General features: G+C 41.7%; 1 protein-coding gene across 1 annotated transcript; it reads left to right on the forward strand.

Annotated features, from left to right (window-relative positions):
* The first annotated feature begins 873 nt into the window (after positions 1-873).
* Positions 874-157,813, forward strand: LOC126295024 (serine hydroxymethyltransferase, mitochondrial-like). The gene is made up of 10 exons (XM_049987275.1): positions 874-984; positions 39,800-39,940; positions 66,915-66,994; positions 73,876-74,076; positions 101,395-101,599; positions 117,053-117,192; positions 131,560-131,722; positions 140,955-141,210; positions 157,493-157,600; positions 157,683-157,813. The coding sequence occupies exons 1-10, from the start codon at positions 874-876 to the stop codon at positions 157,811-157,813; spliced, it is 1,536 nt and encodes a 511-aa protein (XP_049843232.1).
* The last annotated feature ends 53,409 nt before the right edge of the window (positions 157,814-211,222 follow it).

Genomic DNA, 211,222 nt, shown 5'->3' on the forward strand with positions numbered 1-211,222 from the left:
AACGACGTCTGCACGAAGAAGAATTTAATAAAAAGGAACTTGTGCCTCGTGAAACTAATCGAATACTGGGCTAAATATTTTCACCCAACCAAATTAGAAGTTTGTTGCATGGTTCAAAACGTGTTCGATCGGGCAAAGAGGACATTTGTAAGTCTATTACTTTACGTGCTCTATCGCAGAAGAGTTACAAATTCCTCAGAGAAAAACTCGAATATCCTCTACCTGCAGTGTCAACCTTGCATTCTTGGATTAACCGCAGTTTCAGTTGCCAACCAGGAATTTTGAAGGATGTTTTAGTGATGATGAAAATGCAGGCTGCAACACTGACTGACTGGGAACGTATTTGTGTTTTGTCATTTGATGAAATGAACATTGATAGTAGAATTTGTTACGGTCAGCAAGATGACAGGATTCTTGGACCTCACAGTAATGTCCTTGTTGTCATGGTCCGAGGCTTGTTTGCAACGTGGAAGCAGCCTATGTATTTCAATTTTGACATTCAGATGACGGCAGCACTCTTGAACGAAGTAATTATTTCCGTGGCCAGCATTTGCTACAATGTTGTGGATGCAGTAGCAGACATGGGTGCAAAGAATATTTCCGTCTGGAAGGAGCTTGGCATTACTCATGAAAATACTTGTTTTCCTCACCCGTGTGATTCTCTGAGACGTGTGTGGGTGTTTGCTGACGTTCCCCATTTGCTGAAACTCTTAAGGAACCACTTGCTGGATCAAGGAATAATGTTGGAAAACAAGGCTGTGACAAAAACTGTGTTCGAGAAACTGTTAGTTTTGTACAGTGGCGAGTTGAAAATATGTCCTAAGTAATCTCAGCGAGTACGCTCAGCTGCTATCAAATACAACTGCACAGGCGATGCCTGAAGAAGGACACGCCAGTGATTTCATACAGATGGTGGATGAGACTTTTGATGAACTTAATTCAAGGACAAAAGAAAGTAATAAATCACTAGCTTGTGGATTTGGTGTAAATTTTCAAGCCCAAGAACATTGCCTACGTAAATTTTTGAAGTGCTGTGAGAAGATGCGTGTTGGCAACTCAAAGCGTCTCCTAACCTTCTAGAATGGATTTTTGAAAACTGTTTGGTCACTTTTGGGTCTGTTCAGTGACTTAGCTGTTTGTAATATTGAATATATTCTTACAGCAAGATTAAATCAAGACTGCTTGGAGAACTTATTTTTTTCTTATAAGAGGCCTTAGACGTTTTTATAATCATCCATCGCCAGTCGAAGTAAAGAGCCAGATAAGACTGTTGTTGTTGGGAGCAAATGCTCATGATATTCCACTTTCAAATGCATCATCTGTTGAGCCAGATGAAGAAGGAAGATTCGTGACTGCAACTGTTTTTGGCAATATCCTGCCTGATAAGTCTGAGGCGTTGGCAAGGAGAAGGACATAGAGGATTTAGATTTTGGAGTAGGAGAATCCGATGTGCCTCCAATGTCACTGGCTTCTGATTATAGCACTGAAAGATTTAAATATCTTGCTGGATATGTAGCTTATCGATGCAGACAGCATTACAGATCACTGGCCACCCCCACTGCAGAGTTACTGACAGTGCCTGAGGAGACATCGAGAGGATGGCTGGGCGTGGTTTCTCGTGGGGGTTTACCACTATTTTCTGTAAATCGTATTTTGCAGCACTTGTTTTGATTCAATCCCCTTTTATATAAGTGAATTTTAACAACTAGGGCAAACATTAAACAGCCACCTTGATAAAAATATAAGCCAAAGGTTTGAGGTGTGAGAAAATTAAGAATGTGTGTGTGTGTGTGTGTGTGTGTGTGTGTGTGTTTGGCAGTTGAGGTAGGTTTTTCAAATGCTTCCTACAAATAAGCCAATTGCATGATTTCTTGAGTGAAAATGACAGTGTTTTTGTAGACATGGTGTAAACAGAATGTAGATGAGCGTTGCATAGAGCTTGTCTACAAGTTAACACTTTTCCCAGAGCCAAAGTTAGGAAATTGAATGCTCATTTCGAACGGTTACTTCGAAGAGAACTGCAAAACAGACTGTACATTGCACTTATTTTTGTATAGTTTGATCTAGAGACGCTTGATTTTATTAAAGTCAGCACTCAGCAGTGTCTGTTTAAAAGCTGGACAAGTTAGAGAATATAGCAGTAACTTTCTAGAAATAGCAGAATAACAATTTACCTTTTACTATTTCTGTAGAAACTGAAACATTTCACAAATACATATCTTACATGCGCGGGCTGCATCTTGTAGCACTGTTCCAGGGGCAGCCTCAGCCAATGGGAGGACAGAACGCTTACTGCTCAACCTTATCTTTTTTTACGGACCTTGGGTCATTGTAACCTCGTCTCTTGTCACCGTCTACAGTTCGTGACTACCTGAAATCGAGTCACATAGTATTTGCGACCCCTTGGATCGTATGCAGTGCGTTAACTTTGAAGATCCCTGTATACGATCAAACAATACGTCAGACTTTATTATGTTCGCCAAACATTTGACAGTGTACGCTGCTATTGGACGTCTTCGTGAACAAAGTACGACTGGAGATGCTGGTACGGCAGCAGACCGCCGTTCGGAGGATGTATGGCCACTTCCTCGGACGACGAATAAAAATGAAAAATTATCTCCCAATACGCCAAAGATCCCGCCAAGTCCCAAATTCCCAGAAAAATGAATAAGCGAACAAAGTTCCATTTATCACTATTATTAGGACAATAACAATTAAATCAGGAATCTAGGACTTGACAATTTAGCAATCTATGAAAGAAAGATTAAATTTCACTGAAATTAATATCAAAATCATAATAAATTGAAAAATTAGCATAAATTAACATTCGCAAAGTAGAACCATTAATCCCAAAGAATATTCCGTGTGAGTAGTCTTTGTGAATCGTGAGTAATGACTCACTTTAGTTTAATGCATTGTCACTACGTTACGAGAGTTAGCCGAAGCAGGTCATGTATTTGAATGCTCGTACATGTAGGCGCGCTTAGATTGTTTTTGAGATTGAATAATTGCGATCTATTGTGACGCAGTAATACGATCTTCTGGCTTTAAATATCACGGCATTAGAATTCGAACGCAGGACTTTTAACTAGATAATTGAACTAAACATTACTTAGACATTGATTTAGGCACCGAAAACTGATAGACAATTTTCATTCATAGTATCCAGTGGTTTATGGAACTTCAGTGATAGGTTCGAAGCATATAATTTAAATCCCCCCAACACCTGGGAAAGTTTTCTTCTCAATCCTCGGTTAGGAAGTGATTGATATTGTGCAATGAAACACCCTCTCGTGCCAAGTCGTGCATTTGAGATTTAAAATTATATCAATTTATTGACATGAAACTCCCAAGTAATAATTACGTGCAGCCATAATATTTGACTGTATCGCTCGGCGCTTTGCAGAATCTTTCACTCAAATATCAAGCACAGTGTTACGATTCCTCAGATACGTGAAATTACGACCAGCAGGTAGGGAATTTGTTGTGGATGTGACTGTATTGGTTTTATCATTCAGCCGATATTACAAGACGAACCGCCGCGAACGGTACTGGTCTATCGCGACAGCCATCTAGCGGTAGAACGGGTGAAACTACGAAAATTAGCAGACACATTATCTGCATGCAGGAATAGAGAGTAGTTCTAAACTGGCGTCAATCCGCGCATGCGTAGTAAGCAGCGATAATTCGCGCATGCGCAGAAGGGTGTACCACAGTGCTTTCTGCTTATTGTTTGGTTATTGTTAAGCGTCTAGTGGCTAATTTCGGGAGTTCGTGTTGGGGATTTTTCGCCTTGGGGATGATCTACATTTTTTCAGTAAACAGGTTTCACAAATGGAGAAAAGAAACTTTTTTTGCAGTAGGCTCTCATACAGTAGCTGTTTGTGAAAAGATTTTTTCTTTTGATAGCTTCGAATTCTAGAAATGAAATGGAGCAGAGAGAAATTAAGCGTCTGAAATCAGGCATACAGCGAGGAAAGGTGTATGTATGGCCCACTGTATCATAATAAGGTAGTTGGAAATTGCTTCTTTCTGAGGAATTCCCACATAACGTTATACGGTGATGTTCGATTTGTATCGTAATGTCTTAGTTTACGAAAGTTCAGGTTTGATTTAACTGCACCTCTTGCTTGGTTTCAACATGCCAGAAAAGAGAAACTGGCAGTGAAAGGGAGAGAGTCCCTGCAGTTTGGCCCAGTGCGACAGACGAGGTCTGGAAAATACTGAGTATAGTCCAAACTTGGAAAAATAACATACGGTCACCCAAGTATTGGTCATTTAATGTGTTGCAAATTGCAGTGCATACATCCACAACAACTTTTGAAATGGTGGGCTGTCCTATTCTGTGGCTAAAAGCCAGACTGTTAAAAGATACCCCTTTCGCCAGGAAACGTAATGTTACAACCAGCCAACAACATAACAGGGCGGTCATCGATATTTTATTAGCGATCTAGGCTGGTATGATAACAAAACATAACCATGTAAATCTTACTCTCTATAAGGTGAGATAACAGCTTCTCGAAATAGGCCATGTCCATCCTAACGAAGTTCCGAAATTGTTGCGAATCTTCGGGCCTCAGCTCTTTCATTAATAGTGAATATATTTCGCTGCCTTCAACCCTTCTTGTCAGTCAGGGTCGAACCCAACAGAGTCTGACTTCTCGTTTTCGTCGCCAATCTGCCCTAATCTGAAGATTTACTGTCACTGCCAGGGCAATAGCTGCAAAAACAAGTGGATCCTCCATGTGCAATATGATGTATAATTGCAAATTTCGATAGACATATACCTGTATAATCAAGTGTCGTTTGTAATTCAGAACGGTACTAATCTACATTAGAGAAAAACTATTAGTTAATACATAATGGTAGAAAACAATTTCTTTATAAATAGGAACCTTGAGTTCACAAATAATTTGAACATATGACGCCTCAGTATATCATACAGTCGCCCTTGAGTTGCGCGTGGTAGGACGAACGGCTTTACAAGGCATCAGGACATCAGAGATCTCCTTTCTTTTTGCGCGTACAATGTGCTGTTGCGCATGCACGCTAGGTATACCCTGCACGGATGGTGTAATAGGTCGGAAGTGAGCAAGTCTGTAGTTGCAGGCATTCACGTTATGGGCGTTGGTGTATAGGTGTATGGTTTAGGCACATCGTGTAATACGGACTTTAGTATTTCATCCTTAATCAGTTAAACATCGATTACGAACGATTAATTACGATTGTAGCATTTGTTGACTTAGAGAAAGCTTTTGACAATGTTGTCTGGAATACTCTCTTTCAAATTCAGAAGGTGGCAGGGGTAAAATACAGGGAGTGTAAGGCTATTTACAATTTGTACAGAAACCAGATGGCAGTTATGAGTTGAGGGACATGAATGGGAAGCAGTGGTTGGGAAGGGAGTGAGACATGGTTGTAGCCTCTCCCTGATGTTATTCAATCTGTATATTGAGCAAGCAGTCAAGGAAACAAAAGAAAAATTCGGAGTAGGTATTAAAATCCATGGAGAAGAAATAAAAAGTTTGAGGTTTGCCGATGAGATTGTAATTCTGTCAGAGATAACAAATGACTTGGAAGAGCAGTTGAACGGAAAGGACAGTGCCTTGAAAGGAGGGTATAAGATGAACATCAACAAAAGCAAAACGAGGATAATGGAATGTAGTCAAATTAAATCGGGTGAAGCTGAGGGAATTAGATTAGGAAATGAGACACTTAAAGTAGTAAAGGAGTTTTGCTATTTAGGAAGTAAAATAACTGATGATGGTTGAAGTAGAGAGGATATAAAATGTAGATTGGCAATGGCAAGTAAATCGTTTCTGAAGGAGAGAAATTTGTTATCATCGAGTATAGATTTAAGTGTCAGGAAATCATTTCTGAAAGTATTTGTATGAAGTGTAGCCATGTATGGAAGTGGAACATGGATGATAAATAGTTTGGACAAGAAGAGAATAGAAACTTTCAAACTGTGGTGCTACAGAAGAATGCTGAAGATTAGATGGGTAGATCACATAACTAATGAGGAGGTATAGAATAGAATTGGGGAGAAGAGGAGTCTGTGGCACAACTTGACCAGAAGAAGGAGTCGGTTGGTAGGACATGTTCTGAGGCATGAAGGGATTACCAATTTAGTATTGGAGGGCAGCGTGGAGGGTGAAAATCGTAGAAGGAGACCAAGAGATGTGTACACTAAGCAGATTTAGAAGGATGTAGCTTGCAGTAAATACTGGGAGATGAAGAAGCTTGCACAGGATAGAGTAGCGTGGAGAACTGCATCAAACCAGTGTCAGGACTGAAGATCACAACAACAACAACAACATGTACAATAAAATTTGTTAATGTGTTATTGCTTTATTAATAATGCACACAGAGTAAAAAATGAAAATAGCACAATACAAAAATATGAAATTAACGCTTATTGCTGGCTTTGGTGGCCGAGTGGTTCTAGGCACTACAGCCTCGAACCGCGCTACACTACAGTCGCAGGTTCGAATCCTACCTCGGGCATGGATGTGTGTGATGTCTTTAGGTTAGTTAGGTTTAAGTAGTTCTAGTTCTAGGGGACTGATGACCTCAGAAGTTGTCCCATAGTGCTCAGAGCCATTTGAACCATTTAACACTTATCTCAACATTAAATGGGTTCGTAAGCTGGCGTTTTGGTTTCTGTGTTGTCAGATGGTGTGATAGCAGTGTTATCCACACTTGATGTTGTTGGAGTTGTTGAGTATGAGAAAGTACTTAGAGATGAAAGACTCTTGGAAGAGTAGTACTCAAATGAACTGAGATTCTCCAAATCAATAAGCATCTACAAGGATATCAATTTGGCTTCATTGATTCATTGTGATTCAAATTTTTTTACGCCACGGTCGATACTTTTTCAAAATAAATCGATGTCATCACCACGCTTTTCTTCAGCCAGTCTTTTCATTGAGGATTCTCTATCTGCCCGCCCAGAATTCAACAACTCCATGATTTTTTGATTTTGTCTTGCCCTTTTCGTGGGTGGTATGAACGGCACGATGTCTTCCACGTCGTCCAAAAAAAAATCTTTTTCTGACTAAGTTGGCAATGTCTGGCACACCTCTCTGTTACTCAGGTGTAGGATTTGCACTTCATCTGCCTCAACGTTGGATGTACTTCTGTGAAATATATTACAAAAATTACAGATAATTCAGTGTCAATAATAAAATGAAACAGAATAAAAAATAACGTAAACAGGAAAATTGTATGCAACTGACACTCGCTTGTGATCCATTTTGTTTAAAAATGGCCAGTGGCCATTTATTTCCTTCACTGGAATCAGAACTTCCAGTACTTTTTCCTTTTCTCTGCCTTTTTTGATGTGTGTCTTTTATATTCCTCCATCTTTTTTTGCAATCTTTAACTACAAAACACAATACAGTCAAATAATTATGTACATTTATATTCGTTATATGTAAAAATAATAGTATTTTTTAAAGTTGCACCTATCTTATTTTTATTTTGTTTTTAGGGTTATGGCAACAGGGGAAACATTAATATCACTGACATTTGCATTCAGAAATCTCCTTCTTACATTGGTAAAATCATATAAGTTGTGCTATCACTTCTGCGAAAGAAGTTACTGCCAATCCTTTTGCCACTGATGTCATCTGACCAGCTGAAATCAAAATGTAAGGAATTTAAAGATGTAACTAACCTGTTACTACGGGTTATTACGTTATTATTGGGAATGTAAATACTTATTGCTTGTGAAGTTAACTTGAGAAGATTAGGGTCGCAACCGACTCTAACCATACAACTAATCGAAGGTTTGGTCGAGTTGGAAAATAAATTAATTTGATCACAGACCAAAAACTCACAAAATTGCATATGTTGTGAGGTCGCTGATTGCGGGTATGATGCAATTAATAGTATTGCCTGTGCACTGTTCACGACAGTCAAACATTTAAAATGAAATAGAAAATGCATGAACACTGCATAAGATCAGCTCCCAGCAACACACCTGAAAATAAGACTTAATCTAAATCATTTGTTATAAAATACAAGGGGAGACTAATCATTGGACCTGTGCATAAGGAAACACATTGGATGTGCTAACGGGAAAGCTACAAGGTGAGTGGCTTAGGTGCAAAAGCGTAATCTCGAAACACGAGAGAAAATTGTAGATAAAATCATTTATTCCTTGGATAACGATGTTAGGCATGTACACGATTCCTGATAACACGTGGTTTGTGGAGACACAATTTCTAGGTATAGAGCCCAAATTCCAACAATATCACATCAGACAATCATGTTAACATTATCTAAAACAAACATGCAATCGGACAGTTAGTGATGCCGGTAGCCCAACAACTATAATGTTCTACCAAATGGTTGGCTCCCCACAGACGAAAGACACATAAGGTAAGGATAATTTACTAGAAGGCAAAGCTATAAATATTTAGAAAGATGAAAGCTTATACAGACAAAGCTGAAGGCAAACAGACATTCATACAGAAGCGAGTGCTCACTTCTTATCGACACCTTCGTGTGGCGCTCTTCCAGCGGATCCAAGTCTGCTACAGAAATTTTCTAAAAGAAAAGTCTGCCAAAGTTTCGCATTCCTCGCTGCGACAAGGCAAAGCAATCTTCCAGATATGAAAAGAGAGACCAAAAGCTAACAGCTCTCCCCTCGCCAAGTAACAGCACACCACGCAGTCAGTCTAACTCACCCTTCTTCCACTGGAGTGTGTGTGTGTGTGTGTTTCAGGTTTACGGGCGCCAAACAGCGTGGTCATCAGCGCCCAAACGCATAAAAACAGGAACACATGCGGTGAAGGGACGAAGACGAACAGCGAACAAGGAGAATGGCTAAAAGACACAGATCTGACGCAGTTCGAAATCCTCACATACACAGGCAAAACAAGAGGAGAAGGAACACACTAAAAAAGGAAAGGAAGCACAAGGAAAAGAGAACAGAAACCGAAGGGAAACAAGGAGGTAATCGTGACTGGCGGACCTCTTACCTAAAACCTGGGTGAGCCAGTCACCCAGCAGCACATTAAAACCCTCTCCCTAAAATCCGAGGCAACAGATTGGACAGCACACAAAACCGTAAGACCTTAACCACAGTCGTTGCATCGTCTTGCTAAATAGAGGGCAAATCCGGTGGCAAAGAAACCACCGCCCTCTGGTCAGAGAATAAAAGACAGTCAAGTAAAATGTGGCGGACAGTAATCTGGACGCCCCAAGCACTGCAGATTGGGGGGTCCTCCCGCCGGAGTAAAAAACCATGCGTTAAGGGACTGTGTCCAATGGGGAGGCGAGTGAGAAGAACCTCATCCCGCCTGTATGACTGGTAGGACGTACGCCATGGCCGCGTGGTGGCCTTGACCAGACGCAGCTTATTGTCAGAAACTGCCAGCCACTCCTCTTCCCATTGACGCATAACACGATAACGCAAAAGGGAGGTTACAGCATGGAGGGGGACGGCACATTCAACAATGTGAGGGAGGGAACATGCATCTTTGGCAGCCACATCCGCCAGTTCGTTTCCCCTAATACCTATGTGCCCCGGCACGCAGCAGAAAGAAACCTCCTTCCCCTGCGGTTGCAGGTGGAGTAGGGCATCATGGATGTTCTGGACGACGGTATCCGCTGGGTACAAGTGTTGCATGGTCTGAAGGGCACTCAGGGAGTCAGAACAGATGAGAAACTTAAGACTAGGAACACATCTCATCTCCTCCAATGCTCGCAAGATCGCAAAAAATTCGGCATCAAAGATGGTAAACGCCGCAGGAAGATGTAACTTGACAACTCGATAAGGGAAAACAACAGCACAACGAACAGGGTCCCCCTGTTTAGAGCCATCCGTAAATATGGGAAGATGGTCGGGATGCTGGTGTAAAATATCGGAAAATAAAGAGGTAAAAACAAATGCAGGGGTGCAGCTCCTCCGGTACACCGACAAGTCTAGAAGGATGCTGGGCCTCTGGAGCAACCAGGGAGGAAGGCGGGTAAAACCTTGTCGTTGGGGGGCCACACGCTCCACACCAAGGGACTCAAGCAAATGCTTGGCACGAATCCCAAATGGTCTCGTTGCCCTGGGACGACTGGAAAAGAGATGCTCCATAGGCGGTCGGACAACGGTAGGGTACGCAGGGGAGGTAGGACAGGCAAGGAAATGACACACCCGTCGCACCATGAGGAGTTTCCGCCGGATGGCGAGCGGCGGTTCCCCTGCCTCAGCACACAGGCTGGGGATGGGACTGGTACGGAAGGCACCAGTGGCCAGCCTGAGACCCTCATGGTGTACTGCGTCAAGGATCTTCAGATATGAGGGCCTCACTGACCCATACACGGTGCAAGCATACTCAAGACGCGATCGGACGAAAGCCCTATAAAACTGCAGCAGACGCGCCCGATCTGCTCCCCAGGACCGATGGCTCAGACACTTCAAAATATTCAGTGCCTTCAGGGCCCGCACCTTGAGGTCTTTAAGGTGAGGCAACCACGACAACTTGGAATCAAAAGTGAGGCCCAAGAACCTCACAGTGTCTCTAAAAGGAAGAACAGTGTCCCTCAGACGCAATTCAGGGGAGGTAAAAAGACGTCGAGAATGATTAAAATGAACACACACACATTTGTCTGCAGAAAAGGTAAAACCGGTCTTCACAGTCCATGCCTGTAAGCCCTTTATCGTAAGCTGCAACTGCCGACTAGCAGTGACAAGACTGGAGGAAGAACAGAAAACAGCAAAATCGTCCACAAACAAGGAGCATTGGGCAGGACTCCAGATAGTGGACGTGATACTGTTAATGGCGATGGCAAAGAGGGTGACACTTAAAATGCTTTCCTGAGGAACACCATCCTCCTGCACGTACAAATCAGATAGCACATTACCAACCCGATATCTAAAGAGGCGGTGGGAAAGGAAGGACCAAATTAAGATGGGGAGACGGCCACAAAAGCCCCACTCATGGATTTGATTGAGGATAAGGCGGCGCCAAGTAGTGTCATATGCCTTATTAATATCAAATAATACACCTAGGCAATGCTGGTTACGTAGGAAGGCCTGCTGGATGGCCGCCTCAAGCAGGGTCAAGTTGTCTATAGTTGAACGACATCTCCAAAAGCCACACTGTGAGGGGCTAAGGAGCTGCCTAGTCTCGAGTAGACAAACCAAGCGATGGTTGACCATGCGTTCCAACGTCTTCCTGACACAGCTCATCAAGGCAATACTTCGATAACTACTGGGATGCGTTCAGTCTTTCCCCGGTTTGAGGAGGGGAATCAAAATCGCCTCCCTCCATGAGTCAGGGTATGTGCAGGATAACCACATCATATTAAAGCAATTCATGAGAACTTCCTTGGAAGGCAGCAACAAGTGCTGCAGCATGCTGTATTGGATCTGATCATGACCAGTCGCAGTATCATGAGCCACAGACAGCGCAGAATCCAGTTCCCACATTGTGAAGGGGCAGTTGTAGGGTTCAGAATTTGGAGACCGGAAGTCCAAGTGACCCCTCTCGATGGCAGTGCGGCAGCGGCAGAAATCTGGATCACAGTTAATAGTGGCAGTAGATTCCGCAAACTGTATGGCCAGTGTCTGGGCAATGTTTCTCGGCGCCGTGAGGAGACATCCCTGATGCAGCAAAGCCGTGACAGGTAGCTGGCTGTGTTTCCCAGAAATCCTCCTGATGGCTTCCCATACTTTTGTAGAACTAGTGGAGCGGGAGATGGAGTTCAAGAACGATTGCCATGACCGTCGTTTGCTCTCTTTAATCACTCGCCGCGCTTTGGCCCTTGCCACCCAAAAGGCCGCAAGATTGTCAGCTGAGGGACTGCACTTAAAGCGGCGCAGAGCTGCACGGTGGGTGCGGATGGCTGAGTGGCACTCAGTGGTCCACCAAGGGACAGGACGCCTCTTGGGATGACCGGATGACCGTGGGATTGACAATTCAGCAGCATGGGAGATCACGGCTGTAACATGGTCTACCCGTTCGTGGACGCTGGCACGGTGTTCCAAAACAGCCAGTTGGCTGAAAAGTGTCCAGTCAGCTCTGCAAAGGTGCCACCGGGGCGGCACTGGTAATGCCACAGCCACATCCAGGAGGCGAATCCAAAGGGGGAAGTGGTCACTAGAATGGAGGTCAGCAGCAGCCTCCCACAGAGCAGAATCCACAAGTGCTGGAGAGCAAAGGGAAAGGTCAATAGGCGATGACGACTCGGAAGCAGTACAGAAATGAGTGGGAGCACCAGAGTTGAGGATGCACAGTTCTTCAGACATAATGAGGCTTTCCAGAACGCGACCCCTGGGGCAAGTAGTCGAAGAGCCCCATAAGACATTATGAGCATTGAAATCCCCCAGAAGAAGAAACTGGCAGGGGAGTTGGCTGATAAGGTCTGTGAGAGCCTCAGAGTCTATTGCATCCTGAGGTGGTAAATAAACTGAACAGACTGTGAGCCTCCGACCCACAAGAAGGTCAACTGCAACTGCTTGCAAGTCTGTAACGAGAGGGAGCTCAGATGAGTGGTGCATGTCATGGACAAAAACCACAACACCACCCTTTGCCCTTTCCCCCGTCAGATCATCTCTTCGATATATGGTATAGCCCCATAAAGAAGGAGCATCAGTGGCCCTAAAATGTAACTCTTGGAGACATAAGCACAAAGGGCTCTCTCGTACAAGGAGTTGTAATTCGGCCACATGCGTCCTGAACCCATTCAGGTTCCACTGTAATATGGGAGCCAGTGATCAGGGTGGCTGAACTTTTACCCTGCGTCTGTGCTTTGGAGGAGAGCCTGTACTGGCCGGAGATTTATTCCTGGGGCGAGAAGAACGCCCCCCGTCGACATCAATGTCCATCAGCTCCAATAACGACCCACGGGAGATGTCAGACAGTACGATGGCGTCGTCATCGGACCAACCCTGACTAGTCTCCTCAGTGGCAAAACCTTCACCTTCGGCTTCTTTGTCTTGGGGGGCTTAGAATGGAGAGCCTTGTCAACAGGTGGAGCTTTACTCGCCTGGGCAGAAGGCGCCATATGGGAAGAGGCAGGAAGTACCCCAATGTCAGCAACCATGGCCTTGTCCGACGTAGCGGGGAGAGCCACAGGTTGCAAAACAACCGCAGCAGCACAAGTGCACTGGCAAGCGCAGGTATTAGTGCTAACACTTGCAACCTCCGTTTTCGCAGCAACAGTGGCCATTTGTACCGGTTTTTTCAGAGTGGAAGTGAAAGATGTCATAAACACAGGAGGTTGCATGGCCTTAAAGAGCTTCTTGGCCTCACCATAGGGGATGCACTTAGATGTTTTAATCTCCTGCACCTTCTGTTCTTCGAGATAGATGGGGCAGATCCGGCTCCAGACAGGGTGACTCCCAGAGCAATTCACGCACTTCACAGGCGATGAACAATCGGCTCCTTCATGGGCAGGCTGACCACATTTACCACAAGTGGCTATCCCATTGCACCCCAACATAGTATGCCCAAAGCGCTGACATTTAAAGCAGCGCATTGGGTTGGGGAAATATGGCCGTACTGGCAAACGTAAGAACCCCACTTTAACATGGTCTGAGAGTCTCGGGCAACTGAACATGAGAATAAACGAGTCGGATTTGACGAGGTCCCCATCGAGTCGTTTCATAATATGCTACACGTCAACAATACCTTCGTCAGCCCACTCAGATTTTAACTCGTCGGTGGGGATATCCACCAAGTCCCTACATGTCACAACACCCTTACTATAGTTCAACGTGGAGTGGAGCTCGGTCTCGATAGCGTACTCTCCGAGACAGGTTGCATTCCTAAGAGAAGTGACTTGACGGGAACTAGATGTCTCAACTAACAGAATACCATTGTGCTGTCGCTTAACAGATTTGAGTGTACCTGCAATTCCCTCAAGACCCTTGTGGATGTAAAAGGGAGAAACCCTCTCAAAGCTACCCTCCTTCTGTTTAATAATCACAAACACATTCTGATTATCAGCATGTGCTCTGTTACGACAGTCTGATTAATCTCTAACAACACCAGGCGCTGGAGGACTCGCAGCACGAAGTTGCTTCTTCGATGGGGTGTGTTTTCCTACCAGTGGCTCACCCAAGCCACTGGTAGGGGGAAATGTAGAGGTCGAAGGGTCCATTGCGGTCCCACGAGCAGCTAGGGAACTAAAGGTCTGCTCAGACAGAGCCCCGCGTGCCTGAGTAAGCCTTATACAACTGGGGTGCGGCAGGTGCCCCAGAGGTTGCCCGCTTGCGACTGTTCCACCCCAACAGCCATGCATCTTCTAGGCGCGGAGCACACCGAAAGATTGAGGGTTTTTTAGAGAGGTTGGCCTCCTTCGCAATCCAGGCGGTCAAGCCAAGATTACCATTCCCCGCAGCACACAACGCTGCACCGCACCGTACGGTGGTCGCTGAAGCATGTCCAGGGGCTACGGTGACAGGAGACTGGCGGCACTCACCAGTCCCCAGCTCAGCAGCCCGGGGTCGCCAAGCCCGTACTCAGCAAGTGAATGCTGAGGGGGCTCTTCGACTGGAGCACAGCCGTGGACGCTTCCTGTACCGGTGGCCGACTGCCTTCCCACTTCCTTCTTACCAGCCTCTTCCACGCTCCGTGTGGCCCGGGCACCCAAGATGCCATTTCCACCACCAACCTAACGCAGGTGTATTTCTCACAAATAGCGAAAACCTCTTTGGCTACTTGACCGCTACGCTAGTTGGCTATTCTCTACACTCCTGCTGAATCTGTACGACTATCACAGACTGTCTGCAGCAGACTACGCCACACACGTGATACACAACCACATTCGTTCAGTCACGCCACTATGAGAGTAAAGAGAAAAGAGAAACAAGGAAAAGAAAGAGAAATGGTAATGAAAATGGGCTCATGAAAGGTGTCTACAGGACCCTCTCAAAGAAAAATGGCAATTTCCGAACTGTGTTGGTGCCATCGACGGAAAAAATGTGCGAATTTTTTCCCCTGCACTGTCAGGCGCATTGTATTACAATAACAAACATTTTTTCTCTACCTGCCCTGTAGCTGTGTTTGACGAGAACTACAAATTCCTTTTCATTGATGCTGGGTCATATGAGAAAGAAGGTGACAGTGGAATGTTAAAAAATATTGTTAAAAAATATATCGGCTCAACATTGAGTTCGCTACAACATTTGGTGATAAGAAGAACCGCATACCAGTTAAATCTGTTGCCGCTACTGCTCTTTTGGATGGACCTTGTGTATTTGTTGGATGTAGACTTAATTTTAGCGTTGATATTAACGACACTTTCGATCATGGTAATGGGTGGCTTACAGTAGCCATTGTACGAGGTGGGTCTGGTACTCCATCTGTACCAGGATTAGAAAGTTTTGTTGACAGAGACATAATTGCCTATCGTACTTATCATATGGCTGAATTTGCTAATAAAGACTTCGGTAAATCCGCATATATGTCGCCCTCTGCACTTGTGTTGTATACTCGTAATAAGAGGAAAGTGTCTGTAAATGAATCTGTGTTTACTTGGATTAAGGGTAAAGGCGTATGTGAGTATGTTAAATTTGTTGGTGATTGTACTTTGTATTTTCATAAATAAATTGATCTACAAGACCAATTGATCTGTAGCGTAGCCCACTTGAGGTTAGGTTGGGAGTTTTTTTTTTTTTGGAATGCGGCCGCGGCAGCGGCCGCCTATGATTCGAAAACATTGAGCGCTGTAATAGTGTGATGTTGCGCAATGTTGGCGGCGCGCCAACGAGAACTACAAATTCCTTTTCATTGATGCTGGGTCATATGAGAAAGAAGGTGACAGTGGAATGTTAAAAAATATTGTTAAAAAATATATCGGCTCAAGCACTTGTTTATATTGTAAAACACTAAGATTGACACGTTTCGGAAGTCAAGCTTCCATCATCAGAATAATAAAAGTAAAAGAACCTGTTAAAACTCGCTAAAATGGAGCATGCACCAGGCACAATAAAATTGATAATAAAATTAAAACATCGTGGCTACTTCCCTTGTTGCAGCCGTGTCTTCCAAGGTGCATCTCCACGTAGTCGTCAAAATATAAAAACTCTAAAATGGTGTCGCCTATGGTGTTCAACATCTAACCACATGGCTCTCTCCTCTGTCGTCGTAAACCGCCTGTGCGTCTTCGTTGGTACCACACACCACGTAGCCAAACACGACACTCAAACGCGAGTGAGCTCACGCGCAAGTAAACAAGGAAGTCACAGAGATGTCCATACAGATAACGTATACATGTTCCAAGGACCTCATGAAATGATGGTATCCTGCCAGTTGCTAAAAATGTAATCACTGAAAGAAACTAGTGACATGTTTGAAAAAGTTACTTGTATCGCCAGTAAGCTGTTCATTCAGTGCGTTCTCATTATCCACGCTATGGATCATAATTTCCAGCTGTTCTAGTAGATCCAGCTTTATGCCTTTGTCCTGTCTATGTAAAATAACGAGATCCTGATCTATTCCCAACATGGGGTGTCCGTTTCCCAAATATGCGTGGCTACAGCTGACTGTTCGAAATTATTAAGCCGGAAAGCATCGCTATGTTCTTTGTAACGTACTTTAAAAGACCTACCAGTTTGGCCTACATAGCTTGCCTTGCACGTATTACACTGAATTTTAGAGACCCCAGCTCTCTCATATTTATTCTGCTGTACATTATTTCTTAGTTAAAATCGCAGCGTATTATTGGTCTGAAAAGCGGTATCAACTTTAAAAGGTTTGAAAATGTTAGCCACGTTTTGTGAAATATCACCGAATTATGGTATTGTGACTCTCGTAATATTATTTGCGGTATTCTTCCTTGCATTTTCTCGCTGTTTCTGTCGTATTAATTTAGTGACAACATTTTGGTGATTTCCGTTAGCTCTGGCTACTTGTTTCACAATATACAGCTCAGTCATTCTGTCTTCTTCATTCATAGGGACTCCACTATGTGGAGATGCACCTTGGAAGACACGGCTGCATCAAAGGAAGTAGCCACGACGTTTTAATTTTATTATCAATTTTATTGTGCCTGGTGCATGTTCCATTTTAGCGAGTTTTAACAGGTTCTTTTACTTTTATTATTCTGACGATGGAAGCTTGACTTCCGAAACTCGTCAACTGTTTTACACTATAAACTAGTGGTTGAGCCGATATATTTTTTAACATTGACATTCACAACCACGACCTCTCATCCAGTGTGGATAAAATCAAATTGACAGTGGAATTTTTGATAAAAGCAATATCAGGAAACTGTTTTCAAGTGGTAAGATGTTTCCTCCGCCTAAGACGGCGGATTCGGACATAGTATTGCCATATGTTTTTGTAGGCGACGAGGCATTTCGATTACATCCAAACATGATGAAACCTGTCTATCGTCGGCTTGCTAGTACTGACCAAAAAAAAAAAAAAGATATTTTTAACCATTGTCGTTAACAAGATCGTAGAGCTCCTGAAAATGCCTTCGCTCTGATAAGTCAAGTGTTTCGCATATTTTATTCGGCGATCAGTCTGAAGCCAGAACGACTGATAATTTAATTATTGATCCTCGCTGTTTACACAATTTACTTAACGAGCCTTGTTTTGAATTAAACAGAGCTGAACCACTGCCTACTGAAAACCTTGGACCACTAGCAAGGAGTGGCGGTTATGCACATGCTGATGGATTTTCTGTGCGAGATTCATTTACAGAATCCGTGGCAAAGTGATCACGTGAACAGAACTCAGTAGGATTTCAACTCCCTAGCGTAACTGAATAATCTTTGAAAATTTGTATGCACATTATAATAAACTGAAATTTTATAACAGACATCAGGTTTTGGTATTCACTTTGTGTACACTTCATTATTATAATAGTAACTGATGGGACGATGCTACTTATTTCCAGAATGAGATTTTCACTCTGCAGCGGAGTGTGCGCTGACATGAAACTCCCTGGCAGATTAAAACTGTGTGTCGGACTGAGACTCGAACTCGGGACCTTTGCCTTTCGCGGGCAAGTGCTCTACCATCTGAGCATCCGAGCACGACTCAAGCCCCGTCCTCACAGCTTTACTTCTGCCAGTACCTCGTCTCCTACCTTCCTAACTTTACAGAAGCTCTCCTGCGAACCTTGCAGAACTAGCACTCCTGAAAGAAAGGATATTGCGGAGACATGGCTTACCCACAGCCTGGGGGATAGTTCCAGAATGAGATTTTCACTTTGCAGCGGAGTGTGAACTAATATGAAACTTCCTGGCAAATTAAAACTGTATGCCCCACCGAGACTCTAACTCGGGACCTTTGCCTTTTGCGGGCAAGTGCTCTACCAACTGACCTACCCAAGCACGACTCACGCCCGGTCCTCACAGCTTTGCTTCTGCCAGTACCTCGTCTCCTACCTTCCAAACTTTACAGAAGCTCTCCTGCAAAGTTTGCAGAACTAGCACTCCTGAAAGAAAGGATATTGCGGATACATGGCTTAGCCACAGCCTGTAAAGTTTGGAAGATAGGAGACGAGATACTGGCGAAAGTAAAGCTGTGAGGGCGGTGCATGAGTCGTGCTTGGGTAGCTCAGTTGGTAGAGCACTTGCCCGCGAATGGCAAAGGTCCCGAGTTCGAGTCTCGGTCGGGCACACACTTTTAATCTTCTAGGAAGTTTCATGTCAGCGCACACTCCGCTGCAGAGTGAAAATCCCATTCGAGAACGACCTTAGTTATTTCAACAGGGCCATGGTTTGACCATTCTATGGAAATGCGCGCAATGTGGTACATCTTCAAACTCAATGTGGTACATCTACAAACTCTTCATACCCTTGTGGCATGTTCCGAGATATTTTGGGTTTGTTTCGCATGCTAAGTCCATGACGCTTCATAAATCTGTAGAACCAACCAACACTACCATTAAAGTATGTCCACTGTAGCTCTAGCTTACGAGCGTGTATTTGAATCACTTTTGTATTAATTCCAATGCTATTAAAAAATCTCATCTATTAGCTTTGGCCGTATTGGATTCACTCCCTTATTTGCACCTTTAGTCTTCCCAATTTTTTCAGTTCTTCTTTACTAGCCCACCAATCACGAAAGCTTTTTCTGTCGATGGAGGGCCGAATTGCCGCTCAGCTGTCCTGTTTCCATGTTCTTCTGCATATGCTGTTACTTCTAATTTATAGCCCGCATCATACGAATACCTTTTACTTTTTTCCGTTACTAAACTAGCTACTAACAAAAATATTGTAGTGTTACCGATATCACAATTTACTTTCACTCAAAGTTCACTGGCGCCGCAGACTGCGATGATGCATCATGGGCTGGACAATGTTGTGTGTTTGTGATGGCGGGGTGGGAGGGAGTTAAGCACGCTTGTGAGTCTCCACAACTCACATTCTTTGCATCGTTGCACTGCTGCTGCCACTTGAATCCAATGTTGCCAGAAAGAGGTAGGATTTCCTCGGCATATAATTTATGGCCATTCTTAAGACTGAAGGGAATTGTAATTGAAATACTGGACATTTTTATGTTAATTTCGAGTATAAGACGAACCTGAATTTTGGAGGCAATTTCCAAAAGGAAACAGTGCATCATATAGTCCATAAAATAAAGCAATACTTTAATCTTATACAAATACCATATGTTTTGTAAGTCATGTAGAGATTGACTATTATTGAACGATACGGAAAAAAGCGACAATGTTGACTGGAATACTCTCTTTCAAATTCTAAAGGTGGCAGGGGTAAAATACAGGGAGTGAAAGGCTATTTACAATTTGTACAGAAACCAGATGACAGTTATAAGAGTCGAGGGACATGAAAGGGAAGCAGTGGTTGGGAAGGGAGCGAGACAGGGTTGTAGCCTCTCCCCGATGTTATTCAATCTCTACACTGAGCAAGCAGTAAAGGAAACAAAAGAAAAATTCGGAGTAGGTATTAAAATCCACAGAGAAGAAATAGAAACTTTGAGGTTTGCCGATGACATTGTAATCCTGTCAGAGACAGCAAAAGACTTGGAAGAGCAGTTAAACGGAATGGATAGTGTCCTGAAAGGAGGATATAAGATGAACATCAGCAAAAGCAAAACGAGGATAATGAAATGCAGTCGAATTAGGTTAAGTGATGCTGAGGGAATTAGATTAGGAAATGAGACACTTAAAGTAGTAAAGAAGTTGTGCTATTTGGGGAGCAAAATAACTGATGATGGTCGAAGTAGAGAGGATATAAAATGTAGACTGGCAATGGCAAGGAGAGCGTTTCTAAAGAAGAGACATATTTTGTTAACATCGAGTATAGATTTAAGTGACAGGAAGTCGTTTCTGAAAGTATTTGTATGGAATGTTGGTAGGATATGTTCTGAGACATGAAGGGATCACCAGTTTAGTATTGGAGAGCAGTGTGGAGGGTAAAAATCGCAGAGGGAGACCAAGAGATGAATGCACTAAGCAGATTCAGAAGGATGTAGGTTGCAGTAAGTACTGGGAGATGAAGAAGCTAGCACAGGATAGAGTAGCATGGAGAGCCGCATCAAACCAGTCTCAGGACTGAAGACAACAACAACAACAACAACAACAACAACAACAACAATGGAAAAAAACGTAACTTAGTTACAAACAACAGCCTGCACACATTTTATTCAACATGTAAACGACGCTACAAATATTCGGATTTGCATTATGACATGTTCGATATGCCTGCCATCATTGATGTTGATGTGGCACTGACAAATAGCGAATTGGCGTATGTCTGCTGAAGTGTTGGAACATCAATGCTGTCGACTACCTCCTGAATGGCCATTTTGAGCTCAGGAACGGTTTTGGGGTTATTGCTGTCCACTTTGTCTTTAATATTGCCCCACAAAAAGGAGGGCACATGTTCATATTTGTGCATACTAATTCCCATCATGCACCGGACAGGGTGGCCGAGTGGTTCTAGGCGCTACAGTCTGGAGCCGCGCGACTGCTACAGTCACAGGTTCAAACCCTGTCTCAGGCATGGATGTGTGTGACGTCCTTAGGTTAGTTAGGTTTAAGTAGGTCTAAGTTCTAGGAGACTGATGACCTCATAAGTTAAGTCCCATAGTGCTCAGAGCCGTTTGAACCATTTGAACCCATCATGCCCTGTGGTCAACCGTGCAGTTTGAAATGCTCTGCCAACCGTTCAGGAGTTATGACGATTTTATTTCATATAGTTCAATTATCGTTACCTTGTATGTATAATACCACGATTTTGGACGACAAAAGGGCGTCTTACAGTTCATAGAACACAGTAATACTTTATGCTTCTACAAATACCCAATAGTTTGTAAGTCATGTATGTACAATATAATGGATATTTTCCAGTCCAGCTTCATCGAGTACGAGTCTTGAATTTTCCTTACTGTGACTGTGACAATACCTCCTACGCAGGTCTAAACCATGTTCTCCTTGTACGCACAAACCACAGCATGTATAGAAAAATGTTTATGGTAAACGTAACAAAAGCTGGCCTCCTGCTATATTGTGCCTTTCCAAGTATCCTTCATAACAATTCCATATATATTATATTTAAATTTCTGACATCAGCTCAAATTATAGTATATCTGGTATATCTGTCATACTTAGTTGTTTCGGAAGGAATATTAAAAACGTGTTATTTTTTATTACTACTTGCAATTTATAATATGAGTGGCTCTATGGCTATTTACCAAATTGCAAAAGGAAATAAAAATATCAGAAAATGCATAATTTCTTGACATGTCCAGCACCATTCATAGAGATAAAAGCGACCAATGCATGGGAAAAAAGTCTTTCCTGTTATGTTTCTGCTAGTTATTGACAATAAGAGTGTTTATGTATTATCTCTGATCTTGTAGCCCTTGTTTTTAGGATCGAGTATCTATTCCGCTATTTAATATTTTTAGGTGATATGGCAGTACTGTGAAAACTCCGTTACACGAAATGTTCGCATTTCGAAGACTTAATAGGACGACGGTAAAGTCTTTGAACGTAAGTAAGAATATTTGAAAAGTAGGTTTTCGTGTAATCAGTTGATAAACCGATTATCGTGCTATTGCAAGTACACTTAAATTCTGCTGAAAAACTAAGACATTTTCACTACACAATTATTGCAAATTGTAGAATGGATTTATTAATAAAACCAGAGGTAATGTCTCTTCGTATAACACAGCGTCTTACGTAATACGACGATGTAACTGTTGTTAGTTCGCGACAGATATTTGTTTAACGTTTGCATTTTTGCTTATTGTCGGTAGCGATTTAGATTTGTGGAATATATGCGAATTATAACTCAGTGTTTACAAGAGTTTCCGCCATCACTAACACACTTAACTTCTAAGTGAACTGCCGCTCTTAAGTTTCACTTTTACTAAACAACGTTGTACAGTTTACGCGATTTCGAAAATACGGCGAGCTGCTGAATCGCTGTGAAGCCGAAATGTCATGTTTTGGTGGATTTCTGCTTTGTAAATTGGGTGAAATTTTTGTGTACCGGTATCGGACTTCCTGGCACTGTAGCACAACAAACCGAGAAGAAAAGGACATATTCTGGATGTATCATAATGCGCTGTAGCATCCAAACTGTATATTTGCGCAGTATGCATGTATAAATACGAAATCCACCATATAGGGCTCGATATCTTCGGAAACTGTCAAATCGAGATTGCCCTGTGCGATGTGCTTTTGTTATACACAGTCTAAGCGAAACTCAACGTGATGTAGAATAAATTCAGCAGACCCGATCTGTTCAAAACCATTACAAAGTGACTAATTCGTCACGCAGAGAGACAAATTAGTATATGTACAGTATAGAAATAAAGAAAGCTAAGCCTTCATAAGTAATTTTGGTTGTGAGAAGTATTGACCTTTTTAGTCATAGATGTGGTCAGGCTGGGGTGTAAGACAACATCTGAATGGATGGTAATGAACATGGAGATAAAAGTACGTCAATGGGAATGAAGCAATGACATTGCTACTCTTTGTGTGCGAGAAGTATACGTCACCGGCTTGGGCATAACAACAGAACTTAATCCCGGAACATTAAAAGGGGGAAGAGAGGAAACACTGTGACATTGTTACTAAACGATCGTAAATTTTATTACCTCATATTTTACTCAAAGGAAGTCGTAATTTATAGTTTTGCTCTAGTTAATTAAAATTATAAAATGTCCAGTGGTATACTACATACAAAATAAATACAAAATGCTCTGTTTTGCACCTGATGCACCATTGTGCTGCTGAAAATATCGACGGGAACCACAAATTGACACCAACTGCAATCATATTTTTTGTATGGTTTAGTAATCTAGGATTAAACTGCTGGGAGTGAAGCACCGACTTTTCTATTCTTCGTTATTGGAAATATTTGGCTGTTGCTCCAAGAACAGGTCGCAGTTTTCACAAGTGAGGTTAAAGCTGTTTTCTGCTGTATTTTCGGAATATCTCGTGATCTGGGATGGTGTGGTTACGGTAGGACACAGGCGCACAGCTTGATTGCCAGGAAAAATATGGTTGTGGTGACGGACTGATCTGTATCGTAGCGAGAGGTTTAGGTTAGTTTGCAATGTGACAGTTTGTTTGTGAGTTGCCGAAGACAACGAATGTGACAACAGAAAATGTGGTTGTGGTGACAGACTGATCTGCAGTGTAGCCAGAGGTCTGGGTTAGGTGGGAATGCAACAGTTTCGTTGTGAGTTGGCAAAGCCAACGAATGTGAAAGGAGAACATCAGGTTTATTTTATTTATTTCATTTTATTTTACTTATTTCTTACTCCATCGATCCAACTGCGATAAACTCACAAGGATATAGAGTGTGTCAGTAAACAACCAATACAAAGGTAGTAGTAAAGTAGTCAATCAGACAAAAGTAAAAATGTAACGATCGTATGGTATTGTTGGCCGGGGGGCCCCATGCGAAGTAATTTTACATGTTTGCTATACACATATGTGGTAAGAGTGACAGATTACATCAAACATTACACATAGAAAGTGAAAAAAATTAAAAACAAGTGAAAATGACTATGAATGTTACATGGGTATGGTACCTACATCATTGCACAAACTTAAACTATGGTATATAAAATATCTTGTCCACAGACCTAGGTGGTATTTTCATTGTGGCTAAAATAAACCTGTTCTAAACTGTAAAATGACCTTTCCAGTAGAAATTGCTTTAGATGCTCCCTACAAGTGGAATGATTATCAAATTTGTTTTTAATATCTGGAAGGAGAACATTAAAAACTTTTGGTCATGCGGTAGCATTCTCGATTCCTGCACTCGGGTCCCCGGGTTCGATTCCCGGCGGGGTCAGGGATTTTCTCTGCCTGGTGATGACTGGGTGTTGTGTGCTGTCCTTAGGCTAGTTAGGTTTAAGTTCTAGGGGACTGATGCCGGCCGCGGTGGTCTCGCAGTTCTAGGCGCGCAGTCCGGAACCGTGCGACTACTACGGTCGCAGGTTCGAATCCTGCCTCGGGCATGGATGTGTGTGATGTCCTTAAGTTAGTTAGGTTTAAGTAGTTCTAAGTTCTAGGGGACTGATGACCACAGCAGTAGAGTCCCATAGTGCTCAGAGCCATTTTTTTAGGGGACTGATGACCGTAGATATTAAGTCCCATAGTGCTCAGAGACATTAAAAACTTTTGCACCAGAGAACTGTTCACCCTTTTGCATTATGATGATGATGATGATAATGATGAAGTCCCATACTCCCTGACAGAGCGTAGGGGACGATGCGGGAGACCCGCGCTGCTCTACTAGGCAAGGTCCTAGTGGAGGTGATATGCCATTGCCTTCCTCCGACTATAATGGGGATGAATGATGATCATGAAGGTGACACAACAAAACCCAGTCGCCTTGAGGCAGGTGAAAATCCCTGACCCCATCGGAAATCGAACCAGGGACCCCGTGCTTGGGAAGGGAGAATGCTACCGCGAGCCCACGAGCTTCTTGCACCATAGTCAGGTTTTTACATTCATTGTGGAAATTGTGCTTTCTCCTAGTATCATATCCATGGTATTCACTTTTTCTTTTACGAAACTCAGTATTTTTGATGATGAAACTCATTAGAGAAGATATGTACCGGGACGTCATAGTAAGAATTTTAGTTTCCAGAAAAGGTTTCTACAACTACATCTAGAGTCTACGCCGCTCGTTATTCTTATAACACATTTCTGGGCCAAAAGTATCTTCTTTCGCATTCAGGAGGACGACGGTTCAATCCCGCGTCCGGTCATCCTGATTTAGGTTTTCCGTGATTTCCCTAAATCACTCCAGGCAAATGCCGGGATGGTTCCTTTCAAAGGGCACGGCCGACTTCCTTCCCTAATCCAATGAAACTGATGACCATGCTGTCTGGTATCCTTCCCCAAACCAACCAACCAAGTATCTTCTTTCCTAGTGTTTGGCTTCCCAGAATATAATACCATATGTTACACTACTCGCCATTAAAATTGCTACACCGCGAAGATGACATGCTACAGACGCGAAATTTAACTGACAGGAAGAAGAAACGATTGGCTTTTCAGAGCATTCACACAAGGTTGGCGCCGGTGGCGACACCTACAACGTGCTGACATGAGGAAAGTTTCCAACCGATTTCTCATACACAAACAGCAGCTGATCGGCGTTGCCTGGTGAAACGTTCTTGTGATGCCTTGTGTAAGGAGGAGAAATGCGTACCATCACGTTTCCGACTTTGATATAGTTCCGATTGTAGCCTATCACGATTGTGGGTTATCGTATCGCGATATTGCTGCTCACGTTGGTCGAGATCCAATGACGGTTAGCAGAATACGGAATCAGTGGGTTCAGGAGGGTAATACGGAACGCCGTGCTGGATCCCAACCGCCTCGTATCACTAGCAGTCGAGATGACAGGCATCTTATTCTCACGGTTGTAACGGATCGCGCAGCCACGTCTCGATCCCTGAGTCAACAGATGAGGACGTCTGCAAGACAACAACCATCTACACGAACAGTTCGACGACGTTTTGAGCAGCACGGACTATCAGCTCGGAGTCCGTGGCTGCGGTTACCCTTGACGCGGCATCACAGACAGGAGCGCCTGCGATGGTGTACTCAACGACGAACCTGGATGCACGAATGGCAAAACGCCATTTTTTCGGATGAATTATGATGGTCGCATCTGTGATTGGCGACACTGCGGCGTATCTCCCAGCGTGATGGTTTGGGGTGCCATTGGTTACACGTCTCGGTCGCCTCTTGTTCGCATTGACGGCACTTTGAACAGTGGACATTACATTTCAGATGTGTTAAGGTCCTTGGCTCTACACTTCATTTGGTCCCTGCGAAAACCCTAAATTCAGCAGGATAATGCTCGACCGCATGTTGCAGGTACTGTACGGGTCTTTTGGAAACAGAAAAATTTCGACTGCTGCCCTGGCCAGCACATTTTCCAGATCTGTCATGAATCGAAAACGTCTGGTCAATGGTGGCCGAGCAACTGGCTCATCACAATACGCCAGTCACTACTCTCGATGAACTGTGGTATCGTGTTGAAGCTGCATGGGCAGCTGTACCTGTACACGCCATCCGAGTCATGTTTGACTCAATGCCCAGGCGTATCAAGGCCGTTATTACGGCCAGAGGTGGTTGTTCTGGGTACTGATTTCTCAGGATCTATGCACCCAATTTGCGTGAAAATGTAATCACATGTCAGTTCTAGTATAATATATTTGTCCAATGAATACCCATTTATCATCTGCATTTCTTCTTGGTGTAGCAATTTTAATGGCCAGTAGTGTATAAGAGATTGGAAATATCCATAGTATGCTGCTTTCATTGTTTGCGTGTTTCCACTCTCTTCTGAAGATTTATTATGTGATGAGACCAGTTTACTCTGGAGTCAATTAAAACACTTAAAATCTTTGTTGCTTCAACTCGTTCTATTGACTCTGTTGTACATTTCACAGTTAATTCATCCTCTGCTTTAGCAGTTGCAGTGAACTGAATATAATTAGTCTTATTAAATTTCAGTGAGAGTCCATTGAAGCTAAACCATTTCACTACACCTTTGTCAGTGATGTTGAATTTTATAGGATAAGTGAAGGTGAACTGTGGTCATGGTTAGTCCCTCATCATGTTGTGGTGACAGACTGATCTGTAGTATGCCCAGATGTCTAGATTAAGTCAGAATGCAACTGTTTGGTTGTTAGTTGGTGAGACCAACAAATGTGAAAGTAGAAAATCTGGTTGTGGTGACAGACTGGTCTGCAGTGTAGCCAGAGATCTAGGTTAGGTTGGAATGCAACATTTTGGTTGTGAGTTGGTGAAGCCAACAAATGTGAAAGCATAAAATCGGGTTGTGGTGGTAGATTGATGTGTAATGTAGTTACAGGTCTAGGCTGTGTTCAAAGCTAACTATTTGTTTGTTAATGGGCAGAACCTCCTAATGTGAAAGAAAAGAACCAGGCTGTGGTGACATTATGGTTAGCTTGTGGCATAGCACTGAATGCGTAACTTATGTCATGAATAATCTGCTATTTTCGCGAGCGAACATGTCGAGTTTTCCGTTAATGTGAATAGGCAGGAAAGTAAAAGTATAACTTCAGTTTATGTATGGAACTATTTATTACAGCCCAAATTATAAAATTCTTGTTTCACAAAAATGTTGTTTTTTGACCAGAGATGTGATTACTTCGCAGCACATCTCTACCGGTTATTTGGCAAACTATAGAAATAATTATTTTAGTAGCATAGGAATAAAATTACAGGAAAATTTTCTAACAGCCTCTCAGGCCAAAAAGCCAAATAATGGTGTATTACACTCAATGGTGTTATTCCCTACAACACAAGAAAGTCTACAAAGCAGTCAGCAGACTGAAAAACAAAAACTCAGCTGGTCTGGATGAAGTCCCCATTTTTATAATTAAGTACTGTATCAAGAGCCTACTACCACCTTTAGTTGATATTATAAATCGATCTTTCAATTAGGGCTCCTTTCCAGACTATTTAAAATATGCCAAATTACTAACTCTCTTCAAAAAAGGTGATGCAGGAAAAATTGAAAATTATAGACCAATTTCACTACTCTCGTGCTTTGCAAAAATATTTGAAACTATTATGAAAGATAGGTGTGGTGTGCGTACTGTAAGACCTTCAGTACACACACCATCAGATTATTTGACTTGTCGCTCTAGCGAAGTAGGCGAGTGTCAGCAATATGTCTCGTGGTTTGCCGCTGACTTCGTAATTCTGTCAGAGACAGCAAAGGACTTGGAAGAACAGTTGAAAAGAATGGCCAGTGTCTTGAAAGGAGGGTATAAGATGAACATCAACAAAAGCAAAACGACGATAATGGAATGTAGTCGTATTAAATCGGGTGATGCTGAGTGTATTAGATTAGGAAACAAAACACTTAAATGCTGAGGGAATTAGATTAGGAAATGAGACACTTAAAGTAGTAAAGGAGTTTTGCTATTTGGGGAGCAAAATAACTGAAGATGGTGGAAGTAGAGAGGATATAAAATGTAGACTGGCAATGGGAAGGAAAGCGTTTCTGAAGAACAGAAATCTGTTAACATCGAGTATAGATTTAAGTGTCAGGATGTCATTTCTGAAACTATTTGTATGGAGTGTGGCCATGTATGGAAGTGAAACGTGGACGATAAATAGTTTGGACAAGAAGAGAATAAAAGCTTTCGAAATGTGGTGCTACAGAAGAATGCTGAAGATTAGGTGGGTAGATCACATAACTAATGAGGAGGTATTGAATTGGATTGGGGAGAAGAGAAAGGTTGCAGTAGGTGCTGGGAGATGGAGAAGCTTGCACAGGAGAGAATAGCATGGAGAGCTGCATCAAACCAGTCTCAGGACAGAAGACCACAACAACAACAACAACAACAACAACAAAAATGTTCAGATATATATCAGCAGTGTGGTGCTTGACACAGTCACGTCATTTAAATATCTGGGCGTAACGTTGCAAAGCAATATGAAATGTAACGAGCGTGTGAGGACTGTGGTAGGGAAGGCGAATGGCTGACTTCAGTTCATTAAGACAGTTTTAGGAAAGTGTTGTTCACCTGTAAAGATGACTGCGTATAGAACACTGGTGCGATCTATTGTTAAGTACTGCTCAAGTGTTTGGGATCTGTACCAGGTAGGATTAAAGGAAGACATCAAAGCAGTTCAGGGGAGGACTGCTAGATTTGTTACCAGTAGGTTTTAACAACACGGGGAAGTGTTATGGAATTGCTTCGGGAACTCAAATGGGAATCCATGGAGGGAAAGCGATGTTCTTTTCCAGGAACACTGTTGAGAAAATTTAGAGAGCCAGCATTTGGAGCTGACGGCTAAATTATTCTACTGCCAGCATACATTGCGCATAAGGACCACAAAGAAATTAGGGCTCATACAGTGGCATACAGCCACCCGTTCTTCTCTCAGTCTGTTTGGGAGTGGAACAGGAAAGGAAATGGCTATTAGAGGTACCGTGCGCCATACAGTTGCTTGTGGAGTACCTATGTAGATGTACAATAGAGTGAACAGGGTAATGAGCACACATTATGCTTTGAGAGTAAACCAAAGAAAGACAAAAGTAGTGAGGAGTAGCAGAAATGAAAATTGGAGACACTGAGTAGACAAAGTGAAGGACTTGCGCTACTTTGGAAGCAAAATATGCATTCCCGATGGAGCGAGGCGGACATAACAAGTGGACTGGCACAGTCAAAGAGGCCATCCCTCACAATAAGTTTATTTGTATCAAACACAGGATGTAATTTGTGGAAGAAATTTCTGAGAATGTATGTTTGGAGCCCAGAGTAGTACGGTAGTGAGTCATCTGTGGATAATGGGATGCGTTTGTTATGAGATGCTCTCGAAGAATGTTGAAAATTAAGTGGACTGGTAAGATGATAAGTGAGGAGGTTCCCTGCAGACTCAGCTATCAGAGGAAAGCACAAAAAACACTGAGAAGAAGGAGGACTAGAATTATAGGACAGTTGTTGAATAACTTGTCTGCTACTACAGGGAGCTGTAGAGGGTAAAAACCTCACTAATATGCACATTACCACACTTTCACCACCACTGCCGTGGCATGTGTCACACCTTCCAGTGGCATGCCATTTGCCTGCTCTGGGACCCCGCTGGAGGCCACTGAATGTGGACAGCGCCTCAATACCCTGGAACCTGACGGGATACCAATTCGATTCTACACAGAGTACGCGAAAGAACTTTCCCCCCTTCTAACAGCCGTGTATCGCAAGTCTCTAGAGGAACGGAAGCTTCCAAATGATTGGAAAAGAGCAAGAAGGGTCATCGAACAGATGCGCAAAACTATAGACCTGTATCTCTGATGTCGATCTGTTGTAGAATTTTAGAACATGTTTTTTGCTCACGTATCATGTCGTTTCTGGAAACCCAGAATCTACTCTGAAGGAATCAACATGGATTCCAGAAACAGCGATCGTGTGAGACCCAACTCACTTTATTGTTCATGAGACCCAGAAAATATTGGATAGAGGCTCCCAGGTAGATGCCGTTTTCCTAGACATCCGGAAGGTGTTCGATACAGTTCCGCACTGTTGCCTAATAAACAAAGTAAGAGCCTACGGAATATCAGACCAGCTGTGTGGCTGGATTGAAGAGTTTTAGCAAATAGAACACAGCATGTTGTTATCAATGGAGATATGTCTACAGGAGTTAAAGTAACCTCTGGCGTGCCACAGGGGAGTGTTATGGGACCATTTCCTTACACAATATATATAAATGACCTAGTAGATAGAGTCGGAAGTTCCGTGCGGCTTTTCGCGGATGATGCTGTAGTATTGCAGCATTAGAAAATTACGGCGAAATGCAGGAAGATCTGCAGCGGATAGGCACTTGGTGCAGGGAGTGGCAACTGAACCTTAACATAGACAAATGTAATGTATTGTGAATACATAGAAAGAAGGATCCTTTATTGAATGATTATATGATACCGGAATAAACACTGGTAGCAGTTACTTCTGTAAAATATCTGGGAATATGCGTGCGAAACGATTGGAAGTGGAATGATCGTATAAAATTAATTGTTGGTGAGGCGGGTACCAGGTTGAGATTCATTGGGAGAGTCCTTAGAAAATGTAGTCCATCAACAAAGGAGGTGGCTTACAAAACACTCGTTCGACCTATACTTGAGTATTGCTCATCAGTGTGGGATCCGTACCAGATCGGGTTGACAGAGGAGATAGAGAAGATCCAAAGAAGAGCGGCGCGTTTCGTCACAGGGTTATTTGGTAAGCGTGATAGCGTTACGGAGATGTTTAGCAAACTCAAGTGGCAGACTCTGCAAGAGAGGCGGTCTGCATCGCGGTGTAGCTCGCTGTCCCGGTTTCGAGAGGGTGCGTTAATGGATGAGGTATAGAATATTTTGCTTCCTGCTACTTATACCTCCAGAGGAAATCACGAATGTAAAATTAGAGAGATTCGAGTGTGCACGGAGGCTTTCCGGCAGTCGTTCTTCCCGCAAACCGTACGCGACTGGAACAGGAAGGGGAGGTGATGACAGAGGCACGTAAAGTGCGGAGTGTAAATGTAGATGTGGACGTAGATGAACTGCTTCAGTCACCACCTTCACACACTACTCCACACTCCTCTGCATCTGGCACCACAGAAAAGCCGCAAGTATCGCTTCACGCCACACGATGATGTCTTTTACAGGGTTTTAGTGGCAGCAGACAGCAGATACAAGGTGAGACCGTCCGTGGACTCGGTGCTGGCACGTGTCTTATTTCATGTCCAGATGGCTTGCCGCACTGCCATCAAAATAGACTTCGTCTCTGTCGTGTACACGATGTTTCAGTCTCTCTTCTCCCAGATCCACGGTTCCAGAGGACAACGCGGCCACAGCAGCCGCCAGAGGGTGTTATCACGACACTGCGAGACGGCCCCTCGGAGACGGAGCCTTCACCTCCTATCGTCCTACCGATGGAGATGGACCCACCCACTCCACAGCAGTCAGTGCCTTCATCTGGTTCACGGCAGCAGGGTGTGGACGCATACCCTTCTGGTCGTTTTCCAGGGGAAATTTCTGCCAGAGCACAGGCCTAATGGTGGGGCACAGCCGTAAGGTTAATGTACCCTACAGCCACAACTCCCAGCTCGTCGAGGCACACACAATCCTGCAGACCCCGCCATAGTTGCACTCCATACACGACGACGGTCATTCGCTTTGGGCGGGAGGAATGTTCGGGTGTAACCAGAAGTGCCGGAATGAAGGTGCGGAATGCAAGAAATGAGAAGGCGGTGAGGAAAGGTCGGCTAATGGCGCGCGGAATTGGACCGCCTCTGCACCTGGAAGTGAATATAAACGCCACTCCTGCTAGCCCCGACTGCTCAGATCGGTCCAGTCTGCAACAGGATTAGTGCTACGTTATCAGATTGGTGTGACCCGTATCGACTGCTTACTTCGACTTCATGTATAGCGAGAACTTTACTGTTTCGATGTCGCCTCTCACTAGGGACATTTTCTGTAATAAAAGTACTGTCGATTTGCTTTCTAGAAATAAAACTACTAATGTTATTTGTTTGAATTGTTGTATACCATTCTGAGAATTCAACATCCTTTAGGTATCCTATAACCAACCAATGGGCAAGACCCCACATTATTGCATTGGAATACATTTTCACTACAGGTTATGATTTTCAACAATTCAAATGCACCTCCACCCCCCACCCCCCCAATCCTAGTCAGAATTTTTGGCATGTTGTTCACGTCACTCCCTTCTGGCACTGCACAAAAGCTTGTCACTACACAGCTTGTTTGTCTTATTCTATCTTTTTTATCTTCATTGATTGGTTTATTACACCATCAGTTCAACTGGCTATTTCATTAACATTACTAATTTAAAAGACAAAGGGAAGTAGCTTTTGTGAACATTATGCACACACTAACTACATTTACATTTGTCTCAGGTTAACCTGTAAAATCATAGTAATTTCCTAGTAACAAGAGCAGACAAGCTGAATGATTTGAAGTGTTAATTTTATGCTACTGAAATTCACAAAGCTCTGAGGTAAAATTTACACAAAAATGTCAATTTGTCAATTTGTAAGCGCCCAACTAAGCTGGTCGCAAAATAACAGCCTAGTCAGTGGAGACCCACTGTGGTCGAATATGGGAAATAATTTGTGCAGCTGCAAATCATTACAAAATGGTAGGAGTGAGAGCCATGATCAACATACTAAAAGTCCTGGGTGTGCGTTTGAAGGTCACTTACGTACACTTACACACCCCACATGCGATACAGCATAGGTGGTTTTTGTATGCAGTTTGTGGTAGTGTCCTGACTTGATGGGTAAGAAGTGTCCTGTACAAAATTGTTCACCTCGAGACTTTCTCCACATCACCATATTGCATTGTAAACAATTATCATTTGCACACTGTAAATAACTGAGGAGGTAGCACCTTTCTTTCTAATTCACTCAATTAAATTAATATTGCACAGAAGTAAGCAGCCTTTTGAGTTACACTGATAGTTTACTATTAATACAGAATAGAGATTGAGTTTCTGTGATTTGCCTGTTTTTTGGTAAAGTATACTTTCATTCATTCTGCAATCCTGATGGTTCTCCTCCTCAAATGAGTCCAAAGACATTTGTTGTCAACATAGCTATGAGTATAATGGAACAGGCTTACAACCAATTTATAGGAAACAGTTTAAAACTCACATGGAACCCCTTGAATATGAGGTAGCAAATTCAATCTTTAGTTAGGCTCATTTGAAAGTGTTGTGTTAACATTTATGACATGAAAAATATTAGCTGCTGATGACTCACTATGTGCGTAAGGAGGGTGACAGAAAATGAGTGTCTGGGAGCTGCAGAGATCAATCTTTTATGGGATGTATGAGGGGCGTGTGAAAAGTCCATGCAAAAATAAAAACTACATACGTGTTTGGGGTAAACCATTTTTATTTTTCGACATAGTCTCCTTTTAGACTTATGCATTTCTTCCAATGCTGTTCTAATTGGTTGATCCCTTCTGAATAATAGGAATTGTACATGTTTGCAAAATAGCTATTAGTTGCTGTAATCACTTCCTCACTTGAATAAAATCTTTGTCCCGCCAGCCATTTCTTCAAATTGGGGAACAAATATTAGTCCGAGGGAGCCAACTCTGGAGGGATGTGAAACGATTTGGAATCCTATTTCTATTAATGTTTTTGACCACAACTCCTGAGGTGTGTGCTGGTGCATTGTTCTGATGGAAAAGGACTTTTTTGCAGTCCATCACTTTTCTTGCAGCTCAGTTTTCAGACAGTCCAACAACAATGAATAACATGCACCTGTAATAGTTTTACCCTTTTCCAGATAGTTGATGAGGATTATCCCTTGCGAATACCAAAAGACAGTCGCCATAACCTTTCTGGTTGAAGGAATGGTCTTTGCCTTTTTTGTGCAAATTCTCCCTTGGTAAACCATTGTTTAGATTGTTCTTTGGTCTCAGGAGTATAGTAATGTATCCATGTTTCATCCACAGTGATGAAACAATGCTTAAAGTCCTGCAGATTCTTCCTGAACAGCTGCAAACAATCCTTGCAACACTTTACACGATTCCATTTTTGGTCAAGCGTGAGCAATCGTGGAACCCATCTTCTAGATAGCTTTCGCATGTCCAAATGTTGATGCAAAATATTTTGTACCGGTTCATTCGAGATGCCCACAGCAGTAGCAATCTCACGCACCTTAACTCTTCTGTCATCCATCACCATATCACCGATTTTATTAATGATTACTAGAGCCGTAGCCTCCACAGGGCATCCAGAAAATTCAGCTTCTCTTGTGCCCACATGGCCACTCCAAAAATTCTGAAACCACTTATAAACTGTTCTAATCGGAGGTGCAGAGTCACCGTAATGTTTATCAAGCTTCTCTTTAGTCCAGTGAGGCGTTTTGCCTTTCATAAAGTAATGTTTAATCACCACACGAAATTCTTTTTCATCCATTTTTTGACAATCACTCGACACAGGAATGCCGAACACAAATAAATAGACCCATATGGCTAAAACTTGGTGTGCGTTCTTTCCAAAGATGCTACTAACTAAACATGACCTCGATATGCACTGGTGGTGACATCTCTCAGAATTTGCACGGGCTTTTCAAATGCCTCTTGTATGTACTGCACTTCACAAAATGGAAATTGTTGACATTCAAGAAATGTCCAAAACAAATCATTAACTTGCACCATGATCACCAAGTAAAAAATGGTGTACCACAGTGATCACAAAGGGTCGCACCATCAAGATCAAAGGGAATTACTAACCGTGCAGGATGTTCAGCCAGGTACCCAGACTTAAAGAAAGTGTGTAGAATTGTATTGGTGTAACGGGGTCATGAGAACTGATGGGACATGATGGCACGTACCAAAATGCGAAACAGTCTGTCATGGAGCTTACTGTGAAACTGGCTATCCTTCAAAGCGTAGCTGCAGATAGTGCGATAATATGTTATACAGGCACAGAAAAAACAAACATGCGGAGACTGAATTTTTCCAGTAATTCCAGGTGGTGTGAGCTGCCAAGTCGCACACTTTTCAGGAGGGATAGTTTGCTCTAAATGAGTATAATTTTTATATGCAGACTAGGTATCAAGCAAAAGCAAGTTAGTTTGAGCAGCTGTTGGCCAAAAGCAGTGCTCATACCATGTTTTTAGTTCTCTTGCATCCCTTTTCCCACTCTTGCTTGCTGTGATGTAGATATTCGCTACTGCCCTTGCAAGATCTCCAACACAGAACTGTACAGGGCAGAGAACCTCCAACTTCTTGCAGTACAACAAATAACTTTTCAGCCAATTTACCATCCAGATTAACAGTCGGCATAATTGTATATGAACTCATTCAGGCACTCATGTTACGTGATCTGGATACAACTCTCTTGGTACTTCTAATTTCTAGGGTTTCTTTCATATGCATTTCCTCTGCAAGTCCTGATTGGTCGGAGTTGAAAACATATTCCTTACTGAATGATGGGATAAGTCTGTTTATGTCATCTACAAACTTTTGAGCCAATTCTGCAGTTTGCTGTAATTCTTCAAGTTGACACTGTGTTTGGATATGTCTTACAATTCCTTAGCACTAGTTGAAGTTATGCAACCATCAACTGCTTCCCTTGAAATAACTGTAATCTATGTCGTGTGCAATGTGATGTGTATAACGTAGTAGGACACTATCACGCATATCCCGTGAATTGTATCGAACATCAGTCTTTGTAAAAAGTGCCCATTGATCTCTCTTGAATACCCATAATTTTTCTTAGGCACTACATGTTCATATCACCGCAGAATTGTCTAAACCAGGGAAGGAAAGTTGCTACTCACCACATAGCAGAGATGCTGAGTCGCGATAGGCACAACAAAAAGATTCACACACTCATAGCTTTCGGCCATTAAGGCCTTTGTCAGCAATAGACACACACACACACACACACACACACACACACACTCACTCACACAAACGCAACTAGTCTCAGAGAGCTGAAACAACACTGGCTGACAAAGACCTTAATGGCCGAAAGCCATGAGTATGTGAATCTTTTTATTGTGCCTATTGCGACTCAGCATCCCCGCTATATGGTGTGTAGCAACTTTCCTTGTCTGGTATTGTTACATTCCATCCTGGATTTTCCACTGTTTGATTCAGAATTTTCAAAAGGTGTTCATAATTGCTTTTTTAATATGATGCATATATCTTCCATATATGTAATTACGTTTAGTGCCCACTCCTTGGAGAATGATTGAAACGGGATCTGTGGCTCACTATATGACAAGGATGATGAACTACATGGCTCAACACCTGTTTCAGTATCATTTTCACTTGTTAAGCTCATATTGTCATCGTTGTACTCCTCATGTAAACAGGGTGGTCCATTGATCGTGACTGGGCCAAATATCTCATGAAATAAGCATCAAACGAAAAAACTGCAAACAACGAAACTCGTCTAGCTTGAAGGGGGAAACCAGATGACGCTATGGTTGGCCCACTAGATGGTGCTACCATAGGTCAAACAGATATCAACTGTGTTTTTAAAAAAATAGGAACCCCCATTTTTTATTACATATTCGTGTAGTACGTAAAGGAATCTGAATGGTTTAGTTGGACCACTTTTTCCGCTTTGTGATAGATGGTGCTGTAATAGTCACAAACAATAAGTACGTGGTATCATGTAACATTCTGTCAGCGTGGACGGTATTTGCTTCGTGATACATTACCCATGTTAAAATGGACCATTTACCAATTGCGGAAAAGGTCGATATCGTGTTGATGTGTGACTATTGTGATCAAAATGCCCAACAGGAGGGTGCTATATATGCTGCTTGGTATCCTGGATGACATCATCCACGTGTCCGGACCATTCACTGGATAGTTACGTTATTTAAGGAAACAGGAAGTGTTCAGCCACATGTGAAAGGTCAACGACGACCTGCAACAAATGATGATGTGTTTTAGCTGCTGTCGCAGCTAATCCGCACATCAGTAGCAGGCAAATTGCGCCTATTCCATAGGATCTTACCTTGTTTATCAGGGGACAGTGTGGAAATATATCAAAGGCCTACCTGGGAGCCTGTATCTAATATTTTCTGGGTCTCATGAACAAATAAAGCGAGTTGAGTCTCACACGATTGCTGTTTCCGGAATCCATGTTGATTCCTACAGAGTAGATTCTGGGTTTCCAGAAACGACATGATACTCGAGCAAAAAACATGTTCTAAAATTTTACAACAGATCGACGTCAGAGATATAGGTCTATAGTTTTGCGCATCTGCTCGACGACCCTTCTTGAAGACTGGGACTACCTGTGCTCTTTTCCAATCATTTGGAACCTTCCGTTCCTCTAGAGGCTTGCGGTACATGGCTGTTAGAAGGGAGGCAAGTTCTTTCGCATACTCTGTGTAGAATCAAATTGCTATCCCGTCAGGTCCAGTGGACTTTCCTCTGTTGAGTGATTTCAGTTGCTTTTCTATTCCTTGGACGCTTATTTCGATGTCAGCCATTTTTCCGTTTGTGCGAGGATTTAGAGAAGGAACTGCAGTGCAGTCTTCCTCTGTGAAACAGCTCTGGAAAAAGGTGTTTAGTATTTCAGCTTTGCGCGTGTCATCCTCTGTTTCAATGCCATCATCATCCCAGAGTGTCTGGATATGCTGTTTCGAGCCACTTACTGATTTAACGTAAGACCAGAGCTTCCTAGGATTTTCTGTCAAGTTGGTACATAGAATTTTACTTTCGAATTCACTGACCGCTTCACGCATAGCCCTCCTTACGCTAACTTTGACATCGTTTAGCTTCTGTTTGTCTGAGAGGTTTTGGCTGCATTTGAACTTCCTTGCAGTGAAGCTCTCTTTGCTTTCGCCGTAGTTTCCTAACCTTGTTGTGGAAGCACGGTGGGTTTTTCCTGTCCCTCACAGTTTTACTTGGCACGTACCTGTCTAAAATGCATTTTACGATTGCCTTAAACTTTTTCCATCAGCATGTAAGTGTGTTTGTAGACTCATTGCTAGTTGTAGGCCCTTGCCCACCCCTTATAGGGTGTGTAAGGGATGTTGCATTCTTGGAATGCCATACAACAGTTCAAACAAATAACATTAGTAGTTTTGTATCTAGAAAGCAAATTGATAATACTTAACTTTAATTACTACAGACAAATGGAAAAACTGGTAGAAGCCGACCTCGGGGAAGATCAGTTTGGATTCCGTAGAAATGTTGGAACGCTTGAGGCAATACTGACCTTACGACTTATCTTAGAAGAAAGATTATGGAAAGGCAAACCTACGTTTCTAGCATTTGTAGATTTAGAGAAAGCTTTTGACAATGTTGACTGGAATACGCTCTTTCAAATTCTAAAGGTGGCAGGGGTAAAATACAGGGAGCAAAAGGCTATTTACAATTTGTACAGAAACCAGATGGCAGTTATAAGAGTCGAGGACGTGACAGGGAAGCAGTGGTTGGGAAGAGAGTGAGACAGGGTTGCAGCCTCTCCCCTATGCTATTCAATCTGTATATTGAGCAAGCAGTAAAGGAAACAAAAGAAAAATTCGGAGTAGGTATTAAAATCCAGGTGTCGCTCTTGTTGCGGCGCAGTCCAATTCTGCCTCTCTGTTCTTGTGTTCCGCATCTTCGTTCCGGCACTTGTGGTTGTACCACGACAATAATAAACTATATTTAATTTCCTCCAAAAAGGGCCCTATGCTTGTTTTCTGTGGTGTACCATGCATGGAATGTAGCTTAGGGGTTTGTCTTGACTTGCTCTACACCTCTTATGCACACTGTAGACAATTATTGTTTATACCTTCCATATATAGGTGTTGTTTATCTGGCATTATATTTGAGTACAATGGTATTTTTTTCCCAAGGGAAATATGTTCCTACATCTGTAAATACTGGCTCTTGATTGTAACATTATGACTTGTTATGCATTTTTACAACAAACATTGCTACTTGCTAAGTAGCTAATAGTAAGTTTCAGTCCCTGAATGTAGGTATTCAGATAATTTGTAGAAAGAGTGACTAACATTGTGGTTGTGGCAGTCCTCATGAAGATGTTTTGCCCATAATATAATAAGCATGGCACTCTTTGTAACACTGAAGACACTATTATATTACAAACATGAGACTCAAAGTGTTACACTGATTGGAAGTCCCAGCTGCTTGCTTTATTAGATGGTAGCTGGCCAGCTATTATTTTCTCTCTCTCTCTCTTTCTCTCTCCCTCTCTCTCTCTCTCTCTCCCTCCGCCCCCCCCCCCTCTCTCTCTCTCTCTCTCTCTCTCTCTCTCTCTCTCTATCTGTCTCAAGCAAGGATTCATAATTTTTTGTGTAATACATTTAACCCTGTGTAATCGGTTGATTGTTACCTGTTGTCATTGCATTCTTTCAGAAAAATTGGTTCCTGCAAAACCAGTTAGCTTCCAACTGGACAGGGAATGAACAAATATGTGAAGATGATCCTGAAATGTGGGAGCTGATCAAAAAAGAAAAGATGAGGCAGAAATGCTGTTTGGAATTAATTGCATCAGAGGTTAGTTTTATTTTTTGTTTGCTCTTTAGTTTCTGTTGCTTTTTGTTTTTGTTATTTGTCACTTTTTCTTTTAGTTATTTGCTTTTTCCCATTGAAATTGAAAGTATTAAAATCTTATGTTAACAATCAAAATGATTTTTCTTATCTATGTATTTCTCATGCCATTTTTGACTTGCTGATAGACTCTCAGGTTAATTGCACAAGGCCTTTCTTTCATCTTGCAGAGGCATTTTATTTAATTTATAATTTTATTGCTGTGGTTTTGTCCATATACACGTACACTATGTGATCAAAAGTATCCGAACTCCACCAAAAATATAAGTTTTTCATATTAGGTGCATTGTGCTGCCACCTATTTCCAAGTACTTCATATCAGTGACCTCAGTAGCCATTTCCACATTCCTAAACATCCCTACGTCCACTGTTTCCGATGTGATAGTGAAGTGGAAAAGTGAAGAGCCACATGCAGGACAACCTCATATGTTGGCTGACAGAGGCCGCTAACAGTTGAAGAGGGTCGTAATGTGTAATAACAAGACATCTATCCAGACTATTACACTGGAATTCCAAACTGCATCAGAATCCACTGCAAGTACTATCATAGTCAGGTGGAAGGTGAGAAAACTTGGATTTCATGGTCGAGCGGCTGCTCATAAGCCACGCATCATGCCGGTAGATGACAAATAACGCCTCACCTGGTGTAAAGAGCGTTATCATTGGACAATTGAACAGTGGGCAAACATTGTGTGGAGTGATGAATCACGGTACACAGTGTGGCGATCCGATGGCAGCACGTGGGGATGGTGAATGCCTGGTGAATGTCATCTGCCAGCATGTGTGATGCCAATAGTAAATTCAGAGGCGATGGTGTTATGGTGTGGTTTTGTTTTTTGTGGAGCTAGCTAGCTTGCAACCCTCATTGTTTTGCACGGCATTATCACAGCACAGGCCTACATTGATATTTTAAGCACATTCTTGCTTCCCACTGTTGAAGAGCAGTTTGGAGATGGCGATTGCATCTTTCAACATTATTGAGCACCTGTTCATAATGCATGGCCTGTGGCAGAATGGATACATGAGAATAACAACCCTTTAATGGACTGGCCTGGAAAGAGTCTGGACCTGTATCCTATAGAACACCTTCGGGGTGTCTTGGAACACGGTCTTCGTGCCAAGCTTCACTGACCGACATAGATACCTCTCCTCAGTGCAGCACTCCGTGAAGAATGGGCTGCCACTCCCTAAGAAACCTTCAGCACCTGATTGAATGTATGCTTGCGAGAGTGGAAACTGTCATCAAGGCTAAAGGTGGGCCAACACCATATTCAATTTCAGCATTACTGATGGAGGGCACCACAAACTTGTTAGTTATTTTCAGCCAGATGCCCGGATACTTTTGATCACATAGTGTACGTCACAAACCATATATTTCCTTCAAAACAACATTCATGTTGATCTTCAAATTCGCAAGCCCACAATGAGTGACATGTTTCTGCTTAGTGTGAAACTGGTAGTGTAATTGATAATCTGTTTCATTTCTTTGCAATAGTTTTGCTTTTTTCCATTCTGTTGAACCTGACATAACCTTCATTTTGTTTGATGCACATTTACAACAATAGCTGACAGTCATTTCAAGAAGATAGACTGTCACTGTCAACTGTCTGAATTTCCACTGTTTTGCATCGTTGGAGTCCAGGGAGGACATAAAATGTATCTGGGTTACTCCACTTTGTAATGTGACCTTTGCTGTGAAACACTGACAGAATTATTGGCTCATTGTGGTGCTCATTTTCGTGACCAGGTTGATGCATTAGACCACACATATAAGAGATGTGTTGCACTTCATACTTTTAAAGTATTCCAAGTCAGCTAAATACAGGTTGTTTTTGTACATTTTTACTACTTCACCCGTTGTCATTTCCCACCCCCACTCCCAGGAGTCGCAGTGGTTTCTTACTCCCACTGTATTTTTGGGCAAATAAGTCATGTATGCCAAAAAATTAGTTGAAATTACTCCAGATGTTCCTGGGCTTCTATGACACCTACCTTACACTGCACTCTTTCATCTCTCTTTGTTCAAATATTAGTATTGAAAATTATGTTTCTCACAAACCTCACTTCTGTGACAGTGAATTGGTTGGCGTGATGTTCTTCAGCTTCTTAAAGAACTGAGACAGAGGTAAAATCAAACAATGGAAACTCCAGGTTTGGTCCAAGCTGCCGAAGATGACAGTCATGTGTGCATGAGGTGTGGTTGCTTGTGGGAATGGATGTGTGTGTGTTTGCTTTTCTGAAGAAGGCTTTGGCTGAAAGCTAAATATGTAAAAATCTTTTCATTGTGCCCATCTCCAACTCAGTGTGTCATCTTTGTGGTGATCAGCAATGTATTCTTCTCTTATGTTGTTAAAACAAAGAGGTGATGGTTAGAAGTTGAATTTTAGTTTGAACATTAATGTTTTAAATAAATTATAACTTACCTCACTTGACAATGCCATTATGACTTTCGTAGTCTCAGCACATGGCCTGCAAGTAAATTATTCCACTGTGGACAAAAACATGTTATGGTCATTATATTCAATGTGTTATTTCAAATGAAAAGTCAGAAATATTTATAGTGATTCCTCAGCAGTTTTGTTTCATAATTCCAAAGAATATAATTCAAGAAAATATCCATACTGCTACAAATTCAGTACTCAAGACAACCTCAAACTGGCTTCCATAACCACTTCTGACAAACTTCTGATTAACTGAGAAGGACAAAGATAAAGCGAATGTCAAAGATAATATTCACATGGCCAAATTATTACTTTCCGATAATCTTTTCTGAAGTTAGATAGTTTTTTTTACTAACAGTTTCAGTGTCAATAGCTTTTACTGTAATTATACCAGAGAACAGAATTTATTTTTACAATAATTTCAATACGTAAAAAATAAGTCAAGTTTTTTGAAAAATTAAAAATGTATTGTACATACTACATTCCTGTTTAAAAGTACACTACTGGCAATTAAAATTGCTACATCAAGAAGAAATGCAGATGATAAACAGGTATTCATTGACCAAGTATATTATACCAGAACTGACATGTAATCACATTTTCATGCAGTTTTGGGTGCACAGATCCTGTGAAATCAGTACCCAGAACAACCACCTCTGGCCCACAATAACGGCCTCGATACGCCTGGGCATTGAGTCAAACAGAGCTTGGATGGAGTGTACAGCTACAGTTGCCTATGCAGCTTCGAACACGATACCACAGTTCATCAAGAGTAGCGACTGGCGTATTGTGACGAGCCAGTTGCTTGGCCACCATTGACCAGACGCTTTCAGTTTGTGAGAGATCTGAAGAATGTGCTGGCCAGGGCAGCAGTCGAACATTTTCTATATCCAGAAAGGCCTGTACAGGACCTGCAACATGCGGTCTTGCATTATCCTGCTGAAATGTAGGGTTTTGCAGGGATCGAATGAAGTGTAGAGCCACGGGTCGTAACACATCTGAAATGTAATGTCCACTGTTCAAAGTGCCATCAATGCTAACAAGAAGTGACAGAGAGGTGTAACCGATGGCACCCATACCATCACGCTGGGTGATACGCCAGTGTGGGGATGATGAATACATGCTTCCAATGTGCTTTCACCGCAATGTCGCCAAATGCAGATGCGACCATCGTGATGCTGTAAACAGAACCTGGATTCATCCAAAAAAATGACGTTTCCCATTCGTGCACCCAGTTTCATTGTCAAGTACACCATCACAGGCGCTCCTGGCTGTGATGCAGCGTCAAGGGTAACCACAGCCACGGTCTCCGAGCTGATAGTCTGTGCTGCTGCAAATGTCGTCGAACTGTTTGTACAGATGGTTATTGTCTTGCAAACGCTCCCATCTGTTGACTCAGGGATCGAGATGTGGCTGCACGATCCGTTCAGCCATGCGCATAAGATGCCTGTCATCTCGACTGCTAGTGATACGAGGCCGTTGGGATCCAGCACGGCATTCCGTATTACCCTCCTGAACCCACCGATTCCATATTCTACTAAAAGTCATTGGATCTCAACCAACGCGAGTAGCAATGTTGGGATATGATGAACCGCAATTGCGATAGACTACAATCCAACCTTTATCAAAGTCGGAAACGTGATGGTACGCATTTCTCCTCCTTACACGAGGCACTACAACAGTGTTTCACCAGGCAACGCCGGTCAACTGCTGTTTGTGTATGAGAAATCGGTTGGAAACATTCCTCATGTCAGCACATTGTAGGTGTCGCCACTGGCGACAACCTTGTGTGTATGCTCTAAAAAGCTAATCATTTGCATATCACAGCATCTTCTTCCTGTCGGTTAAATTCCGCGTCTGTAGCACGTCATCTTTGTGGTGTAGCAATTTTAATGGCCAGTAGTGTATATCCTGTATATAAGGGCACAAAGCCATTTTATCTATTTCATTCTAACTGTAAGAAATATGAATTTGTCATTTGAGCTTTAGTGGAGTGTATTGTGAATTTATGAAACATATTAAGTTTTTCATTAAATAATGAAAGTAAACCATTGACCAGTTCCACGACAACCACCACTCCCACATCTGTGGGTTGTAGATGGTTCTTCCTCCAACAGTGCTTCTCTCCAGATGTTAAGTGAAAGTTTAGTGAGCCTGTTTGAAACCATTACAATGGTTTAAGAGGAGATATGGAACATACACATTTACATACAACTATATATGAGGGTGAGTCAAATGAAAACCTTAAATTTGTAATAACAAATTGAAATTTTGCACCGTTATCCTATAAGTTGGTAAGCGTGCTACAAACAGCATGCCGAATAGCCTGTAGGTGGCAGCATAGTGCAGATGCACACATACCGTCGCAGTATCAGTATAAAGATGGTCGCCACACTTGCGACTTTCTCCAGGGAAGAACAGTGTTCTGTTATTCGGTATTTGCATAGTGAAGGTGTGAAACCTACTGAAATTCATCAACGAATGAAGGTTCAGTACAGCGATGCACGTTTGTCACAGCAGCAAGTCTACGAATGGAGTAGGAAGTTCGCAAATGGTGTGACTTCAGTGGAAGATGCTCCTCGTCCAGGTCAGGCACAGCGAGTTGTGACTCCACAGAACACTGCAGCAGTTGAAGCCGTAGTGAAGGAAAACCGCCGAGTGACTCTGAATGACACTGCAGCACGTTTACAGGTTAGTCATGGGTCAGCACACCACACTGTGTACGATGTACTCCAGTTTCACAAAGTGTCTCCAAGATGGGTGCCATGGCAGCTGACACCTGAAATGAGAGAACGACTTTTTGATGCTTGTGAAGAACTTCTTCGGCGCTTTGAACGAAAAGGCGATGGCTTCCTTGCAAGAATCGTTACTGGGGACGAAACCTGGGTTCACTTCCACCAACGGGAAATGAAGAGAGCGAGCAACGAATGGCACCATTCCTCATGATCACAACCAAAGAAGTTTCGAACAGAACCATCAGCAGGGAAGGTTATGCTGACTCTCTTTTGGGAAGAAAAAGGCGTCATTTTGGAGCATTACGAGCCTAGAGGGACCACTTTCACCAGTGCATCATACACAGATCTCCTAAAAAATCATCTGCGGCCTGCAGTCAAATCAAAGCGACATGGACTGCTGTCAGCAGGTGTCCTTTTCCAGCATGACAATGCGAGGCCCAACACTGCCCATACAACAGTTGCAACAATTACAGACCTGCATTTTGAATGTCTTCCCCATCCACCATACTTACTAGACCTTGCACCAAGTGATTTCCATATGCTTGGACCACTCAAAGACGCAATGGGAGGAAAGAAGTTCCGTTCTGATGAAGAGGTACACCACACGGTGCGTGAATGGTTGTGCGGACTACCAAAAGAATTTTTTTTCTAAAGGAATTTGTGCACTTTGTAAGCGCTGTAGGACTTGCGTTGAGTGTGATGGAGATTATGTTAAAGAGTGATACAGCTTTGTACCACTTCTGCACAATAACTAATATTTAAAAAATATTTAAGGTTTTCATTTGGCTCGCCCTAATAAGTAGATTTATTTGCGCATATACTTACTTGTTGCTCATGGAGTTGTACAGAATACATTTTCAGCTGTGGATATTGAGGGTGTGCTATGGTTTGTTGATAGCTGCAGGGAGTATTGTTTCTGACCAAGGGAGGAAGACATCTAACCGCCCACCCTCCCAGATAGTGGTCTGTTGAAAACTCCACCTGAAAATACTTACCTTAGTACTGTGCATATCTCTTTGCAGAAAGAAAATTACCATTGTATCTAATTCATGTCTATCTGTCGTGAAACCCTAGAACATACTGTGAGCATAATGAGGTATCAAGAACAGGATGATCTTCTCCATGCCAATCAGCAAGGGTTTCAAAAACATCAATCACGCTTTTACACATGATACTGAAAACCATGGATCAAGCCAAATGGGTCTGTCCAGTATTTCTTTGGTACTAAGTTGACAGTTTCTTGGTAATACGGACATGCTATCTTCTGTGCAGAGTAATCGACAGAAGTAAGAATAGCTTCAGGTATGCCCAAAGGAAGCGATTTGGCGCCCTTGCTGTTTATGTTGTATATTAACGAGCTCACAGACAATATTAATTGTAACATGAGGTTTTTTTGCAGATGATGCAGTTGTCTATAATGAAGTACTATCTGAAAGAAGCTGCATAAGTATTCAGTCAGATCTTGATTAGATTTCAAAGTGATGTAATGATTGGCAGCTTGCTTTAAATGTTCAGAAATGTAAAGTTGTCCATTTCACAAAATGAAAAACCATAGTATACTATGACTATAATATCAGTCACATTTGTCAGCCAACTCATACAAATACCTGGATGTAACGCTCTACAGGGATATGAAGCAGAATGATCACATAGGCTCAGTCATGGATAAAGCAGGTGGTAGACTTTGCTTTATTGGCAGTCTACAAAGGAGAAAGATTACAAATCACCCATATTGCTAAAAGTGTGTGAGATCAGTACCAAATAGGATTAATTGTGGATATTGAATATACAGGGTGTTACAAAAAGGTACGGCCAAACTTTCAGGAACCATTCCTCACACACACATAAAGAAAAGATTTTATGTGGACATGTGTCTGGAAATGCTTACTTTCCATGTTAGAGCTCATTCGAGTTTCGTCAGTATGTGCTGTACTTCCTCGATTCACCGCCAGTTGGCCCAATTGAAGGAAGGTAATGTTGACTTCAGTGCTTGTGTTGACATGCGACTCATTGCTCTACAGTACTAGTATCAAGCACATCAGTACGTAGCATCAACAGGTTAGTGTTCATCACGAACGTGGTTTTGCAGTCAGTGCAACATTTACAAATGCGGAGTTGGCAGATGCCCATTTGATGTACGGATTAACACAGGGCAATAGCCGTGGCGCGGTACGTTTGTATCGAGACAGATTTCCAGAACGAAGGTGTCCCGACAGGAAGACGTTCAAAGCAATTGATCGGCGTCTTAGGGAGCACGGAACATTCCAGCCTATGACTCGCGACTGGGGAAGACCTAGAACGACGAGGACACCTGCAATGGACGAGGCAATTCTTCGTGCAGTTGACGATAACCCTAATGTCAGCGTCAGAGAAGTTGCTGCTGTACAAGGTAATGTTGACCACGTCACTGTACGGAGAGTGCCACGGGAGAACCAGTTGTTTCCGTACCGTGTACAGCGTGTGCAGGCACTATCAGCAGCTGATTGGCCTCCACGGGTACACTTCTGCGAATGGTTCATCCGACAATGTGTCAATCCTCATTTCGGATCAAATGTTCGCTTTACGGATGAGGCATCACTCCAACATGATCAAATTGTAAATGTTCACAATCGACATGTGTGGGCTGACGAGAATCCGCACGCAATTGTGCAATCACGTCATCAACACAGATTTTTTGTGAACGTTTGGGCAGGCATTGTTGGTGATGTCTCGATTGGGCCCCAAGTTCTTCCACCTACGCTCAATGGAGCACGTTATCTTGATTTCATACAGGATGCTCTACCTGTGCTGCTAGAACATGTGCCTTTACAAGTACGACACATGTGGTTCATGCACGATGGAGCTCCTGCACGTTTCAGTCCAAGTGTTCGTACGCTTCTCGACAACAGATTCGGTGACCGATGGATTGGTAGAGGCGGACCAATTCCGTGGCCTCCACGCTCTCCTGACCTCAGCCCTCTTGACTTTCATTTATGGGGGCATTTGAAAGCTCTTGTCTACGCAACCCCGGTAGCAAATGTAGAGACTCTTCGTGCTAGTATTGTGGACGGCTGTGATACAATACGCCATTCTCCAGGGCTGCATCAGTGCATCAGAGATTCCGTGCGACGGAGGGTGGATGCACGTATCCTCACTAACAAAGAACATTATGAACATATCCTGTAACAAAGTGTTTGAAGTCACGCTGGTAAGTTCTGTTGATGTGTGTTTCCATTCCATGATTAATGTGATTTGAAGAGAAGTAATAAAATGAGCTCTAACATGGAAAGTAAGTGTTTCTGGACACATGTCCACATAACATATTTTCTTTCTTTGTGTGTGAGGAATGTTTCCTGAAAGTTTGGCTGTCCCTTTTTGTAACACCCTGTATACAGAGAAGGGTAGTACGAATGGTAACAGGTTTGTTTAATCCATGGGAGAGTGTTACAGAGAAATTGAAGGAACTGAATTGGAAGATTCAGATGCAAACTATCCTAAGAAAATCTATAAATGAAGTTTCAAGAACCGGCTTTAAATAGTGACTCTAGGAATATACTACAACCCCTATGTATTGCTAACATTGGGGCTGCAAGAATAAGATTCATTATTTCGGGCGTATTATAGTATTTGAGGGTTGTAGCATCGCGCCTTGGTACCTGAATAGTGCAAATTCGCGTAGTCGTCTGTCTTCTGTTTTTGTTGTGAACGGCCAGTGTCGGTTGGCCAGTCAGAGTGCTCCCTGCCGCCATTGGATAAGCAGCCGCTGCAGCAAGTCGTATAACCCTAGCTTACTTATTTGTTAGATAGTTTAATTAATTTCTTTGCGTGTTTTTGGGTACTTGCATTATTTAATTCATATATTTAGGCCGTATTATAGTATTTGACAGTTGTAGCATCGCGCTTTAGTGTTTACTTCGTAGATTCTTATTTAAATTGCGTGTGAGTTTCGTATAGGAGGTGCAATTTCGAGTTTTAGTTACTGTAACCGTAAATTCAGCAGATTGTAGTGCAGTCGTAAGGCATTTGTACAGGTTAGTTGATACATTCTTTGCGTGTTCCGCTTGCGTTATCTAGGCACTGACTCGTGTTTCGGTAACTGTTGTTAAACATCGATTAGAATGGACAGGGACTGCGATTGCTGTGTTCGGATGAGGGCTGACTTGGCATCCCTTCGCTCTCAGCTACAAGCGGCGCTGACTTCGGTCGCGCAGCTTGAGGCTGTTGCCAATGGGCACCACTGTGGGGAGCCGGACTCGGGTATCACGGGGATGTCAACCTCATCCCGTCTGTCCCCAGATCGGTCTGCCGCTGTGGTTGCCTCGGTTGCTGCCCGCAGTGGGGCTGAGCCCTCGCCTGTGGTTGATTGGGAGGTCGTTCCAAGGCGTGGCAGGCAGCGAAAGGCGTCCCCGGAGGCTGATCAGAAAGCCTCCCCGGTGCGTCTGACAAACCGGTTTCAGGCACTGTCTCTGGCTGAGCCAGATGCAGCCTGCCCTGTTTCAGAGGATCATTCTCAGCCTTCAAGGTCCGGGCAATCGCAGAGGGTGGGCTTACTGGTAGTTGGGAGCTCCAATGTTAGGCGCGTAATGGGGCCCCTTAGGGATACGGCGGCTAAGGAGGGGAAGAAATCCAGTGTGCACTCCGTGTGCATTCCGGGAGGAGTCATTCCTGATGTGGAAAGGGTCCTTCCGGATGCCATGAGGAGCACAGGGTGCAGCCAGCTGCAGGTGGTGGCACATGTCGGCACTAATGACGTGTGTCGCTTTGGATCTGAGGAAATTCTCTCTGGATTCCAGCGGCTATCTGATTTGGTGAAGGCTGCCGGTCTTGCTTACGAGATGAAGGCAGAGCTCACCATCTGCAGCATCCGACTGCGGACCTTTGGTGCAGAGCCGGGTGGAGGGTCTGAATCAGAGGCTCAGACGGTTTTGCGACCGTATTGGCTGCAGATTCCTTGACTTGCGCCATAGGGTGGTGGGGTTTCGGGTTCCGCTGAATAGGTCAGGAGTTCACTGCACTCAGCTGGCGGCTACACGGGTAGCGGAGGCTGTGTGGCGTGGACTGGGCGGTTTTTTAGGTTAGAAGGCCTCGGGAAAGTGCGGGATGGGCTGCAATGTCAAAGGGTGCTTGGCAATTACAGGACGTGCTTGGATCAAGGAACAGTCGGAATTTTAGTTGTAAATTGTTGTAGTTGCGCTGGAAAAGTCCCTGAGCTTCAAGCGCTAATAGAAAGCACAGAAGCTGATATCGTTATAGGTACAGAAAGCTGGCTAAAGCCTGAAATAAGTTCTGCAGAAATTTTTACGAAGTCTCAGACGGTGTTCAGGAAAGATAGATTAGGCAGAATTGGTGGTGGAGTGTTTGCGTCTGTCAGTAGTGGTTTATCTTGTAGTGAAGTCGAAGTAGATACTCCGTGCGAATTGGTGTGGGTGGAGGTTATACTTAACAGCCGAATTAAGTTAATAATTGGCTCCTTCTACCGACCCCCAGACTCCGATGATACAGTTGCGGAACAGTTCAGAGAAAGTTTGAGTCTCGTAACAAATAAATACCCCACTCATACGGTTATAGTTGGTGGGGACTTCAACCTACCCTCGGTATGTTGGCAAAAATACTTGTTCAAAACCGGTGGTAGGCAGAAAATATCTTCAGAGATTGTCCTAAATGCTTTCTCCGAAAATTATTTCGAGCAGTTAGTCCACGAACCCACGCGAATTGTAAATGGTTGCGAAAACACACTTGACCTCTTGGCCACAAACAATCCAGAGCTGATAGAGAGCATCATGACTGATACAGGGATTAGTGATCACAAGGTCATTGTAACTAGGTTCAATACCGTTTCTTCCAAATCCACCAGAAACAAACGCAAAATAATTTTATTTAAAAAAGCGGATAAAGTGTCACTAGAAGCCTTCCTAAGAGACAATCTCCATTCCTTCCGAACTGACTATGCGAATGTAGACGAGATGTGGCTCAAATTCAAAGATATAGTAGCAACAGCAATTGAGATATACATACCTCATAAATTGGTAAGAGATGGAACGGATCCCCCGTGGTACACAAAAAAGGTCCGAACGCTGTTGCAGAGGCAACGGAAAAAGCATGCGAAGTTCAGAAGAACGCGAAATCCTGAAGATGGGCTAAAATTTACAGACGCGCGAAATTTGGCACGTACTTCGATGCGAGATGCCTTTAATAGGTTCCACAACGAAACATTGTCTCGAAATTTGGTAGAAAATCCGAAGAAATTCTGGTCGTATGTAAAGTACACAAGCGGCAAGACGCAGTCAATACCTTCGCTGCGCAGTGCCGATGGTACTGTTATCGACGACTGTGCCGCTAAAGCGGAGTTATTGAACGCAGTTTTCCGAAATTCCTTCACCAAGGAAGACGAACGGAATATTCCAGAATTTGAAACACGAACATCTGCTAGCATGAGTTTCTTAGAAGTAGATACCTTAGGGGTTGCGAAGCAACTCAAATCGCTTGATACGGGCAAGTCTTCAGGTCCAGATTGTATACCGATTAGGTTCCTTTCAGATTACGCTGATACTATAGCTCCCTACTTAGCACTCATATACAACCGCTCGCTCACCGATAGATCTGTACCTACAGATTGGAAAATTGCGCAGGTCGCACCAGTGTTCAAGAAGGGTAGTAGGAGTAATCCATTTAACTACAGACCTATATCATTGACGTCGGTTTGCAGTAGGGTTTTGGAGCATATACTGTATTCAAACATTATGAACCACCTCGAAGGGAACGATCTATTGACACGTAATCAGCATGGCTTCAGAAAACATCGCTCTTGTGCAACGCAGCTAGCTCTATATTCGCACGAAGTAATGGCCGCTATCGACAGGGGATCTCAAGTTGATTCCGTATTTCTAGATTTCCGGAAAGCTTTTGACACCGTTCCTCACAAGAGACTTCTAATCAAGCTGCGGAGCTATGGGGTATCGTCTCAGTTGTGCGACTGGATTCGTGATTTCCTGTCAGGAAGGTCGCAGTTCGTAGTAATAGACGGCAAATCATCGAGTAAAACTGAAGTGATATCAGGTGTTCCCCAGGGAAGCGTCCTGGGACCTCTACTGTTCCTGATCTATATAAATGACCTGGGTGACAATCTGAGCAGTTCTCTTAGACTGTTCGCAGATGATGCTGTAATTTACCGTCTAGTAAGGTCATCCGAAGACCAGTATCAGCTGCAAAGCGATTTAGAAAAGATTGCTGTATGATGTGTCAGGTGGCAGTTGACGCTAAATAACGAAAAGTGTGAGATGATCCACATGAGTTCCAAAAGAAATCCGTTGGAATTCGATTACTCGATAAATAGTACAATTCTCAAGGCTGTCAATTCAACTAAGTACCTGGGTGTTAAAATTACGAACAACTTCAGTTGGAAGGACCACATAGATAATATTGTCGGGAAGGCGAGCCAAAGGTTGCGTTTCATTGGCAGGACACTTAGAAGATGCAACAAGTCCACTAAAGAGACAGCTTACACTACACTCGTTCGTCCTCTGTTAGAATATTGCTGCGCGGTGTGGGATCCTTACCAGGTGGGATTGACGAAGGACATCGAGAGGGTGCAAAGAAGGGCAGCTCGTTTTGTATTATCGCGTTATAGGGGAGAGAGTGTGGCAGATATGATACACGAGTTGGGATGGAAGTCATTACAGCATAGACGTTTTTCGTCGCGGCGAGACCTTTTTACGAAATTTCAGTCACCAACTTTCTCTTCCGAATGCGAAAATATTTTGTTGAGCCCAACCTACATAGGTAGGAATGATCATCAAAATAAAATAAGAGAAATCAGAGCTCGAACAGAAAGGTTTAGGTGTTCGTTTTTCCCGCTCGCTGTTCGGGAGTGGAATAGTAGAGAGATAGTATGGTTGTGGTTCGATGAACCCTCTGCCAAGCACTTAAATGTGAATTGCAGAGTAGTCATGTAGATGTAGACCTGTTGCATGACCTTTAAATTAAATTAGTGGCATTCAAACATTCAATATTCCCATGCTCCATATGTGAATGGAACAGGAAGGAACCCTAATAACTGGTACAGTTGTATGTATCCTCTAGTATGCACCTCACTGTGGTTTGCAGAGTATAGATATAGATGTAGATGTATGAGGGTAATCAAAAGTAAGGTCTCCTATTTTTTTATAAGTACATAGGCCTGTTTATTTCTACAATGGCTTACATCAGTTTACAGCTTGAACATTTAGCTATTTTTCGACATAATCACCATTTCTGTCAATGCGTTTTTGTAAAAGCTGTGGCAGGTTTTGTATGTCCATGTCATACCAGCTCGCCGCCATGCTGTTCGGAACGTTATGAACCTCTTCTTTCACCTCGTCGTCGGAGCTGAATCGTTTTCCTGTTAAATATTCTTCTAACCTAGGGAACAGGTGATAGTCACTGGGCACCAAGTCAGGACTATAGGGTGGGTGGGTGATTATGTTCCACTGAAACTGTTGCAGGAGAGCAACGGTTTGCCGAGCGATGTGTGGGCGAGCGTTGTCACGGAGAATGTGTACGGCCTCACTCAACATTCCTCTTCTCCAGTTCTGAATTGCCCATTTGAGTTTTTTCAGAGTCTAACAGGACCTGTCAGCTTTAATTGTGGTCCCAGCGATTCAGCTTCGACGACGAGGTGAAAGGAGAATTTCGTAACTTTCTGAAGAGCATGGTGGCGAGCTGGTGTGACGTGGGTATACAAAAACTGCCACAGCGCCTACAAAAATGCATCGTCAGAAACGGTGATTATGTCGAAAAATAGTTGAATGTTCAAGCTGAAAACTGATGTAAACCATTGTAGAAATAAACAGGTCTATGTACTTCTAAAAAAAATAGGAGGCCTTGCTTTTGGGATTACCTTCATAGATTGTATATTAATGATGTTGCTGGCAATGACAAATTGCCACTTTGCCTCTGCCTCAGGTTCTTCAACCTATGTTCATTTGATGATTTTTTTCTGACATTTTACCAGCATGAGAGGATAGCATTGTTAAAGCTTCACCCTCCATTGCTGGTGGTGGACTGGAGTCAAGCTCGCGCCAACAGATTGTATGTATCTAATGCACCATTGTCTGTGGTCATTACTGCTGTGGTCCTCTCTTTCCTACCTGTAACAGTCATTCGCTGCAGCATGGGAAACCAGAATCCATCCATCTTGAGGCTTCCTTGTTTCTTGTTGAATTTGTTGTCATTTTTGCGGATTTTTTTTGCTCCCCAAAACAAGAAGATGTGCTAGATATTCTCCTTGGCAAAAACTTCCATGTTGGCAAATTTTATATGATAATTAATTGAAACCCTCAGCTGCTGACAGGTGTTGTTGATATGGGGACAGCTGACAATGTGTGCCCCGACCGAGACTTGAACTCTTGCAGGAACTCTTATGGGAATCTTCAGTTTAGTTGGTGCGAGTAATGAGTGGATGGGCAATTATCTGTTAGGTACATTACGTATGTAGATTGTGGGCAGTTAGGAATGTGGGTCTCACGAAAAGCGTGGAAGGGATAAGCCCCTGCAGTCGTGCTGTTCATCTGTGTCCTCAGTGGTCTGCCATGTAAGAAGGAGATCCCAGGTTCGAGTCCCGACTTGGGTACAAATTTTCAGCCGTCCCCGTCGAGGTATATCAACAACACCTTTCGGAAGCTGAGGGTTTCATTTAATTATCATTTATTCTAATGAAGCTCCATGGTCATCTGTGGTATCTGTTCTTTCGAGAACAGGTACTGTCTTCATATATAGTGGCAAAATTTATTATGTGATTGGTTTCACGCACCGCATGCTCAGCCGTGGCCTATTTCTCCACCTGCCACCTGCTAAGCCAATGTTTGGTGAACCTGGTGTTGATTGATCCTACATAGAGCTTTCCGCATGTACATGGTATACAATACATTCCCAGCATTGCAAGTTGGTTTCTCTTGTCCTTTGCCATCTGAGACATTCTCTGGTCTTGCCTGTCTGTTTATAAATAGTTTTTACGCTGTGTTTGTGCAATATACAGACAATTATGACCATCATTCTGGAAGTGTATGACAGAAAGACTGCACGTGACATTTCTTTTTCTGATGTGTCACCTCGCCGATTGTTTGTTTCTGTGACCCTTCTTATGCAGCTGATAAAGTACCCATTGCCCTACAATTTCCATGTGTTGTACTTCACTTTCTGAGGAACAGTCGGTACTCCACCAGTTGTATAAGACGTTTTGGCAAAGAGACACATTGGAAGAAGAAATGTCGTGTACAGCTATTCTGCCACACATTCGCAGAGTGATGGTCAAAATCATCTACATATTGCACACACACACACACACACACACACACACACACACACACACACACAGCACAAAGACTATTTATAAACCACCAAAGAACATCGAAGAATATCTCAGATCGGCAAAGGAGACAATGGACTCATTTGCAAGATTGGGAATGTACTGCATACTGTGTATATGTGGAAAAGTTATACAAGGGACGTTTGAAAAATCCGTGCAAAAATAAAAACTGCTTAAATGTTTGGGGTAAACCATTTTTATTTTACGACATAGTCTCCATTTACACTTATATACTTCATCCAATGCTGTTCTAATTTGTTGAACCCTTCCGAATGATAGGAATTGTCCAAGTCTGCAAAATAGCTATTAGTTGCTGCTATCACTCCTTGTTTGAATAAAATCTTTGTCCCGCCAGCCATTTCTTCAAACTGGGGAACAAATAGTAGTCCGAGGGAGCCAAGTCTGGAGAATAGGGGGGATGTGAAACGATTTGGAATCCTATTTCCATTAATTTTGCGATCACAACTGCTGAGGTGTGTGCTGGTGCATTGTCGCAATGGAAAAGGACTTTTTTGCGGTCCAATCACCGGCATTTTTCTTGCAGCTGGGTTTCAGACACCCAATAACGATGAATAATATGCATCTGTAATAGTTTCACCATTTTCCAGTTGGCCAAAGAGGATTATCCCTTGCAAATCTCAAAAGACAGTCGCCATAACCTTTCCAGCCGAAGGATAGGTCTTCCTCTTTTTTTTTGGTCCAGAATCTCCCTTGGTAACCCATTGTTTAGATTGTTCTTTGGTCTCAGGAGTATAGTTATGTATCCATGTTTCATCCGCAGTGACAAAATGACATAAAGTCCTGCAGATTCTTTCTGAACAGCTGCAAACCATCCTTGCAACACTTCACACGATTCCGTTTTTGGTCAAGTGTGAGCAACTGCGGAACCCATCTTGCGGATAGCTTTCCCATGTTCAAATGTTTATGCAAAACATTATATACCCATTCATTCGAGATGCCCACAGCACTAGCAACCTCATGCACCCTAACTCTTCTGTCATCCATCACCATATCATGGATTTTATCAATAATTTCTGTAGTCGTAACCTCCACAGGGCGTCCAGAACATTCAGCATCACTTGTGCCCATATGGCCACTCTGAAAATTTTGAAAGCACTTATAAAATGTTCTAATCGAAGGTGCAGAGTCACCGTTTATCAAGCTTCTCTTTAGTCCAGTGAGGCGTTTTGCCTTTCATAAAGTAATGTTTAATCACCACACGAAATTCTTTTTCATCCATTTTTTGACAATCACTCGACACAAGAATGCCGTACACAAATAAATAGACCCATATGGCTAAAACTTGGTGTGCGTTCTTTCCAAAGATGCTACTAACTAAACATGACCTTGATACGCATCGGTGGTGCCATCTCTCGGATTTTGCACAGACTTTTCAAATGCTCCTCGTATGTTGGAATCACTGGATGATCAGTCAGCAGCAGGATGGCATTGCAGGTGGGGTCAGATGGAGAAATAGACCATGCTGGAGATCGACCACACAATAAAATTAGCCAACACAGAAGCTCTTGCTGTGGAAAGTGCTACGACACTTGCTAGTTCAGGGAAGCTGCAGAAAACTACAAAAATGACCATAGCTTCAGGAGGAAACCCTCAAGGTTAATGGATCCTGAACTACCACACTGCCGCAGATTACTTTTGCAGGTAACAAGGGGAGCACCACAGTGGTAATCACTACAGAAAAGCCCCCAGATATTGGTACAGCAGGTACGCGTAATCTGCGGCTTTAGCAATGGAGTGATACGCCCGCTAAACCTGCTGGGCAGAACAGGTAATAGGATTGTGAAAAGGACCAAAGGTTGAGGTCAGTTTCTCCTTTTAATTGTCATTTATTGTAATTTAATAACCTTTACAACCAAAGTGGCACTTTGCCAGACCTTTACTGAGTGCAACTCTTTCACGGCTGGAGGCCTCCAATCAAGAAATCTTAACAAATCCCCAAGAATAAAATCCAATTAAGATTGTTGTTGTTGTTGTGGTCTTCTGTGCTGAGACTGGTTTGATGCAGCTCTCCGTGCCACAGTAAAGCTGCATGCCCTCGGGAAAAATTATGGCCGTAGTTTCCCCTTGCTTTCAGCCGTTCGCAGTACCAGAACAGCAAGACCATTTTGGTTAATGTTACAAGGCCAGATCAGTCAGTCATCCAGACTGTTGCCCCTGCAACTACTGAAAAGGCTGCTGCCCCTCTTCAGGAACCACACGTTTGTCTGGCCTCTCAACAGATACCCCTCCGTTGTGGTTGTACCTACGGTACGGCTATCTGTATCGTTGAGGCACGCAAGCCTCCCCACTAATGGCAAGGTCCCAATTAAGATAGCAATAAAATAATTTTTAAAAAACCAGCAAACATATGCATGTGCAATACAAATGGCTGAGGGCCGCAATTAAATTTCAAAATTTTAGAATATATTTCCATAGACTTTTAAGAGCGGAAGGCTAGAATGTTTAACAACAAAAAATCTTAAAAATCAAGAAGATTAAAATGCAATTAAAGAGGCAAATCAAATAAATTAAGAAATGTATCATAGCTACATGGAAGGCCCTAAGGCCAAGCAGATAGAACATACATATGCGAGGTGCAATTCCAATGGCTGAAGGCCACAATTAAGGTTCAAAATTTTAAAATTATACTACCATAATCTTTTAAAGGCAGAAGGCCACAATGTTTAAGCTTGAAAGACAAAATTAAAAACTAATTTATAAAATTTTTAATAAAAAAAGACCATAAGCCTCGAATTTAAAGTAGCTGACAACAGATAATTAAACACCAGTGGCACTCAGAAGGTCTCCAGGGAGGTCGATCTGCCCTCGCTCACTTAGGTGAGACAGGTGGTGAGCTCAATTATCCGTCGGAACCCAACCAGGGGACAGCCGTGGACCGACCGACACAGCGAGTTGCTTCCTATCAATCAGTGCATGAGAACTCAAACTGGAAAGATTACAGATGTTATAATCCACAATGGAGTATGTATTATCTGTCAAAATTACACACCATGTTGGACTGCGACAACAGGTGAGGAAAGGACACTGCCTGAAATTAAGTTAGTGGCCAGGGCAGGTAACCGGAACACGAACGGCCACAAGACAGAAAATTCTACTGGTGCACTCAAATTGTACTCGACCAAAATAGTTAATTGCACCGCATGGCAGCTAAATGTCAGCTGTAGAAACATTCAGTGTTGCTGACAGGGAAGCCTCCCCAACAGCAAACCACCAAAACGAACTACACAACATGAGTGGATGTGGCTTGGGTAGTTGAAACCACTACTCAACTTTGACGTCCTGGGTCGGCGAATGACGAAGCTCGTAGCGATCGGACGGCTACAATGAAAGCTATCATGCTGACTGATGTCCCGCTGATGGCTAAAAAACATTTGCTTGAAACATTTTGTAATTTGCGTGTGGACAAACAGTTATTTAGGATGTTCAAGATAAATGGGACACCCTGTATACACTGGCGTCCAAAATTAAAGCAACAAATGGAAATTTTGCAAGGTTGCATTTATTTTGCCACAAAACAGTATAAACAGGTGATAGTAAAGTAGAAACACTGTAAAGAATGCAGAACATAAACAACCACAACATGCATAACAATAGACAAAAATGTTCTTCATTTTGTACACATTCTGACAACTGGTTAATGTGCTCAGTATGGGGTGTGACCACCTCTGACAGCAGTACATGACCGAAAAGATGAAACCATGCTTCACCACTCTTGATGTAATGGAAAGGTTCTAACAAATTAGCGTTGATGTTATTCAAAAGCTATATACGATTGTCGACATGGGGCTACCCGGCAAACACTACCTCATTTGATAGGCGCCCTGCAATCATCGTTGGCATGATTGTCCATTGACCGGAATGCCATCTTAACGAACGTGTAGAGCACGATCGTATGGACACCTGGTCGACAGTTTGTATGATTATATCGCAAATTAGATACATGATGGGGAAAAGCGATTTGTTGCTTTAATTTTGGACACCGATGTGTATTCAGTAAACTATATAAAATCAATAGTGTCATATCTCAATGAGGAACTTGAAACTTTCAGCGCAGGTCAGGAGCACGTAGAGGGACTCCAGGTACAGAGTAGTCGACCACGCACTGGATAGATATGTTCCCAGTGGAAGAGTTCATAATGGGAGGGAACCTCCATGTAAAGAAAGTTCTAAAGATACAGAGATTACTGCATAATGGGTGTAAGACAAAGCGTAGAGCTATAGATGGAGAGATGCTGAATGAGACATGTTTGGCTGTCAAGAGAGCAATGTGTGAAGCCTTCAGTGACTACCATAGCAAAATATTGTCAAATAATCTTTCGCAAAACCCAAAGAAATTCTGGTCGTATGTAAAGGTTGTTAGTTACACCAAAGTTATTATCCAATCCCTAGCGAGACAAGAACTGAAATTGAGCGTAGCAAAGCAAAAGCTAAAACACTAAACTCCCATTTTCAAGTGTTCTTTTACAAATGAAAACCCTGGGGAATGGTCCCAATTTCATCCTCATACAACTGAAAAGATGAATGAAGTAAGTATTTAGTGTCAGCTGAAATCATTAAAATTGAACAAAGCTCCAGGCCCTGATGGAATTCTATACTGAATTTGAAGCTGAGTTAGCCCCTCTTCTAGCTATAATCTATTGTAGATCCCATGTCCACCCCAATAGCTGAGTTTTCAGCATGACGGATTGCCGTCCTACGGGCCCTGGTTCGAATCTCGGCTGGGTCGGGATATTTTCTCTACGCAGGGTCTGGGTGTTCTGTTGTCTTCATCATCATTTTATCCCTATCTGGCATGCAGGTCACCCAATGTGGCATGTAATGTAATAAGAACTGCACCCAGGCAGCAGGACCTGTCCCGTAAGGGGCCTTCAGGCCAATGACACCAAACACTCATTTGCATTTCCATAGATCCCTTGAACAAAAAACCATGCCCAGTTCTTGGAAAAGAGCACAGGTCACACACGTCTACAAGAAGGGTAGTAGAAGTGATCTACAAGACTACAGTCCAATATTCTTGACATTGATTTGTTGCAGAATCTTAGAATATATTCTGAGCTCAGACATAGTGAGATATCTTGAACATAATGACCTTCTCAATGCCAACTAGTATGGTTTTCGAAAACATTGATCATGTGAAAACCAACTTTCACTTTTCTCACATGACATACTAAAAGATTTGGATCAAGGCAACCAGGTAATGCAGTATTTCTTGATTTTCATAAAACATTTTACTTAGTGCTGCACCTACCATATGGGGTGTCAAGTAAAATTTGTGGCTAGATTGAGGATTTTTTGGTAGGAAGGTCACAGTATGTTATCACAGATGGAGAGTCATCATCAGATGTAGAAGTAACTTTGGGTGTGCCCCAGAGAAGTGTCTTGGAGCCCTTGCTGTTCGTGCTGTATATTAATGGTCTTGTAGGCAATATCAATAGTAAACTCAGGCATTTTGCATATGATGCAGTTATTATAGTGAAGTACTATCTGAGAGAAGCTGTATAAATATTCAGTCAGATCTCTGTAAGATTTCACAGTGGTGCAAACATTGATAACTTGCTCTAAATATTGAGAAATGTAAAATTGTGCACTTTACAACACTAAAAAAATAGTATCTTATCACAATAATATTAGTGACTCACTGTTGGAGTCGGTCAACTCATACAAATACTTTGGTGTAGTATTCTGTAGGCATATGTACTGGAATGATCACATAGGTTCAGTCATGGGTAAGACTTTGGTTTGCTTGTAGAATACTGGGGAATGCAATCAGTCTCCAAAAGAGATTGTTTACAAATTACTCGTGTGACTGGTTCTATAATATTGCTCAAGTGTGTGGGACCCAAACCAGATAGGACTAACAAGGGATATTGAACATATACAGTGAAAGGGAGCACAAATCGTCAAAGGTTTGTTTAATCTGTGGAAGAGTGTCACAGAGATACTGAAGGAACTGAACTGGCATACTCTTGACGACAGACGTAGATTATCCCATGAGTCTATTAACAAAATTTTTAAGAACTGGCTTTAAATGATTGATGGTGGTGGTGGTGGTGGTGGTGGTGGTGATGATGATGATGATGATGATGATGATGATGAAGTCCCATAGTCCATGACACAGCGTAGGGGACGATGCGGGAGACCCATACCACCATACTAGTCAAGGTCCTAGCGGAGGTGGTTTGTTGTTGCCTTCCTCTGACCGTAATGGGGACGGATGATGATGATGAAAGCGACACAACAACACCCAGTCATCTCGAGGCAGGTGAAAATCCCTGACCCTGCCAGGAATCAAACCCAGGACCCCATGCTGGGGAAGCGAGAATGCTACTGAAAGACCACAAGCTGCAGACTTTAAATGATTGCTTTAGGGATATATTAAAACTCCTTCCCCCACATATCACTCACTTAGGGGTTGTGAAGAAAGATTAGAATAATTACTGCATGCACAGAGGCATTCAATCAATCATTCTTCCCATGCTCCATATGTGAATGGAACAGGAAGAAACCCTAATAATTGGTACAATGGGACGTACCCTCTGCTGTGCCCCTCATGTTGGTTTGCAGAGTGTAGATGTAGAAGCAAAGAACATGTTTCTGGAAAATTGCCTAATCACTGTCAGATGGGTTGTGATGATATCGGTGTATGCTTTGGCTCATTTTCAGGTACTTTTTCAGGTGTTTTAATTGTGAAATGTGTAGCCACAAAGTCTGTTCTGAAGTTTTTGAATGTCAACGAGATTGACACCAAGTAGACATCACTCTGGAATTACTGAACAAAGTCGACAATGAACCAGAACTTATAAAGAAGGTTATAAGAGGTGAAGAAATGTGGGTAGAAGGATATGACATTGAAACTGAGGCCCAGTTGTCCCAGTGGAAGTAGCCTGAAGAGCCAAGATGGAAAAATATTCGACAAGTTCAATTACATGCACAGGTACTACTCACTGTTTGCATCGATTGCAATGGGATAGTGCTTCATGAGTTCTTGCCTTATGGTCATATGGTCAGTAATGAAAACTAACTGGATGTTATATGCCATTTGCGTGAAGCTATCTGAAGAAAACAACCAGAATAGTGGCAAAACCGTTCGTGGAAATTGATCACAATAATGCTTCCACTCACACATCAATGCTTATTAGTAATTTTTTTTGGGGGGGAAAAAAGGCGTTATGCTGCCTCAGCCACCACATTCACTGGCCATGGCTCTCTGCAACTTCTTTCTATTCCCAAAACTAAAGAGAACTGTGAAAGGATGTCTTTTACCACAACTGATGAAATAAAAACAGACTTGCTGAAGGAGCTCAACACCATAATGAAAAGTAAGTTCCAGAAGGGCCTCCAAGATTGGAAAAAGCACTTGGACAATTGTATTGTATAGGGAGAGGATTGCTTTGAAGGTTGCAAAGTTGATGTAAATGAATAAATAAAGATTCTTTAAGAAAAACAAAAATTCCCATTAGTTTTTAATCACACTTTGTACATACTACAAACAATCTTTCCTTAGCTGTAAGCCATTGTAATTCACGTTAGCCAAATCTCAGAATCTGAGCACTTAAAGGAAAATGACACTAATCACAACTATAAGGCCATCAGTAAATCATACGTGCTGTCTGATCAGAAGTATCCACACACATGTATTTAATGTGAAACTGGCCACTAGATGTCATGAGAGATGGAACCACCACTATAAAAGAAGGTGGAAAGTATTGTGTTATCAGTAGAAAAACAGCAGAATGAGTCGGCCAGGGAGCTCCGACTAGTCGTCGGATGTCAGCTGAGTAACAGATGTGTCAGGGACATTTCAGTCTTTTTAAAGCTGCCCAAGGCTACTGTTGGTGATGTGATTGTGATGTGGAAAGTGAAGGAACATGACAGCTAAGCCAATACCTGCCAGATCTGACATACCGACGGGTAGGGACAGTTGAGCGTTGTGAAGGGAGTTTGTAAAATCCCTCTTCACAATGCTCAATCTATTGTCTTTGTGACTGAATTGTTTACCATTCACATTTCTCTTCTGGAAAAGGCTACAGACCCTGATAAGTACCTTAACAAAAGACTTATTAACAGTTAAAATTGATTAATGTTTAAAATTGTATTCAGTGTTACCAAATTGCTCTTTGCAGGAATATTTTTTTTATTATTATTATTTTTTTTTTCTTTTTTTGCCAGTCTGCGTTTTATGTCCCCTGTATTTTTTTCAACACAAGTTATTTTGCTGCCTGATTAATATCACCAGATTTAATGCTACAAGATTCCATAACAAACAATGGAGAATCCAGCATGAAATGTAACAGTATTAGAAAAAGATAGCTCCTTTTCACAATATCAACTGCTCAACATCTCTGCTATATGGTAAGATTCCATTTCCCTTGTTTCTGCTTTTGTTGATGTTCATCTTATAACCTCTCTCCAAGACAGTGTGCATTATGCTCATTTTATCTTTCAAGTCCTTTGGTATCTCCAACAGAATTACAATGAAATCAGCAAATCCTTACATCTCCCGCAACAATCAGGAAATCTGGAAAAAAACATGAAAATTCATTCATCTGGTAAAAAACAAATAAATTTTTCTTTCTTTAGATTTCAGTTAAATTTATGTAATTTTGACTGGTAAAAACTGATACTCTAAAAAAATATTTAACTGAAGTCCACTACCGGAGAATAATACTGCAGCAGTAAAACATAAACAAGAGAGTAACACTGAAATAAAACATACAATTAAAAAAAACACTGTGCGTGCACAAGCATGTGCAGAAGGCAAAATGTGGCAAAGGCTTTTGGATGAGGACTGTACAATACTTCGTAGGAAGAAACTGCCTTCATTGAGTGTAATGCCACAATCTCTTACATTTCTAACAGTTCACAGGAAGAATGTGAATGGTGGCTTGAGAAGCGTTACTTCAAAGTAAATTTCCTTGCACGCAAGATGAATTATGTTAAGCTTATAAATCATGGAGCATTTGACTCTCATTCGAAACTTAACACATTTGAGGACCAGGATATTCGGGATATTCTTATTTACTTATTAGAATATCTAATATTCTTAAAAAATTTTGGCCCGGAAGACCAGCTATTTGTGCCTTTATTTAAAATGTTAGCGGACATTTGTGTTTGATATATCTTAAGCAGTAACACACAAAAACAAAGACCAAGCTTCAGGATTAGTTTTTCATATTTATTTTAGTTCTTACATGGATTACAGATTGTGCAATAACAATGTCAGAATGTATAATTATCCATAAAAAAGTGTGAAGTCAGTTCTTGAGCAGTTTCACAGGTAAATAGCTTGTCTATGGAAAAGAAATTACAACCAATATTATATGTGGAAGCTTAGCTTTTCTCGTAGCTGTGCAGTATATACTAACTATTTCTGTTTGTTTGATTGCGCTACTTATCAGTGATGTTGATGTTGTTGTTGGCTGATTACATCATGTCCTATGCTCAGAATATCTGCTGTCATTGGCTTGCAAGATCACATGACATGAGCTATGGTTGCCTGATATATACACACAAGGGAGTGTAATCTCATTTTCAGTTCTTTGGAAGTGAAGTGGTGTATTTGATGGAATTGGTGTTTATACTTTCACAATACGAAAATGTACATGTTGCTGTGCATAAAGGATCTTTCCAACATATGTTTTTTTTTTCGGTTTTCATTTTCAAGAGAGGCAGGAAGTTCCACACCGGTGCATAAAATGTTCGCCTTTCAAAGGATTGATAAGTTTTCCAGTGTAAGTATATTGTGACTTAACATGGAAAAAATGTACTTTCACATGGGAAAAAGTCTATTTTTGGCTGAGAAAAGTGTATTTTAAGCTACTGAGTAATCAACTTTAAGTGAAAACAATTGCTCCAGTCCCTGGTTGGATACAGTATATCTGTAATAATGTTGTTATTGTGGTCTTCAGTCCAGAGAATGGTTTGATGCAGCTCTCCATGCTACTCTATCCTGAGCAAGCTTCTTCATCTCCCAGTAACTACTGCAACCTACATCCTTCTGAATTTGTTTAGTGTACTCATCTCTTGGACTCCCTCTACAATTTTTAACCTCCACACTGCCCTCCAATACTACATTGGTGATCCAGTGATGCCTCCGAACATGTCCTACCAACCGATCCCTTCTTCTAGTCAAGCTGTGCCACAAACTCCTCTTCTCCCCAATTCTATTCAATACCTCCTCATTAGTTATGTGATCTACCCATCTAATCTTCAGCATTCTTCTGTAGCACCATATTTCGAAAGTTTCTGTTGTCTTCTTGTCTATAATATTTATCATCCATGTTTCACTTCCATACATGGCTACAATCCATACAGATACTTTCAGAAATGACTTCCTGACACTTAAATCTATACTTGATGTTAACAAATTTCTCTTCTTCAGAAACGCTTTCCTTGCCATTGCCAGTCTACATTTTATATCCTCTCTACTTCAACCATCATCAGTTCTTTTGCTTCCCAAATAGCAAAACTCCTTTACTACTTTAAATGTCTCATTTTCTAATCTAATTCCCTCAGCATCACCTGATTTAATTCGATTACATTCCATTATCCTCGTTTTGCTTATGTTGATGTTCATCTTATATCCTTTCAAGACACTGTCCATTCCATTCAGTTGCTCTTCCAGGTCCTTTGCTGTCTCTGACTGAATTACAATGTCATCGGTGAACCTCAACGTTTTTATTTCTTCTCCATGGATTTTAATTCCTACTCCATTTTTTTTCCTTGGAAAGTTAATAAATTCCTGTACACATGATAAATTCCTTTACACATATGGTGCAGTCATAATTCTATATTTGCAATAATGTGGTATGGGAGTTATTTAAAGCATGTCAAATTGTTGGGTTAAGAATGCTTCCTTTCACTCTGCTCGAATAATAAAGTAGCTAATTTGTGGAATAGTCATATATGTGTCATTCATCAAATGAGATCACATAAAGAAAAACTATATGATTCCTGTAAAGAGTGCCATGAGAACAACTGCTTAGTTCTCAGTTGCTCTATTACAAACTTAGTGACTGGGTATCACATTTAAAATGTTGATAATTGAGTCATTAGGGACGGAGCATAAGCTGTGATCGAGTAACGACAGAGTAGAAACTTATCTGCATTGATATGCAAAGGAAGTGTCCCAGCATTTGTGTTAAGCGATTTGGGAAACCTTGGAGAACCTAAGTCTGGTTTGGCAAATGAGGACTCAAGTTACCATCCTCCCACGTCTTACCACTGCACGACATCTCTCAGTTTTTTATTCTCAAACTAAATTCTGTCTGGAAATGTACCTTCACAGAAATATGCTTAGTTTCAATGAATCTATTGGCAGTGTGATGTTTATGTATTTCTTCACAGTCAGATCCACAGTAAGCATTCAGCTGAAAAGTCATACATTTTGTTTCTGATTGCAGAACTTCTGCAGCCGGGCAGCACTCGAAGCCCTTGGTTCGTGCCTCAACAATAAATACTCAGAAGGATACCCAGGAAAAAGGTATACTGTGAAAAATACCTACCAGCTTAGTTTCGTTTATAGGCCTTCATTTTTGCCGTTTCCTCCAGTCTTTTGCTATTCCTTGTACTATAACTCCATGCTTTACTTAAAAGGGAACAGTCGAGCTGTCACCAGCTAAAATGTTGGAGTTCTTCCACAGCCAATTGCACATTTATTTGCACACCATTTGTCAATTATATTGTAGTTTTATTTACGCATCTGATTTCAATTCATATCTGAACATTTTCTAGTGTATTAAATACTTATACTGACAGAACCACAGTCAGATATAAAGTTCATACGACATGTGTTGTCATTGTCATAACCACATATGTAGCAGAAACCTAGATTTGGGATTCTAACACTTTCATGTCACTGCATTTAGTGCTTCATGGTATTTGTCTTTTATAATGCGAGCGGATTGAAGGTACACTGTGAAATTCTCAATTACAATTATTGTTGTTGTTGTGGCCTGAAATATGCTCACTATTGTTATATACTTGAATTTAGCATATTTCGTGACAGTACTCACTTTTCCGTGAAATGTTTATAAGATGATATTTGACTTTTTCGAGTTGGCTTCAGTCGTCTAGTGAAAGTATGATTCCATAATGCTGTTTTCGTCGGCTGCGGAAATGTCCTGGTTCAATGCGTTTGCCTCATTTTTGGTGCTTCAAATACCACTTCTCCAAATGTGCTTCCTTCTTGATGTTTATATAGAAAAAGTGCAATAATTCATTTTTGCTGGTCACTTACAAATTATTATAACGGGGACCTGAACAGTGTTCCACAGTCACACACACCGAGAGTTCACTGCCGACTAACTACGGTCAAAGACGACTCCAGCAACAAAGACATTTTACACAACACACAAGCTTCCACTTGTAACCAGTCTCTTTGATACTCTTTGTCACATCTATTAATATTAATCAATATGCTGTCACTCTCAAACATATAAGCAAATTAGCATAAAATAAGGTAAATTACAATTCCCAAAAAATATTCTAAAAAAAAAATATAAGAAAACATTTACAACCTCCCTCATTAGATTTAGTATCAACAATTCCGGTAGAAAATAACACATCTCCCAGACCTATTACAGACCCAGTCGAAAGACTGGTATGATGCAGTTCTCCATGCTACTCCATCTTGTGTGAGCCCCTTCATCTCAGAGTAACAGCTGCAACCTACATCCCTCTGATTTTGCTTAGTGTATTAGTGTATTCATCTCTTGACCTCCCTCTATGATTTTCGCCCCCCTCCCCCAGCACACACACACACACACTTCCCTCCAGTACTAAATTGGTGATCCCTTGATGTTTCAGAATGTCTTTGTCAACCAATCCCGTCTTGTAGTAAGACTGTGCCATGAATTTATTTGCTCCTCAATTCTAGACAATATCTCTGCATAGGTTACAAGCTCTACCCATGTAATCTTCAGCATTCTTCTGCAGCACAATATTTCAAAGGCTTCTATTATCTTCTTGTATAAACTGTTTTATCATCCATATAACTTCCATACAGCTACTTTCAGAAACTACGTCTGGACACTTACATCTATACTCAGTGTTAACAAATTTCTCTTCTTCAGAAACGCTTTCCTTGCCATTACCAGTCTACATTTTATATCCTCTCTATTTCGACCATCATCAGTTATTTTGCTCCCCAAATAGCAAAACTCCTTTACTACTTTAAGTGTCTCATTTCCTAATCTAATTCCCTCAACATCACCCGACTTAATTGACTACATTCTATTATCCTCGTTTTGCTTTTGTTAATGTTCCTCTTATGTACACCTTTCAAGATCTGTCCATTCTGATCAACTGCTCTTCGAAGCCCTTTGCAGTTTCTGACATAATTACAATGTCATCGGAGAACCTGAAGGTTTTTGTTTCTTCTCCCTGGATTTTAATTCCTACTCCAGATTTTTCCTTTGTTTACTTTACTGCTTGCTCAATATACAGATTGAATAACATCAGGGAGAGGCTACAACCCTGTCTCACTCCCTTCCCAACCACTGCTTCCCTTTCATGTCCCTCGACTCTTCTATCTGCCATCTCATTTCTGTAAAAATTGTAAATAGCCTTTCACTCCCTGTACTTTACCCTGACCTCCTACAGAATTTGAAAGACAGCTTTCCAGTCAACATTGTCTAAAGCTTTCTCCAAGTCTACAAATGCTATAAATGTAGGATTGCCTTTCCTTGACCTATCTTCCAAGATAAGTCATAGAGACAGTATTGCCTCACGTGTTCAAACATTTTTACGGAATCTAAACTGATCTTCCCTGAGGTTGGCTTCTACCAGTTTTTCCATTCGTATGTAAAGAATTCATGTTAGTATTTTACAGCTGTGACTTATTAAACTGTTAGTTCAGTAATTTTCACACCTGACAGCACCTGCTTTCTTTGAAATTGGAATTATTATATTCTTCTTGAAGTCTGGGGGTATTTCACCCAACTGATACATCTTGCTCAACAGGTGGAAGAGCTTTTGCCATGCACGTCATTGTGACTTGCAGATTATAGATGTAGATGTAGATGTAAAAAGGAAAACAGCTGATCCAACGCCAGTCAAAGATATGGCCACAGCACTGAAGGCGGGGTTGAGCAGTGGTGTGCAAACTTGAGGTGCATGGGGAATTGCCCAAACTTTGGACATACCTGTGAACACATGCATAAAATTCTACGAAACATTCTGCATTGCTGTACAAGTAAAATTACTTGTTTTTGTCTTCAGTCCAGACACTGGTTTGATGCAGCCCTCCATGCTACTCTATCCTGTGCAAGCTTCTTTATCTCCCAGTACCTACTGCAGCCTACATTCTTCTGAATCTACTTACTGTATTCATCTCTTGGTCTCCCTCGACGATTTTTACCCTCCACACTGCCCTCCAATAATAAATTGGTGATCCCTTGATGCCTCAATATATGCCCTACCAACCGATCACTTCTTCTAGTCAAGTTGTGCCTCAAATTTCTCATCTCTCCAATTCCATTCAATACCTCTTCATTAGTTATGTGATCTACCCATCCAATCTTCAGCATTCTTCTGTAGCACCACATTTTGAAAGCTTCTATTCTCTTCTTGTCTAAACTATTTATCGTCCACGTTTTAATTCCATACATGGCTACACTCCATACAAATACTTTCAGAAACGACTTCCTGACACTTAAATCTATACTCGATGTTAACAAATTTCTCTTCTTCAGAAACGCTTTCCTTGCCATTGCCAGTCTACATTTTATATACTCTCTAATTCGACGATCATCAGTTATTTTGCTCCCCAAACAGCAAAACTCCTTTACTACTTTAAGTGTCTCATTTCCTAATCTAATTCCCTCAGCATCACCCAACTTAATTCGACTATATTCCATTATCCTCGTTTTGCTTTTGTTGATGTCCATCTTATACCCTCCTTTAAAGACACTGTCCATTTCGTTCAGCTGCTCTTCCAGGTCCTTTGCTGTCTCTGACAGAATTGCGATCTTGTTGACAAACCTCAAAGTTTTTATTTCTTTTCCATGGATTTTAATCCTTACTCCAGATTTTTCTTTTGTTTCCTTTACTGCTTGCTCAATATACAGATTGAATAACATCAGAGAGAGGCTACAACCCTATCTCTCTCCCTTCCCAACCATAGCTTCCCTTTCAAGCCTCTTGATTCTTATAACTGCCATCTGGTTTCTGTGTAAATTGTATTTAGCTTTTTGCTCCCTGTATTTTTCCCTAGCCACCTTCAAAATTTGAAAGGGAGTATTCCTGTCAACATTGTGAAAAGCTTTCTCTAAGTGTACAAGTGCTAGAAATGTAGGTTTGCCTTTCCTTAATCTAGCTTCTAAGATAAGTTGTAGGGTCAGTATTGCCTCACGTGTTCAAATATTTCTACGGAATACAAACTGATCTCCCCTGAGGTCACCTTCTACTAGTTTTTCCATTCGTCCCTAATGAATTCGCATTAGTATTTTGCAGCGGTGGCATATTAAACTGATAGTTCGGTAATTTTCACATGTGTCAACGCCTGCTTTCTTTGGGATTGGAATTATTATATTCTTCTTGAAGTCTGAGGGTATTACCTACGTTCAGGAATTACTGAATGCTGACTTGCGAATCAGACAAGCATTTGCTCTAGAATTTCTTGGTCACATGAAAGTGGACAGTGAATGGCCATGGAATGCTCCATGGACAGACAGTGCCAATTACTGTCTCAAAAGACATGTCAATATGCAGAATTGCAGAATATGTGCATTGGAATATTCGCATGCACGTCAACAGATACCACTTCATTCTTCGAAGCTGACTGTATTGTGAGAGTGACAGCTTGTTCATTGTATGGCTGTACTTTTTAGGCCCTCTTTCCAGTACCATAACTGAGAAACAGTATGAGAGTCATTTGTGCACAAATGTCATTCCAACCTTCTGACAGTGGGGAAGAATAGGTGGGGTCATTTTTATGCGAGATGGTGATCGTTCACACATTGCACAGCCAGTGAAGTGGTTGCTGCAGGGGCATTTCAGAAATGCTAGAATTATCAGCCATCATTTCACTTCATCGTATTCGTTCAGCTCACTTGATATTAGTCTGTGTGGTGTTATCTGAAAGATGCTGTGTTCAGTGCTACATTTTCGAACATAGCTGAATTGAAGGCACAGGTTGTGCTACACATTTCTGAATGTGACCTCTGGGATGCTTTGATCTGTTGGGGAACGTGCCATTTCTCAGTTTTCAGAAAACTTGTGGCAGAAAATGGTGGACAGCATATTGGACATGTCTTGCAGCAATCTCAAGATGGTTATAAACTATGAGAGCTGCTCAAAAAAGAATGTTCATAGTTCTTTTATGGTCGTAATTTCTCACACTAAAATTTAATCTTACAATATTCTCTTAGCTTAATGTTCAACAAACACACCATAGTAGTTTCATTGTTGGGACTCCTGATTCCCACCTGTGACAGGCAGGCGAGGTCAGACATGTTCGGAACTGCCTACCACTGCAATGGAGGTAACACACGAGGAACAATATGCGTCTTTGAAATTCTTCTTTTCTGTCAACAGATCTTCAGCTGAGGCCTGTACAATGTTACAGGAGGCCTATGGAGAGTCTGTTCTTCCCTACAGCACAACTCAGAGGTGGTTTACAATGTTTAAAGAGGGGTGACAAAGGAAGGTGGACCTGGTTCTCCAGTTGCTGCTCTTACGGAAGGAAACATCAAAACTGTTGCTGTCATTGTGAGAGAGGATCGATGAATTACCTTATGATCACTTTCTGAAATACTGAACATTTCACTGGGTGCCACCCACACCTTGGTGACAGAAAATTTACACATTACATGTGTTTGTGCGCAATGAGTTCCAAGATTGTTGATTCCTGAACAAAAGGACAATCGCGTACAGGTCTGCATGCACTTAAAGTTGATGTTTAGGAAGCTCTGGAGTTTCTTGCAAATGTAATCAGTGCTGATGAAACTTTACTACATAATTTTGTTCCTGAGGGCAAACAGCAAAGCTCAGTGTGGAAATGTCCTTCATCACCAGCCTCCAAAAAATCAAAAGTGGTTGCTTCTGCCGGGAAAGTTATGGTTATCTCATTCTTTGATATTCATGGAATGGTTTATCAGCATGTTGTACCCGCACACACATCAGTAACTGGACAGTACTACAGAAATGTCTTAAAAACACTGCAAGTCCATATCAGGCGCAAAAGACCACATTTCCATGAAGCAGGCTGGATGTGCAACCACAATTGCAAAAATCAATGTGAAGAGCATCCCTCACCCTCCCTGTAGTCAGGATTTAGCCCCAAGTGATTTTTTTCTATTCCCCAACATGAAGAAAGTCCTTCGTGGGAAGCAGTGGTGAAAGCTGCGGAGGCGATTTTAAAGGACCTCTCAAAAAATTGTTTCCAACGTTTATTCCTAGACTGATGGAAATGTTGGGACAAGTGCATCGCATTCATGGGAGACTGCTTTGCGAAGGAACATCAAAATTATGAGGATGAGTAAAGATATGTTGTCACACAAAAATTATGATCATTCCTTATTGAACAGCCCTCGTGATTTCATTGTTGCTTTTTATGCAGTTTTTGGCATCAGGCTAATTAAAAACTGATTTTTTCAATCAATACGATATGACTTTGCCGTGAAAGATGGACATACCTAACTGACAGTGCCACATGGTTGAATGCCAAACTTGATGGCCATATATATTGCACATTATGATTGGTTTAATGTCCAACCCACACTGTAGCTGTCGTATTGTAATTTGTGTGTCATTTGTAGCAAACTTTGTTTCATCATCAGTTTTCTGCTATATTAGCAGGTCCTTTGCCCCTCTCTATATTCTGCGACCCATTGCTTCCTTCTTACAGCTGATGTATGTTGTACCATCCATCATGTCATCCAGTATCTGAAATATCTTCCTTCCTCACTTCCTTTTCCCTTCTACATAACCTTCTAAAACTGTTTTTATCAGTCTGTCATTCTTTCTTAATATGTGCCCAATCCAATTTCATTTTCTTCTTTTTATTAGATCTAGTAACTGTCTTTTCTCTCCCACTCTTCTCAGTACCTCCTCATTTTTTACTCTGTCCATCCTCCATCATGTCCACATCTCAAAAGCCTTTCTCTCTCAGTCCCTAAACTTACACACTACTTAACCAAAAGTATCCTAAGGACAAATACACACACCCATGCCCGAGGGAGGACTCGAACCTCCACCGGGACCAGCTGCACAGTCCATGACTGCAGCGCTTTAGACCGCTCGGCTAATCCCGCGCTGCACTAGACATAGTCCATGTGTTGAATGTGCATGTGTAACCTGTTGCTTCGTCGCACAGCTCCGGTGTGATATAGCCAATAATATTTCCGTGTGAATTACCTGCAGGTATTACGGAGGAGCAGAGGTCATCGACATGATAGAGTCGCTGGTCCAGAAACGTGCGCTGGAGGCCTTCAGACTGGACCCCGAGAAGTGGGGAGTGAACGTTCAGCCTCTGTCGGGTTCGCCTGCAAACTTCGCCGTCTACACGGGGCTGCTGCGCCCCCACGACCGCATCATGGGGCAGGACTTACCCCACGGCGGACAGTGAGTGCACCCCTTGTCTCACTGCTGTTAGCACTTTCAGTACTGAACCATAATGATGCACCAGCATAAAAAAAAAGTTTTTACGCTACTTCAACTCAGAAGATTTCTAATATATGAGGCATGTTCAGAAAATAAATGTTCTGTGACTGCAATGTGCTGTGGTTTTTTGTTTTCTACAGGTTGGCAACACTGAGTGGTCTACATCTACATTGTTTGTTACTTTGCAATTCATGCTTAAGTGTCTTGCAGAGGGTTCATCGAACCATTTTCATACTACTTCTCTACCATTCCACTCTCGAATGGTGTGTGGGAAAAAGGAACAACTAAATCTTTCCGTTCGAGCTCTAATTTCTTTTATTTTATTATTATGATGATTTCTCCCTACGTAGGCGAGTGTCAACAAAATATTTACGCATTCGGAAGAGAAAGTTGGTGATTGAAATTTTGTAAATAGATCTCACAGCAAAGAAAACCGCCTTTGTTTCAGTGACCGTCACCCCAACTCGCGTATCGTATCAGTGACTCTCTCACCCCTATTGCGCGATAACACAAAACGAGCTGCCCTTCTTTGCACTTTTCAATGTCCTCCGTCAGTTTTATCTGGAAAGGATCCTGTACCACACAGCAATATTCCAGCAGAGAATGGACAAGTGTAATGTAGGTTGTCTCGTTAGTGGGTTTGTCGCATCTGTTATATATAGAGAGAGAAATCAGAGCTTGAACAGAAAGATTTAGGTGTTTCTTTTTCCCACGCACCATTCGAGAGTGGAATGGCAGAGAAGTAGTACGAAAAGGGTTCGATGAACCCTCTGCCAGGCACTTAAGTGTAAATTGCAAAGTAACCATGTAGCTGTAGACCATTCACTGTTGTTAACCTGTGTTCTGCCAACAAAGCAGAGTCTTTGTTTCGCCTTCCCCACAATATTATCTATGTAGCCTTTCCAATTTAAGTTTCTCGTAATTGTAATTCCTAGGTATTTAGTCGAATTGACAGCCCTTAGATTTGTTCGATTTATCGTATACCCAAAATTTATAGGATTTCTTTTAGTACCCAAGTGGATGACCTCGCAATTTTCTTTGTTTAGTGCTAATCGCCACTTTTCGCACCATACAGAAATTCTCTCTAGATCATTTTGTAATTGGAATTTATAGTCTGATGATTTTACTAGGTGGTAAATTACACCTTCATCTGCAAACAATCTAAGGGGGCTGCTCAGATTATCACCTAGATCATTTATGTAAATCTGGAATAGCAAAGGCCTATGGCACTACCTTGCAGAATGGCAGATATCACTTCTGTTCTACTCTATCTGTTCTAGTCACTATGAACTGTAACATCTCTGAGAGGAAATTACGAATCCAGTCACACAACTGAAATGATACTCCATATGCACGGAATTTGATTAATAGTCGCGTGTGAGGAACGGTTTCAAAAGCCTTCTGGAAATCTAGGAATATGGAATCGATCTGAGATCCCTTGTTGACAGCTCTCATTACTTAATGGGAATAAAGAGCTAGCTGTGTTGCACAAAAATGATATTTTCTGTTGGTTATGTATCAATAATTCATTTTCTTCAAGGTAATTCATAATGTTCGAAAACAGTATATGGTCCAAAATCCTACTGCAAATTGAGGTCAGTGATATGCATCTGTAATTCAATGGGTTACTCCTACTTGCTTTCTTGAATATTCGTGTGACCTGTGCTACTTTCCAGTCTTTAGGAACAGATCTTTCATCAAGTGAGCAGTTGTATGTGATTGCTAAGAACGGCGTAATTGTGTCTGCATACTCTGAGAGAAACCTGATTGGTATACTATCTGGACCAGAAGACTTCCTTTTAAGTGATTTGAGTTGTTTTGCAACACCTAAGATATCTGCTTGTATGTCACTCATGCTAACAGCTGTTCTGGTTTCGAATTATGGAGCAAGCATCACAGTGAACTCACATTTGTCCAGTTGCATGAAAGATATTGGTAAGGAATCCAAGCCATGTGCTGTTTGCTACTTTCAGAAATTTTTTGCGAATTAAAGCAGGTCACGGCAAAGATCTTATGAACAGAAAATGTGTGTTTAAGTGGTGTAGGGAGTTTAGTGGTGGCAGAACAAATGTTCATGTTGAGCAAAAGAGCAGAACTCTTTCCATTTTGAATGACAAGTTGGCGCAAAAAATTGAGGAAACTGCTCATGAAAACTGCCGATTGACAGTGGATGAAATTTCTGCAGTATTCCCACAACTCTCCAAACTGCCGATTGACAGTGGATGAAATTTCTGCAGTATTCCCACAACTCTCCAAATGTCTCTTGTATGAGACACTCATAGAAATGTTGGGATACCATCAAGTGTCACAAGATGTATCCCAAAACAGCTGAAAGAGCAGGACAAGAAAAGTTGGGTCATTAGCACCTGCGAGCTTCTTGAGCAACTCGAATTACAAGCTGAGGATGTTCTAGGCTCTGCCATGACTGGAGATGAAATGTGGTGGCTCATTACACACCTGAAACAAACAACCAGCCATCATACTGGCGTCACACAAATTTCTCATTTATTAAAAAATTCAAAACAATTTAGGGCAAAAAAACATGGCATCTGTGTTTTGGGACTGAAAAGGCACAATTTTGTTCATTTTGGTCGAATTTGTGCGTCAGCGGGGGACTGCCAATGCACGGTGATTTAGTGAGACTCGAAAGAGATTCAAAACGAAAGGAGGAGAATGCTATTGAGAGGAATGTGCTCATTGCATGACAATGCAATCTTCACACAGACTTAGCCACTGAGGCTCTCTTGGACTCATTTGGTTGGCATTTTTTGAAACACCTGCTGTATTCCCCGTACTTGGGAACTTTAGATTGCCATATTTTCACCTCGCTGAAGGCACACACAAGGGGAATTAAATTTTCAACTGATGAACAGGTGCAGAAAGAGGTTCTGAAGTGTGGAGGAGCTGGTGAGAGAGTTCTTCGAGGAGGGCATTAAGAAGCTCATACCACAGCTCACGACAGGCATTGAGTAGGATGATAATTATATAGAAAAACAGTTGACAACTGTATCAACAACATCCCTTAATTTTTTTTCAAATATGCTTTTTCTAAAAAGATATAAATCTAGTACTTTTACTTTCTGAAAGTGCCTCGTAGTAAGAAGATCACCAGAAAGTAAAGAACTGTGAGCCCATTTTTATACAAGATGGTTGCAGACCTCAGCTGTTTTAATATAAAATGTCAAATCAGAACACCTTCAGCTGTTTAAATTTTCCTTTATTTGCACAACCAGTTGCAGTGCTATGTTACAGTAACTTACAAACATCAGAAAAGTTTTGCATCAACCCAATTTCCAGAACCCCTGGAGATAGACATTGACTGTGAACATTGCATCACAGATACAGCCCCTTTGAGTGTTCAGAGATGTCACTAAACCCACCCAAAGATGTAAACAACCATGCATGAGCAGCGCATATTAGACGGAGGGGGTCCGACGGCCGATCCGTTCCAGTCATTCCACCTGGAAGGCGGTACAGGGATCGTGTTGTCTGTAGTTCAACCATGCCTAAGACTGTCAATACCGCCATTCGATCACGTCCGCATTGTTACTTTGTGCCAAGAAGGGCTCTCAACAAGGGAAGTGTCCAGGCGTCTCAGAGTGAACCAAAGTGATGTTGTTCTGGCATGGAGGAGATACAGAGAGACAAGAACTGTCGATGACATGCCTCACTCAGGCCACTTGAGGGCTACTACTGCAGGGGACAACCACTATCTACGGATTATGGCTCGGAGGAACCCTGACAGCAACGCCACCATGTTGAATAATGCTTTTCGTGCAGCCACAGGACATTGTGTTACTACCCAAACTGTGTGCAATAGCCTGTATGTTGCGCAACTTAACTCGCAACGTTCATAGCAAGATCCATCTTAACAACCACAACACTGTGCAGTGCGGTAGAGATGGACCAAACCACATGCCGAATGGACCACTCTGTATTGGCATCACATTCTCTTCACTGATGAGTGTCGCATGTGCCTTCAACCACACAATCATCGGAGACGTGTTTGGAGGCAACCCGGTCAGGCTGAACCCCTTTGACACACTGTTGAGCGAGTGCACCGAGGTGGACATTCCCTGCTGTTTTGGGGTGGCATTAAGTGGGGCTGACAAACACTGCTGATGGTCACAGAAGGCGCTGTAAGAGCTGTACGATATGTGAATGGCATCCTCCGACCAGATAGTGCAACCATATTGGCAGCATGGTGAGGCATTCATCTTCATGGATGATAATTTGTGCCCCCATCATGCACATCTTGTGAATGACTTCCTTCAGGATAATGACATCACTGGATTAGTGGCCAGCATGTTTTCCAGACATGAACCCTATCTAACATGCCTGGGATGGATCGAAAAGGACTGTTTATGGACGACATGACCCACTAACCACTCTGATGGATCTGCGCCGAATCGCCATTGAGGAGTGGGACAATCTGGACCAACAGTGGCTTGATGAACTTGTGGACAGTATGCCATGACGAAAACAGGCATGCATCAATGTTAGAGGACGTGCTACTGGGTATTAGAGGTACAGGTGTGTAGAGCAATCTGGACCACCACCTCTGAAGGTCTTGCTGTATGGTAACACAACATCCAATGTGTGGTTTTCATGAGCAATAAAATGAGTAGAAATGATTTTTATGTTGATCTCTATTCTAACTTTCTGTACAGGTTCCTGGACTCTCGGAAACGAGGTGAAGCAAAACTTTTTTTGGTATGTGTATTTAGAAAGTAAAGAACATTTTGACATAACTGAATAGCAACAAAAGATATCAACACAAAAATTTATTTACAAAGTCACTTTACCTTACTCTATATCTCAATGTAGTGACCTTTGCTGTCAAAGCACTTATTGTAATGCGGGTCAAATTTTTCAGTTCCTGCGTTGTACTCCTATACCACCAAATTCTTGAGCCATGATGTCACTGCTTGTTTGAGCTCTGTTTTCCTCCCAAAAACTCCTTTAGATTTGGAAATAAGTGAAATCGTCTCGGTGCCTAGTCAGAGATTAAGGAGGATGTCCAAAAATTTCCCACTTAAGATGTTGAACTTCTTGCTGTGTTCGTGCTGGTGCACAGGGCCACACAATGTCACGAATCGAAGACACTTTTGCTGACAACATTTCACATTTCTCATTTTGAGCAGTGCACGAAATTCAACGAAGAATTTCACAATAGGACATTGAATTGAGTGTTTCTCTACTTAGCAATAACTCCATGTGGATCAAATGGCAGAATTTTTGACGGATGCTGCCATTGTGAAAGGGTACAGAATGAAGAGGCGTGACTGCTAGGCAGTAAAACATGTGGCTCACACTGTGATGGATGAAGAACTAACTGGCACACGTGAGATTTTGGTTGTGCACGATTGGTACTGGGCACGGTACTCAACTGTTTTTTACTTTCTGAACGACCCTCACATTAACGACAACATGATTGAAAATGTACCCTTTTTAGTTTAGAGTTGTATGTAATACTTCATTCTTGTATTATTATTTACATTCCTAAAGTAATATACTGATAACTTTGTGTTTGAAAGAAGGAAACTTTGATGAAAAGTATGCTGAATTAGCAAATGTCATGGGATAGTATGGCACAGAGAGTGCAGGTGTATTGTATGCACACCACACACACTATGTGCCAGCTGCAGTTGTATAGGAGACCTTCTAGGAAGTGACTGAGTGGTTGTGCAAGTGATTTGTGTAACAAGCGACATCATCGTCAGTTGACGCCATTCGAGCGGGGTACGGTGGTTGATGGCTGACGGGTTAGAATTAGTGGTGCAGGAATTTGGTTTAACTTGTTCGACCGTGTCCAGCATGTATTGTGAATGGTCCATTTAGGGTGTCACAGACCACTACAGATGAACTACCGGCTGTCCAGCAACCCTCGACGACCGTGACTGGTGACATCTGAGACATATTGTCAGTATTGGTGGTAGGCCAACAGTCCAACAAATCTCAGTTCAGTTCAACACAGGATGCGCTAGACATGTCTTTCAGTGGCCAGTCCATAGGAACATGGATTCCACGGGGTATGGGAGCCGACGTTGCACACAGTTGCCACTGTTAACCCAGCATCGTTGATCACAATGGCTTGCATTGGTCACCAATCACGGAGCGAAGGACACTGGAGAGATGGCATAACTTGATATGGTTGGATGAATCACAATTTCAGCTGAACCGAGCTGATGGGACACACTGTATGTGGCACAGAGCACACAAATCAGTGGATCGCACCGGTCGAGAAGGTGTGGTCCGAGGTAGTGGTGTCTTTGTTATGATCTTCGCTTAGTGCTGTGATGAAATTCCTCAACCTGGTACGATTTCTAGAAAGTCTCTTCACTTCACTAAAGGTTTTCCCATCCTCTGCAGCTTCTCTCTCAATCGTCCTTTGCCACATCTGTTTTGGACGACAGCATTTTCTAACTCCTTCAGGGTTCCAATCCAGTGCCATCCTTTCAATAGCTCCATCTGGTTTCCTCAATGTATGCCCAATTCAGATCCATTTTCATTCCCTGGGTTTGGTTCCCGATGGGGTCAGGGATTTTCTCTGCCTCATGATGACTGGGTGTTGTGTGATGTCCTTAGGTTAGTTAGGTTTAAGTAGTTCTAAGCTCTAGGGGACTGATGACCGTAGACGTTAAGTCCCATAGTGCTCAGAACCATTTGAGAGCCATTTTCTTTCTTTGATTTGTCTATTGATTGGTTACTGATTTCTCTCCCTCCAAAGATCTTCATTTGTCATAATATCTGGCCATCTCACATTTAAAATATGCTGGAGACAGCAGTTGATAAAAACTTGGAGCTGGTTTTTGATGTGGTTAGCCACCAACCAAGTTTCACAACCGTACAACGGAACAGCCTTCACATTGCCATTGAAAAGCCGGAGTTTGGTCTTCTTTGAGATGTTCCTATTTCTCCAGACAGGGCACAGTTCTACAGTCACACCATTTGCTTTGCAGATGTGACTATGGACTTCCTCCCAATTGCCTCCTGTAGTCGGGACTATACTTCCAAGGTAGAGGAAAGATATGACCTGTTCTACATCCTCTCCATTAATGGCCAGCCTATTCATGATGGTCAAATTCATCCACATTTCTCGGGTTTTGTGAACATTTATCTTGAGGCCTGCAACTTCCTCCTCTCTCTGTAACCTGGCCAGTTTCTCTTCGATATCGTTGTGCCATTAAGCAAATGTCATCTGCAAAATCTAGATCTTTGAGCCTATCCCGCATCCCCCAGTGTGCCCCTCTCTTCCGTTCCCCCATCACTCTCCTCATCACATGGTCCAACACCAAAAGATACAGTGTTGGCGAAAGAGTACACCCTTGTCGTACTCCCGAATTAACTTGGAAAGGCTCTGTTATGTAGTACTTGGCATTCATAATCTTCATTCATTTCCTTGATAATTCTGAGAGTATTGATTGTCATGATCTGGGATGGATTTTCCTGGTACAGAATGCCCCCCCCCTCCCCCACCCCCCATTTGTTCTGCAAGGGACTTTGAACGGACTGCGGCATGTCGAGTTTGAGGACCATCTCCAACCATTTTTGGCCCTCCAACATCCTGGTGGTCCTGCAGTGTTTCAATATGAGAATGCATTACGACATCAGTCCCATGCTGCCCAGGAATGTGCAGGGGAAGTTGTAAGACTGAGATGGCCAGCCCATATTTGAACCCCATCAAGCATAACTGGAATGTCATGGAAAGCAGGCTCATTTGTGTGAATCCTGCGCACATGAACAGACCAGAATTGGCTGGTGCTTTGCAAATGATTTTGTGTCATCTGCTTCCAGAGGAATACCAGAAACTTGTAACTCCCTTCCATGGTACCTCACTGCAGTCCACAGATCCAGAGGAGGCCCTAAGCAATATTAAGCGCCTACCCCACAACATTTTCTAACTCCTTGTAAATGCCCTTAATTTCCAGGTAAGCTACTTGATTCTTTTGCAGCAAATACACCAGTAAACTGAAACATTACAATCACTGCCCACAGTGAGATTGAATACCGTTTGGCAGTGTTTCAGGCATATGGTGTGGTAAGGAAAACATCTAAGTGGGTCAGATGACTGGGGAATAGTTCTAGCAATGATACGGGCCACAAATAGGGAAATCCATTGTAGTGACTGTGGTGGCAAAGGACAGATTGTTATGGGCAGGAATCGGCACCTTGAAAGTGGCAAAGATGGCACATTACTGAAGAATGCTGCTGCTGCGAGCACCTGTGGAAAGTTGTTGAAGGACAGTGAAACCACAAAAAAGTGCACCTGATGACTCAACACAGAAGTTTTGTCTCAAGTACAGATAGTGTAGGAATGATCATCAAAATAAAACACGAGAAATCTGAGCTCGAACAGAAAGGTTTAGGTGTTCGTTTTTCCCGCGCGCTGTTAGGGAGTGGAATGGTAGAGAGATAGTATGATTGTGGTTCAATGAACCCTCTGCCAAGCACTTAAATGTGAATTGCAGAGTAGTCATGTAGATGTAGATGTAGTGTTGAGGATCAGTGGACAAAGTTCAAAACCATCGTACAAAATGCGTTAGATGAGTATGAGCCAAGCAAGATCGTAAGAGATGGAAAAGAGCCACCATGGTTCAACAACCCAGTTAGAAAACTGCTGCGGAAGCAAAGGGAACGTCACAGCAAACATAAACATAGCCAAAGCCTTGCAAACAAACAAAAATTACGCGAAGCGAAATGTAGTGTGAGGAGGGCTATGCGAGAGGCGTTCAATGAATTCGAAATTGGCAGAAAATCCTAAGAAATTTTGGTCCTATGTCAAAGCGGTAGGTGGATGAAAACAAAATGTCCAGACACTCTGTGACCAAAATGGTACTGAAACATAGGATGACAGACTAAAGGCCGAAATACTAAACGTCTTTTTCCAAAGCTGTTTCACACAGGAAGATTGCACTGTAGTTCCTTCTCTAGATTGTCACAAAGATGACAAAATGGTAGACATCAAAATAGACGACAGAGGGATAGAAAAACAATTAAAATCACTCAAAAGAGGCAAGGCCGCTGGTCCTGATGGGATACCAGTTCGATCTTACACAGAGTACGCAAAGGAACTTGCCCCCCTTCTTCAGCGGTGTACCGTAGGTCTCTAGAAGAGCATTACGTTCCAAAGGATTGGAAAAGGGCACAGGTCATCCCAGTTTTCAAGAAGGGACGTCAAACAGATGTTCAGAACTATAGACCTATATCTCTAACATCGACCAGTTGTAGAATTTTGGAACACGTATTATGTTCGAGTATAATGACTTTTCTGGAGATTAGAAATCCACTCTGTAGGAATCAGCATGGGTTTCGAAAAAAATGGGCATGTGAAACCCAGCTCGCGCTATTCGGCCACGAGAGTCAGAGGGCAATAGACACAGGTTCCCAGGTAGATGCCGTGTTTCTTGACTTCCGCAAGGCGTTTGACACAGTTCCCCACAGTCGTTTAATGAACAAAGTAAGAGCATACGGACTATCAGATCAATTGTGTGATTGGATTCAGGAGTTCCTATATATATCAGAACGCAGCATGTCATTCTCAATGGAGAGAAGTCTTATGAAGTAAGAGTGATTTCAGGTGTGCCGCAGGGGAGTGTCATAGGACCGTTGCTATTCACAATATATATAAATGACTTTGTGGGTAACATCGGAAGTTCACTGAGGCTTTTTGCAGATGATGCTGTGGTGTATCGAGAGGTTGTAACAATGGAAAATTTTACTGGAATGCAGGAGGATCTGCAGCGAATTGACGCATGGTGCAGGGAATGGCAATTGAATCTCAGTGTAGACAAGTGTAATGTGCTGTGAATACATAGAAAGATAGATCCCTTATCATTTAGCTACAAAATAGCAGGTCAGCAACTGGAAGCAGTTAATTCCATAAATTATCTGGGAGTACGCATTAGGAGTGATTTAATATTGAATGACCATATAAAGTTGATTGTCAGTAAAGCAGATGCCAGCTGAGATTCATTGGAAGGATCCTAAGGAAATGCAATCCGAAAACAAAGGAAGTAGGTTACAGTATGCTTGTTTGCCCACTGCTTGAATACTGCTCAGCAGTGTGGGATCCGTACCAGATAGGGTTGATAGAAGAGATAGAGAAGATCCAATGGTAGAGGTACTCAAGGTACCCTCCGCCACACACCGTCAGGTGGCATACGGAGTATGGATGTAGATGTAGAAGTGACAGGATGGCGGACGTTCACACCACATGAGACAATGTCTGCTATGTAAGGCAGGATAGGTGGATTTGATGATGGAGTATGATGCTGATGTGGGCACAACTGTTTCACAGCACACTATTCATGTGTAACATATCACATCTGTGAAGTCCATGTTAAACTGTGTCATGGAAGTAGTGTTTCTGCAAGAAGGGAGCAGCCATGCAGTTCTGTCAAGTATTCAGGCTGATTTGGTGATTATTTCATGGAGCTGCATCTTTGCCTCTGAGACACACCACACACCCTAGAGAAGTGCACATCTTGATAGTAGCCTGTTGTTGTTGTTGTTCTGATTGTTGTGGTCTTCAGTCCAGAGACTGGTTTGATGCAGCTCTCCATGCTACCCTATCCTGTGCAAGCGTCTTCATCTCCCAGTACCTACCGCAACCTACATCCTTCTGAGTCTGCATACTGTATTCGTATCTTGGGTCTCCCTCTATGATTTTTACCTCCCACACTTCCCTCCAGTACTAAATTGGTGATCTGTTTATGCTTCATAATGTGTTCTGTCAACCGATCCCTTCCTCTAGTAAGATTGTATCACGAATTTCTTTCCTCCTCATTTCTAGTCAGTATCTCTGCATAAGTAACAAGATCCGCCCATGTAATCTTCAGCATTTTTCTGTAGCACTACATTTCAAAGGCTTCTATTACCTTCTTGTAGAAACTGTTTCTCATCCATGTTTAACTTCCATACATGGCTATGCTCCACACAAATACTTTCAGAAAGTACTTCCTGACACTTAAATCTATATTCAGTGTTAACAAATTTCTCTTCTTTAGAAACTCTTTTCTGGCCATTGCCAGTCTACATTTTATATCCTCTCTACTTCATCCATCATCAGTTTTTTTGCTGTCCAAATAGCAAATCTCATCTATTAGGTCTACAACTTTGCTTCTGCCATTTTGCAATAGACGGCTGTAGCGGCAAGTGGGCTTCGGGTGGTTGGTCGCATGTGTAATACAATAAGCTTAGGCATCTGTAAACATAATGCCATAAAAGTATTAGTCGATTTGTGATTGCATCATAAGGCTATTCTTGATTAAGTATGTCAACTTACGTACTTATTTCTCACCATTTGCGGGAAATTTTAAATTTCTGCTTTAATGTGAAGAAATCTGTGGCTGTGACTCTTAAAATGCTGTGTAAAACCAGTGGCGAGGGAACTATTAGTGGAAGAACGTCCAGAGAATGTTTTCAATGCCTTAAGAATTGTGATTTTGATATCAAAGACCAGCATGGCGGTGGAAGACAGAATATTTTCATAGCTACTGAAGCGGATGAAGACAGTCGCAGGACATCATTATTGAAAGCTATTGATGCATTTGAGCCCAGCACTGAAACACAAACAGTCACAATACAGCAATAGACACGTAGAGGTAATTTTGCAGCAGATCAGTGCTCGACCTCATGTCGCAAAACCCACCAAAATATACATGGAAACGTTGAAATAAGAAGTCCTATCCCTCCCGCTGCATTCTCCGTATGCTGTTCTCACTGACTACCACCTTTTCCGATCAGTGGCATACAGTCTGGCTGATCAGCACTTCTGATCATATGAACAAGTGCAAAATTGAATCACTTCATGGATCCCAACAAGACGCCCAATTCTTCCGCCTTGGAATTCGTATGCTATCCAAAAGATGGGAGAACGTAGTGGTCAGCAATGGGCAATACTGTAATCATATTTCTTTTGTAATTTTTCCACAATAAAGCCCCGAACTTTGAGGAAAAATGGCAGAACAAAGTTGTAGATCTAGTAATATATTGAGTGTCTCATTTCCTAATGTAATTCCCTCAGCAATACCTGATTTAATTCATCTACATTCCATTATCCTTGTATTGTTTTGTTGATGTTCATCTTATATCCTCCTTTCAAGATACTGCCCATTCTATTCAGCTGCTGTTCAAAATCCTTAGCTGTCTCTGACAGAATTACAGTGTCATAATCCAACCCCAATGTTTTCACTGCTTCTTGCTGGACTTTATTTCATACTCGAGATTTTTCTTCGGTTTCCTATACTGCTTGCTCAGTATACAGATTAAATAACATTGGGGAGAGGCTGCAACCGTGTCTCACTACGTTGTCAACAACTGTCTTCCTTTCATGCCCCTTGACTCTCATAACTGTCATCTTGTTTCTGTACAAGTTGTAAGTAGCCTTTTGCTCCCTGCTATCTTCATAATTTGTTGCAGTGAACATTGTAAGAAGCTTTTGCTATGTCTACAAATGCTTTAAATATAAGTTTGCCTTTCCTTAACCTGTCTTCTGAAATAAATTGTAGGGTCAGTATTGTTTTGCGAGTTCCTGCATTTCGCTAGAATCTAAACTGATCTTCCCCAAGGCCGACTTATACCAGTTTTTTCCATTCTTGTGTACGGAATTCATGTCAGTATTTTGCAACCATGACTTATTAAACTGATAGTTTAATAGTGGTCTCAGCACCTACGTTTTTGGAGATGGAATTATTATATTCTCCATCGAAGTCTGAGGGTATTTTGCCCGTCTCATACATCTTGCACACCAGGTGGAAGAGAGTTACTCCTTTGGAGAGTCTTCATTAAAGCTTGTTAAGGAGTAGACATTGAGTTGTCCACAATTTCGTTAACATGTGACGTAGCTGTTGAAGTGAAATTGTAGACCATTTTATATAGGGGAGTTTTCAGTTGTTTGTAGCTTGGTGAACCTAGATAAGCAAGAATTTTATCCCCAGACTGCACCAGAGATGAAGTTGAAGGGAAGGAGAAAGGAGATCCAGAGAGGAGAATTGTACTGCAAATAGACATGTTAGTAATTGCAGATCTGTACATCACAGCATTGTAATTACTGCATAAAGTCCCCCATCCGAACATTCATCAAACACAGGAAGGAACATCCCACACAGCATATGACCCTATGTTTTCCTATACTGGTGCAACTCAGTTATCATTTCATTGGAATGGGATCGTTGAACTGGATCAAAGTTTGAGGGAAACATGTCACGTGACTGACTAATTTCTCATTACAGTCGGTCGACGGTCGTGTCCGGATACCTTTGTCCAAACGAATGGCTGCTCGGAACACATACTGTGCCACAGATACAGACAAGTGGGATCAGCATTATGCTTTGGGGGGGGGGGGGGGGGTGTATTCAGCTGGGCTTCCCTGTGACCTGCTATATTAATCAAACCCACTGTGACAGATGTGGGCTATGTCATGGGTGCCAATTATACTGGCGGAAAAACTTTGGCACACCATTTTTGAGGTTTCCAATTCTCTCAACATTTATTGTTACAACAGTGCATATGGAGTAAATGAAATGATTACATTTACAGATCAATAGCTCTACTGGTTTTGACATATCAAGTGTCGAGCAGTGCTGAAACACACATGTTAGTATGTAGTGTAGTCTCGGAGGTCGGCAATGCAGGCGCTGACTCCGGCATCCCCTCGCTCCTACAGATGGTGAATACTGCCCTGGGATACATTGTAACTCACCTGCTCAACCTGCTCATGTAGTTCTGTAAGAGTTCTTCCACTGACGAGTCACACGAGTCACTCTTTGTTCCTTCACATCCCGCACGTGCTCGAATGGAGACAAGTCTAAACATTGTGCTGGCCAGGTGAGTTGCTGCATGTCTTGCAGAGCACGTCAAGTTTGACGGGCAGTCACGGGTGAGTATTAACTGTTGGAACAACACATCACCTTCATGTCGCAAGAATGTCAAAAGAATGCGTCTAACAGCATTCTGCACGTACCGAGCACTGGTTACCCTCCCAGAAACACCTGAGGTTAACGAAAGTTATAGCTTATCGCACCCCATAAGGCCTGGGATGGGGCCATTGTGTCTTGGACAAATGCATTCTACAAGACAGCAGTGACCAGGTCTACGTTGTCTGTGCAAATGACCGTCACATGTGATATTCTGAATGACCCTGTGATGGCACCAGCCGAGCTGTGCATGTCAATGCTGTGTTTTTCAGTGGAAGAAGGCCTTGAGTTGTGTCTGTGCCTAGTCCCACTGCTAATAACTGATTTGCAACAGTTTGTGTTGACACGTCTCAGCTCATAAGCCCTCTATCCCGGTAGCTGAGTAGTCAGTGCGATGGACTGTCAACCCTAAGGGCCCGGGTTCGATTCCCAGCTGGGTCGGAGATTTTATCCGCCCAGGGACTGGGTGTTGTGTTGTCCTACATCATTTTATCCCCATCGATGCGCAAGTCGCCGAAGTGGCGTCAAATCAAAAGACTTGCACCAGGCGAGCGATCTACCTGACAGGAGGCCCTCGTCATACGCCATCATCATCATCAGCCCTCTATCTGTGTTGTGGTAGCTATACTATCCGCCACTGCTGCTTTTACAGTGCAACAATCCTGTCAAATGTCTGTGCTACGTGGACATCCAGAACCTTGTATATGGGTGTGAGAATGTGCATGTGACCACTGATACCAGCATCTTTGGACGTCTGAAGCATCACATCCTACTTGAGAAGCAATTCTCTGAAAGGACAATTCCGCTGCTCACAAGGCCTCAATTTGACCCCTTTCAGACTCTCATTTGCCTGTAGGAAGCACAAGTGCATCTCTGTGCATGGTTACCTGCTTGCTTAACATGTTTGCACCACACTAACCCTTCTGGCTATGAGCTATTCTTATTAAGGGATACACACAGATGATGCTCTGGTAGCCATGCCACTGTGCTATCTGTTGGCAGACGACATTGAAACCATTACCAGTACATCGACTATCCCCCTGGTGGCCTATGCTGACAGCAGATCACAATCAACATCTTTTTTCTGGCAGAGTATTACCAATTGTCTTTAATTGTTATGGATCAATTGCCTTAATTACATAGATACGGGATTTACATTAAAAAATACAGAAATAGACCTTTTATAATTTTCCCACTCCCCTTCTTCTTCTTCTTCTTCCATTTGAAGAAATGGCTGGCAGGACAAGGATATCATTCAAAGGAGGAGGTGATTGCAGCAACTAGTAGCTATTTTGCAGACTTGGACAATTCCTGTTATTCGGAAGGGATCAACAAATTAGGAAAGTGTTGGATGAAGTGTATAAGTCTGAAAGGAGACTATGTCTTAAAATAGAAAAGGTTTACCTGAAACACATAAGTAGGTTTTATTTTTGCACAGACTTTTCAAATGCCCCTCATAGGTTTGGGAAATTCTAACGGCGATAAAATTCCATGTGTCTCACGATGAAGTGTTCTGCCACAGAAATAAGTTGAAAGAAGCTTGAAAATTCCATCAAATGATAAGCTTGCCAGTGTTTGCAAAGGCCTGGCACAACATCTGATAAATGCACTGTGAAAGCCTGTAAGAATGAAAGCCCTATATATGCCTGCATTGTCCTCACAAAAAACAGAAAATTTTGCTGTAACCATGGAGTCCCAGTCTTCAGCCAATTCATCATATACAGGAAAAGATTACAGTTGCTTTGATGGGAGAGAAACCTGCTGAGAAAACCCAGATGCCACTCAATTGAGAGCGGCAGCAATAGCCTGTTGTCATTCTACAAAAGCTTGCTGCTGGGCAATGATATATTGGAGTATTTCCTCCACTGAGGTGTTTGCCGAGTGACTTAGCACTGACACTGACATGTAGAGAAAATGTAACCATCGCTTGTCACCAAGTTTGCTGTAGCAAGAACAAACATGGTTTATGGAACGCAGTACTTTATAGAGCAATGTGTAAGATACAATGAAGTGCAGGTTGTGCATAGCACTTGAAGCATTGACTGGACAACAGTAACAGAATTGGCTGAGCACTCATTTATGATTGCTTAAATAATACTGTTTCTCTGGCAGCTGACCAGAGCGCATCATGGGGCCTAACCAGGTGGCCCTTTGTAAGCAGGCCTCTGAACTGCATGGATGCGAAATCTTTGAAATTGTGTGCATTGTGAGTGAAGGTACATCAGTGATCACAGTGAATGACATGGAGAGCCACATACTCATGTGAGTCAGTGTTATCAGCTTCTCACATCTGCATTTGGTGAGCTGGTCAAATCTTGGCATTATTAATATTCGTAGGGTGGTCTGTTTGACTCACTACCACACCTACATTTATTGTCAAAATTACAGTCATATGGTGTATCAAGTGAAATTTGTGACCAGGTTGAGGACTTTTTGGTAGGGAGTAAACAGCATGTTATCTTGGTTGGAGAGTCATTGTCAGATGTAGAAGTAACTTCCGTTGTATCCCATGGAAGTGTATTGGGATGCCTGCTGTTAATGTTGTATATTAATGACACTGCAGACAATATTAATTGTAACCTCAGACTTCTTGCAGATGATGCAGTTGTATATAATGAAGTACTGTCTGAACGAATCTGCATAAATATTCAGTTACATCTTGATAAGGTATCAGAGGATGCAAAGACTGGAAACTTGCTTTAAATGTTCAGAAATGTAAAATTGTGCATGTCACAAAACACAGAAATGTACGAGGATGAGTCAAATGAAAACCTTAAATATTTTTAAAAATATTATTTATTGTGCAGAAGTGGTACAAAGCTGTATCACTTTTCAACATAATCTCCCCCATGCTCAATGCAAGTTCTCCAGCGCTTACAAAGTGCATAAATTCCTTTAGAAAAGAAATTCTTTTGGCAGTCCACGCAATCACTCCCGCACCGCGTGGCGTACCTCTTCGTCAGAACGGAACTTCTTTCCTCCCATTGCATCTGAGTGGTCCAAACATATGGAAATCACTTGGGGCAAGGTCTGGTGAGTATGATGGATGAGGAAACACTAAAAATGCAGGTCTGTAATTGTTGCAACTGTTGTATGGGCAGTGCGGGGCCTTGAAAAGCACACCTGCTGACAGCAATTAACGTCGCTTTGATTTGATTGCAGGCCGCAGATAATTTTTTAGGAGACCTGTGTACGATGCACTGGTGACAGTGGTCCCTCTAGACATGTAATGCTCCAAAATGACGTCTTTTTCATCCCAAAAGAGCATCAGCATAACCTTCCCTGATTATGGTTCTGTTTGAAACTTCTTTAGTTTTGGTGATGAGGAATGGCACCATTCCTTGCTCGCTCTCTTTGTTTCCGGTTGGTGGAAGTGAACCCAGGTTTCATCCCCAGTAATGATTCTTGTATGGAAGCCATCACCTTCTCATTCGAAGTGCCGAAGAAGTTCGTCACAAGCATCAACACGTCGTTCTCTCATTTCAGGAGTCAGCTGCCGTGGCCCTCATCTTGCAGACTCTTTGTGAAACTGGAGCACATCGTGCACAGTGTGGTGTGCTGACCCACGACTAATCCGTAAACATGCTGCAGTGTCATACAGTGTCACTCAGCAATTTCCCTTTACTATGGGTTCAACTACTGCAATGTTCTGTGGAGTCACAACTTGTGCCTGATCTGGACAAGAAACATCTTCCACTGAAGTCACACCATTTGCAAACTTCCTACTCCATTCGTAGACTTGCTACTGTGACAAACATGCATTTATTCGTCGATCAATTTCAAAAGGTTTCACACCTTCACTACTCAAAAACCGAATAACAGAATGCCGTTCTTCCCTGGGTTAAGTCGCAAGTGGGGCAGCCGTCTTTATACTGATACTGCGACGGTATGTGTGCATCTGCACTATGCTGCCACCTACAGGCCAAATTTGTTATTACAAATTTAAGGTTTTCGTTTGACTCACCCTCGTAGTTTCCTATGACTATAATATCAGTGAGTCACAACTGGAATTGGCCAACTCATACAGACACTTGGGTGTATATGGAAGGAAATGATCATAAAGGCTAAGTCATGGGCAAAGCAGGTGGTAGACTTAGGTTTATTGGTAGACTAATGGGGAAGTGCAATCACTCTACAAAGAAGACTGCTTACAAATCACTCATGCAACCAGTTCTAGAATGTTACTCAAGTGTATGGGACACACATCAAATAGAACTAACAGGGGATACCAAACATACACAGAGAAGGACAGCATGAATGGACATAGTTTTGTTTGATCTATGGGAGAGTATCACAGAGATACTGAAGGATCTGAACTGGAAGACTCTTGTAGACAGATGTAAACTATCTCGAGAAAGTTTATTAACCTTTGAGTGGGCACTCCGATTTTCATAACAAGTGTGGGCGTGTGGCATACCTTATCACTTACAAAGAATAACGGTCTTTCTGTTACCAAGGTAAACGTGTATGAGCAAAATCACAGTTTCATCTTAGTTTAAATAAACAACAATAAAATGAACTACCATAATATACACTAAATCACTGTTTAATTAAACAATAATAAAATAACCTGTTCATCATGTCACCCTGTTGCTGCATACGAGTGTTATCTTGTACCAATAACCCGTTCAAAGCATTCAACAGCACGCTTTTATCAGGTCCCAGACAGCTGCTTCTTCGATTACTTATAATCTGGAGACAACTGCCTAAGTGTGGAATTGTGCTGCTAGCTTGTAATCTGGGTTATTTTCTTGTAAGGAATGTAAGTTTTTTTCTCACCTAGCTTGCTGTTTATTTTATATTACTGTCGCTCACTCAGCTGTATGACAAGACAATTTACCACCGTGTTAAATGATGCAGTAATGAAGGAATAGATATGGGCTCGCAATTATGAAACAACGAAGGAATGCTCGAAAACAGGTTTTTTTTTTTTTTTTTTTTTTTTTTTTGTGCGCGTTATGCGTGGCCACTAGAGGGTTAACAAAGTTTCAAGAGCCTGCTTTAATTGATGACAATAGGGAAATACCGCAACCCCCTACATATCACTCACATAGCGAATGTGAGAATAAGATTAGAATAATTACAGCACACACATAGGTATTCAGAAAATCATTCTTCCTATGCTCCATATGTGAATGGAATGGGAAGAAACCCTGATAACTAGTACAATGGAACATACCCTATGCCATGCACTTCACAGTGGTTTGCAGAGTATAGATGTAGATGCAGATGTAGATCTACGAGTTCTATTCAGAAAATTCAGGAACTTTGGCCATGGAATTTTTGTGCACTTACCTTTCACTTACTGTGCATGGTCACCCTCGATCTGTCATTGCAAATCTTTGTCCTATCAGTGGGATTTTCAAGTCAGGAAATAAAAGAGAGGTTCACGGGGGCAAGGTATGGAGAATACAGAGAATGAAGCAGCATGTTGATTTCATTTTTTGTGGAATAGTCACCCACAAACAGGGATGAATGTGTGTGGGTATGATGCGAGTGTCAAGAATTGTCTCACCACATTTCAGGCCATTTCCTTCTCTCATTTTCTCGCAGGCGTCACAACACATTCTGATAGTACTATCAATTAGTAGATTGTCCACAAATTCACGATGAGCTAATCCATCAGAGTCAAAGAAAACTGTCACCATGGCTTTGGCATTTGCTCTGACCTTTCTGAGCTTTCTATGGTCTCAGAGGACGTTTCCCGAGCCATTGCAAAGATTGAACGTTGCTCTGAACATCATAACCATAGAACCACATTTCATCATCAGTTATTCTCTTAAGGATATCTCATTCTCATTTGCGTGATACAAAAGCTGTTCAGAGGTTGTGGAGCAAAGCTCTTTCTGGTCTCGACTCATGAGCAACACAGTGCATTCCAAGAAGCTGTGTCAGGATTTTGTGACATGTTCCTACTGAAACATTACATTCTTATGCAGTCTCTGTCACTCAGTCTTTGAATGACGCAAACAATTTCATTGATGTTTGTGACACAAGCATCATTGGTAGATGTCGAAGTTGATCCTGAATGGGGGTTATCTTTAACTTCAGTCCAGCCATTTTTAAACCGTGTCATCCATTTGTAATACCAGGATGGCTTAAGCACTCATCATCATACTTGTGCAAAATTTAATGCAGATGTGTTGCTCTAACTCTGCCATCTCAACATTTGCAAATTGTGCAACGCAACCTTCTACCGTATTTACTCAAATCTAAGCCGCACTTTTTTTCTGGTTTTTGTAATCTAAAAAACTGCCTGCGGCTTAGAATCGAGTGCAAAGTAATCGGAAGTTTTGAAAAATGTTGGTAGGTTGTCGCCACAACTAACTTCTGCCGTCGGATATATGTAGCGCTACACAGGCATGGTTTGCAGGCACGAAGATAAATACTGGCACCAAAACCTCTGCGCCAGCAAAGAAATTAAAAGGAAAGGTAGAAGAATGTAAACATTATGTCGTGTATTCTTTCGTGTTTGCTGCTATCTGTTTTAAATCCTGTCTGCCTAATAAACTACAAAACTAGGGTGAGACAACAGCAAACACGGAAGAATATACATATCGTCTCATGTTTATATTCATATTATTCTTATGCCTAATAGTGATACAGTCATAAATGAAGCACGGCAACTGACTAGATTTTTAAATCTAAGATGACTCTAATTTCTGTGCAGAATGTAATGTACTAAAGAGGCGTCAGCAAAGATTTTCAAACGGAGAAAAATGTTCGCTAAACTCTCGTTCAGAACATCTTCTATCATATGAAGTATATTATTTGGTTCTTGTTGAACGTTATCAAAGAAAGCAGCAGTGTAAGTAAGAAGTAACAGTCTCTTGCCATTGTTTCACTTATGAGAGTGTGCACAAAAGCGAGCCATGCTACGAGTGGCTACAGGTCATAAACACTCATTATCAGAATGAGACAAACAATGCATGACGCAGCACAATAATGCATTTTTAGCTTAGAGTGACGTAAACACCTATAACACAGAGGACGGCAGTAATTAGATCAAAGCAAAATAAGCAATCGATTCAAACCAGATGAAGCACCTGAAAAAGCAAGGGTACCCATATCAATATGGACGGAGCACCTGACACATTGCAATAGTTATTTGGTAAAGCTTAACTGTTAAGATTATGACTCGAACCAAACTACTGTAGCTTTATCTTTATCCATTCAACCTACATTGTGTCTCATGTTACAATGGACCAACTTTGTATCGATTTGGAGGTGCGGTCTAAAACTTATCTCTCCCTTTGAATTTAGAGTTTCAAATTCCAGGTGCGCCTTAGAATCGGGAAAAATTTTTTTTCCTTCATTTCGAGTCTCATTTTTCAGGTGCGGCTTAGATTCAAGTGCAGCTTAGATTCAAGTAAATATGGTACTCAATACGGCACTGAACAATTACCAACAGATATACAGCAATGAAACTTCCGGTAGTTATACATTGAACACAGACGAGTGCAGGGATGCCAACCATATTTCGCTCCAACCCACCATTGGCGCAAAATTACAAATGCTCCAGATTTTTTTTTAACAGACCTTATAGATGTAGATGTCAGATTGTGAGGGCAGGTACACTCCTCATCAAGGTTCCAGTTGATCACTTCTGACCGACACAAGGGACGATCGCCTATTGTGCACCGAGCACGTCGTCAGCCTTTCGCTCTTTCACCTGTCCTCTTATAATAAGTAACAATCTCCCTGCAACATTAAGAGCCTCCACACACCACTGGTTCGAGACTACCAGCAGCCACACTAGGGAATCACCTTCCCTCATGTAGGCTGCCATTAACAAAATGGCACAAATGGAGGGATTTGGAATGGTGCTGTGACTGGAAAGCATAGACTGCTGATGGAGGGTGTCACATTGCATTCGGTGATATCCCGGATGACCGTGGTCAGCAAGTATTGTGACCATCTGGGGAGAAATCTCAATGTTTATGAGAGTCACAGTGGTGCTACTCTTAGCGTCACAGTTTGGGGAGCCATCGGGTAAGACTTCACGGCACTGCAGGTAGTGATTGACAGCACTGCTACAGTATAACAGTAAATATTGGACATCCTGGGTCCTCGTGTTATTTCTTGTGTGATAGTGTTCTGGTGATGGTTCAAATGGCTCTAAGCACTATGAGATTTAACATCTGAGGTCATCAGTACCCTAGGCTTGTTGTTGTTGCGGTCTTCAGTCCTGAGACTGGTTTGATGCAGCTCTCCATGCTACTCTAGCCTGTGCAAGCCTCTTCATCTCCCAGTACCTACTGCAACCTACATCCTTCTGAATCTGCTTAGTGTATTCATCTCTTGGTCTACCTCTACCATTTTTACCCTCCACGCTGCCCTCAAATACTAAACTGGTGATCCCTTGATGCCTCAGAACATGTCCTACCAACCGATCCCTTCTTCTAGTCAAGTTGTCCCACAAACTCCTCTTCTCCCCAATTCGGTTCAACACCTCCTCATTACTTATGTGATATACCCATCTAATCTTCAGCAATCTTCTGTAGCACCACATTTCAAAAGCTTCTATTCTCTTCTTGTCCAAACTATATATCGTTCACGTTTCACTTCCATACATGGCTACACTCCATGCAAATACTTTCAGAAATGACTTCCTGACACTTAAATCTATATTTCATGTTAACAAATGTTTCTTCTTCAGAAACGCTTTCCCTGCCATTGCCAGTCTACATTTTATATCCTCTCTACTTCAACTATCGTCAGTTATTTTGCTCCCCAAATGGCAAAACTCCTTTACTATTTTAAGTCTCTAATTTCCTAATCTAATTTTTCTTTTGTTTCCTTCACTGTTTGCTCAATATAAAGATTGAATACCATCGGGGAGAGTCTACAACCCTGTCTCACTCCCTTCCCAACCACTGCTTCGCTTTCGTGCCCCTCAACTCTTATAACTGCCATCTGGTTTCTGTACAAATTATAAACAGCGTTTCGCTCCCTGTATTTTACCCCTGCCACCTTCAGAATATGAAAGAGAGTATTCCAGTCAACATTGTCAAACGCTTTTTCTGAGTCTACAAATGCTAGAAACGTAGGTTTGCCTTTCCTTAATCTAGCTTCTAAGATAAGTTTTAGGGTCAGTATTGCCTCACGTGTTCAAATATTTCTACAGAATCCAAACTGATCTCCCCTGAAGTCACCTTCTACTAGTTTTTCCATTCGTCCCTAATGAATTCGCGTTAGTATTTTGCAGCTGTGGCTTATTAAACTGATTGTTCGGTAATTTTCGCATCTCTCAACATCTACTTTCTTTGGGATTGGAATTATTATATTCTTCTTGAAGTCTGAGGGTATTTCGCCTGTCTCATACATCTTGCTCACCAGATGGTACAGTTTTGTCAGGACTGGCTCCCCCAAGGCCATCAGTAGTTCCAGTGGAATGTTGTCTACTCCTGGAGCCTTGTTTCGAATCAGGTCTTTCAGTGCTCAGTCAAAAACTTCACGCAGTGTCATATCTCCCATTTCATCATCATCTACATCCTCTTCCATTTCCATAATATTGTCCTCAAGTACATTGTCCTTGTATAGACCCTCTATATACTCCTTCCACCTTTCTGCTTTCCCTTCTTTGCTTAGAACTGGGTTTCCATCTGAGCTCTTGATATTCATACAAGTGGTTCTCTCATCTCCAAAGGTCTCTTTAATTTTCCTGTAGGCAGTATCTATCTTACCCCTAGTGAGATAAGCCTCTACATCCTTACATTTGTCCTCTAGCCATCCCTGCTTAGCCATTTCGCACTTCCTGTTGTACTCATTTTTGAGATGTTTTTATTCCTTTTTGCCTGCTTCATTTACTGCATTTTTATATTTTCTCCTTTCATCAATTAAATTCAATATTTCTTCTGTTACCTAAGGATTTCTACTAGCCCTCTTTTTACCTACTTGATCCTCTGCTGCCTTCACTACTTCATCCGTCAGAGGTACCCATTCTTCTTCTACTGTATTTCTTTCCCCCATTCCTGTCAATTGTTCCCTTATCCTCTCCCTGAAACTCTGTACAACCACTGGTTCTTTCAGTTTGTCCAGGTCCCATCTCCTTAAATTGCCACCTTTTTGTAGTTTCTTCAGTTTTAACCTACAGATCATAACTAATAGATTGTAGTCAGAGTCCACATCTGCCCCTGGGAATGTCTTACAATTTAAAACTTGGTTCCTAAATCTCTGTCTTACCATTATATAATCTATCTGAAACCTAGTATCTCCAGCGTTCTTCCATGTATACAACCTTCTTTCATGGTTCTTAGCTATGACTAAGTTGTGCTATGTGCAAAATTCTACGAGGCGGCTTCCTCTTTCATTTCTTAGCCCCAATCCATATTCGCCTACTACGTTTCCTTCTCCCCCTTTTCCTACTACCGAATTCCAGTCACCCATGACTATTAAATTTTCGTCTCCCTTCACTATCTGAATAATTTCTTTGATTCCGTCATACATTTCTTCAATTTCTTCGTCATCTGCAGAGCTAGTTGGCATATAAACTTGTACTACTGTACTTAAACCTATCCAACCTAAGGAAATCACACACACCTGTGCCTGAGGCAGGGTTCGAACCTGCGACCGGAGCAGCAGCGTGGTTCTGGACTTGTTGTGGTGACATTTTCAGTAGGACAATACTCATTCACATATGGCATGTGTCAGTGAACGGTCTGTGTGTTTCTGAGATACTCTTGTGGCCAGTAAAATGCCCACATTTGTCCCCAATAGAATGTAGATGGGACCTCTCGGATGCCAACTCCGTTGCAGTGCCAGTATCTGGGATCTCGAGGACTAGTTAAGATAGTTGTGATACGATGGCTGTATGACACTCGTCTCAATCAAATTAGTGGGTGATCCAGTCTAGCATAGATGCAACATACTGATAACTGGACTCATACTAGGGATGGAAGTTATCACTGAAACAACAAGTTTGTGATTAGACCAGTTTTTTTCCACCCCAGTTTAAACTAACTGTTAAAAACTGCTCAAAATATTGGTTTCTGAAATAAACAGTTTTCAGTTTTTTATTCTTATTATTCCCTGTAATAAACTTAGAAATCTATCAAAGGTTGAAAAATTTTTGCTATCAGTTTCCAGATACACAGATAATATTAAATTAAATAGACAAATAAAAACTTAGTATGCCAACCATTTGCTGCTTTCCTCAAAAAGTGATAAGTGGTTGAGTTCTGCAAAAGATTACCAATATTCTCCTATTGATTTGAAACTGTTCGAAAATCGTGTGATTGAGGGTCATGCCACTATTTGGACATTAAGAATAATCAATGCTAAAGGGTGAAAACTGGGACTGAGGAACTCTGCTTTTCATGTTAATTTATCTGTTTTCAAGGACTGCAAGCAGATAGAGGTGTATTATGTAGACACAGGCAGCAGATCAGCTAATTTCTATTTTATTGTATACTATGAATGAAATGTTGTTAAGTTTCTAATTGATTACTGTTACCATAGTTTCCTTTCTCTTTCATTATTTCATAGAAATGACAGACAAATATTTGATCTTTTAAAGCAAATAGAGCATTGTACTTCACTGCTAAGCCGCTTCGTAAAATTATTTCCAGCCTAGCATCGGTGCTATTCTGCAGTACAACAGATTTCTGGTGATAATAGTCAGAAACTACTGTATAGACCAGCTGGGGGCACGTCTTGCACCCACATTCTGTAAGCCACAACACACAGCAACAGGGGCATAACTGTCTCAGCCATGCAGTATCAATTCTTATGCTATGGATTTGCTGCCAATTTCTGTTAGCAGGGAACAGTGTTATTAAAACAGCACTGAATCATTTTTCCATTTTCTACAATAACACAATATTTCAAACTGACGCAGATTTCACTAATAAAAATTACTTCCTTTTTTAAAAAAAAAAAGATTTATTTAAAAATGAATCATTTTAGCGCTGCACTGCGCACAGTGGCGCTGGCAGCAGTCCACATACACAGAGGTGTGTCGGTGCATGTCGGAGTATGGTGCAGTGTGTAAGTGTGCAGACGTTTTCAGAGGTGCTAATGGTGACTGTGTGTTGAAAATGGCTCAAAGAACACATATTGACCACGTTATGAGGGGTAGAATACTAGGGTGACTGGAGGCTGGTCAAACACAGCAGGGACCCCCCGTGTGCCACAATGTGTGACCTCAAGATTATGGCAGACAGGAAACGTGTCCAGGAGCTACAGTAAGGGACGTCCACAGTGTAGAACACCACAAGAAGACCGATATCTCACCATCAGTGCCCGCAGACGTTCACGGAGTACTGCAGGTAGCCTCACTCGGGACCTTACCGCAGCCACTGGAACAGTTGTCTCCAGACACACAGTCTACAGACGAGTGAACAGACACGGTTTATTCGTCCAGAGACTTGCAAGGTGCATTCCACTGACCCCTGGTCACAGGAGAGCCCGTAAAGCCTGGTGTCAAGAACACAGTACATGGACATTGGAACAGAGGTCCTAGGTTATGTTCACGGACGAGTCCAGGTATAGTGTGAACAGTGATTCTCACTGGGTTTTCACCTGGCATGAACCAGGAACCAGATACCAACCCTTCATGTTCTCAAAAGGTACCTGTATGGAGGGCGTGGTTTGATGGTGTGGGGTGGGATTATGATTGGTGCACGTACACCCCTGCATGTCTTCGACAGAGGAACTGTAACAGGTCAGGTGTATCGGGACGTCATTTTGCACCAGTATATCCGCCTTTTCACGGGTGCAGTGGGTCCCACCTTTCTCTTGATGGATGATAACGCACGGCCCACCAAGCTGCCATCATAGAGGAGTACCTTGAAACAGAGGATATCAGGGGAATGGAGTGGCCCGCCTGTTCTCCAGACCTAAACTCTGTCGAGCACATCTGGGATGCTCACAGTCAACGTATCTCTCCACATCTACTAACGTCTAGGACACTTCAGGAGCTCTGACAGGCACTGGTGCAAGAATGGGAGGCTATACCCCAGCAGCTGCTCGACCATCTGATCCAGAGTATGCCACCCCTTAATGCGGCCTGTGTATGCGTGCACAGTGATCATATCCCATATTAATGTCGGGGTACATTGTGCAGGAAACAGTGGCGTTTTGTCGCACACGTGTTTCGGGACGGTTTGCTCAACGTATCACCGATACTGTGGACTTACAGATCTGTGTCGTGTGTGTTGCCTATGTGCTTATGCTATTAGCGCCAGATTTGTGTAATGCCATGTTGTGTGGCACCACATTCTGCAATTATCCTTAATTTATGAGCATGAGTGTATATAAGTGTAAATTTACTGGTTTATGGAGTAGTAGAGTGTCTATCTGACATGTAATGAATGGTCATTATATACATGGTCTGTTCTTGTTCTGTTTTTTTTTCTAGCTTGACTCATGGATTCATGACAGATACTAAGAGAGCGTCTGCTACTTCACTTTTTTTCGAGTCGATGCCGTATCGCCTCGATATTAAGACCGGCCTGATAGATTATGACATGCTGCAAAAAACTGCACTTCTCTTCCGTCCCAAGATTATAATTGCTGGAACATCAGCATATGCCAGGTTGCTGAACTACGAATGTTTCAGAAAGGTAAGCTTCAGGTTGAATAATGACATTGCTTTGCATCTATGTGCCATTGTGAAACAGCGGTTATGGTGTTAGTGTTGTTTTTTTCTCAGTCTTGATTGTGATGAAAATAGCAGTTTCAGTTGGTTAAGAACAATCTTCAGATCATGCTTGCTACATAATAAGTACCAAATACATTGTTGCCTTAATATCATAATTGCTAAGTGTAACTTAGAATCAAGTTTAGTAAGGAATCTGTGGCTAAGTGCAATGTCGGCCATGTCATTGTTACTAAGTGTAATGCGATAGTAGAAAAAGTTGTTCAGAGCGCGGCTCTTAATGTTCAAAAACTGCCAGAAGCCTCTTTCTTACACTGTCTTCATCTAACTATGTGGCAATGGCTGCACTGTGTACAGTTCCTATTTCACGAGACTGTTTCTTCTACAGGAATGAAGACACAACCTTTGTTGACTTTCAGTTTCACATTCAGGGCCGGTGTGAGGTCCAAGCAACACAAGCCACTGCACGAGGCACCGAGCTGCAAGGTGTACCAGAGGTGCCGCAACTATAAGATTTCTGTGCAGGACATATCAGAATTAATAGCAGCAGCTTTCACTGTCAAGCAGAGAGGAGTGCACAAGGACAAGATTTGTATGTAGTGCATATCCCAATTAGTTGCAAAACTTACATAGGGGAAAGTGGACAAGGAAAGCGGGGGTGGGGGGTGGCAGCAGGAATGGGGGGGGGGGGGGGGGGGAGGGCAAATAATAGTTTGCTTGTGTAGAAAAATGTGTTCTTGAACCAGCATTGTGCGCATTGAGATTAAAAGTTTACCAAGGTGCCAGTTGTGTAAGTTGCCTGTTAATGTATTTGGCACTACGAGGTGCATTCAAGTTCTAAGGCCTCGTTTTTTTTTTTTTTTTTTCCTAATTAATTAGTCACCCGAAATCGATGAAACTATTAAACTGGCGTTACTTCTCGACGTAATCGCCCTGCACACATACACATTTTTCACAACGCTGACGCCATGATTCCATGGCAGCGGCGAAGGCTTCTTTAGGAGTCTGTTTTGGCCACTGGGAAATCGCTGAGGCAATAGCAGCACAGCTGGTGAATGTGCGGTCACGGAGAGTGTCTTTCATTGTTGGAAAAAGCCAAAAGTCACTAGGAGCCAGGTCAGGTGAGTAGGGAGCATGAGGAATCACTTCAAAGTTGTTATCACGAAGAAACTGTTGCGTAACGTTAGCTCGATGTGCGGGTGCATTGTCTTGGTGAAACAGCACACGCGTAGCCCTTCCCGGACGTTTTTGTTTCAGTGCTGGAAGGAATTTGTTCTTCCAAACATTTTCGTAGGATGCACCTGCTACCATAGTACCCTTTGGAACACAGTGGGTAAGGCTGTCCCAGAACATGGATACCATCAGTTTTTAGCACTGGCGGTTACCTGAAATTTGGTTGGTGGCGGTGAATCTGTGTGCTTCCATTGAGCTGACTCGCGCTTTGTTTCTGGATTGAAAAATGGCATCCACGTCTCATCCATTGTCACAACCGACGAAAAGAAAGTCCCATTCGTGCTGTCCTTGCGCGTCAACATTGCTCGGCAACATGCCACACGGGCAGCCGTGTGGTCGTCCGTCGGCATTCGTGGCACCCACCTGGATGACACTTTTCGCGTTTGCAGGTCGCCGTGCAGGACTGTGTGCACAGAACCCACAGAAATGCCAACTCTGGAGGCGATCTGTTCAACAGTCATTCGGCGATTCCCCAAAACAATTCTCTCCACTTTCTCAATCGTGTCATCAGACCGGCTTGTGCGAGCCCGAGGTTGTTTCGGTTTGTTGTCACACGATGTTCTGCCTGCATTAAACTGTCGCACCCACGAACGCACTTTCGACACATCCATAACTCCATCACCATATGTATCCTTCAACTGTCGATGAATTTCAATTGGTTTCACACCACACAAATTTAGAAAACGACTGATTGCACGCTGTTCAAGTAAGGAAAACATCGCCATTTTAAGTATTTAAAACAGTACTCATCCTCACCACTGGCAGTAAAATTCCATCTGCCGTACGGTGCTGCCATCTCTTGGACATATTGACAATGAACGTGGCCTCATTTTAGAACAATGCGCATATTTCTCTCTCTTTCCAGTCCGGAGAAAACAAATCAGAGGCCTTAGAACTTGAATGCACCTCGTATATGTCTCCCTTGTGGGTTGTGATTAAACTGACAGTGTTCTCAGTGATGCAGTGGGTGCTGTACACATCGTGGAATCCTAAAATGTCTTAATTCTGTTCATTAATTGGTTTACTTGTGGAGTATTCTGAAAAATTAATAGTTTCACTTTCTGCCACCAGGTGAAAATATGGCACTGTAAGCAATCAGAATGTGAAATGTGTCTTGTTTTTTTTTTTTTTTTTTTTTTTTTTTTTTTTTAATTTATTTATTTGAGATACTTATTCCATAGATCCAGTATGGCATGATTATGCATGGATGTGGAACGAGTCAAAGCAGATACAATATAGATATCATACAATACAATACATACTGGCATATTACACATGGCAGATCAATGATTCAAAACTGGTACAATACAATAATATAATCAAGATAATAAACAATACAATACAAAAATACAACAGTGATAAAAAAAACAATACAGATAACAATGACAAAGGAAATAATCTGAATTACTACTCAAATCTGTTGAAGAATTCATCTAAAGAGTAGAAACATTTTTCCAATAGAAATTCCTTTAGCTTCTTTTTGAATAGCATTTTATTTTCTTTAAGACACTTTATATTACTAGGGAGTGCGTTAAAGATTTTTGTACTTGTGAACTTTGCCCCTTTTTGTACCAGAGAGAGATTTTTCCGTTCACAGTGCATATCACCTTTCCATCTTGTGTTATAATGATGGTATGTCTCATTTGTTTCATATTTAGAGGAATGGAGAAGAGTGAAAGCCATGAGTGAGAGGAGATATTGGTGAGGTAGTGACTAATATACCTAACTGTTTAAAGAGATTTCGACATGAGGCTCTTGGAGGGACACTACACATAATTTGGACTACTTTTTTCTGGCTTTCAAACAATTTTTGCAAGTGGTGAGCTGCCCCAAAAGATTATTCCATAGCACATCACTGTATGAAAGTAGCCAAAATACGCAGACTTTGATATGTTGATATCTCCAATTTTGGAGATTATTTGGATGGTAAGTATTGCTGAGCTAAGCTTTTTTAGTGCTTGCTGTATGTGGAATTCGCAGTTGAGCCGGTTATCTATGTGATCGCCTAGGAACTTTGTGCACTGAACGCTCTGTAACTGTTGGCTCTCGTGTGCAATGTTAATCTCGTCTGGGCTTATGTAACTGGATTGGAACTGCATGTAATTTGTTTTACTGAGGTTTATTCCTAGAGAATTTGCCGGGAACCAGTTTAGCGCATTTGCAAGTGCTTGGTTGACATTTAACTCTGCGTCAGTGGAGGTTTTGCTGGCTGTCACTATACTTGTGTCATCGGCTAACATTGTGATATTGCTAGCACTATTTGAGAACAGGGGTAGGTCATTAATATATATATAATAAATAGGAGGGGACCAAGGACTGACCCTTGTAGAGCACCAAGATGTACTGTTCCCCAGTCAGACTCTACCTCTCCTACTTGTAGATTGTTAACACCTAATACTATTTTTTGTTATGTCTTCTAGATATGACATGAGCCAGCTACCCATTTGTCCACAGATTCCATATTGGGCTGCTTTTCCTAAAAGTATTGTGTGATTGATGCAGTCGAAAGCCTTAGTCAGGTCACAGAATATGCCAGCCGGTAATTTTTTCTTGTCAACGCATTCTAAAACATTATTTGTAAGTGAGTAAATTGCTTTGGATGTAGATATGCCTGATCTGAAACGAAATTGTTGTTTACTAATTAGACCAAATTTTTCAAGGTGATTGACAATCCTGATGTATATTAATTTTTCAAAGACTTTAGAAAATGATGTTACAAGAGAGATAGGACGATAGTTAGAAACATCTGGGGGATCACATTTTTTGTAGAGGGGTTTCACAGTTACATATACTTCATTCTGTCAGGGAAGATTTATGTAGAGAGGAATTGAATATATGAGCTAGAACTTTAGAGCGATGATTACAGCTGGCTTTTACCAGTTTGCTGGAAATATTGTCTACACGCAACGAATTTTTACTTTTTAGAGACAGTATGGTTTTTCTTACTTCTTGCACGGTTATGGGGGCCATACCTATCATGTCTATAGAGTTAGGGGAAAGTTCTTTCAGAGTTTTTATTGCCTTTTCTGAAGAGCCTTTGCATGCTGTTTTCTCAGCAACAGTTAAAAAGTGCTTATTAAAGATTTTAACTACAATATCTTCATTTTGAGCTAGCTTACCTTCATTGTTAAGAGCATTATTTAGGGTCTTGTTGGGGTAATTTGCACCAGTCTCATTTTGTATCACTTCCCATATAGTTTTGGTTTTATTAGTGTAGTTATTAATTCTTGAGCACTGATACTTACTTTTTGATTTCAGAATGACTTTGTTCAATATTTTACAGTATTTTTATAGTTATTTAGAAGGTATGGTCATCTGATTTTTTTGAGGCAATGTACAACTCTCTCTCTCTCTCTTTTGCAAGAAATCCTAATTCCAGTGGTAATCCAAGGCTTGTTGGTGGATTTTTTAGTATGGGTTTTATATATTATTTTTGGGAAGGTACTTTCAAATATTAGAGCCACTTCATTACTGAAAAGGCTGTATTTGGAATTGGCATTTTCTACATTATATACACGTTTTGGAGACGTGATTTAAAGATCTTTTTTGATGTCAGTATGCTTTTTGTCGCTTGGTGGTTTGTGTTGATTTCTTTTGTGAAGTGACTGTTGTAAAGAGTTAATAATATTAGTTTTCCATATAAAATACAATGGCTATTGAGAAGAAAGAGCATGTGCTGCTGGCAAAGTTATTTATCAGAACAACAGCAGTAACAGTGGTGCATTTCAGGAATATTGCCAACAGGGATAGCAGCAAAGAGGTCCCGTTTCAGTTGGGCCAAAGAATACCGTGAAGAAATTTAAAGTCACAGGTGAATTAGGTGGTGCAGCAGAGAGAGGCAGGCAGTCATTCATGTAACAGTTGTTGGTGAAGTTGTCATAGCTATAGCCAACTGTGCAGCACATGCCTCATCTTCTGCAGCCAGTTCTCAAGCTCTGTCACGTGAATTGTCTTTCCCCCCGAAAATAGTTCAAAAGATTTTGTGGCACATTTTACTGTGGTATCCCACCAAGATTCAGAATGTTCACCAAATGAAGCCCCAAGATAGGCTACTGTGGTGTGACTTTGGCACTCATTTTGTGGCACACGTGGAAGAGGATGACGTGTGTCCAAGGAGTATTCTTTGGAAGGACGAAGCATGTTTCACTGTTCATGGCGCCGTGGAATGCACAGAACTGTCGGATATAGGGTTCTGCTCCACCACACTTCGTGCAGGAACATCCACTGCACTCAGCGTACGTGACTGTGTGGTGTGGTTTCACAAGCTCCTTCATTCTGAGTCCATTTTTCTCTGAGGAAATAACACCTCATGGGCCTGTTAGGTGTACAGTTGTATCTCCACATTATAAGGATCTCCTCTCACAACTCTTAATTCCAGCTTTGTAAGAACACAGCTGTGCCCAAACCACTATTTTTGTGGAAGACGGAGAGACACCTCATCTCGCTCTCCAGGTGAAAGATTTGCTTCGAGAAACCTCCAGTAATGATTGCTTCATCTCTTGGAAGAAGGCCCACTGATCCCCCAACCTAAATTTGTGTCACAGGGTGTGAGGATATCTGAAACATTTTGTCTATGAGAGACATGTCTAGAGTCTTCTTGACCTGAAGGCTACCATATGATGACGTATCACTCTAATTACACCAAATACACTGTGAGCAGCTGGCAACTGTATAGCAGTGTGGATGCAACATATTGCTGAGTCAGGAAATCATACTGAACATGTGTTGAAACTTGTGATCAGGTTCTATTAAATGTGCCAGAACCACCGTTATTATGTGTTTTATCATTCCTCTCATTCTTCTGCAGCCACACCACATTCTGGCTGCTTACAGTGCCATGTTTTCACCTAGTGGCAGAAAGTGGAACTATTAATTTCGTCACTGGCCGGTGTGGCCAAATGGTTCTAGGCGCTTCAGTAGGGAACCGCGCCACCGCTACGGTCGCAGGTTAGAATCCTGCCTCGGGCATGGATGTGTGTGATGTCCTTAGGTTAGTTAGGTTTAAGTAGTTCTAAGTTCTAGGGAACTGATGACCTCAGATTTTAAGTCCCATAGTGCTCAGAGCCATTTGAACCATTTTATTAATTTTGTCAGCAAACTCCATGAGCGATCTGATTAATGAACATACTTATGATGTTTTGGTGCCCTGCAGTGGTCCCACACTGTAACACTCGGTAATAGTCAGTTCAACTATAACCCCTGGGTATCTTTCAGAATGAGATTTTCACTCTGCAGCGGAGTGTGTGCTGATATGAAACTTCCTGGCAGATTAAAACTGTGTGCCCGACCGAGACTCGAACTCGGGACCTTTGCCTTTCGCGGGCAAGTGCTCTACCGACTTGGAAGGTAGGAGACGGATACTGGCAGAAGTAAAGCTGTGAGTACTGGACGTGAGTCGTGCTTCGGTAGCTCAGTTGGTAGAGCACTTGCCCGCGAAAGGCAAAGGTCCCGAGTTCGAGTCTCGGTCGGGCACACAGTTTTAATCTGCCAGGAAGTTTCATACCTGGGTATCTTGCTCATTCAGTATGGTGAGTTTGAGACCACAATAAAGCATTGATAGAAGGCAATTTTGTGTTCTCCATTTCAGCAGGTGAAATTCAGTTACACCTGTCTGACGTTATCATTGGGAATACAGCACAGCACCTCCTACATGTGTAAGCATTCGATGTTGATACCAGCTTTCATCTACATCTACATCTACATCCATACACCGCAAGCCACCTGATGGTGTGGCGGAGGGTACCTTGAGTACCTCTATCGGTTCTCCCTTCTATTCCAGTCTCATATTGTTTGTGGGAAGAAGGATTGTCAGTATGCTTCTGTGGGGGCTCTAATCTCTCTGATTTTATCCTCATGGTCTCTTCGAGAGATATACATAAGAGGGAGCAATATACTGCTTGACTCTTCGGTGAAGGTATATGCTCGAAACTTCAACAAAAGCCCGTACCGAGCTACTGAGCGTCTCTCTTGCAGAGTCTTCCACTGGAGTTTATCTATCATCTCCGAAATGCTTCCGTGATTACTAAATGATCCTGTAACGAAGCACGTTGCTCTCCATTGGATCTTCTCTATCTCTTCTATCAACCCTATCTGGTACGGATCCCACACTGCTGAGCAGTATTTGACCAGTGGGTGAACAAGCGTACTGTAACCTACTTCCTTTGTTTTCGGATTGCATTTCCTTAGGATTCTTCCAATGAATCTCAGTCTGGCATCTGCTTTACCGACGATCAACTTTATATGATCATTCCATTCTAAATCACTCCTAATGCGTCTTCCCAGATAATTTATGGAATTAACTGCTTCCAGTTGCTGCCCTGCTATTTTGTAGCTAAATGATAAGGGATCTATCTTTCTATGTATTCACAGCACATTACACTTGTCTACATTGAGATTCAATTGCCATTCCCTGCACCATGCGTCAATTCGCTGCAGATCCCCCTGCATTTCAGTACAATTTTCCATTCTTACAACCTCTCGATATACCACAGCATCATCTGCAAAAAGCCTCAGTGAACTTCTGATGTCACCCACAAGGTCATTTATGTATATTGTGAATAGCAACGGTCCTACGACACTCCCCTGCGGCACACCTGAAATCACTCTCACTTCGGAAGACTTCTCTCCACTGAGAATGACATGCTGCGTTCTGTTGTCTAGGAACTCCTGAATCCAATCACACAACTGGTCTGATAGTCCGTATGCCCTTACTTTGTTCATCAAATGACTGTGGGGAACTGTATCGAATGCCTTGTGGAAGTCAAGAAACACGGCATCTACCTGGGAAGCCGTGTCTATGGCCCTCTGAGTCTCGTGGACGAATAGTGCAAGCTGGGCTTCACATGACCATCTTTTTCAAAACCCATGCTGATTCCTACAGAGTAGATTTCTAGACTAGCATTTACATGACACAGGTTATGTATGTGATGGGTAATCCACATGTCACCCCTTGTACTCGTTAAGAGGTAGAGTGTGAATAGCGGAGTTTCTGCTTGCAGCCCAGACAAGTCTATTCGTCGTGCCAGCCGAGGGCCAGCCATGCATGGTGTGTCTGTCTGATGTGTTTTGTGTCATGTTGTGCTCTACCAAATTTACAGTTCAGTAGTTTTGCTACATTACATAAATGACATAGTAAATTGTAGGACTACTGGTAGTATTCGTAACATGGGTGAAGAAAGAAACATAAATGATTGTTTGAGGGAGAAATTAGGGCCTGACAAATTCTTTCTTTTGTATTTGTTTATTTTGCACATAATTAGAAATGCACATTGATCAGTGTTTGTTCATTGTGTATTTTATAGCCTTACAAAATATAAATTGTTTTGCAAGTAATAAAAATTGGCTTCTATGCTTTTACGTAACCAAAGCAATTACTTTTGATACAAGTACACTTTACATCTGGAAATATAAAAAAAAATCTGTATAATTATTATTGTTGTTTTGTAGTCAGTACAATGTTTTTCATCATGATCAAAGGCAAGAGTTTTCTTTTTTTATTGTTAGGCTTGAGAGCTATTTATGCATTGTAGGAACAGGTTTTATATAAGCTCAATAGTATTAAAGTGCTGCATGATGTGTTTTTATTTAGTAGTTTTACCTTGTTTCTCTCCCTCTCTGTTTTTTTATTACTATTATTGCTTTCCTTTCTCAGATGTTATGTCTGGTTAAAAATGGAAAGTGACGCGGACCTTGATCAAGGATGACTTCCTTTTAACTGTACGGTATATGTTACATTGCATTTAGGAAGCATTATTATTATAATTATAATTATTTTAAGAAATTGTGTGCTCTAGCATTGTATGATAAAATCTGTATATATATATATATATATATATATATATATATATATATATATATATATATATATTTTCCCCAACAACAACATTCCTGTATTTGAATAAAACCTGAATCAAACATTGACAATTACATTTGTGCTACAAAAACAGGAGGATGTTAGTCGACCACAATATTATTGCACCTGAGAGTGATGATGCTTGGCTCAGCTTATTGTGACTTTTTATTGTGATATTTTGTAAGGATAGTATAACCACTACTGTCTTTGAAATCATGTCACAGTCTGATGCATTTTCCATAGTCACCACTGTACTTGTTTACTGTGTAGCTGCTGTGTGTTTCTGATAATGGCCATGGGAGACCAAGTGCAATAATATTATGGTCAGGTAGTAACTCTGGCAACAAAAATTTTATGTAGGTTATGCAGCACTTTCTATGTACTCACTAAATATCTAGATGGTTCACTGCTTCCAATTTCTAGCAGAATGTATTAAAACACTCATTGCTTATGCAAACAAAACAGTAGAAATGAGGTAATGCCTGATAGAAATTCAGTGCACCTAACCTACAAGTAAATATATCTAAAAACAAAGATGATGTGACTTACCAAACGAAAGTGCTGGCAGGTCGATAGACACACAAACATACACACAAAATTCAAGCTTTTGCAACCAATGGTTGCTTCATCAGGAAAGAGGGAAGGACAGGGAAAGACGAAAGGATGTGGGTTTTAAGGGAGAGGGTAAGGAGTCATTCCAATCCCGGGAGCGGAAAGACTTACCTTAGGGGGAAAGAAGGACGTATATACTCGCGCGCACACACACACATATCCATCCGCACATACACAGACACAAGCAGACATTTGTAAATGCGGTTACAATCTTAATTAACTGATGCTACTAGAGAAAGTACCCTAGTCTATGCTTACTTAAGATAGTCTACAGTAGCCTACAGTACGTTTACAAACCAAGTTTCGTGGTAATGTTTGTGTTTGAAACTGTACAGTATTGAATTGCTGCAAGATACAAAAGAATGAAAGACATTAGCTGCCAGTGGGTATTGATTTATATCAATGACAATGGCATAAGCTGACATGCCCAGAAAAACAGATACCACATTTATTAATTCCTGCTGCACTCTCTTCACGATGACGATAAACAGCATCATGCGGAGTTATATAAATGCATCTGGTCATGAAAATGGAAAATGATAAATACCTTTCACAATTAATATTCAGTGATGATGTTATGTTCCTTTTAAATGGAAAAGTAGAACTCTGTGATGTCAGGATATGGGAAATACGGAAGCCGTGTACTATAGTCCACCATGAAAGAGATTCTCCAAAGCTTCGTGTGTTTTGTGCTGTTTCTCAAGAACCGACTTGTGGCCTGTTGTTTTTTTAGGGAAAAGACACTTACAGTAATGAAGCACATGGATAATTGCAGATCTAGCCTTTTCAACAATTGTAGGAACAGGCAGAGCACAGAGCATTCATGCATTGGCAGCTGTGTGTAATAGCATTTAACAGTGAACTGCTTGAAAAAAAATTTAACAAAATTTATTATTAATAACTTAACAAATCATTGTGGATAGTTATATCACAATATAAGATTAACATTTAGAAGTGTTTTTTGTCAGTAGGGACCGCAAAATGAGCTGCACCTAAATAGGACATTTTCAAGAAATCAATTCCAGTAGCTGCAATGTAGCATGTTTATTATTCAGCATATCGCTAATACAGATGTATCATGAAATTAAATTACCTATACATATGTACATATTCACACACAAGAGACTTAAGTTTGTCTTTACAACTGAATATCCAGTCCTTCAATCCAGCACACTGCATCTGGAGTTGCTAGCAGGAAGTCCTCTTTGGCGCCGTGATAGGCTCGAATCCTGCATTCACTGTCAATGTGGTGAACAGTCTGGTATAGAGCCCCACACTCACAGGCTGGATCAAGCAGCTTCTTCCACTTAAAGAGAGCATCCCTCAATTTAGTTGTAATAACTTATTACCATCAGAGTGACAAAATTTCATGTTTCTAACCCCATTAGTTCATCACATAATGGTACCTGAAAGTAAACAAAATGTAGTTTTTAGAGAAATCCATTTAAAGTTTAATATTGCAATTCTAGTATAGTTATTGATCAGAATTACTTACCATGAATATTTTCCTGCAGCATACTGAGCGTCATCTGAACATACTGATCTTCTTTTCTTCTCTCGCTCACTATTCTTTTCTGTCTTGCTTCTTTTGTGCATTTTAAATAAGCAATATCTGCTTTGCGGATTCTCTCTTTATATATTTGCACCAAGGATTTTGTAGTATTTCCACTAGATTTTATGCCCAATAATTCCAAAACATTTAGTTTTCTAATTACACCATCATTGAAGCATAAAATAGCATCATAAACACCAAATTTGAGTGTTGGAAACTGAACAAATACAGTTTTCAGTAACCGGTTCCAAATGACAGAATTCACACATTCATTTAAATTTTTGGTTTTCCCATGAAGACATTTCTTTTAATTTCATTCATTACTGATGCAGGTAAAGAATGTTTGTGCTCACATGTGACACTTCTCCTGTACTTGCACCAACTGTCAGGATCATTCGGACAAAGACCGTGCGTCAGGAAAACCATCGTATCTCACCAAAAAATTGTCATATTTATACAAAAACAAAAACTGTTTCACGCACGAAATACCAGGCATTTCAAATTTGCTAAAATCTAAAAATTGAATTTTTGAAGCCCATTTGCCTTCCATCTCCCCTTGGTCAGTAAAATGGTTATTCGGCCCAGTCCAGTAAGTTGAATAGTAGAGGGACAAACAGCTTCCTCTGCTGCAGCTCACTTAGCACTAGCATACCACTTGGCACATTTAAACACAATCTGTTAAGCAGCATGTTTTATTGTCTGTCTTCATTCACGTGATCTGGGATTCCACTCTCCCTTTACAGTCGCCTGTTGTGGAGCAGCAACATGGCTTGTTGGAGTGATCATACAGTGGTTAAGTTTGTTGATCTTTGTGTAGAACATGACTGGGACTGTAAACTTTTTTTCTTAAGGAACAGTGTTTGATTTGTTTCAAAAGTGTGCTGCACTCCAGTTAAAATCATTGCCTTTGCAATTGGCTCTGAGGGCCAACAGCATATATGAGGATCATTTCAAAAGTTCTGCACACTAGTCGATAGAATTTCTTTACAAAATACCTTTACAGGCCTTCGATATAATCTCTATTCTTGCTTATGACAGCTTTCCAACATTTTGACAACATTTGTGTTCTGCATACAGAACCTTCATTTTTGAGCTGTCTAATTACTCAGGAAGCTTCACCATTTATAGCAAAACATTTTCAATAGATTTGTTCCTTCAATCTGGGACACAAATCAAAATCTGGTGGGCTCATAACAGGACTGTATGGTGGGTTGGGAAGTATTTGCCATGCATATTTGTCTATTGGTTCTCTTACTGGCAGGGCAATATGCGGTCTTGCATTATCGTGCAATATGAGGACAGTAGTTACAAACATGTCGGACCTTCTTTGATGAATTGTCAGGTGCAAAACGTTTCGCAGAAACAGGTTGTAGTATGCACCTGTTACAGGTGTGCCCTGGGACACTCTGTAGCTATGACTCCAGTCATGACATACACAAAGATCATCAGCAGTTTCACCTTCAATTGTTGGTGGTGGAATTTTTCAGGTGGTGAGAGTCAAAACTTTTCGCAACGACTGAGGCTACAGCTCCAACTCAGATTTCGTCAAGTGCAATAGTCCTTTTCAGAAACTGTTCTCCTTCTTTTTGATAACATTGAAGCAATTGTTCTGTGACTCTCTTGAAATTTGCTTTCTGCTCTTCACTCAGAACATGTGCAACCCATATATCAGCAACTTTTTTCATCTTTAACTTTACATTAGTGAATCTTTAAACTGGAGTGACAGACATTCTGGCCTCATATTCAGTTTTCTCAAATCTTTTTCGTTGATCTTCTCTCAAAATGCCATTACCAATAACCTAAGCATTGTAGTCCACTGCAGTTAATTGCCTTCCACTTCTCGGGTTGTCCTCAGTGCTTACCCAACCGTCACAGAAATGAGAAGACAACTGTGATACTGAGCCGTGAACTACTACACAATTCTCTCACACCCCTCTCAAAGCATTGTGAATTTCCATTCAGTTCTTTCCTCGTAGGGATGCAGTTTTGATATAGGAACGCTGGTCACAGTGTGTAATCCGACCTGAGTCAGGCATTTCATTACTCACTGTCCTCACCCATCCCTGTTCCCATTCCAACACTACACAGCTACCATTCAACCATCACAGTCAGTCTTTTTACTTCTCTCCTTTTCTGCTACTCCCCCCTCCCCACCTCTCCTCTGCACTCTGTCTGACCTGCAGCATTTCACTCACTGTCCTCCACCCCCACCATGCTATCCCTCCTCCTTACCCCCACACAGTCGCCACTCCCATCATTCACTGGTGCTTCTGCTCACAGTGTGGTTTCAGTGGCCTGAGACTGCAGTCGTATGTGTGTGTGTGTGTGTGTGTGTGTGTGTGTGTGTGTGTGTGTTTATATCTACATCTATTGTTGACGAAGGCCTTAATGGCCGAAAGCTTTGTTTATTTGTAACAGTCTCTTTGTCATGCCGATCTGTGACTCAGCATCTCCACTAATTGGTGAGTAGCAACTTTCCTTTTCATAATATTGTTACATTCCATCCTGGATTTTCCATTCTTTGAAACTGATGAACACGCTATACTAGACTTTGTCCCCCAGATCTCCATCTTTTTGATGTCTATTGAACAAAATTCAATGAACTTCCTTTCTGGATGGAAATATGCTCCGAACATCGCTGGACAAGTTCGTCGCCTCAAAACTATATGATTCCTAATGTCAGAGAATCGAAAAGTTACCACGGCATTGGCAGACTGTTAAAAATAGTTGTTGTTGTTGTTGTGGTCTTCAGTCCTGAGACTGGTTTGATGCAGTTCTCCATGCTCCTCTATCCTGTGCAAGCTTCTTCATCTCCCAGTAACTACTGCAGCCTACATCCTTCTGAACCTGCTTAGTGTATTCATCTCTTGGTCTCCCTCTATGATTTTTACCCTTCACGCTGCCCTGCAATACTAAATTAGTGATCCCTTGATGCCTCAGAACATGTCCTACCAACCGATTCCCTCTTCTAGTTAAGTTGTGCCACAAACTTCTCTTCTCCCCAATTCTATTCAACATCTCCTCATTAGTTATGTGATCTACCCATCTAATCTTCAGCATTCTTCTGTAGAACCACATTTTGAAAGCTTCTATTCTCTTCTTGTCTAAACTATTTATCATCCATGTTTCACTTCCATGTATGGCTACACTCCATACAAATACTTTCAGAAACAACATCCTGACACTTAAATCAATACTCTAAGTTAACAATTTTCTCTTCTTCAGAAACGCTTTCCTTGCCATTGCCAGTCTACATTTTATATCCTCTCTACTCTGACCATCATCAGTTATTTTGCTCCACAAATAGCAAAACTCCTTTACTACTTTAAGTGTCTCATTTCCTAATCTAATTCCCTCAGCATCACCCAACTTAATTCGACTACATTCCATTATCCTCGTTTTGCTTTTGTTGATGTTCATCTTACACCCTTCTCTCAAGACACTGTCAGTTCTGTTCAACTGCTCTTCCAAGTCCTTTGCTGTCTCTGACAGAATTACAATGTCATCGGCGAACCTCAAAATTTTTATTTCTTCTCCATGGATTTTAATACCTACTCGGAACTTTTCTATTGTTTCCTTTACTGCTTGCTCAATATGCAGATTGAATAACATTGGAGAGAGGCTACAACCCTGTCTCACTCCCTTCCCAACCACTGCTTCCCTTTCATGCCCCTCGACTCTTATAACTGCCATCTGGTTTCTGTACAAATTGTAAATAGCCTTTCTCTCCCTGTATTTTACCCCTGCCACCTTCAGAATGTGAAAGAGAGTATTCCAGTCAAGTTATAAATAGTGAAGAGAATATATTATGAATGATTAAAGTCTCTGTTATGTATGTATGTTGTGTCTGATAAACATGTGAAAAAATGCTACAAACCTAGCACCAACCTGATAATTGTAAGTTGAATGTAATAAATGCTACCATACCTTGAAACCCTGATATTGATACATGCAGCACTGTCTCTACCACATCACACTCCTGCTCTGCTCCAGGTAGAATTCAGTCTCTTGGTGGGCAGTGATCATAAAGTTTTCTCTCAGCAGAGCCTTTTGTAAGTGTAATTATTGTGGTGTTAATAGTTTCTGAAATTTGAAAATGCCTTCATTTTGATGGCACCATGTAAAGGAGGTGTAAATAAGTAAATGAATGATTTCAAATTTGCCTGCAGATCTGTGACTCGGTGAAAGCGATTCTGATGGCAGACATGGCACACATTGCTGGAATAGTGGCAGCCGGGCTCATCCCGAGTCCCTTTGATCACTGTGACATTGTCACCACGACGACACACAAGACCCTTCGTGGAGCCAGGTACATTGTGAGCATCATTTTCTCTGTTCTACAACTACTGTTCACATAAAAGCACAGTGAAAAATAATGTTAATATATTGCATCAGAATACCAGGGGATTAAAAAACAAAGTAAATGAGCTTCTTGTTTCCAGAATGAGATTTTCACTCTGCAGCGGAGTGTGCGCTGATATGAAACTTCCTGCCAGATTAAAACTGTGTGCCGGACCGAGACTCGAACTCGGGACCTTTGCCTTTAGCGGGCAAGTGCTCTACCGTCTGAGCTACCCAAGCACAACTCACACCTTGTCCTCACAGCTTTACCTCTACCAGTACCTCGTCCTCTACCTACCAAACTTAGTTTTAATCTGCTAGGAAGTTTCATATCAGCACACACATTGCTTCAGAGTGAAAATCTCATTCTGGAAACATCCCCCAGGCTGTGGCTAAGCCATGTCTCCGCAATATCCTTTCTTTCAGGAGTGCTAGTTCTGCAAGGCTTGCAGGAGAACTTCTGTAAAGTTTGGAAGGTAGGAGACGAGGTACTGGCAGAAGTAAAGCTGTGAGGACGGGGCGTGAGTCGTGCTTGGGTAGCTCAGTTGCTAGAGCACTTGCCCGCAAAAGGCAAAGGTCCCAAGTTCGAGTCTCGATCCGGCACACAGTTTTAATCTGCCAGCAAGTTTCAGATTCTTATTTGTTTAGAATATTTAGAAACTGAGGATGGAATAGATGTGCTATGCCTGTCTGAACATCATATGGTCACAGGCATGGAAATGGTAAATGTAGGTGGATATAAGCTTTCAGAACATGTAAGTGGAGACACTATGGAGAGAGGAGTTGCCATATATGTTAAAATCAGTCACAGTGGGAAAAATTTGGAAACTAAAAAATTCTGCATAGAGAAACATATAGAAGCATGTGAGCTTAAACTAAATAATGGCACTTCTATAATTGTAGCCATGTATAGGTCCCCATTGGGAAATTTTCAACTATTTTTTAAAAACTTGGATTCTTTGTTGTGCTATCTGTCAGACAAAGGAAAGCAAATTATGGTTTGTGGGGATTTCAACATAGATTTTCCGCAAGACTCCGATAGAAAGCTTGTCCTTGAAGTATTACTTGGTTCTTTCAATTTGACGTCAGTTATTGATTTTCCTACTCGGCTGGTACAGGAAAGCAGCTCACTGATAGGTAACGTTTTCATAGACCAAGATAAATTTAATCAAATGATAAGTTTTCCTGTTAAGAATGGCCTGCCTGATCATAATATACAGCTAGTTACAGTATATGATATAGCTCCATACAACACTTGAAAGAGTGCACTGGATAAAGAAAAATCGCAGAGAAAAACTTCTTGCACTTTACCTCACTATTCAAGGGATGCCACTGCAAGCAATGCGGGATAGTAACTACATCTATGGAAGTAGAGGGCACCACTTCACTACCTGCAACATTGCTGTTGCTATGACGTGTTCCAGCCAGTCAGAAGCCGTCCTTTGCATATAAAAGTGGGAGCCTCACTAGTTCACGACAGTCATTTTTAGCCCTGACGATGACCATGGAGGTAGTGGTCTAAAGCTTGGAGTTTTATCCTGAATTGACGTGGCATGTACACTGACAGATTTTTACTCTAGCTAAGGAATTGTTAACAATATTAACTTACTCTATTTGTACAGCCTGTGAAGCTCCTCAGCTGAAGTTTTCACTGTTTAACTTTTTCTACACACAGTAGACTATTTCTCACAACATTTACTGGTTGATTGTAGGTGCAACTTTGCGAATTCTTGACACTGAGCCAATTAAACATTAATGTAACCTTAGTTAATACATTGCATCTCGGCTCCATTATTGTCACCATTTTGCACAGGAGCTCAGCTTTAAAACTACAAGCCAAATAATCACTCTTGCCCTGCTATATTGGTATTGGCCCATTCTACGGTACATTTCTTTGGTATAATTTATGTCTATCTTCAGGTGTCTGCCAGTTCAGTTTATTCAGCATCTCGGTGAGACTCTCGACTGGATCAAACAAACCTTTGACCATTTGTGCTGCCCTTCTCCGTACATGTGGTGCTGTTCTCCCAAACTTCAGCAGTATTCTAGACTGGGTCATATGATTTGTACGCAATCTCCTAGTAGACTGACTGCACTTCCCCAGTACTCTACCAATAAACTGAAGACTACCACCTGCTTTATCTACAACTGAGCCTATGTGATTGTTCCATTTCATGTCCAGACTAAGTGCCACACATAGATATTTGTATGAGCTGGCTGAATCCAGCAGTGACTAATTGATATTATAATCCTAGGATACTATGTTTTTTTTTCGTTTTGCGAATTGCATGGTTTTACAGTAATGAACATTTAAAGTAAGTTGCCAATCTTTGCAGCACTTTTAAATTTTATGAAGATCTGACTGAATATTGATGCAAATTCTTTCAGACAGTACTTCATTATAGATAGTATCAATATTGTCTGCAAGGTTGTTAATATGCAATATTAACAGCAAGGGTCGCAACACACTTACCTGGGGCTCACATTAAGTTACATCTACACTCATGCTCATAAATTAAGGAAAAAGCTGATACATGGTGAAACAATGCTGTGGTGAGCAGTTTGCGAGTTTAAATCACCTCGGGATATGACCATGCAGTGCATTTCACCTGCGGTCATCACACGGGGGCACTGGCAGCAGTCCACGTACACAGAAGTGTGTTCGTGCTTGTCAGAATACAGTGCAGCGAGTAAGTGTGCATATGTTTTCACACGTGCTAATTGCGACTGTATGTTGAAAATGGCCCAAAGAACACATATTGATGACGTTATGAGGGGTAGAATACTAGGCTGACTGGAGGCTGGTCAAACACAGCAGGTCGTAGCACAGGCCCTCCGTGTGCCACAAAGTGTGATCTCAAGATTATGCCAACGATTCCAGCAGGCAGGAAACGTGTCCAGGCGCTACAGTACGGGACGTCCACAGTGTACAACACCACAAGAAGACCGATATCTCACCATCAGTGCCCGCAGACGGCCACGGAGTACTGCACGTAGCCTCGCTCAGGACCTTACCGCAGCCACTGGAACAGTTGTCTCCAGACACACAGTCTACACACGACTGAACAGACAAAGGTTTATTCGCCCGGAGACCTGCAAGGCGCATTCCACTGACCCCTGGTCACAGGAGAGCCCGTAAAGCCTGGTGTCAAGAACACAGTACACGGTCATTGGAACAGTGGTCCCAGGTTATGTTCACGGACGAGTCTAGGTGTAGTGTGAACAGTGATTGTCAGCGGGTTTTCATCTGGTGTGAACCAAGAACCAGATCGCAAACCCGTAATGTCTTTGAAGGGGACCTGTATGGAGGTCGTGATTTGATGGGGTGGGTTGGGATTATACTTTGTGCACGTACAACCCTGATTGTCTTTGACAGAGGAACTGTAACAGGTCAGGTGTATCGGGATGTCATTTTGTAGCAGTATGTCCAGCCTTTCAGGGGTGCAGTGGGTACCACCTTCCTCCTGACGGATGATAACGCATGGTCCCACCGAGCTGCCATTATAGAGGAGTACCTTGAAACAGAAGATATCAGGCGAATGGAGTGGCCTGCCTGTTCTCCAGACCTAAACCCCATCGAGCACATTTGGGACGCTCTCAGTCAACGTATCGCTGCACGTCTTCAAACCCCTATGACACTTCACGATCTCCGACAGGCACTGGTGCAAGAATGGGAGGCTATACCCCAGCAGCTGCCCGACCACCTGATCCAGAGTATGCCAACCCGACGTTCGGCCTGTGTACCTGGGCACGGTGTTCATATCCCATACTGATGTCGGGGTACAAGTGCAGGAAACAGTGGCGTTTTGTAGCACACGTGTTTCGGGACGGTTTTCTCAACTTATCACCAATAACGTGGACTTACAGATCTCTTGTGTGTGTGTGTTCCCTATGTGCCTATACTACTAGCACCAGTTTCGTGTAGTGCCACATTGTGTGGCACCACATTCTGAAATTATCCTTAATTTATGAGGTTGAGTGTACATCTCGAAAATAACTCTGCATCCAAGATAACATGCTGTGTCCTCCCTACTGAAGAGTCACAAATATCACTTGATACCCCATATAACTGTACTTTTGACAATAAGCGTAGGTGCGGTACTGAGTCAAATGCTTTCAGGAAATCAAGAAACACAGCATCTACCTGCTTGCCTTGACCTAAAATTTTCAGTATGTCATGTGAGAAATATGTTGAATGGTTTTCACATGGTCGATGATTTTGAAATCCATGCTGGTCAGATACTGTTTTACATTTTAAGGAGACAGTGTAGTTTTTAGGTCTCTTATTTAATAGCAAATTTTCTTGGCTGCTACAGCTCAAAACAAGAGCCCTTAAAGCATTGGATACCACGAAGCGCTTGAACAGGAAGAACTGGAATGCTGATAGATCCTGCCTCTTGCAGTTCTATAAGAGTATCATGCGACCGCATCTCGATTGTGGCTCTTAACAACCAACACATTTAAAGATGGTGGACTCTTTGCACCACAAGGGCATCAGACTGGCCACGTGGCGCCTATAGGATGAGCCATATAATGAGCTTGTGTCCACGGGCAGGGGAGCCACCGTCAACAGCTCAGTAGTGGTTTCTTGAGGCTAATCTGGCATTCGAGCTCTGGTCGTTCCTGACTTCTCTGGCTTTCCCTGCAACTGTTAATATTTGTGAATCCTTAGAATGACTCTACCACACTCATCCACGAGGGACAAAACTGTTGAGTATGTGGGCAAAGCAGCTTTTATTGTAGCTGGACGTGTCTCCACCAAACATACAAAGGGAGCATACTAGAATTACACTACTCGTGACCAAGGTTACTGCCATTTATGAGACAAAGACGTTGAAATAGGGTTTTCAGTGGCATATTAACTTACATTTTTATTCGAATGAATAAGTTTTAGATCGATTACTATGTATTTTACACCATTGACTATCTTTTATTAATTAGGTTCCATACTCGTTTTCCGGTTTCTTATTATTCATTTTGCGACATTATGATTGACGGTGTTTAAGTAACTTGTTTCACTGTCACTGTAGTAAGAAGACAATGCAGTGTTATGCAAACATAACTCTATTTGTACCTTTCCCTCCCTTTACAATTCTTTAATAATGGATCTTACCCTACAAATGTCCAATTAGCAATGCATATTCTCTTTAGCACTGTTTTGATCCGTAAGTGTAATGACTTGTCATCTAAGGTTTTTTTTATATACTCCCATTTCATTTAATGCTTGACATTGATGTGTAATAAAAACTATCATCTATATATAATTTCATTTTACTTATTGGTACCACATAAATTGCTAATTTCCAGAATGATTGCATTTTATGAAAACAGACGAAATGTAATTAATTTTATTGAATTCGTTGATTATGTAATGTGGTTTGGTTGTTGTATGTATGGTGTATTTTATAGGCCTTGAAGATGACATTGTTACAACATTGAAACTAGTTGCAAAAATAAAATCGAGACCTTAAATACAGCTGGAGGAATTTCTTAATTTTTAATATAAATTTATATGAGCTGTCCTCCGTTTCAACTAGGGATGTATGAAGATCAGAGCGAGGGTTGGTGCAGAGCTCCTCCCTGGTTGTTAATGAATCCCAAAAAAAATTTAGATTTGACAGAGTGCAACAAATTGTTCGCTCCATACTACATTTTTAAGAATAAATTTATTATCATTTTAGATGAGTACCAGGACTCTAACGTGGTACATACAGATGGGTACAAAGGGGTGATGCTGTCGGTTGTTCTGTCATTTTTCCTGCCTCTGTCTTCACGTTCTGTCTGCCTAGTGCGTTTACTATCTGTGATGCCGAATTCTATGTAGTTTTTGAAGACATGAATCAGATGAAGCATGAACGTGGATCCAAAATTTCTTATATGCTCTGACTCTCCTAGTGCACTGCAGACAATCCAATCTATGTACCCAACACATGGATCTGTCCAGAACATCTGCAGTGCCACCCTGCATGTGCAACAACAAGGAAAGGAGGCTCCATTCTGCTGGGTACCAGGACACATGGGTATCCGTGGGAATGAGTTGGCCGATACCACGAGCTACGAGGCGTATACCCTTGCCCTATCCTTCTGCATACTGCGCTCTCATTGCTGTGAAGGTCTGTCGCATATCTGTGGGAGGAAGAGTGTGTGGGCATCACAGAAAATAAGTTGCGATCAGTAGAAGAGACTGCGTGCCCGTGGCACACCTCCGTCTGGCCAGTTAGAATTGATGAAGTCTGTTTAAGGCAACTTTGAATAGGACACAGCCTCCTGCCCATGGCTTCTTTCTCCTGCATGAAGAATGAACTGTTCGTGATGCATGTGGTGTACTGATTAAGGTTCACCACATTTTAACCGACTGTCTTTTAGATAATGGCGAGAGGGTTTGAGCTGATTTTCTAACAAACCTGCCCTCAGTTTTAGGTGACAATGAGCTGAATGCAGCCCGTGTTTTACGATTTTGTGTTTTTTCTTCCCTTCTACCGAAGTTCTTAGGTTGAGGCTTTTAGTATGTTGGAGAACGACTGGCTCACCCAGTTACTATGTTTACGATCTGCCAATCTTCTTTTCTGGGCATGTCTCTTAATGGTTGTCCAGATCAGATATCATTGTTTGTGATGATCTTCCCAGACTCACTTGCTCCATTGTACAATTCAGAGGAGTCGTATGTGTTCATGTAACACGTAGTACAAGGGAGCATACATGATATTATGTTTTATTTTAAGCTATCCTCATTTTGTGTACTATGGCCCCATTTACCTCACAAAGTCAGCACACAGGTGATGATTAGCATGATGTAGAGCACCCTCCAGGTTCAGCAGCAACAATAACAATCTGATGAAAAGAATATATCATTGTAATAAAAAGAAAACAATTAAAAATACAATGTATGCTTCATTACTTCAGTTGTTATGAAAAATAAGAGAATGTAACACTGAATGTAGTGTTCCTGTTGTGTTTCAAAGTTTAGATCCACTTCAGTACGAAATATTTTTCTGTTGATCTGCAGTTTCTTAGATGTCTGTGGACACAGCAGTCTCAGACTCCTTCACATAATGATGCAGAATCTGCTGGAAGTCAAAATGTGCACTCTTTTTATTTCATGAAGCCTACAAGATAGCAGAACGAGGTTTCCACAGACAGGAATATAAGCCTGTCGGTGTGTTATATTTCATACCTAAAGAGTGATGTGTATCCCTCTGTGTGTCTTACTAATGACACTCACAAACAGAAGAAAAAAGATGAGACGAAGTATTATCTAGAAGAACATAACTACTGTGCAGATTTATTGTTTATATTCATGTCGAGAATCAGGAGGAGAATTGTAGAATTTTAGAACATGTTTTTTGCTCGCATATCATGTCATTTGTGGAAACCCAGAATCTACTCTGTAGGGATCAACATGGATTCCGGAAACAGCGATCGTGTGAGACCCAACTCGCTTTATTTGTTCATGAGACCCAGAAAATATTAGATACAGGTTCCGATGTAGATGCTATTTTCCTAGACTTCCGGAAGGCGTTCGATACAGTTCCACACTGTCGCCTGATAAAGTAAGAGCCTACAGAATACCAGACCAGCTGTGTGGCTGGATTGAAGGGTTTTTAGCAAACAGAACACAGCATGTTGTTCTCAATGGAGAGACATCTACAGACGTTAAAGTAACCTCTGGCGTGCCGCAGGGGAGTGTTATGGGACCATTGCTTTTCACGATATATATAAATGACCTAGTGGGTAGTGTCGAAAGTTCCGTGCGGCTTTTCGTGGATGATGCTGAAGTATAGAGAGAAGTTGCTGCATTAGAAAATTGTAGTGAAATGCTGGAAGATCTGCAGCGGATAGGCACTTGGTGCAGGGAGTGGCAACTGACCCTTAACATAGACAAATGTAATGTATTGCGAATACATAAAAAGAAGGATCCTTTATTGTATGATTATATGATAGCGGAACAAACACTGGTAGCAGTTACTTCTGTAAAATATCTGGCAGTATGCGTGCGGAACGATTTGAAGTGGAATGATCACATAAAATTAATTGTTGGTAAGGCGGATACCAGGTTGAGATTCATTGGGAGAGTTCTTAGAAAATGTAGCCCATCAACAAAGGAGGTGGCTTACAAAACACTCATTAGGCCTATACTTGAGTATTGCTCATCAGTGTGAGATCTGTACCAGGTCAGGTTGACAGAAGAGATAGAGAAGATCCAAAGAAGAGCAGCGCATTTCGTCATAGGGTTATTTGGTAACCGTGATAGCGTTATGGAGATGTTTAGCAAACTCGAGTGGCAGACTCTGCAAGAGAGGCGCTATGCATCGCGGTGTAGCTTGCTGTCCAGGTTTCGAGAGGGTGCGTTTCTGGATAAGGTATAGAATATATTGCTTCCGCCTACTTATACCTCCCGAGGAGATCACGAATATAAAATTAGAGAGATTCGAGCGTGCACGGAGGCTTTTTGGCAGTCGTTCTTCCCGCAAACCATATGCCACTGGAACAGGAAAGGGAGGTAATGAAAGTGGCATATAAAGTGCCCTCCGCCACACACCATTGGTTGGCTTGCGGAGTATAAATGTAGATGTAGATGTAGGAGGAGACTGCTGTTTAACGTCCATCTAACAACGAAGTCATTAGAGGCAGCACAATTTCTATTCTTCTTTAATTATTGAGAAATAGAAATTGATTTATATCTCTGTGGCACTGGTGTCCAGTATACAGGTGTGACTCCTAAGCATTGTCAGGTGTGTTTTCTCTGGTGTCTTGGTAGATATTTGCAATTTCGTTTTTAGATTGTGTAGATGGAGTCACTCGAAAAATACTGTTCAGCACCTCTTTCACGTGACAATGAGTACAAATAGAAACTGTCAGTTTGTTTTCCGTTACAAACAGAATAATTTTTAAAACTGAATTTTACATGACAGTCTGAAAGAGAGGTTTGTGCAATATTTGTTTTATCGATATGTAATAATGTGGACAATAAAACAAGAAGAATACCTGATACTCCGGCAGTGGCTGCATCGCCCTCGCCTGCGCTGACTGCTACCGCCAAGCATGCAGCCCGAGTGAGTCACCGTTGGACTGCTGTTTGTTCTTCGTGTTTTTCTGTCCCTGTTAATACATACCAATGAAACTGTGGGAGTCGCCAGCAGAACATCCGTAGAGGCACAGTGAAGGCTAGTATTATTCTGTGGCGGCACGCACAAGGGACAGATTGTTTATTCTTTGATTATATATAATAGTTCTGTTGTTATTGATTCAATGTTAATATGAGCTTTTCGTTGCAATAAAAAAATAAAATATTATAGTCTAACTACTTCGTGAGTCTTTCCGAAGAGTGTAATAAGTAGTACGTGGCTAAAAAACAAATATTTTACTAAACTAATCAGGGACTACTCTATTAAATGTGCATGTAAAATACTGTTTTAAAAATTATTTTGTTGGTAATGGGAAAGAAACCGACACTTTCTGTGAGCACTGGGTGTTACATGAATTATGCGATGAGCAGTATTTTCTTGATATGAAGATGGTATCTGTTCTAGAAATATCTGAAAGAATAGATACCATCTTTATACAGGGTGTTACAAAAAGGTATGGCCAAACTTTCAGGAAACATTCCTCACACACAAATAAAGAAACGATGTTATGTGGACATGTGTACGGAAACGCTTAATTTCCGTGTTAGAGCTCATTTTAGTTTCTTCCACCTACGCTCAATGGAGCACGTTATCACGATTTCGTACGGGATACTCTACCTGTGCCGCTGGAACATGTGCCTTTACAAGTACGACACAACATGTGGTTCATGCACGATGGAGCTCCTGCACATTTCAGTCAAAGTGTTCGTACGCTTCTCAACAACAGATTCGGTGATCGACGGGTTGGTAGAGGCGGACCAATTCCATGGCCTCCACGCTCTCCTGACCTCAACCCTCTTGACTTTCATTTATGGGGGCATTTCAAAGCTCTAGTCTACGCAATCCCGGTACCAAATGTAGAGACTCTTCGTGCTCGTATTGTGGACGGCTGTGATACAATATGCCAGCCTCCAGGGCTGCTTCAGCGCATCAGGGATTCCGTGCGACGGAGGGTAGATGCGTGTATCCTCGCTAACGGAGGACATTTTGAACATTTCCCGTAACAAAGTGTTTGAAGTCATGCTGGTACGTTCTGTTGCTGTGTGTTTCCATTCCATGATTAATGTGATTTGAAGATAAGTAATAAAATGAGCTCTAACATGGAAAGTAAGTGTTTCTGGACACATGTCCACATAACATATTTTCTTTCTTTGTGTGTGAGGAATGTTTCCTGAAAGTTTGGCCATACCTTTTTGTAACAACCTGTATAGGTAAGGCTTACTGGCCTAGGATCTTCTTCAGTGCAGATGCACTCACCGTGCTCAAACTCTTGCGGGAATCGGTTGACAGTATAGTGGGCAGAGGCACTACAAATGTAGTTTGTGGACAGTAAGTTGGAAATGTAGGTCTCATGGTAAACATGCCAGAGATAAGACCCTGCAGTCCGCTGTGTCCTTGATTGTTCAGTTGGATAGAGAGTCCGCCACGGAAGCAGGAGAGCACGGGTTCGAGTCCCGGTCGGGGTATACATTTGCAACTCTCCCCGTTGATATTTATCGATGACTGTAAGGAACTAATGGTCTGGATTTCATGTAATTTCAATATTTGTTTGAGGTGGCTCCAGCTACAGATGGCGAAAATGAAATCGCAAATATCCGTCAAAATACCAGAGGAAAATGCACGTGTCAGCTCCTACGAAGTACACCAGTATACACATGTAGCGTCTATGTGAAGAATATAAATCGTTCTATGTCAATGTGTCATTGTCTTCGTCACATATTGCATCATCATGTGAAAAAATCAGAGATTGCTGTATGCCACACCTAACGTCAACAAAAAACCTTGCACACGTGCAAGCTCGCGCCCACACACACACACACACACACACACACACACACACACACACACAGTGAGAGAGAGAGAGAGAGAGAGAGAGAGAGAGAGAGAGAGAGAGAGAGAGAGAGAGAGCAAACTCAGAACTGAGAATTGTCAATTCAGACAGGCAGACATATCGTTTGTTTTAAAAAGAATGCAATGTTCATATCCTTCTTTTAATCCTGGGATGATACGCTATTTCAAAAGTGGGCCAGCAATTCATGGAGCACATACGTTTTGTCCACAGAGGTACTTCCTCTCATGAAGTTTCTCTGACCACTGCCCCATCTTAAAGGCACACATTGCCCTTCGACCTGATTCTCTTACCCAGCAAGGTTGGCAGAGATGTCAGCACACTGGACTCGCATTTGGGAGGATGACGAGTAAAACCCATGTCCGGCCATCCTGATTTAGGTTTTCTGTGATTTCTCTAAATTGCTTAAGGCAAATGCTGGGATGGTTCCTTTCAAAAGGCTTGGCGGATTTCCTTCCCAGTTCTTCCCTAATTAGAGCTTGTGTTCTGTCTCTAATGACCTCATTACCGGCATGACGTTAAACACCAGTCTCCTCCTCCTGATTCTCGACATGAATATAAACAATAAATCTGCATAGTAGTTATGTTCTTCTAGATAATACTTTATCTTATCTTTTTTTCTGTTTGTGAGTGTCATTTCTCAGTAAGACATACGTAGGGATACACATCACTCTTTTGTAGAGATATATAACACGCTAACATATGTACATGTCTGTCTGGGTACTAACATCTACCTAAAACCTTGTTTTGATATCTTGGAGGCTTCATGAAATAAAAGGAGTGCACATTTTGGCTCATTCCATTGGTCAGTTGTCTGTCCTAAGAGTTGCCAATGATGATTTATGTTGTGTGATGTTTTAGGTCACATTTACAATTGTCTGTAAATAGAGTTAGCCTAAACAAATACTGCTCATTATGTGTTTCATGCAGCATTCAGTATCAGCATTAACGTTACTTTGTACCTGACTACAAATAAAACGTTTTTTAAAGTAGAATTTTATGTGCCCGTTTGATCTAATGGTCTCTGTTCAGTCATGTGCAATATTTGGTTTAATGATATGTACTAACGTGCTCATATAAACAAGAAAAACTCTAATTCCAACATTGAATGCTCCTGACTAATGCGGAAACATGTGCGTCACTGCAGCTGTAAGAGCTTTCCACCTAGCATATGCATAAAGTACGAAGAAGAGCAGATAGAAGAGGTTGACAGTCTTAAATTCCTGGGATTACAACTTGATAATAAATTCAGTTGGTAGGAGCACACCACAGAACTGCAGAAACGCCTTAACAAATCTGTATTTGCAATTCGTGTGTTAACAGACATAGGCGACATAAAAGTGAAAAAGCTTGCATGCTTTGCTTACTTTCATTCCATAATGTCATATGGTATAATATTTTGGGGTAACTCTTCAAGTCAAATAAAAGTTTTCAGAGTCAAAAAGTGTGTAATACGTATTATTTGTGGAGTAAACTCACTGACATCTTGTAGAAACCTCTTCAAAGAACTGGGTATACTAACTACTGCCTCTCAGTATATTTACTCCTTAATGAAATTTGTCCTAAATAATATATCTCTTTTTCCAACAAACAGCTCAGTTCATACATACAATACCAGGAACAAAAATGAACTGCATAAGGATTTAAAAGCACTTACTTTAGTTCAAAAAGGGGTCCACTACACAGGAACACTCATCTTCAATAATTTGCCAGCAAACATAAAAAAATTAGTTACAAATAGAGATCAGTTTAAAAGGAGCCTGAAAGACTTACTAGTGGCCAACTCCTTCTACTCCATTGACGAATTTTTTAATAGAAACAAATGATGTGATGTATATATTTATACTATTAGTGTTGTTATTTCTGCTTTAAAAAAATAAAAATAAAAAATAAATAAAAGGTGACATGTTCCACATCCACGAGGATCTCCTCAACACGAATCTATGGAACGAAAAACTAATCTAATCTAATCTTGGAAGAGATAATTATTGAACATAAAAAAAAATAGTTACAAACTACAGTGCATACACACGTTATTCAACATGTAGATGTCACTTCAGATATTCAGATTTAGGTTGTGACACGTTTGATAAGCCTGCCAGCATTGGCAATGATGGGCTGCAGATGAATTCTGCATGACCCACTGATGTGTCAGAAGATCAATGCTGTTGATGACCTCCTGAATGGATGACCTCCTGAATGGCTGTTTCAGCTCGGCAGTGGTTTTGTGGTTGTTGTTGTACACCTTGTCTTTAATACAGCCCCACAAAAAAGAGTTGAATGTCCCCAAAGTGCTCCTTCAGGACATCAGACACTCTCCTGCTTTAGTGGGATCGAGCTTTGTTGTACATGTACCACAACTTGTCAAAGCCAGTCTCACTTTGTATAATGGGGTGCAATCATCTTCCAAGATGTTCATGCACCATTTGGTAGTCATCATGACATTAAGGAATATTGCGGCGATTATTCTGTGACTGGGCACTGCACACCACACTGTCACCCATTGAAGGCGAAGAGACTTCTCGATCACAAAATGTGGATTCTCAGTCCCCCAAATGCGCCAATTTTGCTTATAGACAAACCCATCAAAATGAGAATGGGCTTTGTCGCTAAACCAAATTATACATGTTCATATTAATTCTCATCATGCCCCGCAGCTAATTTCGCATTTTTTATTTTATTTCATGTAGTTCAATAATTGTTACCATGTAAGTACAGTAGTAGGGAAGGTGAATAGTTGACTTCAGTTTATTGTGAGACAATGTGTAGAATATTAGTGCAACCCATTCTCAAGTATGCTAGAGTGTGGGATTCCTACATGGTCACATTCAAGAAGACATCAAAGCAGTTCAGGAGCATGTTACTAGGTTTGTTACCATTAGGTTCCATAACATATGAGAATTGTGGAGATGCTTCATGAACTTGTATGGGATTCTGTGGAGGGAAGACAACCTTCATTTCGTGAGATCCTACTGAGAAAATTTTAAAAACTGGCATTTGCGACTGACTGCAGGATTATTCTACTGTTGGCAATTTACATTTTGTATAAGGGCAGTGAATACAAGATGAGAGAAATTAGGATTCATACGGAGGCATAAAGACAGTCATTTTTCCTCACACCATTTGTAAGTGGAACAGGAAAGGTGGTGTCTACTAGCGATATGAGGTTCCCTTCACTGTTCACCACACGGTGGATTGTGAGTTTGTATGTAGAGGTTGTTGTAGATACTTACCACTTAAGTGTATGTGATGAGAAAGTGCTGAATACAGAATGTTAGGTTGTTGTAGATACTTACCACTTAAGTGTATGTGATGAGAAAGTGCTGAATACAGAATGTTTTGTTTTTCACTTTGTTATCAGACACGGCCTAATTTTCTTCCGACGTGGTGAAAAAGGAAAAGATCAATGTGGGAAACCGATAATGTACGATTTTGAACCTCGCATCAATGCGGCAGTGTTCCCGTCACTTCAAGGGGGGCCGCATAACCACACCATGGCTGCCGTGGGCGTCGCGTTGCAACAGGTAAGTACATACTCATATAATTGTTATCATTTTCAGTATATTTGTTGTATAATTTCTACAGCATTTGTAAGTGTACTGATCTGTCAGATGTTTGTCTCGGAACTCCTCTTTCAGTGCCAAATTGTGTGTATTTCTTATTTACCTTCATTTATTCCAACTCATGTGAGATAAATGTTCTTGGGAAGTTTGTCCATTTTTCTGTAATACGAGGCGTGGTTTTTAAGTAAGGTCTGTTTTGTTGTAGACAGTAGTAGTTATCGTCCATACTGCAGTGAGTGCATGCATTGTGTACCAGTGTGCCTCGGGAACAGCTGTGCTCAGTTTCAGCTCTGTAGCTAACCTGTACAGTTCTGTACTGTGCTTTCAAAATGTTTAAGACTATCGACTCGCCCGCCGCATGTGAGGTTCGCTCAGTGATACGGTTTTTGTCAGCAAGGAAACTGTCTGCCGGAGAAATTCATCAACAGATTTGCAAAGTATACGGTGATACTGTTATGAGGGAAAGAAAAGTGCATAAGTAGGTATGAGAATTCATAGCTGGCCATGACAATGTCCTTGATGAGGACCGCTCCTGTCGCACTTCTGTGATTACAGACAAAATAGAGTGATGTATTAAAAACAAAGATTCCAAGACTTACCAAGCGGGAAAGTGCCGGCAGACAGGCACAATGAACAAAACACACAAACACACACACAGAATTACTAGCTTTCGCAACCAATGGTTGCTTCTTCAGGAAAGAGGGAAGGAGAGGGAAAGACGAAAGGATGTGGGTTTTAAGGGAGAGGGTAAGGAGTCATTCCAATCCCGGGAGCGGAAAGACTTCCCTTAGGGGGAAAAAAGGACAGGTGTACACTCGCACACACACACACACATATCCATCCGCACATACACAGACACAAGTCTTATTTACCATCTCTGCTGCAACCACTGCACAGCTTTTTATGTTGGTGTAACTACAAACTAGCTGTCCACAAGGGTGAACAGCCATTGCCATACTGTGGCCAACAGCAAGGTACCTTCATGCTCACAAATTAAGGATAATGCTGATACATGGTGAAACAACACTTTGGTGGGCGGTTTGTGGGTTTAAATTACCTCAAGGTACGACCATGTGGTGCATTTGACCTGCGGTCGTCGCACGGTGGTGCTGGCAGCAGTCCACATACGCAGAGGTGTGTTGGTGCATGTCAGAGTACGATGCAGCGAGTGACTGTGTAGACGTTTTCAGACATGCTAACGGTGACTGTGTGTTGAAAATGGCTCAAAGAACACATATTGATGACGTGTTGAGGGGTGGAATACTAGGGCGACTGGAGGCTGGTCAAACACAGCAGGTCGTAATACGGGCCCTACGTGTGCCACAAAGTGTGATCTCAAGATTATGGCAACGATTCCAGCAGACAGGTAACGTGTCCAGGCACTACAGTAAGGGACGTACACAGTGTACAACACCACAAGAAGACCGATATCTCACCATCAGTGCCCGCAGACGGCCACGGAGTACTGCACGTAGCCTCGCTCGGGACCTTACTGCAGCCACTGGAAAAAGCTGTCTCCAGACACACAGTCTACAGACGACTGAACAGACACGGTTTATTCGCCCGGAGACCTGCAAGGTGCATTCCACTGACCCCTGGCCACAGGAGAGCCCGTAAAGCCTGGTGTCAAGAACACAGTACATGGTCATTGGAACAGTGGTCTCAGGTTATGTTCACAGACAAGTCCAGGTATAGTCTGAACAGTGATTCTCACCAGGTTTTCATCTGGCATGAACCAGGAACCAGATACCAACATCTTAATGTCCTTGAAAGGGACCTGTATGGCTGTTGTGGTTTGATGGTGTGGTGTGGCATTATAGTTGGTACACGTACACCCCTTCATGTCTTTGACAGAGGGACTGTAAAACATCAGGTGTATCGGGATGTCGTTTTGCACCAGCATGTCCGCCTTTTCAGGGGGGCTGTGAGTCCCACCTTCCTCCTGATGGATGATAACACACGGCCCCACCAAGCTGCCATTGTGGAGGAGTGCCTTGAAATAGAAGATATCAGGCAAATGGAGTGGCCTGTCTGTTCTCCAGACTAAAACCCCATCGAGCACATCTGGGATAGTCTCGTTCGACGTAACGCAGCACGTCTTCAAATGCCTAGGACACTTCAGGAGATCAGACAGCCACTATTGCAAGAATGGGAGGCTATACCCCAGCAGTTGCTCGACCACCTGATCCAGAGTATGCCAACCCGTTGTATGGCCTGTGTACGTGTGCATGGTGATCATATCCCATACTGATGTCGGGGTACATGCTCAGGAAACAGTGGCGTTTTGTAGCACATGTGTTTTGGGACAGTTTTCTTAACTTATCACCAATAACGTGGACTTACTGATCTGTGTCGAGTGTGTGTTCCCTATGTTGACTATGCTATTAGCACCAGTTTTGTGTAGTGCCACCTTGTCTGGCACCACTTTCTGCAATTATCCTCAATTTGTGACCAGGAGTGTATATCACCCTGTGGTAAAACATGCAACTGAGCATAACATGCTTGAGTTCAATGGCTGCTTCACTACCCAAGCATCTGTACCATTCCCACCACCGTCAGCTTTTCTGAACTGTGCAGATGGGAGTTATCCTTACAACTCGTTCCGTCTTCACATCCTGCACCCAACCCTCTCTGTCCTATCACCCGGTACCCATTCTCATCTCCTATCTCCTACACTCTTTGTTTGCCACCCTCTGTCAGTGCATCCAGCCACCTTTCCCTGCTGCTCTTTTTCCACTCAGTTTTCTCCACCTCCCTGCCCCACAACCTCCTGACGCTATGGCTGTTGGCAGTCTAGTCTCTGCACAATCTGCCAGACAGCGCTTCTCTCTCAACCCACCTGTACATTGCTATCCCTTCCCTGACTCCTCCAGATTGCTGTTTCCATCCCATGTGATAGTCGCATTTTGGCCTGAGCTGATGGAGTTAATGGTCCTTTATGTGTGAGATGTACTGGCTTGTATGTGTTAGTGGTGCATTTCTCTTTTCTGTTTCTCTTTTGCTGATGAAGGCTGTGGCTGAAGCCTTTGGGTATGTGTTTTTTAAATGTGCCTGTCTGCAGCTTAATGTGTCTTCTTTATGGTAAGTAGCAATCTTATCATTTCCTACATTTCTGATATTCCTAAGTGGATTTACCATTGATTGATACTTACTTTTCTTTTAGATATTTCTCCCTGAAGTCCTCACATACACAATCCATCCACCTTTTTCTTGAAACTTCCTGGCAGATTAAAACTGTGTGCCTGACCGAGACTCGAACTCGGTACCTTTGCCTTTTGTGGGCAAGTGCTCTACCGTCTGAGCTACCGAAGCAGTTTTAATCTGCCAGGAAGTTTCATATCAGTGCACACTCTTCTGCAAAGTGAAAATCTCATTCTGGAAACATCCCCCAGGCTGTGGCCAAACCATGTCTCCACAGTATCCTTTCTTTCAGGAGTGCTAGTTTTGGAAGGTTCGCAGGAGAGCTTCTGTAAAGTTTGGAAGGTAGGAGACAAGATACTGACAGAAGTAAAGCTGTGAGTATGGGGTGTGAGTCGTGCTTGGGTAGCTCAGTTGGTAGAGCACTTGTCCGCGAAAGGCAAAGGTCCTGAGTTCGAGTCTCGGTCGGGCAAACAGTTTTAATCTGCCACGAAGTTTCATATCAGCGCACACTCCGCTGCAGAGTGAAAATCTCATTCTGGAAACATCTTTTTCTTCTTTGCATTCCTCTTCCTCTATCACCTTTCCCCACCATTTCTGCCGTTCTCTTGTCGACATACTTGATCAGTCCAAAAACTATTGAAACTGGATTAATAAAAAATAGAGAAAAGTTAAGATGGTGGTTTTAACATTTCAGGTGTTCTACGCAATCTCCCCTCTCTTGAGTACAGCAGGTAGAACCATGTGAGGTGTCCAAAAATCATCACCTTAGTTGCCGCAAGTAATGAATGAATCGGCAAATATCCTTTAGGAACATTACGAATGTAGGTTGTGGGCAGTTGGGAATATGGGTTTCATGGGAAGCGTGCAAGGGATAAGTCCCTGCAGTCGCGCTATCATCTGTGCCCTCAGGGTCTCAGATGGACAGAGCGTCTGCCATGTGAGCAGGAGATCCCAGGTTCAAGTCCAGTTTGGGGCACACATCTTCAGCTGTCCCCATTGAGGTGTATTAACAACACCTGTTGGCAGCTGAGATTTTTGATTAATTATCATTTCTTTCTAAAGAAGCTGCATGGTCATCATTTGTATCTGTTCTTTCGGAACAGTTACGATCTTCTTAAAAATGTGCAGTTTGGACTGATTTTCTGTTCTACTGATGTTTCATTTACTTTGTCATGTTAAAAAGTTTCCTATTAATAGCCTCTTTATTACTGACAGTACCCTGAAACTGGTAATTGTGAATTGTGTTGTATGTATCAGCTTCTCTCCTCCAGCAAAAACTCTAGGAATGATAATAGATGAAAATCTATATTGGACCGAGCACATAACTGCAATGTGCAGGAAGGCATCAGCATCTATCCATACCGTACAAATATATAAGAAGCTCTTCCCTCTTGACCTTAAAAAGAAAACTGTACAAACACTTACACTTCCAGTTATTGATTACAGCAATGTTATCCAGAGGGCCTTTCTCAAGAAAGCTCACGGCACCTTGTGCTAGTTAAGAATATCTGTTTTTGTTATACCTTTTGAAGTTCAACTCTAATCACTGTTCACTATAGTATACACTGTGCAGTGTTACGTGGCTTTACGCTTAATTATAGATTTAATATTTTGTTAGTTGATTTGTTTTCACCACGTAACGCCCACAGTTTATGTCCTTCTTCTTTGCTGAGCGATGTATCACTTTTGATTCTGACGCCACAACTCTTCCTTTCCTATATCTTAACTACTTTTTATCTAGATAAATGATTAACTATTGGTTTCGCCGTTTAACACCTTTTTAATAACTGTGGAAGTATTACAGGCATCGGGTCCCATCTAATGTGTCACCCGCCTATACGTTTTACATGAACCTTTCAAGACTCGATCGATCTGTTTACAAAGAGAAAGCAGAATCTCTCTTCCTTTGACGTTGTCAAACAATGACCTAGGAAGCTCGACGCCCTCACGGCCCGGGCTGTTCCGTGGCTCTCGGTAGTTTGCAGCATTCGTCTTCTTCCTTGCCCACTTGCCGCTACGTCGAACTTTCGTGGTGATCGTTGAGCAATGTCTTCCACGTTATCTGCAACATAAATAAACTTTCTTCCCACAGTATTTCTGAAAACCCAAAAACAAACTTAAAGAACATAATAATAATAATAATAATAATAACTGTTCTTACAATTATTTGTATAAGTCTTGGTTGCTTTAATGAGGTGTGGGACAGGCCTAAGCCTTGTGACACCACAACTGCTATCCTGAATGCATGCAGACAAGTGCAGAGATTTCCATGTCCTCTGTCTTCTCTACTGTCTTATCAATGAACACTCTGTCTTATACCTGTCCTCGATGTTAACACTCTTGTGCAAACAACATGGCAGAAACACTCGTTCCCATCAGAGCAAAATCCTTTCTGTCCTATTCCATCATTCAACCACCTTCTCGGAGTCCACCTCAGTAGCAGGAACCCATTTGTGTAACAATCCCTTGCATTGTATTAAAGAACTAAATTACATCCCTGGTCTCAGAAGACAGTTAATGACATATCTAACTAAAGTGACAATAATTATAGCCATTATCGCTGTACTCACTCATTGACCCTGTACATATCTGCTTCCTACCTGATCTTCCTCATTTCCCAGTATTTTTAGGTGGTGCATTCTCCTTAATTTCCTTTTCCCAATACTTGGTGTATCAGGAAACATCTATTTTGTATAACTAAAAATTATTCTATCTGCCACTATCATTATTATTATTATTGTCATTACTTTTAAAGTAAAATTAATAATAATAATAATCAGGATCAAACAATAAACACCAGATATTACAGCAAGCATATTATTAAAGATCCCAATACCACTGCAGATAAATGCAGACTTTGCAAACAACAAACAGAAACAGTAGATCACATCACAAACGGATGTACAGTACTAGCAAATACAGAATACACCAGAAGACATGACAATGTAGCAAAAATAATACATCAACAACTTGCCATACAACATAAACTAATAAAACAACACGTTCCCACATACAAGTATGCACCACAAAATGTACTGTAGAATGATGAATACAAATTATACTGGAACAGAACCATTATAACAGATAAAACAACACCACATAACAAACCTGACATCATACTCACCAATAAAAAGAAGAAATTAACACAACTAATCGAAATATCCATACCCAATATAACAAATATACAGAACAAAACAGGAGAAAAAATTGAAAAATACATCCAACTGGCTGAGGAAGTCAAGGACATGTGGCATCAGGATAAAGTTGACATTGTACCAGTTATACTGTCAACTACAGGAGTCATACCACACAATATCCACCAGTACATCAACGCAATACAGCGAGCCACACAAACCGTTACAAGGTGCCTCAGACCACTAGGCTATCTCGTGTGGCAAAACATGGCTGTTTATGGCAATATGAATTGGTATTAGTGACTGCCAGTTGAGTTCAGAGTTATGCCATGATTATCAGTATATTAAGCGATTAGTGAAAAATAATGGTTTGCTAACCAATAATCAGTTGTATTTACCACAGCAGAGAACTAAGTAAGCTAAAACTTAAGTTTCATATGTTTCCCTAAAATCATGTGACCAAAAGAAAATGGATAAATGCTTGTAAATGTGCACATTTATTTTCAGTTAAAAATACTCATGTCTGCTCAGTACATTTCACTCATTTAGATTATAAAAGGGATTTGAAAACTGAACTATTGAGTAATCCTTCGAAATGTGAGTTGAAGACTGATGTCGCTCAGAGTCAGAATCCACTGTCATCTGGTGTGATTTAGGGCATAGTAATGAGCCTAAAAATGTGATAAATATTTGGGCACGAAAATGGAGCTACCATAAAAAAGTAAAAGGTATATTACAGGTAGACATACGGGGGTTCTATGAGAAGTAATGCCTCCACCTTCGTTAATTGGGTTTGGATGGAAATATTTTAATAAATCAAACACAGAAGTAGTCCTTAGAATGTTATCTTTAATTACCAATATTCACTTTTCCACATAATCACCGGCAAATTGGATACATTCCTGCCAACTATGAATAAGTTTTCTGAAGCCGTCACAGAAGAAGTCGACGATCTGTTTCCGCAACCACAGTTTCACAGTTCTCTCAATGTCTTCATCAGAAGCATAATTACGTCCCTGCAGATGGTCTTTCATTATCGGGAAGACGTGGAAGTCAGACGGTGCTAAATGTGGGCTGTACGGAGGATGCCGTACGGTGGTGGGATTCAGTCTGTGAAGTTCTGCTGTGCACAGATCTTCCAGTAGCCACGAAATCATCTGCAACAGACTTTGGTTTCATAAAGTTTGCGCAAGATGGGTCCCAAAACAACTCACACAGTTCCATAAACAAACACACTTGGACAAGTTTAAAAACATTTGGATCGCTATGGCAATGAAGGGGACAACTTCTTAGACAGGATCATTACTGGTGAAGAAACACGGATGCATCATTACAAGCCGGAGGGTAAACGGCTGAGTATGGAATGGAAACATACAAATTTGCTGTGCAAGAAGAAGTTCAAGCAAACTCTGAGAATTGCTGTCAAAAGGTGTTGTACGACAATTCCTGTCTGCATACTGCTGTCCACACTGCTGAAACGCTTTACAAACTCGAATTTGAAATACTGGATCATCCTCCATATAGTCCCGATCTTGCCTCTTCTGACTATCACTCGTTTGGTCCACTCAAACGGGCATTAAGGGGCTGTCGATTTGCCTCGGATGAAGCAGTGAAAGAAGCGGTGCATTCCTTGGTAGCAGCTCAACCGAGAAACTTCTTTTATGAGGGCATCAGGAAGCTTGTACAACAATGGACCAAGTGTTTTGAAACATCTACATCTACATCTACTTACACACTCCGCAATCCACCATAATGTGCGTGGTGCAGGGTACCTCTTACCACAACTAGCATCTTCTCTCCCTGTTCCACTGCCAGACAGAACGAGGGAAAAATGACATCCTTTATGCCTCTGTACGAGCCCTAATCTCTCTTATCTTTGAGGTCTTTCCGCAAAATGTAAGTTGGTGGCAGTAAAATTGTGCTGCAGTCAGCCTCAAATGCTGGTTTTCTAAATTTCCTCAGTAATAATTCACGAAAAGAACGCCTCCTTTCCTCTAGAGACTCCCACCTGAGTTCCTGAAGCATTTCCGTAACACTCGTGTGATGATCAAACCTACCAGTAGCAAATCTAGCAGCCTGCCTCTGAATTGCTACTATGTCCTCCCTCAATCTGACTTGATAGGGACCCCAAATGCTCGAGCAGTACTCAAGAATAGGTCATATTAGTGTTTTATAAGTGGTCTCCTTTACAGATGAACCACATCTTCTCAAAATTCTACCAATGAACCGAAGACGACTATCCGCCTTCCCCACAACTGCCATTACATGCTTGTCCCACTTCATATGGCTCTGCAGTGTTACGCCCAAATATTTAATCGACGTGACTCTATCAAGCGCTACACTACTAATGAAGTATTCAGACATTATGGGATTCTTTTTCCTATTCATCTGCATTAATTTACATTTATCTATATTTAGAGTAAGCTGCCATTCTTTACACCAATCACAAATCCTGTCCAAGTCATCTCGTATCCTCCTACAGTCACTCAACGACGACTTCTTCCCGGACACCACAGCATCATCAGCAAACAAACGCACATTGCTATCCACCCTATCCAAAAGATGATTTATGTAGGTAGAAAACAACAGTGGACCTACCACACTTCCCTGGGGCACTCCAGATGATACCCTCACCTCCGCTGAACACTCACCATCGAGGACAACGTACTGGGTTATATTAGTCGAACGCAAGGAGACTATGTCAAAAAATGATGTTCTTGTAAGTTTTCTATTTAATTACAATAAAATTTTATAACTACTTTGCAGTTAATAATTTACTTACCCTCGTAAGTGTCCTAGATAAACATTTATGAGTAAAGTGTCAAACATCACCGTGGACTCATTCAGACTTTGTATTCAAAAGATGTGTCTCTGTTGTGCCCAGAAATGTTCCTAAATTTAATTTTATTTAATTCCAGGCAACTAAACCCGCATTCTGCGAGTACCAGAAACAAGTACTTCAGAACGCAAAATGCGTCGCAAAAGGTTTGCTCGACTGTGGCTATTCCCTCGTGTCGGGCGGAACAGACACTCACTTGGTGCTCGTGGATATGAAGTCCAAGGACCTGGACGGGTCCAGAGTGGAGGCTGTGTGCAACAGAGCCAGCATCACCGTCAACAAGAACACCTGCCCGGGCGATAAGAGCGCCGTGGCACCCAGTGGCATCAGAATCGGTCAGTGTGCAGTGACTGTTCTTTCCCTCTTACGAATGGTGTGGTTGTCTGTTTTCAGAGCATAGCAGAAAGATTCACGTATGTCTAAACTGCTAGCCATCAAAACTGTGACAATTCGAGGTGTGTGAGATGAAATGAGTCAAGTATCGAGTCTCATGTGCTGTCTTCCAGCCTCCCAGGATTTTGAATTTCATTGCTCCTTACGTATAACACGCTAATTTAATTGCAGCGATCTAATTAGTTAACTCAGAAACTTTGTTAATTTTGAAATACTGTTAATTGAAAAGGTTCATACTGTGCTACAAAGCCAAACAGATAATTGCAGCATCCAGGAAGAAATCTTGGGAAGTCCTTGGAAACAGGTTGGAGACTATGGGTCAAGCTGCTGGAAAACCATTCTGGAGTGTAATTAGCAGTCTTCGGAAGGGAGGTAAGAAGGAAATGACAAGTATTTTGGACAGGTCAGGAAAACTGCTGGTGAATCCTGTGGATTTTGAAGAGTTGCTCAATGTAGGTGAAAATACTATCAGTAATGTTCCAGATTTCGAGGTAGAATAGGATAGGAATTATTATGTAAATAGGATCACATTTGAGGAAGTGGAGAAAATGGTCAATAGATTGCATTGCAATAAAGCAGCTGGGGTGGATGAAATTAAGTCGGAACTCATCAAATACAGTGGAATGTCAAGTCTTAAATGGCTACACAGGATAATTGAAATGGCGGGGGAGTCGGGACAGGTTCCATCAGACTGGAAGAAAGCAGTAATCTCACCAATCTCTAAATGTGGAGACAGAAAATATTGTAACAACTACAGAGGTATCTCTTTAATAGCATTGTGGGTAAAATCTTCTCAGCCATTGTTGAAAGGAAAGTGCGAGTATTAGTTGAGGACCAATTGGATGAAAATCAGTGTGGGTTTAGGCCTCTTAGAGGTGGTCAGAACCAGATCTTTAGCTTACAGCAAATAATGGAGAAGTGTTACGAGTGGAACAGGGAACCGTAGCTAAGCTTTATAACTCTAGAAAAGGCATATGACTGGGTTCCTAGGAGGAAGTTATTGTCTGTTCTATGAGATTATGGAATAGGAAGCAAACATTTGCAAGCAACTAAAGGTCTTTACATGGATAGTCAGGCAGCAGTTAGAGTTGACGGTAAATTGAGTTCATGGTTCAGAGTAGTTTCAGGGGTAAGACAAGGCTGCAACCTGTCTCCACTGTTGTTCATATTATTTACGGATCATATGTTGAAAACAATAGACTGGCTGGGTGAGATCAAGATATGTGAACACAAAACAAGCAGTCTTACATATGCGGATGACGTAGTTGTCATGGCAGATTCGATTGAAAGTTTGCAAAGTAATATTTCAGAGCTATATCAGAAATGTAAAGACTATGGTATGGAGATTAGCAACTCCAAAACGAAAGTAATGTCAGTGGGGAAGAAATATAAACGGATTGAGTGCCAAATAGGAGGAACAAAGTTAGAACAGGTGGACGGTTTCAAGTACTTAGGATGCATATTCTCACAGGATGGCAACATAGTGAAAGATCTGGAAGCGAGGTGTAGCAAAGCTAATGCAGTGAGCGCTCAGCTACGATCTACTCTCTTCTGCAAGAAGGAAGTCAGTACCAAGACTAAGCTATCTGTGCACCGTTCAATCTTTCGACCAACTTTGCTGTATGGGAGCGAAAGCTGGGTGGATTCAGGTTACCTTATCAACAAGGTTGAGGTTACGGATATGAAAGTAGCTAGGATGATTGCAGGTACTAGTAGATGGGAACAATGGCAGGAGGGTGTCCACAATTAGGAAATAAAAGAAAAGCTAGGAATGAACTCTATAGATGTAGCAGTCAGGGCGAACAGGCTTAGATGGTGGGGTCATGTTACATGCATGGGGGAAGCAAGGTTACCCAAGAGACTCATGGGTTCAGCAGTAGAGGGTAGGAGGATTCGGGGCAGACCAAGGAGAAGGTACCTGGATTCAGTTAAGAATGATTTTGAAGTAATAGGTTTAACATCAGAAGAGGCACCAATGTTAGGACTGAAGAGGGGAACATGGAGGAATTTTATAAAGGGGCTATGCTCCAGTCTGAACACTGAAAGACATAATCAGTCTTAAATGATGATGATGAGTGCTACCTTATATATTTAGTGGTCAGTAGGAAACATATTTCAGCCTTTTTGGTGCCTATCATATTATAACATTACAGGTCGGAATTGATCTATGAAGTCTTGAATATCATATTTGTCTGTGTCAATTAGTAGGGAGAAATTGAGATTTTGGGCATTTCTTTATATTGTTTTGTGTGATTAAGTCCCAACGCTGTACAAACCTGTCATTTTGTTACGTGCAATTTGTGACCTTTAATGTTTTATTTTCCAATAATAAATCATATTTTTCTGATTACTGTTAAAATATAATGATGATAAATGTTTGAGGTTATTTGGAATAATATTTTAATAACTACGTAGATGATGTGCTGTCATTCTTTTACTCTTAGACAAAAAAAAAAGAGTTGATTGTGCATTTATGGACGGTCAGTGTTGGGATCAGTGATTACGATTCGAGAAATAATTGATTGGACAAACTTCAATTGCACACACTCATGCAGGGCGAATTATGACCCTGAACTTGGTTGGTAGGGATCGGTTGGCAGGACATGTTCTGGGGCATCAAGGGATCACCAATTTAGTATCAGAGGGCAGCATGGAGGGTAGAAATCGTAGAGGGAGACCAAGAGATGAATACACTAAGCAGATTCAGAAGGATGTAGGTTGCAGTAGGTACTGGGAGATGAAGAAGCTTGCACAGGATGGAGTAGCATGGAGAGCTGCATCAAACCAGTCTCACAACTGAAGACCACAACAACAAATAAATATCCACCTCTTACAGTACAACAGCATGGTTTTAGAAAGTCTAAATCTACAGAGACAGCAATTTTCGAATTCTTAGACTGCATTTTAAAATCCCTTGATCAACATAAATTAGCTGCAGGTATTTTTCTAGATCTATCAAAAGCCTTCGACGTCCTGGACCATAACATCCTGCTCGAAAAATTAGAAAGACGAGGAGTAAGTGGTGTAGCACGTAGCTGATTGTATTCATACCTAAAAAACCGCAGGCGGAAAGTATCACTTCAGTATGAATTAAACAAAATGAATAAAACAAGAAACCACTCCTTTCTTTCGAGGGAATTACCAATAAAATATGGTGTACCACAGGGCTCAATCTTAGGTTCACTACTCTTCTTGATTTATGTGGACGACTTAGTTGAATATATGAGTCCCACAAAAACTATCCTGCTTGTCAATGACACCAGCATATTGCTCACTGGATCCAGCCCAGAAACTTTCGGTCCACAGCAGAAAGTTCTATGAAAAGACTTTCTGAGTGGTTCACAAAAAACAAACTCATTGTGAATACTGAAAAAACGGTGTGTGCGATTTTCATTTAATTTCTCTGACTAATCAAATGTCTATTCAAGCCCAATTAATAAATTATCCCCTAGAAAATATGTCACAAAATTCTTGGGTCTTTGGGTTCAGCAAGACTTAAAGTGGGACACACATATAAATAACTCGTGTAGAAAACTATCATCTGTGTGCTATAGCCTAAGAATTTTAAAGGCTAGAATAAGCAAAACAACAGTACTGCAGGCATACTATGCACAGTTCCACTCACTAATCTCATATGGGATCATTTTCTGGGGATACTCGACTCACAGTGTAAAGGTTTTTAGAATGCAAAAAAGAGCTTTAAGAATATGTGGCCTTAGAAAGATGCAGTCCTGTAAATCCGATTTTACTGAGCTTGGTGTTCTAAATGTTCCAAGTTTATTCATTTATGAAACTATCTTGTTCACTAGGGACTACCTCCTGAAAACAGGCAAACTGCTACAGAACAAAAATGTGCACAACTATAGTACCAGAAGGGAATCAAATATACATCAAAAATATCACCGAACAACCACTTATCAGAGGAGCATAATTAACATTGGTGTAATACTACACAAAAGATACCAGAGGAAATAAAAAATACTACTGATCCAATATTTAAAGGTAAACTAAAGGCATTTCTAATAAAGCACTGTTTCTATTCTGTCAGAGAATTTCTGAAAAAGTAACAAAATTAATTGTAATAGGTACCTAATTTTAATTTGCCTACTATTTTGCTAATACTATGTATTATTGTAACTTATCTTTGATCTGTCCAATATCAATTGTACAATTTGTGATATATGATAAAACTGGGCCAATAAAAAAAATCAGTCAATTAAACTGTAGAAGATGGGGCACCACACTCTTCACAAAAATTATGCTACCCCTGTGAGGCAGTGGGTAATAATCAAATCTGTGTCACTTGATTACATCATTATGAAAATACTCTTAAATTGTATATGCTTGCTTTCCACTTAACTTTGCTGTCTACCGGAGCCGGAAAAATACTTATGCATTCAGCCAGAAAGCGATGGAGGCCATACTGACCATAATTTCCAGTCCGCTTCTCCACTTTACTCTTTGTGCTCGCTGAAAGAAAATGTTCCTGCTTGCTATTTATTCAGCAGGATCAGGAACTGTGAATGTAAATAAAAGTTTTGAGTTTTAACCGATTGACATATTCTACAAAAATTCGCATGCGCAAAATATTAGTATTGTAACTAATATCTGTATTGGAAACAGCACTATTAACAATTTGGAGGTGACCTCTTCAGGAAGTTTCAAGTAAAAGGGTCTATTGCCTTGACTTCCAATCATTAAATGTTAATTGCTCACCTTAAAAGTAGTAAATAACCTCACCACTTGCTACGTGGCTTTATCAGCATTAAGGGATGGAAAACAGACAACTACATCCAAGAAATATAAACAATCCAGGACGGTGTACAGTCTTCGTGAGTGCACTTCCTACTTTTACCGAAAACGCATTCAAGTCTGCCCAGCTCTGATGTCATCCGAGGCACATTGCACACAAACATTTGACTGTCGCAGACAGTTTGGCACCTCGGTGTGAAGTCTCTCGTACTGATGCCTCTCCGGCTGACTGCCAAGTGTAATACCTATTATCAACTGCCCTTTGCACTGGTAGCAGTATCTAAATGGCCACTTTCATGGACACACATCAATCTCTGTTGTTTAACAGTTTACAGTCTTCTTAAGTAGAGTTAAGTTTGCTGTAGTTGCTGAAAAATTCTTATCTTGACTGCATTTAAACTTTGCCAGTTAGAATTTTTAGAATGGAACTGACAGTAGAACATGACTTTTCAACTGTCTCTCTAAGGTTCCTTGCAACCATTGTTATTTCGAATACAGTTTTGAAACTTGGTACAGCTGTATTGTTTCATGAATGTAATCGGGTGCTTTAGCTAGAACTTTCTATTACAAAGTACAAATTGTACTTATTCCATCACAGATAAGGACATTTTTGTTCCAAATTTGGTTTTTAGTAAATAACTTGAAAACTAATAGAGGTAGCTTATTGGTGTCACATATTTAATGTTTTTGTATGAGGTGAGGCTACGTACGAATTTTCAGCTTTCTGACTAATATTTAGTGTCTTCAGTTTTTTATAAACTCACAAATTTTAACAAAAATATTGGTTGATCAAGTTTAGGCTGGTAACTTTTAATTGTGACATACATTTGCATATTGTGTCCAATTTTTAGCGTACTTGTTTTATTATCCAGCGCAATCGTATATTTCGCCTAACATATTCATTTGATCGTTCTGAGAGTTTACAATGTTAACATTAATGTAGTGAAACACACAGTAATGAAGTTTGGAAGAGTTATTTTAATTTTCAGTTTCACTCCTAAGCTACGGTGCAGTCCTTTGTACGTCGGTCACAAGCGCATTACGATGATGTTGCGCCGTTAGTAGTGAAGTGGGGTGATCTCTGCCACATTCACTCGCCTCTGTACCTCTTACAGTGGTACAGTACTCATTTCACCTCATACCACCGTGACTAAACTTCAGCTGCAGAAACACCTTTTGTTGCCAAGTTATAGACATCTCGACTCAACAGACATTAGGTAACGAAGGAGCATGCTTTCTGTCTCCACCAGAGAAAACTGTACTGACAGCTTACAGCTGGCACAAAAGTTAACTCTTAGTTGAAACACCCTGTATTTTATTGATCCAAGAAATTACAATATTTTTCAAATTGTTTTATGATACTAGACAACTCCTTTAACTATGAAAGTAGTAGTGTACACAATGGCCATAAAGAAATGAGCTCCTTGTCTGCACCTCGAAGGCCCGAGGCAAGTCAACAAGCTGCCGTGTTGTCCTCTGCTTTACAACGTCACGTTAATGTGGTGTGGAGAGGCACACGGACAGCACACAGCTCTCACAGCTGTTTTGCAGACTGAACCGTGGAGTTACTTAGTTCTCATTTGTGTATCTCCTCAATTGAGTTCACAAAGCTGAGAACACCCCTTACCGTCCTCCCACTAAGGAAAAGTTCTCGACAGTACCAGGAATCGAACCCATGTCCTCCACGTGGCAGCTGCCTGTGCTGAACGCTCATCTGCAGAGGTAGAATAACACAGCCATAACACTACATAAAAGGCTGATCTCCATTGCCACTCTACTGACACAGCCATTTACCATATTTACTCGAATCTAAGACACACTTTTTTTCCTGTTTTTGTAATCCAAAAAACCGCCTGCGGCTTAGAATCGAGTGCAAAGTAAGCGGAAGATCTGAAAAATGTAGGTAGGTGCTGCCACAACTAACTTCTGCCATCGAATATATGTAGTGCTACACAGGCACACTTTGCACGCACAAAGATAAATACTGGCGCCAAAACCTCTGCGTCAGTAAATAAATTTAAAAAAAAGGTGGAAGACGAGCTTTTTCTCCGCCCCGAATTTTGACCACTGCATTTTCGTACATTATCCAATGAAGTAAATACAAATTCCGCATTGTTCATCTTCAAATGTACCAGCATTTCAGTGTACTACGAAAATCTGACTGGCAAGACTGTTTGGGATGTTTGCCAATATGGCCAGCTCTTACGTTATGAATTTTTTCCTACCTGTGAGAAGAGATGGTTGCTAATAGGAAATTTTATGAATTGTAAATCACATTCAGTATTGTCTTCACCATAAGAATAATACGAATTTAAACATTTTGCCATGTATTCTTTCGTGTTTGCTGCTATCTCATTCAAATCCTGTCTGCCTAATAAACGACGAAACTAGAGTGGGACAACAGCAAATGCGGAAGAATATACATATCATGTCATGTTTATATTCATATTATTCTTATGCCTAATAGTGATACAGTCAGAAATGAAGCACGGCAAGTGACTAGATTTTTAAATCTAAGATGACTCTAATTTCTGTGCAGAATGCAATGTACTAAAGAGGCGTATGCAAAGATTTTCAAACGGAGAAATATATTCGCTAAACTCTCGTTCTGAACATCTTTTATCATATGCAGTTTATTGTTTGGTTCTTGTTGACCATTATCAAAGAAAGCAGCAGTGAGGGTAACAACAAATAGCAGTCTCTTGCCATTGTTTCGCTAATGAGACGATTCCTCTCTTTTTTTTTTATCGTAAGCGGCGGTAGCGAGCACAAAAGCAAGCCATGCTGCGAGCGGCGACAGGTTTTAGCCTCTCCCCGATGTTATTCAATCTGTATATTGAGCAAGCAGTCAAGGAAACAAAAGAAAAATTCAGAGTAGGAATTAAAATCCATGGAGAAGAAATAAAACTTTGTGGTTCACAGATGACATTGTAGTTCTGTCAGAGACAGCAAAGGACCTGGAAGAGCAGCTGAACGGAATGGACATTGTCTTGAAAGGAGATGTAAGATGAACATCAACAGAAGCAAAACGAGGATAATGGAATGTAGTCGCACTAAGTCGGGGGATGCTGAGGGAATCAGATAAGGAAATGAGACGCTTAAAGTACTAAATGAGTTTTGCTATTTGGGGAGCAAAATAACTGATGATGGTCGAAGTAGAGAGGATATAAAATGTAGACTGGCAATGGCAAGGAAAGCGTTTCTGAAGAAGAGAAACTTGTTAACATTGAGTGTAGATTTAAGTGTTGGAAGTCGTTTCTGAAAGTATTTGTATGGAGTGTAGCCATGTATGGAAGTGAAACGTGAATAGTTTGGACAAGAAGCGAATAGAAGCTTTTGAAATGTGGTGCTACAGAAGAATGCTGAAGATTAGATGGGTAGATCACATAACTAATGAGGAGGTATTGAATAGAATTGGGGAGAAGAGGAATTTGTGGCACAACTTGACTAAAAGAAGGGATCGGTTGGTAAGACATGTTCTGAGGCATCAAGGAATCACCAATTTAGTATTGGAGGGCAGCATGGAAGGTAAAAATCGTAGAGGGAGACCAAGAGATGACACTACACAGATACAGAAGGATGTAGGTTGCAGTAAGTACTGGGAGATGAAGAAGCTTGCACAGTATAGGGTAGCATGGAGAGTTGCATCAAACCAAACTCAGGATTGAAGACCACAACAACAACAACAACAACAACAACAACATTGAAAGGAACATAGTTTGAATTCCATTCTGAAAGGGGCTTCCAACAGTGATGACACCACTGGGAGAGATGTGTGGAATCCCAAGGGAGCTTCTTTCAGGTGATTAGGTGCCCAACACTCCAGGGAAACCAGTTTTTTTTTCCTCTGCCAAAGGTCAGATACTTTTCTAACATACCACATACACATATAATAGAAAGAAACATTCCACATGGGAAAAATATATTAAAAAAGATGGTGTGACTTACCAAACGGGAAAGCACTGGTCGATAGACACAATAAAAAACACACAAACACACACACAAATATTAAGCTTTGACAACGCACGTGTGCTTCATCAGGAAAGAGGGAAGGAGAGGGAAAGATGAAAGGATGTGGGTTTTAAGGGAGAGGGTAAGGAGTCATTCCAATACCGGGAGCGGAAAGACTTACCTTAGGGAGAAAAAGGGACAGGTATACTTTCGCACACACACGCATATCCATCCGCACATATACAGACACAAGCAGACATATATGTGTGGATGGATATGTGCGTGTGTGTGTGCGCGAGTGTATACCTGTCCCTTTTTCCCCCTAATGTTATTCTTTCCGCTCCCGGTATTGGAATGACTCCTTACCCTCTCCCTTAAAACCCACATTCTTTTGCCTTTCCCTCCCCTTCCTTCTTTCCTGATGAAGTGGGGTGTGAAAGCTTGATGTTTGTGTGTGTGTTTTTTATTGTGTCTATCTACCAGCGCTTTCCTGTTTGGTAAGTCACAGCATCTTTTTGTAATATATACCACGTATACATGTTGATCGATCCATAACACAAACACCTAGCATGGATTTTGTTGACTATTCAAGAGCCAGCCCACAGCAGTGCTTGTGGGTAGTATATTTCCCCTCTGTTGTGAGGCCTTTGTTTGTTAGGTGAAACAATACAGTATACTGAGTGAACATGTTTCAAGTGAAATGGTGACATACAAGCATTCTATTCAGCAAGAGATTTGTGTCCAGTTTGTATGTGCATATAGAATCAGCACTTGCATTATCGAGATTATTATGAGAGGAACTTCCTGATTGTTGAGTTCCTGGTAGGAATGCTGTTTATTGATTGATAAATAAATTTCATGATGCAGGAAGCGTTCTTGGCAGAAAACGTAGACTACCGCATACAGTAGACACAGTAGAAACCCAGGATAACATGGGGCATGCTCTGGAAATTGGAACTGCCTATGGCTCTGTTCAAATGGTTAAAAAGTTATTCATGTTACAGCCCTATAAAATTACTGCGTTGCAAGAACTTAAACAAGGTGACCGCACAAAAAGGTTGTGGTCGTGATTTTGAATAGGGTGTGTGATGGGTGAGATGAATTGTGGTTCCACATAAGTTGATACGTTAATTTGCAAAATAATCATTACTGGCAGACTGAATAGCCAAATGTAAAATACCAGGTGCCCATGCATGACACAAAAGTAGGAGTGTGACGCACTATTAGTGGTGGGAGAATAACAGACCCCATTTTATTTTCCAGGAAACAGGTGACAGTGAGAGATATGTGCAGTACATTTTGCGGCCTTGTTTTGGCCAATTAACAGAGAGATAACTTGTTTTCATGATCTTTCAGCAGGATTCTGCAATGACACATATAGCTAACTTCTCATTACAGGAAATTCGTGATGTGTTTCAAGATAGAGTTATCGCTAACAACATATGACCCCCTCATTCCCCCAATTTAATCCTCTGTGGTTTTTATCTCTGGGGCCACTAAAAGAGAAACTGTAAAAATAAAATCCACACTCTTTAGATGAGCTTAAAACTAACATTCCTCAAGAAATTGGCACCATTTCTCAGAGGTTACTGCAGAGTCTAATGAGTAGTTTCCTACGCAGGTGTCAGAAATGCTTGAACAATGAAAGGAGGTATTTCCAGTATCACCTTGCTTAATATACATGAGTAACTTACTTTTATTTTTAACTGTTTAAGTTACGCATGTTCAAAATAACTAACGCTACAATCCATACTATACACATCAAAAAAAAGTTTTGCTCCACCTCGGTTCCAAGAGTTCTGGAACCTGTACAAAAAATTGGAATAGAGATCAACATAAACATCATTTCCACCCTTTTTATTGCTCATGAAAACCGCACATTGCATGTTGTACCACCATACAGCGAGATCTTGAGAGGTGGTGTTCCAGATTGCTGTACACACCTGTACCTCTAATACCCAGTGGCACGCCCCCGTGCATTGATGCATGCCTGTCTTCATTGTGGCATACTATCCACAAGTTCATCAAGGCACTGTTGGTCCAGATTGTCCCAGTCTGCAACGGCGATTGGGCGTAGACCCCTCAGAGTCATTGGTGGGTCACATCGTCGATAAACAGCCCTTTTCAATCTGCACCAGGACTGTTCGATCGGGTACATGTCAGGAGAACATGCTGGCCACTCTAGTCGAGCGATGTCGTTATCCTGAAAAGTCATTCACAAATGTGCATGATGGAGGCATGAATTGTCGTCCACGAAGGCGAATGCCTCGCTAGTATGCTGCTGATATGATTGCACTATAGGTCAGAGGATGGCATTTGCGTATCGTACAGAAACTGTGGCACCTTTCATGACCACCAGCGACGTACATTGGCCCCACATAATGCCACCCCGAAACAGCAGGGAACCTCCACCTTGCTGCACTCATTGGGCAGTGTGTCTAAGGCATTCAGCCTGACATGGTTGCCTTCAAACATGTGTCCGACAATTGTCTGGTTGAAGCCATATGCGACACTCATCGGTGAAGAGAACGTGATGGCAATCCTGAGCAGTCCACTTGGCATGTCATTGGGCTCATCTGTACCGCATCGCACAGTGTTGTTGCAAGGATGCACCTCGTCATGGATGTTGGGAGTGAATTTGCGCACAGTTTGAGTCGTAACATGACGTCCTGTGGCTGCACAAAAAGCATTATTTTACATGGTGGCATTGCTGTCAATGTTCCTCCGAGCCATAATCCCTTCGTAGTGGCCATCCACTGCAAATAGTGGCCTGAGCGAGACATGTCATCGACAGTTCTTATCTCTCTGTATCTTCTACATGACCAAACAACATCGCTTTTGTTCATTCCAAGGCACCTAGACACTTCCCTTGTTGACAGCCCTCCCTGGTACAAAGTAACAATGTGGATGTGATCGAGCATGGTATTGATCATCTGGGCATGGGTGAAGTACAGACAACATGAGCCATGTACCTCCTTCCAGATGGAATGAGTGGAACTTATCGACTGTCGGACACCTCTGAATGTTCAAAGGGACTGTGTCTGTGATACAATATCCACAGTCAATGTCTATCTTCAGGAGTTCCGAAAACTGGGGTGATGCAAAACTTTTTTTGCTATGTGTATATTTACTACAGACCTCCTGTCCCCCATGTTGTGGGCAGAGCAGCCAACCTTGCTGACCGACCACACAATGCAAAAATGGTTGCGTTACCGATTGGTCACCCAATATTTAAAGCTGCGTTCTGTTATCAAGTGTTCTCTCTCTCTCTCTCTCTCTCTCTCTCTCTCTCTCTCTCTCTCTCTCTCTCTCTCTCTTCCCCTCTCTACCTCCCCCCCACCCTCACCCTTCCCTCCCAACCTTCACCAGACTCTATTGTATCAGTTGATGCCTTCTTTTTTTTTTTTTTTTAAAAAAAAAAAAGGAAATTGTGCCACGAATCTCCTTCCTCCCTGATTTGATTCAGTACCTCCTCATTGGTTGCTTCATAAATCCATGTAATTTTTAGCATCACCACATTTCAAAAGCTTCTGTTCTCTTATTGTCTGAACTGCTTATTGTCCAAATTTGACTTTTGTTCCACACACAAACGTTTGGAAAAGACTTCCTAATTCTAAAATGTTGTGGTCAGTACTAACAAATTATCTTTTTTCAGAAACACTTGTCTTACAATTGCCAGTCTTCATTTTGTTCCCTCTCTACTTCAGCTATCATTAGTTATTTTGCTTCTCAAATAACTTCACTTGTCTGCCACATTAAGTGTATCATTTTCTAAAACACGGTTTTTAGAAATCCCTGTTACATACTTCTAGGACTTGTAGAGGAGAGTGAGTAGATAGTATTTTGAATGGGAACCCATGTTCAGAAATGGACTGTTTTCATGCTACAACCATTTGAAAATGTATTGGTAACATGACCACTTTTACACGTAATTGATTAGTCGTGACCCAGTACATCACTTATTTTACAGCTCCACTCATTAACAGCCAAAGAAACGTCTTGTGTACTCATTGACAGTTTCTCTTCAACTTGATACAGTACGGCCTCTTCAAATTTGGGTGTGCAGCGTCTCCATGGAGCAACGCAGTGTGTTTCATACATCCTGCATGCAAAGTATAATACTTTTGTGTTGGTATATTGTTCCAAGGATCTCAATTCTGAGTTACATCTTCCATACCTCGCATCACACCTTCATGTCCTTCCTCTTTCATTTCTGTAATGTTGTCTTCATGATAGTTGCTCTTTGTATGGTTCTTCCATATTCCTTCTGCCTTTCACCTTTCATCTTTCCCTTGTCAAAGTCCCACAGTATCATATCTCCCATCTTATCTCCATCTACATCCACTTCCCTTTCTAAAACATTCCTTTCAAGTTCAAACATCTTCCTTGTATAGATACGCTATATGTTCCTTCCATTTTTCAGCTTCCCTTTCTTTGCTTAGAACTGGTTTGCCATGTGAGTTCTTGATATTAATGCAGCTGCTTCTCTTGTCTCCAAGGCCTCTTCAATTTTCCTGTAGGCAGTATCTTATCTTTCCTCTAGTGCAATATTCTTCTAAATCCTTACATTTGCCTCTAGCCATTCCTGCTTAGCAGTTTTGTACATCCTGTCAGTCTCATTTTTTGTCTGCCCCCGGTAGCTGCATGGTCAGTGCGACAGAATGTCAATCCTGAGGGCCCGGGTTCGGTTCCCAGCTGGGTCAGAGGTTTTCTCTGCTCAGGGACTGGGTGTTGTGTTGGCCTAATCATCATCGTTTCATCCCCATTGACACGCAAGTTGCCGAAGTGGCATCATATCGAAAAACTTGCACCCTGCGAACATTCTACCCCACGGGAGACTCTAGTCACACGACAATTACATTTTAGTCCCATTTTTTAAACATTTGTATTCACTTTTGCCTGAGTCATTTGCTACATTTTTTAATGTTCTCCTTTCATAAATTAAATTCAATTTCTTGTGTGTTATCCAGGGATTTCTACTGGGCATTATCTTTCTGCCTATTTCATCGTCTACTATTTTCACTAATTCAGCTCTCAAAGCTACCCATTTGCCTTCTACTACTCCCTCCCCCCCTCAACCTCCCCGTTCACCTCCCACCATATTTCAGTCATTCATTGTTAATGCTCCCTTTTGAATGTTCAAAATCATCTATTCTTTTCAACTTCTCCAGATGCTATGGTGTTAATTTCCATCCTTTCTGCAGTTTCTTCAGCTGTATTCTGTTGTTCCACTGGGGGCCGAACCGCACAATAACCCTGGGTTCGGTGTGCGGTGGGGTGGGTGGACTGCTGTAGCCTGTTGTGGGGTTGTGAACCACAGAGGCTACGGTGGGGATGAAGCCTCTCCATTGTTCCTAGGTCCCCAGTTAAATCCAATACAACGCAATATCACATTTTGTCTCTAGTCTATTCCCAAAAGACACTGGATATTGTTTATTGCTGTAACATTTGTTTCCTGTGTTCGTTGTATGTCCTCCAAATTGCAGTTTTCAAGTAGCTTTTCTTTCTGCGCTTGGTGTGACAAAAGTTTGTTTTCAGATCTGTGATGTATTATCTAAAATTTACTGTTCACAATAAAGGGTTCCATAAGTAATAAAATAATATTGATGATCTTTGCATTTACTGGCATTTGTACAATAATGAGCACACTGGTGGCTGGTTGTTCAGAAAATAACACCCTGAAACAGTTATAGCTCTTACAAAATATTACTCTGCTGCCACACAGTTCTTATGCAGACTGTTGATATCTTTCAAAATTTTGTGAATCCGATGTAGGAATATTTAAAAAAAAAATCACTATCGGCACTCGATATATTGAAAAATATTGTTGATATATTGATGGAAAAAATGTCGATGTATTTGCCTATAAAAATATTGGCTGCAAGTTATAAATATACCGCTGATTGTAGAGCTGTATATGTAAGTACTGATTTATTATTAGATATTCTGTACATCAACAAGCTAGTAGCCTGATTACACCTTGTAGAGTAAGAATTGAAAGAAAATCAATGCACATTCGCACTAGGGGATAACCACTATGCTAACAATGATAACTGCATGCAAGTGGCACAAAAAAAGGTGTCCACTGGGTCCGTCATTCGCTTTCGTCAATTAAAAGAGTTGCCTGGAACACTTCACGTTGGCTTCCCTGTTTTTTCATTTCTGCAAATGCCAGCAACCTAGAAGCTGTAGTGTCAAAATTGCATCAGGAAGTTAGACATTTAAGTTCCTGTTGGTAGTGGTGAACACCGGTTACGTCAGCATTTCCTCACACACATCTCTGCCCACTGCCAATATGAATCTTGTCTTTTAGATTTTTGTTCATTATTTTGAGCAAATGTTTTTGAAGAATACCAATGTGAAGGACTAGTACACTAGTCACATTAAAAATTGTTTTTTATCACAATCGGTGTGCTATTTCTTCACCTCAAAAATCTTGCTAGTCCATTCACACTGCCATCCCCAGTGAAATTGGTGTTTTTCTTTTGTGTCACATATACTTGTTTCGCACAGTCAAAGAGAAAGAGTGTATGTGATGAAAGCTCAAAAAGTAATGTCTCCTTTACACAGTGAAATTAAAATTATTTTCTACTACAGTTTCAAACAAACAAATCAGTTCTGATTAACACCAATATGATTCTATGAATCAAAGCTAAATTTGTGTTCCATTTGTAATAATGTCATGTTTACATGAAAAGTAAACTGTGAAACATTTTTCAACATGTCTTGAGGAGAGAAACTGGATTGCGGAATAAAAGATTACTGCTGTTCATACCTCCATTATGAACAAAGTTACAAGAAAAACAATCATATTGGTTAATACCCCTCTGGTAGTTTACAACATTTTCTTGATACATTTCCTGTTTTGCTGCTGGACAAACAAATTGCTTGGGGCTGGCCAAAATGAATGGGACTCCTAATCAAAGATTTATAAAATTATTTAAGTATAGTTATTTCACAAAGTTCAAACTAACTCAATTTTAGTTACCAACATAGTGTGATTAACACACTTTTCCTTATACATGCCCTGCTGAATATCCATGTCCTACTCTTTTGGATCAGAATTTAAGCAGTATTTGCCATTATGTTTTGTGTATAAACAGTGAAATCCTTACATTAAAATACCTTCCAAATTATTTGATATCAAGCAAAATCAAACATATTTCTGTAATCAGCTACAGACAGCAAATCAGCATATAGAGCAGTCTTCCAGCAAATGTTTATTAGCAGAGTTGAAATTTTTCAGATTACATACTACCATGAAGTTTTAAATACTAATGTGCCCTTTGAGAGAAATTCCTATTCCTCAGCAAAACTAACTGCACTATAGTAATCAGCAACATAAATTACTGTATGTATAATAATAATCTGAAAAGCAAAGCCTTTGAAGTAATTTTGGTATTTATTAGAAAATTGTAGTCTGAAAGTGAATTGCTAACATCTTGCCAGTAACTTCCCTTCACAATGACAAGTTGGTTTATTATGTATCACATTAACTGTCCTCATTTCTCTGTATTACAGGTGTGCCTGCTTTGACCTCACGGCAATTCAAAGAGCAGGATTTCATGAAGGTTCTAGAGTTCTTTAACAGGGCCGTCGAGATTGCTGCCGAGGCGTCGAAAAAGTCCGGTAGGTTGTTATGTGCAAACTGTGTGGAAGGTCTGCGTACAGCATACAAGTGTGGTATGTAAGTGGCTGTTTCTTCTTCTAGGTCCAAAAATTAAGGAGTTCCAGGGTGTTTTAGCAAATGATGCAACAATATGTTCAAAGATAGAGAAACTGAAAGAAGAAGTTTGCAGATTTGCTTTGTGCTACCCAATGCCTGGATTTGACGACCATTAAATAAAAGTAAAATAATCATGCTCTGTGTGTCTAGGGGACAGTGAAATGTGATGAGATAATTAGACTATTGACTTAATGTCTGTCTTACTTATTACATGTTAGTTTCTGACATGTTTATTTATTTTTAGTACAAGTTTTTAATTTCTCCTGTGTTCTCTAAGTTAGATCAAATGTATATTATAGCAACAGAATTTATATAAGCTGGTATGGACAACTTGCAACTTGAAAATTTTGAAAAAGACATTTGCTATTTCATTACCCTTGTCTGGTACACGTAAGTATTCTGTAGGAAATATTTGAATAACTGAATATTTGTTAATTATCAGCTTAATCCATTTGTCAGTTGATACGCAAAGTGTGTCTGTATGTGTTTTCTAATGGCAATGTAATATCTGTACATTATTTCTCTGTAAGTATAAAATAAAAACACGGTATCAACAATCAGTGTTTTATTATACAGTTTTGAATTTTTATAGTTCAGCTAGAGGAAATCTGCTCATCAAGCGGCAGCAGAGAGAAAAACATCAAAAGATACAAAATTGCTAGTTTTTCCAGTTGGAACATCCTTCTCTTGAAAGAGTTTAGAAAAAGATTGGAGGAAAAAAGATTACTACGTCATAAGGCCTGAGAATATGTTCGATGGCAGCCAGTTTGGGTTTAGGAAAAGTAAGGGCATCAAAGAGGTAGTTCTGATCTGACGTTGCGATTGATAAAGGCATAAGGCAATTCAAGTCAGCTTCATGTGATTTGTGGAACTGTAACAAGCATTCAGTAATGGAAAATGGTACACAGTGTTCCAGATTCTCACAAGAATAGGTGTAATCTACAGGGGAAGACTGTTAACATGAATCAAAAGGGAAAAATAAGACTAGAAGACCAAGAGCGAAGCTCTTGGAATAGAAACAGTGTAAGACAGGGATGTGGTCTTTCATCTCTGCTGTTCATTATGCACATCAAAGAGGTAATGACTAAAAAAATAAAAAAAGGGTCAGGAGTAGGTTTGAAATTTGGAGTGCAGGGATATCAGTGACAAGATTTGTTAACATCGATATCCTCTGTGAAATGTTGAATGGAATGATCAGTCTAATATGCACATGCAATGGACTGAGAGTAAACCGAAGAAAGGCAAAAGTAATGAAGAGCAGCAGAAATTACATCAGTGGTAAACTTAACATGAAGCAATTGTGCTAACTTGAAAGCAAGATTACATGTGATGGACAGAGCAGCGAGGATATACACTATCCAGTCACAGTAAGCTTGTTTGTTGCTATTGTTGTTGTTGTGGTCTTCAGTCCTGAGACTGACTTGATGCAGCTCTCCATGCTACTCTATCCTGTGCAAGCTTCTTTATCTCCCAGTACCTACGGCAACCTACATCCTTCTGAATCTGCGTAGTGTATTCATCTCTTGGTCTCCCTCTATTATTTGTACCCTCCATGCTGCCATCCAATACTAAATTGGTGATCCTTTGATGCCTCAGAATGTGTCCTACCAACCGATCCCTTCTTCTGGTCAAGCTGTGCCACAAACTACTCTTCTCCCCAATCCTATTCAATACCTCCTCATTAGTTATGTGATCTACCCATCTAATCCTCAGCATTTTTCTGTAGCACCGCATTTCAAAAGCTTGTATTCTCTTCTTGTCCAAACTACTTATCGTCCATGTTTCAATTCCATACATGGCTACACTCCATACAAATACTTTCAGAAACAACTTTCTGACACTTGAATCTATACTTGATGTTAAGAAATTTCTCTTCTTCAGAAACGCTTTCCTTGCCACTGCCAGTCTACATTTTATATCCTCTCTACTTCAACCATCATCAGTTATTTTGCTCCCCAAGTAGGAAAACTCACTTACTACTTTAATTATCTAATTTCCTTATCTAATTACCTCAGCATCATCCAACTTAATTAGACTACATTCCATTATCCTCGTTTTGCTTTTGTTGATGTTCATCTTAAATCCTCCTTTCAAGACACTGTCCATTCTATTCAGCTGCTCTTCCAAGTCCTTGGCTGTCTCTGAATTTCTTCTCCATGGATTTTAAATCCTACTCCAAATGTTTCTTTTGTTTCCTTTACTGCTTGCTCAGTATACAGATTGAATAACATCGGGGAGAGGCTACAACCCTGTCTCACTCCCTCCCCAACCACTGCTTCCCTTTCATGTCCCTCGACTCTTATAACTGCCATCTGGTTTCTGTACAAATTGTAAATAGCCTTTCGCTGCCTGTATTTTACCCCCACCACCTTCAGAATTTTAAAGACAGTATTCCAGTCAACATTGTCAAAAGCTTTATCTAAATCTACAAATGCTACAAATATAGGTTTGACTTTCCTTAATATATTTTCTAAGATAAGTCGTAGGGTCAGTATTACCTCACGTGTTCCATTTTTTCCACAGAATCCAAATTGATCTTTCTTGAGGTCAGTTTCTGCAAGTTTTTCCATTTGTCTGTAAAGAATTCGAGTTAGTATTTTGCAGCTGTGACTTATTAAACCAATAGTTCACATCTGTCAACTCCTGCTTTCTTTGGGATTGGAATAATTATATTCTTCTTGAAGTCTAAGGGTATTTCGCCTGTCTCATACATCTTGCTCATCAGATGGTAGAGTTTTATCAGGACTGGCTCTCCCAAGGCCGTCAGTAGTCTAATGGAATATTGTGTACTCCCGGGGCCTTGTTTTGACTCAGGTCTTTCAGTGCTCTTTCAAATACTTCATGCAGTATCCTATCTCCCATTTCATCTTCATCTACATCCTTTTCCATTTCCATAATATTGTCCTCAAGTACATCGCCCTTGTATAGACCCTCTATATATTCCTTCCACCTTTCTGCTTTCCCTTCTTTGCTTAGATCTGGGTTTCCATCTGAGCTCTTGATATTCGTGCACGTGGTCTCTTTTCTCCAAAGCTCTCTTTAAATTTCCTGTGGGCAGTATCTATCTTACCCCTAGTGAGATAAGCCTCTACATCCTTACATTTGTCCTCTAGCCATCCCTGGTTAGCCATTTTGCAATTCCTGTCGATCTCATTTTTGAGACATTTGTATTCCTTTTTGCCTGCTTCATTTACTCCATATTTATATTTTCTCCTTTCATCAATTAAATTCAACATTTCTTCCATTACCCAAGGATATCTACTGGCCCTCGTCTTTTTACCTACTTGATCCTCTGCTGCCTTCACTACTTCATCCCTCAAAGCTACTCATTATTCTTCTACTGTATTTCTTTCACCCATTCAGGTAAATTGTTCCCTTATGCTCTCCCTGAAACTCTGTACAACCTCTGGTTCTTTCAGTTTATCCAGGTCCCATCTCCTTAAATTTCAACCTTTTTGCAGTTGCTTCAGTTTTAATCTACAGTTCATAACCAACAGATTTTGGTCAGAGTCCACATCTGGCCCTGGAAATCTCTTACAATTTAAAACCTTGTTCCTAAATCCTTGTCTTAGTATTATATAATCTATTTGATACCTGCTAGTATCTCCAGGGTTCTTCCATGTATACAACCTTCTTTAATGATTCTTGAACCAAGTGTTAGCTATGATTAAGTGATGCTCTGTGCAAAATTCTACCAGGTGGCTTTCTCTTTCACTTCTTAGCCCCAATCCATATTCACATACTATGTTTCCTTCTCTCCCTTTTCCTACTATCAAATTCCAGTCACCCATGGCTACTAAATATTCGTCTCCCTTCACTATCTGAATAGTTTCTTTTATCTCATCATACATTTCATCAATTTCTTCATCATCCGCAGAGCTAGTTGGCATATAAATTCGTACTACTGTAGTAGGCGTGGGCTTCAAGTCTAACTTAACCACAATAATACTTCACTATGCTGTTTGTAGTAGCTTACCAACACTCCTATTTTTTTTTAAACTCATTATTAAACCTACTCCTGTATTACCCCTATTTGATTTTGTATTTATAACCCTGTATTCGCCTGACCAAAAGTCTTGTTCCTCCTGCCACCGAACTTCACTAATTCCCACTATATCTAACTATGACCTATCCACTTCCCCTTTTTAAATTTTCTAACCTACCAGCCCGATTAAGGGATCTGACATTCCACGCTCCGATTCGTAGAACGCCAGTTTTCTTTCTCCTGATAACGACGTCCTCTTGAGTAGTCCCTGCCCGGAGATCCGAATGGGGGACTATTTTACCTCCGGAATATTTTACCCAAGAGGATGCCATCATCATTTAACCATACAGAAAAGCTGCATGCTCTCAGGAAAAATTACGGCTCTAGTTTCCCCTTGCTTTCAACTGTTTGCAGTAGCAGCTCAGCAAGGGTGTTTGGTTGATGTTAGAAGGCTCGGTCAGTCAGTCATCCAGACTGTTGCCCCTGCAACTACTGAAAAGGCTGCTGCCCCTCTTCAGCAACCACACATTTGTCTGGCCTCTCAACAGATACCCCTCCGTTGCGGTTGCACCTACGGTACGGCTGTCTGTATCACTGAGGCACGCAAGTCTCCCCACCGACGGCAAAGTCCACGGTTCATTAGGGGGACAGTAAGCATAACACCTGTCAAAAGCCTGAATATCCACCGTTTGCAGAGTGAATGTGCAGGATGAGATTCAGTGAGGGTCTGAAAAGTACCAAGCAGAGATGTGGAACCATACCGAGTCTGGTGCTGTGGCCAGCTGTGCCAGATTTCTCAGTTGAGGACCTGTGGCAGGAACAGCCTTATTGAGGTGGTCCTGCAGATTCTCAATTGGGTTTAAATCTGGCAACTTTGGTGGCCATGGGAGTACGGTACTCTTTAAACCGTACACAGAAACTGCTAGCTGTGTGACACATTGCACTGTCATGTTGGTAGATGCCATTGTACCAAGGAAAAACAAAATGGATGTACGGTGAACACAGCCTCCAAGGATAGATGTATACTTGTGCTGACCCATTGTGTTTCTCAGAATGACGAGATTACCCAGGGATTACCACGAAAACATACCCCAGACCGTAGCACTTCTTCCTCTGGTGTGGTCACTTATGACGGTTCTTGCAGGGTTGTTGCTTTCAGACGTTTCATGCAGAGTGGTCATAAAATGTCAATCATCTTAAAAGCCCATCTGTCACCACTCAGTGGAAGTCCACTTGTGGCATTGAAATGCAGATTTGGGCCTTGGTATGTCTACTTGCCTATAGGCATCTCTGCAGCCATTGTTCAGCCCTGTCTCTGTGGCCCCTGGGCCAGCACAGCTTCTTAAGCACCGGGTTTGAATTGAGGCACCATTTTGCCAACCACAGCATACTTGAACCGTTTTGGAAATGTTTCCACCCCTGGCCCCAAAAGCCAATGATCATGCCATTTGGAAGTCAGTTAATCCCCCCCTCCCGCTACATGCTTTATACAGGGTGATTTTTTCCTTATACAGGGTGATTTTTTCCACCCTGTACAAATGCTAGGGACTGAATGATGAGAGCATATGGAACAAAAAGAGGTCCAATGAACTTACGCATGGAAATGTGTGGTTTCCATGCTCGAGAGCATTTATTCAATCATACTTTGTTACAGTAAAGCTGCAGTGCATGCATGCAGGTGCTGACAGATGTGAAAATTACCGAACTGTCAGTTTAATAAGTCACAGCTGCAAAATACCAACGCGAAATTCTTTACAGATGAATGTAAAAACTGGTAGAAGCTGACCTCGGGGAAGATCAGTTTGGATTCCGTAGAAATGTCGTAACACGTGACGCAATACTGACCTTACAATTTATCTTGGAAGAAAGATTAAGGAAATGCAAACCTATGTTTCTAGCATTTGTAGACTTAGAGAAAGCTTTTGACAATGTTGATTGGAATACTCTCTTTCAAATGGTAAAGGTGGCAGGGGTAAAATACAGGGAGCGAAAGGCTATTTATAATTTGTACAGAAACCAGAGGGCAGTTATTAGAGTCGAGGGACATGAAAGGGAAGCAGTGGTTGGGAAACAAGTGAGACAGGGTTGTAGCCTCTCCCCGATGTTATTCAATCTGTATATTGAGCAAGCAGTAAAGGAAACAAAACAAAAATTTGGAGTAGGTATTAAAATTCATGGAGAAGAAATAAAAACTTTGAGGTTCGCCGATGACATTGTAATTCTGTCAGAGACAGCAAAGTACTTGGAAGAGCAGTTGAACGGAATGGACAGTGTCTTGAAAAGAGGATATAAGATGAACGTCAACAAAAGCAAAACGAGGATAATGGAATGTAGTCAAATTAAATCGGGTGATGCTGAGGGAATTAGATTAGGAAATGAGACACTTAAAGTAGTAAAGGAGTTTAGCTATTTAGAAAGTAAAATAACTGATGATGGTTAAAGTAGAGAGGATATAAAATGTAGACTGGCAATGGCAAAGAAAGCGTTTCTGAAGAAGAGAAATTTGTTAACATCGAATACAGATTTATGTATCAGGAAGTCGTTTCTGAAAGTATTTGTATGGAGTGTAGCCATGTATGGAAGTGAATAAATATTTTGTACAAGAAGAGAATAGAAGCTTTTGAAATGTGGTTTTACAGAAGAATGCTGAAGATTAGATGGGTAGATCACATAACTAATGAGAAGGTATTGAATAGGATTGGGGAGAAGAGGAGTTTGTGGCACAACTTGACTAGAAGAAGGGATCGGTTGGTAGGACATGTTCTGAGGCATCAAGGGATCACCAATTTAGTATTGGAGGGCATTTTGGATGGTAAAAATCGTAGAGGGAGACCAAGAGATGAATACACCAAGCAGATTCAGAAGGATGTAGGTTTCAGTAGGTACTGGGAGATGAAGAAGCTTGCACAGGATAGAGTAGCATGGAGAGCTGCATTAAACCAGGCTCAGGACTGAAGACCACAGCAACAACAACAACAACAACAACAACTTTGTTGCAGAGACTATACCGTGCAGCCACAGTTACAGTATATGTTGAAAATGGTTTCCATGTGCCTCAACACATGCATTTACACACTATAACCTGTTCTATCTCACAAATTCACATCGGCCAGGCTGCATCCGAACAGTGTCAAAGGCAACATCAATACACTGCTTCAGTGTTTCCACATCTGGAATGGGCTCTGCATACACAATACTTTTGAGATGGCCTCATAACCAGAAATCTCACGGGTTGAGACCCGGTGAGTAAGCAGGCCATGCAACTGGAATCTCTCGTCTGATCCGTCGACCAGGGAAGTCACAATTGAGATGCACCAAAGGGGCTCGGTCACCGTCATGTAGTAGCCACAGAGCCCTCCAAATCATCAATGGCATTTCTTCCAGCAGGGGAGACAAAGTCACCTGCAAGAAACATCGATAGTTCCGGCCTGTTAGGCGGCGTGGAAACAAGACAGGTCCCAAATAGGGTCGGCAGTTATTGTGGCCCACAGATACCAACTGCACCAATGCCAATAATTCACTATCACCATAGCAATCCCTAGAGTTCGTGCACAGTGGGAAAAATTAACCTGTATCCAGGGTGGTCCATTCATGGTGACCGGGCCAAATATCTCACGAAATAAAAATCAAACGAAAAAACTACGAAGAACAAAACTCGTCTAGCTTGAAGGGGGAAACCAGATGGCGCTATGGTTGGCCCGCTAGATGGCGCTGTCATAGGTGAAATGGATATGAAATGCGTTTTTTTTTAAATAGGAACCTGCATTTTTGTTACAAATATGTAAATATGTGTAGTACATAAGGAAATATGAATGTTTTAGTTGGACCACTTTTTTTGCTTTGTGATAGATGGCACTGTAATAGTCACAAATGTGTAAGTACGTGGTATCACGCAACATTCCGCCAGTGTGGACTGTATTTGCTTCGTGATACATTACCTGTGTTAAAATGGGCCGTTTACCAATTGCGGAAAAGGTCAATATCTTGTTGATGTATGGTTATTGTGGTCAAAATGCCAAACGGGCATGTGCTATGTACGCTGCTCGGTATCCTGGACGACATCATCCAAGTGTCTGGACCATTCGCCAGATAGTTACATTATTTAAGGAAACAGGAAGTGTTTAGATACATGTGTAATGTCAACCACGACCTGCAACAAATGACGATGCCCAAGTAGCTGTTTTAGCTGCTGTCACGGCTAATCCAGACATCAGTACCGGACAAATTACGTGAGAATCGGGAATCTCATAAACCTTGGTGTTGAGTATGCTACATCAACATCGATTGCACCTGTACCATATTTCTATGCACCAAGAATTGCATGGCGGCGACTTTGAACGTAGTGTACAGTTCTGTCACTGGGCACAAGAGAAATTATGGGACGATGACAGATTTTTTGCACACGTTCTATTTAGCGATGAAACGTAATTCAGCAACAGTGGTAACGTAAACTGGCATAATATGCACTATTGGGCAATGGAAAATCCACAATGGCTGTGACAAGTGGAACATCAGCGACCTTGGCGGGTTAATGTATGGTGCGGCATTATGGGAGGAAGGATAATTGGCCCCCATTTTATCGATGGCAATCTAAATGGTGCAATGTATGCTGATTTCCTACATAATGTTCTACCAATGTTACTACAATGTTACTACAAGATGTTTTTCTGCATGGTGTATTGGTCGTCAAAGCACCATACTGCAGCCCGCATGTTCACCGGATCTGACGTCCCCGGATTTTTTTCTGTGGGGAAAGTTGAAGGTTTTTTGCTATGGTGATTCACCGTCTATACCTGACAACAATCCTCAGCGCATTGTCAACACATGTGGAAACATTACGGAAGGCGAACTACTCGCTGATGACAGGAATGTCGTTACACATATTGCCAAATGCGTTGAGATTGATGGACATTTTGAGCATTTATTGCATTAATGTGGTATTTACAGGTAATCACGCAGTGACAGCATGCAATCTCAGAAATGGTAGGTTCACAAAGGTACATGTATCACTTTGGAACAACCGAAATAAAATGTTCAAACGTACCTAAGTTCTTATTTTAATTTAAAGTACGTACCTATTAGCAACTGTTTGTCTAAAATTGTGAGCCATATGTTTGTGACTATTACAGCGCCATCTATCACAAAGCAAAAAAAAGTGATCCAACTAAAACATTCATATTTCTTTACGTACTACACGAATATGTAATAAAAAATGGGGTTTCCTATTTTAAAAAACGCAGTTGATATCTGTTTGACCTATGGCAGCGCCATCTAGCGGGCCAACCATGGCGCCATCTGGTTTCCCCCTTCACGCTAAACAAGTTTCACTCTTTGTAATTTTGACACTTATTTCGTGAGATATTTGGCCCGGTAACAATCAATGGACCATCTTGTATAGTCCACTGCTAATGTTGCCACTTGCAGTGGTTATTGCACGTTGACATAGAAGATAGGCAGTGGTCACATTAATGTGACTGAACTGTGTAATAAATAGACTAGTGCAGACAAAATGAGCCACCCTCACTAAAAGAGGTCTATTAATATCGAACATCAGTCCTAAGTTGAGGAAGAAATTTTTGAGACAGTTTGTTTGGAGCACATCATGGTATGGTAGTTAACCACATACTGTGAGAATACAATGGAATCATAGCATTCATGATATGGTGCGGCAGGAGGATGTTGAAAATTAGGTGGGCTGATAAGATAAGTAATGGGAAGGTTTTCCACAGAACTGGAGAGGAAAGGAGTATGTGGAAAACACTGACAAGAGGAAGGGACAGGAGGTTAGGACATCTGATAAGACACCGGTAACAGAAGGAGCTATAAAGGGTAAAAAGTGTAGAGGAAGACAGAGAACTGGGATACAGCCAGCAAATAATTGAGGATGCTAGAAACATTCTCAATTGGGAAGAGATGTAGCAATCTTGCTGGCAAAGGTAGGATCTGGCAAGCATGAAGAGAAGCGATAGAAAGTCTCATCGTGTGTGGGCTGGTATTATATAGCTGCAATGTAAGACCATGAAGGCTTTCAATGAAGGGCAACAAAATAGGGTTTAGAAACCCAGCTCGCGCTATTCGTCCACGAGACTCAGAGGGCCATAGACACGGGTTCCCAGGTAGATGCCGAGTTTCTTGACTTCCGCAAGGCATTCGATGCAGTTCCCCACAGTCGTTTAATGAACAAAGTAACAGCATATGGACTATCAGACCAATTGTGTGATTGGATTGAAGATTTCCTAGATAACAGAATGCAGCATGTCATTCACAAAGGAGAGGTCTTCCAAAGAAAGAGTGATTTCAGGTGTGCCATAGAGGAGTGTCATAGGAGTGTTGCTATTCACAATATGTATAAATGAGCTGGTGGATGACATTGGAAGTTCATTGAGGCTTTTTGCAGATGATGCTGTAGTATATCAAGAGGTTGTAACAATGGAAAATTGTACTGAAATCCAGAAGGATCTGCAACGAATAGACGCATGGTGCAGGGAATGGCAATTGAATCTCAATGTAGACAAGTGTAATGTGCTGCGAATACATAGAAAGAAACATCCCTTATCATTTAGCTACAATGTAGTAGGTCAGCAACTGGAAGCAGTTAATTCCATAAATTATCTGGGAGTAGGCATTAGGAGTGATTTAAAATGGAATGACCATATAAAATTAATGGTCGGTAAAGCAGATGCCAGACTGAGATTTATTGGACGAATCCTAGGGAAATGCAATCAGAAAACAAAGGAAGTAGGTTACAGCACACTGCTTGAATAATTGCTCACCGGTGTGGGATCTGTACCAGGTAGGGTTGATAGAAGAGAAAAGAGAAGATCCAATGGAGAGAAGCGCACTTCGTTACAGAATCATTTAGTAATTGCAAAAGCGTTACAGAGATGATAGATGAACTCCAGTGGAAGAGTCTGTAAGAGACACTCAGTAGCTCGGTACGGGCTTTTGTCAAAGTTCCGAGAACTAACCTTCACTGAGGAGTCAAGCTGTATATTGCTTCCTCCTACGTAAATCTCCCGAAAAGAACATGAGGATAAAATCAGAGAGATTAGAGCCCACACAGAAGCATTCCGACAATCTTTCTTTCCACAAACAATACGAGACTGGAATAGAAGGGAGAACCGATAGAGGTACTCAAAGTACCCTCCACCACACACCGTAAGGTGGCATGCACAGCATGGATGTAGATGTAGATATCGTCAACATTCCACTGTGCAGTAAGCGTGCTGTAGCTGATAACCGAAGGAGTCCTGCTATGAAATGAAATGGCATGCCAGACCATCACTTCTGGCTGTCAAGCCTTGTGGCGGGCGACACTCAGGTTAGTATCCCAACACTGTCTGGGGCACCTTCCGACACAGGTTCACTGGTCGTTGAGGCTTAGTTCAAAGTGGGACTTATCACGCCCGACAATTCCACTCCAGCCAATGAGATTGGTTGGTTGATTTTGGGGAGGAAACCAAACAGTGAGGTCATCAGTCCTATCTCCTTAGGGAATGGGAAGGAAGTCAGCCATGCCCTTCCAAAGGAACCATTCTGCCTCCAGTCAGTGAGATTCAAGGCTAAGAAAACGTGTATGGAGATGCTCCGGACAGTGATGGGGTACCAACCTACACTACTTGCCATTAAAATTGCTACACCAAGAAGAAATGCAGATGATAAATGGGTATTCATTGGACAGATATGTTATACTATAACTGACAAGTGATTACATTTTCACGCAATTTTGGTGCATAGATCCTGAGAAATCAGTACCCAGAACAACCACCTCTGGCCGTGATAATGGCCTTGATACGCCTGGGCATTGAGTCAAACAGAGCTTGGATGGCGTGTACAGGTACAGCTGCCCAAGCAGCTTCAACACGATACCAGAGTTCATCAAGAGTAGTAACTGGCGTATTGTGACGAGCCAGTTGCTCGGCCACCACTGACCAGACGTTTTCAGTTGGTGAGAGATCTGGAGAATGTGCTGGTCAGGGCAGCAGTCGAAGATCTTCTGTATCCAGAAAGGCCGGTACAGCACCTGCAACGTGCGGTCGTGCATTGTCCTGCTGAAATGTAGGGTTTCGCAGGGATCGAATGGAGGGTAGAGCCACGGGTCGTAACACATCTGAAATGTAACGTCCACTGTTCAAAGTGCCATCAATACGAACAAGAGGTGACCAAGACGTGTAACTGATGGCAACCCATACCATCACGCCAGGTGATACGCCAGTATGGCGATGACGAATACAGGCTTCCATTGTGCATTCATGGTGCTGTCGCCAAACACATATGCAACAATCATGATGCTGTAAACAGAACCTGGATTCATCCGAAAAAATGACATTTTGCCATTCGTGCACCCAGGTTCGTCGTTGAGTACACCATCACAGGCGCTCGTGTCTGTGATGCAGCATTGAGGGAAACCGCAGCCACGGTCTCCAAGCTGATAATCCGTGCAGCTGCAAACATCATCAAACTGTTCGTGCAGATGGTTGTTGTCTTGCAATGTTGACTCAGGGATCGAGACGTGGCTGCACGATCCGTTACAGCCGTGCGGATAAGATGCCTGTCATCTCTACTACTAGTGATACGAGGCCGTTGGGATCCAGCACGGCGTTCCGTATTACCCTCCTGAACCCACCGATTCCATATTCTGCTAACAGTCATTGGATCTCGACCAATATGAGCAGCAATGTCGCGATAGGATAACCCGCAATCGCGATAGGCTACAATCCTATCTTTATCTAAGTCGGAAACTTGACGGTATGCATTTCTCCTCCTTACACGAGGCATTGCAACAATGTTTCACCAGGCAACGCCGGTCAACTACTGGTTGTGTATGAGAAATCGGTTGGAAACTTTCCTCATGTCAGCAAGTTGCAGGTGTCGCCACCGGCGCCAACCTTATGTGAATGCTCTGAAAAGCTAATCATTTGAATATCACAGCATCTTCTTCCTGTCGGTTAAATTTCGCGTCTGTTGCACGTCATCTTCGTGGTGTAGCAATTTTAATGGCCAGTAGTGTAACTATCACCTGCCATACAGCCGGACAACCAGGGATGGTCTGGGGTCTCGAGTCAATCCATTGCAGGACCCGTTTGCTTGTCATGAGGATTAACGGTCACAAAGCAGATGAAGTTAATGAATTCTGCTACCTAGGCAGTAAAATAATCCATGACAGGTGGAGCAAGGGGAACGTCTGACCAAGGGAAATTTACTGGTGTCAAACATAAGCCTTAATATGAGGAAGAAGTTTCTGACACTGTACGTTTGGTGCACAGCATTGTATGATAGTGAAACATGGACTGCAGGAAATCCAGAACATAATAGAAGTGAAGCATTTGAGATGTGATGCTACAAACAAATGTTGAAAATTAGGTGGGCTGATACGGTGAGTAATGAGGGGGTTCTCCACAGAATTGGAGAGGAAAGGAATATGTGGAAAACACTGACAAGAAGTAGGGACAGGATGACAGGACATGTGTTAATACTTCAGGGAAAATTTGGAAATTTGTGGTAAGGTCTTATGGGACCAAAATACTTAGGTCATCGATCCGTGAGCCTACACACTACTTAATCTAACTTAAACTAACTTACACTATGGACAACACACACACACACCCATGCCCGAGAGAGGACTCGAACCTCCGACGGGGAGAGCCGTGACAAGGTGCCTCAGACCGCGTGGCTAACTTCAGGGAATAATCTTTGTGGTAGTAGAGGGAGCTACCGTATTTACTCGAATCCAAGCCACACTTTTTTTTCTGGTTTTTGTAACCCAAAAACCCGTCTGTGGCCTAGAACTGAGTGCAAAGTAAGCGGAAGTTCTGAAAAATGTTGGTAGGTACCACCACAAGCCGTCAAATGTATGTCGCACTACACAGGCATGCTTTGCAGCCACAAAGATAAATACTGGCGCCAAAACCTATGCGTCATTAAATAAATTAAAAGAAAAGGTAGAAGAATGTAAACATTATGCAATGTATTCTTTCGTGTTTGCTGCTATCTCATTTAAATCCTGTCTGCCTAATAAACTACGAAACTAGAGTGAGACAACAGCAAATGCGGAAGAATATACATATCGTGTCATGTTTATATTCATAATATTCTTATGCTGAATAGGAGAGTCAGAAATGAAGCACGGCAACTGACTAGACTTTTAAATCTAAGATGACTCTAATTTCTGTGCAGAATGTAATGTACTAAAGAGGTGTCTGCAAAGATTTTGAAAAGGAGAAAAATTTTCCCTAAACTCTTATTCAGAACATCTTCTATTATACGTAGTCTATTTTTTTTATTTTTTTATTTTTTTTATTGTATGCCGTGGTAGCATGCACAAAAGCAAGCCATGCCAGAAGGGGCAACTGGTCGTAAACACTCATTGTCAGAATGCAATAAACAATGCATGACAGTACAATAATGCATTTTCAGCTTAGAGTGACTTAAACGCCTATAACAAAGAGAACGGCACTTATCTGATCAAAGCAAAATAAGCAATCGATTCAAACCAGACGAAGCACGTGAAAATGGAAGAGTACCTGTATAAATACGGACGGAGTGCCTGACACACAGCAATGAATTTTTAGACAACATAGTTGCGTGGAGATAGCAGTGATTGCTTGTACACGATTACTTACTAATATTATAACTTTAGAGTGTAAATTACCCTGAAGATGACCCCATCGCAGGTTGAAACCGATTGTCGACAAAATAAATAATGTGATTGTGACTATCATTTTAATTAATTGATGTAGCAATGGCTACTTGGCAAAGCTTAACTGTTAAGCTTACGACTCAGACCAAACTACTGTAGCTGTATTTTCATCCATTTGACCTCAATTGTGTCTCATGTTAGGGTGGTATAAAATGTCTCTCTCCCCTTGAATTTTGGAGTCTCAAATTTCAGGTGGGGCTTGGATTAGGGAAAATTTTTTTTCTGTGATTTAGAGTCTCATTTTTCAGGTGCGGCTTAGATTCAAATGCAGCTTAGATTTGAGTAAATACGGTATATAGGAGTAAAGGAGGGCAATGCAGGAGGACTTCTAGATCTACAACAAGAGCAATGGCGTAGTGTCCATGAAAGCTCTAAGGCTGAGCCTAACCAAAAAATTTCAAAATAATTCATCCAGACTCAATTTAACCTGATGTGATCACATACCCTTGTAAATGTTTTCAAATATTTTATATTTAAACTTCATACATCCATCTGCCAGTATAATGTGTCACTCTTCTAGCTTTTCAAACAATAGCAGCTCAGAATTACGTGCTCGTTACGAGCATGCGTTGTAAGCCTTTGTCTTTCAGGTGGTGGACTGAAGTTTCTACAGTGTGGATACGGTTTTTAAAAGCTGGCGTTGGATATGTCTGTACTTCTTGCCAGCAGGTGGATACACACCTAAGTGGAATGAGAAATGATTCAGCAGTTCCATAACAGGGAGCACTACTTCACATCATCTAGCATGTTAGCAGCAAGCCGGGCAGAGGCAGAAATCATTAACTCATAGTTTAAGTGTTTAAAGTAAACACAAAGAACAAGAAAGCATTCATAAATCATAGAAAATAAATGTCACTGCATCATTGGATATTGTTGCAAGATGATAGGAAATAGCTTATGTACACTCCTGGAAATGGAAAAAAGAACACATTGACACCGGTGTGTCAGACCCACCATACTTGCTCCGGACACTGCGAGAGGGCTGTACAAGCAATGATCACACGCACGCCACAGCGGACACACCAGGAACCGTGGTGTTGGCCGTCGAATGGCACTAGCTTCGCAGCATTTGTACACCACCGACGTCAGTGTCAGCCAGTTTGCCGTGGCATACGGAGCTCTATCACAGTCTTTAACACTGGTAGCATGCCGCGACAGCGTGGACGTGAACCGTATGTGCAGTTGACGGACTCTGAGCGAGGGCGTATAGTGGGCATGCGGGAGGCCGGGTGGACGTACCGCCGAATTGCTCAACACGTGGGGCGTGAGGTCTCCACAGTACATTGATATTGTCGCCAGTGGTCGGCGGAAGGTGCACGTGCCCGGCGACCCGGGACCGGACCGCAGCGACGCACGGATGCACGCCAAGACCGTAGGATCCTACGCAGTGCTGTAGGGGACCGCACCGCCATTCGCAACCGTCTCCATGAAGCTGGGCTACGGTCCCGCACACCGTTAGGCCGTCTTCCGCTCACGCCCCAACATCGTGCAGCCCGCCTCCAGTGGTGTCGCGACAGGCATGAATGGAGGGACGAATGGAGACGTGGCGTCTTCAGCGATGAGGGTCGCTTCTGCCTTGGTGCCAATGATGGTCGTATGCGTGTTTGGCGCCGTGCAGGTGAGCGCCACAATCAGGACTGCATACGACCGAGGCACACAGGGCCAACACCCAGCATCATGGTGTGGGGAGCGATCTCCTACACTGGCCGTACACCTCTGGTGATCGTCGAGGGGACACTGAATAGTGCACGGTACATCCAAACCGTCATCGAACCCATCGTTCTACCATTCCTAGACCAGCAAGGGAACTTGCTATTCCAACAGGACAATGCACGTCCGCATGTATCCCGTGCCACCCAACATGCTCTAGAAGGTGTAAGTCAACTACCCTGGCCAGCAAGATCTCCGGATCTGTCCCCCATTGAGCGTGTTTGGGACTGGATGAAGCGTCATCTCACGCGGTCTGCACGTCCAGCACGAACGCTGGTCCAACTGAGACGCCAGGTGGAAATGGCATGGCAAGCTGTTCCACAGCACTACATCCAGCATCTCTACGATCGTCTCCATGGGAGAATAGCAGCCTGCATTGCTGCGAAAGGTGGATATACACTGTACTAGTGCCGACATTGTGCATGCTCTGTTGCCTGTGTCTATGTGCCTGTGGTTCTGTCAGTGTGATCATGTGATGTATCTGACCCCAGGAATGTGTCAATAAAGTTTCCCCTTCCTGGGACAATGGATTCGCGGTGTTCTTATTTCAATTTCCAGGAGTGTATTTTCATTATTCCTCAGATTAGAATTTGGTAGCATTACTTATTCCAGATGTTAATGGTTCCGTTGTGTGTGTATGCAGGCTTTCATATCAACAGTACTAGATGTGCTTAAGATGAAACCAGGAACATGAATTATGTAGTTAAAATGTAGTAAATAGTCCGGTAGTGATTAACTGATTATTGAATTATATTTCGGTGTGCCTGTCACATTTGAGGTGTCATCATCAATTTGTCTTGTCATTGTGTTGTCAAATGGAAAATTGTAAGTTGTCTAATATTTAAATCATTATCTTGTAACGCTTGGTATTGCTGACTACTACAAACTGTCATTGACACGTTTATTTTATCACAAGATACATTGAATTTTTTAACTGAAAACCCTACAGTAGATACGGAAACTGTGAAATCTTCAAACAGCAGGAGTTCATATCTCGTGATATCAATATTTACATCCAGAAAGAGGACAGGAGGATAGAACTAATTTATAAAAAGATGTAATGGTGAGTTACTATGTGTTATATTTTTTATTAATGTGTAGCTGTTTAATATTTTCATGCATTTATTTAGAACAATTTTTGTGATAGTTTCAATCTTAGTAGAAACATGTAGCTAAGTTACTTGTGCATTTTTTTACTTTACAAGTTTTTGTTATAAGATTTTTTTCTTTTTTTGAAATTCTTAAACCTCAGCCTATCCTACAAAAAAATGCCATGTTTTGCTACTGAGCAAGAGTCACAGAGAATGGTGTATAAGCAAGTTAGAAAGAGTGGAAATTTCTCACAAATGAATCAGAAATAGGGTGGGAAACTAAATGTCCAGAAAATCGTAGAGGGCAGAAGATATAATACACATGTAAAGAAAACATGAGGAAACAGTAAAGCAAGACAGAAAGTGTTTCATAAATTAAGGCCATGTGGGTGGCTGAAACCAGCCAAACATCTACTGCATAGGAAGTGGTTTCAAGAGAGAGAATCCAGGTAGCCCTGTGTGGTAAAACAGGTACTGTACCTGGACAGCTTGAACTGTTGATCACATCTTGATTTATTTTATCAGATAACTGGATTTGGCTTGCTAGCCAGCTACAAGAGGAAAATAAAAATAAAGCTATTGCAGAATTTTTGGAACATGTGGTGTCCTAAACTTGACGATGGTGCTTCCAGCACCAGTAATTATTGAATTGTAGAACACATGCATAGTTGTTGCCCAACACAGAACAACTTTAAAAAAGTAGACTGCGATTATTCTGTGAATGCATTGCTGAGGAACTAAATAATTAGTAACCACAAAGTGAGGCTTCAGCGTAAAAGTTAATAAGAGCCATATGACAAGAGATTTTAAAAAGTCTGAAAATGGCAGTGGTTGAATGTTAGTGAACTTTTTATACCACACTTGTATCTGGTTACTTCATTCAAGTTATAACTATTATAAAGCATGGTAATTGCTATGTAATTACAGAAGCAGAACGAATTGCTCACACTGCGCTGAAGTGTGTGCTGTTTTGAAAATTTTGACATACTAAAACCATAGTCTACAGCAGTGGTTCCCAACAGGTGGTCCGCGGACCCCCAGGAGTCTGCAAGCTATGCCAGAGGGGTCCGCAAGATACTATAAGAATGAAAAATGTATTAAATATATTTTGTATGATAGCAGATTTTTTTTGTTTTGGCCGCTTCCTGCATGAGCAGTTTTAAGTTCAATATTTTTTCAGTAATGAATATGTCAATGTTTTTTCTAAGTACCAAAAATAGAAAACGTATAAAAAGACTCTTAATTTTGCTTTTTTAGGTGCTTGGTACTGTGATATGACAAGGTACCAATCATGGTCGATTAGGGGGTCCTCGAGAAAATTTTGTTGGGAAGCCCTGGTCTACAGCAAACAGTTGTGACACCCTAAAAGGCAAACAACTGCAACTCTTTGACAACTGCGGTCAAGATAGGACTCTAAGCAGCTATCCTGTAGTAACATAAGAATGGCATGATATGAACTGCTAAATAAATGTTTGTATGCTGTTACTTTTATATTTCCCAGCCACTGAAATGAAACGAGCGTGTGGCACTGTTAGCCAGGAGGCCCCATCTGGGGAAGTTCGGCCGCCGAGTCAAGTCTTATTTAAGTTCGACGGCACACTGGGCAACTTACATGCTGCTGATGAGGATGAAATGATGATGACAACACAACACCCTGTCCACGGATGGAGAAAATCTCCAACCCGGCTGGGAATTGAACCCGGGCCCGCTACGTGGGATGCAAGCATGTAACAACTCAGGTAAACAGGTGGACTCGCAGCCACTAAAGAGGGCAGATATTTTTCCAGTGCAAATGGGAGAATGTAGCTACGCTGACATACTGCCTTTTGCTAATAAAATCTGAGTGTAATGTAATACATACAGCTCCTCATCCCTGAGTCACAATTGTATCATTGGAAATCCTTTGAGGGGAGTTCAAACAGATTTATTTATTTATTTGCTCCAGACTTTTATCTCATTATAAAATTTGCAATTTTAATAATAAAATGGTTCATCAATCATTTAAAACTTGCATGCAAAGTTATTTTATTTTATTTTTTAAGTATTTTCTGCACCTGTTCAAAATGCTAAATGCTAAATTCAAGATCAAATAAACTCTGTAACCTTTCGTATAGAATGCTGTGGTTTGCAGTAATACAAAGGTGTTGGTTCTATTGGTTCTACTGTTGAAAACAGTACAGCAGCTTTTCATAACATAAATGCACATCATATTTAGTAATTCTGATGCTACAATGATCGTGCTGGATATTGGGGAGATAACCAACTTCCAGATTCTGAAAAGAAATTGTTATAAATATGAACCAAGCAGAACTTGTCTGCGACAAGAAATGTGAAGGAAGAAGTGGAATGGAGGCCTCTTCAGATATTGACATTTTCAGTCGATCTGTGAATGAAATGGGTGTTTGTTACTCGAAGTTCTTATGTGATGAGGGCCTCAAAAGCATCCGACAATGTAATAGATGCTGTGGTGATAATATTATCACAAAACTGGAATCTGGATCACTACGTTTGAGAAATGAGGCACTTTTCAATGGTAAAACTATAGGGGGCAGACTGGTAGACAAAATTATTGATAAACTGATGATTTGTTGTGAATGGGCACAGGCAGCAGATGCTACCTTATTCTGCAGGTTGTCAAAAGATGACAAATCGATGCAAAAACTTCCTCACCTTATTCATGGTGCAAATATTGCAACTCCAATTATTCAAATGCTTCATATAGCCAGAAATATTCTATTCCAGCAGCAGTAATGAAAATCATATAGCCCATTTACAGATGCCACAGCCCCAGCTGTTGAAGAAATGTCCACATGGACAGACTCAGAATCCAAATGAATCTTTCAATCTCATATGGGCTTGTATTTAAAGAATAAAGACACTGAAATGGGGGGAGGGGAGGGAGGGGGGGGATTTCATTTGACGCTGTTACTGCTTTTCATGAAGGCATCAGTAGTAGGTTTAAAGTGCTTCGGCATACACTGAGGTGACAAAAAAGTCGTAGGATACTTCTTTTGACCTCCTTTTGCCTGGCACAGTGCAGTAACTTGACATGGCATGAGATGACTCCACAAATTATTGGAACTCCTCAGCAAAAATGTTGAGCCATGCTGCCCTCCTAGCCATCAATAATTGTAAAAGAGTTTCTGGTGGAGGATTTTGGGCACGAACTGCATTGAACGAAATGTTCAATGTGATTCATATCAGGTGATCTGGGTGACCAAATGTTTCCTTCAAGTTTTCCACACTGTTCCTCAAACATAGGCTCGTTGATTTGAGGGAGGGGACCAAACAGCGAGATCATTGCTCAAACCAATGTAACGTGGTGCATTGTCATTTGTAAAAACTCGATCATTGTTTGTGAACATGAAACCCACGACGCCTAAAATAATCTCCAAGCTGCCAAACATAACGATTCCCAGTCAGTGATTGTTTCATTTGAACCAGAGGGCCCAGGAGAGCCACCACCAGCTTGGACAGTGGCTTGTTGAGAACCTGGTCCATAGTTTCATGTGGTCTGCACCACACTCTGACCCTACTCTCAGCTCTTACCAAGTGTAATGGGGTCTCACCCGACTAACAAAGCTGGAAAGACAAGGAGGATTTGATATATTTTTTTTAATCATCCGTCGTCTGGTCAGTTTGTGTGGCTCATAATGAATTCCTCTCCTGTGCCAACAACCTCTTCATCTCAGATGTAGCACTTGCAACCTACATTCTCAATTATCTGTTCAATGTATTCCAATCTAATCCTTCCTCTTCCGTCTTTACCCTCTACACCTCCCTCTAGTGCCATGGAAGTTATTCTGTGATGCCTTAACAGGTGCCCTGTCATCATGTCCCTTCTTCTTGTCAGTTTTTTTCATATATTCCTTTCCTCACCAATTATCTGGAGAACCTCTTTCTTCATTATCTTATCAATCCACCTGATTTTGAACATTCTTCTGTAGCACCACATCTCAAATACTTTGATCCTCTTCTTTTTTTACTTTTCCCACAGTCCATGTTTCAAAAATGCTACACAACGCTGTGCTCCAAATGTACATTCCCAGAAATTTCTTCCTCGAGTTAAGTCCTATGTTTAATACTTGGCCAGGAATACACTTTTTGCCAGTGCTAGTCACTTTTTATGTTCTCCTTTCTCTGTCCGTCATGGTTTATTTTGCTAGGGTAGCAGAATTCCTTAACTTCATGATTCCAGTTGTGATTTTAAGTTTCTCATTGTTCTCATTTCTGCTACTTTTCATAACTTTTGCTTTACCTCTATTTACTATCAATCTATATTCTACACTTATTAGAATGCTCATTCCATCCAGCAGATCCTGCAATTCTTGTTCATTTTCATTCAGGATAGCAATGTCATCAGTGAATCTTATCAGTGATATCCTTCCACCTTGAAAGACACCATGCAGGACAGGGAAAATTTCAGGCTACTGATCATTACTGCAAAATTTTCCATCCAACAGTCCCCCTGCTTAGCTGGATGGTTACGCGCTCGCCTCCCACGCAGTGAGCCCAGGTTCGATTTCCAGCCGGGTTGGGGATTGTCTCCCCTCGTGGACTAGGTGTTTTGTCACCCTCATCATCATTTCATACTCATCACCAGCACACAAGTCGCCCAATGGGACATCGACTGAAATAAGACTGGCACTTGGTGGCCAAAATTCCCTTGGTGGGGCCTCCCAGCCAACAATGCCATACGCTCATTTCATTTCTATCCAAGAACAAAAACCACAACCTAGGTGGGTGGTGTCAAAAGAATAGAGGTGGGCGATCATCCAAAGCATGGAGTAGTTTTGGGAAGATAAGAAGAAAGAGGTTATACCGTAGTCTTAGGGACTAAGTGGCCTATAATTGGAGAAATTCTGTAATTTAAAAAAAAGTCACAATAAACACCAAAATATGACCTTATTTGCATTTTGAAAGTTCTTATTCTCTCCACAGTTGTCTCAGGGTGTGTGTCTACAGGCCAGCTGTTTGGCAGTGGTGCAACAGCAGAAAAACTGTCAGAGTTTCACGATTGAGTTGGAGAGTGACTCGACACCTGAAGCGGCATTTAAGTGAGTATTGCTCTCTCAGACAGAGCTACTTAGGCACGACTCGTGACCCACACCCACAGCTTTACTTCCACCAGTACCTCTCTTCTACCTTAAAACTGTCAGATAAGTTCACCTGCATACCATACAGAACTAGCACTCCTGCAAGAAAGCTTCTGTTGTAGCAGGTCAAGAGCAGTGCGTGCATACCTCAGTAAGAACACTGCCTGGTTAAGACAAACATGAGTATTTGCATTTAATGACAGTGTTGTTATCTCTTCTCACCTTTCTCTTCTGTTAGTGTGTTGCAGCAGAATTTCGCTAAATCTACCTCCGATGATCGGACTCCCCTCTCAGTCCAAATGTCCCATTGCCGGTGTCTGTCTGCCCTTGTCAGTAACTCCTCATCTTCGATACAGATTGATAAACAATTGACCAACGATAGGTATGGCAGTTTGATCAGTCTTAGCATGAAATAACTGCTTTCTACTTTGATCGATAAGTGTGATTGCGCACACATATGTCATAAGTTGGTGATAATGATCTTTTTATATATTAAAGTATGTATAACTAAACTATGGCATAAACTAAATGTAAACATATGCGCTGTCTTTAGCAGAGAATCCGAAAGTACTTGTAATGTTAGGCAAAAGCAAGTCTCTTCAACACATTGCAAGTGAGGTAGAGATTGGCATACCAACTATTAAAGACTGGAGAAAAATTAGGAAAACTCTTTGAAAGTCACACCATGATGGCTGATGATAAAGAACTGAAAATATGCGAAACTTAAAAGTGTGATTCTAAAGAACATTTTGTGAATATGGTTTGAGCAGGAGGGAAGAAAAATAACTCTGTCATCTGGACCAGTGATAAAACAAAAAGCACAGATTTTGTTTGAAAAATTAGACGGAGACAATGAAAGTGAAAAGTTTACCACAAGTAAAAGCCAGCTGTATTGGTGGAAATAACAACATGGCATTCAATATGTAATTAATTCCAGTGAGAAGCTCTTTGATAGCAAAAAATGAGGCAGTAAATTTGTTCCTAAAGTTCAAAAGTAGGTTAAAGAGTTTAAGCTTTTCTGTGACCAAGTGCATAACATTCATGAGTTTGACTTAAATTAAATATACTCCTTACAAGAACTCTTGTTGCACAAAATGAGTCAATTGTGTGTCAATGCCGTAATGTAATTAAGATTATACACTTGTTAAACTTTCACTTACAGTAACAATGTCCTAGTGTATGATACAGACATATTTTACAGTCCAGGCACTACTGTGTATAACACTTTTGTGTAAGTTTTTTAGTATGTCAACATTTTCTATTCATTTAAATACTGTTTTAACATGAACAATATTTCAAACAGTATTTCTAGTTGAACATTAGAATTGTACTCTACTGTATTGTGATATTAAAAGTTAATAAAAATGTTCCTCTGATAATTTGACCTGTTTTGCATTCCAACCATGCTCTCGGTCCTGTAAGGGATGGATTCGCAAGGTTCTACTGACTCAGATGATAACTGCCCTGTGGGATCTATAAGGGGCATTCAAAAAGAAATGAGGCGGAGGCATAATTACAGAAACCAGTACCTGTATGTCAGAAGTATTGACCCTTCAAAACTACACTCCTGGAAATGGAAAAAAGAACACATTGACACCGGTGTGTCAGACCCACCATACTTGCTCCGGACACTGCGAGAGGGATGTACAAGCAATGATCACACGCACGGCACAGCGGACACACCAGGAACCGCGGTGTCGGCCGTTGAATGGCGCTAGCTGGGCAGCATTTGTGCACCACCGCCGTCAGTGTCAGCCAGTTTGCCGTGGCATACGGAGCTCCATCGCAGTCTTTAACACTGGTAGCATGCCGCGACAGCGTGGACGTGAACCGTATGTGCAGTTGACGGACTTTGAGCGAGGGCGTATAGTGGGCATGCGGGAGGCCGGGTGGACGTACCGCCGAATTGCTCAACACGTGGGGCGTGAGGTCTCCACAGTACATCGATGTTGTCGTCAGTGGTCGGCGGAAGGTGCACGTGCCCATCGACCTGGGACCGGACCGCAGCGACGCACGGATGCACGCCAAGACTGTAGCATCCTACGCAGTGCCGTAGGGGACCGCACCGCCACTTCCCAGCAAATTAGAGACACTGTTGCTCCTGGGGCATCGGCGAGGACCATTCGCAACCGTCTCCATGAAGCTGGGCTACAGTCCCGCACACCGTTAGGCCGTCTTCCGCTCAGGCCCCAACATCGTGCAGCCCGCCTCCAGTGGTGTCGCGACAGGCGTGAATGGAGGGACGAATGGAGACGTGTCGTCTTCAGCGATGAGAGTCGCTTCTGCCTCGGTGCCAATAATGGTCGTATGCGTTTTTGGCGCCGTGCAGGTGAGCGCCACAATCAGGACTGCATACGACCGAGGCACACAGGGCCAACAACCGGCATCGTGGTGTGGGGAGCGATCTCCTACACTGGCCGTACACCTCTGGTGATCGTCGAGGGGACACTGAATAGTGCACGGTACATCCAAACCGTCATCGAACCCATCGTTCTACCATTCCTAGACCGGCAAGGGAACTTGCTGTTCCAACAGGACAATGCACGTCCGCATGTATCCCGTGCCACCCAACGTGCTCTAGAAGGTGTAAGTCAACTACCCTGGCCAGCAAGATCTCTGGATCTGTCCCCCATTGAGCATGTTTGGGACTGGATGAAGCATCGTCTCACGCGGTCTGCACGTCCAGCACGAACGCTGGTCCAACTGAGGCGCCAGGTGGAATTGGCATGGCAAGCCGTTCCACAGGACTACATCCAGCATCTCTACGATCGTCTCCATGAGAGAACAGCAGCCTGCATTGCTGCGAAAGGTGGATATACTCTGTACTAGTGCCGACATTATGCATGCTCTGTTGCCTGTGTCTATGTGTCTGTGGTTCTGTCAGTGTGATCATGTGATGTATCTGACCCCAGGAATGTGTCAATATGTGTCAATAAAGTTTCCCCTTCCTGGGACAATGAATTCACGGTGTTCTTATTTCAATTTCCAGGAGTGTAGGTTAAAGAGTTTCCCTGAAGCGCTTGTGCCATGCCTTTACCCTTGCAAGGGACACTCAGTGTTCGCCGTACACTTGCCACATTCGTCGATGAATGCCCGTTCCTCCTACTCCTACTGCAATCAGGAAACAAACAACACCTCTTTGAACTTCTGCTGACGCCTCCATGTCACTGTTTGCAATGCAACTGGTAGCGTTGGATGATGCTGTATAGTCACGTGACGTGGACGCGTGCCCTCTAGCGACGGGCTGTGAACTTACACGCTCGGGTCAGAACCACATCTCGTTACACAAGCCACAATATTATCCTATCACCAGTTAGTGCATTCCAGACTCCAGTTCGTTTCTGTTCCTGTCCTCTGTCCATGCTTTTTGTGAGCTTCGTGTCTTCAGCTTAGTTGCCTTTTTGGTTGCCCATATTTCTTTCATCTTCCGGCTGTGATCTTGCTTGCGTTCTTCGGTCCACTTTATGCCTGTTTGTTTGTCACAGTGTATCTTGTGTAGTTTACTTTTCTTAATGATATTTCTGAATTTTATTCTGTTGTTTATTGTGTCTGCTGTTATGTTGAGTCAGTTCAGGTCGTTTTTACCTCTGCAACCCATTTGTTGTTTCTAGTGGTTACCCAGTCAAAGATCTGTTTGCTCAGTCTGTGTGATGGCATTCTGTATAGGTGTCCATAGAATTGTAGTCTGTGTTTTTTAATTTTTTCCGTGATTGTCTCCGTATATTTGTATAGTTCCTCTGTAGGTTTCTTGATACATATTCCATTGTTGTTAGTTGCGCCAAATATTTTCCTAAGTATTTTCCGTTCTACTTTTTCTAGTTGTCTGACACGTGTCTGCCCTAGGATTAGTGTGGTCTCTGCTGCCTCGGGGAGCACCACCGTGTCATAGTGGCGTAATTTGGCTTTTTGTGAGATAAGACTTCTTGTTGTAATTATTCCATACTACTTTTTATGCCTTTTCCAGTTTAGTTTTTCTTTCTTTGTTTGAGTCTCTGTTTTGTCTGTTCATTTGTAGTGTTTCACTGAGGTATTTGAAGTTTGCCATTTTGTAAATCATGCCGTAGTTTGTATTCAGAGATGAGAGTTTCTTTGTGCTCATAAACTGTGTCTTTTCGTAAGAGATCTGTAGTCCAGTTTTGGAAGCGATTTTGTGTAGTTTTTCAGTAGCGTCTTTTGTTTCGTTTATACCTTTCGTGACAGTCTCCAAATCGTCTGCAAAAGCCAGGCATTTAATCTGTAGGTTTCCTAAGGTTACCCCTGTTGTGATGTTTCTCATTCTTTTATTACCTTATATAACACTAGACTGAAAAGGAGAGGTGAGAGGCCATCGCCTTGTAAGACACCTGTGCGAATTTCAGAGGGCTCTGATAGTTCCCCACATAACTTTACTTTGGAGGTCGTGTTGGTCAAAGTTTGCTCTACGATAGCCCGTGTTTTGTTGTCCACTTTATATTCTGCTAGAATTTTGAAGAGAGTTTTCCGGTCGATAGTCGTACGCCTTTTTGAAGTCGACAAAGGAAATGATCAGGTTCTCTTTGTGTTTTAAAATCATTCTCAGGTTCCAAATTTGTTCCACACAAGACTGCCCTTTACAGAAGCCTGCTTGGTATTCCCCAATCAACTGGTCAGTCTGGCATTCTAGTCTGTTTAGTAAAGCTTCAGAGCGGATCTTGTATGTGAGCAGTAGTAGGGATATTCCTCTGTGGTTGTTCAGGTCGGTCTTGTCGCTTATTTTGTGTAGTGGGTGTATCAGGGCAGTTTTCCAGTCGTCAGGAATGTTCGTGGTCTTCCAGATTTCTTCCAAGATCCTGTGGATGTCTTTGATGAGTTCTGGGTTTTGTAACTTGCAGATTTCCGTGATGATACCATCTTCTCCTGCTGCTCTATGATTCTTGAGTGACTCGATTATTCCTTTAACTTCTTCTAGAATTGGAGGTTCACTATCTGGATGGTACGTGCTCGTTTCTGAATCATTTCTTCCATAGTGGGGTGTGTGTTGAGGAGTTTTTCGAAATACTTTGCCAGAATGTCACAATTGTTTTTGGTATTGGTTTCTAAGGTTCCAGTCAGTCTTCTGAAGCACAAGTTGGGTGGTTGATATCCAGTCATATTTTCTCTGAACATTCTGTAGAAGTTTCTTGTTTTGTTCTTCGTGAAGTCCGATTCGATCTCTGTCAGTCGCCATTTGTCATACTGTCATTTTTCACTGCAAATGATTTTGCATGATTGTTTCTGTGTTTTCAGGAATTTCATCCGATTCTCTTTGGTTTTGTGGCTACTAAAGTTTTTCCATGCACTGATTCGTTGGTCAATAGCTTGGTCACACGTGTGGTTCCACCAACGGTGTTTCCGTGTGTGTGTGGTGCTTGTGCTAGTTTCGTGGCCTATCGGATTCTTCCTGCAAGTTGTGTCCGGTCTGTCATTTTCTCCATTTTAATTTTGTCTAATATTTGTGTCTGGTTTAAAGTAAGGTATTCTGGATCTGGTCTAACAATTTTGTTCTTCTGGAGCTTTTTCTTGGGCAAAACAGAAATCCTGATCTGTAGTAGGTGGTAGTCTGAGTTGAAGTACCCTTTACTTGTGTCTATGTTCAAAATTTCTTTTTGTGAGTCTTTCTGGACTATTATGTGGTCCATTTGTAATTCTTTGCTTTCTGCTGGGGAATTTCTATGTGGTAAGTTTCCGTGTTGGTTTCTTGTATTTCGTTGACATAATGGCGAGATCGTGGCTTTTGCAAAAGTCTATCAGATGTTTTCCATTTTTGTTTGTGTCCTTGCGTGGAGTATGTTTTCCTGTGGTATGTCTGTATATTTTTTCTTTTCCAAATTTAGCGTTGAAGTCTCCCAGTATTATTTTGACTCTACGTGCAGGAATTTTCCTGATAGTTTCTTCCATTGTTGTTCAGAAGTCATCAGTTTTGTCCAGGTTTTTCCTGTTGTAGTTATTAGTTGGTGCATGTGCGTTGGTTGTTGTGTAGGATTTGTTGGCTGATTTCACTGTGATTGTGCTGATGCTTTCATTTGGTGATGAAGAGTTGATTGTGCTGTCTGTGATGGACCTGTGTACTGGAAATCCTGTGCCAATAAGCTGTAGGATTTTCAGTTGTCTCGATGGTTTTCATTTGTATGTTCTAAAGTTCTCCGTGTTGAAATGGTCTTCATCTGTGAATCGTGTTTCTTGGTCACATATTTTTATTTGAAATTTTGTGAGGGTGTCTGCGAGTTGTTTCATCATATCTGTCTTCATCAGTGGGTTCACATTGAGTGTGCTGATCTAGTGTTTGCATTTGGTCTTGAGAGAGTTTGAGAAGCTCCGATTCTTCTCGTGATGTCTGCGAGCTACCGATGCTCACGATGATCCCAGTCTACTGACTGGGGCCCAGAGTAATGAGATTTTTCTTGTTGTACCATCATGATGTTTAGTAGTTGGATATATGGCATGCTGCTGAGTACGACCTGACTTTTCAGATCAGGTGGTTGGTTGAGGCCGCCACTGACATGTGGAGCAGACGCCTTTTGTAGCCACCCACTGTGGGAACAGTTGCTACAAGTGGTTTTGGTCCGCCCCGAGTATTTCATTTCCTCGGTACTACCTATATCTAGGAGGCATTCCCCTATCCGCCACCTGGGAAGGTGTGCGCGCACGCGCACACAAGGAATTGATGTCAGACGCTGCATTCTGGAGTGAAGACAACATTCTAACTCATACCAGGTGTGTTGCATTTGTTTTAGGTCAGGACTCTGGCTATGCAAGTACATTTTAGCAATATGGTTGTCCACAAACCATTGCCTCACAGATGCTGCTCTATAACAGGGTGTGTTGCCATTCTCAAACAAATAATCATTGTGTCCAACTGTTCCTATGCACTACACTGTACACAATCGTGTAAAATGTCTTTACATTTAGCGTTTCCTTATGCACAATAAGGACAACACATCCTAATCAGGAAAAACGCCCCATATTGTAACAGCGCCTCCTGTGTACAGCAGTTGATGTGGTGACAGGTAACATTCTCCAGGCATAAACCTTTTCACCTGACTGCCACAGGATACAGCGTGATTCATCACTCCAAATTACTCGTTACTAGTCATCTGCTGTCCAGTGATGTTTCTGTTTTCAGTACTCCAGGCACTGCTTGGTGCCAATTACAAAAACATGTGGTTTACGAGGAGCTCCTCGAACGCTGTGCCTCGTTCCTCTTAGCTCTCCATGCATACTGCGCTAGCTGGACTCTTGGTATCTCTTTGTTACTCAAGAGATTTCTTCTGCTGATTTCACGTGATTTTCTACAACCACTCTCCACAGTGCCCCACTGTCCCTGTCTGTCAGTACATCAAGCCTGTGTGGTCCTCGTTCAGCTGTGGTTTTTCCTTCATATTTCTGTTTAAGCCATTAACGCTGGAATAAATTTTTTCGTGAATTTTTTTTTTTTTTTTTTTTTTTTTTTTTTTTTTTTTTTTTTTAAATGCGTTATTATGTCTGTAAAAGGTATAGGTTACACAACAGAGTCGTTTTGACGAAAGTCATTACCGCCATTAGTGAGATATTTGATGTTGCCATATGACAACGCCAGGCGCTTTCACTACCTAAATTCATATGGATTACAATTTCGACAAAAATAAGTAGGTTATTGAAATATCTTATTACATATGCCAGCTTTGTGCAAATTTATTATTCAGTCTTCATCATACAATTGATACTTTGTAACACAGTACAATTAATAATCAAAAATCAAACCTTGAACTCACCATTATTTTACATGAAACGGAATAAAACAGACAATGCACAGTCCCAAATTACACTTTGAACACATTGTCCTCACAATAGATTTACAGTCCTTGTGTGCACACCTTTTCTTCTTCTTTCCTTGAGTGTGCTGGACGAAGTGATCAGTCTTACCAATCCCAATCGAATCTGATATGCGGCTGTCGGAACATGCCCTCGATGCAGACGGTCTCCCGGCTCCTTTTGGTGAAGCTTGGTGTCTTTGCAAGTACATTGTTGCTACTTCTCTCTTGAAATCAAGCTGAGAAATAGTTTGGTTTCTTTCTTTATTATACAAAATCCAACTGTTTTGCATGGCGACATTTAACATCCCTGTAAAGAGACATCAGTAACATTTCTTGCTCCTTATGGCAATGCGATAGCATGTTAGATTCTGATCCATCTGATCGGTACCTCCCATATATGTATTATATTTGGCTACCAGTTTTGGTCTGGGAATCATTATATTTCGCTTTTTTAGTTGTGAGAATCTCTTGACTTGGCCAACTTCTTGTGAGCCACAGGAAGAAGAGATCACTGTGACAACTGAGTTGTCCAGCCACTGCACATACAATAATCCGTCATTCTTCTCTACTCAGATCTTGGGGTTCAACAAACACATCACCTTCAATATCATCATTATAAAGTATCTCCTGCATCTCAGCAAGCGAGAAACCTCTTCCAAAACAAAAAATAGAAAATTCGTCCTTTTACTGAGTACAAGTGCCTAGTGTTGCCATACGGCAACACTGACTTTGAAACGGCCTAAATGAACGTAATTTATTTCACATCAAGCAGTAACCTCCAAAGAATATATATTTGAGTATTTAAAACACAACCATACTAAAAAAACACAACCATACTAAAAAACCAAATTATGTATCGTAAGTTACTGTGTAAAACACACTTACTCGAACTTACACTCCCTTTTTCTTCGTCGTTCAGCAAACGACAATTTCCAACACTGCTTATGCTGCAGAATTTAAATGTTTTGTTGAAACTGTTCCATTGTAGTGATCTTTACAGTCTTGCAGAACGGAATCCAGTGCTGCCAACACTCTCGCTTCATTGATGTCGTGGAATCAACGATTTTCAAAAAGTGTTACAAATGTTGCCATATGGAAATGCACAGTGATAATGGGTTAACACTCACATCACCACCAGCTGACTTGGGCAGTATTCCAAGGGTCAAAATGTGCTTTGTTGTGGAGGTGACATCTAGTTACCAGTTTATGTTTGAAACCACTGAACTGCTGTGACCAACCCCTTCGGCTATTGTTGCTTCCCTACTAAGTGTACAGTTGAATAAATCCAGGTCTTTTGCATTTTGGTTCTGAAAATTCTTCTAGCTTTTCCATCAAACACTACAATTTCGGATTTGTTTCTTGCAACTCTGTCAGTAATAATCACAGTGTCCCAAAAAATTAGTGCTCATTTGTTCTTGATAATTTCCTCAGCTAAAATCCATAATAAAAGACGATGAGTCTAAAATGAACTTGGAGAGTGACGAGAGATTGGAGCACGACTGCTTCTTAGTGGTTTGCCAAAATACAGCACTCCTAAATAATGAGACTACATGTCCACTTTGTGGAAACTCTGAAATCATTTTTGAATAAAATGCTTTATCATTCTTTATGGAAATTTTCAAAATAAATGAAAAATGTGAGTCATTTTAAGGTCCCCTTTAACAAGTCGGGCCATCCTCCCCCCACATTTTACAAAATCCAGGCAGCTTCCTTGCTTGGAGTTAAAGTAGTTGAATCCTGCCATTTGTTGCTTATTACCACCACCATTGTTATCATCATCAACCATTTGACACACAGGCTGCTGGGTAAAGCCTTCCTCCAAACTTGTCCACCATCCTAGTCACTCCTGCGTGTGTTGTGACATCACCTACACCCCCCTCCCCCACCACCACCTCCACACCACAAGATCATCATCTCAGTGCTTCCTCTTTTTTCAGAATCCAGCACATAACTCCATCACTCTACCTGACTCTCATTCTCTTAGCTGCATGTCCCACCCAACCCCATTTTCATTCCCATCATTGCAGTCTTCATACATAGCGTTCCAAACTGGCATTTAAAACTTTGACCACATATCTTTCGGAATTTGGAAAATGCAGAAAGGTGCAGCTTGAGGCATTATCTCCCCCCACACTTAAAGATTAAGTAGCTATTGAACATGTAACATTACACAGATGAAGGTGAGTGATTTAGCTGCCTGGAAGTAGTATCAGGGGAGGTGAAATTGTGCAGCTGAACGCTAGTGGGCCCAGGCTCAGAGAATGCTGCAGCAGGTCCAATTAGGTGACCGGTACTGGCAAGTCCAGGTAGAAAGGCAAGCGGCATCAACGAAAATGTGGGTAAACCCCAAAGGTGAGAATCTCTAGGCTCTAGCTCGAACAGCCTTTTTACTAGAAATGAGAAATGTCCATGGACTGGCAGCGTGTCAGACAAGCTGAAAGATGGCTTCTGAAAGCTCTTAAAGAATCTGTAATACTTTGCAGCCAAGTATTAGGTCAAATCTGAATACATCTGCAATCTGAGAAAAATGAGGCACATCCAATGACAACAGTTTTTCAATATCTTTAAAGGTACAGAAATTAATGTCACAGCAAATAAACATTTTTGCAATGAACGTCTGACTTAACAACTTTTAATCACTTCGTGCAATTTCAATGAATGATATCTCGTTGTTGTTGTTGTTGTGCTCTTCAGTCCTGAGGCTGGTTTGATGCAGCTCTCCATGCTACTCTATCCTGTGCAAGCTTCTTCATCTCCCAGTACCTACTGCAACCTACATCCTTCTGAACCTGCTTAGCGTATTCATCTCTTGGTCTCCCTCTACGATTTTTACCCTCCACGCTGCCCTCCAATGCTAAATTGGCGATCCCTTGATGCCTCAGAACATGTCCTACCAACTGATCCCTTCTTCTAGTCAAGTTGTGCCACAAACTAATCTTCTCCCCAATTCCATTCAATAGCTCCTCATTACTTTTGTGATCTACCCATCTAATCTCCAGCATTCGTCTGTAGCACCACATTTCGAAAACTTCTATTCTCTTCTTGTCTAAACCTTCTATTGTCCACGTTTCACTTCCATACATGGCTACACTCCATACAAATACTTTCAGAAATGACTTCCTGACATTTAAATCTATACTCGATGTTAACAAATTTCTCTTTTTCAGAAACGCTTTCCTTGCCTTTGCCAGTCTACATTTTATATCCTCTATACTTCGACCATCATCAGTCATTTTGCTCCCCAAACAGCAAAACTCCTTTACTACTTGAAGTGTCTCATTTCCTAATCTAATTCCCTCAGCATCACCCAACTTAATTCGACTGCATTCCATTATCTCATTTTGCTTTTGTTGATGTTCATCTTATATCCTCCTTTCAAGACACTGTCCATTCCGTTCAACTGCTCTTCCAAATCCTTCGCTGTCTCTGACAGAATTACAATGTCATCGGCGAACCTCAAAGTTTTTATTTCTTCTCCATGGATTTTAATACCTTCTCCAAACTTTTCTTTCGTTTCCTTTACTGCTTGCTCAATATACAGACTGAATAACATCAGGGAGAGGCTACAACCCTGTCTCATTCCCTTCCCAACCACTGCTTCCCTTTCATGCCCCTCAACTCCTATACCTGCCATCTGATTTCTGTACAAATTGTAAATAGCCTTTCGCTCCCTGTATTTTACCCCTGCCACCTTCAGAATTTGAAAGAGAGTATTTCAATCAACATTGTCAAAAGCTTTCTCTAAGTCTACAAATTCTAGAAATGTAGGTTTGCGTTTCCTTAATCTTTCTTCTAAAATTAGTCGTAGGGTCAGTATTGCCTCACATGTTCCAACATTTCTACGGAATCCAAACTGATCTTCCCCGAGGTCGGCTTCTACTAGTTTTTCCATTCGTCTGTAAAGAATTCGCTTTAGTATTTTGCAGCTGTGACTTATTAAACTGATTGTTCGGTAATTTTTACATCTGTCAACACCTGCTTTCTTTGGGATTGGAATAATTATATTCTTCTTGAAGTCTGAGGGTATTTCGCCTGTCTCATACATCTTGCTCACCAGATGGTAGAGTTTTGTCAGGACTGACTCTCCCAAGGCCGTCAGCAGTTCTAATGGAATGTGGTCTACTCCTGGGGCCTTGTTTCGACTCAGGTCTTTCAGTTCTCTGTCAAACTCTTCACGCAGTATCATTTCCATTTCCATAATATTGTCCTCAAGTACATCGCCCTTGTATAGAGCCTCTATATACTCCTTCCACCTTTCTGCTTTCCCTTCTTTGCTTAGAACTGGGTTTCCATCACAGCTCTTGATATTCATGCAAGTGGTTCTCCTGTGGGCAGTATCTATCTTACCCCTAGAGAGATAAGCCTCTACATCCTTATCTCATATGGCAGAATTACACTATAGCTATCATACCTGAAAGCTACAAATCTGTATATTTTATTCATTATTTACAAGATTTTTTATATCTCCTCTGTATAAAAATGTTTCTCAGACCGTCGTATCCTCTACAGTTACTAATTATTCAAGTGTGAGAGAGAACCCCCCCCCCCCCCCCCCCCCCCCCCCACACACACACACGTGCGCACGGCACAAAATACATTAATCCAGACTGCTGACTGAGTCTGAAATGTAACTGATTCATTCACAAATACCCAACGGTACTGGCTGCTTGCAGGGCTGGACTCAGTCTGCTAGCACAGATGGCCCCTGTGCAACGTGTCTGTACCTTTCCCTTCAGGATTGCTTCAGTTAACACTATGGTAAGTTCTGTTGTCATATGTCCAAATCCGCAGCAGTAATATAAAATGAACAGTGAGATAGGTGAGAAAAAATTATGATCCATGCAAGAAAGTGCCCCAGATTCCAAGCTAGCAGCACAATCCCACAATAAGGCAGTTGTCTACTAGGTAATTAGTACTAAAATAAATGGCTGCTGGGGATGTGATGCAACTCCACAGTTTAATGTGCCGAGTGTGTCATTACTGTGTAGTAAGACTTAAACAAAGCAACAGAGTGATAAAAGGAAAGTTTATTTTATTATTGCTTAATTACATGGTGATTTGGTTTTTATAATATAAGTTTATTTTATTGTTGTACAGTTAAATTAAGATTAAACTATGAGTTTCCTCATACATGTTTGCCATGGTAACATAAAGATAGCTATTCTTTACCTGTGTACAAAGTACTCCACACTCCCACTTGTGTTATGAAAATCAGCATGCCTGCTCAAGGGTTAAAGGATACTGTAAGAATATATTTTCATTGCTGCTTTGTAATGACTACATTAATAAGAGACTGTTTATACTCATACAAATTTCTATTTGACATTTCAATTAACTTATAAAATGTAACGCTACAGAAGAATGCTGAAGATTAGATGGGTAGATAACATAAGTAATGAGGAGGTATTGAATAGGATTGGAGAGAAGAGGAGTTTGTGGCACAACTTGACTAGAAGAAGGGACCGGTTGGTAGGACATGTTCTGAGGCATCAAGGGATCACAAATTTAGCATTGGAGGGCAGCGTGGAGGGTAAAAATCGTAGAGGGAGACCAAGAGATGAATACACTAAGCAGATTCAGAAGGATGCAGGTTGCAGTAGGTACTGGGAGATGAAGAAGCTTGGAGAGCTGCATTAAACCAGTCTCAGGACTGAAGCCACAACAACAACAATATGTAATGAAGTAAGAAAATTAAAATAGTAATTTAAAAACAATGAATAACTTCTCAGTTTTAGCTATAAGATTATTAAAATTTATACCTTTCTGTGCAGCTTCATTTCTACTACACAAATTATAATAATCTTATAGTTGTAACTATTGGTTAAGACTTGTTTTTTAAATTACCGTTTTAATATTACCCATCTTTTGTACTGTCTTATTCAGTGTGATTCAAAAAGCACACCATAACTTTGAAAATCTGTATTTATATAAAGAAACGTGATGGAACCTTGCATAATTAATCAACATGTAGAGTACTAAAATTTTTTTCAGTAGAAAACGTGTTCAGTATGAGCCCCTCCACGCATTCGAGCAACATCAACCAAATAATCGTCAATTATAGCTGGTAGTTGTGGTCGAACACCGTATCTTCAACATATCTCCACAAAAAAAATTTTCACAGGTGGATTCTTGGAACATATTGGTATGTGCACTATTGTGCATGGACCAATAAGTACACGCAAAAATTTGGAGCAGATTTTACTGAATACCTTTATATGCCAAACATCACATTATAGAAAACAGTGATTACAAGTTTCAGCCATTTTAACGACCATCTTCAGATCTGGAACGTATTATAAAAATCACAATTCAGATATATTTTGGGAGACAATATCATTAGCAAGAATAATTATGCAGAAGCCATTAAAGAGTGCATACAAGAGTACAAATATGCGATGTCCAACTCGATAGAATAGGTAAGGCACTTTGTTGTTATACTGTTAACATTTAACGATGAAGCATCATTTCACACAACAGGGAAAATTCGCAATAAACAATTCATGATGAATTAGTTTAGAGGTTAGAGCTTCTTGGAGGCCAGTGAGAAGTGCTCTGTCATGAGCCGCCTGGTGGCTGTTCTGTTGCCTGGGTACCTTTCGTTCAAATAGGCGTGAACTGATAACTGCCAATGGGGGGGGGGGGGGGGGGGGGGGTGTTTCACCATCCTGTTGCAGGATGAATTGCCATGCTGCTTATTCAAGTTGAGAGAACCCAATGCAGCAACATTTACAGGTAGTTTCACCCAGTTACAGTTGCACATTTGAGAAAAAAGGACCAAAAGCTGTATTTGCTGAAATGGCACAGAAAACATTCACCTTATGTGAATAAGAATTGTGAATTGTGGTTTATTAGTCACATAACGTACATAATCTAAATCATTTGGTTCAGATACAGGAGACACATCAAAATTTTTGTAAAGTTTTACCATATACATACAAACCTGATTTTAACAAATGGTACCATAACAATAATACAATATAAAAATGCACATACAATAAAAAAACTAATTCATCATGAATTGTTTATTGCGAATTTTCCCTGTTGTGTGAAATGATGCTTCATCGTTAAATGTTAACAGTATAACAACAAAGTGCCTTACCTATTCTATCGAGTTGGACATCGCATATTTGTACTCTTGTATGCACTCTTTAATGGCTTCTGCATAATTATTCTTGCTAATGATATTGTCTCCCAAAATATATCTGAATTGTGATTTTTATAATACGTTCCAGATCTGAAGATGGTCGTTAAAATGGCTGAAACTTGTAATCACTGTTTTCTATATTGTGATGTTTGGCATATAAAGGTATTCAGTAAAATCTGCTCCAAATTTTTGCGTGTACTTATTGGTCCATGCACAATAGTGCACATACCAATATGTTCCAAGAATCCACCTGTGAAAATTTGTTTTTCATGTGTTCATTTGTCATGTTCTATTGATCAAAGAGATAACAGGTTAAGTGTTTTGTATAGTCCTCGGCCTACTGAACATTTGTGTACCTACCAGAAGAATGGGCACACAGTAGCTCTCCTACATGCAGACTCAAAATTTAAACGTTACACAATTCCTCCATCCAGTTAAGTTGAGCAAATTAGATTATTATTTTGCATTAGGTGTGGTCTAGAGTGGACCGTAGGCAGATTAAAAAGCACCATTTGTTCATAGGCAGTTCCTGACAAAACCCCAAAAAACATAATTTTTTGGTACATGTGGGGATGGCCACATCTATAATTTCTGTTCACGGCATACCAGTAAAATATTTACCACACTTTCATAAGATTATGTTCTTGGGAAACTTCAAATTTTATTCTATATCATTATCCATTACCAAGATCCAAAGGTTCAGAGTAACCATACTTACACACATTGTATCTGGTCTGAGGCATAAATGTAATTTCTAACTGGCATAGTGAACACATGGCAATGGTTCTAGGGTCACCAAGTTATGTTTTTGGTGATCATTTTTTTGCCAAAAAACTTTATGATGTGCTCTCTCTCTCTCTCTCTCTCTCTCTCTCTCTCTCTCTCTCTCTCTCTCTCTCTACAAGAGGCTCTTCACAGTACACACGTGTGCCCAAAGTGGTACTGCAGTGACAAACAGTGGGTGATAAAAGGTCTCAACATGGCTGAAAAGAATTGAAAATTATGTAAAAGTGGAAAGGCTGAAAATTCAGTAAAATATTTCAAAAACATTTTTACTATTTTAAGATACACTATGTGATCAAAAGTATCTGGACACGCCTAAAAACATACATTTTTCATATTAGGTGCAGTGTGCTGTCACCTATTGCCTACTCCATATCAGCGACCTCAGCAGTCATTAGACATCTGAGAGGGCAGAAAGGGACACTCCGCAGATCTCACAGACTTCGAACGTGGTCAGGTGATTGAGTGTCACTTGTTTAGTGCGTCTGTACATGAGATTTCCACACTACCAACCATACCTAGGTCCTCTGTTTCTGATGTGACAGTGAAGTGGAAACATGAAGGAACATATACAGCGCAAAAGCATGCAGGTCGACCTCATCTGTTGACTGACAGAGACTGCCAACAGTTTAAGAGGGTCGTCATATGTAATAAGCAGATATCCATCCGGACCATCACACAGGAATTAAAAACTGGATAAGGATCCACCGCAAGTGCTTTGACAGTGAGACAAGAGGTTAGAAAACTTAGATTTCACAGTTGAGCAGCTGCTCGTAAGCCACACATCATGCCGGTAAATGCCAAATAGCGAGGTTCACTCACTGTAAGGAGCGTGAACATTGGATGATTGAGCAGTGGAAAAACATTATGTGGAGTGATGAATCACGGTACACAATGTGTGGGTATGGCCATTGCCCGGGGGGGGGGGGCATCATCTGACAGCGTGTGTAGTGCCAACAGTAAAATTCGGAGGTGGTGGTGTTATGGTGTGGTGGTGTTTTTCATGGAGGGGGGCTTGCACACCTTGTTGTTTAGTGTGACACTATCACGGAACAGGCCTACATAGATCTTCTGAGTACCTTCCTGCTCCCCACTGTTGAAGAGCAATTCAGGGATGGTGACTGCATCTTTCAGCAAGATTGAGCACCTGTTCATAATGCACGGTCCATGGCGGAGTGGTTACATGACGATAACATTCCTGTAATGGACTGGCCTGCACAGAGTCCCATCCTGAATCCTATAGAACACCTCTGGGACGTTTTGGAACACCGACTTCATGCCTGGCCTCAACGACTGACATTGATACCTTTACTCAGTCCAGTCCAGTCCAGTCCAGTGAAGAACTGGCTGCCATTCCCCAAGAAACCTTCCAGCATCTGATTGAACATATGCCTGCGAGAGTGGAAGCTGACATCAAGGCTAAGGGTGGGCTCACACCATATTGAATTACCAATGGAGGGTGCCATGAACTTGAGAGTCATTTTCAGCCAGGTGTCCAGATACTTTTGATCATGTAGAGCACAAATTATAAGGCAGGCATTTTCGATTACCTGTGATTAATGAGCAAAGTAGCCAGAGAATATGTAAAGCAAACAATTGTGTGTTAACCTTATGTGTACTTATTTGCTGTTTATGTGTGTCAAGGTATATAAATATGTCCAAGTAAACTGTCGAAACTTTACTGACCTATACCTCTATATAAGCAGCACTCCCTGTTGCAGCAGGGAAAATAAGGAAACCAACGAAAAAATGCTCCAATCAAAGGACAGAGAAGGTGCATATGTTCCTCTTTAAAATACTTATAGAAAATTAGGGAACCAGTTATCCCAGACGTTATTCCACCCTCCTCCTGAAAAATATTGGGATGTAGACATGTTCAAGTGTATTTGTTCTGAAAGAGAGTAGCACAGAGACGAAGGCAGTGGAAGAGAGAGGAGAGAGTGGCAGTGAGAAAGAGACGGAGATGGTAACGGTGGGACAGAGATTGATGACGATGATAGCAGTGGGAGCAAAAGACAGAGGAGACAGTGGAAATGAAAAATACGGATGAGTGGTGATCATACATACACTTGGATGGTCTGGACCCTCCCAGTCCAGTGAACACACAAGTTTAGGGGAGGGAGCATTTTGGGATGAAATTTTAAAACCATGGGTATAGGGAACAAATAAATTGGAACCCAGCCCTCAAGAATTTTTATGTTGCCAAGATGTGACAGAGACAGCGGCAGTGGAGAAGATGGACAAAAGGAGAGAGAGTAAGTGAGAGAGGAGACAATAGTGATGAGCTATACCGTAAATCAATAGGAGGCAGAGGCAGACACACATTTATATATAGTGGGAGGAGGATGCAGAGTATGAAGGTTTAACTACAAAGAGAGACTGCACAAAAGGATTTAGAATGTCCTGTGAAAAAAAAGTGTGAATATGTTTGCATACTAAAACTTTTAGTGAGGGCGGCAGAATAAAAGTTGAGAGAGGTGGTTCCCCTCTTTTCTGCCAAATGTCTTTAAAAGAGGAACATTCCCCTCACCCTATTTTATTTACATCATCTGAAATATAATTTTAATGACGATGTAAATAAAACAGAAAGAAACTTCCACATGGGAAAAATATATTAAAAATAAAGATTCCAAGACTTACCAAGCGGGAAAGCGCCGGCAGACAGGCACATGAACAAAACACACAAACACACACACAAAATTACGAGCTTTCGCAACTGGCAGTTGCTTCGTCAGGAAGGAGAGGGAAAAATGAAAGGGTGTGGGTTTTAAGGGAGAGGGTAAGGAGTCATTCCAATCCCGGGAGTGGAAAGACTTCCCTTAGTGGAAAAAAAGGACAGGTGTACACTCGCACACACACACACATATCCATCCGCACATACACAGACACAAGCAGACATATTTAAAGGCAAAGAGTTAAGGGCAGAGATGTCAGTCGAGGCGGAAGTACAGAGGCAAAGAAGTTGTTGAAAGACAGGTGAGGTATGAGCGGCGGCAACTTGAAATTAGCGGAGGTTGAGGCCTGGCGGATATCGAGAAGAGAGGATATACTGAAGGGCGAGTTCCCATCTCCGGAGTTCGGATAGGTTGGTGTTGGTGGGAAGTATCCAGATAACTCGGACGGTGTAACACTGTGCCAAGATGTGCTGGCCGTGCATCAAGGCATGTTTAGCCACAGGGTGATCCTCATTACCAACAAACACTGTCTGCCTGTGTCCATTCATGCGAATGGACAGTTTGTTGCTGGTCATTCCCACATAGAAAACATCACAGTGCAGGCAGGTCAGTTGGTAGATCACATGGGTGCTTTCACATGTGGCTCTCCCTTTGATTGTGTACACCTTCCGGGTTACAGGACTGGAGTAGGTGGTGGTGGGAGGGTGCATAGGACAGGTTTTACACCGGGGGCGGTTGCAAGGGTAGGAGCCAGAGGGTAGGGGAGGTGGTTTGGGGATTTCATAGGGATGAACCAAGAGGTTACGAAGGTTAGGTGGACAGCGGAAAGACACTCTTGGTGGAGTGGGGAGGATTTCATGAAGGATGGATCTCATTTTGGGGCAGGATTTTAGGAAGTCGTATCCCTGCTGGAGAGCCACATTCAAGGTCTGATCCAGTCCCGGGAAGTATTCTGTTACAAGTGGGGCACTTTTGGGGTTCTTCTGTGAGAGGTTCTGGGTTTGAGGGGAGGAGGAAGTGGCTCTGGTTATCTGCTTCTGTACCAGGTTGGGAGGGTAGTTGCGGGATGCGAAAGCTGTTTTCAGGTTGTTGGTGTAATGGTCGAGGGATTCAGGACTGGAGCAGATTCGTTTGCCACGAAGGCCTAGGCTGTAGGGAAGGGACCGTTTGATATGGAATGGGTGGCAGCTGTCATAATGGAGGTACTGTTGCTTGTTGGTGGGTTTGATGTGGACGGATGTGTGCAGCTGGCCATTGGACAGATGGAGGTCAACATCTAGGAAAGTGGCATGGGATTTGGAGTAGGACCAGGTGAATCTGATGGAACCAAAGGAGTTGAGGTTGGAGAGGAAATTCTGGAGTTGTTCTTCACTGTGAGTCCAGATCATGAAGATGTCATCAATAAATCTGTACCAAACTTTGGGTTGGCAGGCTTGGGTAACCAAGAAGGCTTCCTCTAAGCGACCCATAAATAGGTTGGCATACGAGGGGGCCATCCTGGTACCCATGGCTGTTCCCTTAAAACCCACACCCTTTCATTTTTCCCTCTCCTTCCTTCCTTCCTGACGAAGCAACTGCCAGTTGCGAAAGCTCGTAATTTTGTGTGTGTGTTTGTGTGTTTTGTTCATGTGCCTGTCTGCCGGCGCTTTCCCGCTTGGTAAGTCTTGGAATCTTTATTTTTAATATATTTTTCCCATGTGGAAGTTTCTTTCTGTTTTATTTACATCGTCATTAATTTGAACCCAACAATTACGTTTGTTATTGTCTCTGTTGCATTTCGAAATCTTCTCTATCGTCTTACTTTCTCTTTTCGTTTGTACAAGAAGTTCCACTTTGTATTCATCTTCCATTTTTCCGTAATCTACCATACATTTTATCCTGCCTAATTATACTCAATAATACGTAATTTACTTCCAAACCATAACCTAAAATTTTCAACGCTTTCAACATAACCGCTGCTATAAAATCCATTGTTCCAAGTTTACAAACATTTCGTGTAAACTCGTGAATACTATTTCACAGCTTCAGTTCCTTTCACCCATTACACAACCATCTCAGTTTTTTTCCAACAACTTTCGTTTTATTTCCATTCCCGTTTTTTCCCACAAAACCGATCATTTTCTAGCAGCTTCCCACAGGTTTACACGTTATTATTTCTTCATCAAACAATTGTTAGCCTCATTATCATAACCTGCCAGTACATAACCAGTCCTTTGAATACATTTACACACATATTCTTCGAGATTTTATTCAAAAAATTTTTTTCGAATTTTATTTTTTCGCAAATTATTTCTTCGAAACTTTTTTCGAAAAAATTTTTTTGTCGAAATTTTCTTGAATTTCTCGAAATTTTCTTGAATTTCCCCACCCTTTAACGTGATCTGGAGACAACATAACTACCCAACCTTTGCACCCATTGTTGTTCACCAACCTAAGTTCAGCACATGATCAACATAGCTCATCTCAAACCAACACTTTTTCGACTTTCTTCACACCTTTATCTCTCCCTATATAAATCTCTCTTTACTTTCACTTTAACCTCATATTACCCTTTCCACCTACCAATACCATGTCAACCTCACAACATCCCTACAACGACCCCATTAAATTTTATTTACATTCCCTCCGCAAACATGCCTTCACCCTAGCCAGATTACGCTCCCATATTTTATTTACTCAGGCTTGTCTGACATTTGGCATTACTCCCAAAGGCCTCACACTTAAAGTTCCCATCTCTGGCTGCAATCCTTCTTTCCATCAGTCCTTATACCAGTTCCAAACAGCACAATCCATAGCCCTCACCCGCCTAATCCTTCACCTATACATCGACTCGGCCAATGAACACACCCGTCAACTCCTATCCCAAATCAAAGTCCTCAATCTTTCCTCTCCCACATCCACACCGGCTGTACATAGCATCCTCCTACAGGCCAACCGCAAATTAGAACAACATGCCACCCTCCACCTCAAAAAACTATCCAATCTCCTGGTTTCCCACCTCCGGAAAGGCAACTCACTCACCCTCCACAACCTTTCCAACAAACCTCAACCTCCTCTCATTGCACACACACCCAGTCTCTCCCATCTACTCAATCTCCCACTTCCAGCTCCACTCCCCCCAACACCTCAAAATTCTAGTCAACACAATCTGGAACCACAACACCCCAATTCAGTAGCTAACCTTTCCTCCAAACCTCTCTCCCAATCCGAAACCTCTGTCCTATCCAAAGGCCTCACCTTCAGCCCCACTCCCAGGTTCAACCAAACTGCCCTTGTCAAGGATTTACTGTCCTACACTCGTAGTCTCTGCTGGAAATATCACTTTGCCACGAAGAAAAACAATCCTGATCCCACTCCTAATGATCCAACTCCCCAAGACACTATCCAAATTGAACCCTGCCTGCAACAGTTCCGTCCTCCATCACAGCGGGACCCACCTCCTCTTCCCCAAAATCACCCTCTCCAAACCTTCCAGGAATTTCTCACTTCCAGCCTTGCCTCTCAATCATTCTTGAAAAACCTTAATCCTACTCCCAACATCACCACAGCCGAATCCCAGGCTATCCGTGATCTGAAAGCTGACCGATCCATCATCATTCTTCCGGCTGACAAGGGTTCCACGACTGTGGTACTTGATCGTCGGGAGTATGTGGCTGAGGGACTGCGTCAGCTTTCAGACAACTCTACGTACAAAGTTTGCCGAAGTAATCCCATTCCTGATGTCCAGGCGGAGCTTCAAGGAATCCTCAGAACCTTAGGCCCCCTACAAAACCTTTCACCTGACTCCATCAAACTCCTCACCCCACTGTCACCTCGCACTCCTACCTTCTACCTACTTCCTAAAATTCACAAACCCAAACATCCTGGCCGCCCCATTGTAGCTGGTTACCAAGCCCCCACAGAACGTATCTCTGCCTACGTAGATCAACACCTTCAACCCATTACATGCAGTCTCCCATCCTTCATCAAAGACACCAACCACTTTCTCGAACGCCTGGAATCCGTACCCAGTCTGTTACCCCCAGAAACCATCCTGGTAACCATTGATGCCACTTCCCTATACACAAATATCACGCACGTCCAGGGCCTCGCTGCAATGGAGCACTTCCTTTCACGCCGATCACCTGCCACCCTACCTAAAATCTCTTTCCTCGTCACCTTAGCCAGCTTCATCCTGACCCACAACTTCTTCACTTTTGAAGGCCAGACATACCAACAATTAAAGGGAACAGCCATGGGTACCAGGATGGCCCCCTCGTATGCCAACCTATTTATGGGTCGCTTAGAGGAAGCCTTCTTGGTTACCCAAGCCTGCCAACCCAAAGTTTGGTACAGATTTATTGATGACATCTTCATGATCTGGACTCACAGTGAAGAACAACTCCAGAATTTCCTCTCCAACCTCAACTCCTTTGGTTCCATCAGATTCACCTGGTCCTACTCCAAATCCCATGCCACTTTCCTAGATGTTGACCTCCATCTGTCCAATGGCCAGCTGCACACATCCGTCCACATCAAACCCACCAACAAGCAACAGTACCTCCATTATGACAGCTGCCACCCATTCCATATCAAACGGTCCCTTCCCTACAGCCTAGGCCTTCGTGGCAAACGAATCTGCTCCAGTCCTGAATCCCTCGACCATTACACCAACAACCTGAAAACAGCTTTCGCATCCCGCAACTACCCTCCCAACCTGGTACAGAAGCAGATAACCAGAGCCACTTCCTCCTCCCCTCAAACCCAGAACCTCTCACAGAAGAACCCCAAAAGTGCCCCACTTGTAACAGAATACTTCCCGGGACTGGATCAGACCTTGAATGTGGCTCTCCAGCAGGGATACGACTTCCTAAAATCCTGCCCCAAAATGAGATCCATCCTTCATGAAATCCTCCCCACTCCACCAAGAGTGTCTTTCCGCCGTCCACCTAACCTTCGTAACCTCTTGGTTCATCCCTATGAAATCCCCAAACCACCTCCCCTACCCTCTGGCTCCTACCCTTGCAACCGCCCCCGGTGTAAAACCTGTCCTATGCACCCTCCCACCACCACCTACTCCAGTCCTGTAACCCGGAAGGTGTACACAATCAAAGGGAGAGCCACATGTGAAAGCACCCATGTGATCTACCAACTGACCTGCCTGCACTGTGATGCTTTCTATGTGGGAATGACCAGCAACAAACTGTCCATTCGCATGAATGGACACAGGCAGACAGTGTTTGTTGGTAATGAGGATCACCCTGTGGCTAAACATGCCTTGATGCACGGCCAGCACATCTTGGCACAGTGTTACACCGTCCGAGTTATCTGGATACTTCCCACCAACACCAACCTATCCGAACTCCGGAGATGGGAACTCGCCCTTCAGTATATCCTCTCTTCTCGATATCCGCCAGGCCTCAACCTCCGCTAATTTCAAGTTGCCGCCGCTCATACCTCACCTGTCTTTCAACAACTTCTTTGCCTCTGTACTTCCGCCTCGACTGACATCTCTGCCCTTAACTCTTTGCCTTTAAATATGTCTGCTTGTGTCTGTGTATGTGCGGATGGATATGTGTGTGTGTGTGTGCGCGAGTGTACACCTGTCCTTTTTTTCCACTAAGGGAAGTCTTTCCGCTCCCGGGATTGGAATGACTCCTTACCCTCTCCCTTAAAACCCACACCCTTTCATTTTTCCCTCTCCTTCCTGACGAAGCAACTGCCAGTTGCGAAAGCTCGTAATTTTGTGTGTGTGTTTGTGTGTTTTGTTCATGTGCCTGTCTGCCGGCGCTTTCCCGCTTGGTAAGTCTTGGAATCTTTATTTTGAAATATAATTTTACTCGCACAAAAATTATTTGCATCTAGGCCATTTATTTGATAAGACTAATCACCCTGTACACCTGAAAATGTTAGCGTGATTTTTCTTTGAGTCAGTTAAATACTATATGCAAATTAATGAAATATATTGTTGCAATGATAAAACATGTAATTTGCAGTCTTGATGGAAACAGATTCTTTCCTGTCTTTGTACGAAATTATTCACTTTTATTCTAGGTAAATTTCAATGTAATTTGGGAAGATATACATAAAAACTTTTATTGTTTATATGCAAAATGCAATATGTAACAGTGACAGTAATTGTTTGAAAGCATATAAATAGAGGTGATTTGTACACCACCGTACTTCAGTCAGACGCTGAATTTTGTATCAATTGCATGTAGTCAGACTTTGTTTTGTTTTATAACTTGAATATTTAAGTACTACAATGCACATTTGCCACCAAACATCTAGCATGCAAAATAAAAAAATAACTTTATAAACAAGAATAATAAAAGTTATGTTGACCATTACATGATACCACATGACAATGCAGTAAAATCAAAATGAACCTACGGAAGTGTGAAGAAGAAGCAGCACCACAGATTACATAAGGTAATTGTAAAACTGATGGAGTGTTATCTGAATGCTGGCAGTGTGGTATGAAATAATTTGATAGAGACTGAACATTGTTTCTCTTGTGTTAAAAAACAGTACTCATCCCAAACTTCACATAAACATTTTCACCGCATTTTGTTACAATAAACATCTGTACGCAGCATATCCGGTGTAACCAGAGGAATATGTTGCCCTATGCTATCCTTCAGATCAGGAAGAGTCTGCCTACAACCAGAAGTCTCGTGGTTTTAGGCTTGGGGACCTGGAAAGCCACACATCTTTAAATTGCCTAGATGTGATGCGGTTGTTATCGAAGTTTTCTCAAAACAGATCTTTTGCCTGGCATGTGACATGGGGTGTTGCCCATCTTTCACGAAAATAGTGGCATAGACTCATTTGCGTTCTTGTGTAGCTGCAGTCAAATGTTGCACAAGGAGGGCTTGTAATGAGCAGATGTCACCTAAACAGCCCATGAGGTGTCACCTCATCAAAGAAAAATGGACCAAGAATGAAGGAAGTTGTGAAACGAGACCACACAGTGACATAAGCTGAGTGCAATGGAAGTTGCTGCACATTTATGGCAGAGAAGAATCACATTTGCAACAGTTCTGTGCATTCACAGTGCTGTGCAAAGAGTGGTGTCCAAGGAATATTCCCTGGCAACACATCATACATTTCCAGGTGTAACAAACACCAAAAGGCAGAGTTAGCATATTGTAGCCTGTCTGGGGCTTCATTTGGTGCACATTTTCAATCCTGTAAGGAGACCAGCATAATATGTTCTGCAAATCCTTTTGAGCTGTTCACTATGAGGGAGGGAGGGAGGGGGGGGGGGGGGGGGGGGGGGACAGAATTCTTATCGCACAGTTCTAGCGATGGCTGCAGAATTCGAGGTTTGTGTTGCAAGATTGGCTACAGGTGCAGCACCTTCAACTTCAACAACAACAACAACAACAACAACAACAGCCATGGGAATGGGACATCTCCCTCTCCCTGCTGCATCACTTAATTCCCTCTTTCTTCAGATTTCTTGATCGTATTCTTTAGCCCATTTATTGACATGTGGTCTCTTCACAGCTTTTTGTCAGCTATATTACCACAGTGCAGTGCTGCTGCTGCTGCTGCTGCCATTCTGATAAAACAACTTTGGCAGCACTGCACAGTCTTTCTTCTTAATAGGTATTGCATTTCATATGGAAAACGTCATCCACTTAACCCTTTACAACAGTCTCCTTAAAAAAAAATTTGTGCCAAGTAAAAAAGAGCATAGGATATCAAAACAGGAAACATTTCACATTCTAACTGCTTACAGTGCTGTATTTACCACTGGTGATAAATTATTCTATCCACCTACGCTCTGAGCACACCGAACAATGAACGCACCTACAATGTTTCAGCACCTGGTGAGACATACAGCGTTCAAAACAGTGGCAGTTTAATTATAACCATCCAGTATGTTCATTAATGTTAAATTTAGGACAATGTGCTATTTAGGAACTTATGAACTGTCAGCATGCAACCATCACCCAAAACTGATCATGTATACACCTCCTGTAAACTACATCATCAACATCAGTTCGGTTTAAAACAAATCGCTCAACTGATCTATGAAACATGTAAACTATCTCCTTTCTTCCTCTGTGTGGGACAATTTTGCGCTACAGTTGAGTGATACTGCAGAGGTATTTGCTTAGCGCACTGATGGACAATTTGAGAACAGCTACGCACATCAGCCTTACAGTCAATGAAGAGCAGTGTTGGTTTTAATTCAGATTTCTCCAGTTGCAGCAAAGGCAAAATTAAGGCGGTTCTGCTGCATAAGCTCAAATATCTTTTTTGCTTCACCGTAAGAGCTTTTCATGCTTACTTCAAACTCCTGACTTCTCAGCATCTTGGTACATTCTGTTTTACAGGAAGTAATAGCCCTGATAATTATTGCACTTAGCCAGAATCTGTTTCATGCACTACTGATCTGACTGTACAGCACGAGGTTCATCATTAAGTACAAAAGCCCTGCACAGCCTCCAGCATTCTGAAGCACCCGATTAGATTTGGCATAAAACAGTGAAAAGGGCAGTTGCTGCTCACCACATAGCAGAAATGCAGACTCGCAGATAGGCACAAAAAAAGAGACTGTTAGAAAATGAGCTTTCGGCCAACAAGGGCTTCGGTAATAGACTACATACACACACATACTCACGCAAATGTAACTCGCATACAAGTGACCACAGTATCTGCCTGCTAAGGCCAGCAACCAAACACTGCAGTTTTTTTTCGCGCGTGCGTGCGCGCGCGCGGTGCGCGCGCGCGCGCGTGTGTGTGTGTGTGTGTGTGTGTGTGTGTGTGTGTGTGTGTGTGTGTGTGTGTGTGTGTGTGTTCGCCAAGGGCACTGATGGCTGAAAGCTCACTTTATGACAGTCTTTCTTTGTGCTTATATGTGACCCAGCATCTCTGCTATACAGTAAGTAGCATTTAACATTTTCACAATATTGTTATACTCCATCCTGGATTTTCTGGAACCTTAAGCTGTACATACCCATCCTTTGTTTGATGCATGTGTGCCAAGTTGTTACTTTACAACTTCTTTTTACCCCTGTAACACGTATACCTGGCTATTCTTGTTGCAAATCTTGTATTCCCAACCTAACACAAGGCTGCTTGTTAAATAGAAAATTATTTTCTATTACCAGTCTTACACAAATATTCTGATAAGCATGATGCACTTTGAGAATTGTTTCCATTTTCAGCAGCTTGTTCTTACAATTTTTTATTTATGGTCATCTAGTTGTGGATTATTCCTGAGAAACGTGGTGCAAAGAGTTCTGCTACATTTCTTTTCCTGTAAGCTGCAAAACAGGCTTAGTTCACTGCTGGAATCTGTAAGTCCATAATTAATCTGTAGTATTCTTTGCTTAAAGTACAATGGATATTTAGTATTGCAGTAATTCGCTGTGGTACATCATCACCACATAATGTATTCTTGCCGTCTTCATTTCAAAACTGGACACACACTCAGGAAGATGACTGTTCAAATCTGCATGCAGTGATGTAGATTTAGGTTTCCTGTGGTTTCCATAACCCCCCCCCCCCCCCCCCCCCACACACACACACCCCTTTCCATTAGCTGATAATTCCTTGATGCTTTGGGATATCACACATCAACCGAAACCTTCTAATAGTCTAGTTGTGCCACAAATTTCTTTGTTCCTCTGTTTACTTCAGCACCTATTCATCAGTTATTCGATCTAACCAGCTAATCTTCAACATTCTTCTGTAGCACCTGAAATCAAAATCTTCAATTCTTTTCTTGTCTGAACTGTTTGTCATCCAAGTTTCACTTCCATAGAAGTTTACACTCCAGACTAGTACCCTCACAAAAGACTTCTTAGCACACTTATTTTCAATGTCAACAAATTTCAGAAATGGGTTCCTTCCTATTGCAAATACTCATTTCATACCTTCTCTACTTCGATCATCATCATCATCATCATCATCATCATGTTATTTGGATGCCAAAACAGCAAAATCCAACTATGAGGGAGAATCAGACAGTAACACACAATAATTTTTTTCTCCCCTCGTCTTGAAATTTCATAACAGTATAGTACGAAGTTATGTTGTCACGTGCAACTCTAGCAAGAGAAACTTGAAATATGAAACAAACATGGTGCTCATGTTATTGTCAACAACTTGTGAAGAGCAGCGAAATCTAGCTCGATATTTGTGGGCCAAAGAGCATAAACTGAGTGAAATTCACAGGGGCATGTGCAACATGTATCGGGACAACCGTATGGATTGTAGCAGTCTCTCAAGGTGGTGTGCATTCTTCGAAGAGGGCCTTGTGAACCTTTGTGATTCGCCATGCTTGAGGCAGCCAGTAACAGCTGCAAACCCTCAGAATGTTGGAGCACTGGAGGCAGCAATTTTGAATGGCCAGCATGTGCAACTGCGAACCTTATCACAGCAGTTCAACATTACCTTTCGTGCCATGTACAATACTGTTTGTACACACTGAAATTTCGTAAAGTTTGTGCTTTCTGGGTGCCTAAGAACCTGACAGACGACCACGAGGATCAGCAAATGATAACACTCTCGGATCACTAAACACTTTACATCAAAGAAGAATATGACTTTCTGAAAGGAATCGTTCCTGCTGATGAATTGTGGGTGTACTACTACACGCTCAAAACCTAGCAGGCCTCTACATAGTGAAAACATGCTGGTTTCGCAGTACAAAAATGTTCAAGAGTGATTCAGTCTGCTAGGAAAGTGCCTGGGACAGTGTTTAGTGATAAGTGTGGTGTGTTATTGGTGGACTTGCTAAACATCAGACCATTGTGAATGCTGCAGCGTACGTTAAAACTTTGGTTAAGTTGTGCTGTGTCCTTTGTGACAAATGCCACAACATTACTGCTGACAATGTCAAATTTTTTCGTGGCAGAGCTCGCCACCGTGTTGCTTCTCCTGCCCACGAGTAAATCACCAGATTTGGGTTGGAGGTGCTCCAGCATCCACCTTACAGTCTGGACCTTGCAACCTTGGGCTTTCATCTGTCTGGTCCCATTAATAAATTCCTGGCCGGTCAATGCATTTGCGTCAGTTCCGGAACTAAAATCAGCTATCCGCACAAGCTATACTCCAACAACCAAATGGACTTCTACAAACGGCGCATGTTTAAATGGTACCACAATGGGAGAAATGCATTGAAGATTGCCTGTGACTTTGCAGAAAAGTAAGTTAAAAATGTAAGCACATTTGTGATATTTTTGTTTTGTTATCTATTAATCTTTCTGGTGATAAAATTATTGTGCGTCATTTTCTGATGTTCCCTTGAACTCCTAAGCCTCATTTCCTAATTTAGTTGAGCTGCATGCCTTTGGGAAATATGACAGTTACAGTTTCCCCTTGCTTTCATCTGTTAATAGTGTCAGCATAGTAATGTCAGCTCAACGAATCATCCAGATTGTTGTCCCCACTATTAACAAAATGGCCACAGCCCCCCTTCAATAACCACAGGGTAGTCTGACCTCTCCAATAAATGGCCGTCAGTTGTGGTTCTGTTTACGGCACAGCTGTGTATCGTAGTGGCATACAAGTCACGCCCTTGCAGCAAGATCTGTGGCTTCAAACAAGTTCCCTAATTGATCTCTGAATGAAATGCAAATCATCTAAAAGTTTTTTAATATACGGAAAAAATAGTTTTCAAGTATGAGGAGACATAGGAAGCATCACACAGTCTACTAGGCCATTGACTGTTGGAACATGGATTTGGCCAAAATAATCTTGGCAGGTAACACATTACACTAGACAACTGGAATCTCTCTCAGAATTATATGGCAATAAAATATTTCTATACTTATTCATTGTTGACCATGTCGTATCCTAACTGAACAATATGAAACACTCTTAATTCAATGAAAAATTGACTCCTGTTGTTAAAGCCCTTTTTTGCCCATGACAACATTGTTCCAAATACGAAAAGAGCTTCTTTGACAAAAGCAAAAGCTAATCAAAAAAGTATATAAGATAAAGCAAACTTTAAAAACAAAACATCAAATAACAGTTTTTCAAAGTGATGAAATACGGCCAGCTACTGTTTGGAAATTCAAAGACTTCATTTTATAACTCACATACTTTATTGCTTTATGCTAAAACACAAGAGTATTAACAAATCTGTTTATATTTTATTCAACAACAATAGTATTTAACAGTTACAATGCAAAATTAATTCACAGGATGCACCAACTTGATATGTTAAGTTTTGGCAACTCAGTTAGTTAAAAAATGGTGAAACAATTTTGTAAACCACTGACGGCCGATCCAAATAACAACTATGAAGAATAAAGTAGTTATAACTTGTTTTCAATGGAACATTAGGCAATACCATGCAAAATACAGTTATAAATGTATCCATAAAGTAAATAATTGAGCTTGTATTTATATTTTGTGCAAAATATGGAAAATAAACTATAATTGGGCGTCAAGATTTTAGTGTCTAAATATTGAGGTAAATGTTTAAATGTGTGCTTAAAGCAGAAAGGGGCATTCTGGTAATACCAATAAGAGGCTTCTGTCACATACATGGTGTGACTCACAGAACATCGATTGTCAATATTTGCAAATGACTCTGGAGACAGC

The sequence above is a fragment of the Schistocerca gregaria genome, chromosome 11, assembly GCF_023897955.1.
Source record: "Schistocerca gregaria isolate iqSchGreg1 chromosome 11, iqSchGreg1.2, whole genome shotgun sequence".
NCBI classification, from domain to species: Eukaryota; Metazoa; Arthropoda; class Insecta; order Orthoptera; family Acrididae; genus Schistocerca; species Schistocerca gregaria.

Excerpts from the sequence above, each read along its gene's own strand:
- LOC126295024 (XM_049987275.1), top strand. The coding sequence starts at position 874 with ATGCCTGAAGAAGGACACGCCAGTGATTTCATACAGATGGTGGATGAG. Across the intron at positions 131,723-140,954 it reads TGGGCGTCGCGTTGCAACAG|GCAACTAAACCCGCATTCTG; the intron begins GTAAGTACATAC and ends ATTTAATTCCAG. Across the intron at positions 157,601-157,682 it reads CGAGGCGTCGAAAAAGTCCG|GTCCAAAAATTAAGGAGTTC; the intron begins GTAGGTTGTTAT and ends TTCTTCTTCTAG.